Source organism: Saimiri boliviensis, chromosome 1, assembly GCF_048565385.1.
Source record: "Saimiri boliviensis isolate mSaiBol1 chromosome 1, mSaiBol1.pri, whole genome shotgun sequence".
NCBI classification, from domain to species: domain Eukaryota; kingdom Metazoa; phylum Chordata; class Mammalia; order Primates; family Cebidae; genus Saimiri; species Saimiri boliviensis.
Window position 1 is genome coordinate 277,203,249 of NC_133449.1, and position 288,358 is coordinate 277,491,606.

The 288,358-nt window shown below is 34.8% G+C and overlaps 1 protein-coding gene across 1 annotated transcript; it reads left to right on the top strand.

Moving 5' to 3' along the window:
• The first annotated feature begins 23,761 nt into the window (after positions 1 to 23,761).
• On the top strand, positions 23,762 to 189,131 carry LOC101029206 (cadherin-10). Its single transcript, XM_039468492.2, has 12 exons — positions 23,762 to 24,284; positions 78,191 to 78,544; positions 139,157 to 139,451; positions 141,016 to 141,135; positions 141,558 to 141,725; positions 165,768 to 165,955; positions 167,770 to 168,023; positions 171,587 to 171,723; positions 177,783 to 177,904; positions 182,869 to 182,977; positions 183,948 to 184,199; positions 187,802 to 189,131. Exons 2-12 carry the CDS (start codon positions 78,314 to 78,316, stop codon positions 188,290 to 188,292), a joined length of 2,367 nt encoding a protein of 788 aa, XP_039324426.1. The 5' UTR covers positions 23,762 to 24,284; positions 78,191 to 78,313; the 3' UTR covers positions 188,293 to 189,131.
• Positions 189,132 to 288,358: the final 99,227 nt, after the last annotated feature.

Here is a 288,358-nt window from a genome sequence, read left to right on the forward strand (position 1 = left end):
TTTTCAAGGCTTTTTGAAATATAAACAACTTTTTGTTTGTTTGTTTGTTTATTTGAGATGGTTTTGCTCTGCCACCCAAGCTGGAGTGCAGTGGCATGGTCTTGCCTTATATAACCTCCACCTCCCAGTTTAGGGGGATGTCGTGCCTCAGTCTCCTGAGTAGCTGGGGCTACAGGTGTGTACTACCATGCCTGGCTAATTTTTGTGTTTTTAGTAGAGACAGAGTTTCAGCATGTTGGCCAGGCTGGCTTCAAACTTCTGGCCTCAAGTGATTTGCTCACCTTGGCCTCCCAAAATGCTGGAATTACAGGCATAAGCCATGAAACCCGATGATATTTTTAAGTAAGCCAAAATAATAGAAAAGTTTTACCACATTCCATTGAACCCAACGATTTAAAAAAAAAAAAAAAAAAAAAAAAAAAAAAAAAAAAAAAGGGCCAGATTAGCAAGCACATGATGAAAAAGTAACACTGTTTTGTATTATTTAGGAAGATTACCTGGTTCATTCCAAGAAAACCTTAAAACTTTTCAAATCCGTTTTTTGTTCATTGGAATACTTAACTGTGAATGGTATCTACTGAAAGTAATACCGAAAGAAACAGGATTATTTTTCCTTCCATTTTACAGGTAAGAAAATGGAAAGAATTTAAGTCACTCACACAACGTCACTCAGCCGCTGCATAGTAACACAATAATGCTAATACGATAACTACTGCACACATGCTCTAATGTAAAATATGACAAAATATCTTATCCGTTTTCCCATCAATGATATAAATTCTAATAACCACCATTATATCACCTGCCTTTTCATCAAGATGAGAAGAGGAAAGTGAATAACATACAGGACTCTGCCATTTTAGCTCAACACATATACTGAAACTTATATACTTCCTCTGAAATAAATATGTCTCAGTTTAAGCACTACAATTAAGCACCAAATACACCTATGAATATTTCATTTGGAATATACCTTTCTAAATGAAGCCATTCCTATTTCTCTGACTAGACCCAGTGTCTAAATTAAATCAAAATTTGCTTAACTCAGGGCTTAAAAAAAATCAGTGGATTTTTTTCCAAAAGCCATCAAAAATACTATTTAGTATTTTGAAAACAAGTTGACTTCATTTAAAAAAGAAATTTAAGTAGTTTTGTCAATATAGTCACAGATAACAAAGCTGGTATTTTTAAAGCAGCAAAACACAGCTCTGTATTACATAACATTTTATACATAGTGTGTTATTTTATATATTCTCTTTCATTCTCCTAAAAATGTCATTGATAGAGTGAGTGATTATCTGGCAGTTTTACATTTATAATTGACCAGTAATGAAAATGCAAATGTGAGGAAAAAATAAAACATCATTGTCAGTTGGTGTTTAATTTATAGCTGAATTTTGTCATGTAATGTTCTATAATTGAAACAATATTTGGAAGAAATGATCTTAGAAGAAATTCTTCCTGAAGGCATGCATATGGAGGATTATTCAAACTGCCTGTGTGGGAATTTTATTGGAAACAAATTATTTTAAGATTTTTATTAATATTAACCCTTCAGAACTACAAAATTACTTTTATACTGATAATAACATTGAGCAGACAAAATATCTGGTAATAACTCTATGCTTGAATATAGTTCTGCTGTAAGAATATGACACTGGGACTCACGCCTGTAATCCCAGCACCTTGGGAGGCCAAGGCGGGCAGAACACTTGAGGTCAGAGTTTGAGACCACTCTGGGCAATATGGCAAAACCCTTTCCCTACTTAAAATACAAAAATTAGCCAGGTGTGGTGGCTCATGCCTGTAATCTGAGCTACTTGGGAGGCTGAAGTAGGAGAATCAAAACCCGAGAAGCAGAGCCCACAGTGAGGCAAGATCAGGCCACTGCACTCCACCTGGGAGACACAGCAAGACTCTGCCTCAAAAAAAAATAGGGCACTGAATAGGAGTTTTGTGTAAGTCTCCTTAATTCCTTTTTTTTTTTTTTTTTTTTTTTTTCATAAAGAAAGGGTTTCAGGCTGGTCTTGAGCTCCCAACCTCCTGCTTTGGCCTCTAAAGTGCTTGGATTACAGGTGTGAGCCAGCACACCCGGCCAAGTCTCCTTAATTCTTAACTCCATGTGGATTTTTTGCTATTATTATACTTTAAGTTCTGGGGTACATGTGCAGAACATGCAGGTTTGTTACACAGGTATACACGTGCCGTGGTGGTTTGCTACATCCACCACCCCATTATCTACATTAGGTATTTCTCCTAAAGTTATCCATCCCCTATCCCCCCACCCTCTGCTATTCCTCTCTTAGCCTCCTACACCCCTCTAACAGGCCCCAGTGTATAATGTTCTCCTCCCTGTGTCCATGTTTTCTCATTGTTCAACACCCACTTATGAGTGAAAACATGAGGTGTTTGGTTTTCTGTTCTTGTGTTAGTTTCCTGAGAATGATGGTTTACAGCTTCATCCATGTCCCTGCGAAGGACGTGAACTCATCTTTTTATGGCTGCATAGTATTCCATGGTGCATATATGCCACATTTTCCTTATCCAGTCTATCACTGATAGACATTTGGGTTGGTTCCAAGTCTTTGCTATTGTAAAGCAAATAAGTATACATGTACATGTGTCTTTATAATTGTTTTTAAAGTAGAAACATAGGCAAAACAAACAAAAGCAAACATCCTGAGCCTTTGAATCTTGGGCTAATAATCTCCCAAAGGCCTTTAATAATACCTTCTAACTTCGCTTAGTACCACATGTTAGAAAATTCCAGAACTTAGATTCGGATGAGAGAGAGGAAAGCTTGTAAATGGTTTCTCAGGAAAGCCACAAAAACAAAGGAAGTGGAACCAAAAACACTCTGCTGCCTGTAAGTTTACAGATGAAACATAAAGGCTCCTGGCCTCCTAAAGTCCTCATTTGCTTTTGTTGTTGTGGAATGTTTGTTCTTAACATATATATTACCTTAAACTAACTGCATTATTTTAGCTCCTTAATGGACTTATTATTCTGTACTCTACTGTGCTTTTTGTAGATAAGGAGAGAAAAATTTCTTTTGGGGATTGAAACATATACTGGACAAAAAAATAATATTTTAGAACTCTAGTTTAGGGAAAAATTATTGTGATGGAAGCTTCCTTCAAGGCTACATTGACCCATGTGCCTTAACCTTTGTCAAATAAGTTACAGCCAGCAAAGTCACAATAATTCTACATTGCACATAAAAACTGGTTTCTCAATTGGTGAGGTCACAGTAAATCAAAACAAAATAGCTAAGGTCACTGGTTTATTTCCACTGTACTCCTAATTCCATCCATCAGCCATAGATTTGTACCTTACTCTTAGAAAGTAGTTCTGAAAATGGGAATATTTGTTTTCTTACATTTGGGGAATGGGGTAAGAGAGTGTAAATGGAAATGTAGAAATAGATCACTAGTCTTTCACTAAAAAAAAAAGGAAAAGAAAAATGAGAAAGAACTGCAATATCTACAGAGGATCTCAATGAGTATCACCCAAAGGACTCTATACAAAGATATTTACAAAAAAGCTCATTCTTTACTTGAAACACACAACACAATTTCAGTTAGAAAGTGCCTTAGACCCCAAAAGATAGAGGATTCAGTGTGCTTCTCATCCTGGGACAGCATGAACAAGAATAAATAAATGTTTATGCATGCAGTTGTTTGACAGAGATCCCAATTTTGCTAAAATTGACATTTTGTATGGATCAAGAATTAATATTTTTCTGACTCAGTTTACTCAACTCTCAAACAATTATTTTGGAGAAGTTTATTTTCAAGGTTCCAATGAGACCTAAGGTATGATTTTTTTTTTAGTTTGTATTTATTTATTTATATTTTATCTTACTTTATTTTTTTATTTTACAGGTTGTATCATATTGTTTATTTTTTATTATTTTTTATTATGTTTTAAGTTCTGGGGTACATGTGCATAACATGAACAACAACCACAGGATTATCTCAATATATGCAGAGCAGGCCTTCGACGAAATTCAATATCCCTTTTTGCTAAAAACCCTCAGTAAACTAGGTATCAATGGAATGTATCTCAAAATAATACAAGCTATTTACAACAAACCCACAGCCAAAATCATACTGAATGGGCAAGAACTGGAAGCATTCCCTTTGAAAACTTGCACAAGACAAGGGTGCCCTCTTTCACCACTCCTAGTCAACATAGTATTGGAAGTTCTGGCCAGAGCAATCAAGTAAGAAAAAGAAATAAAGCGTATTCAATTAGGAAAGGAGGAAGTCAAATTGTCTATATTTGCAGACAACATAATTGCATATTTAGAAGATCTCATCTTCTCAGCCCAAAATCTCCTTAAGCTGATAAACAACTTCAGCAGAGTCTCAGGATACAAAATCAATGTAAAAAATCACAAGTATTCCAATATAGTTATAACAGACAAATTCATGAGTGAATTCCCATTCACAGTTGCTACAAAGAGAATAAAATACCTAGGAATACAATTAACAAGAGACGTGAAGGACCTCTTCAAGGAGAACTGCAAACCAGTGCTCAAGAAAGTAAGAAAAGACACAAACAAATGGGAAAATATTCCATGCTCATGGTTAGGAAGAATAAGCAAATGGTCATACTGCCCAAAGTAATTTAGAGATTCAATGCTATCTCCATCAAGCTACCATTGACTTGCTTCACAAAATTGGGGGAAAAAAAACACAAAAACAAAAACAAAAACAAACCTTAAACTTCATATGGAAACAAAAGAAAGCCCACATATCCAAGACAATCCTAAGCCAAAAAAATCAAAGCTGGAAGCACCATGCTACCTGACTTCAAACTATACTACAAGGCTACAGTAATCAAAACAGTACGGAACAGGTACCAAAACAGAGATGTAGACCAATGGAATAGAACAGAGGCCTCACAAGTAACACCACACATCTACAACCATCTGATCTTTGACAAACCTGACAAAAATAAGCAATGGAAAAAGGATTCCCTATTTAATAAATAGTGTTGGGAAACTTGCTAGCCATATGCACAAAGCTGAAACTGGGTCCCTTCCTTACAACTTATACAAAAATTAATTACAGATGAATTAAAGATTTAAGCATAAGACCTAACACCGTATAAACCCTAGAATAAAACCTAGGCAATACCATTCAGGACATAGGCATAGGCAAGGACTTCATGACTAAAACATCAAAGTAATGGCAGCAAAAGCCAAAACAGACAAACGGGATCTAATTCCACTTAAAAGTTTCTGCACAGCTAAAGAAACTGTCATTAGAGTGAACCAGCAACCAACAAAATGGGAAAAAAAAAAAAAAAAAATTTGCAATCTACCCATCAGACAAAGGGCTAATAACCAGATTCTACAAAGAATTTAAACAAATTTACAAGAAAAACAAACAAACAACCCCATCAAAAACTGGGCAAAGGATATGAAAAGATAATTCTCAAAATAAGACATTTATGCAGTCCACAAAGGTGAAAAAAAGCTCATCATCCCTGGTCATTAGAGAAACGCAAATGAAAACCACATTGAGATACCATATCACATCAGTTAGAATGACGATCATTAAAAACTTAGGAGACAACAGATGCTGGAAAGGATGTGGAGAAATAGGAACGCTTTCACACTGTAAAATTCTTTGATTTCTTTTGTTGCGGAAAAACAAGACATATAGAACTAAATTATTAAGTTAACTAAATATTTGGAATGCAAAACTGCACATTTTTATCTTGACACCTCTAAATTTTTTGTACTAGGGAAAGAAAAAAAATGTGTTGATCAATGATGATCTTAACACAGATAATACTCCAGTCTCCTTTGCTTGGCTACTGATCATATTACACATTAATCGTTTTATGTGAGTTTAAAAGAAGCTATTCTGCATCAGATTTTTAGGTAATTTCAATACATGAACGAGATCCTAATTTAATACTCTCTATCAAAAATATCTGAATTTTGTAAAATGTCCATATTTTTGTGAAATAGAATGAGGTATATTTCTGGAATAAATTATATTTTTATGCATAGACAATTAGTAAGTATATCTTATTATATTATTAATTTGGCAATTAGGTCATAACTTGGATGATACTAATACTTATTAACTGTTTTATATTTAAAAACATTCTTTATTTTTAATCTATGTGACATTCTCCACACAATATCCTTACAAAAATTTACCTAGATATGGATTTACGATACCATCAAAAGTTAGGATTAACACAATGAATCATATGAAAACATAAATTAGCCTGTAGAAGGCTAACATGTCCCGACAAGGAATATTATTTGTCCTTTAAGAATTTATAAACCCAAAAAACAATAGCAATAAAAAAAGAAACTTCATAACCCTTGATAATACTTGTGGTATTTGGTAATAATCCATAAAATATATAATCAAAATAATTATATTAAAATCATTTTTACAGTCAGATATTTAATAGTTTATCAGAAAATGTTTGAAAATACTATTTTGCTATAATAAAATATGAGACATAATCATTTCAGTTGTATTAAACTAATTATTATTTTATATAAAATTAAAAATTTTATATTTATACATGGCAACTTCATATAGTCGGGAGATAGTTTATTATTTAGATTTACTTTTCATCAAAATGGCAATTGCTGTAAACATTTTGTTTAAATTTAAATTACCTTTGATTTTATTCTAACTTATTTTTTTAATTTAATATTACATGTGCAAACTTAAGCCTCAATCCTAGTATAGTATATTTCTAATATATAATGCTGACATTTTAAAATAATTCAAATTATAGTAGCTATGCTTAATGTTCAAAACCTACCAACTAACAAGCCAAAATTGCTCATTCCCACATAACATTACCTAGGAACCAACTACCATTGCTAAGAATCCAAGCGCAGAACTTTGTCATCTCAATGAATTTGCATATAACTTCAAATATCATTCTTATTTAAATTTTCAAATTAGGTTTTAGCTAAAAAAACATTGACTAGAAAGTACTCAAGTGAAAAATGTATAGTTTGCAAAGTGCTTAGGAAGACAGGCAGAAAACTCTGAAGATACAAACTTCTGAGTGAGCAGCACAGCAGTGATGATTTAAGCATGAAAATGTGGATGGTCTCTTCTAAAGTGGTATTGTGTAATATATGAATTAATGAAACAGTCATATGCCCTGTTGAAAGTAAAGTGAAAGATAAATTCAACATATATGCAGTTTGAAAAAATAAGTGTTTTAAAGTCATAACATTTATACTGCAAATATTTTGGTTATCCCCAAACTAATTCCATCCTTACCTGGGATTTAGTAGAGCAACTCCATTTCGCAGTTGGAATTATTCTCCCCTTTTTTCCTATAACACAAATGTATAATCCATTAGTAAATCTTCTTACATCTAGCTCCAAAATATATCTGTCTATTTCTGATCAACTCATCCAAATGTCATCTTCTATTTGGACAAACCTCTTGGTTGATCTTCTAGATTACTCTCTCTCACTCCTGCCTTTCCTACAGTCTGATCTCTACTGGGTAACCAAAATAATCTTTTTCAAGTGATGTGTTTCCTCTACCCAGACCTCCAAGAGCTTCCCACCTCAATCAGAATAAACTGCCAGTACACACCAGACCCCAGAAAGCCTGTCTTCTTGATGCCGGTACTCATCTCATTGCCTGACTCTCTGTCATTGATTACTCATTTTCAGTCATTATGTTAATAGTCCTTACTATTTTTCAAACAACTAAGCATATTTCTATCTCAGGACATTTTCACTTGCTGCTTCCTCTGCCCATGTGGCGCTTCCTATGTGTCTGCAGATGGCTGATTTTGTCATTTCATTCAGTTCTGCTCAAGCATCACCTTGTCAAGGACTCCTTCCCTGACCATGCTATACAAAATGGCATATACCTACCGGTATCTCCTGATCTCCTGTGTGTTTCCTATTGCTGCTGTAACAAAATACCTCAAATTTGGTGGCTTCAATAACACAGATTTATTATCTGCTGCTTTGTGGGCCAGAAGTCCTACATGGGGTGGGAGTGTGGTTCACTGGCCTAAAATCAAGTATCACCTAAGACTGCATTCCTTTCTGTGGACTGTAAGGGAGAATGTGTTCTCTTGCATTTTGCAGCTTTTAGATACTGGCCACAGTTCTTGACCCCTCCATCGAAAAGCCAGCAGCAATGTACCTTAAGTCCTTCTTATGCTATTGTCACTCTGGTTCTCTTCTTCTGTCTTTATTTTCTGAGCTGAGAAACATTCTTTGCTTTAAGGACTTCTGTGATTATATTGGGCCTTGCAGAATTATGCAAAACAAAACAACAACAACAAAAAAACCTCATTGGATCTCAAGTTTGTTTGTTTGCTTTTGAGATGGAGTCTCACTCTGTTGCCCAGGTTGGAGTGCAGTGGCATGATCTTGGCTCTGCCTCCCGGATTTCAGCGATTTTCCTGCCTCAGCCTCCCTAGTAGCTGGGACTACAGGCATGCGCCACCATGCCCGGCTAATTTTTGTATTTTTAGTAGAGATGGGGTTTCACCATGTTGACCAAGCTGATCTCCTGACCTTGTGATCCTCCAGCCTCGGCCTCTCAAAGTGCTGGTATTACGGGTTGAGCCACCACAACCGGCTAAGATTTTTAACTTAAATCTGCAACATCACTTTTGCTATGTAAGTTACTATATTCATAGGTCTCAGGGATTAGGATGTGGATATCTTGGGGGCCATTATTCTGCCTACCTTCCCCTGCTTCAGTTTTACTTATAGCTCAGATCACCATCTGTTGTATTATATGCTTCTTTGCTTGCTGTCTGTCTCTCCTTAGTCAAAAGCAATTTTCTCAAGAACAGAATCTTTGTATATTGTGTTTACTGATGCATACTCAAGGCTTGTAGTAGTATTTGAGATCTAGGAGGCATTAAAGAAATATTTGAGCAGTGAAGAAATGTCAGGTGTATTTAATAACTAAAACATATTTGTGATCAGGGATAGTAGATTCAATATTGTAAACAGTAAATCATACTCAAGAAATTTGTGCTTTTGTTTGGTATAAGAACAGAATTAAAACAGGTGTAGTAAAATAATTTATATCATATGTTTCTTAGTATAGCAATCTGTCTGCAAACCACATCTTCCATATTCACGCAAGGAAGGATAGGTTAAGTAAAGAAAAGGAAAACAAATATTGTACTGAAAGTTTAGAGCCAGAAGAAATTTACATTTTTTTAATAAAAAGAGAAAACTGGCCAGGCATGGTGGCTCACACCTGTAATCCCTGCACTTTGGGAGGCTGAGGTGGGAGGACCGCTTGCAGCCAAGGGTTCAAGACCAGCTTGGGCAATATAGCCAGACCCTCACCTCTTTAAAAAAAAAATCAGAAAACACAATGGTATATTAGCTTTAAACTAGATTAACCTCTTGACAAATACTTCAAAGTATGTATGAGGAAAAGGGGTTATAAAATGCAAACAATTCCTACTAAGAGCATTGTACATCAATGCCTTCAATTGAAAAGTGTTAACACTCATTCAAATAATTATCTGAATGCATTCCCTTCTATATTGTCTTAAATTTAAACTGGTTGTTATTTAACTTTTGGCTCAACATTACATTTTTGAGGGATTGCACATAAACATTTTTTTTTTAATTAATCAGCTTCAAAGAGGCACAAGCAATCTTGCCTGTACTATAGATTGTAAGCATGAAGTTGAACACAAAGGGTGAAAGGTGATCATCATTGTAGAGATTTTTAAAGCTCTAGTAATAATTACCCGCAATTCACTTCCCTTCATGATACCACGTAGCTGTTTATGTGTGACTATATATTGCACTAAATTTAAAAAGATCCACATATGATGTATGATTCATATTGCTGTATCAACAGTACTGAAACAAGAAACATTCCCACTTTCTGATCTGTGTTTGGCTACATTATTAATCTCTTTATTTTGTCAATGTCTTTATTTGTCAATTATTCACGTGTAATTTTCTTGCTGAACAAAATTTAGAAAAAAATAATAAAAGTTAATTAAAAGTTTATGCTGATTTTGGAGACAAAGATAAAGGCACTTAAGAATGTATGTGGGGGCCAGGTACCCTGGCTCAGGTCTGTAATCCTAGCTCTTTGGAAGGCGGAGGTGGGCAGATCATAAGGTCAGGCATTCAAGACCAGCCTGGCCAACATGGTGAAATCCCGTCCCTACTAAAAATATAAAAATTAGCTGAGTGCGGTGGTGCATGGCTGTAATCCCAGTTACATGGGAGGCTGACTCAGGAGAATCGCTTGAAACCAAAAGAAGGAGGTTGCAGTGAGCTCAGACGGCACCACTGCACTCCAGCCTAGGTGACCAGAGCGAAACTCCATCCCAGCACTTTGGGAGCCCACGTTGGGTGGATCACCTGAGATCAGGAGTTCCAGACCAGCCTGACCACATGGAAAAACCCCGTCTCTACTAAAAATACAATATTAGCCTGGCATGGTCGCACATGCCTCTAGTCCCAGCTACTTGGGAGGCCGAGGCAGAAGAATCGCTTGAACTCAGAAGGCAGAGGTTGCAGTGAGCTGAGATTGCACCACTGCACTCCAACCTGGGCAGCAAGAGTGAAACTCGGTCTCAGAAAAAATAAATAAATAAATAAATAAATAAATAAATAAATAAATAAATATGGGGGGCTGGTGGTTTAGAGAACCATAAATGCCTGTTTTTGTATTCTACTTTATTCTTCATCCTAGTGTTAGGAAGAAAGTAGCCCCTGATTATGGTGACAACCATCTGTGCCAAACCATGAATGACGTTTCCAGTGATGAGCCCAAATTCAGAGACCTCTTTATCCTCGTCCTCCAATTCAAACTCAGTTTCTTCCCACTATTTTCTAGGGCACTGCAGCTTGCCCCTGGAATTCAGGTAATCTCTGTTTGCTAACCTCTCCTCTCATCCCTAGTGCAAGATGGAAGGAGCCAAGTGGCTTAATATCAGATTGGTCATGAACTTATTCAAAAAATAGCAAATATATCTAAAAGGCCTAGAAAGGGAGATGTGAGCAGGAAAGTTCAGCTCAGGGTGGAGATGCAGAAGGGAATTCTTTTTTTTTTTTTTTTTTTTTTTTGAGAAACAAAAAAGTAATAATAGTAATAATATTTAAAATACTTTAATAGTTATAATGCTCTATCATGTCTATACAAACACTTTGATAAGTTTTATGGTTATCATGTTATTTGATATAAACATTAAGATTAAAAGTCACTGACAGTTTTGCAACTTAAATTTATCCCACTGTTTGGAATTCTGTGTTTATCACTTAGTCATTTGGTTAAATGATGCCGTGCTCTTGCTTTTCTTAAATATTGGTCGTTTTCTTTTTAGTTTGGAGAAAGAAAATTTTGCTATGCTACAATGATGACCACTAACAAAAATGAAATTGATAAAATGCACAATTTAAAAAATTCCACCTCTGGAGCAGTATTTACAGAAACCAGCTCAGGATTTTCACAAGTGACCCTTATGATTTAATTTATTTTGCTGTTATTATTATTATTATTATTATTATTATTATTATTAGATGGAGTCTCTTGCTGTCCCCCGAGCTGTAGTTCAGTGGCATGATCTCGGCTCACTGTGATCTCCGCCTCTTGGGTTCAAGCAATTCTCCTGCCTCAGCCTCCCGAGTAGCTGGGACTACAGGTGTGTACTACCATGCCCAGCTAATTTTTTTGTATTTTTAGTAGAAGCAGGGTTTCACCATGTTGGCCAGGATGGTCTCAATCTCCTGATATCATGATCTCCCTGCCTTGGCCTCCCAAAGTGCTGGGATTACAGGTGTGAGTCACCACGCCCAGCCTGCTCTTAATTTTTAATTTAGTATTTTATACAAGGCAGCAATTGAATTGCTGTTGAATTTGACAAATCACCCACAGTTTGCTTTTGATTGGGTAATTTTTGTAAAGACTTTAAATTCATTTGTTTTAATTGAGTTAGGATAAGAAATGAAAAATGTTAAGCAACTATTCTTAGCTTGAGATCTTGTATCTAGTTGAATAGTTACTGTATCAATTAAGTAATGAAATTTATTTAAGATAAATTTTTATCTAAAAATAAAATCCTTCTAAATCAGAATATTTATTTTGCATCTCAGTTTAACTTTGAGCTGAATCAAATTATGTTAAAAAAAATCAAAATACTGATTAATCTGGGTGACTTTTCAGCCAGAGTATTTTGATGCAGAAACCATGGTATTAAAAAAGAATAAGTCTGCTAAAAATTAAAGAAACAGTGGCATAATTCCTTGTATAAATGAACTGTTTAAACACAGATTTTTTTATCCCTATGGTTTTCCTGAAAGATGGTTTGATACCAAATAGCAAACATATATAGTTAATAATTGTTTTGTTTTTATTTCATTTTGCTAGTGCTAAAAATTGAACAAAAAGCTGACAAAGATTAAAGTACTTTCAGAGGGGCTCTGTGGATATAACCCTTGGTGCATTGTAATAATTGAGGTCTGTTATGTACTTTTATTTTCTTTTCTATTTTCTTGAGACTGAGTCTCACTGTCACCCAGGCTGGAGTGTAATGGTGGGATCTCGGCTCACTGCAATCTCCACCTTCCAGGTTCAAGCAATTCTCCTGCCTCAGTCTCCTGAGTAGCTGGAATTACTGGCCTGTGCCACCACGCCCAGCTAATTTTTGTATTTTTTAGTAGAGATGGGGTTTCACCATGTTGGCCAGGCTGGTCTCGAACTCCTGACCTTGTGATCCACCCATCTCAGCCTCCCAAAGTGTTGGGATTACAGCATGAGCCACTGTGCCCAGCCTTGTTATGCTCTTTTCTAATGTGTTACAGGATGAGTAAGATCCTCTAGGACAACTAGAAGAGTACGTATATGCATGATATATCTAATAATTTGGTTATCTGTCATGTAATGGTTACAGATATGTACACCAATGAAATCTCTTGGCCAATTAGGTGTTAGGAGGGTAGGATTCAAGTGTTACCAGGCAATACACAAAATGATTTCTTCTAAAAGTCAGTGGGGTAAATGGCATTCTACTGTTTCCGATTTTACCCTAGGCCTCATTTAACCAAAGAAAATTCTCTGACCGTCTTTTCAGCTTCTCCCTCTGTGTCGTTCCCATTTAGGTCAAGACCTTCATAAGCTGTGAAAGAATCAAGTGACTTCCTTTAGGGCACATAGAATGATATACAATTATATAATCATTTATACTATTAAATGATTCTTTTGCTCAAGTGTGGGCATTGTGAGGGTGAGAACTGAATAAGATACTGATTTCCATTATATCCCCATTACTAAGCAGAATATCTGGCGCATTCAATAAATAGCTGGAGAATAAATAGCTGAATACATAAAAGAACAAAATGTTACCTGCTGATTTCATAGAAACCTTAGGCCACTGCCTTGACACAAGAGATCAAATGATACATAGAGGCAAGTCCAGCTTAATAGGAGTCAAGCACACTTTATTGTCATTGTTTACTAATGACAAACGGGTTTATCAATGTTTGTCTGTTAAATATCAACATTGATTACTGTGCAAACATTCACCTGTGAAGAACCTTTTTGGTGCATGGGGCCATCCTACTGCATTGACATTATCAGCCAGTGAATAAGCAGATAGGCTAAAAAATGCTGTGTCCCAGTGCAAAATGAAAACATGGAGCCCTTTGTTAAAAAATGTAGGAAATGCTAGAATGTGATATCAGTGCATTAAACCAAGAAAGGGCCTTTTGGAGCAAGAGGCCCTATGCAAATATACAAGATGCGCATTTCTGAAGCTAAACCTGTCAGTAAAGAAGACATTTTTAGTTTCCGTTAGTTTTAGAAGCTGACTTTACAAAACCTCTTTTCCTTCTTCTGTTTCCTCTCTTTGTCTTAATTCCCTCTGCTTTTTCTTCTGTGATGTCACACTAAGGATTACACAGGGGAGGTATTGTTACAAGAGGGACTGGGGAAAGGGCAGATATTTGTATGCAAAGCAAGCTACCATCATCAATTGGAGAGTATTAGAAAGGAGTAAAGAGCCCCTCCTCCTTTCGGTCTGTTCTCTTGGCAACTCCTGCGGGACTCTGTATTATCAACATACTGCTAGGATGGAACATCACAACCCAGAAGTTTTCGCTGCCATCCTTCCCCCAGGATGCTGACTGCTGAATTGAAAACCAAAGTGGCTGACATTTGTCAGAGTTGTAATACTCTGTTTTGAAACCTCAGAGTAACTACATCTACATTCATCACACATGGCAAATTCCTTCCTTCCTTTCTTTCCTTTCATTTACTTTTGTGTATCACTTGTCTTCATTTGTCTCGCTCATCACGTGGTTCAATCCTTATTTAGCCAGGACCATGATTATAGCTGTCCTCCACAATCTGTTAAATAGCATAATGCTTTGCAGTGATTCCGCATATGATATATATGTATAAAAATAAATGATTGTGTAAACATATCTCTCATATTTGAACCGGTAGTTTTAATTCAAAGGTGCTTTCTTTTCTTTTTTTTTTTTTTTTTAATTTTTCTTTTTTTTTTTTTATTGCATTTTAGGTTTTGGGGTACATGTGATGAACATGCAAGATTGTTGCATAGGTACATACATGACAGTGTGTTTTGCTGCCTTCCGTCCCCTCACCTGTATCTGTCATTTCTCCCCATGCTATCTCTTCCCACCTCCCCACCTCCCCGCCCCTCCCCCATTTCCCCCCAGCGGACCCCAGTGTGTAGTGCTCCCCTCCCTGTGTCCATGTGTTCTCATTGTTCAACACCCGCCTATGAGTGAGAATATACGGTGTTTGATTTTCTGCTCTTGTGTCAGTTTGCTGAGAATGATGGTTTCCAGGTTCATCCATGTCCCTACAAAGGACGTGAACTCATCATTTTTGATGGCTGCGTAATATTCCATGGTGTATATGTACCACATTTTCCCTATCCAGTCTATCATCGTTGGGCATTTGGGTTGGTTCCAGGTCTTTGCTATTATAAACAGTGCTGCAATAAACATTCGTGTGCACGCGTCCTTGTAGTAGAATGATTTATAATCCTTTGGATATATACCCAGTAATGGGATTGCTGGGTCAAATGGGATTTCTATTTTTAGGTCCTTGAGGAATCGCCACACTGTCTTCCACAATGGTTGAATTAATTTACAGGTGCTTTCTTTTCTAAATTGAAGCAATCATTGTAGGGCAAGGGTTCTCAAATTTTTGTTCTCAGAATCATCTTGAGACTTTTGAAAGCACAGAATGTTGATCACTCTCATGGTATGAATGAAAAGTCTCAGACCTACTAAATCAGACACTGTGAGAGTGATTCAACTTCCAGATGAGGCACATGCTTTGTTTCCTGAACTACATTTCTACAACCATTGTTCCAGGTCATAAAATTGATTCTGAAGGTAGAATTTTCACGTCCTTTTGAATTTTCCTAAGGATGGGGTGACCACATGCTGAGCATAGGTGAGCTTCCAAGCAGACACATTGAGGCAAGATTAACAACTGACTGTGAATGACAGAGTTGGAGATTGACTGCCTAGGGTGGGAAGATGAGCGGTATTCCACTGAGCTTACGTATTCTTGGTGGGATATTTCTGCCTGAGCTCCAGGTTAGAAGTGAAAGGGTTGTCAAAGACATTTAGACAGGAGGAAAGGAGAGAGGTAAGGCTAGGAAGGGTGAAAAGTGATTAAAGAATAGAACCTTCAAAACTAAAATTTCATTTCACCCTCTTTCTCACCATTTAAATAACAAAATGGGAAGAACAATAAATTAAGTAGTTTAAAGAGCAAAGATTGGCCAGGCGCAGTGGCTCATGCCTGTAATCCCAACACTTGGGGAGGCTGAAGCGGGCAAATCACTTGAGATCAGGAGTTCGAGACCAGCCTGGCCAACATGGTGAAACCCCATCTCTACTAAAAATACGAAAAAATTAGCTGGGCGTGGTAGCCTGTGACTGTAACCCCAGCTATTCAGGAGGCTGAAGCAGGAGAATCGCTTGAACTGGGAGGCAGAAGCAGTGGTGAGTCGAGATCATGTCACTGCACTCCAGCCTGGACGTCAGAGCGAAACTTCATCAAACAACAACAAAAAACAAAAAACAAAGATTACTCTGTAGGGACAAAAGCTTAATTTAATAATTGTTTTTTAGTTGATGTAAGATTATAAAAAGAAATGAATCTACTTTGTACCTTTGTCCTGAGTGAAAGTGAATTGAGAGTTAAATATGAGAATGATGATAGTTTTGTTAAACATACTTCCTACTCTATCTGATAGTCTGATTGAATAGATAACTTTGAAATCTGAATTTCTTATCTAATATTCTCACCCTCAGCCTCCCATTGTCTTATAGCAATGGGAACCTGTAGCCTGTCCAGCCACGCATTGCTGTGGTGATCAATGTGGTTGTGGTATTTTGAGAGAATTAGTGGCCTTTTTAATGTTAAGCCCATGTCAGGATCAATTTCTGGCTGGAGGAATGGTCAAATATAAACCCTTCATGGTCTAGATGTATGACATACAGTCAGAAGAAGAGGAGGAGATACACTTTCTAATAAGGAATCTGGAACACACATTGCATAAAATGAAGTGGGATTCTGTGAGACAATTTTCCATATGCTTCTGTACTACATCCTTTTTTTTCTGAACTGTAATAAGGACATTGACATAAGAACAGTCTTGGATAATATAGTGTTGCCATTAGAACAGACAAAAGGTTTGCATATTGTACTGTGAATGTTGCAGATATCAAGATAAAATCTCTTTTGTCAGACCCAGACAAAATAGAGTCAGTAGGACCCAAAGGAGAGGAGGTATATGCTTACATGTCTGAGAGAATATATGGTACATACACACTGTGGAATACTATGAAATCATAAAAAAGAATGAGATTATGTCCTTTGCAGGGATATGAATGGAGCTGTAGACATCACCCTTAGAAAACTAACACAGGGACAGGAAACCAAAGACTGCATGTTTTTACTTATAAGTGGGAGCTAAACAATGAGAACACATGGGCACATAGAGAAGAATAATACACACTGGGGCCTTTTGGTGGCAGAAGGAAGGAAGAAGGAGGATCAGGAAAAACAACTAATGGATACTAGGTTTAATATTGGAATGATGAAATAATCTGTACAACAAACACCCATGAAACAAGTTTACCTAGGTAACACACCTACACTTGTACCACTGAACTTAAAAGTAAAAAACAAACAAACAAACAAAAAAAAAAACAACTGTTTTACAAGGAGACTTGCCCAGTTACCAACTACATTTCAGTATATGAACTAACATCTCTGGGTATGAACCTCTAGAACCAATGAACTCTGTTTCTAAGCAGCTTACATAAATCTCTTTTATTACAAAGCCCCGTTCACCCTTCCTTCACCCTCACTTACTGTACGAGGGGCTTGCTAGTCTAGTCCATGCATTCTGGATTGCAATCTTTATAACTTAATCCTTAGTAAACCAAACACATTTAAAGATAATTTCCTCTGGAATCTTTTTTTTTTTTTTTTTTAAGTTGACAACATAATAAAATAGAGACAAAGACTTCCTAGGGAAAAAAAAAAAATTCAGACAGTATTGCTCACAAACCATTGCAGTAAAATGCTGGGTTTCCCTAGCTGTGGTCCCTCAGCTAATATGCAGACCCATTCTATATGCAATATCTACTTGAGCTCATCTCAGCTGTGGCCCCTATGGGATACTGTGGGGGGAAAGAAAGCTGTCACAAATATGATAGTCATGCTGCTGCCTGTGCCCTCTGTCTCTTACTTACAAGTTTCCTAACTTCTACCAGCATCCATGAAACTGGAAAGGTGATTTGTTGGTTTACATGTAGGCAAGAATTTCATACAATTAATAGTTCTTAACAAATAATAAGAGAAGAAAAGGCATAGAAGTAATAAAATAATATTTTAAGAGTGAAGAAATAAAAATTATAATTATGGTTTGTCTGGTGTTTTGTAATATGTATTTTATTTATTTAAAGATATTGCCTTTTATTAAGAAGCTGCTAAGAATTCTTAGAATGGCTTTTCAGAATAATATTGATTAAAACATGACTTTTAGCACCAAAGCCTAGTTTCTTCATTAAAATTACAGCTTAAATAAACTATAAAATGATTGTATTTATGTTCACTAAATGCAATTACAAATACACTAGGTTATGATTTATTTGTCACTATTTTTTATATCAAAGATTTTAATAAAATTCACCCCTCTGGCATAAAGTTATATCACAACCAAACAATGTACAATTCATCCCTGATTATTTTCCCTTCACCAATGTTTCAAAATTTAAACTAGGCCACTGACCTTATTTAGGTATGGATTGAAGTAGTCAGTTTGAGTAAGAATTTAATTTTCAATCAATGTAAGAAATATTCAATCTACTTTTTTAATCAGTTTTTCTATGAAAATAGCATTCAATTTACTTGTAAATCTTTTCACATGTAATTAAAAATTTTAACATTAAAAGTAGGAAAGAGATCATGTAATGTGATTCAGGTTTTATCTAAGAAAGTATAGGGGTAAAGATAATTTTTCTTCCCCCTCTGAAGGTTTGAATCTGCTGCAATGAACTAGCAATGGACAGATTAACAGGAGAAAGACATAAAAATTTATTAACTTGCATAAGCACAGGAGCCATATAAAATATGAGACTCAAAGAAGGTCCAGATGGTTGAGGCTTAAATAGCATAGGAGAGAAAGAAATGAGAGATGAAGGCATTTGTGAGGGGTAGCAAATGACTTTCAGGGGGAACGAGTGAGCCCAAAGAACAGACAATGGACTGGCACAAAGCTCCTCCTTGTTCTGGGAGAAGCAGTGAAAAAGCAAGAGGCAGAACTTCACTGTTACCAAAGGTTGTACTTTATGCAGATAAAGTGTCCCAGGTAATCTTTCTGAGAGGCTGTCAGAAAAACGGGAACATTCTGTCTGGGCATAGCGACAACTTTCAGTCTTTTCCCTTCTCTGGTGGGGTGGTTCATCTTTCTTGGACATTTGATGAGATTCCTAGGGAAGGCAATCTTAAGACAATTGCATTTCTTATGGAAGAAGTTTTCCTCAGTTAGATAAAGGAAGTTTCAGAGAGAACCCTTGAGGGAGAAAAAAACAAGAGAAAGTTAAGAAGTCTTTGGTTCTGAGGCAGTTTCTAAGACCTTCTAATTTCCTTTCATTGAAACATGCTCAATATACTAAAGCACCACATTTTGGGGTACTGTTCTCTACATTGTACAAAAAGTCAAGAAAGCAAGCAGTAACCTTTAAACCAAAAGCACACAGAGCATAGTGACTTATAAAGAGGAGGGGGCATGAGGTCAAACGTAAATTTAACATCACATGTTCTTTAATTAACTCTTGATTGTTTGTCAGAATGATTACATTTTTAGAAACACTAACTATCTGACACTTCATTTGTTTCTCGGGATTCACTCTCCCCTTTTCCACCCTCAAGTTACAGGACATAAGAAATGCTGAGATATGATTAAGTAGAAAACTATCAGTAACAGTTCAGTTGCAGATAACAGAAACCACTCTATTTTAGACAATTAATAACAGTTTAGTTTTGAATGACGTGTGGTTAACAACCTAAGTTGAAACAGAAGAACTAGATGAAGACAAAAGTGCTTCTAGCTCCCAGAATCACACATTCATTGTCTTGGTTCAGAAAGCTCCCAATACTGCCTCAGATAATGGTAACTGCAAAACCATGCTTTCTCAGCTGCTACCCATGGTAGCAAAATGAATACATTGCATCTTGCCTTTCTACTTATTTAACTGTTTCTTTCTTTACTTTTCTTTCTTTCTTTCTTTCTTTTTTTTTTTTTTTTCTTTTCTTGAGATGGAGTTTCACTCTTGTTGCCCAGGCTGGAGTGCAATGGCTCAATCTCAGCTCACCGCAACCTCTGCCTCCAGGGTTCAAACTATTCTCCTACCTCAACTTCCTGAGTAGCTGGGATTGTAGGCATGTCCCATCATGCCCCAGTAACTTTTGTATTTTTAGTAGAGACGGGGTTTCTCCATGTTGGTCAGGCTGGTCTTGAACTTCTGACCCAAGGTGATCTGCCTCCCTGGCCTCCCAAAGTAGGATTAGGTGTGAGCCACCGGGCCCAGCCAACTCTGTTTCCAATTAAGGAGGATGAGGGTATCTGAAAAATTGAATATGAATCACCCTCCACTCCTACCCCAAACACTAGCTGTAGGGAAAATATGATTTTTAATTTTCCAAGCCTGTACAGTCCTATAATGCAGACTCAAAGGAGTTTAGCAAAAATGTCAAAAAAACTATGACAAATTATTTTTATGCCAACATATTTATGGAGAGTGAAGCAATGTGGACACTCTTTGCTTTTGTTTCATAGACTAAGTTTCAGTAACTTCCTAACACAAAATGGAAACTGATATTATCTTTCATAACACTCAAGGAAACCGAGGAAAGCATGACTAAGAAGCTAGTGTTTTAAAATAAGCATGTAGCTGTTCAGTAAGTGACACCTTATGCAGTTAAGCTTGTTGTTTAATAACAGCATGACACTTCTAGGCATGTAATAGTTTCATATAAAATGGAAGAATGTTTTATTTAATTAATTTTACTCAAATTGGATCTTTCACATTTGCAATGAAGAGATTAGCCTCCTTAGAGTTCCATTATTATATTAATAATAGAATACTTTGAAATTTTCTTAGTGTTTTATGATTGTAGTAAGGTATCTTCTGTGCAATTTCCTATTTAGTTTAAAAAGTTGTGTGTAGAAATATATTTGCAAAAGTTTCCATCAACTTTTATTGGCTTATAATTGATATATGGCCTCTCCTCACATTGAAGGACACTTTTGTGAGGTGCTGGCCCATTCATTTCATTGAGAACTTACGGTCCCTTTTACATTTTGTTTATTCATTTCACTTTCCCATGTGCAAATAATTTCCTGATATTGGTAACTACAGGAAAACCCTATCTAATTCACAAGGCTATTTCACGTAAGAATTGAAGGAAAAATTAAAAAGAAATACAAAAAATTTCAGGATCCCAAGTTAACTCATTTATATTGTGCAACAAAGGAAATGAAAAATAATATTGTTTAATAAAACAAAACCCATTGTCAGAAGTTTTACATTTTAGCCAATGTTCTGTTTATTTTTAATTGTAATTTTAATTACTAGGGCATATATTCTATAGGATGGCATATGATCTCAGATATAGAGTCTTACTTTTACAAGATAAGCATTAAGAAAAACGTGAATGGGTTTAATGCATTTATTGTTCAAATGTTTTCCCTTTCATTCTCTCATATCTATGACTATATCCCCTGAACTTTGAAATAGATGGATGCTCTGCCTGTTATTTGTTATTTATATTACCTGATCAGAAACAGAAAAAATGCAATAACTGACCATACAGTTGTTTCATACTTCAAAACATATTATAATTATTTTGAATAGATATCTTTCACTAGCATTATGACACAATTTTAATTTTAAACTAGAATAAAAATTTGCTTTTCTTCAAAAAAGTACATTATACAAAATATACTAGTCTATAGTACATGGATGTAATAGACAATCTGGCTCTTTGTACCCAACTCTGTCACCTCCCTCATAGCCCCAGTAACTCTAGCTGGGCAAATAGTGAGAGTAAATACCACATCTCCAGCCTCCCTAGCAAAAATGTGGGACCAAGTGTCTAAATTCCACCCAATGAGATCATCGAAGTGACATCTATGTCTTCAGGGTCACATTTTTCAAGGGAAGGGAACAACTTTCTCTTGTTCATTTTATTACTTTTTCTAGAAGGTAGATGTGAGGAGATCATACAAATGAGTTCAATTTCTTAAAAGCACTGAGCATCAGGACAGAAGGAACCTGAGTTTCTGATGACTAGATAGGGCAAAATAATCATACCAACTCAAAAACTTACGTAAGAGAAACAAACTTTTCTGTAATTCATAAAATGTTATTTTGGGAATACATTATTGCAACATGTATTCTAAATAATAAAACAGCAATTTACCTCAGATCTTAGCCTTTGATAATTTTCTCAACGTATTTAAATATAACCCCCAAATCCCATACATTATGTAGCCATATATTTTGAAATTAGCACTAAACAAACATTAAAAAAATAGTTAATCTAATAAGAGAACTGTGTGTGTGTGCACCTAACTTGCTTCATTTAATTAAATATTATAAATTTTTCTTGACAGCTAATTTTAGCATGTCAATAACAGGATTATATTGAATACACACATATACCAGGTTAACACAAATACACACAAATATATATATCACAGGAAAAAAACATTGAATACTTATTTTCACTTGACTCTGAAATTAAGGCACCCTGTTGAAAATAAAGCAAATGAAACATAGCAAAACCTATGGGCAATTGATACAGTGATAATTCAGAATTCTAATTCTGTTATTGCCAAACTTTAGAGGGGCCACAGAATTTTCCTGATCTTAATGCTATTATCTGTAAAATTAAGAGTTTCAAAAGTCCATTTCTGCTGTAAATATCATTTAGCTGTTTAGCTCAGTGGAAGTGTTTGCTATTTTCAAATAGAAGACTAATTGGTAACATTCATCATATAATAACACTGCGATACATTAAAACTAAAAAGTTTTAATTCCAAAAATGGATTCTAATTTAGGATCCATCTCTTCCTTCTTCCCATCCCTCCCCTCGAGTTTCCTTCCTTTTTCATTATGCTTATTATATAAGGGGCCTGCTGACTGTTATAATGATCAAATAGGTACCCAGAAGGCAGTATGGCATACCAGAAACAATACTAAACCAGAAGAGTGCGGCATTACAGTTTTAACCCCGCCTCCAGTTAGTCCTGTGACCATTTAACATTCTGGGTATTATTACCTGCTAAAAAAAAAAAAAAAAAAAGAAATCATCACTGGAAAAAATGATCTTCATAATTTCTCCTCTAGCTTTAAAATTATAATTGACACATATATATGCATTTATGTATATATATATATGTCTGTGTGTGTGTGTGTGTGTGTGTGTGTGTGTGTGTGTGTAATTTATTTATGGATGGCACTTTAAAAAGAATCTACCTGTAGCCGGAAAAATGCAAATGTGTTAATTACTTTGTGGAGCTATACTGACATCCTTTGGTAAGGTTTTGGTTGATTGCAGTTTGATGTGGAGAGCGATACATGGGGAGACAGTTAGATGTTTGATAAGTAGAACAATCCAAATGTTTTTACATCTGTCCACACACTTTTGGATATGAAACTCGTATTTATGAGGGGGAAAAAAACGTTAAAAAAAAAAAAAAAAAAGAGACTGTGTCAAATTCAAAGTGTAAATATTTTAATAACAGTAATTATATATTTACATTTTTTAACAAAATATTGTATCTATAAAGTATGAAAATGCAAAGATAACGCAGAGAGGACTGGCTCGCGGACATTCCTAAAGGAGGAGCGCGGTATGCACTCCTGTGACAATAAGCAACAAGAGAAGGGATTTGGAAAATCAAGCCGACAAAGTTCCCTGAAAGCCAAAAATTACATAAACATCTAAAACCACCACACACACACACACACACACACACACACACGAATCAATCGGTAACGTGTCAGATCTGGTTGCAATTTGACTTGGCGCTCCGATCATACTTGGATTTCGGTAGTCTGGTGGGAGGATGGTGCAGAAATATACATGCCAGAAGAACTATCTGTTTGAAAAAAAAAAAAAAAAATGCAAGAAGCAGTCCTGTTCCTGAGATTGTGTTACGGACACAGGCGGATTAGATTGGGCTGATTACCTTAGCCTTGAAACAGAGAGTCTTTCTGCCCTGCGGGGGAGGGGACGCCTTTCAAGCAAAGCCCTCCTCTCGGATGCGCCCTCCCCTCGCATTCACTTGCAAATCGCTGTGTGCTCGCAGAAGCCAGCACTTCCCCAGTCTCTAACCTTCCCATGGCGAGTGCTGCGGCTCTATCAGCAGAACCTTTCTCTCCGTGTGAGGAAGAGCTTTTTTCCCCCTTTCCTTTTCTCTCTCTCTCTCTTTTTTTTTTTCTTTTTTTCCTTATCCCTTAATCAGAAGCACTGAATGAAAGCCAATCAGAGAGAGAGAGAGAGAGCTCGCCCCCGTTTTCTTCGGTTCCCTGCTGTCCAGAGTTAAAAGTGATGCTGAGAAAGAGGTTGAGTTAGATTGAAGTAGAATCAGTGCTAGAAAATAACAGCCGAAAACAAACAAAAAGGGGACATAGTGACAATTGCTCCGGGGTTATTTTGGCTGGAACCAACTTCCATTATCCAGAAGCCGATTGAAAAAGGTAGGAAGACTTCCCTCTTTTCTTTTAACTCCCTTAAGATCTTTTATTTTCTTCCACTTGGGGGGTAGGGGGGAAAGGGAGGAGAGAAATGTTTGTTTTTAAGTTGTGTTCAGCAATTATTTCAAAATAATTATCTTTAGGACCTAAATAAATAAGCATGCAACTCTCTATATTTAATTCTAGAAACAACTGCTTCGAATATCTATATAGGCAATGTAAAGCTGGATAAATTACATATGATGCTCAACAGTGGGTCATGATATTAGAGTCTGTGAATTCATTCACTTAGAACAAATGCTAAAAAATATGTTACAAAGTGTAATTTGTCATGCTCAGACTTGTTCCTCTTTATTTTAAAAATCAGTTGAAGAGATAACGTTGTTGCTGTGAACTCTAACATCTAACATTACTTTGCATTCCATTTGAATGGATTCACTCCGCACTTATTCATAGTCATAGTTCATTGCACATTCAATATAAAGAGAAATGACAGGCAGAAGACAGATTCCTTGAAACTGCCAATGGTCACTAAGCATCTACATAAATACAGTAGATTGACATTCATCAGAAATGGAATAGGCAGCATTCTTATTTTCAATTGTATATCTGACTCAGAAGTATGGGGGGAGAGGTAAGAGAGGGAGAGTAAATGTACGTAGTCAGCAGTTGCAGCATTTATTGTTTCTGCTGCAATAAAATCCATATTTTATGTGGTATTAAATTAATGCAGCATATTGCAAGTATAAATGCATGTCCCCAACAAGTAACTATTGATAGCATTGTAAGTATGGGCAAAAGCAGTAGTCTGAAATTGTTTTTATGGCACTACAATAAAAACCTACTATTTTCTTATTAATAAAAAAGGGGAGTCTGCAGGTACAAAGACAAACATTGTTTTAAAAATGACCTATCATCTTTTGCTTTGAAAAAACAGATCTGTTTCCTATAATTGTGGTCCTTCATTCCAGTAAAAGCTTCTATTATCCAAAACTGCATATCCATTACTTCTCAGCTCTTTGGAGATACATTATTTTTTCTCCTCTTTTTTTTTTTTTTTTCTTTAAGGATCTATATTAAAAATAATCTGTCCTTCTGATGTTGACAACTGTTATACTTCAATGCATATGTTAGACTTTCTCCCTCCACACCATCCCCCTCTCTATCTCCTTTAAAACGAAGCTACAAGAGCTTCTCTGTAGTGAATAACACTTGGCAAGAATGTGCTCATTTTTTAGGTCTGGTATGGTGAGGATTTTTAATTAGTAGAACTTTCATGAAAACATTATGTCATTGACAGAGCCGTAGGTTCATTTTTAGTTAAAGTGATGAAGAAGAAGGAAGAGGTTATGTCCTAGAAACATAGGTAAATGCTAAGTTGCATAGAAAATCTGAACCCCGCTCCCCCTAGGGAACTAAATGTGGCACATATGTATTCAATGTGCAATGCATAAGGAAGTAATGGTTTATTTGGGGAGGGATGTGGTGAGGCGAATGGAGAGTCCACAAATATAAACAGTGTGGATCTGTGCCTTAGGGATACACCAGATACAAAACCATTCTGATGTTAAAAATATAAAGAAATGCTTCTTTCACTTTTTTTTTTTTGGGGGGGGGTCTGTGTTATTAAAGTATGAGTCAATGTCTGCTTTCATTAAATCAGATACTTCTTGGGTTTCAAATACTTGATGCTAACAAATTGACTTCCCTGGTGAATTCATATGCCTTCCCTGACTCCAATCAAAGAACAGAATTCCATACACTTAGAGATTTGGGGGAAAAAAGCAAACAAACAAAATCGGAATCTCTGGGAAATGGGAAAAGGGAATGTAAACTCTATGAGCATCCACCTATATATGGGTATGTGTGAAGTCAGTGGTTAAATTGTTTGGTACCTGATTAATGCCTTAGGTGATGTTCCTTGATGTTTATGGAAACTATTTATTGATAAGAACAGTACCATACAGGTGATCAATTTAATATTTCATTGTTAGATTTTTTACTCACACTGAGGTTTTCTTTAAAAAAGAAAAAAAAAGGATAACAAATTGATTTTAATTTAGAGTAATATTTCTGACACATTATTTACAAAGTTAGTTTATCTGAAAGAGGTATTTTTTTTTTTCCTTGTTGAAAAATAGACTATTTGAAACTGGAAAGGTTAATTCCAAAACACATGAATCCTATATAAAATCCTGTAAAAAAAATCGTGTAGGGTGAATCTCTTGACCTTTACTTAATTTTCTAGATAAACAAATAACTGAGGCAAAGTATATACCATCTGGGGGATTTCTGTGCTTATGACTGATTTCCTGTGTTTCTTAACCTACTTCGCAGCAAGTGATAACACGTCTTACTGGAATATGTCATTTTTATACCAAATCATTCCACTAGGCTGCAGCACAAGAACAGCATTGGTGCTGATGATGCTGATTCAGCAGCAAAGTGAACCGTATTTTTGTGAAGTGTTATTATCAGTAATAGTGTTTCATAGTAAGCAATTAATATAAATCAGTGATGTAAACCCTACTACCTGTAGTGGAGGCCTTGGGCATTAAAAACATCAGCCACAATATATTCTTATTTCTACTACGCAAGTTACATTCTATTACTGTTGTCATATTAGAAGTACTTGGAAAATACTGAAATTATAAATAGAAAAACATAAAAAATATTTATGCCAATTATCAGTAATTTTATGCTCCAAATTTTAGGTCTGTGTTGGAAAACTCTACTTTTGATTAACCCAACATATTATCTGGGAGAGAGTTTCAAAGGAAGCAATTTGCTAACCTTTTTCTGTTTAACAGTTATGTCTGGAATAGATTGAAATTAAAAACCAAATAGCAAGAAAAATTTTCTCATCTTTTTTAGATTTATACTGGCCACTGGTAAAATTGATTAAGCATTATACTAAGTAGAATATATGGTCCCCATTATGATATTTTAAGCAGTAAAAAGAAGAGTACTTGGAATGACACTAGAGACGCATATTTGAAAACCTGAAAGTTAACCTAGACAAATCTAAGTTTTTTTCTTGACACTTATACAGACCAATGGTTTCACCAAAAGATACTGTTTTGCCATAATTAAATAATCTGAAATATACAGAAAAAATACAAGTCCTAAATTTTTAGAAATCTTTCTCTTTTTTTTTCCAGTTAAAACCTTTGGATGATATTCACAGAGCATTCATAAGATTTTCTGCATTTATCCCAATAAGGTCAACCTTCAAAATTAGAGATTTTTTCTCATGCATAAGAACAAGAGACAATTTCAAACAATTACCAAGCAATGCCTGTTTTCTAAGATAACAATATCAGCTCTGGGTCGCCTCTGCCCTCTTCTTTTCTGACTGTAGAGCAGTCTCACCTCACTTGACATTGTAGTATGAGCCCTTGAGCCCTTTTGCAATCCAGTTGTCCTGTCTTTCTTTAACAGAAGGGCACCTAAAACATATCAGGCTATTTTGCTTTTCTCATACCTTTTTGTCACCACTCAGTTGAACTAACTCTAGACATATTGTCAAAAAATAAGACCCATCACATTAAATTTGCAGATTTCTGGGAATGTTTTATTCTTAATGAAATATTAACAATGATAAGTTGAAATAATCTGACAGGTTTAAAAAAAATTTAATACAACTTTTGCTTAACTCTATTATCAATGCAACTTCTTACAAAAAATAACTTTTGATTTTTTTAAGAATGGGTGTACTTTATTTTCATCAGTTTCTTTATATTTTTTTCCTATTTCTTTCTTGCTATGTATGTGATGCCCTATACGCTATATGAATAAGAGACGTTTGTTAAACATTAACCACAGTGGAGTTGGACCTAAAGAAAGGGAAAGCTGCAAATTGAGTAAGAAGGAATAAAATAAAATCACATTTTACATCATTTTAGGAAATAAAATGTACCATTCCTTTAAAATAATGCCTGCCTGTGGGAGGTTGAAATGCCTTCATATAAAAATCCCTTTCAGTAAAGGGATTCATATCCTTAGAGAGTTTGTCAGAAACATTATAAGCACTTTACCAAATCACGTGATTTCAATATTCAGTCTTTTTTTGTTCAAGAAAGCAGTCTTGATTCAACATACTTTATATGATGCAGTGATATAAATTAAAGTTAAATGACACTTCAAGCTTCAGGACAGAATTAAACAATAGACTATAAGATATAACACAATATTGACTCACAATAGGAAATCAGCATTAAATGGCATGTCTAAACACTTCAGAGCCATGCTGATCCCCATAAATTTCACAGGTCATCTCTCTCTCTCTCTCTTCCACCCCATCTCTCTTTCTGTAAACCTGTATCTACTTCCATCTCTCTCTCCTTTTACCTTTTCTCTCCTTCTTCATTTAAAACAATTATAAAATGCTTTGAATACATTTCTCATGTGCTTTTAAAAAATATTACCCTATTGTAAAGTTGTATTTCTGTAAATCTTGTGATTTTTATGGCCAGTATTCTATCAGCTGCCACATTATGCTTTACATTTATTACATTATCCTTTGCATTATAGCACAAAGTGTATGACAGTTCAGTTGGCTAGAATCTATTCTTTTAAATGAAAGCAACTCTTACAAATTTTGTAACTGTGAGGCTTCTAAGGAGTTGAAATTGGCACCAGTGTGGTTTACTGCACTGGCAAGCCAAGTGTGGGAATTCAGCATTTATTATTGAAATGACTTCTCCAAATTATCAGAATGTAGAATGCATAGGCATAAATTATTATGCTCAATGCATAAGTTATTGATTAGGAATCTTTACTGATTTACTGTAAGAGAGGATATTGAAATGGTTTGACAGAGCCCTAATTTTTAAAATAAACATGAATTACATGTTTCTAGAAAGCACTGTTTCACTAGACATGTTGATTCTTCTTTGCTGCAAGAAACAAATATTACCAGTTTGTAATCTAAAAAAAAAACTGGTATATAATGAGCAAACGTCTGTTCTAGAGATTGTGGAGTAAAGAACTACCATTGCTTTTGTTTCCAGTTGGAAATTTGGGAAACAGAAGCTGTAACAATAATCAAGTTAGGCATCATGTGTGACAAAATGAAATAATCAATAAACTGAATGCAGTAAATATTCCACCTTGATTTACTCTGGGAATTCTCTCCGTGGTTAATGTAATATGTATAAAAACATGAATTAATGCTGAAATCTGCATAGATCAAAGGCAACCAATACTTTTGGCCCAGTAATTAGAATATTTGGAGTACATTTTGTACATCATATTAATGTAAGCTTTTAACCTGTAACTGTTTCTCCTTTCTTAAAAATATATCTCCACTCTCAATACAATTAGGTCAAATAACTTCCTTGAATCCATTTAAATTCTGGGATTCCTGAATTTATGAATATTTTCATAATTATTGAAGCAAACATCAAATATAAATGAAACACCATCATGTTTCCAAATAATTTGACTTCTAAAGGTAAATTTTAAATTCATAGGCTTATTTTTTGGTAGATTTGAAACTATTTGAACTACCTGAGGAATTTGAAGAGTTTTTTATTCCCATGTAAATCTTCAGCCTGTAAAGTGTATTTATCAATTATTTTATTAAAATTATTTTCCTGAAATAAACCAAAACATTAAAATTTTTATACTTCTAACTCAAGTGGTTTAAATCTATCACTAATAAGATTAAAAACATGAATTGCATACTTTCAAAAACAACAGTGTGGTATTGATTTACTTTAGTGATGAACTGAGGAAAAGAAGCTATTGGAGTAAAATATATGTCAACTTATTACATCAAATAAGAAACTGAATATCCAATGACTATTAGCTTACCCATCTATCATATTTTGTCTTTTCTTTTGACTTCTTCTTCAAACAGTATACGTTGGGGGTTATTCCTGCTCTGTAGTCTTGAACCATATTTTGTCACCAGAGTGATTTTTCAATATGTAGTCCCTGAAGAGTGAAAACCAGCAACGTGCCGATTTATTCTGTCTGCATTTAGCTTCCTAAATTTGAATATTTCCCCATGAGTAGGAACTTACAGAAAATCTTTATTTATCTACCCCCTCAACCAAGACTTTAGTTATTCTTTTAGAGATTAGTTAAAAAATGAATCCTAAGCACAGGCGTAGACTTAGAGGCACTGTCACTTTGTTTCTTTTTTCCTTTTTTTTTTTTTTCTTTAACTGCTGAGTGAAGAGTAGAAGTTTTCTACAGAATTTCTACACTATAGAAGCGATTCCCCACCCCCACCCCCACTGGATATATGCAATTGAAAATGATAAAGGAGAACTCTACTTTTTCTGAGATTTTCTTCTCTTCTAGGTACTATCTTTTAAAATATATGTCCTAATTTTCAGCAATTAATACTGGATAACTCTACGTAATATTTTAAAAATTAATTTATAAACCTTCACTGACTTGCGAATAGACGTAAGTACTGCCATCAATACTTAAAAAAAATGACAGGAATGAAATAAAATCTAAGATCTTAAATCCTAAAGTCTAAATTGAGAAAAATATTTTTATTCCTAATGATTCCTATCTCCGCCCCTTGAAGTTAGATTAGCCATCATGATAGAGTATGAATCTGAAATCCGGCCCAGTGGAGATGTGAACATAGACAAATGGCAACCATGATCTTGACTTCAGAGCAAAGAAATTAATCACTTCACTTCATAGGTAGAGGCTAGATCAAGCCCGTTTCTAGGGAGGTCTAAGAAGAAAAAAGTGTGGATGAAGAGAGCCTTGTCCTTCACTGAAGCAAAATGAAACTTTGCATAGGATTCGCAGTTCCCAGAAACACCCTCATGGAAATTTGAAATCTTTGATAGTACTTAGGGGTTCAGTACTATGAAGTCAAAAATCACAATCATTAAATAACTGTCTTTTGATTTTAGGCTATCATATGTTGCTATTTACTCTTTTACATGTGTTAACACTTTTTATTTTGCAGTTTCCATTATCAATTTAACTAGTATCCTGGTGTCTATACAATAATTTGCTCAGTTTTTCTTTAGACCTTAATTAATTTCACTCACTGTGGAGGAAGTTACTGTGAAGCGTTTCCTTCTGTCGCCCATGGAGTAGAAGGATGAATTTAGTACAAATTTTGTCCTTAAGAAGAGGCTGCTTCTAATGTGAGATAGTCACAATTAAATACCATGTAATTTACAATAGAAATGTCAACAGTTATGTTCTACATGTTCCCATATTTATGAAATAGTAAAATTAGATCGTAGAACATGATTGGGCAGTCCTGTGTTCCTCCTTCTAACACAGTCAAAGAAACTGCCAAAGAAACCCCTCACTAGAATTTCATTCATCCGTCTTTTCATCCCTTCATTTGCCAAGTATTCTTTAAGTGCCTACCATAAGCCAGACACTGTGCAAGAATCCAGAAATACAAACTTGGGAAGAGAGAGAGAGAAAGAGGGAGAAACTAACCAACAAAAGCCTCTGCTATTGTGAGCCATTGAATGAATAATCACATGACTTGTTATATTCCAGCTTTGATAACTACAAGAAAGATAACTACTAGGTGCTTTTAAAGTGACTAATACAAGGATCTAACTTTATATTTTTAAAGCTGCATTGTATTTATAGCCATACCACATCATTAAAGAAAACATCAGAGTTAGCAGTTTGGTTCGAGATCCATTTTTGTATAGCCTAAGATTTCTTCAGCCTTGTCCTGAGAATGCATTTTGATTTGGTGCTTCCGTTAGGAGCAGCCTTCTGGTTGGTGATCTGTGGTGCACTTCAAATTCGCGGCAGCCAGTCCTCATCTTGCAAACACAGGCAACTCTACGGGATAAAGCAAGGACCCAAATTTGAGACTAATATACCCATGGCCATCAAGAAGCCTACAGAACAAAATTATGTATCAGGAGGCCAAATGTAACGCAAATTCTTATTGCTATTTTTTGTTTTGTCTTGTCCTCTTTCTTTTTTTAACTTTTATTTTAGGTTCAGTGGTACATGTGCAGGTTTGTTATATAGGTATATTATGTGTCACAGGAGTTTGGCATACAGAAAAATTTGATGAATAGGAGCTTTCTTACTTCTAAAGCAATGAAAATAAGCACTTCATAGAAGCCACTAAGTTTTAAACGTGGTCACTCTGTGAAAAAGACTCTTCTGCTTTTGTGAGGACATCAGATGAAGGTCATGCTTAATAGGAGACTACACAATGATAAACCTAAGTTCTAGAAGCACTGAGATTTCCTTTCTTAGAAAATGTAATGACCCTAACCTAAGTGCTCTCACAAGTCCCTTTGATGGATAAAAGCATGGATCGTGGCACCAGACTGTCTGGGTTTAAATCCTGGCTGTGCCACTCATCATATATTGAATATTTAATGTCACTGGTAGTTTTTTTTTAATCTGTAAAATGGGGTTAATAATTATACTTACATCATAGAGCAATTGTCATGTTTATACTAAGCAACTACTATAAATTTAGTCTAACAACAATACCTAATACACAATAGGTGTTCTATGCTACCTGTTACTGTCATTGGTATTATTAGATGTTAAGTCATGTGACCCATGCTTTTTCATTGATATTGAGTGTGTTGTATTTTTACCACAGCATTTAATATCATTTTGGCTACAACTTTAAAATACTTAAATAGTTTAACTTGTGTTATGCAATAATGTTGTACTTGAAGTGAGAAATTCTTGATGTCTTAAGTCTGATTCTCTTATTAATTCTACTGACAATATAATAAATTTTTCATTCCAAATTTTATTTTTGGAGAAATGGAAGTTTGAACCATACCATTTCCAAGGACACAGTTGATTTATCTATTATTATAATTGGAAAGGGCTCATAGGTCTATGATTTTAACTGGAGAGGGCTCAATATATAACTTTTATAAATGTATTCATTCTCTAATGACTGTGAAAATGTCAGTTATATAAAGACTTGAATGTAAGCTGAAAACTTAAATTGCATTCTCAGGGAGGCATTGCATGAACTAGAGAATTGATGGATATGAAATTTGAAAATGTTAGGAAAGACCCAAAACAGAAAGAGAGGAGGAAGAAAACATCAGAAAGACTGAGACGAACAGTTGTGAGGTCCATGAACCACTAATTCAGCTGAAACGTGAGCCATTTCTGAATACACTGCAGTAATGTTTCCTTTCACAGATTCTCCTTCTTGAGGTCAGAGTAATGAGAATTAGAAAAAGAATGATGAACATAGGCAGTGCATTACAGAAATTATCCCATTAAAGTTTTGATACCTATAAATCTCAAGAATAATTCTGCAGCCTATATTACAAGCTGAAAGGTCAGTGGACTACCAGTTTCCTAGACGAGGTCCCTGAAACTGTCTGATGAAGACATAGAACCTGCTGCAAAATGTGAAAAATTTAACGGGTTTTATTTAGATAATTCATCCTTTTCATTCTTCACATTCAAGGTGATATGAAGATCAATTTGAAACCACGGTTTCCAGTTTTTTTTTTTTTTTTTTACATTTTTGTGGCTCTATATGTTAATTTTAAAAGTATCTGGAATGTTTTCTATGGATTACAAACAAATGAAAATTTTGAGGTCATAAAATATGCATTTATATGGGTTCATAAATTTTTTTAAAAAGCTTTGTTTTAAAAATCCAGAATTATATCACTGTATTTTTCTTTTCAGTTTTATTTCTAGCTCAGGGATAATTAATACATTATTTATACATTCACCTACTGGAAGGACATACTTAGCACTCCATCTTATCCACTAACTTGTAAAGATGAGGTAACATATAATAGACTCCTAAACTTAGCTGACAGATTTACTTTAGTGAGCACAGTAATGTTCATATTTGCCCTAACTATATATTTAAATCATTATCTATTTAATCATGTATTATCTGTTCAATCAAAGTCATGGTTATTTTTTTCTTATCATCTTCATTTAATGCTGTGGCCATTTCATAGCTTTTTTTTTTTTTTTTCACAACTTCACTATAATATTTGGCAAGATAATTTGACCTCATGGCTTATTCATCAGGCTGGCTAATTTAAAATATTCTATTAATATTACACACATTGTAAATTTAGTATAATGAATCATTTAAATGTATATACTTTTAGAATTAGACTTTACAAGGGCTAAAAACTTTGACATACTTTTTCTTTAATTTTCACATTCTTTAATCATGCTAGAGACAGTTTGTTAACTTGCATCTATTTTGCCTTCATTTAGTTGGAAGTAAAGTGAGAATAAAATCGTGCAAAATTAGAGAGGAAATTAATTTTTAAAACCCAGGAAATGGTTATTGGATAATTAATTATGCAGACTACTGAAATAATCATTTCTTTTTAAAATCCTTCAAAAAATTTTAAAGGTTTTCAACCATTTGATGTGTTATTTTGAATGTCTGAAGTTTAAAACAATATAAATTAGGATTCACAACATGATCAGAAGGTTTAGATGAATTTATGTTTTTGAAGTATTGATCTATTTATAGGGTAAATTGCTGCTAATATTTCTGGTAAAATTCTATTCACTTGCCCAGAGGGAAAATAACATATTTTGGTGTTTAGTGCCACCTTGTGGTTACGTTTAGAATTATCATTCTGTATTACAGAATGTTTTCTGGCTTTAGATGTTTTTCCAAGTGAACATTGCACTTGGAAGCATTGAAACAGATGTGAATTTACATTAAAAATTATAAAATGACATTGAAAATGAATCATGTATAAATGAATGTCATTTAATGTTTACATATTGACATGAATTATAGCAAATACCGTTTTACAAAATAGACATAAAATCTTGTAATCAATATTTTTGAGGCAAGATATCATTTTTAAACTAAAATATATTACTGTGCAGCTACAAGTAAACTCTAATGACTCCTCATAGGTTTAACCTTCTCAAGAAATTTTTTTCTTCAGAATCCTCTGATAGGCAGCACAAAGAAACCCGGGGCTGACTTATTGTTATTTTTTCATTTTGTAAAACTTAAATGTGAATATGCTACCTACAAGAAAAGCAGAGAACTAATCGCAGCAAACTCTGGTCACTGACTGCGTTTTTTCGGTAGGTTCATTGGAAGTTCAAAGAAAAAATTGTGTTTCCTTCTTTTGATAAATTCTAGAACAATTTACATTTATATATTATATTTACATATAATATATTTGTATTATAGCATACATATTATATTTTATAAATTCTACAACTTTTTTTTTATAAATTCTAAAGCAATTTATAATATACGTACTCACCAAATATCAAGCCTCTTTGACTAGGTTTTTTAATAATATAGTAACATACTTACAGAGGAGTAAGACCTATAATTACTGTTGTAATTTTCCTCGATTGTACCTATACTTAAAAATAAAATATTTTAATTATTTTCTGTAAAATGAAAATTAAAAGGTCTAGAACAGTCATTGCTTATGTGATCTTACTCCTCATTATTTCCTTTACTTTATTATCTGAAGGTAAAAATGAATAAATTTGATCAAAGTAAATTTTATTTGTATATAGCTTATAGGAATATATGAGCACAGAATTTTCCCATACGTTATTTCGATCTGGATAACTATATCTGTAGTGATATCTCTTTATCAGCCAATCTGGATACATTTCTGTTACATCCTAAAGGATCAACATTGTCCTCCTCCTCCTCCTCCTCATCGTCATCATTACCATCATCATCAAAACCAGAGTAAAACTTCAATTGTGAGGTTGGACATGGAATAGCTTAACCACAATTACAGGACACAATGTGAATTACAGGATACAATGTGAATTACAGGACCCAGTGTGAATTACAGGACACAACGTGAATAGGTCCTCTATTGTTTATCATTCGGGCACTGGGATGATTTGCTTTAATTAACAGAATAGACCTCAATGGGAATGAAAGACAAATTTATAAAATTGAATACAAATCTTATAACAAGTATCTTTATGTTATGTGTTAAAGCTATGAGTTGTTCATTGCTATTAGGAAAATTATTTTCTCTATTTTGAAGCTGCCATACTGCTCTTTAATGTGGAACAAGTGGTCAGAGCATGTCATTTCTCATGCACAGCCCAATAGTCTGACTGAAAACGAAGATTACGTTGCTTCCCATTAAACCATGCTCCTTCTGTCAACAAAAGTGCTTCTATTCTGAGAGATATTACTATTGATTTGCTTTTATTCTCAAAAGACAGATGGAGTTTTTTCCTCTGCAGTGCTGCACACTAGGTATTATTTCAAATGAATATATAAAGCATTTATTTCAAATCCAAACGGGAGACAGAAATTGAAATGATTTATATAAGAGTATAGAAATGTTTAAAATTTGTATGCAACCTTTTGATGATGTCATAGTCATATTTAGTGCTATATTTTAGGGTAAAGTCTTTTTTTTTTACAGAATAGATAGTAAATGGGTCATAAATATAGAAAGAAGCATATGAAAGCACCTCTCAAAGTAAGTAATAAACAAGAAATAACCTAAAATAATTTTAGCTAGAAATATCTACTCCCTTCTCAATTTTTATCTAAAATATAAAATATAATATACTTGTTTATGCAAGATAATTATCCTCAAGTGATAAGGTAGTTTTGTTTGTTTGGTTTGCAGTTGGAGTCTCACTCTGTCTCCCAGGCTGGAGTGCAATGGCATGATCTCGGTTCAATGCAACCTCCGCCTTCCCTGGGGGGATTCTCCTGCCTCAACCACCAGAGTAGCTGAGATTACAGGCAAGTGCCACCATGCCTGGCTAATTTTTTGTATTTTTAGTAGAGACGGAGTTTCACAATGTTGGTCAGGCTGGTCTCGAACTCCTGACCTCAGGATCCATCTGCCTCGGCCTCCCAAAGAGCTAGGATTACCTGCGTGAGCCACCGTGCCTGGTCGTAAGGGAGATTTTCATGTCAGCCGTCACCCTGGGACCATGTTTGAACTGCTTTTCATCTTTCACTAAGTATTTTCTATAAATCTCAACTTTTTTTCTCTCAAATATAATAATTTGACAAAGGACTTTAATTCTATCTGTATTTTAAAAATGATCCGTTTCTTTTGATTCCAACTCCACACTACAGAATAGGTTCAAATTACATCTTTCCTTCACCAGTCAACAACATTTTAGAGTTCTACATATATATATATATATATATATATATATATATATATATATATATATATATGTGTGTGTGTGTGTGTGTGTAAAGTGTGCTAGGAGATTGAGAAACGGATGTAGATGAGATTTTTTTGCCCCCTTTCTCAATGAAATGGAAATATAGTAGGAGACAGTCACATTTAAAAGTAAATAACATTGTCAATTATTTAATGTTCTGCTTTAGGATACTAATGGATTTTTCAGGAAAATGTGGAGGAGGGAACAGGGTCATTTAAGCACAGGATATCAGTGGGTGTTAAAAGATGAAGCTGATGAGCCAGGAGGCATGGCTGTCTGCACATCCAAAGACCTAGCTGATCTTCACGCCTGTATCTCTTCCCTCTCTAATTCTTCCTAAAATATATTTTTCTTAATTGATTTTTTTCCACAATAACCCATTCAGTAATATGTACTGATTTTTCATTATGAAGAAGGCAACATTTTAGGCAATAAGATACGATAAAAAATAAGCCATATTCAGACCTACCTTCAAATGGCTTCTGGTGTTTTCCAGGGGTCAGGAATTACAATACACTTTGAAAATTTCATAGAACACTATAAATACAGGATATTATAAGATTTAGAGGTGATGGCATACAGTGTTAGGGTTTCTTCAGGGATGAGATTAACCTGAATCCTTAAGGCAGTGACACTTAGTGTCGCTCATGAGCTCAGTATTTACCCTGGTTACAATCTCATGTCCAGAGGCAGTACTGCATGGTGTTAAACTGCTCTCACTCCAGACTTTAGGTACACCTACCAAGAGTTTTATCACTTCTACCAAGGAAGGAGTTTGAAAATTTGGCCAAAGTATTCAATCTAGCTAAAACTCAGTTCCCTTGTCTAGAAGATGGAACAGTAATTTTGATGTCTCCTAACTGTGCTGAAAGGATCAAATGAAACTATATTGACACTTAACAGTTATTTTTTTTTTCTTTTCAATTACACATGCCTAGTAAATATTATCAGCATGGATCAGTTGCTGTGGCTCATGCCTGTAATTCCTGCAACCTTGGGAGGCCGAGGCAGGCAGATCACGAGGTCAGGAGTTCAAGACCAGCTTGGCCAACATGGCAAAACCCCATCTCTACTAAAAATACAAAAATTAGCCAGGTGTGGTGGTATGCACCTGTAGTCCGAGCTACTTGGGAGGCTGAGGCAGGAGAATCGCTTGAACCCAGGAGGTGGAGATTTCAGTGAGCTGAGACCATGCCATTGCACTGCAGCCTGGGTGACAGACAGAGATTCTGTCTCAAAAAAAAAAAAAAAAAAAAAAAAAAAAAATGATCAGCATGTATTACTGCTTACTGGGTAATGGCCAAATTTTTTAACCTGTTCTTCACTGTAGGTTCTCTGCCTCCCTTGTAATTTGCCTCATAATATTGACAGATAGGCTAGTTTTTATTTCTAGGAGTTCTGTTTATTTTACTATTACTATTTTAATCTCTCTAATTTTGTTTCTATTGGTCAGTCTGCCCTCAGGCTCTGGCTGCTAAAACTCACACTTAAGTCATTTTCAAATGTTACTTTTTCCTTAAGATTTTCTTTCTCTCTGTCTCTCTCTTTCTTTCTTTCTTTGTTTCTTTCTCTCTGTCTCTCTTTCTTTCTCTTTCTTCCTTTCTTTCCCTTTCTCTCTTTCTTTTTCTTTCTTTCTCTTTCTTTCTTTCTTCTTTCTTCTCTCTCTCTCCTCTTTCTTTCTTTCCCTTTCTCTTTCTCTTTCTCTCCCTCTTTCTTTCTCTTTCTTTCTTTCTCTCTCTCTTTCTTTCTCTCTCTTTCTTCCTTTCTTTCCTTTCTTTTCTTTCTTTCTTTCTTTCTTTCTTTCTTTCTTTCTTTCTTTCTTTCTTTCTTTCTTTCTTTCTTTTTGTGACAGGGTCTCTCTTTGTCACCAGGGCTGGAGTGCTGCAGTGCAAGCTCTTCTCACTGCAACCTTCATCTCCCGGGTTCAAGTGATTCTCATGCCTCAGTCTCTCGGATAGCTGGGACTATAGGCAGATGCCACCATGCTAGGCTTTTTTTAGTATTTTTAGTAGAGATGGGGTTTCCCCAGGTTGGCCAGGCTGGTTTCTAGCTCCTGGCCTTAAGTGATCTCCCTGCCTCAGTCTTCCAAAGTGCTGGGATTACAGGTGTGAGCCCCCATGTGTGGCCTCCTTAAGATATTCCCTGAGTTCTCCAGGCAGTAGGGCTCTCTAGCTTTGGAAAACTCTTATTTCTTAATTTATACTTCTCTTTACTGTGGATCATTTTCTGCTCTGAGTTAATTTTTGTATGTGCTATTCCTTTTGTATATTTTTACTTTCTTAAAACCATCCCCGACTCATAGTCTAGTATCTCCCACATAGTAGCAAATGTTTGGTGAGGAAACTCATGCATCACATAAGTAGAACATATATTATGGTTTGCATTTTACAGACAAGTATACTATCACGGAGTAATTGTAAGATCAAATGACCCATGAGAGACACAAAAGGTATTTTTCTTTACACTGGAAAATATTCCTGTATTAGTCCATTCTCACACTGCTATAAAGAGCTGCCCATGACTGGGTATTTTATAAAGAAAAGAGATTTAATTGACATAGTTCTGCGTGGCTGGGGAGACCTCAGTAATTCTACAATTATGGCAGAAGAGGAAGCAGGCACATCTTCCTCTTGCAGCATGCAAGAGAGCCTTTGAAGGAAGCAAAGAGGGAAGAGCTCCTTATAAAACCATCAGATCTTGTGAGACTCACACACCATCATGAGAACAACATGAGGGAAACTGCCCCCCTCATTCAATCACCTCCCACCAGGCCCCTCCCTCAACACCTGGGGATTACAATTTGAGATAAGATTTGGGTGGGGACACAGAGCCAAACCATATCAATTTCTTCTTTAAGCTAAAGCAGTTTTCTTTTTAAGAGGAGAAACTTTAAAGCACGTTTTTCTTCACCTGTTGAGTTGCTTTCTATTTATTTCTTTGTTATCCTTTTCACTTAACATGTGAGTGCCCTCACCCTGAGACCTACTGAATCAGAATTTTTGAAGTTATGGTATGGTGAAATATATTTTTAAATTCTTGCTGGCTGGTTTGAGTAAATTCATAATTGTAACTAGAAGATACTGAGATGTTTTTATGTCCAAGCTTATTAACTGATTCTAAAATCGGTTTTCAATGAGAAAGTTTCCTAAATACATTGAAAATGGCAAGTATTTATTCCTTAAAGTAGGCTTATTGAAAGGGACATTACTCATTTTGTGATATGCAAATTATTTGATTTTTGTTAAATTTATACTTCATTTATAGCCATTTATTGTTTTAAACACATATTCTGTACAGAACTTTGCCTTAGTGAGATGAATATAATGGAAAAACTAAGAGACACATTATATCTTTGAGAAATAAAATAATTAATAGAAGTACTTGGTGGCATATAATTAAGCACCAAAATGACTCTAAGAAACTAATAAAATACTAGGAATCATCAGTATAAGTAAGAAAATTGAGGGCATGGAGTTTTCATCTGACCTTGGCTTGGAGAATATATAGAGTGTGTGTGTGTGTGTGTGTGTGTGTGTGTGTGTGTGTGTGAGAGAGAGAGAGAGAGAGAGAGAGAGAGAGACATTGGGGGACAAGGGAGAACAAGTGTTCCAGAATTTGTATTTTTGTGAGCAAAGAAAGGAATGAATATGGAAGTTTAGTTGGTTACTAAGACACCAACCTGGGTTTATGCTAAGAAAATACATTTGTGAAGAAACTTGAATACAGCTTAACGGGTTCAGACATAATGAAAACGTTTATGAACGAGGTATTATTTAAAAACTTGATTAAAAAAAGCTCAGAGACAAATAGGGTAAGAAAGTATCAACCTCTGTTCTTGGCATTTTATATGCATGGCTGTGGGTGTTAATATGCACCCAAATGCTTTCAAAGTTAACCAGAAGCTTTTATTTCAGATAAGCCAACCTGTGGGTGGCAACGGAATTAAACAAATAGTGTGCATGTGATTCTGCCTGTTCTCTACTCCTAGCAGTTTTCTCCTATGTGCTCTCACGTTCCTATGTATATTGAATTACCATTTGGAATCCGCAGTTTATCTCCACTAGTACCTAGTTGCTCATGGTTTCAGTTCTATTGCTGTATAGCGTTTTCTCCCACTGATGAAAGTATAAGTGTCTCTAGACTATGCTTGCCATTGTTGTTCTGGTGTTTTGTAGCCATTAAAACTACTGATGATCACATTGATGAGTTAGTGTCTTTGATGTGCAAGATAGTTTTGTTTAAATCCTACCTCAGTTTACGCTCATCTGTGTAGCCAGTGATGGACTGTGTTAAGTTCTCTTCCCAGGTCCACAAGGGGTGCTGTTTCAAAGGCAAGAACTTCCCAGTGACATGCCCAACCTGCCTTCATTCACGTCCCCACCTGGGGGCTAGAGTTCTTTGTCTAAGTTTTGCCTGCACAGGGCAGGTAGACTGCCCAGGTGAGCTTCCTTTGTTTAGAAAGCCCTCAAAAAGCTCTGGGAGCACTGTGAGCTGGGCAGCCAATCAAAGTCAGAAATCAGTCACTCCAGTGGAAGTTTGAAGGAGCTCCTCTCATGGGAGAACGGGAATGGGGAGGGAGTAACTCACAGACTGCAATTCCCCCTGCCCTTTACCTGTGTATACTCCATCTCTAGATGCTCTCCCACGACAGAGTGGGAGCGTGATCTCTTTCTCTCTCTCTCTCTCTCCCCCCCAACCCACTTCTCTCTCTCTCTCTCTCTCTCTCTTTTTGCCTAATAAATCACTTTCTGCAAAACCCTTTGGGTCTGCTATTTACTTGAATGAGCCCAGCACACCTCCAGCGCCTCTTCTCCCGTTCCCTGGGCAGGGGAGGCCAGGAACCTAGGATGCCCAGTTACACCGTTGGAGGCATTATCTATTTCAAACTCTATGTTGTTGTTGTTGTTGTTGTTGTTGTTTTTCCGGAAAAACAATTTGCTCTTAATCTTGTAGCTGCTCATCAGCAGAATATGATGGAGAGCTTATACTTAAAATTCCCATTCCTCTGTTATTACCATGATGCCATAAGATTAATCAAAGTTTTCTTCACTATAGAATAAAAACTTGGACAATAACAACTTAATGAATTTATTTTTTAACAATTAACTGAGATGACACATATACTATATTAATGTGTGTGTGTGCTGTACAGTACACACTGTTCATATATTTCAAGCTTTGATGGTGCTAACGTTAATACTAATATGTAGATTTTTTTTCTGCTATTAAAAGGTGTTAAAGCAAATCATTAAATATTGATAATATCTTTAAAAATGATAGCTCTCATTTATTGGGCACTTTCTACATACTAGACAATGTGCAGTGATTTGACTCTAGTATTTCCTTTCATCATCAGGTCGAAGGAGGCAGGTAATATTATAATCTCCATTTTACAAATAAGAAAACTGAAGCACAAAAAGACTTAGATGACTTTCACAAAGTACAAAGCTAGTAAGGAGGACAGCCAGAATGAAACTCTTACAATATGGTCCCTACCCCTCCACTCTAAGCCACTACTGCATATTTAAATATATATGTCTGTATTCCTGAGAAGAAAAAATACGCGATTCTGTATTCCACACTATATATTTTTAAGAAAATTTCTAGTGATTGGTGACTTATTTTTTTCTTTTTCAATGAGACAAAATTGCCCTAAAATTAAGAAGGATTTAAGCATTTAAGAGTACACCGCATGTGTCATATTTTAAACACTATTTTATTAATATGTAAAATCGAGTTGTCAAAATATATTCACAGTAGGGAGAAGATTAGTATTACGTGTAAGAAAATGTCACTAAAACTAACTTAAAAGTAGCCGTAAATTACTCAGTGAACTTCATGTCATTATTTTAGCAATACATAATAGTTTACTTTTTTAGATGTTCCCAGTAGGGCAAATAAGGCATATGGTGATGTTACTTAATGTGCATAGAATATTTTTAAGCATATACAGGAAAATAGTTACAATGGTCTGGGTAGAAGGGTAAGGGATTTGCATGTCTGCATTTAGAGGATTGTTTTTCACTATATATAATTTTTTTTAGAAATTTTTTTATGAGTATGGATTAATTTTTCAATAAAAATCAACTTTTAAAAAACTTGCCGATCATTATGAAATCTGTTGTGCAGGAGAAAGGTGAAAGATTCTGAACTCCAAATTTATCTTTATAATGTAAGTTGACCACTCATTGTCTCCATACATAAAATAGCACACCACATACACTACTACACACACACACATACACACCTCACACACAGATACACATCACAGCACACACACCATACACAGACACACCACACACACCCTACTACACACATACATACACACCTTACACAGATACACATCACACCACACATACCATCTGCACTACATACACCTTACTACACACACCCTACTACACACACACACACACACACACACACCCCTCACTGAGTTTTAGCAACCTGAACGGCTATTATCAGAAAAATATTCAGCAATTTTTTCTTCATGTGGCTTTAACCATAAAAGGTATTATATATATATATATATATATATATATATATATATATATATATATATTTTTTTTTTTTTTTAAGACAGAGTTTTACTCTGTTGCCCAGGCTGGAGTGCAGTGGCATGATCTCAGCTTACTGCAACCATTGCCTCCCAGATTTAAGCAATTCATGTCTCAGCCTCCTGAGTATCTGGGATTATAGGCATACACCAGTAAACCCAGTTAGATTATGTTTCTTAATAGAAATTTACTATTAGAAATCTACCTTGAAGTTATGATGTACACTAGCATTTTTCAAACCTGATTCAAGTTGTATGCCTTCTGAAAATTGTGGGCTTTCATGTGATACTATGAATGTAATGAATATAATCATGCTTAAGGTGGGTGACTCTCTTCTGTCAAATTACTTTCGTGTTATTTCAGGACCCACTTTTCCATTGTTATTATTGTCCCTTTCATGCCTCCTTGAGGTTTCTGAAAAAGGAACAGAGAAAGACATACTATTTTATCAGTTTCTACCAAATAAGCTTCAAATTATGTAAATGTGAATGATATGAATTATGTAGAAATTTTGCCATATAGAGAAAAATGAATCAAGAGTTTACTTCAAGCCTACCAGTCTATGAAATTCTCCATGGTAACTCCCAGTGTCGTATTTACATAGGCACCAACCACAATGTTTTGGGAACCAAAAGAATCTGATCCATTAAATCAACATGAATTTGAATGGCCATTGGTTTTGTGATTTGTGTTTACAGTTATTTTTATTTTTGGTGATGACTTTGTAAGCACAAATGTTTATATGATAAGCTTTTATGCCTAATTTACATGTGTACCAGCAACATTATTCTACAAATTATTCATGTTAATGTAGCAGCAAGAGTCATGATAAGAGAACATGATTCAACCTAAGAGCCCAAGATAAATCTGAATTTTCTTTTAAAGGTTAGGAAACATTTTTCAGATCATAATTACTAAATGAGAGACATATATAATTAAAGTATTTTATTCTACAGCAAAGATTAATACTTAAAAATGTAATGAATTTTGGCCAGCACTGTGGCTTATGCCTATAATCCCAGCACTTTGGGAGGCCAAAAAGGACAGATCACCTGAGGTCAGGAGTTCAAGACCAGCCTGGCTAATATGGTGAAACCCTATCTCTGCTAAAAATAATAATAATAAAATACATCTGGGTGTAGTGGCACATGCCTGTAGTCCCAGCTACTCAGGAGGCTGAGACAGGAGAATCACTTGAACCCAGGAGGCAGAGGTTGCAGTGAGCCAATATCACACCACGGCACTCTAGCCTGGGTGACAGAGTGAGACTCTGTCTCAAAAGAAAACAAAAAGAGTAATGAATTTTGTGATGTAAGAGAGCATTATAAATCCCTAAGACCAAGAGCCTAAGATTTTTCAAAGTGATGCCCTATAATGAAACCTAAAACCGTGTACCAAAATCTAAACTGCATATCTAGAAGATACCAAACCATGTACCAAAATCCGAAGTGCGCCTCTAGAAGGGAAATAGCCTTTGGTAAATTTTGATGTTTGTGAATTTGTGAATATATATATCTATACACAGACAGAGAGAGATCTCAGTCAGATCTTGCTTCTAAATTTAAAGTGTATGCAAGGAAATGCACACACTTGAGAAAAATGTGTATTCAGAGAGAGTTTAATATAGCCAATCGTGGTGCTGTAATGGTCATTTGGGAATTTTACCTTGGCCTTAAGTGTAGAGTATCCCACCACATCTCCTCTTGCTATTGAGTTCATATTACTAAGACATCTGGTTTTTTAACATCAGTGCAACAGTGTTGAAGCTCAGGCACTTCCAATATAACTAAAGAGCAAGGAGAGTTCTGTACTTTGACAAAGATAAAAGCGGTAGTAACAGTATATTGGGCCAATTCCCTTTAATAGTCTAAAATTGATTTATTGCATGTTTTTTATCTAAACCTTTTATGAACCTATTATATTTTCAGCCTGTGTTACTTCCATGAGCACTCTACCTAATAAATAAAGTAGTATGGCACTTCCCATTATTTTCCTATATTTATCTCTTTTAAACTTCAAAGGGTACCCTACGACCTGGTATAATTGAAGTTTGTGGATAGCTTGGCTTTTACACTATCCACCTTCTTCATGATTTAATAGATGTCAGTTTCCAGACTGAAGATTCTAATCTTTAAGTTCTTTCTTTACAAAGCTACTTCTTTTCTTTAATGATAGTTTAGTTGTCTTCCTGTTAGCATTTTCCAGCTCTATTGTATTTCTTTGAGGTAATGCAGTTCTTTGTGTGAGAACATGCAGGCACGTGGTTGGTAGAAGCAATGTTAGAAAGAAAGACCATTTCAGCATAATGGAGTCCAGTCTTGCCTTTTTCACCAGTCAAGGGACCTTCAGTATAGACCTTACAACCTCTTGATTTTAGTTTGCTTTCATCAAACACTGGCACTTAGAATAATTGGTTCTAAATTTTATTCTGAACCTGGAATCTCAGAAATGAAACTACTACAAAATTACTTTAAGAAATACTTTGGGGGTGGTTAATGAGACAAGACACAAAATACAGTGATTTAGAATTTAGCCATGCAATTTTATATTCTGACTTAGAAACGTTCTAGGACCTAGAGATCACCAAACCCAGTGTGCCACCTCATCAAAATTCTTGTTTACGTGTCTCAGAGGGGATTAAATATTCCTATTTCTTTGTATATGTTGTTTGCCCATAATTTGTAGAATTAACAGGAATATTTGATCATTATTCTCTTGATTTATTTAAATATTGATGGAGGCATTGAGGACAAATCTATCTATAAAATAAACTAATAACTTTGTCCTCATAGAGTTTACTTTCATGGGTGGCATCAGACAATAAAATGTGAATAACAAAAACGTTTCGTATGGCTTATTTGTAATAAGGGCTATGGAGGAAACAGTGCAGAGAAAGGGAGTGTTATTGGTTTACAAGTTGTTTCTCCTCACAACAGGACGCCGCTCCTTGATGACACAGTCTTTTTCTCAGAGCCCCTTCTGAGCTCTCAAAAAACAAAACAAAAAAAGGCAAAAAACAGTTGCTGTGTGGGTATCTGGCCATGTTCTGTTTTTCCTTCAACCTGCTGTTATACTTTGATAGTGTAGAAATGTTACAGGAATGTACTTCTTAGGGAAAAAGAGAGAAAGAGAGAGAACTCTCATTTCTCACTAGATAAGGTACAGTTCAGAAAAAAAAAAAAGTTTTGAGTGATACATTTTTCATTTTCATCACTGATACAGTTGACAGTTATGTGGAAAAAAAAAAAAGGCACATGCTGCGAGGCAAATCCCTAAAAACACATATGCTGTTATTTAAAAACAGCTCACCCTGCAATTGCACTTGGAATTCAGCACTGCCTTCTACTTGGTTTGTTTCTGATAGCTTTCCTTTTCTGCAAGGTAAGAGATATTCAGAATTTAGTGTTGCTTCAATTCATAAATATTTTCCTTCACATGATGCTTAAATGCCATTGAAAATCTCCTGCTGGGTCTGGAAATCTCCCTTTTGGGGATTTTCTGATTTCTCTGTTCCTAACATTGCATCATTTTCCAATTATGTATGTCTGAGGTGATTGAAAAGAGAGAATTTCTCTGATTGTTTAAATTATTTCTGATTGGAAAGAAATAGTCCACTCTAAGAAGGCACATTTCAATGACAGTTCTCTCTTAAAATTTGTTATGCGATTCACACATTTTGGCCTGGCACCGTACATTTGTTCTGTGGTATATTGTTATGACCCTTTTACCTCATTGCATGTCATATTTTATATGCAATCATCAGGCACTTTCATGCTCAAGTGGTCATTAGCATTGTGCTCTCCAGCTGTTCAAGACTGTTAAATAAAACTAGTACCCCCACCACGAGTATGCCAGGCGAGCTTCCCTGAATCTGCAGGACTGCTGGCTTGGAATTGGCTGCAGAATGAGGGCTATGAGGCTGCTCTGATTCAGGAGCTCTAGTTCCCAGTCACATCTTCCTGTGTGGCACAAAGGAAAGGTGAAATCATTCTCATTTCTGGCAGAGACATACCATTTTCCCCTTTTTCCTACAATTGGCATTATCAGAACAACACTTTTTGAAGCTATCTCACAGCTTTTTGTGTCCTAGAAAGTGCTACCCTAAGGTCAGATATGCTGGTCACATAACGTTATGTGGTTTCAGAATTCTCCTCTTGGAAATAAAGAGATTAAACTAAATGGTTTCTAACTTTTTAAATGTACAAAATGGAATGATACTAAGTAAAGATTTTATTTTTTAAAATATGGGAGTAAAGCGGGGCACAGTGGCTCACACCTGTAGTACCAGCACTTTGGGAGGCTGAGGCAGGTGGATCATGAGGTCAGGAATTGAGACCAGCCTGGCCAATGTGGTGAAACCCCATCTGTACTAAAAAAAAATCACAAAAATTAACCAGGTGTGGTGGCGTGCACCTGTAATCCCAGCTACTTAGGAGGCTGAAGCAGGAGGATTGCTTGAGCCCAGGAGGCTGAAGTTGCAGGGAGCTGAGGAGCTGAGATCATGCCACTGCACTCCAGCCTGGGCAACAGAGTGAGACTCTGCCTCAAAAAGAAAAAAAAAAAAAAAAAAAAAAAAAAAAAAAAAAAAAAAAAAAAGAGTAAAATAGAAACCTGACATTGACATTAGAGGGTTTTTTCCCCTAAATACCTATACTTTTATTTCTTTGTGATGAAAATACATGAAGCAATGCTTGTTGTCTCTTGAATTTTGAGAGCCTCCCTGCTACTCACCACCAATAAACGCTTCATCTGTCCTAGGATTTTGTTAAGTCTTGGGGACCTGAAGAGGAGGTAGAGTCTGATTTCAAAAATTTCTATTAGCAGATTTTAATTGCCTCATGCTCATCACTGTCAAAACTGGCTGGGCTTTAGAATGGTAATCTATTCTCTAGTCAGAAAACTACAGTGAACTGAATAAGGTACGCATCTGATCTACAGATTTTCATCCACGCTAATGCATTCCAAATTCTGCAGCCTGCTAAAACGGATCCTGCAATATCAACAGAGCTAATGAATTTGCTGTGGCTAGCCAGGAAAATGTCCCTTCTTCCCCCAGGCCCTTTCTTCTCCCTCCTTGCAAATTATGATCAAAAACATTCTGGATTCATCATGCATACTCTTTCCCATAACATTTAGAAGCTGAAAAATTTTGTCAACAATCATTCGCACATCAAATTAGTATGTTTTGTCAAAGGTCAGCTGTGACTTGTGAGTTTGAGTTTGTGCTGACATTTTCTGAAGTCTTCGTTGTAACTGAATTGAGTAGCCTTCAAACAGCTCTCCTTGTTTCTGTGCTTGCTGTACCTCAATCTCTCTCAACCCAGGTAAATGAGATCATGTTAGTCTTCTGTGTAAATGTCTCGCTTGGTGTAAAAGCCAGACGTTCCAAGAGCTGGCAAGAAGCCAATGCAGTTGGAGCTGGATTTCCTCTCTAACCTCGTCTTCTTTATTTCTCTTAAGACTCACACCATTCCAGTCATCCTGATTTTAGGCTGGTCATATAACATTCTGTCATATCTCTGCATTGGGTGGGGCCTTTACATGTTGCTGTGTCTTATGCATGAATGATTATTATATCTTTGTGTGTGTGATGTATACACACATGAATATCATGTATATAATGCATATAAATGGATAATATGTATGCATATAAATGGATTATATGTGTGTATACACACACACACCTAAATATGTCTGTCTATCTCTCTGAGAGAGAGAGAGAGAGAGAAACTAGGCTTTTTCTCTTCCTTCAGTTCTTTAGTCAAAATGACTCTGTCAGGAAGGTTTCCCTTGACTTTCTAATTTAAAATGGAAATCTCTCCACATTCTCTATGCCTTTTTCCTGTTTTGATGTTTTCTGAACCCTTATTACATGCAATATACTATCCGTTTTACTTTTTCCATGTGATTATTGTTGATATCCTCTCAATGAAATTGAGCTTCTTGCAAACAGTGAGTTTGCTGGTTTTGTTCTGTTGTGTTTCTTATTTATTGTATTTGCTGTCTGAATTTTTCCACTAAAATAGTAGTAAGCTTTTTGAGGCTGAGAAGGCTGCTTGATCTGTTTAGCTCTGTGTCCTCTTAGTAGATGTGCCTTGGTCAAATGCATGAATACATAAATGGATAGGGGGATTCTGTGGAATTTCTAAATGGCGGCCACTCCCAGAGATCTCAGGGAGACTAGGTTTCATCTTTGGGTCTCCTTGTCCACACTGCTTTTCTGACACTCATCGGCACTGTAGGTGAGAGACAGAGTGAGGGCTCTTGGAGACACGCTAAGGGCTCTCATGACCTGGCAGTTCTGATGTCCTTGAGGAGACAGCTGATGGAGGCTCCCTCCTGAATGAAACTACATCAGGCCTACCCATATTTGCTGCATGCTGGCAGATATATCCCAGTTTCAATCTCAAAATATTAAGTCAAAAGCTGATAAGTCCAAGCGTCTTGTATATTATGCTGGCAGTTAGACCTTGATGATAAAATGGAACGAAAAAGAGTTTTCCATAAACCTTCAAAAATTAAAACAAGCTGTCCAGAGCTAATCAGTCGGCTAAATTGATTGCTGCTTTATGGGATTTGTATATTTTGTTTGTGCCTCTTCTGTCAACATACTTTATGTCTAATATGAATACAGACTGGTACGGGCACCACTTACAAAACAGTGGCAATGAGAAGTGGATGAAAAAAATCTGTTCTCCCCTATAACTGTGGTAATATATAACTGGTATATTCAAAGTTGATTGCCTAAAGCAATATTAAGCAATATGTAAAGGTCAGAGAAGTACAACTTTAACAAGTAGATCTACTGTCCTTAGTATATATGTGGAAAAATAGTTGAACTTGTATGATTTTAAATCAAACACAGAAGTAAGGTGTTATTTTCCCATTTAGAGATCTCTCTTTATTCAATAACCAGATTTTGAAGAGAAAAAGGGCCCAATCACATTTTATATACCTCATTCAATGTCTTATCTTAATTTACTAACAATTAAGGCTCATTCATTGTAGACAAAAATTAATAACTTTGCTTTTAATAATTTTTTTTCTCAGCCTATTTGGAGATGCAATTACTGAGGAAGCTTATATACATCTTAGAAAGATGTGCAATCTTCTTTTAATGTATACTGTTTTGTCAAACTATACTAGATGTAAATAATTACTGCATTTTGAGCTGTCAGACCAAAGGATGCCTGAAAATAAATTGTTAAGTTTAGAAAAATTATTGATGTGTTTAATAAAAAAGAAAATGCCTATTAACATGTGAGAGGAGATAAAAAGCTTTATTATCTGAAGTTAGGAAGGTAGAACTAAAAAGGAGAAAATTAAGGTAGATTTTTGGAGAAATATTTATTCTGATATGTGCAAATCTGTATCATTCATTTTACTGCTACAAACTATCTTTTTTTGTGAACAAACCTCAGTGGTGACTTTCACAGTCCCTTCTGGTTACAATGACAACCTACCATAATGTGGGTAGCTTGTAAACATCAGAAATTTATTTCTCACAGTTCTGAAGCCTGGAAACTCCATGATCAAGGCGAGCAGAGTCAGTATACGGTGAGGCCCATTTTCGGATACAGAGATCGCTCCTCCTCCTTGTGACCTCACATGGTAGTGGGAGTTAGCTAAGTTCTGGGGTTACTTTTATGAGTACTAATCCCCATCATGACCTAATCATCTCCTAGACTCATTCTTGTAACATCATTATTTTGGAGGTTAGGATTCCAACATACAGATTTTTTAGGAACATAAATATTCAGACAATTAATGTTTATAAATATTCAGCATTTTGCATCTGGCCTTCCAAAATTCATGTCCTTCTTGCCGGCAGAATACATTTATTTTTATTTTATCCAATAGCCTTGAAAATCTTAACTGGTTCCACCATCAACTTAAAATCTAAGTCCAGTATCTCATCTAAATGTCATCTAAATCAGATATAGATGAGACTCAAGGTACCATTCATCTTGAAGCAGATTGCTCTCCAACTATGCATCTGTGAACTCAAGCATGTTATGTACTTCCAACATACAGTCGTGGGATAGGCAAAGGATACACATTCCCATTTCAAAAGTAAAGAAATAGAAGAGAAGAAAGGAGTGTCATGTTTTGGGTTATTTTATGATTGATTATTTTAGTATATTATTCAACAATCCTATGGAATGAACACACTAAGATAGTTAAAAATAATTATTAAAATCAGATGTTTGACATAGAGGCCTTTACAGTTTGTAAATAATTCAAAATTAAATAATATGCAATGCCTCTAGGTGCTTCTTAATGTGTCATTTAATTCCAGTATAAAATAAGCTCTACAAAGACCAGGAAGTCAAGTTAAAGAAAAGAAAATGTTCTGATATGATTATGAATAAACATTTAATTAAACTGTTGTGGAGAGTTCAAACGTTATTTAGACAATTACACAATATAATTTTTTCTTTCTTTATGATTCTTTAAAGGGACCAGTGCCAATTACTGGACTATTTGTTTAATCAGTTAGATAGAACCCATATTTGCTTGAAATCTGTATGTCAAATAAAATTAAGGAGACAGAGTTTAAAAGAAATAGTAAATACAAATTTAGAACTTAAACAAAAATGTAAAGGATGGAAAAGAAACAAGTTTCATGCTTATCCACTTACTATCTATGGAAGGCAGTAGAATAACCACATGAGTTTTAAAAGTGCTATTTAAGTTATTAAGTAAATATCTTGTTAATTGAAAGGATTTAAAAAAACAAATGGCAATGAAACACTCAGCAATCACCTCTACAGAATTTACTCTTCAGCAGCGCTCTCTTCACATGATTTCAACTTTCGCTTCATAACAAGTTATCCTTCAGTCGTATTCATGAGAGTGCAGTTTCCAGAGACTCAGAGATTTTGCAATCGCTTCCATGTTAAATGATTTTACATCAGTTTTATTCATCATTATGCTAATAATAATGGCCCATTCTTTGAGTTGGGTTTCTTAACAAACAGATGATGAACTATCTCATATTTTACATTTAACAGTGAAAAAACTCTAAAACCAAAGAATGAATACCTAACCAAACACACACTGAGACTGAACACTCATGAATTGAGAAGTACAATCTACCCTTTTAGCAAATGCACATGATACAGATAAAATCACATAACATGTTGACACTGGTATGTGAAAAAAAAGGTGGACAGCAGGCTGATAGCTGAGATTCCTTGCAATTCTAGAACTGTATGGCTTTATAAACAGGAGCCCTCCACAAGGTGTCCAATTGGGTTTACAGGTATACTGATAATGACAAAGTAATCCAAGTGAGTCAGGTGGGGAGCCGGGTATTATCTCTTCTACAAGGATGGTCTGGGAGGCACATAGCAAAGGAGTGTGGATATGTAATCCCAAAGAGAGTCAAATGAAGAGTTAGAAACCGCTGTTTGATTATTCCTTTATTACATCTTCCCTTAATTAGTGGTCAGATATTTCTATTTCTCTTGTTGTGTTTTTATCCTAAGATCTAAATAATATTAAATGGTATTTTCTTAGAGCTTCTTTTAAAAAAAATTATCACTTTTACATTTGCTCTTAGAGTCATTTAGGATTTATGTTGACATTCATAGGCTGCAGGGAGCCAATTCTTTTCAAATAGTCAACTAATTTTATCAGCAGCTTTTTACTAATTTTCAGCAAATTATAAATCAGAAATTATAATTTCCATAATGTAAATGAGTAGCAGCTGTTTCTTTTTTAATATAGGAAAGTGTTGTAAATATTGAAAAAGATGTAACCAAAGATTGCTAAGTTGCTAACAATTCCACAAATGACGTTTCTTTTTCACAACTTGCCCCATACACAAAATTGGAGACATTATTTCAGAAAGAATGTTGAGTTAACTCATTCCAATGAAAATCAAACTGAAAATTAAGGTAGACAGAGTTTTAAAGTAAAATCTCTAAAAATTACATATTTCATCTGCTATTGCTTACATAAATTGACTTTTTGAGCTCCACTGAACCTAAGCACTCTGCCCTCTACCTTTCTCTCATACCTCATGTGCCAGTTTTTCTAGCTAGTCTCCTTGTCAATTACTGCAAATAGAACTTACTAAGCCTTGTCAACCACGGACACACTTTAGTCTAAATGAGCTTGTTGATCTTTTCCCGAGTTTCAGTGCATTGTGGAAGAGAGCCTATGTGTATATTTGAGAGCATACAGAATGTTTTAGGGAATTTTGTGTGAGACTAAAGACTGACAATTAGGATTTTGGGTTTTCGGATCACCTATGCCAGTAAGAATCCTTAAAGAAATAATTTACCTCTCTGAAGACCAATTTTTTGCATTTATACAATTACTAATTTGGATTTCATTAACTAATTAGTTTTAAGCTTAAGTTTTATAGAAATATCTTACAATTGAGAAAACACAACAGTATCCTATAAATACTTGGCTTACATTGTAAGTTTGGTTGCAAATTAATTAACAAACATATGCTTAACGCCTACTTCAGACTTTAGCCCATTCCTACTTTCAGTCTTATTTTTTTCTTTAAACTTGTACATTTTATTTAAAGTTTGCTTTCAATTATTAAATTATTGATTTCAATATAAGTATTCTAGGCGATATTACAATTTTGTGGTTTTCAATTTGGGGTAATTTTTCTCCCTTGCCTCCACATAGTATTTGGCAATATGTGGAGACATGTTTTTGTCTGCCATGATCAGGACAAAAGCGGGCGGATGCATTGCTATGGGCATTGTGTAGGCAGAGGCTGGGGATGCTGCTAAATCTCCTACAATGCACAAGATTCACCTCCCCAGTAAATAATTGTTTAGCCCTAAATATCAAGAGTGCCGCTCTTGGTGAACTCTGAAACTCATTTTGAATACAACTTGATGCACTTTCAGGGACTGGATTAACCACCATTCCTTTTCCTAATAACTGATGCAGTTTTTTGACTAAAGAAATGTGTGTTTTCAAAAGATGAGGTGTTGAATTCAATGAAATTATAACAATGAGAGATATCTGCTTTTCTAAAATTAATTCTTGCTTACATATCCTAGAATCTTTTTTAAAAAAAGATATATTGATAAGATAACTGTTAGAGAAAAAATAGTGTATGCATTCTGAGGACCAGTATAATTTATGGTCATGCCGCAGAGTGAACTTAGCTGACATACAAATTGATAAACACAAGACTTTGGCCTTAGTCCAGTGGTCTAATAGAAATCTGAATTTGATACTCCTGCTTATCTGGAATCAATGAAAGCATCTGAGTGCCAGAGAATGTTTATTCTGGAGACTAAGTTTTATTTTGCTCCATGTCCAAGTACTCACAGAAAGAGAACAATTGATTGTAGATTTTTTTTTTAAATATAGAAAGCATGAGGTATGTGCACATTTTGAAAAATATAATTGCAATGTAGTAATAGCCTTTTCTTTGCATGAGCTTGATTCACATTTATCAATGCTGTCATTTATTTCTACCATTCATTTTTGTATATATTTTATGCCTTCATTCCTTTTTTTACCTTGTAACCTAAACTTACCCCCATGTATAAATCCTATATTCAGTGTTCTTTCCTACAATGTAAAAAACCTTAAAAAGTTACAGTGTTACCCATAATCCAAATTCGTTGCTTAAAAAACAAATTCTTGGTTCTTGTCAGCCTTGGGAAATACAAAAATTATTCATGTATTTCCTTAATTAATGCACATTTAAATATTACTTTGTCTTTGCAACAGAAAAAATGAGAAAATGGAAATTTCCTTTGTTTACCAAGGCTAGATACCTCTTCCTAAAAATTACTTCACGTAGACCCGCCTCTTTTTTTTTTTTTAACTTGCAGAAAGAACTAAATTCATGTGATGCATAGAATATTACATTTTTTTTTGAAAAAACATAAAGAAAATAATTACCGTCAACATTTCAAAGAATATGGCTGTAATTTATATCACATGGGGTAATTAAAACACAAGACATGCTAACGCCTTGGCAATGAGAAGAGATAAATGAAAAGCACTAAAAACACTATGGTCAGGCTCATGACTTCTAATTGCCAAGGAGTCTGGGAAATGAACAACTACTAAGATTGAACACAATAAGGACCTCCTCATGCCTTGAAGCAGAATTTCCAAAATATGTGATGTGCTCAGCTTTGGTCACTTTGCATATGTGATTAAATTTGTATGAAGAGGGCCAGTCTAATAAGTAAGCATGGCAGTGAGAATCCAGTGGAACCTAGAAATTAAGTGAAGGTTAGAGAGCTCTGTTGATATTATTTGGGAATTATATTCACCAAAAGTTCAGGTTTCAGAGAGCAAAAACCATTCATGATAGATGTAGGAGTTTCTAGGAAAGCTCTATAGTCTTAGAACTGAAGTTATTCACTTATCTGTTTTATTCCATTCGCTCCATACCTACAATAAGCTCAGCACTGTTTTGTGCGGTGTGACTCCCAAGGGAACAATCACAACTAGTTTCCTGTACTTGTGTAGAACGTATTTCAATAAAAGATGATTTACAGTTAAATACTTAAAAAAAAAAATCACATTGTGATAACAGGAATAAAATAAACAAGATAAAGTGAAGAAGAATGTCTTTCAAGGTCAGTTTTTAGTGCCAAAGAGGTGATGTTTGGGACTTGAGAAATGTGTACGGAAATATAAAATATTTAAAATATGTGAAAAATGAAATCTCGAAGGAGCTTTCCGTGCAAGAGGAACAGCACGGGCAAAAATTCTGATGCAGAAAGCAGCTTGCTGTATTGGTAAAAATGCATGGAGACTATTGTGCCCGAAGAGAAAGGATTTAGGAGAAATCAATGAGAAAGGCATTTAGAAAAATAGACAGGAACAATGTTATCATGGATTGTGGGTAACATGGAAAAGTTAAGAAGAAAGCATGGTTGAAAGTAGATTTTACGTGTTGCGGAGGTGGCCACACTCACCAGAGACACCGGAATATGTAGATGCTCCCGGTGCTTGACTCCTGCAGCTGAAGATGGCACAATGGGTAAAACCAGAGTCTAAGCCCGGCGCGGTGGCTCACACCTGTAATCCCAGCACTTTAGGAGGCCAAGGCGGGCTGATCACGAGGTCAGGAGATCAAGATCATCCTGGCAAACATGGTGCAACCCTGTCTCTACTAAAATACAAAACAAAATAGCCAGACATGGTTGCGCGCCCCTGTAATTCCAGCTACTCAGGAGGCTGAGGTAGGAGAATCACTTGAACCCGAGAGAAGGAGGTTGCAGTGAGCCAAGATTGCCCCACTGCACTCCAGCCTGGGCGACAGAGCAAGACTCCCTCTCCAAAAAAAAAAAAAAAAAAAAAAAGAAATGCACATCGTCATCTGCTACTGCTTTGACCGATAGGACTGCAGCGGGGGACGACACACAAAAATAAGCCCCGCCACCTTGGATTTTCACAGAATAATTAGATGGCAAAAGGAAGAAGTAAAGGCGAGATAAACGTGATTCTTGTACTGTGCCCCAGTTTACCCAGGGGGGTACCTAGAAAACACCCCCAAATATCAAATTTTAATCTAATTGGCAAAGATAGTTATTGCAGGCATGAGGACGCTAATAATTGTGACTGGTTTTATGTTTACTTAGTCTGGAAACCAAAACTAAATTCTAACTTCATCAAGTGGTGGCCCCAACAATGAGAAGTTGTAAAAGGCAGTGAGAGAGGAAAACAAACAAACAAACAAAAAAAAAAAATGGAGAGATTCAGCCCTGACTCATTTTCTTGGCTTCTGCAACGTCATGCTAGTCATTTCCTCCAATACTTAATTTATCAGCCTGCCATTATTTAATATGCACATCATCAATTACACTGAGATCTACACCCAATTAATGTTTTCCAAATTCTGATCAGGAGGTAGCATGATTGACACTGAAAGTGTGCATGTTCTGGAGATATGTTTCTATTATGTATGGTTTTAGAAGTAACGAAGGGATATATTGCATGCTGCATAATGCCAGATTCTATTATTCAAGTGTAACTTTATCCATACTTGTTTGCATTTTTCTACTCCAGAAATGTTCATTGCAAGAATATAGCCTATCTTTAGAACGTACCCAGTTTTTTCTATTAATAAAGAGTAATTTTTTTTTAACATTTTGGACCCACTGCGATTGTATTATAGATATATAACAACACTGACCATACAATAGAACCACAAAATACCCTTATCAAAATTATTATCAGACTATCTTCTTTATCTGTCTGCTTTGATTTTAGTTGTACTGTTCTGGAATGCATATTTTTAACTCACAAAATGAACTGTTAGTTTTGATGTTAGAGTATCTCTCTAGGTAATTCTTCAGATTCAAAGTTGAATTTGCCCTTTTCCCATTCAAAATATATTTATTGAGTAAATACATAGAACATAGAATACTGAATAAATACATAGAAACATAGACGGTGTTTTTAGTGGGGTAAGGGAGCAATAAATACCCAGTTCACAAAATGCTAGTGAAAATGTTTCATCTGTATCACAGAATGTATGTTCATGAAAAACTAATTCTTTAGTGACCAATAATTCATGTGCCCCAAAGTTTATTTAAAGTTTGAGACAATTGCCACAGTGTCCTATTTAGCAACACTGTCCCCATTTGTACTTCTTGAGACTCCTCTTCAGCTGCCCCAAATACTTCTAAGGACATTCTTTCATGTTAATGGTAAATAAAAGCTGTCATTTCCTTTTTTTTTTTTTTTCCCCCGAGCAAAGAGGATGCTTGCAAGCCAAACACTAGAGAGAAAAATACATGAAAACAATGAATGAAAATTGGAAAACTATTACACAGGAAAGAAAGAGAATGCATAGAAAATAAAGATGATGTAATCTTTTTTTTTTTTTTTTTTTCTAGGAAGGCTGTAAAGCTGTGAAAATGAGCCTTATCTAACCACGTGCTATTTATACTTGCTCATAGATATATTAACAGCAGAAAATATAAATGCATTGTTTTTCCAGAGTTTTTTAAAGGAGTTTTTACTCACCACAATTACAGTTGAATAAAACATGAAATAGCTACAGGCATTGCTGATACATTAGACACTCTCCACTTATTCTATATGGCTGATTTGCACAGCAGTTATCCATTTTTTTTCTTTTAAGAAAGAGATACTTTCAGTAGGAATGGAATGAAAATTGTTATATTGCATTCTTTAACTTTTTTTCTATATGCAAGTATTCTAGATTTAGTCTAGATAATGACAATGACACTCAAATCAGTTACTAGTCGTTTGTTTCCGAACCAGTCGATGTGGATGACATCTCTCGGTGAGCTGTGTCCTTATGTGTTGCAAGTAGCATACTGCACAATCTTGATAAGAAGTCTAATCGTCTTTAAAATAATTGAAAGTACAATAGTAATATTTCATCAGGGGTTCTGATTACCAGAAACATTTTATGATGGATTGAAAAACTACCTTACATTTCAAAAGTTCCATTTATATCTATTAATCTTACTATATTGATTAAATAGGAGCACACTGGTAAATGTGAACAAAAGAAACAAATAACTTTTCAAAAAGTTATTTTTTGCCATAAGAAGTATGTGCATAAACCTGAGAGCTGTACCTTTCATCAGTTGACCTCTGACTTTCTAATGGCCAGTGTGTTTGTGTAGCTTTTATCCCCAAAAATAAATTTTAAAAAATCATTAAATAATTTATACCATTAATATGTTGATCAGTTGTTGAGGTTTCTCAATTGTATAAGCTCCATTATTTTGTGAAATTAAGTGAGTAAACCATTTTTAATTCAGCTGTGCTATCAGTTGAAACACATTTTCTATATTCACAGTCACAAATATGCAAAAAAGAAGTATACTGTGAGATAAGGTAATAAGGAATAAAGTTTTCACCAAAAGAAAACTTTAGAACTTTATGAAAACTGTAGAACTTTATGAAATTTCCTTTTTGGGATATCACATTGCAATTGAAACCACACTGATTATTGTAGTCCAGGGATTATTGTCGTTCAGGCATTCATTGTAGTTCAGGGAACTGTTCTTACTTCCATTGTGCCGCTAAGACACTGTCCCTTCACAGATATGTGATCATAAGCAACTAATACCTTTTTCTAGAAAGTACAATATTTAATTCTTGTTAAAATAATAAGATATATGTAAGATTTACTTATTAATTTGTTTGATATTATATTAGGTATCTATTAATGTGTAACACACCATCACAAAATTTAGCTGTTTAAAACAACCTACATCCATTATCTCGCAAGTTCTGTAGGTCAGCAATGCAGGCAGGCTTAGCTGGATCCACTGCTCTAAGGTTTCTTGCAGATTGCAATAAAGGTTTCACCTGAGGGGTTGCTCAGTGGATGGTTGTTGGCAGGTTCCAGTTTCTTACGAGTTGTTGGACTGAGGTTTTCAGTTTCTCAATGGCTGTTGGCCTTCAGCCACAGTCAGTTCTTGGCCCCGTGATCCTCTTCCACATGGCGGCATGTACATCAAAGCATGCACTCTGAGAAGGCCATAGAGAGTCTTCTAGCAAGATGTAGGTTACTGTCTTTCGTAACTGAATCTTGGGAATATACCTCTTCACCTTTGCTGTATTCTACTGGTTAGTAACAAGTCACTAGATCAGTGCACATGCAAGATGGGATTACGTAGGGTTTGCATACCGGGAGGAAGGTACCACTGCTGGGGGACCCTCTTAAAAGTTCACTGTTAATAAAAATCTACTCTGAAAAATAGGAGGCAATACTTGTTTAATAACTTTTCTAATAATCCTATTATATTCTCTCCTTATAACTATGTTTTTTGTTATTTTATAAGTTATGAACAGTCTATTGTTTGAAGACAACATAATAAAGATGAAAGAGAAAGACTTTTCTTTTTTTAATTTGAATTTTATTTTTTATAGAAACGGAATTTCCCTGTGTAGTCCAGTCTGGTCTGAAACCCTTGGTTTCCAGCCATCCTCCCACCTCCCTAATTGTTGGTGTCACAGGCATGAGCCCCTACATCCTGCCAAGACTTTTAAGAACCCTGGTTTAACCAGTTAGAAGCATATTATGTTAATCACATTACTGAATGTATCAACCTTGTTTGGTGCATCAATTAAAGGGATTAATCCTTAATATGACCTAGTCATGGGTGCCCTATGAGGGAAGAATAACAAGATATTACTTTCCAGGAACTTACAGAGCAACTATCTATACAAGGATCTATGCTGAATCCTGGCTATGAAAAGGTGAGGAATAAATAGTCCTTTCCTTGAGCAACAAATCATAGAGCATGAGAAACAACGTTTAAGCTATGCAGAAATGTGTTTGGCCTGTAATAACCAGTCAGCAAATGCTGATCCTAAAGAGGGATATTGTTTTTTTTCTGTTTTCTTTTTCTAAATACTGATTGCTGAGCCTCACTACGTATTGTACCTTGTAGCCTTCAGTAACTGCAAAGGAGCAATTGTTACAGTCTTAGGAGGACATCAATTAAAGATGCAGTTTCCCTACTTTCTTCAGCTCTAAGCTGTTTACATTTTTCTAACTTCTTCATATCTCCAAACTGTCTTCCCTGTCCCCTCAATGCACATAGGTACAAGGTACTTAAAATCTTCTTGAGTATTTGAACTGAGAAAAGTAAAATCCTAAGGATAAGAATAATGCCAGGAAATATTTGATGTTAGTATGAAGATTTCACCAGAAATAAATTAAATCAGTATATAATCTCTATATTATAATCATAATTCCATTTGGTAGAGCAGTTTAACATTGCCATTCAGAGGAAACCTAATGTTTTATTCATGTGTATTTTGAAATAGAGGCCAAACATTCATATTTATAATATGAAAAAAAACACATTAATATTTAAATCTCTCTAAATTTAATCAAATACAATTAGCATAATGGAAGCAAGAATAAAGATGACCCTAGTCAATACAATTTTTTAATATACTCTAAGACAACTGTTCATTGAAACTAAGAATAAAAATTAAGTTTATATTTAAGAAGCTATTTAATGTTATTTTCTATAGTCCAACACATGATGTTTAGGACTCTGCCTCATTTTCTTACTTAGGTCATTAGAAATCTACTTCACAATATTTAAAAATTTCATTTCGCATTTGTAAAAGTACATTGCTAAGCAGTTGACATGTAATAACTGGCAATATCGGAAAGTTTATTTTGCAGAACCGTCTCAGGATAAAATTAGGCCCTCCAAACAATGATCAACTAGCTAAATACCTCTCATGTTTGAGTAATCATATGGAACATTTCTGGACCCAGGGGCTCCTTACGATATGTGAGGGAGTGATTTTTACTGTGTCTCCCTCCCTGCTTTTCTACTCCGGACCTCGGCTTGCACATGGTAATGGTGACCAGATGCTGTAGCGTGAATTCTGTGAATGGTAGGGGAAGACTTGGGTGAACATCCAACAGGCAGCGAGCAGCACCATTAGTCATTCCGATGGGTGCCTAGTCATCGATGCGAAGCCAGCTAGCAGGGAGTGAGGAAACAATCCGCAGGTGTGAGGATGACGGAGTCAGGCTGGAAAAGGTGTACTAGAAAGAGATCTAAGAAGAAAGAGCAGAAATCCGAACATTGTAGGGAAGCTTGCACAGCCTTGCAGTGGTGGCACACAGTCTCCTGCATTCCTGCTGGTCTCTGCTGTAGAGTAGATAGTCCTTTTGTACACTTACACTGTCATATTTAAGGCATGATTATTTTGATAGATAGTCCCACAGTTGTGCTGACATCTGATACAGTGTCATTGTCTTAACACATTCTCATAGTGTCCTGTCATAATCTCCTGCTGAAGTCTGTGGTCGAAGCTTTCTTGTCATTTTTTCTCTCCCTTCCGAATTTTTGTTATGTTTCACGAGTCACATCTTCAGCACGTATTGGATTGTGTGGGGCTCTGTGAGGTTGTCCTCCATCTCATTTACCTACGCAGTTTCATCAGCCATTTCTTATTTACCACCCAGTCTGTGCTTCTAACTCCCCCACCCCCAACCCACCGTTGTTCTACCAAGCCTCAAGGATGTTGACTAGAGGCATGGAAGGGGAAAAACCAACCAGTACCCAATAGCCTGACCATCTTTGATGACAGGCATTCTGTTTCTTTTCCTGAGAGCTATTGTTCAGAATCCATAATCCTTTCCTTATTCCCAGTGGAGTGGGGATTCTCTTACATTTTATTCTTAGTTTTCTCTATACTGAAGTTGTGAGTAAAGCTTTAGAAATTCAACAGCTACTGAGTTTCTGCAAATACATGGAAGAAAATACAATTTGAAACTCAGGGCTATATAATCACACCTTTATTCTACCAACACCCTTGGAGCCTACCAACATCCAGAGCCTCCAGCTCAAAGACTGATGTTAAGTTAATCAGGGTGTGGCTATGCATAATATGTTACGGGAAATTTTTCAATGTACAAATGTTAATAACTTTAAAAATGCAGCTTATTCATTTTATTTTGCTAATACGTCTATTTCATCCTGTTGAAATTTAAACTTTACTCAAACCAGTGCTCTTGTGCCATTATATACTCATTATATAGCAAAGTATCTGGTTCATGTGAAGTATTAAATAATTGTTCATTGAACAAATTAATTAAGTGATGGGATGATTAAAAAATTTTACATACCTTTTCACTGAAATATTAGGATGATGTAATTTTTACTACTACTTTATAGTTTGAAATCTTTCATTAAAAATTTCAGAATGTAAATAAATCAACCACATGTGTCGACAAACAGAGTAAGAAAAGCCACAGAGAATGGCTTGGTTTGCCAGCAGAAACCATTACCGTTCCATATTCTTTCTCTTTACAAGTGGTTTAAAATGGTATAATTGTGTTAGCAATCTTTTTTTCATAAGAATATGGCTATATTACTGTTTAAAAATATGAACTATTATCTTGCATACACTAGTGTTTTTTCTCCTAAGCCTAATATTTCTAGCCAAGGATATTTCAGTAGCACAGAGTGAGGATTTGAACATTGTCAGACAGCTCGAGATGTCTAGGATGATGCTGTCAAATTAAAAAATAGAGGCCCTGCTTTAAAATATACAATTATCTGCATAGCCATACTTAGTTAATACTTTTTTAATCACCAGATAGTCTTTCACTTTTATTTTAGGCTAGGAGATAAAATATTTAAAATATTAATGAAATACATGTAAAATGACACATATTTGCTTTTTCTTTAGTTTGACAAAACTTTCATTGTCCGATCTGAGATAAAATAAATGATTCATACATCATTTAATTTTTTTGAGAAATCATTAATTTGACTTTTTCAGATAAAATTTTAAAAGTCATAAAACACTAATGGATAGCCCTAGACAAGAAAGTGTATAATATAATACTGAAAATTCTAAGTCATATTGCTAAAATTTCTCTGGGATTTATAAGGGATTGTTAGAAAGCTTAGCACATAAGTCATAAAAATATTTTTCCTTATTTATAATTTATGTCAGACTTTCTGTGTGAATAAAATAGGAACAATAGACACCTGATGGTGTTATTTTTTTTTTTTAACTTTCCTTCTTATAAATAATGCAACTCTGTTAAGTTCATTTCTCTCTTTGGCTTTCCCTAAAGTGTGCCTTTCTCTATTTTTGTTCTATTCCATCAGACGCTTGTAAATCTAAATCCCTTGGAGAGTAACTCTCCCACCCTTGTGCCTGTCTCCAAGGGAAAATGTAATCTTACTTCAGTCATCTAATTAGGACCAGGAGTCTCTGTGCTGCAGGCATCGGCATCAACATGAGTCTGATGAGCCCGTGTGCTGACATCAATGAACACTTTATTAAATTACACACTCTCCTAAGCAGGCCCAGGCTTTCAGAGCCCTCATATTTTATGCACTATTGCACTGACTCCCTGTTTGCTGAAGCTGAGAGTGTCCAGACCAAGCTGAGGAAATACAGTTCTGATGAGGTTATAGAGATTGAACAATATATATTTGGCATGCCATGAGGTGTTAGATTTACTCTGTCGTTTTGACAACTGATAACTAGCTATCATCAAAGAATAACAGGAAACAAAATGGAGCATTCATTTTAGGGCATCTTTTTCTTTGAAATGCCAATGTCTCAGAGTAGAATAACGGAACCATTGATCTAAATAACGTTTTTAAATGAATGCTTTTTTTTTTTGAATGCTGCATATTTCTGTGTAATTCACAAAATTACATACTCTTAAAAGCTTTCAATTATTAAAATAATATTTGATAAGGAAAATAATAATGAAGGTAAATATCTATTTTTATAAATTGCATTCATCCTTTTATATAAAAGCCAACCTCTTTTTTTTTTTTTTTTTTTTTTTTTTTGAGACAGTCTCATTCTGTCATCCAGGCTGGAGTGCAGTGGCGTGATCTCAGCTCACTGCAGCCTCCTCCTTCCAGGTTCAAGTGATTCTCCTGCGTCAGCCTCTCTAGTAGCTGGGATTACAGGCACACACCATCACACCTGACTAATTTTTTCCATTTTTAGTAGAGGCAAGGTTTCAGCTTGTTGGCCAGGCTGGTTTCGAGCTCCTGACCTTGTGATCTGCCTGCCTCAGCCTCTCAAAGTGCTGGGATTGCATATGTGAGCCACTGCACCAGGCCTGTAATTGACATCTTAACAGGTGTGAGGTGATAGCTTATTGTGATTTTGATTTGCATCTCCTTGATTAATGATGCTGAGCATCATTTCATGTAACTTTTGGCCATTTGCAGGGAGGTGAAATTTACAGATAGTAAAATTCATCCTTTCTAGGCTAAAGTTCTCTGAATTTTAATAAATGCCTAGAGTTTTATAACTTCCACTGTAGTCAAGATGGAGAACTTTTCCATCTCTCCAAGGAATTAACTCCTGTAACTTTGTGGTGACTACACATTAACCATCACTCATTTCTCTTATATCCCTATACTTTTGCTTTTGCAAGAATGCCATATAACTAAAATTACATTGTATATGATTCTGAGGCTGGCATATTCTATTTAGCATAATGCATTTGAGAATCAACCATGTAGCAATCGTTCATTCCATTTTATTAATAAGTAGTATGTCATTGTATGGATGCACTAAAGTTTGTTTACCCCTTCACCCATTTGAGGACATTTGGGTTGTTCCCAACTGATGATTACAAATAAAGGGGATATCATTTGTATAAAGTTTTATGTGAACACATTTTCTTATTTTTCCTCAATAAGTACCTAGAGGAGGAATTTTTTATCAAATGATTAGCACATTCGTAACATTTTAAGAACCACAGATTTGTTTTCTAAAGTGGCTATGGTATTTTGCATTCCCACCAGCAAGGTATAGAAGTTACAATTACTCTACATCAGTGGTGTAGATTTTTGGTGCCAACAACCCACTTTGTTGAAGATAGTTTTTCTATGGATGAGAGGAGGTGTCCAGGGAATTGTTTCAGAATGACTGTTATACCCCAGATAGTGAGGCAATCAGGCATTAGATTCTCATGAGGAGTGTGCAAACTAGATCCATTTCATGTGCATTTCGCAGTAGGGTTCCTGCTCCTATGAGAAGCTAATTCTCTCCCCCCAACAACCACGGCTGATTGGATCTCAAAGGAGGCGGAGCTCAGGTTGGTAATGCTTGCTCGCAGGCTGCTCACCTCTTGCTGTGTGGCCCAGTTCCCAACAGACCATAGACCTGTATCCCTGCTCTATATCCTTTCCAACACTTGGTAATGTCTTCTTAAAATCTGATTTTAGCTATTTTAATTTGATGTAGTGGTATGCATTGTGGTCTTAGTTTTCAAATTTTTATTACATATGGATGAATGATGTGGAGCAACTCTTTATATGCTTATTTTCCATCCATATTTTTTCTTTGCTATCTGTATATTTTCTTTGCTAAAGATGTCTGTTCAAGTATTTTGTCCATTTTCAATTGGGTTATTTGTTTTCATTTATGGAGATCCAGCAATTCTTTATGTAGTGTGAAAAAAAGCTTTATCAGAGACAGACTTTCAGTTATTTTCTAAAAGTTTCTAATTTGTCATTCATTTTATTAATGGTGTCTTTGAAGAGACTTTTGCTTTTAACTTTCATCAAATGCAACTTGTCAATGTTTTCTTTTATGGATCACAATTTAGGTATTGTCTCAAATAAATCTTTACCAATTACACGACACAAAAGTTTCGGCATAGTGATCTTGCATATATTTTGTTTAATTTCTATCTAATTGTTTTGCACAATGATACTTTTTTTTTTTTACTGTATTGTATTTTTGAAGTCAGAATCTTGCTTCATCACTCAGGCTGGAGGGCGATTACACGATTATAGCTCACTACGGCTTGGAACCTGGGCTCAAGCTATCCTCTCACCTCAGTCTCCAGAGTAGCTACTACAGGCATGTGCTACTACATCTGGCTCATTTTTAAATTTTTCTGTAGAGATGGGTTCTCACTATGTTGCATAGGCTGGTCTTGAACGCCTGACCTCAAGTAGTCCTCCTGCCTCTGCCTCCCAAAGTGTTTGGAATACAGGAGAGAGCCACATGCCAGACACTTTTAATTTTTATTTTTATTTCAATATAAAATTATTATTTTTATGTAAAACTTTAATTGTTTTGTTTGATTACATATTCCTGTCAACTTGCTGGACTCATTGATTAGATTGGTAGCTTTTAATTTCTCTGGGATGTTCTATATTCAGGATCATACCATTTGCAAATGGAGGCAGTTTTATTTTTTCTTTTCAATGTGTATGATTTCCATTTCTTTTTTCTTGTCCTCACTGCTCTGGCTAAGACAGCCAGTTTAAAGTTGAATACAAATGGTAAAAGTAGACATTTTTTTCTACACTTTGTTTCTGAATATATAGGGGGAAACTTTAGGGTTTTGTTTTGTTTTGTTTTGTTTTAACATCAAGGGTGCCAGTTGTAGAATTTTGTGGGTCCTCTATATGAGACTTGAGGAAGTTAGTTTCAGTCCTACTTTGTGGAGAATTTTTGCCATGAAGGATGTCAAATTTTGTCAAATGTTTGTTCTTCATCTACTGAAATGGTCATAGTTTAAAAAAAATCTGTTGATATGACAGTTACAACAATTGATAATTGAATGTCAAGCCAGCATTATACCAAGGTAGTGTCGTGATGTATTATATGTTTTACATATTGATTCCACTTGCTAATATTTTGGTGAAGATTTTTCTATCTATCTTCACAAAAGTTGTTTTTCAATTTTGTTTTGTTTTTGATTTTCTCCTCTTGTAATAATGTTTTATCACTTTGGTGTCAGAGTAATGATACCTACAGAAAATGTGTTGGCAAGTGTGTTTTATTCTTTATATTCTACATATATAGTACCTGTTTGGATGGTGTTAGACTCCAAAGAGAAAATGTGCAGATTGAATTGAATGGTTTTTACAGCTAAAGCTGATGAAGGTGGGAACTGACACCTCTAGTTATACAGAGACTTGTACTTCCTTATCATGCTGTGTTCTTTGTTCCTCTTGATATATCACAGATGTTTTATTTCTACCCTAGTGGCTGTCTGATTCCTCTTACTTAAAACATTGTAATCTCCTGGTTTTTAAGAGTTTCACTGTCAGATGAAGCCACTGTAGTCCCAAGATAAGTTATTAAAATGATCAATGGGTTATCTTGAAAAGGGTGAATACACATTTTAGAAAAGAAACCAGGATAAATAGTGAATATATTCAGGAAGCAACTATTTTAGAAAATGAGACCTTGACACACATGTTCTTTCCTTGTTACTTTATATTTTCATTCCACAGCTGAGTTAGGGGAGTCAGAAAGTGAGAAAACTCAATCTAAATAAACTCCTTTTTCCTTAATCTTTTTCCCATATCCTTATATCTAGCATCTACTACTGCATATTCCTAGATTGTGATAGGAGACGGGAGAGTAAGTTAAAATAAACTCAAAAAGAAATGTTTTATTTGACGAATCAGTCCATTAAAAGTCATCAAGGGAACACACAAACACATAAACACACATGCAAAGCAATACAATGACACCTTTTCCCACGTTGTGGAATGTCTAATTGGGAAAATAGGTAAAAAGTGCTGTAACATCATGTAGCAAGTATCACCATGCAGAAATTCAGGAAATATCATACAGAGGGGTATACACAGAAAGTATACCAGCTATCCAAGGGAGATAGGAAATTCTGAGCAGCACTCTGCTTGACATAGGATTTTGCAATTAAACTGAATGAATGGCACTTTACAGATTGTGGTTTAATGGTCCAGAATGTAAATGTACTGCTTTGTTTCTGGCAGTGATCTTAGCCCACTAAATACTTACTGAAATGATGAATCTCTATGGTTCCCACAGTAATTGTGACTGAATATAGATCAAGTATATAATTGGTGTAAGGACCAATGCATAATCTCTTGTAATGTCTGAAAGCTTACAAATTTCACTGCCTTTAATAAGTCTGAATTTTTGTTGTAGTGATTAGTTTAGTATTATACTGGATTTGTGCACCAAATTATTCACTGAATCGGACTTACAATCTCGAATACTTTCTAATGGTTAAAAGCAATTAAAAGTAATGATTTCACCATTAGTGTGTGCATTACAAAAAAAGTCAGCCATGCATACACAAAAACTAAATTTTTTTTAAAGTGAGTGGTCATAAAACCTACTGCATAAAAAACTGCAAAGTGTAATTTAGTTGGAATCGCAAGAGCAGTAGCGTAGGATGATAATGGCAGGGTTAGGGTCAGGGTGTGAGTTTAATGAGGGTGGAAAAAGAAACCACTTAATGTTTCCACACTTTTAAAGGTAATTTTTAAGATATCTTGTTATCAACTAATTGACAACTTTAACCCATTCAAGCTTTTTTTCCACTGGCACAATTCTTAAAAAAGAAGGAAAAAAAAAAAAAAACCTATTAAATCTTTATTCTTTTGAATAGCAAATTTATACTTAAAATTCAACATATCAATGATATGTTTGAAATCAAAGCAATCTGTGGAATTTAGATATACCACACATTTATAAGTGTTTTCAACTGATATTATTTTCTTGGACCCTTACTTTGTGTGTCTAAGTACTTTCATAGTCTGTAGTTTATTTGCTTCCCACTCCCAGTAGGTCCATCTTATTTATGTTCAGCAAAGCAGAAGCTAGCTGGGATGTCTCCTAGATAAGGGCATTAGCATACAAATTTTAACCATAGTAACATCTATTCATTACTAAATTAGGTAGGAGATTTCAGAACAGTGCAAAGGGAATCTGGTGCCCCATGTTATATTTCTGGTTATGACGCTAACTGTTTGAGACTGAGCAAATTACATAACATTACTTTTAAAACTGTTTCCTTGCCTGTCATTTTAACCCATGGGAGAAAAATTTGACTTCTGAAGCTGGACACAGGAGTGCATGATGATATGTTTGCTGCTAAGGACAGGATTGACTTTTCCATTAAGCTTGGTAGACACCAAACTGAGTGCCCATGAAAATGATTTAATTTCATTAAAAAATTTGAACTTTTAGATGAAAGAAAATGCTGTAACATATTTATTAACATATGAGTCTTTGCTTAATTGCAGTTGTAAATATATATATATATATATATATATATATATATATATATATATACATATATCTTTTTTTCAAGAAAAAGAAAGTCCACAAATGCAAACTGCCTAGAGCCCATCAAAGTCATAACCCAACCGTCGCTACAGTAGAGAAAATTGCGGCTGAAGGATTAGCTGCTTTGAACTCCACATTGTATCAGGCCTAGACCTAAATCTAATTTTGAACTTAGTCACCTTATAAGTGTCAAGCAAAAATAAATTATTTTATTTCTTTAATGCATATGTTTTAATGCATATGTTTCCTTTTACCCCTGACCTTCCCACATTCTTTTTTTTGAGACAGAGTCTTGCTCTGTTGCCCAGACTGGAGTGCAGTGATGCAATCTTGGCTCACTGTAACCTCTGCCTCCCAGGTTCAAGCAATTCTCCTGCCTCAGCCTCCCAAGTAGCTGGGACTACTGGTGCCTGCCACCATGCCTAACTAATTTTTGTATTTTTAGTAGAGATGGGATTTCACCATATTGCCCAGGTTGGTCTCGAACTCCTGACCTTGTGATCCACCTGCTTCAGTCTCCCAAAGTGCTGGGATTACAGGCGTGAGCCACCGTGCCCTTCCTGCACATTCTTTTCTTTATTTGTGACGCATTACATACTCATGACCCATTATGTCACTTCATGAAACATAGTTTCTCTCTATTGGGATGCCACAACTCATTTTAACTCCTGTCCTTCTTTGCAGAAATGTACAACTGCATGCACGTACAGAACGCACACACACAAACACACAGACACACACACTGACACTCTGCTCTGTCCTTTGTGCCAGCTAGGATGTGGTTTCTTCCAGCAAGATTTCTCAGACCACCCATGTTTGTGTTAGGTGCACTTTTCATGGATTCCCATAGTTAATTCTTAGATTGTGAGAACCATTTCAATTTTGTTTACATTTTACAGCTTCCACACAGCAGAATTCATGGCACAGAGATAGAGCTCCATAGACATTGCTGAAGGAATAATTCTCCGCCTCCATGACCCTATTTATAGAAAGAAAATTCTAAACATACCCTGTTGAGATATGAAGAAAAAAATACAGTGATTTCTTCAATAACTGGTTCGTTGAGGTGCTCACTATATTATAGTTCAGTAATTGATGTATTTACACAACTAATAACAAGTTTCAGATTCTATATTCTGTATTTTGGCATAGATCCCTTTAAGAATCAATAGATATTAAAAAATGAGGAATAAGTCTTGCATTGTCTTTTTAGGTCTTTTTAGACCATATCTGGCCCCTTTCTGCCCTCGGGAAAATGAAATGTAACTAATGCAACATTATTCCAATTTTATATTTGAGCTACAGATACATAATGTAGGAGATAATCCTTTTTTTATAAAATGGTACTACACATAGAGATAAGACAGGCCATCTGAAAGTGAGTTTTTAGTATTGTGCGAATATTAAAGCATAATTAGAGTAAAAAATTAGCACTGATAAGATTTTTTCTGCTTTTTTTCTTAAGCCTGACCATCTCACAAATATGCGCCACAAAGATTTGTCTTATGATGACTGTGCTTATCTTTGTGTAAAGATCTGTATTTATGCTTTTAATTAGATTTTTAATGGCCAGTCTTATGACTCCATATGTTTGTACTTTTGATTGCTTTTCACAAATGATTGTCACGTGTATTTTTGCATTTTCAGGTATAACAGCAGAAACACATTTTGCAGTACAGTTTATCCCAGTCTGATGCTTATTCTACACATTCTCATAGTTGAACACACTAAAGGGCATAGTAATTTAGTTTACACACTATTTATTAGTATATGCATAAATGGTCTTAGAAGTAACTTAGAAGAAAAAATAATCTTTAATGGATTCTTTCTCCCATGGCTATTTTCCTTGATGTCCTAATAACGATGAATTCAGTGAAGAAGGATAAGCCATCTTGAGTAGTAAATCCTAATAATCTCCCAAAGTCTCTCTTCCTATCTCTTCATTCATTGTTTTACAGAAGCAGTTCAAGTCCTGGATCAAAGAAAACTGGGTACCAGATGGCTTTTATCCGAACATCTTTTAGTTACTCTGAGAGCGTTCTTGCTACCACTTTCCACATAATGAAATAAATCCTAGCTACAGTAAAATGAGACTTCCAGGAAGCAGCAGGTGCAGTGTCACATCTGTATTAGCACTGCTAACTTGCTTGTGGATCAAGTTACATCTGGGACTGTCAAATTTGCTGCTGAGTTTAAAAGGTTTCTCAGAGAGTAGCAAGAACTCTTCGATGCTTTTCTTTAGCCTATTAGCAGGAATCTTAGCGAAAATGATCACATGAAGTTATGCCCTTCATTCAACAATCCTCTTTATCCCTGCCATATGTTTTATCTACCCACTGACCCCAAATTTATATGGGTTTTATCTGGTTTTGCAAATTGTCACAGAAAGATGTTAGCACATAGTATATAGCTGGAGAGGTGTATTACCAGTTTGTGTGCGGGTCACATTCCTGGAGAATAAAACTAATTTCAAACGGTTTTGCTTGAAGGGGAATTTTAATCTGAAAAGAATAGCAAGGACCAGAGCTTCTTGGGATTCTTTCTGCATTGATAACAATTCTAGCAATGTTTAATAACTTATCTAAGACTACCAAATCTTTGTGTTGTATATTTCATTCAACAATGATGTATTGATTGCCTTTTTGGTTAACGTCTTGAGTTCTGTCATGTTAAAGGCAACTAAGATATAGGCCTAAAATGGTCCTTGACTTTTTTTTAAAGACAAATGAAGCAAATTTCTTTCTTATTGAAATGTTTTACAAAGAGTTATGATATTCAGTCCAATTCAAAAATATTTAACACTTGGTATTAGTCTCTGTATTTCTAGCTTTGCATGGAAGTTAAAAATCTCTGCCTTAAACTTACAGTCTAAAGAGAAATACATATGCAGAATACTTAAAATAGCGTGATAAATATTCAATGTAGAATTATACATTTTCTATGACAATAGAGCACAGTAGGTAATGTGTAATGAACTCTTGGATAATATGATCAAGCATATGGACTCATATTATTTGAGTCCTTAGTGTAATGCTTCGATTCAATTATCTCACATGGTGCTTTACACTAGATGCATAAAATGGTATCAGCTGAATGAAAAGGAAGTATTTAATATTCACTGACTCATTTTAATTGTATAAACACATCTGAAAAATGTTCTCTTATTTCTCAACGTTGAAATGTTATTAGACTGTATTCATTGTATGAAACTTTAAAAGGATTAAAGTTGTCCATCTATAGGGACTTTTGTCTCAATAATCTTTAGCATTTTCTATTACTCTTATAAATGTTATATATTTTTTAAGGCTGGTATATTTGAATCCTAATCAACATAATAAATTGACTGAAGAAGGACTAATTCCTTTTATTAATCAAGAATAGATTGTAGCTTAATTGATCAGCTGTGATGTGTAGAGACTTAATTAGTAATTGAGATGTGCCAAAATGCCCATTATTAATTAGTAATTGAGATGTGCCAAAATGCCCATTATATTACATTCTGTGATCAACTGTTCTTTACTGCCTATATAATAAAATTACCATGTTATAGAGAAAATAATATTTGTGATAAGTATTTTAGAAGAATAATGAAAGTCTTATAATTGTAAAAATGAAATGAGACCCAGTGGGACAAATGCTTTAAAATGCACATGTAAAGAAAAACATAGCTTACAGCATGATTAGGAGAAAAAATGCTATTGTATATACTGTAGCTTGAAGCAAAAAAATTAAAAAAGTTAAAAAAATATGGACAATGACTTAGAATATTTAGAAATGCTGTGCTGATCTTCTGCCTGCAGTCACCGTATAGCTTATTTTCCCCTCATTGTAGCAGGTTATGTATCTGCAGGCTGAAGGACTAAATAGGAAAAGTTAGAAAAACATTCTAAGGATGATACTAGGTTTGAGGGAGGGCTGCAGCTTTGCTTGTCAAAGTACATGGGCCACCTGCCTTGGCATTATAGGTGAACATGTTAGAAATATTGACTCTTATGCCCCACACCAGACCTGCTGAATGAGAACATAGATATTTAACAAGTGACTCAGGAGTTCTGAACGTACATTAAAATTCAAGAAGCACTGGCCTACAGGAAATATGGGATTGCAGAATACTAAAGGAGGTTTTAATAATTCGTAAAGTTCATGTGATATTCATATTAAATTATTTTTAATATTAAAAGAAGGAAATGTAGTTTTGAAAATATTTTGTGAAAATGAAATAACCTGGAATTGAAATTATAGAATTCCATTAATTTTAGCATTTTTATTTAGAGAGGTAGTTTAACAGTAGTTTCAACCCAACTGATTCCTTTTAATTATACTTCTGTCGATTTCTAGCAAGCACAACTGCCACCTTATGTAATATTTTTATATTCTAAAATTAAGCTTTTATTTCTCATCATAAATAGTCCAACATAGTTAGGCTCTTTTATAAGTAGATCAGTTAATTAAAGAAACATACTGATACATATATGTGTATCTATCTATCTATCTATATAGATAGATAGATATATATACCACTTTTTACTAGTGAGGAAAATTCAATACATTTCTAATCACATGGATATTATTCAGAATTATATATTAGCGGCAAAATAGTTTATTGATACAAGAAGTTACATATCAGAGTTGAAATGAAAACAACTGGAAATGTTAAAAAATGATGTTTTAAAAATTATCTGGTTCCAGATATTGACATGAAATACAAAGTTTTGATGTTAATCTTCCCAGTGGTAGACATGTTCAAAATTTTAATTGATTTGAGCCTTGGAGAAGTGAGTTTGAGAAAATTAATTTAGTTAACTCCCTGTAGGATATATTTTAAATAAGAAAGATTAAGGTTAAGGAAAATGGCTGTTAGTAGTTATTGTATGCTGTTTGCATGAAATGATGATTGTTTAAAATAGTGTGGTGGCACACTGACAAAAAAAAAAAAAAAAAAAAAAAAAAAAAGACACCTGAGAGCCACGAGGGAGAAAAAAAGTAGCAGTGCAATGTATTGACTGACCATGTAAGAGGTACACTTGGATAAGTGGAAATGCCAAAGATATTCTGTAATTTGAGTTAGGTTACTGGAAGGATGATTATTTGTATTTATAATACATTCACATTGTTTTGAAATGTCTAATATGTAGGCTTCTAGTTACTTAGAACATGCCTAGGAAGAACTAACTACAGACAAATTAAATGTTAGATTTGTCTCATGTAATTTTCTTTTTTAATTTAATTGTGTCATTGTTTGAAAAGTTTTTGTCAAATACTATAGTCTTTATGTAAAATATACTTTAAATATTTTTAAATTATTTTACATCCATATTTACCAATACATTTTACTCTGGATTTTTCAGGACATTTATCATTAAATAATTGAAAATAGAACAATAACAAAGGAAATGATCTCATGCATTATGTTGAGTTAGAATTATTCAATAACAACTTTTATAGCTATAGTTCCCACCTACTCTTTTCCAAAACATTGGTGTAAAAGCTTTTAACACTAGGGAAGTGTTGTATTGAAAATGATCACCAGTACATTGTAGAATTGCTGACAATTTTTTAGGATGAAAAAAGAGATGAAATCAGAATGACTGTTTTTTTCAATAAGTTTTAAAGCGTTTGTAGCAGAAAGCAGAAACCTTCATTTACACAAACTCTCACCTGGCTTTTGAGAATAGTGTACATTTCTGGAGAATACCATCTAGCACATCCTAATACATCTAAAAGCCACTGTTTTGGTAAATGCTCCTATTACTTAGAATACAATCAGTCTGAGTTTCAGTGCTTTGTGACGTAATGCATCAGATAATTTCTAAACTCCAAGTAGAGTATTACATGTCATATTGCAATACAATTTACATCTATCATGCTGTATGTTTTCAACCATTGTGGAAGCCTCCAGTGTCATTTAATACACTCAAGGGAGATACAGCTTCACTATTAATCTTATTTCTTTGAAACATTTATATTAATTTTTAAATCTTCTTAATAATGAAACAAAATGTAGAGATTGCTAACCAATTACTGTGGATGTAAGCATAAGTTTATATGCAGGAGTACTTATAATGCATTGCCATGTTAGAGAAGTTCAATCCTTTTGGTTTTCAAATCACTTTTTATACTTTATCATGTCTTGATTATAGTAAATACTTTATAATGTCCTGAAATAAAATCCATGTATATTAGGAAACAAAAGACAATCTACACATACAAAAAAAAAAAAAGCAAAATAAGTATATTGACACAATATAAATGAAGAATAATATAAAAGTTACTATAATTCAAAAATATGTATTTTTATACATAAATGCTTGGGCATAAAAACATATAGCAGGTAATGGTAGTCAGATATTTGCATTCACTTGCAATTTATTCATTCATTTATTCATACATTTAAACTGCTTATCTATTATGCCCAAGATTCTTTTCAAGGCACTGTGAATACAGTAATGAAAAAAGAGTAAAATGGGATTTCCTACACGGGTTTGTAGCAGAAAGACAGAAAATGTACAAAATAAATGAATAAATAAAATGCATGTAGTATACTGGAATATATGAAATGTCAGGGGTGGCTTGAAAGGCCTGAAGGAAACAGAGGATCTAGCTAGGTGAATATCTACAGGAAAATCATTCTAGGCATAGGGAACAAGTAGGAAGTCGCTGGTTAAGGAAAGGAGCATGTAAAATGCATTACAGGGTGAAGCAAGAAGGACCCAGTGGCTGGAAAAGAGTCAGTTTAGGAGGATGTGGTAGAGGGTTAAAGTGAAACATGGTCAGAGCGGTGGCCAGCAGTCATGACATTGAGTGCAGAATCCTTGGACAGATTTTTATCGAAGTGGCATAGGAAACCACTGGAGTGTTTTGTGCAGAGAAATGACGTGATCTGACTTAAATTTTAATAAATTTCTAAGGAAATTATGTTCAGAAAATAGTGGCAGAGAAGGTGTAAAGAGCAGTCAGTAGATTGTTGCCATAGTCAGCCTGGGGTGTAATGGAGTTCTAGACCAGGCCATAGAGGTAGTTAGAAGCAGACTCTCTGCTAGATTTAATTACATTACAAATTGATTCACTGTAGTGGTGATTATTTTCTACTTTAGGAAACTCTAGGTGTTCCAAAGTCCAACCTAACAGGGAAGAGAGGAAAGGTCTTTAAAGGAAGGCCTGCCTGGTTTTCTCATTTGTTTGTTTGTTTGGTTTTGTTTTTGCCTTTACTTTTGCCTCTGTTTAGGATTAAATTTGAAGAAACTATGCCACTGTTTAAAAATATTAAAATACAAAATTGCACAGCAGAAGGCATGATTCCTGGAGGTTATTTAAATCACAGTTTTGTTTTCAAAATTTTAATTTGTGTTAAATTACTCCAAAAAAATTGACATGCAGAATGAACTATATCTCCAGTGTATATAGGAATGTAATTCCTAAAAACTGTTTAAAGTGCCAAAAGACAAAAGGAAGTCTAATAATGTCCTTTCTTTTGAATTTAGTGGAAATAAACATTTACAATTACCTTTTCATAAATTGTAGACGTATTGCTAGGCATGTAATATTTCTCAAAACTATTCGTTATTGTATGAAAAATAAAGAAAATGAATGTTTTGGTTGTTATTAAGCTATTGTCATTTTAAACTTAAAATGAAAAGTAATAATGTTGTCAACTGACATTTTTTGTTTATTTGTTTGTAGCTTTGGGAAACATGTATAAAACATTGATGAAATGTTGGAAACCAGTTGAAACACAGTAAAATCAACCAGGTGAAACAGGACAACTTCTCCTCATCTACGTTGGGATTTGTCAAGAAGTGAACTATGACAATATATCAATTTTTGCTACTGTTTCTACTCTGGGTATGCCTGCCACATTTCTGTTCTCCAGAAATAATGTTCAGAAGGACTCCTGTACCACAGCAAAGAATTTTAAGTTCACGTGTGCCAAGGAGTGATGGCAAAATTCTACATCGTCAAAAACGTGGTTGGATGTGGAATCAATTTTTCTTACTGGAAGAATATACAGGATCTGATTATCAATACGTAGGCAAGGTACGTCTATGTTAAAATCACGTATTTACATTTGCTCTTTATATATTTTACTGACAGAAATTGGAAGATCATCAAACCATCAATTTCATAAATATGATTCTCTAAATCTCCCTGAAGTATTTTTGTTTATGGAATACAAATTCTAATTTGATAAAAACTATGGAATGAATATTTCATGATAAATGCATAAATTTATTTATTAGAATTAATTCTGCCCAATAACTTATGGATTAAAGAGATACTCAGAACTGCAATTTTAGAATTTATGGTTAGAAAGTAATGATAGTGAAAAAGCTGTGTGTAAATACAGTCATTTAAATGACAATGCACATGTGTTTAAGTATAGTTCACATTGCTATTGAGTTCAGCGAGGAAGCGAAAACATTTCAAAGTTGTTTAATCTTCTACAGAATGAGAAAGCAAATGTCATAAAAATATGATTCAAGGACAAAAAAATGTTGCTTATTATAAGAAAATATATTCCAGATATGAATGTTATTTATTTTTCTTAGGTCACACTATGGGTGCATTTGTATAAAGAAAACGAAATAGGAAGACAAGTAGGTAAAAATAGTTTAGTTATTGCAATACGAGGTTGACAGAGAAGAGTTTTCATCCTGTAGAATTATAAAGTTAGTGAGAAAAACTAGTGGTGGTTGGGAATGAAATGAGAATCTTAACATAAAATTAATAATGAATGCTTTCATACACTAGGTTGTATTAAGTTCGAATTTTCTTTCTTGACACTATTTGAATCTAATTGAAGTTAGATAATGCCTTAGTCAACTTGAGAGCTTAAGAAGAAATTCATTTAATAGTCAGTATTATAATTTTTATAATTTGTGAGAATACATCAAAGGAATAAAAGGAAATTAAGTACACTAACATAAATCCATTATACAATTATGATGTATACGTTACTGTATCGGAAACTTTTGCACTACCCCTACCTGTGATATCTTCATTCAAATAATTCAAATCATGTGGAAGGTTTTTTCTTCTAAAAACCTTATTTTTGAGACAACATTTTCATTGATTGTAAAATACTGAAATGTTTTATTATATTGCAGTCATTTGAGACCCTTTGAAATATCTGGTAAAATGAGAAAGATGATATTAAAGTTTAAATATCATATTGACTAGAAAGAAAAGGAAAAGAAACAGCAACCTAGGAATCTTACCAGAAAGCACAAAGTAACAGGCTTATCACAGACCTCATTGATTGAAAGCCTGGGAATAGAGAGTAAAGGTTGCTCTCATAGACAACTTCTAGTTTATGAAACTGACTGCATAAAAATATAGTAACTGAAATCTGGGTCATAGAAACTACAAGGTAAATAGTTTTCTTTGGTTCTTTCTGTATATAGCAGTTAACCTGTTTGTATGTATTTTCCCTCATGTAGTCTTTATGATGATTTAATAAATGTTAGCAAATTGAATTATCATTACATTATATACTCTCTCCTTACAGTCAAGCTACTTCTTACATAATTTTTATTTTTTATCATAAAATAACAACACCTTGAAATCAAGAACTGTACTTTGTATCTCTTAGACTAGTAAGAGACTATTAAGCTCTTAGAGCTTAGTAACTATTTAGCTCATTGAATTAACCTGAGTGATATTAAATTGAATTCTCAATGCCATCTGGTGCCATTCAGCTCTTTGGCAGAGAAAACTAGAGGCAGTGCTCGACCACGGTCGGGACCGCGGAACGGTCGTAACAATCTGGTCGTCAGTTGAGTAGGCTCTATGTACAGTTGAAATGGTGCACGCGGAGATGGTAGTGCTGCCAGAAGCTGGTCCGCACTGTCGAACGCCCAGCTGGGCGACGTTTGCGCTGCCAGACGCGGAGCAGTCGTGGCTAGCGATTGTGGTTGTAAGGTCGAATGATCCTAAGTTGCATACATCATAAGTCGATCAGTACCTGTAGTCCAGAATTTTTAATCACTGAAGACAAGTTGGTAAACTTAAGATATATGCATGTTGATATACAACGCAAATTTTATGTTTCCTACTCTGCTTTATAAAAACAAATCAGAAAACTCTTTGATGAGGATGGATGTAAGGAATTTATGAATGTCTTCATCAGTTCGTTTCCATCTAAACTGTGCTGAAGTATTAGAGTAACAGAAATGATTTAGGTGCTGTAACTCTCACACTTCTCTGAGTCTTTTTTTTTTTTTTTTAATGGCCAGAATGTCTGACTTGTAGCTCACATTTCAAATCAATCAGTAAGTTTCTGTGGCTTATTCACATCACAATCTGTGAAACAGATGCTTTAACATTTTTGTCTATACTATAGTATTCTATTAACTACTGTATTATTTGTATTACATTAATTACTTATACAATTAAAATCTTATTTAAGAGATAAACACACAGATGAGGATATGCCAAAAATGCAATTTTTAACATAGGATATTTTAATAAACATTATAATAAATATAAGTTGAGGCTAAGATGTTTTCCTTATGAAGTATAAAACACTTAAAATCGCCACATATTCTCTCCATCATTATTAATAAGGGATTTATCACATAGTCATATTTTCTTTCAGAAATCATTCTTTCAGTTTTTACATCCTTTAAAGTAGGCATGTGATACGGTGTTAAGGGTTTCAATGCCTCTAGGTTGGTTTAGATGTTGGAGTACTATGTGTTTCAATGACTAGACATATGGAAAGATGGTGACAGAAATCTCCCTCTAGTGGGGAATATTTTGGGAGCTCACAAAGTATGCTCCCACTAGCAATGGAGAGTCTTACACTGGTTTGACGAGGACAAGACTAGAAAGCACCTGTGTGGAGTGGAGAAACATTTTTTTAAATACCCAAACAATTAGCTAACCAGATCCCAGGAAGAATTGATGCCTATAATTTCTCAGATAGAAACCCTTTATTGCTATGTGGTTAAATCTTGGGAGGCTAAGGAAGGAGAATTGCTTCAACCCAGGAGGCGGAGATCGTGCCGCTGCACTCCAGTCTGGGTAACAGAGTGAGACTCCATAATATTAGCAAAAAGTAGCCGGGTGAGGTGGCATGCGCCTGTAATCCCAGCTCTTCGAGAGGCTGAGGCAGGAGAATCACTTGAACCTGGGAGTGGAGGTTGCAGTGAAACAAGATTGTGCCACTGCACTCCAGCCTGGGCAGCAGAGTGAGACTCCATCTCAAAAAAAAAAAAAAAAAAAAAAAAAAAGCAAAAAGAAAAACCCATTTCTGCTCATTGGGTTAAAGAGGAGCTTAAAAAAAAAAAAAACATACAACTGTTGATCAGAAAACCTAGGATGTGACATTGTTTCTGCCACTGTTTCTCACTCCTTGGTTAACTTCTCTTGGCCTTCATTTTCTTATCCAGGAAATCAAAGAGCATGATTATAGTGTATCATATACACTAATACGTTAATATAATATATAATATGAATACTACATATAAATACTAAATCATTTCTGTTAGTGTTGTGCTCATTTCTAATAATATTACAAATGTAAAGTATATGTCTATTTAAAAACTCATTTAGAAAAAAAGAAATAAGAGGTGAAGAGAAACAGGGAAAGGAGAGGAATTAAGCCCAGTGGCTAATTGTCACTGCTGCAACTCCTTTTGTTTTGTAAGAGACAAAGTCAACCGTAATGAATTCAAAACATGTCTTTGTTGAGCTCTCCACAGCAAGAAGCATTTTCCTGTAAATCATGCTGTTAAATACATTCTAAACAAAAATACATTTAGCGTAAAATCTTTTTTTTTTCATTGTTTTTCCATGAGCTAATCATAACACTGACCTTTAAGAATCTTCCTATATACTGGATTGTACTGGAATATATAGGTATTTCCTATATACTCATTCTCTGTTTTTATCTTCCAAGGCAAGAGCTTCACATGTTGAATGTCAAGGAATGTACATTTGAAACATGTTATCTCTGTAGTGAAACCTTCTATACATAGTTTTCAATTTCCAAACTTAAATTCAAGGAACACTGTGATTATAAACTCCTACTTTTTATTAGGTTAATATTTTTATACATATAGTTTCGAATCAGTTTCCTATTGCTCAGTTTAGTTGCCTTGAGAAGATCATTTCAAATGCCTCAGCTTCTGTATCTTCAGATCTAAAGTAAATAATGTTATTAAAATGTAAAGCCTTGAATTTACTTTTAGTTGTAACAAATACGCAATTCTAAGCAAATTGCTAATTTTATATTTACTGAACAAACTTTCTCTACATTTTATATGATAATTAGTCTCAGGTGGTAAAAATGCATGTTAAAAATAGATTTTAATCAAAACCAAACATTGAGAAAAATCCCAAAACACCAAAAAAAAAAAAAAGTAATAACATAAAGGGACAACCATACATCTGATTCCAAGTCATAATAGTAAAACCCCTCTTGCCTTTTTCTAAACAACTCAATCTAATTTTATTTTTCATGGGTTCTTAATTCTAAATATGCTCTCAATTATATCCTTCCCTTCAGAGTTACCATTACTGTTTGTTTCTCATAGTGTAGACTTCTAACAAGACCTGACCTCCTGTTTATGACTGGTCTTAAAGCACGTATTTGTCTCCAACCTCGTGGTCATCCTTCTCTATAGACTTGTAGGCTCCAAACACCCACTATGCATGAAGTATGTATTTTCTTTCAGTAAATATGTAGAGGACCTTCTAGGTATCCCTCTGGTATTATGCACTCAGTGATGAAAATATAAGCTCTCTGCTCACAAAGTGTCAGCCTGGAAAGACAGCAAATAATACATAAGAATAACAGCAAGTTATGAAACTCTTTTGTATCAGATATAGCACAAACCAAGAACAAAACGATAGTCAACAAATATTCCCATGTTCTTTCTGCAGTACTTGTAAATACAGAAAAAATAAAACAGACTGGGGGTTTTTGCTGTATGAATCAATGCTACTAAATGTTAAGATTGAAGACTCAAAGAGCATGCTTTTATTGTTTTATTGATCTGTTTATTCCTTAGGAATGTATATTTGATGTGAAATACCTCATAAAGAAATGATAATTGAGAATTTCTAGAGGATCTCTCTGAAACTGTAAAAAGTGATCCATGAGAGATGAACTCAAATTTAAATATCAGTAAAGCCCAGAAATAGCAAGTGTGTCCACCATGTTAGACTGTATCCCTTTAACTCTTGATAATACGGGCACAATCATGTCAAACCTGGCCACAGCAAGAGAAGGAGTAGCTGGAACTAAGTCAGAGAAGAAACTGTTCTGACCTTTACTACTGCAGACTTCCTAGGGTAAAATAAATCTCAAGTACCCAGGTAGAAAATCTTTACATTACATGAGAGTTCAGTATGTAAATAACACTCTATTTGATAACTGAAATGAGACTATTCTTGCGACTAAATATTCCCAGGTGATTAAAAAAAAATATCCAGACGTAAACAAAATGACCCACATAAGAAACATCTAACTGTTTACTAAATATAAACCTGCTTTTAGTGGTTAGTTGGGGGTAGGGACACGGGGATATTGGGACACAGGTTTTTTTTTTTTAATTTTTTTTATTTGAACCATGTCCATTGCAACCATATAATGGATAGGAGACGAAAAGATAAATGCATTAGAAAATTTTACTTAGAAAAAGTCCTGGAAAACATTAATCAGGTTGATGTGATAGACATTGACAGAGACTCATTTGGATTAAATGATTATAAATATCTTCCTGTGAGTGGACATTTGCATGAACACAGACATTATTTCTGTTAATATGTAAAGACCACACACACATACAATGTAAATCGTATTAAAATCTGTAGGGACTTCAAGTAAGAGGTAATAAAACATTTATAAAGAGAGGCATGCCTTGCAGAAAATCTTGATAATATTTTCAGAGCAGACCACCTCTTTGTTTTTCATTCTCAAAATGCATACAATGTATGTATCTCTCATTACAGTAATATTTTAGCTAGCAGTTATGTAGGGAAAATACATCTTCAAATCTCACTATAATATTTTAACGAAGTATTCAGGAAAATCCTGAATGCTTAAATTTCCCACTCAAAGTTCTCCATCATAAATTTGAAAAATCTGATACAATCAAAATATTCCAGTTAAGACAAAACATTTATATCAATAATTTAGCCAGTAATTTTTCAAATACAGAATTTTAAAAATATATAATCAAGAATGACGATTATATGAACATTAAGTCAGTGATTTTTAGTAAAAGCTCAAAAGAAATCTCTAAATGAAAACTATTAAGTCTCACATAAATTTTGCTCTGCAGAAGATATATCAATATAATTTATCTATAACAAGTACATGTGTACTAGCAATGAAGCATGGGTTATTTTTAATGTGATATTATGAATGTCTACTGGAGCTCCCTCATTTTCTTTCTTGGAGACAATATATAATTATATGTTCAATTAAATTTTGTACCCATTGTATTGAAGAATAATGCTCTTTTCTGTAAAGAAAATGAAAGAGAGGGATGTATGTTACTCTGTTTGCTCATCAGTGTCTCATACTTGGCATATGTTCATATATTCATATTCTCACTTGTTTCATATGAAAGCATGAATAGGAGGGAGCACTGTAGTAAATTTCCTGAAGTAAGTTCTTGAATATCCACTTCATATAGCTACATTTTAACATCCATTTTATTAAAGAATATAAGGCACCTTATTGTTTTATTATTACCATTATTATTATGTTACTAATCACTGAACTATGTTCCATTACTCCTGGTAATTTTAATTAAGAGTTAGCATAGGCTGGATGCCGTGGCTCTCGCCTGTAATCCCAGCACTTTGGGAGGCTGAGGCAGGTGGATCACCTGAAGTCAGGAGTTTGAGACCAGCCTGACAACATGGTGAAACCTCGTTTCTACTAAAAATACAAAACAGTTAGCCAGGCATTGTGGTGCATGCCTGTAATCCCAGCTACATCGGAGGCTGAGGCAGGAGACTTGGTTGAACTTGGGAGGCAGAGGTTGCAGTGAGCTGAGATTGGCCGTTGCTCCACTCCATCCTCAGCAACAAAAACTAAACTACGTCTCAAAAAAAAAAAAAAGAAAAAAAAAGTTAAAATAAAGAAAAGCATATAAATTTTCAGATAGGTGGACTAAAATTGAGAAGAGAGCAGGAATTTTGTTGAACTATAACTTAAAACCTTTCTCTCCTTAGAGCTCTGATCCACAGTAGGCAAGGGAATTTAATGTAAATTTCAGATTCCCCCTTTAGCAAAATTCTCTCACTAACATCATGTTTAAAAATATACTATGCATTTACAGATTACATACAGCCATTAAATGTAGAACTTTAAATTAAAATGTTAAATCCCAGGATTAGAGGTACGTTATCAAGTAAGAAATTGAGCTGTAAGAATGTATACTACTATATCACATTTTCTAAAGGAACATTTTCTATTTGGCTGCAGTTTAGCTTAACTTACATCATCGATTTCTCAGCATTCAGTGGTTCATTTTCAAATACCACCCCAAAAAAAGCCCAAGACGACTGAGCATCTTCCATTTTCTTTGACACTCCTCTGACACCATTTACAATTCTGCACTGTAGGCTTAGCACCAAATCTGGTTTATGTGTGTTTGGTTTTCCTGAGTCCAGCAGAGGGACAGAATTGTGAATCATGAGTGGACTAGCTTCTGTCCCTGTGACAATTGAGCTTCTGAAGGGACACAATAAAGAGAAAAAAACAAATATCTAGGAAATGATCTTTGATTATGTTTATTCCTAGATGGAGAGAACATCCCAGAAAAAGTATTTTTGTCCATTGCGGGAGGGAAGGAGACTGTGACACTTTTAGAGGCCAGAGAAGAAAAATGTTCCAAGATTTGAAGACTGATCTTGTTGAGTGATACAAATTAATCACAGAGACAGATGTAGCAATTTAGAGATCAGTGTGGACCCAGGAGAGAGTTGTAATAATCTGGTCAAATGAGAATCAGATGGCTTTAGCTAGCCTGCAAGAAGGCTACATGCTAGATTTTCAGAGCCATATTATTAAGACTAAAAATTAAGTGGACCGGGAACAGTGGCTCACAACTGTTATCTCAGCACTTTGGAAGACTGAAGCGAACAGATTATTTGAGCCTGGGAGTTCGAGATCAGCCTCGGCTACATGGCAAAATCCCATCTCTACTAAAAATACAAAAAAAAAAAAAAAAAATAGCTAGGCATGGTGGCATATGCTTGTAGTCCCAGCTACCAGAAAGGCTGAGGTGAAAAGATCTCCTGAGCCCGGGAGTTCGAGGCTGCAGTGAGTGATGATCATACCACTGCACTCCAGCCGGGATGACAGAGTGAGACTTTGTATCAAACCAAACAAACACATATTTAAAATAATGAACAACTAGATAACTAGAAATGTAAGATATATTATGATGTGGATAATAAGAAAGGATGTGAATGTGAACATAAGGTGAGCTCACCCTTTTTGTTAGAAATTATAATTAAAAATATCTATATTAAGCTCACAGTCACCATTATATATAATCAGCAAACAAAAACACATGCTAATTTAGATCACCAGTTTTTAAAAAGATCCTTCTCATGACCAGTATTTAACATTCTTCTGGAAGCAAAATAGTGGTATAAATACTATCACATAGGACAGGCATGGTGGCTCATACCTGTAATCCCAACATTTTAGGAGGCTGAGGCAGGTGGATCATGAGGTCAGGAGTTCAAAACCAGCCTGACCCAGATGGTGAATCTTGGTCTCTACTAAAAATATAAAAAAATTAGCCAGGTGTGGTGGCAGATACCTATAATCCCAACTACTTGGGGGGTTGAAGAAGAGAATTGCTTGAATCCCAGAGGAGGAGTTTACAGTGAGCCAAGATCGTACCACTGCACTCCAGCCTGGGCTACAGAGTGAAATTCCCTCTCAAAAAAAAAAAAAAAAGAAAAGAAAAAAAGAAAATGCTATCACATAAAATTTTGGGGGTACAATTAAATGAGATACATAACATTTTGAAACCTGATGTAGCCTGATAGTGATACCTTTAATTTTATTATTTTAGGATTTCAACAGCCTCATGAGGTAGTTTCAATTATCTTTTATTTACAAGATAGAAAAAAAATGTGTCCTCATTGTCTAAGTTTTCTAATGGTATGAATTCAGAACGTTGTAAAGATGGGCTTCTAACATTGAAGGTATGACTCCAGGATTAGAATCAACATTAAACCTCATTGCACCATGATTAAGAATATTCTTACATTTATTAATATATAACCACATCAAGAACAGTTGTATTTTTAAGTAGTGTACTGATTAATAAATTAGCAGTTTTTTTCTAGTGAAGTACAAAACTAAGATTGCATATGTAATAGAGATATTTCAACTATTTCAAAGAAAAATCCAATTAATTTTTGTAGCCATTATGTGTTTATTAAGTTATATTTGGAATTGATAATGTATGCACTTTATACAGAAACTAAGATGTTCATCATGATTCTCAGACATCCCTAGATTTCTTCTTTAAAAAAAATATGTTTTTCCAATTTTTTGTTACATATTCTAAGAGAAACACGTAAAGACATGTGTTATCTTGTTTTTAGAAACATGGCAGTGTACTTTATGAGATGTTAATGTAACCCACTTTTTTTTTTTTAGCTTAAAAAATACATCCTGGAGACTCATTGCATTGCAGTACATAAAGATCTCTTTCTCTTTTTGAGTAGAGAAATAATAGTCTTTTTAATGGGTGCACTGTAATTGTTTTACCATTTTTAAAGGACATTTAGCTTTTTTTAAAAAATTGCTAACATAGCAATATGACAGGTGCTCTTCGACACAGTGTCGTATCTTTAGGAAATATGACTACAAGTAGAAATGCTGGAGAATAGTCTTGAAAAGTTTTCAACTTTGATAGGGATTTTATATTGCTCTCCATTGAGATGGTTTTAACTTAAACCAATGACAGTCTATGAAAGTAACTATTTTTCCACAGCTGTGGCAAATCACTGTACCACCATGATCATTTTATTTTATCTTATAAATGAAAAGGTTTACGAGTGACATTTTATTGTTCATACCAAGTGAGCATGAGCAAGTATGCATATAAAGCATTTTGCATTTTGAAAATGTGTTCAGATCCTTTGCCAGACTTTCTATTGACATGGTAGTATTTTTTTAATCCACAATTTCTGTTTATTAATTGACCTTTATGTTTTCAAAATTTTAAACATAATGCATATTTCTATTGAAATCAAAAATATATATACTTTAACAAATAAATACAAATCAAATGGAATGTCCAATCCCCAGTCCAGGAAATGGAAAATTTCTAGCCCCCAAGAATGCTTCTCTGTGTCTATTAATAGCAACACCATCTCTCCTTCTGAGAGCTTTATTTTGTGATAATAATGTCTGTTCTTTCTATAGTTTGATTATCAACATAGGTCTTTCTAAATAATACTAGAATTTTGACTATTTTTGAAATTTATGTGTAATCATAGTTCAGATAATCTTTTGCTTTCTTCTTTTGCCAAATACTGTAGTGTAGCGTATCTTTCTACATAAATCTATTTGAATTTAGTTCATTCCTATTAATATGGGTCACATATCAATAAATATGTTATGCACATATCAATGGGTATGTGGAGTGGCCTCTTCCCCAAGTTTTGACTGTTACTAGTGATGTTCCTGTGAATTTTCTGTACGTGCATCCTGATACTCATGTACATTAGTATATACTCTGAAGTAAATTTGCTGTTCTATAGCATGTACCTAACTTTAATCTTTCCAGAAATTGTCATAGTACCTTCCTAAGTTATAAACAACACAACTTCCACCAGCTATGAGTTCCTGTTATTTCATGTCAACATCTTAACTTCTTATTTTTAGAATTTTAAAAACATTATTTTTATTCACACTTTTCTAAATATCAATAATCTTTCATCTCTGTAATGTAGTTTTCTTTTAGATCAAAACATTTATTTTTTTGTGTTTCCAAAAATAAATCCAAGCAGATAATGAAATAGATGCATTTTTTACGTGTTTCATCCTGGGTTCTATGTTCTAGAGTTTAGTAAACAGTTCAAGTTTTGGTTACTTCAACATATCTTCTTGATACTTATAACCATATATTGAAGTTTTTCAAATGTTTTTTCAGTAGTTTCTTCAAGATGTCTGTTGTTTTCTGTGGATTCCTTCATTCACAAATTCATAACAAGTGTGGAGTACCAAGTATTTTCTGGGTAGTTTCTAGGTCACTCGGTCACACCACTGCTTGAAAAATAACCATCCTGTCCTCAGGAAGCTTTTCCTTTTTAGTGGGAAATGCAGAAAATTCAAAATAAACATGAGAAACATATTATTCTTATAGTTGTAAGAAATGATAATTGCAATCAGAAAAGAAGAGTTGTAACAAGGTAAGGAATATTGGGAACAGGGCAGAACAGGTCATGGTGATCAATGCTTCCTCACTGAGAAGGTAATACTTGAGCAAAGGACTGGAAGGAAGTGAATGAGGCAGGCAGTTATCAAGGGGATACTGTTTTCAGGAAGAAGAAATAGTTACTACACATGCTTTACATTGGGAGGTTCTGGTGAGTATTTGAGGAAGGGAAGGAGTCAAGTGTAGTTGAAGCAAAGGAAGCAAGAGGAAAGGGGTAGAAGAACAGGAAAAAGAGGTTACGGGGTGGCAGGGTGGTGCCCAGAATCCATAGCATGTGGTAGACAGAATAATGGCCCCCAAGGATGGCCACACCCTAATACAACTGTGAACGTGTCACTTCGTATGTCAGAAGAGTCTCTACAAATGTGATCAAATTAAGAATCTTGATGTGAAGCAAGTATCCTGGATTACATGGGTGATCCCGATGTAACTCATGGGTCTCTAAGAGTGAAGCAAGAGAGTCAATGCGAGAAAAAAGAGATGTGACAATGGAACTACAGGTTGAAATGATGCACTTTGGATATAAAGGAAGGGGACACAAGCCACGGAATGCAGACAGCTGGAAAAGGCGAGGAAACAGAGTCTCCTTTGAAGCTTCCAGAAGGAATGCCATCCTATCATCACCTTGGTTTTAGATTTCTGACATTTAGAGCTATATGAAAATTAATTTGCATTGCTTTGATTCACTAGGTTTCTGGTCATTTCTCATGGTAGGAATAGAAAAGTAATATGTAGGGTCTTGTATAAATTCTAACTTTTACTCTAAGTTACATAGGAAGATAGTAAAATTTTTAGCAGAAAACTTATCCTATACTAATTATGTTTTAACTAATGGATACTAGGCTCAAAACCTGGATGATGAAATAATCTATAAAAAATCAGTCGCTTATATTTTTCTACAACAAAACTGTGGTATCATAGCATATCTTTAGTAAATTCTATCTACCATTCATGAAAGCAATAATTCCATGTCACATAAATTGTTTAAGAGAATGGAAAACATGTTGATACTGCCGATCTGATTTTATGTGGCTAATATAAGTTTGCCATCTAAATCAAGTAAGAATAGCTAAAGGAAAGACATTTTACAGGGGAATATCTTGTATAAAAAAGGAATAATTTTGTAAAACTCAAAAATTACTATAATCTGTATAAAAACCTGTATAACTAACACCCATGACCCGGGTTTACCTGTGTAACAAACCTGCATATATACTCCTGCACTTCGGGCGCGGTGGCTCACGCCTGTAATCCCAGCACTTTGGGAGGTCGAGGCGGGTAGATCACGAGGTCAAGAGAGCCAGACGATCCTGGTCAACGTGGTGAAACTCCGTCGCTACTAAAAATACAAAAAAATTAGCTGGGCATGGTGGCGCGTGCCTGTAATCCCAGCTACTCGCGAGGTTGAGGCAGAAGAATTGCCTGAACCCAGGAGGCGGAGGTTGCGGCGAGCCGAGATCGCGCCATTGCACTCCAGCCTGGGTAACAAGAGCGGAAACTCTGTCTCAAAAAACAAACAAACAAACAAACAAACAAACAAAACAAAAACAAACAAACAAAACAAAAACAAAAACAAAAACAAACAAACAAAAAAAAAAACAAAAAAATTCACTCTGTCTTCTGGCTTTAAAGTTGAAATAATAGAATTTTCTGGAGTATTATACAAGGAATTTTAAGGAGTATTGTTAGGATGATTCCTAAGTCAAATATTTTGGCCTTAGAAACTGGAAACTGTAAATCTGCTTTTATTTGAAGTGATAGTGCTTTAGGTTAGGGGAAAAAAACAAAAACAAACAAACAAAAATTTTCACCTTTGAATATGGTGAGATATATCAAGTTTTGAATTCTAAATTGGGGACCTCTTACCAGGAATCAGCTTCTCTATGGTATTTATTGTCACGGGACTAGATAATATGTAAAAATATTAGTGTAGTGAGAGAGCAAGTAAGTTCATTTTCAGGAGCAAGCCCTCATTAAGGCAGGTGTATGGCAGAGGAGGTTATGGGGAGAGAGAAGATAAAACAATGAATGAAACTGAGAATCAGTATTTCCTGAGCTGCAGGAAAACCTGAGTGTCTTACAAGACAAAGAAAATGTACAGAGAAGAGAATGTGTCAACCTTGTCAAAACTGCCACTAAGTCAAGAATGATGAGAGGTTTGAATTGTTAACTTTAGTTGCAGTGAAATTATAGTTGTACTTGATGATTGTAATGTCAGTAATGTGGTGGGTCCAGAATTCTTTCTGCAGTGGATTTAAAAGGGAATGCAGCGAGAAAAATTGGAGAAAGTATATGCAATCAAACTTTAGAAAATTTTGCTAGAAAGGAGCAAATATATGCAGCAGTATCTGCCAGGGAACAGTGTTAGTGTAATCAAGAACACATATATATATATATATATATATATATATATGTGTGTGTGTGTGTGTAACTGGAAGTTCCTCTAACGCAGTCCCTCATTATGATGTTTGACTTATAACTTCTATATTCTTAAGAATTTACTATATGTAGTGAAATAGAAACATTAACAGATCAGTTGGTTTATCTATTATTTCCTGCCAGAGTTTTTTTTTTTTTTTTTTTTTTTGTCATATATTCTTAAATGTATGCAGACAAGGAAATGAGATGAATATTGTTGTAATAAAGAGTGGTGGAAAATCTATGTAATTAAAAACTTTGAAAAATATTAATGAACGATTTTAGTTTATGATACTTTTAGCTTTGTAGAAAAGTTACAGGATGGTATGAAAGTCCTGTATATCTCACCACCCACTTTATCCACTTGTGCTCATTTTCAGTTACTTTAGTGCTTTTGCCACCAATAATGCATCAATAAGTATATATTGTTACAAAATAAATTCGGCAGTTTATTCAGATTTTCATGTTTCTTCCCCGATGAACTTTTTCACTTCTAGAATTCCATCAGAAAACCACATGACATTTAGACATCAGGTATCCTTATGCTCTTGGATGCTGTGGAAGCTTCACATCTTTTGCTTGTTTTGATTACTCGGACATTGTTGAGGTGTACTTGAATGTTTTGTAGAACGTCTCTCAGTTTGGAATTTTAAAAACATTTTATATAATGGACAGACTGTGGTTATGGGCTTTGGGAGAAAGACTACAGAGGTTAAAATGCCATTCTCAGCACATCATATCGTGGCATGGGCATATGTTTTAAAAATTGCTTATTAATGATCAGGTTAACCTTGACACCTAGGTAAGGTCTCTACTGGAATGCTGCTTTCCATACTGTCCTTTTAGAAGCTAGTCACTAAGCATTGTCCACACCTGAGGGACTCCCAGTTATTCTCTAACTTTTTGAAGGGTACATTTACAAAATTACCTGAAATTATTCTGTAGGATATTCGTCTCTTCTCCCTTTTTCTTTTCTTTAATGATTTATTTATGTTCATATTTACACCTGGATATTTACGTTTTACTTTGGGTTATAATCTAATACTATCTGACTGACTTTGTTACGCAGGTTGACTCAGTTTTGGCCATTGGGAGCTCTGCCCTAACATTCTGGATTTTGAGCACTTTCTTACTTTCACATTTTGGGCACTGCAAGGTGCCTCAGTCTCATCTTGTGTTTTCTGGCCTAGTGATGGAATAAGGCATTTCAAGAAGACATTTTCCAAACAAAAAGATGGTGAGGAGGTTTAACCTACCAGAATTTAAGTCAAGTTATATCATACTCTTCTAAAGAACATGACTCTAGGTTAAAAAATAATAATATAATAAAAGAAATTCTAAAACATGATATAAAGTGTTATGAGATATCAATGTAATATACATCCTGAACAACCTAGTAATGAAAAAGTCATCCTCACCTTAATCGCTATTGGAACTAGCAACACGGAAATTTAATTTTGGTTTATAGCTGATATAATTGAGGAAATGCAGATGACAAATTATCACATAGAAGAGTCAAATTGTCTCTCCATGTGAGAAAAATAAATGTCCTAAAAGTAATTAAAGTTATAAAAATAAGCAAAAATGTTATCGGCAGGTTTGTAAGAAACAGATATGCAGGAATGATAGCTCTGTGGATTAATTCAAATCATCAGGAGTCAATATTTCAGACAATAGGTAATGAACAGTAAGTTTTTATATCTTTAAGCCAATAATAGCATTTTAAATATTTTAAAAGTTATTAACCCCAAAGAGAAAAAAAAATAGTTTATAGAAGTGCTATTTATAAAATGCATGATAGAATTAGCAACAGAATGATGGCTAAACATTAAGATATCTAAACACAGTATAAAACTGGCACAGGTCTTTAAATATTCAGAATATAAATGCACATGGAAATATTATTGGGAAGGGAGTATTTCCATCACTGGAAAGAACGTTATAAAAAATAAAGGAAGCACTTCTTACATTTAAGTGAACATATGTTTTTTTCATTTATATTTATTCAGTCATTCAATAGAAATGTTTATTTTAGAAACTAAAATGTGTTCCAAGCTGAGGAAAGACTATGACTAGCAATATCTAATTCTGGCTTTCAAAAAACTTATATTTAAGAAAAAGAAAACCATTTTAAAGCAATATAATAGAGCCAAGAGTTCACTAAACTTTAAGTTGATTTTTATGTAATATATTTTAATGTAAATCATAACAAGATGGAAACAATAAACTACTCAAAAATTACAGACTGAGGATGCAGGAGACTTTCTTTTTTTTTTTCTTTTTTCTCGTTGCCCAGGCTGGAATGCAGTGGCATGACCCCAGCTCACTGCAACCTCTGCCTCCTGGGTTCAAGCGATTCTCCTGCCTCAGCCTCCTGAGTAGCTGAGATCACAGGTGCACACCACCATGCCTGGCTAATTTTTGTATTCTTAATAGAGAGGGGTTTCTCCATATTGCCCAGGCTGGTCTGGAGCTCCTGTCCTCAGGTGATCCACCCACCATAGTGTCCCAAAGCACTGGGATTACAGGCGTGAGCCATGGTGCCAATGCAGGGCCAGGAGACATTTGGAATGTGAAATTTACCTCCTTGCTCAGATCTGTTTCAACAACCATGGAAAATTTACCTGAAAACAGACTTTTGTAATGGTGATCAACTTCATTGCTAAATAACACATTGAGGTATTTGCAGTATTTACATTTAAGATATCGTTCATGGTTAGGTTTAAATCTATAGTCTTACTATTTGTTTTCTATTTGTACTATGTACTTTTGTTCTCTTTTTCTTTTTCTATCATCTTTTGAACAAAATAAATTTTTAAAAATACTATTATTATTACTTGCCCATTAATTCTAACTCTCATTTTGTTAACTTAGTGCAGAAATTGGTGAATTATGACTAGTGGGCTAGATCTAGAAGGCAGTATCTTAGCCCTTGATCAAAGAGTGATTTTTGCAACTTATTAGGCTGGGTTAAAAAAGAAAAGAAAAAGAATTATATGTGGCCTTCAAAGCCTAAAATATTTAGTATCTTTGTCTTAACAACAACAACAAAAACTTTGTTTATCACTTCTTAGTCGTTTCTTCATGAACCCTACTACAGAAAGTCCTCTTTGGTCAGGCATGGTGGCTCGTGTCTGTAATCCCAGTACTTTGGAAAACCAAGGTGGGTGGATCACCAGGTCAGGAGTTCAAGACCAGCCTGGCCAACTTGGTGACACCCCGTCTCTACTGAAAATACAAAAAATTAGCCAGGCATGTTGGCACATACCTGTAATCCCAGCTACTCAGGAGGCTGAGGCAGGAAAATTGCTTGAACCAGGGAGGCAGAGGTTGCAGTGAGCTGAGATTGCACCACTGCACTCCAAACTGGGCCACAGAGAGAGTCTTAAAAAAAAAAAAAAAAAAAAAGTCCTCCTTTTGTATGGCAGTATGAGACAATAAAAGTATCTTTGCACACTGAAGCCCATGCAAAGTGATCTATCTTAACAATTAACTGAGAAAATCACAAGTGTTCTACTGCCTTAATTTTCTTAGTCAAAGCTCTAAAACTCTTTTACTATTTGTCATAAATGTATAGAAAATGAAAGAAACATAGTAAGCAACTATTATTGAGTAAGCTATAATTTGACACACTAGAAACATTGAGAATGAAAGTGTTTGATTTCTTTATTAAAAAATAAAAAAATAAAAAAAAAAACTTGGCTGAGCATGGTGTTTTATGCCTGTAATCCCAACATTTTGGGAAGTCAAGACAGAAGGATTGCTTGAGCCCCGGAGTTTGAGACCACCCCGACAATATTGTGAGATGCCATCTCTATAAAAGTGATAAAGTGAGGAAAGAATGAAAAGAAGGGAAAAAGGAAGAGAGAAAGGAAGGGAGGGAGGAAGGGAGGAAGGGAGGAAGGGGGGAAGGGAGGGAGGGAGGGAAGAAGGGGGGAAGGGAGGGAAGAAGGGGGGAAGGGAGGGAGGAAGGGAGGGAGGGAGGAAGGAAGGAAGGCAGGGAGGGACGGAGGGAGGGAGGAAAAGGGGGGAAGGGGAAGAGAGGAGGAAGAGGAGGAGAGAAGGAAGGGAAAAAGGGGAGGAAAGGGGAGGGGAGAAATATCTGGTGGCATTGGTGTTTACCTGTGGTCCACTTGGGAGACTGAGGCGGGAGGATCACTTGAGCTGCGTTCCAGTCTGGGCAACAAATGAAGACCCTGACTCAAGAAAAAAAACAAAAACAAAACTTAAGCATAGTTTAAACAGTGCTTGCCTTCTCATCATGAAACAGGATACAGAGTAAGCATCAGTTTTTGGCCTTGGCAAATTGTCAGACTCCTTTCTGAGTTTGTTGTAAAATATCTCTGAAGTTCCTTCAATAGGATATTTTGTGCTGGTGTTACTTCCTCTGTGACATTTCATTCTTTTCTTTACATCCACGTTCTTCGATATGTCAGTATCCTGTTCACTGTTCAGTTGATGTTAGATCTGGAGTGGCATCAGATCTCAAGTGGTGACACTGGGTCAATAGTCCCATCCTGCACTTGTGTTTGATTCTTATTTTACTTTCAAGAATGTCATATTTTGCTTGCTGTACTTTCATCTGTGTTGGCCAATATCCTCTTCCAATTATCCATATTTGTAAAATGTCATGTGAGTTTACCACTGAAAACCAACCAGGCAATGTAACTACACGTTTGAGTATCTGTGAATGAACTGAATAATGACCAGTTACTGAAGGATATTAAAAAAAGTGACAAATTTGGTCACTAATCATGATCACTGTTATTTATGTAGTGGCTTGTGGGTTGCAAGGCTAGCATGCAATTACTCCAGTTAATATACTATGATAATCGAAAATTGAACTTTGTTGTTGGGTGAATGGCATTTTTTAAACTGTGATAATTGAGCTGTATTCATAAAAGAACTGTGCAAAATGAGGACTCCATATACATCTTTAACTTATCATAGTTTTTGTTATATTTTATCACTTTGTGCATCATGTGAAAATATTTCCTTTTCTCTCTTTTTGTTAACAAGGGTTATGATCCCTAAATTACAGAATATTAAATGAGATTAAAAACTATGTTTTCCTTAGAATTCTGCCTTGAGACACAAGTGCATGGAAGAATGCAGGCTGAGGCTGATGCTGATGACAAGTTGGTGACTCAGAGTCTGGAAAAACTGAGATGGCTGGTGCTCACAGGACAGAGAAGCAGAGATGAGAAAGGGGCAGAGAGAGAGCTCTGTGGATGTTCATAGTGTTTCCCTCAATTATTCAAAACATGTGAAATCTCGCTGAGGCTGGAGAAAGAACCACTAACAGGGATTAGAGAAAACAATGCTCCGCACTCACACAGTGATGAGAATAGTGCTTGTTCTCATCAGCAGACATGGAAACCTCAAGATCTATGGGGATTGATTACACATGAAAATCTTGATTCCGTGGTAGGGAACAATTAACCCAAGAGCTATTGCTCCAGTTCTACATAAAAGAAATAATGGTCTTACAAAAGCAAGAAAATCGAAGTCCAAACAGTCCCAAAATAAAATACAAGGCTCTTTATAGTAATTCAAAAATACTCAGAATTCCAGAATAAATTTTTAATGTTTATCCTGAAGACACGCAAAGAAATGGGAAAAATAATCGTGACAAAGAGAAAAATCAATTAAGATCAACCCAGAAATTAAATATGTATTATAATTAGCTGACAAGAATATGAAAATGGTTATAACTGTATTTAACTTGATAAAAAATTAAGTAAAGATATGAATATATACAAGATATACAAATCAAACTTCTAGAGTTAAAAACTAAAATGAGTATGATGAAAGTTACAGAAGATATGATTATTTATATGTTGAAATATTGCAGAAGAGTAGGGAACTTGAAGATAAAACAATAAAAATTATCCAAAATCAAACCTAGACATTTAAAACATTTCTCCTCTTAACGTTTTTTTAATCATTTCATTTTCACTCTACCAGTTTATTAATTTATTTTAGCTATTACAAGTTTAGTTACTACTTGTTTAGTAACTCTTTTATGCTTTGCCCAACAAATCATATTGTGCACCATTAGTTATCAAAATCTAGTTTCAATCCATAATGTTTTCTGGATGCTGGACTATAAAAGTACCACAGAATACATTAGCGCTGCTCATCATCACTGGTCATCTCTGACCTGTATTACATCACAATTGTCTTTTGTGCTCCTTGTTTGTTTAGATCTATTCATCCATTTAAATTATATTCACCCTCTTTTTCTATCTCATATTTAATTTTAGATCATTTATCTTTGTTGTGAAATCATTATGTTTAGTGTATATGCTAAAGTTGATATCTCTTAGCATTGTTTAGCCGAAGATATTTTTGCCCTTCTGTTAAAAAGTTAATTTTTGTGGTTATAGAGTTTAAGGATGACAGCTACTTCAGTTAAATTTTCTGTATCTCCTAGAATATTAATGGATCATTGGTGCTGAGAAATCAGCTGACAATCTGCCTGTCTGTTGATCATAATTTGACTGGTTTTTGTCTGACTGCTTTCAGGTTTTTATCTTAGGCTTGTCTGGTTTACTTACATATTTTAAATCTGGCTCCAAATATTGGTGAGGGCCAGTTTGTGGCCTTGGCTTTCCAGAGTCAGTTGATTTTTCTTTACCTTTAGTTTCTTGTATATTTTTTTCTGCCTTCCTCTAGCTTTGTTCACGGAGACAGTTTTCTGTCTCTCTACATAGGATGAGCAGCTGGTTTTAACTGTTTAAGTCTTTGCACATTGGGTCTACGTTTTTGTCCTTGAATTGTGTACCTCTGACCCCAGGACAGCAACAAAGCTGAAAAGCGAATTTTCCCGTAAAGAATTTATTCTCATAGAAAAAGCAGGGTTGTGATCTGTTGCTTTACTTGCTACTCTAGGATTTTACTAGCCCTTAGATTTTCTTCTGACATCTTATCTTTATTACTTTTACTGAACTATTGTGTATATTCTTTCCAGAATTTTAAATTGATTTTAACATAATTATTTTCCAAATAAACTTCTCTAGTATGTCAGAAAATGATAGTCTCTCTCTAAGAGTGTTGATATGAGTTGCAAATATATTGTCCCAATGTGTATTGTATTTTAACCATTTGAGTATGATATTCATAAACAGATTATTGGAGTATTTTTACTAAAGTCAAATTATTTATTTGCTTTTGTCTTTAAACTTTCTTCCCTCATTATTCTGATACTCTTAGAAATAACTCCATTCTTTCACTTTTTCTCTAAATCTCTGTATTCTCTTTTTTCTGATTATCTTTCTTTGATTTTCTGGTTCTTGCATTCTTTCATTTACTATGTTGACAATAGTTTCTATTGTCTTTTTAATTATTTCCAAGTATGTCTTTATTTCTGTCATTAATTTTTAACTCTTCACATTTTTTTCTGAGCTCTATTTATTTATTTATTTACTTACTTGTTTATTGAAAAAAAAATTTTTAATTATACCTTAGGTTCTGGGGTACATGTGCAGATCATGCAGGGTTGTTGCATAGGTACACCCATGGCAATGTGGTTTGTGTCATTTGCTGCCTCTGTCCCCATGTCACCTACATCTGGCATTTCTCCCCATGTTATCCCTTCCTGACCTCCCCACCCTGCCACTGTCCCTCCCTTTCCCACTCAACAGACACCAGTGTGTGATGCTCCCCTCCCTGTGTCCATGTGTTCTCATTGTTCAACACCTGCCTATGAATGAGAACATGTGGTGGTTGATTTTCTCTTCTTGCATCAGTTTGCTGAGAATGATAGTTTCCAGATTTATCCATGTCCCTACAAAGGACAGGAACTCATCATTTTTTATGGCTGCATAGTATTCCATGGTGTATATGTGCCATATTTTCCTTGTCTATTCTATTGTCAATGGGCATTTGAGTTGTTTCCAGGTCTTTGCTACTGTAAAGAGTGCCACCATAAACACGTGTGCATGTGTCTTTCTAGTAGAATGATTTATAATCCCTTGGGTATATAGCCAGTAATGGGATTGCTGGGTCAAATGTAATTTCTATTTCTAGGTCCTTGAGGAAGCGCCACACTGTCTTCCACAATTGTTGAACTAGTTTACACTCCCACCAACAGTGTAAAAGTTTTCCTATTTCTCCACATCCTCTCCAGCATCTGTTGTCTCCAGATTCTTTAATGATCATCATTCTAACTGGTATGAGGTAGTATCTCAATGTGGTTTTGATTTGCATTTCTCTAATAATCAGTGTGATGATAAGCATTTTTTCATATGTTAGTTGGCCTCATTTATGTATTCTTTTGAAAAGTGTCTGTTCATATCCTTCACTCACTTTCGGTTGGGTTTGTTTGTTTGTTTTTCTTGTAAATCTGTTTTAGTTCTTTTAGATTCTGGATATTAGCCCTTTGTCAGATGGGTAGATTCCACATTTTTTTTTTCCCATTCTGTTGGTTGCCAGTTCACTCTAATGATTGTTTCTTCTCCTGTAAAGAAGCTCTGGAGTTTTTATATATATTTATCTTTTATTTTATTGCCCTATCTTCTATGAACTCATACTAATGTTTGGAAGCTTGTTACATAAAAGCACATTTTCTTGTTACTTTTAAAAAACAGTTTATTCCTGTTTTCATCATAATTTTCTGGTGATTTTATTTTTTTATTTTTGTTTACATCTTTTGTTTTGTTTTGTTTTGTCTTTTGCTCTTCTTTTCTTTTTCTAGTACATTTATATAGATTCTGACCAGGTCCTTATGAGTGAACATAGTAAGTTTTTTCCGTCCCAGTTTTATACAAATAATATGTGAAGTGGAGGCAAGAATGAGGAATTCTCTGTATATGTGAATGCGGTGTGAGCAGTACACAGGATTTATGTGCGCTTGCTTTCTTCTTCGTTGTCAGCTGAAAATGGTGGCTCTAAGATGGCTGCCCTCTTTTTGTATCATACACACATGGCTTCCTGAAAATACAATTCTACTCTTCCGTTCATTTACCTTGCTATTTTTGTGCTGGAACTGATCCACTACGTCCCTGCCATCAGCCAATATAACCTTTCCCTTTTTTCTAAGTAAGATAGTGTTGAAATTTTTGTGGGGCATTTAATTTTAATATTAATTGTTTTGTCAAATTGAATTTATCAGCTTTTTTTCTTTTTTTTTTTTTTTTTTTTTTTTTTTGAGAAGGAGCCTTGCCCTGTCATCCAGGCTGGAGTGCAGTGGCACCATCTCGACTGACTGCAACCTCTGCCTCCTGGGTTCAAGGGATTCTCCCGCCTCAGCCTCTGGAGTAGCTGGGACTACTGGCATGCACCACCACGCCTGACTAATTTTTTGTATTTTTAGTAGAGACCGGGTTTCACCGTGTTAGCCAGGATGGTCTTGATCTCCTGACCTCGTGATCCGTCCGCCTCAGCCTCACCAAGTGCTGGGATTACAGGCATGAGCCACTGCACCCGGCCGCTACTTCTTTATCTGAAAGTTGATAGGCATGGTTCAAAGGTGTCATTCTAAATTCCCAGAAAATGCTTCTTGGGTTTCCAAGGTCCTTGTAAGTTCCAAGTTCATTTTGACTTCTTCAGACAGAGCTGCAAGATGATATTGACTTCACAAAAGAAATCCGACAACAAATTTTGGGGTTTTTTGTTTGTTTGTTTCTTGAATACTATATTAGTAAAAATATGAAGTTTAACCAGAAAAAAATTTACATAAATTTGAGCCTACTGTTAGGCCGATTTTTTATTTGTAACATTGTTTTCATATAGCAGTCGTGTATTTTGCTGGAGCTGGCTCATCCTTACTTGCCAGAGCCCATTGTTAACTTTTTAGGATTTTTACGTGCCCAGCTGAGGTCATGAGGTAGTTTTAAATTGAGTATGATGCAGTATTTAAACCATAGAAACCGGCAAACGCTACAAATCAGGACTCCTGCTCCCAGAGAGCTAGTTGTTAAAGATTGGCCCGCTCATCAACACATAACATTACTTTTTTCATAAAACGATTGCTATTATAGAATCGAATGTAATAGTGTACGGACTACCTTACGTAGGTTTTCTATCTAGCATATCAGAAATGCTCAGTAAATCTTCTCCACGTCTTGCCTTCCTGCTGCTCTATTCTAGTCAGTATCTTAACATCAGCTCTCATGGCCAATATACAATTTCTTCTGAATTGTTTTGTTGTTCTTATATTGACCTTGACTCCAAACTGGGTAGTAACGCTTTCTTGGCATCTGACTCAAATTAATTTATTTTCTTGTCACATAACTCCTCAGTTATTCCTTTCTCTGAGGCATTTTCTTACTGTTGACCCCTGTGGCTTTTAGCATTCATCAGTCTTTTCTTAGCTTACTTGAAGTTGTTCTTATTATTTCTTACATACTGTTTTTTTCTTAAATTTTTTCCAACTTCTTATAAATGTTTTGCCCTTTATCCTTATAATCTTCTCATCGTGAACATAACCTAAAGTGCACTGAATCATATGAATTATTAATATATTTACTCCGTGTATACCGTCCACAGACTACTGAGATGCTGACTGTGAAAGATTCCATGAAATGACTGGTTCTCTGTAGAACTCTTTTTTTTTTTTTTTTTTTTTTTTTTTGAGATGGAGTTTCGCTCTTGTTCCCCAGGCTGGAGTGCAATGGCGCGATCTCGGCTCACCACAACCTCCACCTCCTGGGTTCAGGCAATTCTTCTGCCTCAGCCTCCTGAGTAGCTGGGATTACAGGCACGTGCCACCATGCCCAGCTAAATTTTTTGTAGTTTTAGTAGAGGCGGGGTTTCACCATGTTGACCAGGATGGTCTTCGATCTCTTGACCTCGTGATCCACCTGCCTCGGCCTCCCAAAGTGCTGGGATTACAGGCTTAAGCCACTGCGCCCGGCCTGTAGAACTCTTAAATTGGCTCTTTGCTGACAGAAAATTCCATTGCAAAGATTTTGAAACCTCTAAATAAAAGAATAGGTTAATGGACACCCTTCCTCTACTTTATCCAGATCAAATTTTAAAATGCGTCATCAGGAACAAGTCTATATTAAAACAGGTAATAAACCAGAAGGACTTACTTCAAAACGAGAGGTTATAGTACATTCACACTACACACTGAATTGAGTCTAGCCAGAGTATTTTTTTTTTTTTTTTTTTTTTGGAAAAAACAAAGATGATTTCAAATCTTTCGCAAAAAGATCTTATGTCTATGAGGTAAAATGTGAAAGCTTCCAAAGCAAATTAGATAAAAATTGTGAAGTACAAAACTATCAGAAACAGACATTTTCTGTATATTATAGAGACAGTTTCAACTATCTGATTAGATAGAATGCAGAGGCCATTTTACTCTGTGTGTGTGTGTGTGTGTGTGTGTGTGTGTGCATGTGTGTGTGTTACAGTAAGGTAAAAAGCAGTGTATATTTTGTGTGTTGCAGGATGCAGCCTATCAGAATATAGATTTAGGAATGATCTTGGTGTAAACATCTGTGGATAGGATTTGGCAAAGTGAGCAGTTCTGTCCTTGAAGGCAGAACTGGGGCTACTATGTCTATGTACAACTAGATGAATGTTTTTCTCCTATTGTTTGACTTATTGTTTCTTAACTTATCTTTAACTTATTGTTTCAGATAAAACAAAGTTAAATAGAAATACTTTATCAGTGTTAAAATCATAGGCAAATGTTTCTACAAATTAATATCTCTGTGGGGTAGATTTCCAATTTAACAGAAAATTGGAACAATTTCAGACAGAAAGAAATCTCATAGGAAACACACTCTTGCTCACATGAACATTCATACTGATGACAGTGAATATCCCCAATAAGGAATAAAGATTAGAAAAAAGAGTATATTTTTGAAATGTTTATAGTTTAATTAAGAAAAAGTATGGAGTAATTTTTAAATGCGTAAATTGTATAGATTATTTTGGAAATTGCATTACTGATTCAAAGGAAAACCCATTATTTATGAAAATTATTTTCAAAATATTTTAACGAGTTTTTTATATTTATACATATGTTGCATTTAGCATATGTAGAAAAAGGCATTCCAAATCAAGTTTATTAAATCAATATACTACCAAAATTCCTTTAATTTTTTATTATTGTGAAAAATATACACAACCACAGCATATTTACTGTTTCAGCCATTTTTAAGTGTACAGTTTCTTAATTAACAGCATTGCACAAACATTGCTACTGTCTAGAATATTTTTATCACCTCAAATAGAAACTTTATACAAATTAAAGAATAACTCACCTTTACTCTATCTCCCTCACCCATAGTAGCCACTATGCTATTTTCTGTCTCTATAAATTTGCTTATTCTAGGTAATTTGCATAAGTGGAATTATACTTTATTTATTTTGTAGCATGTCTCAGGAATCCTTTTTGTTTGTTTTTTTTGTATTGGAGTCTTGCTCTCATGCCCAGGCTGGAGTGCAGTGGCATGATCTCAGCTCACTGCAGCCTCTGCCTCCCGTGTACAAGCAATTTTCTGCCTCAGCCTCCTGAGTAGCTGGGATTGCAGGCGTCCACCACCATGCCTGGCTAATTTTTGTATTTTTACTAGAGACGGGGTTTCACCATCTTGGCCATGCTGGGCTTGAACTCCTAACCTTGTGATCCGCCAGCCTCAGCCTCCAAAGTGCTGGGATTACAGGCATGAACCAATGTGCCCTGTCAAGAAATTCTTTCTTTTAGTCTGAATCATATTATTTTGTGTATATATGCCATATATTGTGTATCCATTCATCTACTGATGAACATTTGAACTGTTTTTGCCTTTTGGCTATAGTGAATAATGCTGCTATAAGCAGTGCTATACAAATATCTGTTCAAATTCCGACTTTGAATTCTCTTGTGTGTATTCCCAAAAGTGGAATTACTGGATCCTATGGTAATTAGGTAAATATGGATCCTAATTACTGGACCTATATTTAATTTTTATGGGAGTATCACATTGCCTTCCACAGTGGTTGAACTATTCTATATTCTCACCAGCAATGCACAAGGGTTCCAATTTCACCACATTCTTGACAACCCTTGTTTGTTGTTGTTGATAATAACTACCATTATGGGTATGAAGTGATACTTCATCATGGTTTGATTTGCATTTCCCTAATGACTGGGGATATTGAGTATCTTTTTATATACTTATTGGCCATTTGGATGTCTTCTCTGGAGAAATGTCATTTTATTTCTTTGATCTCTTTTTAATTCTCCTGCCTGCTTAAAATTCTTTAATTTTAAATAATTTTACTTTTTATGTGAGTTAAAAATATGTTCTCCATGCCCAGTATTTCCTTATGGAGGTCGTATTTCCAAGACATTAACATTGTCTCTCTGGTTTCTATTCTAGGTTTTTGTTTATTTTTATAACAAGACTTTCTTAAAGAAAATTTTGAAGTTACTTATACTAGAAACTCAAAGCAAAAATAGAATTCAGGCAAAGAGTCTTGTGGATATTTTTCTGGAGAGTAGATCATGAAACCTGTTGAATTTCACCCTTTACTAATAACTCTTTATAAAATTATGGAGCAATCATTTAATTTCTTGCTTTCCTGTTTTGGTCATGATTGAAAATTGAACTGTTGGGTGGGATTAAATTCGAGACACCATTGAAGTCTGTATTTTTATATCAACACTGCTGACAAAATAAAAAGAAAGAAAAAATACATACATAGTTATAGCAAGAAGGGATACTACTTATTTGCTTATTTAAATTTTCTCTCTAAATGTCCTTATGAGAAGTACCTTTTTACATGTTTGAAGTATAATTTACATATAGCAAAGTACAATGACATAGAGTGTAGTTGGATCAGTTTTGACAAATACATATACATTTGCAATTGTGTGAAAACACAAATCATTTCCATTACCCTGAAATTTCCCTCTGTCTCTTTCCAGTCCATTTCCTATTTCAATAGGTAACCATCTTTCTGACTTCTGTCAACAGGAATTAATATTCTTTTATTTGAAATTTTATTTAAATTGACCGTTAGAACATATACTCTTCCGTATGTAGCTTCTTTTTCTTGGTATTTTTGGGGAATCTTGTATGATATTGTATTAATCAGTGGTTCATTTCTGTTTATTTCTGAGTGTTCTTCCAAAATATGAGTATATCATAGTTTGTGTATTCCATTTCCTGTTGATGTGCATTTTGAGTCCTTTTGTGTACATATAGTTTCCTTTTTTTTTCTCCAAGTGTGTAGAAATGGAATTCTGGGTCATGGCCTAGGTATGTGTTAACTTAATGAGAACATTCTTTCTCAAGTGTATGTATGTAAAACTTTACACTATCACAATTAGTATATGAGAACTCCTATTAGTAGATGTCCTGGATAACACTGGTATTGTGAGAGTCTTTAAATGAGTTATTCTAAAACGTACATATTAACAATGTAATGTAGTTTTTATTTCCATTTCCCTGATGACTAAGGATGTTGAGCATCCTTAGTAAAATAACTTAATGGCTATTTGTACATATCGGTTTATGCAGTATGTTTTTGAGATTTGCCCAAATATTTTATTGGGTGGTTGGGATTTTCTAATTGTGTTATAAGAGTTTATATATTCTGGATATAAGATATTTACCAAATACACAGGCATTGTAAATGATTTTACCCCCAGTTTCCAACTTGCTCATTCGTTTTCTTTATGTTGTGGAGAAGTTTCAATTTTGCTGCAGTCCATTTTACTATTTTTTCTATGAGCAGTGCTTTTTGGGTCCTGTCTAACAAATCCTCTATTACCTTAAGATCATAAGGTTATTTTTCTGTGTTAGCATCTAAAAAATACATAGTTTTAGATTTTCATTAGAATTTAAATATATTTTTTGTACACAGTATAATAATAAATAAAGAGGTAATTTTTTTTGTTTTGTTTTCCATGTAGAGAACCAATTCTTCTAGCATAGTTTGTGAAAACAGTTTTCCTGTCTTCACTGAAATATTCTCATACCTTGGACAAAGGTCTACTGACCATATTCTTTGGGGTCTAATTATGAATGATCCATTCTGTTCTGTTGCTCTGTATATATAGCTAGGCCAATAACACATTACCTTGATTACTGTAGCTTCAAAAGTAAGTGCACTAACTGTATTTTATTCTCCAAGTAGTTTTAAAATAATTCTATATCTTTTGCATTTTCACATAAATTTTACCTCCACCAAAAATATATTTAAAACATGCTAGTGGCCGGGCACAGTGGCTCACTCCTGTAATTCCAGTGCCCTGGGGGGACCGAGACAGGTGGATCACCTGAGGTCAGGAGTTCCAGATCAGCCTGGCCAACATGGCAAAACCCAGTCTCTACTAAAAATACAAAATTAGGTGTGATGGTGTGTGCTAACTACTCGAGAGGCTGAGGCATGAGAATGGCTTGAACTCAAGACCAAGATTGCAGTGAGCTGAGATCATGCCACTGCATGCCAGACTGGGAAACAGGGCAAAACTCTGTCTCAAAAACAAAACAAAACAAAACAAAACAAAAAACTAGGATATTATTTAAATCGTATTGGATCTCTAAACCAAGTTGGACAGAACTAATACTTTTTATTAGTCTGCTTGGGCTGCTGTTAACAAAATCCCATAGAGTCATTTAAATGAGGAATTTATTATCTGATTTTTCTGGAGGCTAATAGTCCCAAATCAAGGTGCACCATGATTGGTTTTTGATGAGTGCTTTCTTTCTGACTTGCAGATGGCTGCATTCTTGCTGTGTCCTCCATGTCCTTTCCAACGGGTATGCATGTTTGTTTGTGGGTGCATGAGAGAGAGAAAGACAGAAAAAAGGAGAGAGACAGAGTTCTCTGTGTCTTGTTACAAAGATACTAATCTATCGGATCAGGGTCCCACTCCTAGGAACTCATTTAACCTCAGTTACTTCCTTAGAGGCTCCATCTTCAAATCCAATTATGCTGGGAATTAGGGCTTTAACATTTAAATGTGGTGGGGGTCAAAAACATCCAGTCCATAGCAAATCTGAACATTGAGTCTTCTTATCTATGAACATGTTGTATCTTTCCATTGATTCAGCACTTCTTTCATTCCTTTCAATGTTTTTTACAGATTTTCGTGTAGAGATTTTACATATTATTCTGTTACGTTTTCATCAGTGTTTTATGTTCTCTATGCTATTGTAAAAGGCATGGTATGTGAGAGTTCAGTTTCCAGGAATGTGATGTTAGCAAGTTGAAATATATTTTGCATTTATTTTGACTGCGTACGGTGATGTTAATTTATTTAGAAACTATAGAAGTTTTTTTAAAACATAAATTTCTTAGAATTGTCCACATACATAATCATTTTGTCTGAATAAAGACAATTTTGCACATCTTCCTTTCCTCTTCCCTTTTTCTTCTCTTCTTTCCTAAACAATTCAGTTCTAAACCTACTGAAGAAGATTAACACATCCACTTTCCAGGTTGAAAAGGCCTTATTGCACAGCATGAGGCTTCAGAACTAAATCACGGTAAGGAGGCATTCTTAGAGATGGGAGCTGATGTGGAACATCAGGAGAGGTCAGGAAAGTTACTTTACAGCGAGTTGGTCTGGTATGGGCATTCAGAGGCAGAAAAGGATATCATGGGTATACACTCAATGGAGTGGCCCCGTGTGAGGGTCAGATGAGAACAGATTGAGGAAAGCATCCATGAATAGGAGGTTTTAGCATGAGGTTTCAGAGCCTGGGAAGGTATTACAAGATGAAGTATCCTGAGAGAGGTGACAGACATGGGAGACTTGTTATATCCAGGAGGATTGATCAAATAAGGGAATATATTAAGGATCATTGTAGCATGAATTCTTTCTCGTATAACAGACAGTTGCAAATAAGAAAAGGAAGAAAACTAGAATGACTTTTGTCCTATTGAATTGCAGTTAGAAAAACTGGTTTGAACTCATGTTTTATACATATTTATACAGATTGATATAAAAGTATCCTGGATGGGCCATGGGGACTTGCTGGCTTTTCACAACTCCTGTAGGGGGCAGAGGCCCCAGCTCTACCAGCAGCATGGAACCCAAGAACGCCATGCCGTGATCTGACCTCTATCATTATAAAGAGGAAAAATCTTCTTGACTTCATTACAGAGGTGATTCCTTTCTAATGATTAATTATTCAACCTTCACTGAAATGAAAACAAACCATGTAGGCCCTGTAAAAAGGACGAATGACATCACTAGTAATGTTTCTATATGCCAATTAGTATTTGTGCTTTCCTTCAAAAAAGTAGATCCAAATAAAGCAACATTTTGGTAGGATCATTTTTGTGTGGCAAAATAGTGGGCAAATTCATGGATAGTGGTGACAAGCCTACCAAGCCTAGTGATAGCTGATTGTCCAAGACAGAATCTTAGTTCAACTTTAAACTTACACACATAATTACTTAATCTACATGTAAGTTTAACTGTTAGTCTAAACAACAACAGCAAAAGAAAATATATCTGCATATAGCATGTGTGTGTACAAATATTTCTTCATTGTGTCCAATGAGGAGTGTCTGAGGAAAGCAATATCCCAATAGCAATGAGTACACATATTACAGAGATATTTGTTTCTCAATATCATATTTGACTTAGAGGAACCAGAGATCTTTTGAGATATAGATGATTTCACAGGTGGTCCACTGTATGTACAAGATAAAGTCAACCTATCTTGTGGCAAAAGGCAAGAAAGTTTTCAAAGAATAAACGGAACTTGTCTAAAGTATTCAGAAGCAGCTTAATATGATTTGAATATCAAAATAAAATATTAGTGATGGATTACAGCCCATTGAAGAATATAGAAAACCATTAATCTATACAGATATAATTTACTAATTGATTGATTATAACATTTTATGAAGAGTGGGATATTTACACAGTTAATAAAGCTTCTACAAGAAGTTTATTAATTACAAAGGGAAAATATAAATATTTCTGTTGGAAAAGACTTAATTAGTTAACCAAATTGAGGATCACTGTCAGTAAAGGGATAAGTGGAAATGTACCTGTCAACAGGATACAGAAAGAACATAGCACCATTTCTATGATAATCCTGCTCTAAATGCCTAACCTAGATGTAAACATGAGGAAACATCAAACCTAAATTGAGGTATATAATACAATGCAACTCATCTGTAATTACTACAGTCACCTAAATCTTCATGTTGAGGAAGGACTGATACTCTTCCAGCCTCAAAGATGCCAAAAGTCAGGACAACTAAATGTAGCACATTAGTTGAGATAGTCACTTGTACTACACAAGCTATTATTGGAACAATTGGTGAAATTTAGATGGAATCTGAGTATTAGGTTATAATAATAAATTAATATTACATTAGCAATTTTCATAGAGGATTTGAGATTGTGTAAAAATATCCTTTTGTAGGATATGCCAACTGAATTACTCAGAAATGATGATTCATCAAGTTGACAACTTACTGTCAAATGTTAGAGGAACAAATAAGTTATTTATACATTAGTTTCACCTTTCTATAAATTTGTACGTGTTTCAAAGGTTTCTTTTTTTAAAAAAGATAATTTTCTCTACCTCCAATTGGTACACCTGTGATAGTATTTCTATTTACAAATTGCAGTGGTTAGGATCTCTAGTGTTAAGTTGAAAGAGTGAGAATGGATGTTCTCTCTCTGTTTAGCTTACAGGAAAATTATTTTTGTATTTCTATATCATATATGATATTAACTACAGAAATTGTTGTAGAATAAATAGAAAATCAAGTTTAAAAGTGGCTTATAGTGAAATAATAAGATAAAAGACAGCCAAATAGTCTTGTAGGTATTTTTTTCTGTAGGGTATATCACAAGACAGATTGAATTCCATGCTCTCCCACTAAATATTAGAATGATTATTTGAAAATCATTTAATTTCTTTGGTTTCCAGTTTGATCAAAACTAAAATCAGAATGGTTGAGTGAGATTAAAATTGAGACACCGTTAGACTCTGTAATTCTATATCAACACTGCTGGTAAACTAAAAATAAAAGAAGGAAAAATACACTCATAAATATAGGATGGAGAGATGATATTTCTTGGCATATTTAAGTCTCTGTTTCAACATTTTTAAGAGAAATGTTTTAAACTATGGATGTATAATTTAAATATGGAAACATAAAAATTATAAATATAGTTTTAGAAGTGTATTTTTAAATTTGCATGAATGTAGTTTCATTGTGTTTCTCATTTTTTGTATTTTCTCATTTTTCTTAACAATATATATTTTAAAGATTTATAATATCATAACTTCTACATTTATGTTATTACATCTAACTGTTGCACAGAATTTCATTGTATGTATCCACCAAGTTAAAAACAAGGTTAACAAATCCTTTATTGGGCCCACCAAGAAAGATTTCAATTAAATTTGACTAAAGGCTTGGCCACATATGGTTTTTCTTTTATTTATTTATTTATTTATTTATTTATTTATTTATTTATCTATCTTTTAAATTGCATTTTAGGTTTTGGGTTACATGTGAAGAACATGGAAGATTGTTGCATAGGTGCACACATGGCAGTGTGATTTGCTGCCTTCCTCCACTTCACCTACATCTGGTTTTTCTCCCCATGCTGTCTCTCCCCAACTCCCCACCCTCCATTGTCCGTCCCCTATTTCCCCGCAACAGACAACAGTGTGTGATATTCCCCTCCCTGTGTCCATGTGTTCTCATTGTTCAACACCCGCCTATGAGTGAGAATATGCTGTGTTTGATTTACTGTTCTTGTGTCAGTTTGCTGAGAATGATGGTTTCCAGGTTCATCCATGTCCCTACAAAGGACACAAAGTCATCATTTTTGATGGCTGCATAGTATTTGATGGTGTATATGTGCCACATTTTCCTTGTTCAATCTATCATTGATGGGCATTTGGGTTGGTTCCAGGTCTTTGCTATTGAAAACAGTGCTGCAGTGAACATTCGTGTGCATGTGTCCTTATAGTAGAACAATTTATAATCTTTTGGATATATACCCAGTAATGGGATTGCTCGGTTAAACGGAATTTCTATTTCTAGGTCCTTGAGGAATTACCACACTGCCTTCCACAATGGTTGGACTAATTTACACTCCCACAAACAGTGGAAAAGTGTTCCTATTTCTCCACATCCTCTCCAGCATCTGTTGTCTCCAGATTTTTAAATAATCGCCATCCTAACTGGCGTGAGATGGTATCCCAATGTAGTTTTGATTTGCATTTATCTAATGACTGGTGATGATGAGCATTTTTTCATGTTTGTTGACTTCATGTATGTCTTCTTTTGTAAAGTGTCTGTTCATATCCTTTGCCCACTTTTGAATGGGCTTTTTTTTTTTTTTTTTTTTTTTTTCCTTGTAAATCTGTTTTAGTTCTTTGTAAATTCTGGATTTCAGCCATTTGTCAGATGGATAGACAGCAAAATTTTTTTCCCATTCTGTTGGTTGTCGATTTGCTCTAATGACTGTTTCTTTTGCGGTGCAGAAGCTGTGGAGTTTGACTAGGTCCCATATGTCTATTTCAGCTTTTGTTGCTAATGCTTTTGGTATTTTGGTCATGAAGTCCTTGCCTACACCTATGTCCTGAATGGTTTTGCCTAGATTTTCTTCTAGGGTTTTTATAGTGTTACGAAACAAATGAAAAAACAGATGGCTTTTTATTTTTGTTTTTTAAGTTTCTGTGCATGGTTCATAGTGGGGAGAAAAATATGAACCTGGCCTCCCTTAATAATCTGAATCCCAATCTTTAATTAATTACTGTGGTTTGTATCCAGCAGTTTCTTTACAAAATTATGTTTTGTTGCTCCAAGCTGGAGTTTTTCAGGATTTCTTTATCAACTGATCTTACTGTCAATTGTCTTATGCGGTGGTTTTACTTTGCTTTAATATTCCATTGTTCCAAATAATCTCCATTTAATCTTAAAACGTAGGTATTTTTCAAACACTTTATAGCTTTTATTCTAATTCTTTTATTTTAATCTAATTATGAGAGAGAGGGGATGACTATAAGTTTGTATTTGCCTTGTAGATTACTAAAGAGAAGAAAGGGGAACGGTAAAATGCAGTGGGGTCACAAACGATGGCTCACTATGAGCTAATTGCTAGGCAAATTACCCTTAAATTAAGTTCAGTGTAATTTAACTGTAACATTTTTAGAAACTGATACAGTATTGTCTTTTGTCTCTTTCCACTGAAGTTTATTCTCACAATTTTATCATATAATTATTTTTAAAATTTTATTTGTTGACTGTAAAATAAACTGAAATTAATAGCAAATACATATATTTGAAGTGACTAGTTTAGGAAATGAAATTTATGTTAACCCTCTAGAGATTATTCCTTTTAAACCTCATACATATTCTGTTCCATTCATTTTTACTACACATATGTTGACGTAATATTGGCACTCTTTTTAAAAATAAAATATATGTAATACTTTAAAATATAAAATAATTAAGATAATACTTCTTATCTTAGTTACCACTTATTGAGAGCATAGTGTGTGCCAGCTATTGCTAGCACTTTAAATATTGAACTTTTAATGTACTTAACACTATTGCAAGACAAGGATGCCATTTCTACTTTACCAAGAGGAAACTGAAGCTTAGGGAAGTTGACTGTAATATCTATCAATTTAGTTAGTAAATCTGGTACTGTATGATCCAGAAACTTGGATTGTTTCACTATAGTGTAGAAGCATATTAGTAAATATATATAAAACATCACAGAGTAACAACTTTATTTTATTTTTGTGGACAGGATTCTGATTGAACACATCCATCTATCAGAATTAATTTTAAAGGCTGAAGTTGCTTTGGTCTAAAAATATGCTGGCAACCATTTAGAGAGAACAGAACCCTGGAGTTTCAACTCCAGCATGGATTAGCAGCCAATATTCCTTGAATATATGATGTAATCTCCTACAGGCTCAGTTTTTATAGTTTTAAATAAAATAATAGCATCTATTTATACAAGTTGTAATTTGAGAATCAAAATTAGATAGTAAATATGCAAATCCTTTAAAATCTATCAAGTTTTGTTCAAATGCCCAGCATTATTCAAACTTAGGGTACACCTCAATGAAAAAACACAATAGTTTCTGTCAAAAAGCATATTTAATTCAATGCAGTTTTAATTATATAAATGAAAAGAAAAATCTAACGGAAATATAATAAGAAGCCCAAGTTGCAGTGGAAGTTGTAATTACATGGTGGCCATGTGACAAGTCGGTGGGTTGGTGGTTGGACTTCTTTCCCAACATGTTTTTCTACAGATTTGTTTGATATGCAGGAAGCATGCAAGCCAGAGGAAATGTGTAGAACATCGAAACACACAAACACACACACACACACACACACACACACACACACGCGCGCGCACGCGCGCGCGCTTTTGCAAGTATTTCCAAAGGAAACATTATCATCTTATTTAAACTTAATCTGGAGAGCAAAAAAAGAAATCTGGCTTTAAGTTGAGCATCTGGGATTGTGGATTACTGAAGGGAAATCAGCCAACATGTTAGGTTAAAAAGTTAAAGGCAAGACACAAATAGGTGTTCACAAATTCGGAGATAAAATAATGAAAACTGTTAAGTTATTTAGCAGTGATGTGAAAGCAAAATAATACAAAGTCACACTTTAAAACACTGACAATATGACCACACATTTCATTTGTGTTCTGGCCAAAAGCTATATAGCAACTGTAATCTGGCTCATAAAGAAACGGATACAGTTATTTAACATTTTAATCAGTTTAGTAATTCCAAATGAAAATGCTCATTTCTCATTTTTTGATAGTAATTTTGAACTAGACTTTAACATTTATTTGTTATAAAACTTGAACTTTTCTTTCAAAGCATCATTTTGCAGTCTGTCCTATAATTTAAAATTTATGAATTACTGTTGTCACCTGTCTCATTATCCTGCAAAGACTGAACAGTTGTGGTAATACTTTAACCGCAGTTTCACAGTATCAGCACAGACTTATTTTTCTTTTTCCCATGTTTTCAGTTGACCAAAAACACTTTCAGTTTTCTCTTCCCATATACGGTTTCTCAACATAAAGTACTGCAGTGTGAATCAGTTCAACAGTGAAATGTTTGAAGGAAGTCTTGTTGATTGGATATTGATCTAATATAAATTTATGCATATTATAGCTATGCATTCAGTTGAGTAAAAAAGATAATTTATTGTGAATGGTTCTCTTAGGTGCCTAGATATACATTTGTTTACAGATATTTGTGGCCAAACAATGTCAGAACCAGGTAATAAATTTTAACAAAGGCTTATTTATTGCTAAAATTGGCTATCTGATACAACTTGACTAAAACAGTTATATGGAATGATTTGCCCAAGGAGTAAAATATTAACAGCCTATTTTATTTAGCCATTTATTTCTGCTAAACAAACAAATATAATTCCTGTAATACCTATTTCCTAACAGCATATTTATTTGTGTACAATAATAAAACAAAATAAGGGATCCAATGTCTACTTTATGAGCAAAATTATCCTTCTAGAAAGACAGGTTAAAACAAATAATTCAAACTAGACAGACTCCCTCCCGCATGACATTACCCCAAGCAATTGCTTTTAAGAGATGAGATTTCTAAAATCTCAAAAATAATTAAAAATAAAAGAGGGATGCTGAATGAGACTGAACTAATTTAATGAGAGAATAATCTGGATGTTGAAATGGAATATTTTAATAACTAATATATTTTAAAGTTTATATTGGCAAGCCACAGCAAAGCAAACACTAAGACTTCATGATTGTGCCTTCTGATTCTAACACAGTGCACAGCTTAGTAAACATTGCTTAAATCAAACCGATATAAATTGTAACGCTATAGATGTATCTTAAAATATTTAAAAACATTTCTCTATGTTTCTTTTTCTCTTTTGACTTTTATGCAGATAGCTTCATTTCTTGACTGATTTTTTTTCTTGATTAGATTCATTTTGTAAACATATATTTAATTTTATGTTCAAGTATATACTTACATCCTTTAGAAATTGGATACAGTGTTCTACATAAAGTATGGCCATCTAAAATTATTTTTACTTACTTAAAATACATTTTGATTATTAAATAAATAAATGTATTTTAAATATAGACTAATTAAAAATTTTAAAAAAAATTCTATTTGAACAATTACTATTATTTAATTTCTTGTTATTCCTTTGCCATACTGTTATTGCTTGCTAAACCCAAATTATAGTGTGGGGAAATATTTGAAATTGTGAATGTCCTGGTTTATAATAATGAGCTATTAAACAAAAATGTAATTTCTATGTAACAAAATACACTAACATAGCATTAAACAGCCTCCATTACAGGAAGTTTGTCCTAAAACACAAATAATTCTCAAAATTATTTACAGAAAGTCCTATAGAAGATTTAAGACTTCCAACACTTAAGTGATCTGTGGATAACTTATTATTCTAGATTCTAAAAATATATGTTACGTTTTTCCCCTTTTTTTCTGTTTATTTTTCTTAATATCACTTAGACAAAAAAAAATTTATTTTTATATTTTGCCTCTTGTTTCTAAAAATTTGAATGTGGAGGTGGTGAAAAGTTTGAAGCCAAATATAAAACTGTTGCACTGCTTTCTCAAAGGGATTAAAATAAATTAAATTTAGCTCTTGCTTGAGAAAACTGCTATGCATCATTAGTTTCCTCTTCAATCCATTCCATTCATCTTATTTAGTTTAGTGACTATACTAATCTTTAAGTAATTGTTAGATTCAGCAGGGAGGGTGTTATTGGAACATCATAATACAATCAGTTTCGGCAGAAGCTAAAGTAGTTATTTATTCTTATATTAGGCAGAGATATTTACCTGTAACCTCAGGCTTTTATTACTTTTTTGTTTTGTAAACTGACTAGAAATAAACACTGTGAATTCATCTCATTATCTTTTCCCTTGACAAGACTGAAGCATGCAAGTAAACAACTTAGCTAAAAAATGAGATTAAATTGTGGAATTTTAATGGTGTTATCTTTATTGTTATGTAAAGGGGTCTGGGGATCACAAATGAAATTAAGCATGAAATTATATGAAAATATATTGAGTTCTTTTCTTCAGTCAGCAATTGGTTCTCTTTCACTAAAAATGAAGTGGATGTAAGTTGAAAACTACATAATGGGAAATAAGAATGATTATATAAATTAAAGACATTAAAATAGTAGAAAGAAAAAAAAATCACACCTTTTTTGGTTGACAACAAAAGTAAATTACCAGTAATATAAAAACCCAGAAAATTCCAAATTAAAAAATTATCTAGACGGTATCAGTGATAGAGATAATCTAAATTATAGTAATTAATTTAAGAAAAAAAACTGATGTTAATAATTCTGTTTTTATCTCTGTTTAGAAATATATACTAATAGTACTAACAGAAAGCCATTCATCATCATTCCGCTCCACTCCCACATGACCACTACACATATACACTGACATTTTTTATAGACTTGAACACATGAAATGAGTTTGTCTAGGCAAGTTGAAAAGAATGCCTTCCAGTGTGTTTTCTTTTTATACTTTTTAAAAGAAAAATATGAAAAAATCTTCAGATTAAATTTTATTTTTGTTTAAAAATTTGAAACAAGTGGGAATATGTACAGAAATACTTTTTGGAATATCTCTAGAAACCAATTGAATGTGTAATAATTAACACAGAATTATGAAGAATAAGAATAAATTATGCTCAATTAACTTTCACATATAGAATGACAGACATACAAAATTGGTGGGCTGATTTTTAACACAGCTATATTAAATATTTTCTTAAATTGTGTAAATACTTTACATTTATTACTTACAATTCTCTAGTCATTAAGATTTTAAGAGTCATCCAAACAATCACTACTTAACGGTTAGTTTAAACAAAAAAATTGTTTAATTTCTAGTGGTAGTAATCCTTTTAAGGTTTTATTTAGTAAGGATGGAGCTCACTATAACTTTGATTTTATTAAATATTATTAAAGAAGGCTTGCAGAGCTAATCATATAAAATAACATTTAAAATTTTTGAAATTTGGAGATTCTACAGAAAATAGAAAAACACAATCTTCACAGTTACATTTTATTTAATATAAATCAAAACACAGTTGTTTTTAAAGCAATTAGAGATGAAAATTTATTTTGACTCAGTAAAATAGTGTTTTTTTCTTTTTTTAAAGTTAAGTTTCCTTCAACATGGTAGCCTAGTCACTCTTTTTTTTTTTTTTTTTTTTTTTAGACAAACTCTCTCTGTCATCCAGGCTGGAGTGTAGTAGTGGGATCTTGGCTCATGCAACCTCTGCCTCCTGGGTTTAAGCAATTCTCCTGCCTCAGCCTGTTAAATAGCTGGGATTACAGGCATGTGCCACCACACCCATCTAATTTTTTTTGTATTTTTAGTGGAGATGGGGTTTCACAATGCTGGCCAGGATGGTCTCAATCTCCTGACCTCATGATCCTCCTGCCTTGACCTCCAAAGTGTTGGGATTACAGGCGTGAGCCACTGCACCTGTCCACCTGCTCACTCTTATTTGCTTTCCTAGCTAAATAAAAAATGAATTAAGTGTAGATTAGAAGCACAAGGAACAATCTGATGATCCATGAAATCAACAACAATTATAAATGAAAAATTGATTGGGTTTCCATAATGTCTATGCTAATCACAAGAGCAGACATAAACACTGATGATTAGTAATGTAGAAGAAAGCTAAGATCGAAGTGAGTTTAAATTTTACCTTTAATTTGCACTGTTTTTAACTCTCTTCTCAACAGTGATCTACATTGATTGGCTTCTCTTCCCTTACACCCACCTCTGCCAATAACATAAGCAAAGCTTCCAATAAGGTATCTTTCTAGAAGTGATTGTGGTTTCCAAATTGGATATCACTACGTAGTGTCAAGCCTAACGTCTCTCAGTATTGTACAGATGGCAGCTCCCTGTCTTCACGTTTTTTCATCTGCAGTTTGCAGTAGAGTTCTCCAATCCCAATAGACATGTGCTAACCTTGCAAGAAGACAATTGTTCATAGATTTCTAATTTTGTTCACTTCTAGAGATTGAAAGCGAATTCCTTGGGTTACTTTACATTTCAGAATAATAAAATAGCTCACTCCAAACTGATACTTGAAGATAGATGATAATCTCTGGCTCACATTCCTGATGAAGCTTGCATACATTCCAGGTAAACAGATAAAGCGACAGGTTCTCTTGGTGGTTTCCTGGGCTCAGTGTCTTTCAGCTGTGATACTGACCCACTGTAGGATCAGTAAGCTGTGATGCCACATCACCTCCATGGACGAGGGGCCAAGAGAAACTGATACTAGCATGAAACTTATGCTGCCTACTCTGCTGACAGAGTAATGAATGTCTACATCTGTTTGAGCTTATTGTGTCTTTAGTGGTCACGTCTATGGAAGTGTGACAGACCAGCCTGTCAGCTGCTACCATACTACTGCTTGGAAGCTGCCTGACAGTCCTATTTGGATAGCTTGGGGTATTTGTGTTCATTGAATGGAATGGTCAGGCTTGTATGGAAAGAGAAAAGTCATATAAGCCTCTAATGAACCTTTTGCAAAATTACAAAAGAATAATAAAATGTCACTGAAACTTTAGGAAACCCAGTAGCACAAAAAAAGAAACTCATTTAAGAAATAGAGCATCACTCTCTTGGGGACTAAGAAATAAGTCAGTGAAGAGTAAAGAATATTAGAAAAATTAAATCATATCTTCCAAGGGACTGGAAAAAGTACAATGCATTCTTATAAAAAAGTTATTTGAAGCAAGCAGAAATTATATTTCAAAAATAAATAAAGAAAATTTTAAAGGGGGTTCTGGGAAAAATAGGGATAAATTGAGGTCTAATAAATATTTAATATAAAATATAAAGAGAGAGAAAGAAGCAAAAAAATCAGTAAATGCAAAGGTAAAATATTAACATATAATTTTTGTTGTTGTTGTTGAGATGGAATCTCGCTCTGTAGCCCAGGCTGGAGTGCAGTGGTGTGATCTCGGCTCACTGCAATTTCCTCCTCCCAGCTCCCAGTTCAAGCAGTTCTTCTACCTTGGCCTCCCAAGTAGCTGGGATTACAGGCACTAGCCACCATGCCCAGCTAAGTTTTGTATTTTTTAGTAGAGACAGGGTTTCACCATGTTGGTCAGTCTGAACTTGAACTCCTGACCTCATGATCTAGCCGCCTCGGCCTCCCAGAGTCCTATAGGCATGAGCCACTGCACCCAGCCATAAGATTTTTTAAAGAAATAATATTAGACAATAATGTTTTCCAAACAGTAATGATCAGACTAAAGGTACTTCATGATACATTACCACATAAATGGAAAAGTGCAATATCTAGAGTTACTATTATTAGATTTTAAAACCAAAAGGACAAAATCTTTTACATATTCTCAGAATAGTCTCTCTCTTTTTTTACCATAATTAAATGAAAATCAGATTTGACTATAATTTCCAACAGCAATATTGGGTATTAGAAGAAAATGACAGAGTTTCTAAAATTTTCTGATAAAAAATATTTGGATCAAAAATAAAATAAATAAAATAAAAAATGAAAAATATATATGATATATGACTAAATTATCAACCAAGATATTTGAAGTAAGCCATCACTAAAAATCACACATGTGTGTGTGCTACACACACACACACACACGAATAGGGAGAAATAGCAACTTTAGCATCTTAAAAATTTAGGGAATATGGAGAGAAAATGAAATCTCAAAGGAAGCACCAAATTTCACATGTATGTAAGATATTATGCAATGTAATTATATATATAAAATACTCATAAAATAATAAATTGTGTTTCTGGTTAGCCATTTCTGCCCAACATTGCAAAATTTAATAATTTCGCACAACAACAATAATTTTATCTGCCATGATTCCAGGGTTTCCGGACCTTGGGAAGGATTTGGCTGGGTGTTTCTTTGCTTAGAGTTACTTACAAAGTTGCAGTCAAATGTTAGGTGAGGATCTAGAGTTCCTGAGGGCTGACTGAATGTCCATCTCTCTCTCTCTTTCTCTCTCTCTCTCTCTCTCTCTCTCGCTCTGTGTGTGTGTGTGTGTGCGTGTGTGTGTGTGTGTGTGTCTTGCTCTTTCACTCCTGTTATCATTCTCACTGTGTTCTTATGTGGTCCAGTGGTTTTCCCATGTAGTTTCTGCACAGCCCAATGGGAGCTCCTCAAAGTCTGGTAGCAGCCAGACAACTGGATAGTGTCCATTGTAACTCAAGGGGTGACAGTGCAAGGGTTCAAGTACATAAAGCAGAGATGTCTTTCTTCACCTTGTCCCACCCAACCTCAAAAATGATGCAGCATCACCTTAGCTACTTACATTCTGCCCATTACGAAGTATTCAAGGGGAGAGGAATTAAATTCCACATCTTGACAGGGATTTAATGGGAGAAGTATAAAATTTTTCCTCTTGATTGTTGAATGGCAAGTTATTAAAAGAAGATATAGGGTGAAACGTATTATTGTAGCCATCTGTGAAAAAACATAGTATGTTACATATATGATATAAAACATGAATTCACATAGAAAAAATGTCTTTGAAAATCAAAAATATAGTACTGATCATAAAAATTTCTCAGAAGCAAGAAGACAAAGAATGGAAAATAGGAGCCAAGGGACAATGAAATTAAAGGGAAAAGTCAGGAGGATTAATATCTAATAAACAATAGTTTCAAAATGACTAAACAAGAAAAACAGAGCAGAGGGACAATGAAAAATTTATAGACTGTCCCAGAAGAGAATGGCATGAGACCACGGACTGAAAGGGCCTGATGAGCATTCAGCACATTTGATAAATATAGACAAAGGAACAATACCTTAAGTTTCAGGAATCTGGACAAACAAAAACGTCTACAAACTTCTGAAAGAAATTAAATCCATGAACCTTACATAAAGATCAGAGATCAGAATGACTACAGATTTCCTAATAGCAGTATTAAGACATTAATGAAATGATGGGCTTAATATTCTCAAAAAAGTAATATTCAGTCTGTCTGCTTTGCCCAACAAGAGAGTCCATGTACATCTAGTATTTTGTTGTCACATTAAAATCAAAGAATAAGTGGAAAAAAGAGGAAGACATGGGAGATTGGAGCAACCAAAAATCCTGGTGAAGAAATATTACAGGATGACAGCTCTAAACAAAGTATGAATCACAGACAGTCCATTTTGGAACCTGTCAGAAAGCTCTGAGAGATTTATCTCCAACAAAATAAAACCCATTGATCCTCAGGAGGTTGAGAGGAAATTTAAGAAGTTATGGAAGAATTTGTGATTCAGTTAAAAAAATAAAAGGGAGCACAGAAAAATAAGAACTTAGACAATTAGTAGCTGTGAGGAAAGAAGAAAATAATAGTGGTAACAAAAATACTGAACTTAAAGGAAGATTAATCATTGTGGAGTGGAGAAATAGAACCAATATAAATTCTACGTAATACAGAGTTAACCTATCTATCATTGCCTATATTAACAAGGAAATCTACATTGACCAAGATTGAAATAAATTAATGGAAAATGATGCACCAATCAAACATTAACAGAAAAAGAAGATTAACAATATGATACTAGACAAAAATTACTAGTGACACGCTGTAGTGAGCTATTTCTATCAGGTTACAAGAAAAACTCACGAAAAATTATACAATGGTATTTGATGAAAAACATATTGATCACAACTTATTATATTGATGTTGATATGCATATATAATGAATTTTCTTCAACTTACTACAATGCATAACGGTTTTGCACACTAAAAGTGACTATATTCATAAAAAGAGTACATTAAAAAATCTCACTCACAATAACACAAAATCTCTAGAAAGCTAATGGAGTTCCACAAATTCATATGGCAAAAGTCAGCTGCATATCAAAACAAAAATGTAAATTTATAGTGAAAGGCATTAAGATGTCCTAAATAGAGATATATGTATACATGAGACTAAGAAGCACTTATATGTTTAAAGTAAACTCATTGTAATCCCAATCAAATATTTTGCAAGAATATTTTGTTCTTGTCTATTGTTTTGCTTTATTTTTAACAGAAGATAACATACCAATGTTAAAATCCATGTAGAAAAATCCACGTTAAAAATGAAAAATAGGCCACGCACGGTGGCTTACACCTGTAATCCCAGCACGCTGGGAGGCCTAGGCAGGAGGATCATGAGGTCAGTAGAGTCAGACCATTCTGGCTCACACAGTGAAACCCTATCTCTACTAAAAACGCAAAAAATTAGCCAGGTGTTGTGGTGTATGCCTTTAGTCCCAGCAATTCGGAAGGCTGGAACAGGAGAATCGCTTGAACCCGAGAGGTTGAGTTTGCAGTGAGCTGAGATCATGCCACTGAACTCCAGCCTGGATGACAGAGTGAGACTCTGTCACCAAAACAAAACAAGAAAATGAAAAATAAATAAATAAAAATCGATGTCATAAAGACCAAGAACCCTATGATGATTTTTCTAAAAGACGGATAGGAAGTATGTTTATTTGGATAGATATCAGTAATAGCTGTAAAGCTTAAGAAACTGAGAGTATGTTATTAGTGTAATACTGGTGCCGATAGATACATGAAACAGACAGAAGGCTCTAAAACAGATGGTGAGCATACCAAACATATTTAAATTACAAAATTGGAATTAAAAGTCAATGACTTAATGAATATCTGTAGTAAATTCTTATTTAAAAGTAGATCTGTTGCTCATACCACACACGTGTTCACACATCCACATGGTAAAACTGAATATAATGTCAAAAGAAAAGCTCTGAAAATATAAAATGAAGAGGCTATGAGACCGTATTTATGACACTGGCTTAGAAAAATAATTTTTGAATAAGATACGAAGAGGAGAAACCATAAAAAGGATGCTTGATTAATTTGACTATGTTAAAATTAAACATGTCCCTAGTACAAAATAAACTGTTACCAATGTTAAATATCTCCAACTTGAACAAGATATTTGTAGTAATAGGCAATTGTTAAATCAGAATATATAAAGTATCTGTTACAAATTGAAAAGAATATGACAGAGCAAGTGAAACGAGGGAATAATAAAATAAAAAGGTACTAAAGAAGAATACTGAATAGCCTATAAAAATGTAAGTGAGGGAGTGAGTCTCATTCAATGGAATAGCAAATGCGAAAGGCTAAGGTAGAAATAAACGTAGCATATTTAAGAAACAGAAAGGCCAGTTTAGGCTTACAAGGCTAAAGAAGGGAGAAGAATGAGGCCAAAGCGACAGGCAGGAGCTTACATCATGTGGATGTTGTAAATTAGGATAATGGCTCTAGATTATGTTCTGATGCGATGGGAAGCCATTGATGGTCAGGCATAGTTTTGTGTTTAAAAATCATCATTCTCGCTACTGGCTAGAGAGTAGTCACAGAATGATGGAAAAGAAGCATAGGGACTAAATCGAGCTTAAGTGATGAATTAGGGCGATTTGTGTTGGAATGGGAACAGCAGAGATGTGAGAAACAATTGGAGATACACTTAGAAGTCAGAAGGGATTTTCTTATGGAATAAATGAGTGAAGTTGGAGGAAAACTCAATGACTCCTAGGTTTGTATTTTGAATAATTGGCCTGATAGTCTCGCAGCTTAGTAAAATGAGAAGGTCTGATTTGTGGAGAGGATGGAAAGGATGCATTCTGTTTAGGAGAAGTATTCTCATCCAAATTGTAAAAATACAAAATATGAATGAAAAGGATTCACACCAGCCTCAAAAGGGAGGTTGTGCAAGGATCTATGGAAAGGGATAAAAAGACAGAGAAGACTTCAATTGAATGATTTCCAGTTCATATTAATTTTATTTCTTAAAGTCAAAAAGATCTGATATAAATTAGGAAAAATATTGACATTTATGAAATCCTGGTATTTCTTTGTTTTGTTTTCTAATTCTATGTGTTTTTTTTTTATATATATATTCCATTTTGGTGGCGTACCTTTTTTTTTTTAGATTTATAGCCATATATACAAGCCTGGAAGTTGATGGTGGGTGAAGGTGGCATCAAATGGAAAGTAGAAAGACGTGAAAGATGTTAACTTTGTATTGAAAAAGAATAATACAGAAAAATGTGCATGTCAAAACGGTACAATTCAATGTATTTTCACAAACTGGTTAGAATACTTTAAACATTTGCCTCCTTTTCTTCTATGTATTATTTTCATGTACTTGATTTCTATATCCAAAGACATGACTATTATTGCTTTGCATATTCAGCAATTATTTATATTTACCACATAGTTACTATTCTGATATTCCTCATTCCCTTCAGTGATTTTATCTGGGATCATTTTAATTAGGCCTGAAAATTTCACTTTAGTATTTCTTTTACTCAATGCCTGTTGGGATAAATTTCCTGGTTGTTGTCCAAAAGTATACTTTATTTATTTTTTTTTTTATTTGAGACAGAGTCTTGCTGTGTCTCCTGGGCTGGAGTGCAGTGTTACAACCTTGGCTCACTGCAACGTCTGCCTCCCAAATTCAAGTGATTCTCCTGCCTCAGTCTCCCAAGGAGCTAGGACTTACAGGCGCCCACCACCATGCCTGGCTAATTTTTGTGTTTTTATTAAAGACAGATTTTCACACTATTGGCCGGGTTGGTCTCAAACTCCTGACCTCCTGATCCTCCCACCTTGGATTCTCAAAGTGCTGGGATTATAGACGTGAACCACCATGCCCAGCCGCCAAAATATACTTATTTCACCTTTCTTTGAAATGTATTTTAATACAATATAGAATGTTATACTCCTAGTTATTTTTTTAATCAATGCTTTAAGATGTCATTCCATTGGTATTGGCTTCTGTTATTTTTCCTGAAACCAAGTATGACCCACGTTTGCTGCCTTGACATTAATGTGACTTTCTCCTAGGTCGTTTTAGATTTTTCTCTATGTCCTGAGTATTTAAAACTTTGAGTATAACTTGGTTAACTGTGGTTTTCTTCTTATTTATCCTGTTGGGAGTTCTCACATCTTATTGAATCTGTGGGCTGTAATCTTTCATCAGTTTTTAAAAATTTCTTACTCATTTTTTCTTGGAATACAGCTTCTACTTTATTCTCACCCTTTCTCTTTCTGGAAATCCAATTTCATACCTTTCAACTTTTGATTCTGCTTCACAGGCATTCAGTGATCTTATGCATTTTTGTTTTCATAATTTTCTGCATGTTTCAGTTTGTGTATATTCTATGCATTTGACTTCCCTTGGGAATTCTTATGGCTTCTGAAAGATTAATCTTACGTTTTTCCCTATCCATTTTCTGTAAAACTTCTTTGTTAATTTATGAATGACAAATATTGTATTTTCAGTTTTAGAATGCTCTTTTGATTCATTTTATCTCAATTATCTATTTTTTCTTTTTCTATATTTTCAAATATCTTAAAATAGCTATTTTTCAGCCTTATTTGCTGAATCTATTATTCAAATGTTTTCTATCTATCTCTACTTTTACTCTTGCATATTAATCACATAACTGTGCTTTCATATATATATAGTAATTTTTATATTTAACCACACAATATGTATAATGAACACAAAGGCTCCAAAATGGGTTATTTTTTTACTGGACAATTTTCTTTTTGTTTATTAGATGATTTATTTGCTTATCACCCTGATTATTAATTTTATATGTCAAGTTGGCTAAGATGTGGTATGCAGTTAATCAAAGTAACTAGTCTCATTATTGCTATGAAGGTATTTTTTAGATATGCGTGACATTTATAATCAGTAAGCAAGTAGAGCAGATTACTTTCCATAATAAAATTGGACCCCATTAAGTGAATCAAAGCCCTTAATAGCAAGGATTGTGGTTTCATTAAAAATAAATAAATAAATAAATAAATAAATAAATAAATAAAATAAAGGAGGAGGACTGGGAATTCTGTCTCAAGCCTGTAACATAGAAAGCCTGCTAGAGTTCCCATCTGGTGGCCCGCCCTGTGGATTTCTGATTCTATACTGGAACATCAACCTTCACGTGAAGTTCGAGTCTGCTGTCCTTCCCTGTAGATTTTGGACTTGCCAACCCCCACAATTGCATGAACCAATTTCTTGACATTTATTTGCTTTATGCTTCTTCAACAATTGGCAGAAGTCACCAGGAGGAATTTGCCTGTGTGTTTTGCCACTTAGGCGTGACATGGAGAGCTACATAGCCTCTACTTTCTCTTCTCCTGAGCAGTGGCCATTTGTCAAGGGACCAAGCATATATGTTTAGCTTCTAGAGACTCTGACAACTGTTGAATGCCCTTACATTAAAAAAAAAAAAAAAAAAAAAAAAAAAGGATCTGTAAATCCTCAGGTTCAATTCCACATTCTCTGGAGGACTTCCAACTTTCACTTCTTTACCTTTTATTAAAAAAAAAAAAAAAGGCCGGGCGCGGTGGCTCAAGCCTGTAATCCCAGCACTTTGGGAGGCTGAGGGGGGTGGATCACGAGGTCGAGAGATCGAGACCATCCTGGTCAACATGGTGAAACCCCGTCTCTACTAAAAATACAAAAAATTAGCTGGGCATGGTGGCGCTTGCCTGTAATCCCAGCTACTCAGGAGGCTGAGGCAGGAGAATTGCCTGAACCCAGGAGGCGGAGGTTGCGGTGAGCCGAGATCGCGCCATTGCACTCCAGCCTGGGTAACAAGAGCGAAACTCCGTCTCAAAAAAAAAAAAAAAAAAAAAAAAAAAAAAAAAAAAATCTGAATCTAAGTACCGTAAGTCTCTGAAAATATAGATAATTACATCCCAGCTTTGAGAAGCTTTCAGTCCTTCCTGTTAGCCTCCTACAGACTCTATTCAACAAAAGTATTATGGGGAAGACTCTTCAGTTTATTGATATTTTTACTCCCGTATCACACAAACTCTAAAATCTTTTTTTTTTTTTTTCCCTAGAAGTACCCTTTCCTTGGCCAGTTACAAATACTCACCTTCAAGCCCCTTGCCAAGAATTGACAAATTCCCCAGGGAAAAGGCAGCTACCAGTCATAAACTCACATCTGTACAATTCTCTCAGGTTTCAGTTCGCTCAGTTGTTGTTTACATAGTAATTGGGCCCTGGCAATATGAGTTTCTGTGATTTATGTAGCTGTTCTACATGATGTCAGTGGGAAAGCTGACCTTCTGTTGCTTACCTACCTGATCCCACACTTAAGATAAATTACAGCTGTTTACAGTGATCTAACTTACAGTTTTCAAATGCAAATTTGGATTAGCATTTCTATGCACTTCACTATAAATTTTAAATTGTCCTCTGGTAATCCATGCATACATCCTAGTTCACTGATCCAATTTCATAGTTAACTGGAATTCCTATATATCTTACAGCCAGTCTTTTTCAGTTTGAAGGCTAAAATTTTCTTTGTGCAGATTTATGCTTTTAATATGGAGTAATTGTTGACCGCTTGTTTCATTATGAGTTTCTGACTCCCTTTCACTTCATTCAAAATCTTCAGGCTTTCCAAAAAATAGCCCAAAATGACCCATCATTGCTCATTTTTTTATTTTATTTGTGTGGCATTTGACTCTGATGTCCATTTCCTTTTATAAATAAATAAAATAGCTAAGAGGAAAAATGTACTATGTGCTATGAAATGTTTGGAGTTCAAAAGAGTAGAAAACTTGGTTCTTATTTTCAAAATAAATATATTTTAGTTTCCAAAAAAATTCAAAAATAATAGTTCAAATATTGTTTCAGGTGTTATAAGAGTTTATATGTGTATATATATGCACACAGAATTTATATATTTATACACACGTACATAGTCATATATACATACATAAACAATTTAAATATTTAATTTTGTACCCTACTACACACATATACACACACATAAAAAGTATAATTGGTGCACGAAGGAAAGCAAGGTCACTTCAGCTTTTCAATGGCATTTTAAAACACTTCATATGGGTGATAATGCATAAATGGGATCTTTATAGAGGAGTACAAATATGTAGGGTGGATAAATCAATGTCATGAGATATGGGACAAATTGCAGACTCATGACATTGATATGTTTGGGAAATAGTTATTTCCCAAATGAGAGATGAATATCTCTCAGTCAATCAAGCAATCTCTTTTCCTGGTGAGAGTGTCTATCTTGATTCTAAATTTCTTTTTATTGGGGAAAACACAGAAAGTTAACCTAGAATAAGATTTTTTTTTTTTTTAATTTAGGGTTCTTTGGCTATATTTCAGAGGAACTTTGTACTCCCTGATACTGCATTTGCATTGTTTGTGTGTTTTGTAGACACACACACACACACACACACACGCACAGTTTTTTAAGGATAACATTCATAGCCTTTAAAAAAAATGCTCATTTTATTTAGCATCCCCAAAAATCAAATAAATGTAAAAATCCAGCGTTATCTCTTTCCCCTCTTTGATAATAGTTCCTGGAGGCCGTAGTCCGCTGCCTAGTCCTTCTCCTTCAGGCATCCAGTCATGTGCTTGTCACTATATACCTTCTGAAATAAAAGTACCTTTACAAGCCTTAGAGGTACAGACCTTCAAGACCTTCAAATCTTGTGCCTCCACAGCAATGTCTCCAAACCTGTTAAAGTCTGAAAATACCACCGTTAGAATTTCTATCACTTCTTTAGTTTCGTTCAATCAGTTACAGAAATATTTACTTTTTTATTGTTTGTGTGTGTGTGTGTGTGTGTGTGTGTATGTGTTTTATTGTATTTGGGCTCTGGGGTACATGTGCACATCCTGCATCCTGCAAAAAATATTGCATAGGTACATTCATGTCATGGTGGTTTGTTGCCTCTCTCCACCTCCCCCTCCCCTGTCACCTTCAATAGACATTTCTCCCTGTGTTATCCCTCAATCCTCCGCACCACCACTGTGCTTCCTCTCCCCTCCCCTCCATCCCCCTATCTAGCTCAGTGAGTATTGTTCCCTTCCCTGTGCCCAAGTGTTCTCATTGTTTGTCACCCACCTATGAGTGAAAAGTTTGGTTTTCTGTTTTTGTGTAAGTTTGCTGAGAATGATGGTTTCTAGATTCCTCCATGTCTACAAAGGACAGGAACTCATAATTTTTTATGGCTGCATAGTATTCCATGGTGTATATGTGCCACATTTTTCTTTGTTCAGTCTATCATTGATGGGCATTTGGGTTGGTTCCAGGTCTTTGTTATGGTAAACAGCACCACAACAAACATGCGTGTGCCTGTGTCTTTATAATAGGAAGATTTATAATCCTTCAGGTATATACTGAGTAATGGGATTGCTGGGTCAAATGGAATTTCTATTTCTAGATCCTTGAGGAATCACCACACTGTCTTCCACAATAGTTGAACTAACTTACCCTCCCACCAACAGTTATTGTTTTTTTTTTTTTTTTTTTTTTTTTTTTTTTTTTTTTTTTAGAGACTCCCAGAATGTAGTGGCAAGACCATACCTCACTGTAACCTTAAACGCATGGGCTGGAACAATTCTGCCTACACCTCCCAAGTAGTTAGGAATACAGGCATGCCACCTGTTTGGCTAAATAAAAGAAAAAATAATAATGTAGAGAGGAAATCTGCGTTGCCCAGACTGGTCTCAATCTCCTGGCCTCAAAACATCCTCCTACCTTGGCTTACCTAAGCACTGAAAGTATAGATGTGAGCCACATGCCAGGCCTAAAAAACTTCTTTAATGAATATTTATACCTAGCCCTCACTTGTTAATTTTTTTTTTCTTCTTTTGAGACAGAGTCTTGTTCTGTCGCCAGGTGCCAGGCTGGAGTGCAGTGGTGCGATCTTGGCTCACTGCAATCTACGCCTCCTGGGTACAAGCAATTCTCCTGCCTCAGCCTCCCGAGTAGCTGGGATTACAGGTGGGCGCCACCATGCCAAGCTAATTTTTATATTTTTTTAGTAGAGACAGGGTTTCACCATGTTGGCCAGGATGGTCTTGATCTCTTGACTTTGTGATCTGCCCGCAGATTTTTCTGTCTTTATGCCTTTCTTGGTGAAAAGTAGGAAAGAATGATTCTCAGCTATTTGTGTAGCTCATAGAAAATAAGTTATATTCTGTGCTAATTTTTCTTGTAAATGAATTTCTTACTTTTAAATACTGTAAATTTACTTAACTTCTTAGATACCTATGTATATATATATGCTTATATTGTAAATCCATAATGCTTAAGAAGACTTCTCCAAGTTGTGGGGAAAAAATACGGTGTTAAAATGTTCAATGCAGCCAGGTGTGGTGGCTCATGCCTGTAATCCCAGCACTTTGGGAGGCCAAGGCGGGTGGATCACGAGGTCAGGAGTCTGAGACCAGCCTTACCAACATGATGAAACCTCGTTTCTACTAAAAACACAGTAATTAGCCAGGTGTGGTGGCCCGCGCCTGTAGTCCCAGTTACACGGGAGGCTGAGACAGAAGAATCGCTTGAACCTGGCAGGCAGAGGTTGCAGAAAGAAAGAAAAAAAAAAGTTCAATGTAATTTTCAGACCACAAGGAGATAATTTTCATAATTCAGTGACTTTTAAAAAAATACAAGAAGATTCCTGACTTTTAAAGGAATATGGACCTTCTCTAAATCATTTTCTCAATAACTCTCTTTACAAATGATAAACTAATACTTGAGAAATAATGTGTTTATTTTGTGTTTTATATACCACTTAAGGACTTACAAGGAGAGTTCCTTAAGTTATGTACTTAAATTGTTGACCTTTGAATAGTTAATGCCTGCAAATATACTTTAAAAATTTCTGGCCTTGGAAGCAGATAATGCCTGTGAAAGTGTGTCTCTAAAATACTTACATAAATGCCTTCAATGTAATCTCTTCCCAATGCTAGCAAATAAATATATACTGGTTGAGTTGCTTCAAGAGGTGAGATAGCAGGAGGACATGCCTTCTAGAATTCTATAGCATTCTCACGAAGAAGTCTAACCTCTTGTGGGTTCTCGAGTAAATCAAGTTGTCTTCAAAGAAAGCTCCCACGTCTCCAGGACCATCTCAGATTGGACACTTCAGTCAGAAGTGGCCATAGGCACCTGGCCAATTTTCAATGGGGTGCACGCTTAGAAGACTAAATGAGAAGAGGAATCCCTAGTTATTTAATCTAGATCCAATTCACGTTTTTCCTCTTGGAGGAAGTCTCTGGGGAACCTTGTCAAATGTAAAGAATGAACCGCTTAACTTTTTTGCCAAAAACTAATCTATGCAGATACGTAGATATGTGTGCCCACGGTCATTTAAATCTTCAATACTTGCCTCTGGTCCCAGAAAGAAATTATTCAGAAATGTACATGTCAATCTAAATCATATATATGGGCAAATCATTATAGTTGTTTTTATAATCCATTATAGTTGTTTCTATAATCTATTGCATTGATAAGCTTTATTGGTCTTCTCCTTTTTTTTTTTTGAGATTGAATCTCACTCTGTCACCCAGGCTGGAGTGCAGTGGGGCGATCTTGGCTCGCTGAAAACTTTGCCTCTGGGTTCAAGTGATTCTGCTACCTCAGCCTCCTGAGTAACTGGGACTACAGGCATGTATCACCATGCCCAGCTGATTTTTGTATTTTTAGTAGAGATGGGTTTTCACCACGTTGGCTAGAATGGTCTTGATCTCTTGACCCTGTGATCTGTGTTTCTCGGCCTCTCAAAGTAGTGTGATTATCAAAGTGCTGTGATTACTGTCATGAGCCCACCATACCTGGCTTTCCATTTTTGAAGGAAGAATTGTTTCATTGAGACTCATAAAACTGGTCTTGTTTCTCTGTACATTAATGTTAATGTACACTATATTGCCAATATTACTCTGTAATCTTCGCATACTCCAGTTCAGAGTTTTCTCCCCTTCTCCTCGTTTTTTTCCAGCCCCAACAACTTGAGTAAATACTACTTTTTGATCAGATTTGTGTTTGCTGGCTTTAACATGCTTTCAGTTGCTTTCTGATGCCAGAGTATTTTTCACCTGTGTTTTTTTTTGTTGTTGTTTTTTTTTTGTTTTTTGTTTTTTTGGGAGGCTGCAAATTTAAAGTTATTTGATTCAGTGCTTTATTTGCCATTTGATATTATGTTTCTCAACTGGAGCAATTAGAGCAGAATGCTAATGATGCCACCAAGAGAGCATGGTGTATTTGCCACATTCTACATTTTGTTTCACAAATATAAAATACTTTTGCTGTTTGAAAGAAAATCAGGCATAAAATTATCACTGTATGTTGAAAAATCTATTCAACACTTTTGTTATTTTCAGATTAATGTACATAAAAACTAGGCATAAATTGTTTGACTCAGATACTGAATGTTATAGTCCTTGTGATTCTTTCATCAAAATTCATCTTTCTAAAAACTAGCCTAAGAATTATAAACATAATTCTAATATAGTGCTACAAATTTCATTATAATTATGTCTGTTTACCCAATTTTTGGAATGAAACCAAATACCAACAATTACCAATATCTAAAATGATATCAATATTCTGAATGAGAAATAATCTCACAATATAAGCAATCTAAATGCCTATTGATAGATAAGGTTTTTTCACTATTTAAATTTTTTCCTTATTTTTCTTCTAGTCAATGGTGAAAATATAAGTAAAATACTTTATCTCTTATTCTTTTGGTAACAAATTACTTAAATTTCCTGTACTTTGTAAATTAATTTTTTGGTAATATTTCTTCATTTAATGTAACAATAAAAATGAATTGATATTAAGAGTTAAAGGTTTGCTATGGTCTGAATATTTGTGCCCTTGCTGCCAAGATTCGTATATTGAAATCCTAACTCCTAAGGTGAGATGGTATTAGGAGGTGGGAACTTTGTGAGGTGCTTAGGTGTGAGGGTGGAGTTCTCATGAATGGGATAATTGCTCTAGCAAGAGATCCTCAAGGAAGATGCTTTGTCCTTCTACCACGTGAAGACACTGCCAGAGGTGTTATCTGTGAACCAGAAAGTAGCGCCTCACCAGACACCAAATCTGTTGGCATTTCGATGTTGGACTTCCCAGTCTCCAGAACAGTGGGAAATACATTTCTGTTATTTATAAGCCACCCAGTCTATGGTCCAATTATACATAGCTTAATGAAGAAGACACCTTCTGAGAAATGCATCATTAGGCAATTTTGTCATTGTGCAAACACTGTAGAATGTACTTACACAATGCTACATGGTAGAGCCCTCTGCCTACCTAGGCTATGTGGTATGGCCTATTGCTCCCAGGCTACAAACCTGTGCAGTATGCTATTGTACTGAGTACTGTGGGCAATTGTAACACAATGCCAAGTCTTTGTATATCTAAACATAGAAAATGTATGGTAAAAATTCAATATTATTAACTTATAGGACTACTGTTGTCTATGTAGTCTGTCATTGAAATGTGTTCACGTGGCACATGACTGTAGTTTGCTATAGTGGCGTGAGCAGATGAGAATGAAAATGTTCTACCAACATTGTCCCTACACTGAAGTGTAATCTTATTTCATTTCCAGGTGATAAAGAATTGATTGGATATTCTTTTCCCCATCTTTAAACACAATGTAAAAAAAGATGGTTTTAAACTTGAAAGGCTACAAGACCCCTTTAACTTATAAACTTCATTTTATACAAAGAAGTTGTTTTACAAGAAGTGTTATAAAATTATCAGAAACCAGACACATTTCAAGTGACCAGGCATTCATTACATAATTTGTTTAAATTTTTCTTTAAATTTAGTGTATCATTTGGTTTTAAATACTAAAATTACTCGATATAAGCACACATGTAATAATGTATTATAATTATAAAGTCTGAATACAAAAGTTAAATAGTAGGAAAATGACTTTTAAATGTGCATTGCAGTACCAGTTGTTCTATTTTCATTAGTTGTCATGTATCTTGCCATGTCCTTTATCTGGTTGTGAATTTACAAGGAACACAGCAGGTTGTGAATTTTTAATAGGCTTTTCTCGAGGAAAGAAAAGGTCAGTATTAACATAAAATTCTTCTTAAAAATGTGTAACACAAATGTTTCACACCGGAGAACAGGTGTTACTGAGGAACTAAAACCACAATAATCTAATTTTTTTTAAGTTTAAAGAAAACTTAGTCTCACACAATAAAATAGAATAAGACAAATCAATATATAAGTTATATCTTTCAAAGTAGATTCTGTAAGTGTTTTGGTATGGTGATCCATGGATCCCAGCTTCTCAGCGTTGTAAACTATTTTGCTCAACTAAATGTTTGTTTTTTGAATCCAAGTATTGTTACCTGATATCCAAATAAAAAGGGAAGAGTCAAGAAAAAGCTACAGTTATAAAGACAAACTCTTGTTTGATTATTACTTAATGAATGAATTGGAATAGGAAATAAAATTGTGCCACACACATACAAAGAATGAGGGAAGGTGGTAATACCAGAACAATGGTGGAAAAAGTATGCAGACTAAGAGATAATTAAAATAATAAAGAGAAATTTAAAAAGAAGATGGGGAGTTTAGGCAGGGGACTATAACTCAAGAACTTTGTTCTTTGGTCTCTTTCTGTAACTATTAGGAAATCAGCAGCATCAGTAGACCTGTTATTACTCAGTTCTTGTATCCCATCAGTTTCGTCCACAAGGGGAGCAATCCTCCAAGTCTCAGGAGATTTGGAAATTCATCTTTCTGTCTCCTTTATTACAGTGAATATCTCTTGTACTTTCCTTACTTGTCCATGTCTGCCATCTTTCCTTAAACATAGGCTAATGTCATACCCTCATATATAGTCCTTTTTGCCCTTTATTCTGGTGCTAGTGCTCACTTGTTTCTCTCTGTAAGAAAAGACTTTTTAAATGCACATTATCATTAGTACAAGCTCTAGTGGTTCAAGAAAATCGTATAATAATTAAGGCTTCTTAGGATCAAGCTGTATAAATTCTTAGGTGTAATTTGCTTCTCTTATATTCCCTTGGAGAAGGTAGAAATCCTATCATTTTCTGATTCTCAAAACCACACTCTACTTGCAAACTACATCTCTTTGATTCCCTACTACCACTTTCAATTTTCTAATCCAACAGAAACTCCCACAGTATGTGGTCCAATTATAAGATTTAATTTTCGCTCTCTGTAGTATAAGTGAAGATAATAATCCTGCTGTGATTTATATTCCAAAACTGAGCTTTATAAAAATTAAAATCTTACCATCTTAGCAGCTTTTTTGCATGTCAAACTGATTAGAATAGGAGAAAGGGTTTTAATGATTCCCATCTTGCCTTAAATCCTTCTTCATTCCAAATCTATGTTCTATATTTATGAAGTGTTCCTTCTAAAATGCAAAATTAGTAAAATGTAAAAATTTCCCAGGTTCAAACCTCTACTCATTGTTTGATAATTTAGATATTGTGAGCTTAAGAAATCTTCTTTCTTTCCTGGGGGCTATATTAGGAGCTGTCTTGTGAATTTCCATTTCACAAAATGTTTGACCTTTCCACAAAAACTGACTGGAATGATCGACTTGGTTTAAGAAGTGCATGATTCTAATGAGAATAAACAAATATTTCTCAATGAAAATTATTGAATGGATAGACAATAAATATAACTGTCTACTATAAACCATAACATTATCTGATCAAATTATTGATAACATCAATAATTTTTATTGAATTATTTTGATTCTCAGAACAAGAAATATGCAGTGCTTAAATCTGTAACCTGGAAAATTGCCACTGTGTTGCACATGCATATAATTGGAAAGTTTCCCAGCAACTATGTACATTTTCAGTTCCTGTAAAGCATCAATCTTGTGACTTTTCTTTAAAGAGTGGTTTCCTGGCTAAAAGTCACATGTTACTTCGGAAAGCTTTTAAGTTAAAAGGAGTTATTTCCTGAGTTTCTCAACCTTATTTTATTGTTTATGAATAGCTAAAAATGTAATTAGAAACTATTCGTTATCTGACTTCTTTTTTTTTCTCCAAAGTATGTGCCCATCTGGGGTTTTCTTTATCTATTATGTGTGCATTAATAAGCAGTTTATCCAGAAATGTAGTTTTATCCAGAGTTGACAGCTAGGTGCTAATTACTGCAAACCATTAACCAAAAAGTAGACTGTTTGTAGACCCAGTGGTAATAAGTAATGCAATTCATTAGAGATAGATACACATAATATTTTATTTATTTTAAATATTTTTGATATCTACATAAAAATGTTTTGAGGGGCAAGTTCATTAAAATAAGTTCTCATAAGTAGAAAAGAACCTTTTAATTAAATAAACAAGTCTTCTTTAAATAGGAAGTAATTAGTTTAAAACTCTACACTTAATTAGATGAAATCAAGTGCTAGTTTAAGTAGTCTAAACAGCAAAAATCAAACTTAGATAAATGTCTAACTTCAATTATATGAAAAATACATATAATTGAAGCATATAATTGAAGATTATTGTCTCCAGTTCTTAATTCTCTAGGCTGTAGATCAGTGTGCCTATTCTGATTTACATCTACATTTTATATCAATATTAAAACATAAAACTTGACTATGACGAAGTCTGTTATAATAAATGTTTGGTAGGAATTAAGGCCTACTGTTTTAAAAATATTTCTTATCCAATGCATAACAACATAAAATTTGTTGAAGCATAATATCATCACACGTAATAAAACTGTGATCCTAGCATTTAAAAATGTTTATTGGTAGAGTGGTACAAATTAAAAACAAACCATACATTTCTTATATTTTTCAAAGCCAAGACCTGTTCTTCCTGTGGCCAGGCTTTTATTTTTCAGAGTTAGAATTCCATATGGGGCAGGAGGTATACCCATCTGGCAACTGGTAACTGCCTATCCATTTCCAGAATTCTCAAGGTCATTGGGGCCCATTATTTCTTCCCCGAACATTATGGAGCTTGCTTCTAGGTTTTACAAGAGGCTCTTCTTTAAGTCAATTGCCCAAAGATTACATTCAGTCTCTAGTAGGAGTACTCCTAAGCCTGTTGGTTAGCCTTAAGGGCATCTGTTGAAAAACAACATGGATGGAATTTGTTCATGACACATGGACTCTTGAACGAGCATTGGCACTAGGATAGTGTGTACATTGGGCTGAGATGTCCACAGGAAATCATGCAAAGCTCTTTGATGTGATGAATTGATTCTCAAACCTCCAGTGTGGTTATGTTATAGGTGCAAAAAAAGGAGCAAGACACAGGCCTTGTATTACCTTGTTCCTGCACAGAGTTTGTCTTTGTAGGTTTTTAAGAAGGTAAATTTGACAAGGTAGGAGGCTAGAACATATTTTATTTTATAGTTCATTAATTTGATTTATAACTTGAAAGCATATAGACATGTGTTATGTAGACATCTATCTGCTCTGAATACTACAAATATTTGCGGGGTAATTACTATCTATTGTATAAACCAAAAATGTGATATACGTTGTTTTTTAAAGTAAGAACTATGTCTCCTACAGCTTTGCTTTTCTTGCAGTTCTTAAGATATTACTAATTCATCAACAGAAATACAATAGCTAATAACAAGTTTATATCGGATAAATTTCTTGCACAGTATAAGAATAAAATAATTTTCATTCACAGAAAGAGATGAAAGAGCAGTGTTTACAGCAACATATCAAGACTGATAATATCTGGAACAGAATTTATTTCCCCATGCAAATGAGTGTTTCCTAAGCAAAGCAAAAAGAGGAGCTTGGTTTAATTTTATTAGATTTTTTCATTTAGAATAAAAATTATTCTGATATATAAAAGGCTATTCATATGGTTTAAAGTGTATAAATAAGTGTGATCAAACTTATTCAAGTCTTATTTCAAGAACTCGGATAGCTGACCCCATTGCTCAATGATGAAACTTGAAAAACCTTTGAATTCTTTCAGCACCATGTACCTTTATAATTATCATGTATATGCTCTTTTTATTTCCCCTAGCTACATTCAGACCAAGATAAAGGAGATGGATCACTCAAATATATCTTATCTGGAGATGGAGCTGGTACTCTTTTCATTATTGATGAAAAAACAGGTGATATTCATGCCACAAGACGAATTGATAGGGAGGAAAAGGCCTTTTATACTCTACGTGCACAAGCTATTAACAGAAGAACTCTGAGGCCAGTAGAACCAGAGTCAGAGTTTGTGATCAAAATTCATGATATCAATGACAATGAGCCAACGTTCCCAGAAGAAATCTATACAGCTAGTGTTCCTGAGATGTCTGTTGTAGGTAAGTTCATTTACATTTATGATGATATTCAAAAAATGTTTTAATAATCAATACATTCTTATAATATTATAATTAATTAATTGAAATCCTCTTTGATTTGCTACCTTGAGTACGTTTTTTTTTTTTTTCTTTTAGGAGACAATCAGAAAAAAAAGATTAATGCAATTTACACTTCCTATGGATTTGTGAATCTTTATAGTACATATAGTTAGATGCTTTCCTCCACAATCAAGAAAATTCCATTGAACTTCGGTAGAAAATTGTGAAAATAAATGTTTATTTTTTTCCCTTGAATTTAGATAACAGTTGTGTACATTTCTGATCCCAAATATAAATACATTTAGAATACCATGGAGAGAATACAATCTTCACATATACTCTAGTCATATTTTGCCTAAAGATTTAATTTGGAATATGTACTATCTACATATTTCAATTGAGGAAATTGATTGGATTATTTCTTTTTTTATTAAATATTATAAAATATCCTATCATTATTGCTATTACACATAAAAGTCTGCTGGTATCTTTAAAACTCTTTGAAATCTTATATTCAAAGAAGCCAACTGAAAACCCATGGTTAAATATGTACTGATACAGAATTACCAATTTAGATTGTGGAAGCTGTAAAACATACAGCATGAAAAAAGAGATAGAAATATAACATTCAAGAAAATAGAATTTCCCTTTTCAGTGTAAATAAATGGGAGATATATCTGTAGGCCCAGAAAATTAAAACTGCTTTAATTTTTTAAATTAGGTATAAAATGACAGGCCATTAAAAGCATCAGAAAACAGTGGTAACATTTTTAAAAATATATTTTTGGATTCAGTAGAAGAATAGACACTTCTCACATATGCATGAAGTTGTTTAAACTGATTAAACGAATGTGATGCTTTTTTTTTTTAACTTGTAACAGTTATAATAGCACATTTTCAGACTCTGCATTTCTCACAAGCATTGTTCTGAGGTTGTTATTTAATATTTTCCTCATTAAATCCCAAGGACTTTTGTCAGTAATCTCACTATAAAGCCATTTTAAATATCTTGAACTTTACCAAACAGATTTTAGTAGTTCATGGAACTTGGGATCATAGTGGATTGTTTCTAAATTTAGAATTTAATCTATTCATAAAATTGTATTTGAGAGCAGATGTTAATTATTTTTAGAGTTAATTAGTGGAGAGGGGGAGGAAGAACATACCTACTCCTTTGTGATTAGATAGGCCCTTTACACGAAACAAATCTATTATGTGAAAATGAATTTGAATATCAAACTTGAGCATTTGTAAAGTAACTGTATTTATCATATTGTGATGTACTAGCATTATTTATTGCATGCATAAAAAATTGACATGTCGACTAAATAAATATTATGTATTTGAATTCAAAAGTTTACTTGTAATAACATTATCTATGTATATATTCATCCAAATTATATATGAAAGTTTCTTTAAGAGGTCATTATTAAAGCCAAGAATCATTCAAGTCTTCAATGAAAACCAGTGCTTTTGCTCCTCCTTCTGGTACTGTGCAGAACTAAGCTGAATTTGGATACTTCAGGTACTTCTGTGGTGCAAGTCACAGCTACCGATGCCGATGACCCTTCCTATGGGAACAGCGCCAGAGTCATTTACAGCATACTTCAAGGGCAGCCCTATTTCTCTGTGGAGCCTGAAACAGGTCAGGAATAATGAATTGTTGTTTGTTACTTTGATCATCTTTATGACCTTTATAAGTAGAAAGACCATGAGACAATAAGAAGAAAATCTTAACGTTAGTACTCAGAGATGAGTGATAATGCAATGCTTCAAGATGTAAGAACTCAAAGTTAAATGATAGAGTGAACTAATGGGAACCACTGTTTAGATATTGTAACATAAAGGTTTAGGCCACTCTACAGCACAGGTGGCATTGCTAGGAAATGGAAACCCAATACAGATAGTATTTCCACAGAATCACTTTTATAATTTCTAGGCAATAAAAATTAATATAAAAAACCTATCTTTCAAAAAATCGCTAGCTTAAAAATATGATTTGTGGACTTAATCTAATAATAATTGAGATTTCAGTGAAGATAATGGAAGTTTTTGTATTTTCTCAAGGTATCATCAGGACTGCTTTACCAAATATGAACAGAGAAAACAGGGAGCAATACCAAGTGGTCATCCAGGCCAAAGACATGGGCGGCCAGATGGGAGGCTTATCGGGGACAACCACCGTGAACATCACGCTGACAGATGTGAACGATAATCCACCACGTTTCCCCCAGAGTAAGCACCCTTTGATGGTCATTCTGCAGGGCAAAAGATTCAGCATAAAAACAATAGAAAAAGAAAGAAAAGAAAAAAAATAAATTATCATTCATTTAAATTAAAATATATTGAAAATGTGCTACAAAAGTAAACAAAAAGGTGTACATGCTGATGAACTTACTACGTATTATGAAAAGATAAAATTGAGTATTTCAAGTATATTTCACTCAGAGACAGGAGGACCCATGATCCCAAACCTCTTCCTGTATGAGCTTGGCAACTATAATTGTAATTTAAGAACTGTTTCTTTCAGCTAACAAAAGGAAACAATGTTTATTAGAAAACCAAGTCTTAAATTTTACAATAAATACATATGTTTCTGTTTCACATTTAATAAAGAGGATTCTAACTTGAGGACAAATTTTTTCAACAAAATATCGAATTTGACAAATTATTAAGAACTAATCCAGAGAGCACTGTAGAGAACCTCAGAAAGCTATCTGATTTGCATTTAATGTTATTATGTGTGAAGTGACAACCTTAGTACAACATTTTATATTCCTGTTCTATGAGTAAATCTATTTTGAACTGACCTCTCAAATTCTTTAAAAAAGTTTAATAATAGGTTAGGAACCTTTATAAATACAGATTCTATAAAATACATGTTTTTTTTTTGGTACAAATTTGGTAGATTACATGTCTACTCGCATACCAGAGAAAATGATATCAAGTCTCAATGGACACTCCCAATTTTACGCTTTGCTAAAAGATCCTGTACTTAAAGATAGAATTTAGGGTAGCAATGTGACACAAAAAGGACATTCAACTACCATTTATGTCCTTAATTTTCAGGATTTGCTGAATATTAACCTCTGAATTGGTCCCTCAAGTTTAGTTTGTAATTTGCTTTAAAAACCTGTGATAAAGTATTAAAATTTAAAGGCAGTAGCTTTTTTTTTTTTAATGCTTATATCTTTATATTAAAGGCCATTGCTCAGAGGAATCATGGTCTAAGAATTAACAGTATTGTCCTGAGTCTTCAAAAGCATTTTCCCTCTTTTCTATACTAATTTTATCTAACTTTATTAATAGTACACGATTCTTAGTAAATTGTTTAAAAGCATGTATTTGGAAAGATTTCAAAATTCATAGAGAATTTTCTTGAGCAGACTAATCACATACCTGTGTATCTGTGATGGTTGTTTGATAGATATTTAAAGTATGGCCATCAGGTCTGCTGGTGTGATGCTGGCCCCAGACCTCATAGGGAAAGGCATGCACTTACGCTTTTTTCAAATAATTAGGTTTTAGCTCCAGATTGCCTTCAATATTGGTAAGAAAAATAAAACTAGTAATAATCCTGCACATTTCTTAGAACAAGTTTACAGATGTGCACTGTTTAAAATTTAAATTTCACATTTTACATGTTTTCTGACCAGCTCTTAGCTCGAGCCTTCTCCCAGGAGAATGGACATGCAAATTCAGCACAATGAACCATAATTAATTAATTGCATAATCCACAATGAGCATAACTATTACTGGAAAAAAAGTATTTTATCAGTCATAAATTTCCTTTGGGAGTAGTATTGTATTTTACATTTTAACATATATGCATGTGTCTAAAATACAGTCCACTTACAAATGACATATTCAATAAGCAAATTAAATCCACCTCTAACACCAAATGTATACTAAAATACATTTAGAGGATCTTAGATCATCCCATATCTTGTCTCATTATCATTATGACTATTATTATTTATTTATTTATATATTTTTTGAGAGAGAGTTTTGCTCTGTGGCCCAGGCTAAAGTACTGTGGTGCAATCTCAGCTCACTGCAACCTCCACCTACCGCGTTCAAGTGATTCTCTTACCTCAGCCTCCTGAGTAGCTAGGACTGCAGGTACACACCACCATGCCCAGCTAACTTTTGTATTTTTAGTACAGACAAGGTTTTGCGATGTTGCCCAGGTCTGTCTTGAACTGTCTCATTATTTTTAAGTTATAGATGGAAACATATTTTATGAATTTTTATTTTCTAAGTTATCTTTTGTGTTACAAATATTTACAACCTTGTCTGACCTTTGGGAACACACATTCATAACAATTATAATGTTATTTGATTGTGTAAGTCATATTACATCTAGAAAACAGTATTTAATATTTAATATTATTTAAGTAAATAGTCAATGTTTGAAGGGAGTTCTGCAGTTCACAAAGCCTTTCATATGTAGCATATCATAGAAACCTCACAACTGATCTGTAGAAACTGTTACTGTTATTAAACACAATATACAGAAGAAAACCGTTACTGTTATTAAACACAATATACAGAAGAAAAGTAAGAAAAAACTACTACTCACTTAGTTTTTTCAGGTGGGTCCATTAAATCATCTGTTTTTCATTATCATCAGTAACACTGGTTAGCATAGTTTTACATTGCTCCATGAAGAGCAATGTAAGACTAAATTACTTAATATCTAGGAAGCACTAACTCAGTGGCTGGCATATAGTTTATTTATGCATCTAATAATGCTGATTCATGCTAGTGCTCTATTACCATTATTATTATTATTCAAGAGTATAAAAGTTAGGTCACAACTCAAACTTTCCTTTAGGTTGACTGATCCAAATTCACTATTTGCCTATATTCTGTATCAACAATCTCAGTCATTTGAAGGGGAAAGAAACAAATGAAAACTCAGATATATTGGTTTTTTTGTGTGTTTATTTTATTGTGTCGATTTATAGCAATGTTTCTCATTCAGAGATAATTTTGCCCTCCCCAGCCATGCCCCTCTACATTTGGCAATATCTTGAGATTTTTTTATTATGTCAACTGGCAAGTCTACTGGAATCGAATGGGTGGGAGCTAGGGCTACTTGTAAGCATCCTTACAATTTCAGTGACAAAGAGCTATCTAGCCCAATGTTCTGGTAGCATCTTAGTGATAAATGTTTATGTCATATGAGGGGCAATTCGAGTAAATCACAAATTCATTGATCTAAAAATATTTATTGAAATCACCCTTGCACCAAATGCCATTGTTATGGTTTGACTGTGTCCCCACCCAAATCTCATTTTGACTGTAGCTCCCATAATTCCCTCGTGTCATGGGAGGAACCCTGTGCGAGGTAATTAAACCACAGTGGCAATCTTTCCCGTGCTGTTCTTTTGATAGTGAATAAGTCTCACCAGATCTGATGGTTTTGTAAAGGGGAGTTCCTCTACATGAGTTCTCTTTCCTGCTGTCATTTAAGACGTGACTTTGCTCCTCATTCACCTCCCCCCATGATTGTGAGGCCTCCCCAGCCATGTGGAACTGTGAGTCAATTAAACCTCTTTCCTTTATAAATTACCCAGTCTTGGGGATGTCTTTATTAGCAGTATGAGTACAAACTAGCACAGCCATTTTAGAAACTAAATACAAGTATATGGTATTTGTCAAAACAACAACAACAACAAAGTCCCTGTTTGTGTCCCTATCACCTTTCATTAAAGGAGGGGAGAAATATCATGCATAAGTATAAAAGCATTTTACACTGGAAAGGGGCTGGTTCACTACTGTATGAAAAGAATAACGTGAGACAATTCCAGGATTTGATGATTGGGGGAGGGGGAAGGCTAATAGAAGCTCTCATTCAAAAGGTGATATTTCGCTGGAACACTGCAATATGGAGTAGATCTAGCCACCAAAAGAAAGAGAAATCGACTAAGCAAAAAGTTCAGCATGTGGGAGACCCTGAGGTTGGAAATTGAAGGGAATCTGTTCACAACTGAAACCACCTGTGGCTGGAACATACCAAAGAATGAGGAGGTTGATGGGAGATGAGTTTAAAGGGCTTTACACTCAAAGGAACATTGATAATTATAAATTATCATTGGCACTATAACAAATCATAACTGTATGCCTGATTGAAGTTATCTTTATAATCTCATGGTTTGAAAAGTATATCAATATGTGAACATGAATATATGCATATTAATATAATTCTAAAAAGGAGTCCATGGATTGTAAGGTAGAGATGCACCTCAAAATGATATCTAAAAGTATTTTCTACTCCGATTGAAATATTAATGTATACAAAATGAATGTACTTCCTTATATGTACCAATAACACTTCCGTTAAGGAGGATTCCAGAGCAAATTTTCCTGCTCTCCAAACATTCATTCAATAATCCTTAAATTTTTGTTTCATTGTGCTAATATTAGAAAAATATTATACTTTCATACTTTAAATCTATTTTTCCATTTCATTGTGCTAATATTAGAAAACTATTATATTTTCATACTTTAAATCTATCTGCCTGATATTCTCACTTGAATATTTTTAGTTCTGTTTACCCCTTTTCCTTCCTCCTTTCCCTAAAATTATGAAAACATAGAAAATCATAAAACTATGTAAACTTATGAAAAAAAATCATTAGAAAGGTCTATGAAAAGATTAAATGACTGAAACCCGATCATTGTAGGGCTCGGCAAAACCAACTGGGACAACAGTATTTGCTTTCAAAAGGTTTTCCAAAAAGTATCCTTGAGAAAATGTTACAATATTGATTTTCATTTGTCCACAGTTAATGATTAAGGGACATCTAAAGTACTGAGGCCTGAATAATTCCATCTTTGCCTTAACACTCCAGACAATGTCTATTTGAAAAGACTCTCAGATCTATTCAAGGAAAAAAAAAAAAAATGGGCACCAGAGAAGAAGATCAAGGCCTAGAGAAAAAGAGTTTTGCAAAATCGATTAGCCAGGTGGTCAGGGTCCCCACCAATTGGTTGGTGCCTAGGACTGGACACAAGTTCGGAAAACAAACAAACAAACAAAAAACAACCAACCAAAAAAAAACAACAACAAAAAAAACAAGTCTTTTATTCACAGGTATGTGCTTTTCCAAACAGCCTATCACAGGGACAAAAATCAAGGAAAGCAGATTGTTTTCACATTCTACTTGACAATGGGTGTGAGCTCCTAAGAAACCTGGAGCTCATAGAATGATGCTCCTGTACTCTTACTGACTCACAGACATTATTGCACTCATTTAGGTTGACAAATAGAAGTCATGAACCAATAGCATGTACATTTATGTAATGTCATCTTTGTTGAGCTTTTATGAGCGTGAAAAAAAACCTTACAAACTCCAAGCAAAAGGTCGCTGTGATTGAGTGACCCTCTCATATGTATGCAGGGCATTATGTAGATAGATAACCAATGTCAAATTAAATGCGAGTTTGATATGATATTTATTATGTAAGCATCCAGATCGATCTTAAATGCACTCGAAAGAGTGAATTTATTGTTTTCTACTATACATTCCCTATGGATTATTAAGAATAGTGACAAATACCAGTTGTTCCTTATCATTTGGTTAATGTTAGTTCTGAAAATTAAAAAAAAAAACTTCTGCCACTTAAAGGACAGTTTTTATTAAGATAAATTAGAAGCGATGACAGACTTTTGAGTATACAAATAAACTGAAGAAAATCTTACTTCTCGAGAATTTCAGTATCAATTCTTTATATTTCCCACCAAAGTATCTCTTAAGATTATATGCAACTACAACCAATTCAGAAGCAACTGTAAACAATTCCAGAATTATGCAGAACCTAAAAGAGGTGTCATATCTATGCATGGTTGTTTGCTTGTTTCATTTGAATGCTTTTGATTGGCTACTGACTTTATCTCATTAAATTACTTTTAAAAAAGGATATCTGGTTTGCCCAAATAAATAATACAAGAACAGTCTATTGTTATAGCATACTAAATACCACAAAATATAGTACAAATGTAAACTCATTTAATCTTCACGTCATCGATATGAGATAATGTATTAGGTTGGTGCAAAAGTAGTTTTGCCATTAACATCAAAAACTGTGATTACTTTTGCACCAACGAAAATCTTCTTTTCATTAGTTAAAAAGTGGAATCATGTAAATTTATAGTCACTTGTTCATGAAATAAGTAAGAAGCAGGTTGGGGATCCAGGTTATTTGGCTTTTAAGCCTGCGCTTCAAGGCACTACACTTAGGAAGATATTGGTACATCAAAAACTTAATCTTCCTTGGTACATTTCACTTTTAGTTACTTCTATGATTCACTACTTATATATAGATTATAGAACCAAATTCAGGCAGGACACACTGACTTCTTAAAATGTGTATGCATGGTGATACAGAGACAGGTAAATTGTACTTTTATTGCCTGGTGCTTTTACAATATCCAAGGACCAAATACGACTGACGTCTTTTCTGGGATCTTTATACTGCTTGACCAGATAAACAAGTTTGCATGAGACAAGGTCTTTCAAGGAAATGTCTATATGATATACATAGGGATTTAAGACACGTACATTCAGTGTGCTGTGAGACTACCATAATCCTTGCCTGGTACAAGAGAGATTTGATTTAATAAGTGCTGATTTTCGCTTTGTAAATAGAGTCAACCTCTCCTCTACTGGAGATCCCAAGGTAATGTAGGCCCCAGGCTGATTTGCATATTTTTAAATTATCAAGCACTTTTCAACTAGAGCAACTTGTCAGGTATGCCCCAAGGAAGATGCTTCAGCATGAGAAAGAAGGGAATAAAATTAAAAATGTCTCTTTTCCCCTGTTTTATTAACTAGAAAAAAATGAACCTACTTACATGCAAAAGCGCAGCTCTACAACTTACGTAGGTTAGATATAGCGTGATTTTTTACTGTGACCACCAAAATAACCTCAACTTTTGTCAGATTTTTCCTCATGTTCCCAATGCCTATAGTTTGAGGGAGTTATAAAGAAATTATGTTATTAAGGCATTCACTGATTTATTAAACATTGACTGAAGCCCTACTGTGCACAAAGAAGTGTGCTAAGAAATAAAAATGAACTGTAATTGTCTTAAAGTAAGAAATTACGTACAGGATACATCCACATCTAATTTACATTTTGGTAGGGTAAACAGGCACAAACTCCCTATCTCTCATACACACAGACACACACATACACGTTTACCGTTTTACATTTCAGTTTCTCTTATACTCACTGTCCCTCTCACTGTTTTCCTTGCTTGCTTTTGTACCTATACAGTCATGCACTCCATATGACATTTTAGTCAGTGTTATGATGGTGGTCTTGTAAGATTAGAATATCCATACTTATTTTTTACTGTGTTAGATATGTTTAGACATACAGATACCATTATGTTACAGTTGTCTGTAGTATTCAAAACAGTAACGTACTGTACAGGTTTGTAGCCTAGGAGTAGTAGCTGCTACCATATAGCCTAGGTGTATAGAAGAAGATGCCATCTAGGTTTGTGTAAGTACACTCTGTGATGTTTGAACAACAAAATTAACTAACAATGCATTTCTCAGAATGTATCCCTGTTAAGTGAAACATGACTCTACATATATATGTTTTGTGTATATATGTATAAATATAGTATATATATGTGTGTACATGTTTATGTTTTGTATATAAGTGCATATAGTCTTATATATAATTATATATTTAAATATATTTATACATATACACAGAATATAAGTATATATAGTCTTTATATACTTATAAGTACATATAGTCTTTTATATAATTATATAATTAAATATACTTCTATTTATACATACACATAGAATATTAGTATATATAGTCTTATATACTTATATATACACACAAAATATATATGATTATTTATACTTATACATATATACACAAAACATAAACATATACACACATATAATTGGAGGGTAGTGAAATAAAATTAGTGCCATAATTGTCTAAATATGTACACACATATAATTGGAGAGTAATGATATATGATTAGTGCCATAATTGTCTAAATAATTAAGTATTTTAGACATAAGGGAATCATGAAAAAGATCATTATTTAAAGCTACTTCTAAAATGAATAAGAATTTTCCGGGCAGAAAAAATAAAGAGCATTGAGGGAAAGAACATTTTTGTTAGTTATTGTTGTTAGAATAAAATGAATAAAAACAGACTTCAGTGAAGTGTATGCAATTTGGTTTAAATCAGGGATCGTGAGAGGTAAGATTACAAGACATTGTTGGCATGAAAAGGATTGAATAAAAGGTAAAAAATGCTACTTATTTAAGAAATCATTTTTTTGGAGAGCATCAGGCACAGTTCTTCATTTTAACTAATTATTTTGATAACAAGGAAGCACATTGCTTGGATAGGAAAAGCAAGAGTTGATGGAGTCTGAACTAATGCTGAAGAGAAGAGGAATTTGAGATATATTTAAGATGATTTAGTAACTAGGTTGATAAAAGGTTAGAGGGATAAAAGGTGAGAATATCAATAACAAGATGCTTTCAAGCTTTCTACCAGAAGTGTTTATTGGAAGAGAGGGACAGGGATTTCAAATGGATTTGAACATTTTGAATTGAGATTCCTGCAGAAAAAGTGCTGTCTAGTAACTAGTGAAATACAGTATGTTAGTCTGACATATGCAAGCAAGATATTAGTGAAAATAGACATGTAAGATAACAGCTAGGTCAAATATTTTTAGCATCACAGAGACAGGGGAAATATACATTTTCCAATTCTCAAAGAGAAATCATGTATATGGAAATTATGCAAAAACCTACTTGGAACATTCCAGTTAGTCCAGTGGAAAGTTGCCTTAGACCAAACTACTTGGCATGTTACATAATGAGATTCACACTCCTTCTTTATTATTATACCCTCTAAAACATCTTGGACATCATCCCTGGGTAGATGTAAATTTAGAAATATAGATGTAAAACTAGTTATGCAAACCTGTTTAGACACAATTAAAGCTATTGTTACAGAGCTTTTAGGACATCTACAATTTCAAGTGAGATCCATTGTAAAGGGAATGAACACCTAGGATAATATAATATATTTATGAGTGATTAATTGAAAGTTTATCTTAACCTCCCTGAATCCTATATGCTTTTATTGTTTATACACATTCCATTGTGTGTTATCTATTGATGCCGATTAACTTGGAGACAGTTTTAGAGAAATGTAGCAAAATGGATTTCCAGGACTCTGGGGATCCATGGCAGCTTCACTACAAGCTTTGTCAAGTTAACTTTCTTCAGTAGCTCCAACGGGAAACTAAGACACGTACAGCATCTCGTTTGGCTCTAATTTAACTTAAATGCCCTAAGCTAAGTTGATGATCGTATCTCTGGTGCTCACAAATTTAGGTTTCTCTCTTTCCTGTGGTAAGAATCTTCAGTTCCAAAGCCTCAGTAGTTTCTCAGTCTCTGGTGTGACTTTCAGCTCTCCTCTGCTTTCTCCTAAATGCCCATTTAGCATTGCATAATTTCCTTAACTACTCTGCAGTTCCCTCCAAGGAGCTTTATCTTGTTTTTAATTTCTTCCTCTTAAGCTCATTAAAAAGCATCTTTTAAACATTATACAATGGAATGTTTTATAAACGTGCATAATTATGTCATTTTTCTTAGAGCAAGTATTTGAGATGATCATGCAGCACAGAGATGTTACAATATGATTATACACAAAGCAAATAAAAAAATTTAAGCTAATGTTATTTTGTTGATTCATATATATGAGGCCTTTTTCATCTCAACTCTGGAAAAGTAGAATTCTAATGTAAATGTGAATAGCAACGAGGGTAGAGAATAAAGGATAAGAACAAATTATGTCTCTTTGAACTTTATTGGTTTTTATCAACAAAACGAAACAGCAGTTGTTTGTCACTAAACTCAAAACCTAGAGGGTAAGCAGTTTGCCTCTGTTTCCCTCCCAGTTGATTTCTGGCATCACTTTGTTGTTCTTAAGGAAGTCACCCTGTCACATCTCTTAAATCACCTATCATATCTTTCCTCCAACGTATCTTACTCACATTGAGCTGTCAATTCTGTATAACTCTTGTACACAAATTGGCAGTATTTTAAATATTCAAGTGCAAAGGTCCGATTGATCAAATTTTGACAGAACAAGTGACCGGGGATATCAGCCTCGAATAGTGAAAAACCAGAAATGCATCAAAATTGTTTGAAATCATTAATAACTGACCATGCAGATGTTGTGTAGGGTTGTCAGTATCAGTGTGAAAGGGCGCTTATATATGTAGCCCCACGTGTTGCTCAGGCCTCACAAAACTTTTTTATTTTTTATTTTTTATTTTTTTTTCAATATTAACCTTCTAGACAGGAAGCTTCTTTGCAATATTATCTTCTAGATTTTTTACTTGCTCAATATGACTTTATTTATATGATATAGAAATAGCAATTACCTTTCTCCTTTTCACATTCATGCCTTTGTGCTCAAATGGGTAACCATACTAAGAATGTGCTCACGAGGAAGAAATATTTATCTGCCCAAACATTAAAAGGGGAGCAGATGATTCAATCTGACACCTGGAAATGAATTTAAAACAACTATAAATTAGAATTGATAGGAAAGCATACCACGTAATTAAAGCTTCCTCACTGTAAGATAAAAAATAAGGAGCATGCAAATAGATGTCTTTAAAGAGAAATGAAACTTACGCACTCATTTGCCTTTGTCAGCGTATGCATAAACAATCTATGCCTGCTTTCTAGTTCCCTGCCTACTGCTCACCGAAATGGCAAACACCCTTGGAGGGAGAGCATGCTGGTTCTCAATTAGTAATTTCAGTTTGCTTGAAAAAGTAGGATACTTACATTCAACAGACTTGCCTTAGAAATAAATTAGAAAGTGTGAATGAATCACTCTTTCATACATATAAAATATAGAAATTCACTTTTCGATTTTGAAATAGACCCAATAAATCTTGTCCTAAAAATGATTTCTGTGCATAAGCATCATTCCATAAAAAGCGTGACCAACTTATGTATGTAGGGAACTGAATATAAATTTGTTGAGTGAATTAATTACTGAAGTTGCCATATAATCAATGTGTTTATGTGCTTGTGTGCTTTAGAAAAAAATTAATGTACATATGTGCATGCATGCACACACATACAACTCACCTATATTTCTTCAGACAAATTGCTGTGGAAAAGAACTGATAGATCATCAATATAGTTATATTGTATCATCAGTAAAATTTAAAAAAAATTAGATTCATTTTAATGTGAACCAGTGGAGCATGATCACTTTCCTGTTTAAGTCTTGAAAGTAGTAAAAATTAACATGGAAAACACTAACTTTCATAACCATGAAATATACCTTGTAATGAATATTGTCTCTGTCTCTGCACCAAAAAATTAAAATATAGTAATAAATAATTTTAGATACTTGACCAGAACTATAATGACAAGTTTAAAGCAGACATATTTTCAGATTCTAAGTATGTGCCTAAGAATACAAGTCAAACAATATCAAAGAAGTCAAACTAAAAGTAAAATGTTTGAGAACAAATTTCCAGAGACAATATTCACAATGAATTCCATATAAAAGTAAAATTAATGGAACAAATTTTTTTTTCTTTTGTTCTCTTTCTCTGTCTCTCTCTCTCTTTAAAAAGAACATTCTATGATACAGTAACTTTTTATCATAAACTGATTATTGCTAGTATCATTAGGAAATTTTTAAATTTAATTTTAAGAACAATTTTTACTAGAATATTAAATGCATTTATGTATGCCTATATGTGTATATGTATACATATATAAAATAAGTCATCCATTCCATTCTCATCTATAGCTCTAATTCTCACAGATAACTTTATTACTCTTTTTAGTTTATCTAGGATTAAGCTGCAATTTTCTAACTAATATCTTCTTGTTATTTGTTGAGATATTTTTATACATTACTCATTGACTTGCTTTTAGGATTGATGAAAACAGACATCAGTTACACATCATTCTATTCTCTGAAAATACAATGTCACTCCCCACCCTCCCACACCCCGCTCTGGTTTTCTATATTGGTTATCTTCGCAAATTTAAGTTCCATGCTATAAAATGTTTCTTTTGTGTGTGCTTTGGTTTTGCTTTAATATTCACCATTGTCAACCTCTTTGGCTTTCTGTCCCAAGAGCACTCTCACTACAGCACTAAATGTACTGAAAATTTTATTTAGACAAAAACTGATATTTTAGTGTAATTTTCAAAAATGCTTTGCTGTTAACTGTAAAATTTAGGTCTCATGTGTTCAAATTTATAACAGAGCATACCATCTCTCCCAAAATTCAAAGACAGAAAGGCAATCATTTTATTTCCTAAGTAATTATTTCAAACTGATGGATATTACAGATTGTCTTTAACAAGGTTATCTTTTCCAAGATATCACAGGCTTGTGTTGTGTGTGCAGCTGCTGAAAATTTGTTAGTGAACAGCCCTGTAGCATTTGCTTCAATCTGGCAATTGTAAAGAGGCTATCTTGAAGCCCTCAGTATTCTGGTTCCAGCACAGGCTGGCTGATCTCCATAGACAGGAACACCTGTTACGCCAGACTTTCTTTTTCTTTTCTTTTCTCTTCTTTCTTTCTTATTTATTTATTTATTTATTTTTTTAACTTTCTTGCTTTGGATTCTAGCTTTCTGGATCTCATGCATTCCTAAATCTTGATTCAGTCCCTTATTTTCCTAGAAGAGATTCTTCACTAGGTTCTTTACAAAGGTCCAAAGGGACTATGCTGAATCTAAAACCATCTTCATTGGGTTATCACACATAATATGGTGGCTAAAGTGAGCATTCAAGGTTCAAAATAACATTATCATCAAATTTTGATACTATTGTTCAAAAATGTTTAGAATCTGAGTTGCTGTTGAAAGGTCCACTGACATTTTAATCTTTGTTTATAACACACAATTACACATTAGTTTTTTAAATACATTTACTTCCTTCCTTTTATCCTCCAACTCACTTATTTTCTTGTTGGATGATGTTAATCTTCTTTTTAACCCATTCATTATTTTCTTAACTTCAATGATTATATTTTTAATATTCAGTTATGTTTGGTTTAATATCAAATACTCTGAGTCATTTTTTGAGTCTGGTCATATTTTTATGTCAACTTTTACTTCTTTAAAAATATTTAACATGAGTGTGTGTGTGTGTGTGTGTGTGTGTGTGTGTGTGGATTGTTCTGCATCTGATTACTCCAGTATTAGCCATTTTGTTGATGGGACTCTGCTAGAAGTTGTTTTGTTTGGGGAGTGTTTTGTATGTTTGGGTTGTTGTTGCTTTTCTGTTTTTTTTTATTTTTCTGTTTAAATCTTAAATAGCAGACCTGTGTTTGCTTTGTTGAGTGCCAGGAATACTACTCATACTTTAAATTCTCAACTTGAAAATTATTTGTGGCCAGGTGCTGTGTCTCATGCCTGTAATCCCAGCACTTTGGGAGGCCAAGGCCTGCAGATCACCTGAGGTTAGGAGTTCGGGACCAGCCCAGCCAATGTGGTGAAACCCCGTCTCTACTAAAAATACACACAAAAAAATAGCTGGGCATGGTGGCAGGTACCTGTAATACCAGCTACTTGGGAGTCTGAGGCAGGATAATAACTTGAACCCAGGAAGCAGAGGTTGTAGTGAGCCAAGATCACCCCACTGAACTCCAACTTGGGTGACAGTGCAAGACTCCATCTCAAACAAAACAAAACAAAAAGACTTACTTGTGTTGTATATGTGTTTATTTTGTATGTTTTAAATTTTCTAGTAGTATTTGATAAATACAAAAGAATATAAGTAGCACCATTAGAAAGTACACCATAAAGACTAAGGTTAGGAATACTTTACATGGTCATACATCATTCTCTCCTTTTATTTAGATAGCCCAGAGTTAATTACCATGTGATAGTATCTGGGGTTAAGGAGGTGTATATGTATACAACTGTGTGTATATATTCATAGTAGTATGTATGTATTCCTAAATAGTATACTGAGTCTTCTTGTTTTAGGTTTATAAAGGTAGTATCACACTATACACCATTTTCTGAAACTTGTCTTTTTCACTCAGTAATATGTACCTAAGGTTTACCACATTTTTCCATGTAAGCATAGCTCACATTTCTCACTTTTGTATTATGTTGTTGAGATGTGTAATTATACAATGATTTATTCATTTGTCCTTATGCTCTTTGTCACTTCGGTTTACTTCCTTTTTTTCTTCATTTTAAAAACAACAATTCTATATGGCTTATGTCTACATATAGACTGAATTACTGACCTCCAGTACTGCAGAATTTGAGCTTATTTGGAAATAGAGAAAATCAGTGTAAAATGAGGGTATTAGGGTTAAAGCCCTAATCCAATATGAATGATATATTTATGAAAAGGGGTAATTAAGACACATAGATAGGGATGGCCAAGTGAATACACAGGGAGAAGTTCACTATATAGTGGTGATAGTGGTACAGCTACAAGCTGAGGGGCACCAAGAATTTCCAGCAAACTCCAGTAGCAGAAGCAGCAAGGGAAGATTTGCTGTTAGATAGTCAAGGAGAGTATGTCCCTATGAGGCTTGTATCCTCCAGAACTGCCAGAGAGTATGTTTCTGTAGTTATTGGCCTCATAGTTTTCGGTACTTTGTTACAGCATCTCTAGGACACTACATTTCCCAAAGTCATTGTGTCAAACTTAACACCCATCAACTCTGTGTAATAGTTTTTATTCTACCACATACTTTTGATACATGAGACTGTCAGACTTTTATTAATTTTTCATAAGTATAAATTTACAAGAAAAAACAACCCCATCAAAAAGTGGCCAAGGGATATGAAAAGACACTTCTCAAAAGAAGACATTTATGCAGCCAACAAACATTTGAAAAAAAATCTCATCATCACTGGTCATTAGAGAAATGCAAATGAAAACAATGAGATACCATCTCATGCCAGTTAGAATGGTGATCATTAAAATGTCAGGAAACAATAGATGCTGGAGAGGATATAAAGAAATAGGAACAGTTTTACACGATCGGTGGGAGTGCAAGTTCAACCATTGTGGAAGACAATGTAGCGATTCCTCAAGGATCTAGAACCAAAAATACCATTTGACCCAGCAATCCCATTACTAGGTATATACCCAAAGAATTATAACTCATTATACTATAAAGACACATGTACACGTATGTTTATTGTGACACTTGTTCACAATAGCAAAGACTTGGAAAAATACGTAATATAGATGACAGTTTGATGGGTGCAGCAAACCACCATGGCACATGTATACCTATGTAACAAACCTGCATGTTCTGCACCTGTATCCCAGAGCCTCGAGCATAATTTTAAAAAAGGTGTCATATCTTGGCTTTAATTTGCATTTACCGGGTTTAATTTTAGTACAGTTGTCTCTCTTTATGGATCTTTCATGTTTCCTCCACTGGAAATTGTTTTCTATCAACATCCTTGACTAATTTTTCTACTAATTATTCTGCCTTTTCTTGTAGATCTATTAATATATATTTGTAAATATGTGTGCTGAAACTATCTTCTCTTTATTTGTAAAATGTGTCACTTTACATGATCTTTATTTTATAGAAGGTTTTAGTTTGAGTATAGACTGATTTATCAACCTTTTTAAATTTTGTTTTGTGTTTTAGAAATCCTTAACTGAAGATCATTAAAATATTGATCTACATTGTTTTATAAACTATAAGTTTTGCTAAAAATTATTTTATAAGTTTAGGATTGCTGGGGGAAATAACAAAGATGCAGATTGAGAATTTTTAACTCAAATTTTGCATGTGGGCTGGGGACAGTAGCTTAGGCCTGTAAAACCAGCACTTTGGGTGGCTGAGGCAGGTAGATCTCTTGAGGCCAGGAGTTTGAGACCAGTTTGGGTAACATGGAAAAACCCTATCTGTACTAAAAATACAAAAATTAGCCAGGTGTGGTTGTGCACAACTGTAATCCCAGCTACTCAGAGAATCACTTGACTCCGGGAGATGAAAACTGCAATAAGCCAAGATCACACCACTGCAGCAGAGCCTGGGTGACTGTGCAAGACTCTTGTCTCAAAAAAAAAAAAAAAAAGTGCACATGCAAAAATCAAAATTAATCTTTTGCAAGATAAACTTAGAGATTACCTTCTCCCATGTAGGTGAAAGCTGCCTTTGGCATTAAAATAACTTTATTAATATACAGATATGACTTGATAGTTTTCAGTTCAAGTATTATGTAGAGACATGCAGAGAACAGGGGAAAAAACATGATATTCATTGAAAGGGGAGATCTTGTGATCTTTGAGGCAGAAAAACCTGCAACATTGCAGCAGGGCTGAATTTACCTTCAGTGGAAAGTTTCAAATGCTTATTTTTACTAAAGAGGGAAAATAAGATATTCCATTAAAATATTAAAGATCTATTAGCTTATTAAAACTGTCCAATATATATCCACATGTGTATATATACACTACATTACACTGAATTATTTAGATTGCCCATATATTTGTGTATATGTGTGTATATATCAATTTGTATTTATGTGTATATATGTCTATAAATATGTGTATACTTGTGCGTGTGTGTGTGTGTGTGTGTGTGTGTGTATCTGTATCTGTTCCTCTCTCCAACATGCATTTGATGTATTGTTCCATATTTTAGGATAACTAGTGCCTTCATTTTCCTTCCTTTGTGGCTTTATAAGCTAAATGTTTACAACTATACTCTCACTGAGCTATACAGGAAACTTTTCAGAACTATTAACGTCCCTCACTTTTGCCAAAGACACCCAGGAAGGGTCCTCCTAGTTAAGACAAGCTTAGAGGTTTTCCTGTCTGTTCATAGATTCTCCTTCAAGTAATTTTACACTGCTTTATGATCCTTCATCCCAATCTGTTGTGGATACCACAGTGTCGCCCTCTTCCCTAGCAGTAGTCTGTGTCTATAAACTTAGATACGTACCAGGGTTATCTGAGCCTACACTATGAAATCTAAAATGTTGTCAAGGGTGGCCTATAATCTGTATCCCTCTTACACCTGGTGCAAAGCTCATTAGGTTTCGTTTACTATGGTGTCTATCTGCTCCTTTTGTAAATAAACGTGTAGATAACCTTGACTTTGGTCTATGGCCTCCTTGCTTCAAGATGCCATAAAAATGAAGATAAATTTTGTGAAAATGGCAAATATCCCCAGGCTAAAAGAGCTTTTAACTTTTCACTTGCTTCTCTAGGTTCTCATATCCCTTCAATTTTGGCTTGTGTTTTTTCACCACCTTCATACAACTATCTTTATGTTTAAGTATAATCCACAATTATTGTTTTTCACTAAGATATTAAACTGAATTATTTAGCTTGCACTGCCAAAACCAAATATGATTTAATGTATTTTAATCACCTGAATTATTATTATTCTCTTATTGATGATCAAATTTTCTGACTGTTGGCTGGTAGAGGAAAGTCAATTTGTTTCTTTGTACTTTTCTGTGATCCCATTAATCTTTGATATCTCAGTTAATTTTGGTCTCATGAAGAAGTCCTATTCTCATTTTCTGTTTAATTCCTCAGTCTTAGAAACAGCAAATCTCCAAGAAAACTTAGTTTATATCAATGTGAAAACAGTGGTAGTACTGACTAGTGTTTTTGGCACTAGAGTTGTGTTTCATGCCAAGAAATGAAACTGTAGGCCCTTTTCAGCACTAGTGATTAAATAAAAATGTGTGAGTACCTTTACAAATATAAATTATAAAAAAATGTGTAATCAGTTTTGTTATAGCATTGCTATTTAAATACTTCCATTTTATTCTTGTACTGAATTTTTTCTTTTGCTGAAAAGTTTTAAATACTAATATTATAAATAATAGATTTCAAGATACAGATAGTTGATTTTTAAAACAAAGATCAATTAACATGTTAAAAAACAACTTGCTGTTATTTAGATTTTTATATTCAGTACATAGATTTATTTCTAATACAAATACTTTCATGTACATATTTTGACATATTTCTACATTATGAAGTAAGAGTTTTTTTTTTTATTTTTAGTATTTTAGTTATGATTCTTTCTCCAGCAGAAGCAATCAGGCATGTACAGAAACTTGTTTGATTTGAGGGCTTGGTCACAAAATATATAAGATAGACTTGGAACATTGTGTGATGCCAGAAATTAAGGAAGCATGCTGAAAGAATGATGGAGGCATGTTGAAAGACACAAGAATCCGTCTAAAAAAAACAGCATCCAATGGCTGAATCTGGAAGAATTTACCGAAAACAATAAATAACCATATTATTAGATTCCAATAAATAAATGTTTTTGAATTTTTTCTGATATACTAAATAAATAAAAGCATAAGTAAAAATAAAAGAGAGAAGGGGCAGCTTTTCCCTACAGAAGAATCTCAAATAATAAATGTGGAACTGAATGAAAAAAATTGAAAATCATATTAGTAAATCACAGTATTATTGCCAGCAGGATCACCAACTGATGCTAATGTTAGTGGGCATGTTTTTTAGGAGAAATGGGATATTTGCATAAATGCAAAATATCTTCACCAAGTTGTGTATTAATTATGAAGAAAAATTGTAACTTAACAAAGGAAAAAACTGGTAGAAACACCTTAACCATCCTAAGATCACCAGTCATAAGACATATTGACATCAGATACTCCCTGCTATGAAATAATACACTAAGAGCAGATTGCTTCTGTGATGATCTTGAAAAAATGCATAACTCTAATGACAAGAACATATTGGACACACCCTCATTGAAAGAAATTCTGCATAGTAACTTGACAAGTATTCTTTAAAAGTGTCAAGTCATTGCATTAGTCTGTTTTCACGCTGCTAATAAAGACATGTCCAAGACTGGATAATTTATAAAGGAAATAAATTTAATTGACTCACAGTTATACATGGCTGGGAAGGACTCACAATCATGGTGGAAGAGCAAAGGACATCTTACATGGCTGCAAGCAAAAGAGAGCATTTTCAGGGGAATTCACCTCTATAAAACCACCAGATCTCGTGAGACTGATTCACTGTCATGAGAACAGCTTTGGAAAGACCTGCCACCATGATTCAATTACCCTGCCCCCAATGAGTCCCTCCCACAACATGTGGAAATTGTGGGAGCTATAATTCAAGATGAGATTTGGGTGGGGACACAGCCAAACAATATTAGCCATGAAAGACAAAGATTAAAGAATTCTCACAGTTTGGAGGAAAGTGAGAAGACATGACAACCAAATGCACAGTGAGATCTCTAGAAAAAAAGAATGACTTTAATCACAAAGACCGTGAAATTTAAACAAAGTCATAAATTTAGTTAGTAGTAAGATGATTAGACGAGTGTTTATCATAAATGAGACTTTACATAAGTGATTTTAAATTAAAAGATTTTTAAATGAACTTATTAAATGTTATGCATTTCCATGTGGTAGAACCTGAATATTGATCACACTATATGCCCACTGGACTCTTCTCCTGTCTGGTTTTATATCAGGGTATACTATTCTCAAGAGTTATGATAGGAACCCCACTTTTCTTTCTTCAAGGAGTCTCTGTGTAAGACTGGAATTTTCTTTTCCATGAGTGTTCCTTGAAAACTGAGTGAACTTTTTGGATTTGGAATGGCAGAATACTTTAAATCATACTTTATTTTCTCTTTTGTAAATTTTGATGTATTTTTAATTATTTTTTAGGAATTTCCCACTAAGGCTAGGTATTCAATTTTATTAATGCATAAGGGTTGGTAATATTTTCTAACCTTCACAATCTTAATATTATCTGTTATATTTAATTCTATGTTTTAACATATTCAGTAATATAAGGATTTCAGTTTATCATTTCTGTATTAATCTTTAACTTAATTGTAGCGTAGTCAGAATATTTAGTCGATAGTGGTTACTAAATTGTATTCAAGCTTGCCTAATAACTTAGTATTTGGTTAGATTGAATTAAATATTTCATGCCAACTCTAAAACGAATCTGTACTCTCTAAATGATGGATTCAAGTTATCTACCTATCTTTATATATATATATATATATATATATATATATATATATATATGTTTCTCAATCCAATAATCCATATATTTGTATTTGTTTTGTTAAATAGTCCTCATGTTTAAAATTTTTAAATGAAAACTCATTAATTAAAAAAATACTGTGGCTGCATTTCCTATATGCTCTAGCTTTGAGAATACACATACTAGTAATAATGAAGATTTTAGCAGAAACCAAATTTTATAGGTCTTTATACACCAAATGAAATTAAACACTTAACATCAATAATAAGTGCTTTCATTGGGGCAGTGATATCATTTTTGTGTTTTAAAAAAGTCACCTTTGCTAAGGAGTAATAAATCATTTATTGAGGTACCACTGTATAAAATTTAATTTTTTAAAAAAAAGGTGTTGTAATCAACAGGTTAGAGTTTATGATGTCCTGTGGTAGAATCATAGTGAACTATATTTAAAAAGTATGTGGTTACCAGGCAGAGTTGTGTGGAAAATCTTTCATAAGGAGAGGGAAAAAATGGTTGAGGTAAGGAAAGCTTGTTGGACAAAGCTGTAAGAGACCAAGATTATTGGGTGGCATTAATTTGCAAGGGACTGACAGGACAGAGTTCTACATTGCCAAGGGTCAGCCTGTGGATATTTTCTCTTAAGTACAATGGGAACAATCAAAGGGTTTTGAAACTCTAAATAAAGCTTGATAAGATGAATGTTTTTAAGGGGCAGCAGGGCTGCAATGTGGACTGAGTGTGTACGAATTGATTTGATTTGGCTGAGCATAGGAGCTAGTGCTGGTGTTCAGGGGAGCCCGTAGCTCCCCTGAGAGGACATTTCTCCAAAGTTCTTTCTTTCTCAAGAATGAGAGAGGGGACCAGGTGCCCTCATAAAGTAAATCCTGGACCCCAAACAGATTTTGCAGAAAGTGAATTTATTTAGATAGAGAATGAAGGGAGAAAAAAAAAAGAGAGAGAGAGAGAGAGAGAGAGAGAGAAGACTTCCACGAAGAGTGTGGTAGGGAATTCTAGAGGGGAAATCCAAGAGAGAAAGACAGCTTCCACGAGAGAGTGTTCCTGAAGGGGATCCAAACCTGCCTAGTGCCCAAAAGGGTGTGGAAGAGGGGACTTTTAACCTGGGAGGATCCCCCTCCTTTTCCTAGACCTCTGGCCAGTGAAAGGAGTTCCTTAGGACTTCCGCTGGAGTGATTGACTTTTTGATTCTTCCCGCCCCTGTTAAAATTTGTGCAGGGACATTAAATCTCCCAGATGGAGAGAAATGGGAGCCCGCCCGGCACTGGGAAGTTCTTGCCCTTAAAACTACGCCCCCTTGTGGACCCAGAAAGAGAACACATTCCCTCAGTAGTAGACTAGTTAGGAAGCTTCTATACAAAATGCAATACACAAATAATTTATCCAATATATGAATAATGATATGGTGGCTACTACACTCAAATGAATCGTTAGATAGAGACACTAAGTGCCTGTTTTCTGTTGTATTCTTATGTTCCATACAAGTAAGTAAGGAGATAACAGGATGCCTGGTGATGACAGGTGATAGGAGAAGTGATTGTAAGTACTGTTTTTGATAAGGCTATTTTCAGTTAAGCTGTTAGTGAAAGCTCTTGAGTAGGTCCCCATAGAGACAACTGAAAGAAGAGGGCAGGGGATCCATCAGAATATCCAGGGGACAGGTGTTCCATGGGGAAGAATCAGCAAAGGCAAAGAGAACCAATAAGATGGTAGCAAAGTAATGAGTTGAGAGCTGCTTTCAGTGGTGTGTTACAAGAGATAGAACGACGAAGGATGCAGGCTAAGGGACCAACTGCAATGTGATGGAAACTGAGTTTCAATGACATCTCTTAGGAAATGACTTCCGAAATGTAGTGTTATATATTTGCCTGTAGTCATTTGTTAGGGCTGAGACAACACGGTCTCACAGACTGGATGGCTTAAACCACACAAATGTATTTTCTCACAATTCTTGGGACTAGAATCCTGAGAACAAAGTGTCCACTGGCTCATTCATTGTGAGATCTCTCCCCTTGGCTTGGCATAGCCCAACAAACAGCTTTGCACAGTACCATTTCCTCAGATTTGGTAAACTGCGTTATGGTATCCTGAGGATAAGAAGAGGAATTTTATTTGAGAAAAATGCCACGAGAAATATAGAAATAGCGATAAAGTGGCCAGGTGCAGTGGCTCATGCCTGTAATCTCAGCACTTTGGGAGGCCAAGGCGAGCAGATCATCTGAGGTCAGGAGTTTGAGGTCAGCCTGACCAATATGGTGAAACACTGTCTCTTCTAAAACTACAAACATTAGCTGGGTGCAGTGGCAGTTGCCTGTAATCCCAGCTACTGCGGAGGCTGAAGCAGGAGAATCACTTGAACCCAGGAGTCGAAAATGCAGTGAGCCTAGATGATGCCACTGCCCTCTAGCACTCCAGCTTGGGTGACAGAGTGAGACTTCATCTAAAAAAAAAAAAAAAAAAAAAAAAAAAAAAAAAAAAAAAAAAAAAAACAGAAGAAGAAGAAGAAAAAAAAAAAGAAATAGTGATATAGGAATGATAGAGGAAACTAAATTTTGACTAGAAAACGTTGAAAAGCCCAGTTTGGTCCATATCTTTCACAGAAGTAACTAAGTGTGAAATGATCTAGGAGAGATACATCCAGGCAAGATTGTGACAGGCTAAGAGGTCTGGACTTTATTATGTATCTTAAGAAGAATTACTTAAGGTTAATGAGCAAGAAGGTGCTATAATCAGAAGCGTACTTGGGGTCGATTAATCCATCAGAAATACGTGGTTTATGATCAGGTGCTGAAACACAAATCTCATTAGCAGCAGAGGTTTCTCATGCTGGAAGAACACCTAGGTACACCGAAAGCACAGATAAATTCAAATTCTTGTTTTGCTCTGGAATGAAGGGGAGTTTGTCAGTATTTAGAGTTTTTACTCTGACACTGAGAAGGACATCTTCATGTTTTTCCCACAGACTGCCCTTTGTTCCTGCTGTCACAAGTACAAATAAGATTCCTACCCATTATGGCCAATTTCATTGGATTATTTTAATGTTCTCCCATCAGTTGAAATAAGTATGAGTAGTAAATAACTAAATATAGCATAATAAAAACAACTACTGTATATCCTGTGGTTTGTTGTGATTGTGTGAACACACATAAATATAAATACATATCTGCCCTCAAAGCAGATCTATGCAATGAACAAACATGCTTTCTTGGTGTAGTGGTTTGCATCTGTAATCCCAGCTACCCCAGAGATTAAGGTAGAAGGATAGTTTGAGCTCAGACCAGCCTGGGCAACATAGAAATACCCCCATCTCAAAAAAAAAAAAAGAAAGTAAGAAAGAAGCAACCTGCTAATTTTGTTAACTTTAGGTTCAGGGGTACATGTACAGGTTTGTTAAACAGGCAAACCTGTGTCATGAGTGTTTATTGTACAGATACATATTTCATAACCCAAGTACTAGGGCTAGTACTCAGTAGTTACCATTTTTCTGTTCTTCTCTCTCCTCCCTCCCTCCCTCCACCCTCAAGTAAGCCCCAGTGTCTGTTGTTAATCTCTTTGTGTCCATGAGTTTTCATCATTTAGCTCCCACTTATGAGTAATAGCATGTGGTATTTGATTTTCTGTTCCTCCATTAGTTTGCTAAGGATACTGCCCCCGCCCCATCCATGTTCCTGCAAAAGACATGAAGCCATTTCTTTTTATGAGCATGCTCTTTCTTTTGGTAGATGGGGAGATGGAGTCTCACTCTTGTTGCCCAGGCTGGAGTGCAATGGCGCAATCTGGGCTCACTGCAATCTCCGCTGGACAGGTTCCAGCAATTCTCCTGCCTCAGTCTCCTGGGTAGCTAGGATGACAGGCACCTGCCACCATGCCTGGCTAACTTTTTTTTAGTTTTAGTAGAGATGGGGTTTCACTAGAACATACTCATTTTAAACCAGAATTCCTCCTACTGTTAGGACTTGGTTCTCACTATTCAGAATATACACAGACCAAAGCCCTCAAAGTTCCTAGACCTTAATGTTACCCATATTGTGTGTATTCATCATTTGTCAACATCTGATTTAGAGTTTAAGATCTATATTATTGCCTCATACACCTTTTGCTTTTGGCTATTCTATTGAGAAATATAATTCTCTCTCTCTCTCTCTCTCTCTCTCTCTCTCTCTCTCTCTCTCTCTCTTTCTCTCTCTCTTTTCTTTATATTTTACAGACACTATTCATCTTCGGGTTCTTGAATCCTCCCCAGTTGGCACAGCCATTGGAAGTGTCAAAGCAACTGATGCTGACACTGGGAAAAATGCCGAAGTAGAATACCGAATTATTGATGGCGACGGTACTGATATGTTTGACATCGTGACTGAGAAGGACACACAGGAAGGCATCATAACTGTGAAAAAGGTGCACAGCGCCCGTATAAATAAGCATCGAGGCATTTCAGGAAGAGGGACTGCGTTATGTACTCTTCACTCATGAATTATCCATTGCAAGATACCACTCTAATTTTCCAAAAATTTAATTTACTTTGTGCATATATAAGAAATACGTAAAGCCAAAGAGCTCCTTGAAAATATTGACCACGGTATTTCATTGATTGAAACATGAAACCTGAAATTTTAGAAAATATAAAGGCAGGTTAATATATGTGTGATCGTCTGAGCCACACTGGTAACTCTCATAATTACTTGTTTTATTTTAAAATGTGCAGTTAATACCTAATAATGGCAATATATCATCCCAGTTGGAGATATAAAAAGTACCATGCCATCTATCCAGATGTATGAAGCAGTAATTAGAGTTACTAATAAGAGAGACAGCATGGATTGGAACATAATTTAATTGTTCACATTTTCCCTTCTGCTATATAAATGAAACTTTTCTGCTAACATATGCTCAGTGATGCAATTTAAAGGTAACCTGTTTTTTATTGTAGTGTCAGTACCGTCATTATGAGAAAAAAATAAGGCACATTAAACTTTAGGTCCTAATGAAATGCCATGCATAAAGTAACTACATTGGCTTTAGTTAATAATTAAACTATCCTGAGATTCTTTTGCAAGGTACAAAGTACAAAGCCACTTGTTATTAAAGGGACAGTGACTAGCAAACGGAAAAGCAGCTGTCTTGTAATTTTTCACACCATATAGCAGCAGTAACACATATAGAATCTGGTTCTTTTTGAAGTAAAAATAAAAGGTCCAGGGAATTCAAACTAACAATGCCTTTTATCTGTTAACAAAACATACATTTGGGTAGGTGGGGTGGCTCATGCCTACAATCCCAGCACTTTGGGAGGGTGAGGCAGGTAGATCACGAGGTCAGGAGTTTGAGACCAGCCTGGCCAACATGGTGAAATCTTTTTCTCTACTAAAAATACAAAAATTGACCTGGTGTGGTGGCATGCACCTGTAATCCCAGCTACTCAGGAAGCTGAGAAGGGAGAATTGCTTGAGTCCAGAAGGCGTAGGTTGCAGTGAGCCAAGATTGCACCACTGCACTCCAGCCTGGGTGACAGAGTGAGACTCTATCTCAAAAAAATAAAAAAATAAAAAATGTATTTTTTAAAAAACATACATTTTAGAATGGATGAGATATAAAATACTTGATTTTATACTTCTGATAGTTAAACTGTGTGAATATTTAAGGTATTTTGTTTCATAATGTAACCTATTTACCAAATTACTATCATTTTTTTCTTATTACAGGTTTTTCTTATCTAGAATATTTGACGTAACTTGAAAATTTTATGTTAGTCTCCAAGATTTCATAATGTTTGTAATGTCATAAGCCCATTACATTAAATGGAAACATCACGACATAAATGTAAAAAGATAACTGAATGCATTTACTTAGAAAAATTTTGCAGTAGCTAACCACCTCAACACATGCGCATTCATACACAAACACCTACAACAACCACCAGCCCATTTTTTGTAATGTTACCACCTGCAAGATAGGTTTGAATATCCATTCCAATTTTTCCAAGGCTTAAAGTCTCATAGGAAATCCTAGGTTCCAAAGGATTACTAATTCAATGAATGAAATGTAAAAGTTGAATCCTAAGTGAAACATAAAGATTATATTTTTTATTTTTATTAATCTTTTTTATTTATTATTAATGAACTACTTGAGAGAACTCAACCAGAACTTTAAAATCATGTCGTAACCTGGTCCAGTTTCCCTCACTCTAATTGATGATTTATTTCTTTATACAGCCACTTGACTTTGAGAGCCGAAGACTTTATACTCTGAAAGTCGAAGCAGAAAACACCCATGTAGATCCACGTTTTTATTACCTAGGACCATTTAAAGATACTACCATAGTGAAAATCTCTATAGACGACGTGGATGAACCTCCCGTGTTTAGTAGATCCTCCTATCTGTTTGAAGTTCATGAAGATATTGAAGTGGGCACTATCATTGGTACTGTAATGGCAAGGGACCCAGATTCTATTTCCAGCCCCATTAGGTAAGTGTGCCTTTTAAAAATGAAAACAAAATGTTGTTTAAAATGAAAAAAAATAAAGAAGTTGAAATACATATAGGGATTATAAAGTTCTATTTAAAACATTCAATCCAATCAACAATAAAAGAATTCTTCCATAAGTTGTATAAAAATTTGATAAAGCCAAGGATTTCTAGCAAATTGTCTCAACGTTTTGGGGCAAGGCATGCACAAACTTCATGGTGTTCTTATTTTTATCATGCCATTTAGACTGAAACCTTGCTTGTTACACCTGCATGTCTCCTTACGGCGTTCCTTGCTCTGATCCCTGGTACAGATACAGGGTACTATGTGAGCTCTCCGTTTACAGTGCAACCAAACCACTTTATTTGTGCTTTCAAGTTATTAAATTGAATATAAGGTTGAATGAGAGAAGTTTTAACAGTTAAAAAGTAGTCTGATTGTGCTGGCTCACACTGGTAGTCTCAGCACTTTGAGAAGCCACATTGGACAGATGGTTTAAGCTCAGGGATTTGAAACCAGACTCTATAAAAAATTAGCTGGGCATAGTAGTGCACACTTGTAGTCCCATCTACTCAGGAAGCTGAGACAGGAGGATCACTTGAGCCCACAAGGTCAAGGCTGCTGTGAGCTGCATTCACACCACTGCACTCCAGTGACAAAGCAATACCGTGTCTCAATTTTTTAAAAAAGTAATTACGATGCAGCAATGTGATTATATTATTATTTTAGTAAGTGTTCGTTATGATTTTAGAAACTCTCCTAATACAAAACCATCAAAGTTGAGAGGATTCTGATTTTGTTTTATCTTTATTTATTTGTTCTGCCTTTTTCAAAAAATATGAGAACATTCCAGAAAGATGAGTCTTTTCAATATATTTCCTTCTTATGACAGCTTAAAAACATATGAGATGTGGTAAACTCCTGAAAATAAAAAAAAATATATCAATGTTTCAATGACACTTGTTCTATTACATTAAATAAATATACATATTGTCATAATTTCAGCATGAAAATGAACACTTACTATAATCCATTCGTCCACTGTGTATTTTGGATTTCCTTTATTTTCCTAAATCTCGGCAGGCTGATTTTGTTTGCCCATTTTCTATGTGAACAAGTAAAGTATGAGTTCAGATCATTATTGTTCACTTCTGAGCCACAGCACATGTAGGGAACTTCTAATTTTATATGCCATATGACTTGAGCCAGTTAAAAATTCTACAGGGTCTGCCATACCTTAAAGTGAAGTCATATATTTTATGAATATATATGTTACTTTATATTTATATAATTTCACATAAATATGTTTTCTTATATTCACATGCAGCATCACAGGTTACATATTGGCAGAAGAAACCTGTACATACCAGCATGATGTTCTCATAAATATGTCTTCCCCAATTCATTTACCAACATCTAAGTTGCTGCATTCCTTGTGCGATTTTTTTCTTTTTCTTTTGAAGGTTTTATATAACCAATACAGAGCCCTAATATTCCCCATTAAATACTTACCAAACATTTTCTTGGCAGAGATTCCACGATTTAGCAGACTACATTCTGTTTCTGATTTTAAAATGGACATTACAAAATAAAAGTAATACTGTTAGTTCAATGTATATCAAGTGGCTTACTTAAGATATTTCTCCACGCAATGAAATAGAATTTAAATCCTCCTATAGATGTGTAATAAAATATATCTGTGGATATTTAAAATAAAATGAAATGAAATGGTTAATTAGGATGCAAGTATACAGACGAGGAGGAACGAATCCTCTTAAATATACAATATTTTACACATTATAGCAAAAATAATAACTTCCTTGCTTGTCAATGACAGATGATATGCTATTAAAGTTGTTGTATAATTTGACCTTATACTAATTTGATGTAGAAAATGTAATTAATATTCTTGGATGTCATTCTTTGGTTCGAATATATATATTTTCAAAAAAAGAGAATACCTTTATTAATGCAATGTAGTTATGGGAAGGATCATACTTGACATGCTATAAATTGTGTCATATCTTGTGAATGTTGGTACAGTAATCAAAGACATTTTCTTAAAATGTGTGTTCTGAAAATTATTTTAGAAAGGAAAATGAAAGTTAACACCCATAACTTTCCAACAGAGAATTGTAAACTGTAGTTATACTTTGAATTGTATTTGATAAAGACCTGTGATCTCTGTGTATCTTTGAGATAATGTCACATAACGTTCAAAATTTTGTCATTACTTCTTCAATCTGAACTACAAGAAATAATTAAGAAAGAACACACATGATTTGGATTTAGCAAAGTCAGTGATGCATGATAGCAGAGGCTTGTTATTGATTTATATATTTCAACTTTATGTCATATTTCTACAGAAATAAGGAAACTTATTATTTGCCAAAATGCCAAATGATTAGGTTGTTTCATTTAATAAATATTTGTGGATCACTATATCAGATATTAATATGTTTCTCAAGGAGTTCACAGTCTATTTTAGAGAAGAAGATGCAGAATGAGAATTAAATGATATTCATTGAGTGCCTAGTGGAGTTTGATGCTTGATGTTTTCATGTTTTATTGTCTGTTTAAGATGTGAGATGAAATGAATTCCTAATACAATGCAGTAAACAAAAAGATGGTGGTACAAGCTGCTTTATGAGTGAAGGGGACAAATAGTTTCTACTTTACATCATCATGAGAGGCTAAAGGAAGAGGTGAAATGTATGTTAGGTCTTTCAGTAATAAAGTAATTATTACAGGTGGGGAAACACAATGATTTTCTTTGTATGTGAATGTTAGATACATAGTTTGATAAAGATAATGTGATTTATTTAAACAACATCAATCAGAATGTTAAATCTAGTTTTAGGCTTTAAAATGACACCCAGCACATCATGCATGCAATCAAGTTTCAGTATAATTTATTGTTAATTTTTAAATGCATATAGACTTTATTTGATACAGATATATTAAAAACTCTTATCCCACACTTTTATATTTTTAAAATATCTCGAGTTAAAAGCAATATAAATAATAATGATACACTTGGCTAGAAAACTGAAGCTACATGGCTATTATACCATGAAGCTATGAAACGCCATTAGTAAATTGATAATCTATTACTTCAATGAAACTAACATTGTCTTCAGTTTTCTAAGAACAGCACATACCTTCTTTTGCAATAATAGTAATCTTTTGCAATAAATCTTTCTATTATTCTTCAGCAGAACTTCCAATAACCAAATAAAGTCATTTGGCAATGTAACTGCCTGTAATTCCAACTGTTTTGTGACAAAATATATCAAAGTCAGTTGAGTGAATATGACAATAAACAATAATTTAAGTAACACATTCAGAAGAATAGCATTTGAATGCAGAGTAGAGTATCAACCATCCCTTGAGGAGGATGTATGTGTGAAACTATGAAAAGTCATTCAAACAGTCTACACTCCGGATCAGCACTGTGTTCTTTCCTGTAATTATCAGTGATAAGTGTGTCTTTGCATTTCACTATTTTTCTTGCAAACTATTAATAATGCTATCCTGTATTTTTTCTTGCCATCTATGTTCAGATTTTCCTTGGATCGCCATACTGACCTTGACAGGATCTTTAACATTCATTCTGGAAATGGATCCCTTTATACTTCAAAACCTCTTGACCGTGAACTATCTCAGTGGCATAATCTTACTGTTATAGCTGCTGAAATTAGTAAGATGAATTTCATGTATATAACATATATTTAAATATGTTTATATTTATATATTTTATGTATTTTAACATTTTATAGGTTTTATTTTATATTAAAAATAATTCTCGTTGGACAGATGAACTATAATTTTCTTAACACTTATCTTTTTTTCAGTGTTTCCTACATCTATATATGGAGGGATACCTATACATATTGGTAAAAGATGCAAAAATTTTCTCTCTGCCTTTTTAGAGTTTTTGGCTGAGCATCATCATAATATTAATATAAAACAGATAAACAGGACAAAGCATTTAATATAAATTATACATGACACAGGAGCTCTCATAAAGAAATAAAGACCCAATGAAGTGGCAAAACTGATTTTTTTTTTTTTTTTTTTTTTTGGCTAGGATAACAAAGAGAGGCAATTGTACAAAAGTAATTAAATGTATATGGAGAGTGTAAATGAAGATAAAAATTATGTTATCAAAATATGAATCTGTTAGTATGAAATATTCTTGGCCTCGCTTCCCATTATTTGATGATAAGAATGTTACTTTTCTTCTGGTATAGGGAAGACATCTTCTATCTGGGGATTTTGTCTCCTGCTTTCAGGAAGGAAAGGGAAGGGGCAGAGCACCCTTCTTGTGTCTGCTGTTTTTTGTTTTGTTAAGTACCTTTAGCTCAAAATAATCCTTATGCCACAATGGCACATTGTGCCACTCTTCAGTATGTATAAATGTATATTTAATATAAACTAATAAAAATGAGCTAGAATTAGAGACTAAAGATATTATCATTTTAGGAAAAATAAAAGTATTAAATTTTCACTTGCACACTAATAATTAGGATCTATGCTAAATGCTGGGTTATATGATACAATTTAATCTTATCAACAAACATGTAGGTAGATATTACTACTTCTTTTTACAGATGAGAAATCCAGATATATATTGTTAATCAGAGTTAACATTAATCATATATGCCAGGTGTCATTCTAAAAAATATATATATTTTCTCCTAATATTTTGATTAACCTCATTGAACAGAGAAGATACTAAGGCTCTGGGACTTTTAGTAACTTGCCCAAAGTTATAATGTCAGAGGTAGCACAACTGATATTTGAAATCTTGTCATTTCTTGATCCAATACTTAGTTCCAAAGCTAACTGATAAAATTTTATTCACTAAAACCTGACATATTCAAGCTATGTTTGTCTCTGATTGTGAACGTTTTTGCCCATACTAGGACAATTCATGGAGCCTGTTGTAATATGAAAATGTCAGGTGCTTGTTAAAAGTAAATTAAGAAATGTAAGGTGGGGCATTAAACAAGCATGAGTCTCTTTTAAGGGTGAGGCCCTGTGCAACTGCTTGGGTTACATGCCCATGAAGCCAGTCCTGCTGCCACACCTATCTGCAAACCTGTTCAGATTTTCTAATTACCATATTGTGGTGTATATGGTGTAGAGCAACTCTTGAACAGTTTTTAAAATAAGCATTAATTAGGGACAGAATTATTGTTAAAAAATGAAGCCCATAAATTTTAAATCTGTAATACTAAGCTGAATCCACAAACTCATATCAAGGTCAAGTTATTTATTTGAAGTAAGCACTACAGGCTATCGAAGGCAAAGCATTAGGTAGGGCTGAATCACCAAGTGTCCCAGAACAATTGAATTCGGTTGGACAGATCATCAGCAATGAAACCAAAGCTTCAGGACAAAGTAACAGATTTAGCATCTTTCTTACATCTGCCCCTGAAATACGGATTAGTCTCAAATGATCCATTTTTTTCTGTAGGGAGATATAAATGTCTGTGCCTTTTAAGTCTAAATATTTTCAAGTTTTTTTCTTTTAAGGAAAGCTTTGATTTCTGTATCTGTAGCCACATCTCCACAGTAAGATGGATCTAACGGGATGCAAGCTGATCATTTCAGAATCATGATTGTACTCTCTGCTGATTCACTATCCTTATTCAGGCCCAGTGAGCAAAGAACTGCATTTTCTCTTTCAGATTGTTTGAGAGATTTAACTTCTAAAGCTAGTTGAAGTAATTACAATTCTGTAAAAAGCTAAGCCAATTACTTCTTTTTATAAAGGACTAAATCTATTTTTTGCCCTTAAACAAAATCAAACTGTAGAACAACTGCCAGAAATGCCTACCTGCCAAACCACAGAGTCAGGATCTCATTATTCTGTTCTGGGTATTGAATGCAATGAGGATGAGAGGGAATTTTTTCTACTAGACTTTAAACACTGGCTTTACAGTAAGGTGTGTCATACACCACACCCTGAGCAGGACAGAGTGACATTTAAATGTACTTCTTACCAATATGTTGTAAGACCTTGCCTCTAACCATTTAATTCTACATTCTGTATTAATATGTCACATCATATGGGAGGTACTACTCCAGGTAATTATTTAGTGCATCATATCATGGAATAATTCCACTTTTTCTTCTTCAAAAAATTTTGAAATGCCATGTAGAGAATAAAACATCTAAAATTAAGGTAACAATCAATGTCTTAATAATAAACTTGAAATTTTAGGGTATATTTGTTATAGAAACCAAAAAGTACCTCTCACTATGTCTGAAAATTAGACTATCATCATTGTGATATATTCTGAGGACAATAGAACTAAGTTTAAGACTAAAGGACTCCATTATTTACACCACAGTTCTTATTCATAAATTCTTACCCAAAGCAGGTAAAATAGTTATATTTTTTCAAAGCCTGTGATTTCTGGATAATGATTTAAACTTTCTCTGTTTGGAGGGAAGAAAAGGCTCATGGACGCATAGTCATGGCTTCACCGTAGGACATACATTTTAAGATCCTTTATTGCTGATACATTCTTGCTACTGAAGTGTTTCCCTGAAGGACTTTGAGAGAAACTCAGGTGGTAAATATATGCCAGCTGCTATTCGGTTTGATTCTTCCTTGGAACACTTTATAGTGTCATTTATACATAAGCAACAGCATCTGCTAGCAAAAAAGATCAGCGTAAGCACTGTTTTTTGAATAGGTGACTCCAGGCCTGATGCTTTACAAAGCACATTCATCCCTGTGGATTTAACTTTTGATTTTAAGAGCCTTGAGTTATTTGTAAAGACACTGGAGAATTTCTATATTGTGTTAGGGAAGGGGCTGACAATGCAAGTTTTTAGATACGAAAGTTTTGTCTCTCCTGGCTCCTGTGGCATCATTAGAAAGTGAATTGTTACCAAGAAGGGTTTTTTTTTTTTTTTATGTCAAGACTTTCTATTGAAAGGAAAAATTTTGCTTATGTCCACTCACTACATAATTAGGTTAAAGAGCACATTCCAGAAAATATGGAAGATGAATAACTTCTCACTTTTTTCCATAGCAACAAGTAGATAGTGAAAGATCCATTTGTAGAGAACACCGTGCCTCTGGGTATTAGCAAATGGCCTAGGCATAGAGGAAGTGGGAAATAATGAGATAGCATTTTTTCTCCTTTTTTTCCCCTCCTCTCTCCACTTCTTCCCAAATGCACAACTCTTCAGACTCGCATGAATGGTAGGAAGGCTAAAAATGTGTTTTTATTAGGCGGATACTTTATGTGGAGAAAACATAAGTTCTTAAGTTACATAAGAAAGTGAAGAAGATATAATAATGATAATAAAGATGGTGATAATGATTATGGTCAATACATACTGAGTCCTGATCATTGATACTTTTGTAAGAACCTCTCCGGCATTAACTCCTCATTTTCCAAGTAGCTCTGTGAGATTAGAGATTCTACTTTGATTTATATAAACTAAGACATTAAGCAGATGGAGTAAACTGGCCAAACTAACATGACAAATGAGTGGTGAACTTAAGAGTCAAAGCAGCAACTCAGCCAGGCGTGGTGGCTCATGCCTGTAATCCCAGCACTTTGGGAGGCCGAGGTGGGTGGATCATGAGGTCAGCAGATCGAAACCATCCTGGCCAACAAGGTGAAACCTGTCTCTACTAAAAATACAAAAATTAGCTGGGCATGTAGCACATGCATGTAATCCCAGCTACTCGGGAGGCTGAAGCAGGAGAATCTCTTGAACCAGGGAATTGGACGGAGGTTGCAGTGAGCTGAGATTGCGCCACTGCACTCCAGCCTGGTGACAGAACAAGACTCCATCTCAAAGAAAAAAAAAAAAAAAGGCAGCATCTCAGTTTGACTCCAGGGCCTGAACTCTAAACCTCATGGTACACTAACAAGTGTATAATGTGCAATAACATATTAGCACATAAGAAGCTAGAACCTGATAACTGAATGCATGTGAGTTCAGAAGACTGTGGTAAGACTTAAAAGGAACTGTGAAGAAAGGATGTAACTTAAATTTTCTCTTGCAAAGGGGAAGGGAATTTAAATACACTTCAGTTCTGTCTGCCTTTCTTTATACTATTTCAGCCTTGTAACTATACCCCTGTTAAGTAGTCTGTGCTTATACATCATTTTTTAAAGTGCTAATTTTAATATTGCAATAACATTTAATTATATGGAGAGACTGGGGGGTATAAATTATTTTTGGTGGTAATACACTTCCTATTTGTATGTGAGAATATATTTTACCTTTGTATCTGAAAATTATTTAGATTACTTTAAAACGTCAGAAACATTTTACAAGGCTAAATAATATCCACAGCCCAGGTTGGTTGAGACCATTTAGTAAGGTTGCTGCTGACCCAAGCTATTCTGCCACTGTTTGGTTTTGTTTTCAGCTAATAATATCATTTATTACATTATATTGCTCTTCAGCTTCACTTTTCCAAAATTTACACAGAAGTTTAACTGTATGCAAAGATGGAACTATTGACATCATAAAAGCTGATGAATATAACCTGAATTTAAAATGTAAACACACTGTTAGATAGCATGTGCTTAGAAAAATCTATAATAGAGAAAATTATAACTAATACAAGGTTGTTACTCAAAGCTAAGCTAAATCAAGAGGCATTTGTATTTTTATTCGTTTACATATCAAAACAAGTTTGAAAATGCATTTTTTTTTCTTTTCTTTTTTTTTTTTTTTTTTTTTGAGATGGAGTCTCATTCTGTTACCCAGGCTGGAATGCAGTGGCACGGTCTTGGTTCACCACAACTTTCGCCTCCTGGGTTCAAGTAATTCTCCTGTCTCAGCTTCCCAAGTAGCTGGGAGTGAAGGCTCTTGCCACAACTCCTGGATAATTTTTGTGTTTTCTATCGAGATTGGGGTTTCACCTTATTGGCCAGACTGGTCTCGATTTCCTGACCTCAAGTGATATACCTGCCTTGACCTCTCAAAATGCTAGGATTGCAGGCATGAGCCATCATGCCTAGCCAGAAATGCATCTTTTTATGTGAAAACTTTGATGCTGTTGATTTCCGCATTTGTAGCAAAGGTATGATTAATATGCTATTTTTTACTACTGAGCTAATTTGTGACAATAGATTGTAATGCAAAATTGAGCTAGAGTGTTGTAATGGTACCAGCAATGACTATATTAATAAAATACTTAATCTTCATATTTCATCATAAGTTTTCCAACTAGCTTGTAAGGTAAGTAGCCATAGAATAAAATTTTCAAACAGAAAGTTGAGAGCAGTTGTTGAAATACATTTTGGTGATAAGCGTAGTCACAGAAGTAGGTTTTATTACTAATTATCACTCAGGAGCGAATGACCTTGGACAAGTTACTAATTTATGTAAAACTATTCATTCATCCAAAAAATAGGTAAAGATTAAATGATATAATGAAGTATAACAAGGATTTAATAAATAAGTGTTCTTATTTTATATATTTGAACAATAAGGATACAAATATAATGTGAACTCAATTATACTGGCTTGTACATTTAACATGATTTTCCAAAATAATAATAGTACCCTTGTTCCCAATAATAACTGAATTCATGGCTACTTAATTAGGCTCTGCAGTAATTTTCTTTATTGCATTTGCTCATTATGTTAGTAGAATGATTGCAATGTGTATTTGTATGTGGGCACTTAATATCCACAGGATGCCTATATAAATTAAATTTGATGCACAAATGTGTCTTCCTAAACAAAATTTTGCTTCCCCTTTTCTAGACAATCCCAAAGAGACAACACGCGTGGCTGTTTTTGTGAGAATTTTGGATGTTAATGACAATGCCCCACAGTTTGCCGTGTTCTACGACACTTTTGTGTGTGAAAATGCCAGACCAGGGCAGGTAAGTACATACAGGAGTAAAACTACGGAAACATCTTAACTGCATGCAAAATATTTCCTTTTCAAAATCCTGAGAGGAAAGAATTCACAGAGACAGAAATACTCCTATACAGTCTCAATAATATCATTTTTAAAAACCGTAACTGATGTTTTTAAAGGGGAAATTATCTTTGAAAACCATTTACCAGGTTTCATATTTCCTTTGTAAAGTTCTAATGCATGGATAAAATTGTATTGTGGCCACAAAAGTAGAAATACAAGAGGAAATACCTACTTGTAAAACTTTCAAAAACAAAGGCAAGCAAACCCCTAAAACCCCCTACTGTATCGTTAAATAAATACTGAAACTTGCTAGAGAGATGAGAGATGAATGCTGCGGAAAACTAGAGACAAATGTATGGGAGCAGCAGAATATTTAATCACTATTCTGATGTATGCAGCTATGGCTTTGAAACAGGGCAGCAGAGTTCGCTTCTTAGACTTACACGTCGCATTTCATCATTACAGCAACATATGAAGTGCTTAATGACTTGGTTTTAGTCCTTTAAAGTATTTTTTGTACATCAGCTTTGTTTATAATTCTGTAAGTCTTTTCCTCAGTGGACTCATTTTGTTGATTGAAAAGCTCCAGTGTATATGGCTGAAAGAGAATGCTCTTAATTGGTTTGAGTGCTATCTTCACAGAAGGAAGCTGCGTGGTATAAATGATAATTGGGAATCAAATGTGTTTTATCAAAAAAAAAAAGGAGCCATCATGAAATTGTATTATGTTTTGACATTATTTGATACTCTTTATAAACATCAATGTCACTGTTACATTTTTATGCAAATTATATTGTGGAATAATTCAAATTCTTTCTTTTGAAGATTCTAACAAGAATTCAATAGCCTGTCTGTTGTTTGAATATGGTAAAATTGCTGCAATTTGATTTTTTTTTTTACTTGAAAATGTTACGGAAATGTTTAATTTGGAATATTTAAATGACTTAGCTGCTTCCCACTTACTACTTAATGAAACAGTGCACGCCCCAAAAATACCATTCCAAATCGTCCTCTGCTTGGCAGGCTCAGCATGATATAAGCTGAAGTCTTTTCTCTAAGAGATAAATTACCCACTTTGCCACTGCTGCATACATTGCTCCCTCTATGGTTATTCTATTTGATTTTCAAAAGATATCTTTTCAGAGCGTTCAAGTCATTATAACTACTGATTTACAAATGTATTCAAAATATACAAAATAGAAAATATGTTTGTTTATTTTCCTTCTGCCTATTTTCTTTTTAACTCTAACTGGCTCACAACTTTTCCATCCCTTTTGGACATTTGAAAAACAGTTGGCTTATTGAAGGAAAATAATCAAATAAAAGATGATTTCAATAAAAAAGGAGTTAGCCTGTCTTGACCGACTTGATAGGAAGAGGATGATTAATATTTTCTGTGGAATTGGCTGCATGTGCAATAGCCTCCCATACAAGCAATTTGTAATACGACCAGTTTGTTAGATGTCACGTGGGTCTCATAGGCTGAAAAATGCCTTGCTAAAACTAAGCAGTTATGTATTTAGTGATGAAATTCTAGGTTATGACACCCTAGTAGACAAAATCAAAGTGGTAATTTGATAACATTCTTTTTCAGAGCCTTTTTAGCATTAATTTGTTAGCTCTGACTCCCCTTTTAGGAAAGCAGAAGCATGTCAGGATTTCTAGGTGTGCTTTAGTTAATTACAGAGTATCTCAGTCCACCCAGCACTCCCCTGAATTAAGCGCACATTAAGAACAGCACTTAGAGCACCAACATGAAAAATAATTCCATTCATTTGGTTTGTGGACAAAATGGGGTGACAGAAATAAACCTCATGACCATCCTTCCTCCTTTCTATTCCTTGCTCTTGCCTATTTTCTGATCTAAGGGTAGAATTTCTCCATAGAAACGTAACTTTTAGCTGAAGTAACATTAGTAGTCCCCTCTGGTGCCTAAACTAGGCTTCTTGACCCTTCCCCTTTTCCACCTGAGAGTCAGAGGACCCCAGCAAAAGAGAGGACAGAGGGCTGGCTGTTGATGTTTCTCCTTCTGTCTTGTCTCACTCATTCTTACTCCTGCAGTCAATAAAATATATTTCGAGTAAATAAAAAACATTTTAATAATTTTAATCCTTATGGAAAGGATTTAATATCACAGATTTCCCGAGGTGTCTCTCTAGGGAGATATGCAGTTTCTATTTCCCTTCGATAGTATCTAAGTGACTTATCAAGCCACATCTCAACCATCAACAAATATCAAACCAAACAGCAAGTAAGTCTTTATGAAACCAAAAATATCCCACTACGTATTTTCCATAGAATGATCCTTATTACTTCCCTAACAACTGAAAAGCGTGCATTTCACCAGCACAAAGGAAGTATTCTCACTAACAGAAAGTTCAAGTCTTGCCACAGAAAAAGCAAAAACATATTAAAACTTAACCAGTTTTTAACATTATGTCTTAGAATCCATTCATTGTTCCAGACATCATAATAGTATGATCACTGAAACATTCCTCAAGTTGATTTAAGATTATTTTAGACTAGCCCAGTTAAAATATAAATTAATTATATTGTTGCTAAGGAGATAAAATGTAAATGACTTATCTGTACACTTTTCTTCACGTGCTCAAAATGAATACTGGAAATCACTAGTTTTTGTTTGTTTCCTAATTGTGGCAAACTCTTTTGTTGGAAATGGATCAAAATGAGTTTGTCTCCAGGACAAAAAAGAAACAGTGGATGCTGACAGAGACCCAGGGAAAATAATTTTATCTCCTTTGTGCTGAGTTATTATATCTGTTACCAGTCATTATGGCACATTTACCAAAACAAAAGCACTGTGATTTTTAATATATGGTGAAAATGGAAAGAAAAACTTCATTGAGAGGTAAATTCTGGATATTAAGAAGTTGAACACTAGAAGTAATGTCTTAAATAAGAGAAAAAAAAATAAACTATCATCTTTTAAAGGATGTAAGTGCCTCCATCTGCAATAGAGACATCTTCAGATCATAAAAATATATTGTAATATGATACAGATTCTGCAACATGATTCCATTTTGTTTGTATCATCACTGTGAGTTTGACTTACTCCTTTTATAATATTCAATGAAAATGTATAAATTAACTACTGATCTTTAAATCAATAGTACTATAATATTTGATTAAAATAATACAGTTTAATTAATTATTTTAATGTTAATTTTTATAATTTCTTATAGATATATGTAAAGATATCACCATTTGATTTTTGAACTGCATTATTTTGATCTATAAAAATAAATTGAAATTGTATTTTGTACATTTATTTTGAGAGAAAATATACAGTTGCAAATGTATATTTACTTTGAGACATTTGAGTTTCCATTTTCAAAGGCTATTAGTCTTATTTTTACATTTCCATCACTTTTTGTGTCTGTATGTGAATGTTAAAATGTTAATCTCAGTGACTAAGGAGTTCCATTAGTCCACTATCTTTTTGAATGTTATTCCATTTATGCCATTTTTTCTCTTCAATTATTTTACAAATCACTATTTAAAAAGGAAATCCTTGAGAATATATTTGACAGACAAGAAATCAGTCAAGAAATATTTTTTCATTGAATTGACACATCCTAAGTAGTATTAGTTAACAATATTTTGACTTCTTTCATTAATTTTAATAGATGTATACTCTTGTTTTTAATAATTATTGCTTGTATTTAATCTTAAGTTCCAATTAAACTTTAGTCAAATAATTATGTTGCTGTTTTTAAAATATGCTTTTAAAATGATTCGAAATTTTAAATGATTTTTTTTTCTTGCTGCTTATTTCTGGACAATAAATGTAAATCTTTGATCCATTCACATTTCTTGTATTCTTTTGAAATAAACGGTAAGGGTTGTAATTAATAGACTTTTGCCACAAACGTATCACATTTTATTGCTATAAAACACTTAAAAAGAAAAGTAATCTAATAAAGATAGCTGTAATAATTTCTTTACTTCTTGTAACTTTTTACATAATATTTTTAACTTAAATCATTTGTTAAACCAACAAAACATCAGCAACAAATATTTCCACCCAACATCCACACAGCATTGAGTTAATGAAGTAAAAAGTATATTCCTCTTAGTTAATCATAAATTTGACTATATAAGCATCAGTGTATTTATTTAACAACTTTTGAGGCTGTCTTAAAAATTAGAACACTTAAAAATATAAATTTCATTATAAATATGTTAAAGAACAACATGCAAAAAACTACCTATTACATATGTATACATTTTACATACATATTTGTATATGAGTTAATCATATAATATGTGCAAAGCAGTACTTTGCTACCATACCGCTTCTTATATTTTCTCTTACAGTAAAATCAGTAAGAGTTTACCCTTTTAAAATAACTCCCACATAATATACATATGTTGACTTTTTAAAATATAATTTTACTGAAAGTGTAAACTAATTGAACTTTGACTGTCAAAGTTTATAACAATGTTTAGGACTGTTAAAAAGTAATATATAATATTACCTCTGAAATGTCTACATTCCTCAACCATTTTTCACTTTATTTTGGGGAAGAAACAAAGCATAGTAACAATATTTCCTAATTTTTTCTGATATTAGACAAATTCTTCCAGATCAATGTATAAATGCTTATAAAATAATCTCATTTTAAGTACTATATCTAAATTAACAAAACCTCAAAGAATATAATATTTTCCTTGAGAATTTTGAAGCAAAGGGTATGATCCAAGAGAGATAGAGATGACAGAGGCAGAGATGATTAAAATCAGTGCAGTAATTAAAAGATGGATTAACTCAAATATATATTCACAAGTAACAGAAGCCAATTATTTTGAAAAACTTTAGACAAAATGAAGATCTTTAAAAAGTACAGATTATACCCATGGATAAGAGATATATTGATGAGATGTATTTTTCTTTTTCTGCAGCTAATACAGACTATAAGTGCAGTAGACAAAGATGACCCTTTAGGTGGACAGAAATTTTTTTTCAGTTTAGCTGCTGTCAATCCAAACTTCACTGTACAGGATAATGAAGGTAAATTTTAGAACTTGCTCACTATGACTTATGATGACATAAACAGGCAATTTCCCTAATGTAACCATTGCAATATATATATGCCATACCTATTGATTGAACTGAGTTATACAATTTTGTTTTAATCAGGTATTTAATGATATATTTAGTAAACTCTTCCTTAGCAATATGTACTCTCTTCAATTTTAAAATAATAAAATATGTGAAAAAGGTCTCTTTATGGATGTTAAAGAAATGATTGAGTCTTGAAAAGATTATAAAGGCTGGAAATAATTCTTACAACAATAATATAGAACACATAGCATAGAGAAATAAATGATTCAATGAGACTCTTAAGCAGACTTCAATGAGATTAAGCAGCAGCAGATTCACCAAAGCCAAATATGCATAAGGGAGTGAAAAGAAAAGCCAGTACAAAGGCATTGTTACTAAGGTACTGTTGCAATGGCAAGATGTAATGCTTCTCGAAGGGTTTTTAAAACTTTGATATTGATTTAAAACATGCAACAATGTGTGAACTTTAGCTAATTCATTTTCCTCATGAATATGGAATTGATGTGTGTTCTGTATGTGTGTAAGCACACACGCACAGATGCACATATATTTAAAAATATACTTTTAGTATGACTTTTCTCTCGGTATGCAAAATAAGTTTTTTGCAAAGAGAAAAACCAATTGTTATCATCTGTGTCATCTTGGCAAATTATTCACTTACAAAAATTTACCGCTTTGAAAACAATACTGAGGAATTACCTGAAAACCTGATAAATAAATAATGTATAGTGTATTTCTAAAATTAATTTTTTGTCTTATCTCTACAATAATTGCATTATACTTATTTTTTAGGAAAATGTATATCAATTTTATATTTTACATATATATGTTTTTATTTATATGTTAAACTTTGGTTATCACATTGAGAAACATTTAGTATCCCAAACCATTTGTAATATTTTAAATTTTATTTTAGATAATACTGCCAGAATCTTAACCAGAAAAAATGGATTCAATAGACATGAAATCAGTTCCTATCTCTTGCCTGTGGTGATATCAGACAATGATTACCCAATTCAGAGCAGCACAGGCACACTGACCATTCGAGTGTGCGCTTGTGACAGCCAAGGCAACATGCAGTCCTGCAGTGCTGAAGCCCTGCTCCTCCCTGCCGGCCTCAGCACTGGGGCCTTGATCGCCATCCTCCTCTGCATCGTTATTCTACTGGGTAAGAGACCTTAAACACAACGGGAGCATTCTCTAGGCTTTTTACTCTCGTATGCTTTTGAAGAAGAAATGTTGCTATTAAAATACCACCCCACAAAACCAACCCCAAGATTTATGATAGACATAAATGATGTGATATTCTTTATGTTAAAATATTTTCTTTGATCAGAATATATAAAGAATTTTTGTAGTAGTAGTAGTAATCATGAAACTCTACCTAATGGGGCCTAGAATTCATTCAAATGTGCATCAAAATATTCAGAAAAAAAAACAACTCTCTTTTCACCACACTGCAGTAAACAAAGGAAATGGCAAGAAGAATGAATGCAGGAGCTTGGAAGTTTGAGAGACAAAATTCTTTCTAGTCATGCTGAATGTTCTGATGGAATTAAGTGATGTTTGAAACCTAGGTCCAGTGAATAAATGAAAGAGATGCATCAAAGGCCAGGACTCCAAATAGTTTATTGGTGGCCTATTACTTTCCTCCTGAGTCATGTAGTAACAGAGACTGTGGCAATGGGTCTTCTGGAACATCCTCCAGCCAGGAATCAAATAGGAGTTGGAAGAGATGTAAGAGAATCATAGGGTCTCAAACCCCAGCTTTGGAAGGTGGACATTAATTAATCTCTATAAGGCAAAAAAAAAAAAAAAAAAAAAAAAAAAGATGAAGGTTAAGTTGATAGCATTTGTTAGAAAAGCAATTCAAAACCTTCATATAGAAGCACTTTCCATAAGTATTCCTATATTCAATAATTCCTTTTTATACATGCAAAATCAAGTTGAATAAAACAATTCAGCATTCATCTTAAATTTTAAAATAATGTTGATGATAATAAATTGTAATATTTTTAAAAATTTATTTATTATACTTTAAGCTCAAGGGTACATGCACAGATCATGCAGGTTTGTTACATGGGTCTACACGTGCCATGCTGGTGGTTTGCCGCATCCATCTCCCTGTCATCTGCATTAGGTATTTCTCCTAATGCTATTTTTATGATTATAAAAACAGAGCACATTTTTATAAAAAATTAAGAACGGCAACAATAAAAAAATTGATTAACATTACTTCCATGTTCTTTATTTGACTGATTATGTCTACTTCATTCTATCGAAGTTTCAATTTTTCTACTTTTATCATAGCATTTATGCACTTTCACTCTGTTTTTAAGTAACAGAAAGGTAAATTACTTATGACAGATAAATCGTTGAATGGATGAAATGAACAATGCTAGATTAGATTTTTATGTAATTCAGCAAATGAGAACATGCACATTACAAAATATGCATTGTATAACCCGTTGCTATGAAATACAAGCCAGAACAAAATGTTTCTCTGTACCAGAAAGAATACAAACCTCATGTTATTTCATAGAATGAGAATTTGGTATAACTTTATTTTTATAATTTGACTTACCATTAATACAGCAAACACTGAGGAAAAGTTAATAAATGTGCTTTATGACAGTTGAATCCACAATTGCAAATATGAATAATATAAATCTTTATTTGAAGGGATTATACTTTAAATTACATAGAAACTCATTCTATTAAAATATGTAATTAAGACAAAAGTCTCTAGTAAAAATAATATTAATGGTAGCAACTTTTTAGTATGTGTTTACTGTGTTTCAGGCTCTGTCATTAGCACTTTGCCATGACAAACTTTTTCACTTGACAAAAATTATCTGGCAAGTGTGGTGTTATTATCTTCATGTTATGCATAATGAAACTGAAAATTCAAAATATTAAGAACATTTCCCAAGGTCACATAATTCCTGAGTGGTTGAGCTAAGGTACCTTGGCTATTTATTAGTCAGTGTATACAGAGATTCGCAGTGAAATCTGTATTTCCACTTTGACTATGGCCTGATGGAGGCCTCACTGAGTTACATATTCACTGAAATTGTATTAAAATAGATTTTTACCTGGTTTACTTTTTCCCCAAACAATGGTACTTTATTTCATAATCAAAATAAAAAGCTTTTAACTGCTTTTGAATTAAAATCACATTAAATATTCTCTCTAGTTTTATTAGTTTAAACCTATTTTTGTGAGTATTTTTGGTACCCTAATCAAAAAACATTCAAGAAAGAGGGAAATGAACTCGGAGTTGGCGCCAATTATAATAAGTTGTCATTATCCTCAACCCTAGAAGGTTTTTGCTGGGTAAGGTCATTTGGCTGATCAGAAATAATCTTAGATTTAAAATATTTAAGCTTTTTTGTGTACATAAATATATGAATTCAGGCAAAATAAAACGACATCTTTTCTTAAAACCTTGAAGAATAAACTTTTTAAAAACCTTCTGCCTATTTACTTTTTAATTACTTGGCCAAGAACACTTATCAATGGATTAAAACTTTCTTTTTTGTAACATTAAAAAAGTTTATTGTTTGGCCTCTCACACAGGTTGAAGACAAACTAGTCTGTGCATTCAATGTTAATAAAAAAGAAAACATAACTTAATACCCCTTCATATAGTAATATAATAAATTACATACTCTTTAAATGTGTATTCTAAAGAAGCTAAATAAATACTTGCATCAATATTTCTTCATATATATGTCCAGTAAGAGTCTTCCTATCCTTTTCTTATCTCATTGAATTCATTTTTTCCTTCAAATCCTTTTAAAGGTTGAGGATCAAATGTTTGGGGATAATGAGTAAGGGTGAGAAACTCTAATGCAATAAGAAGAATTTGATATTAACTTTCTCATCATTTATGCTATTACCATTGTTATGATTATGAATATAATTAGTATTGTTTGTCTCTCATTGAAGTGGAAAAATGTCCTTTTTGATCAATATACTTTTCTATTGTGAACCTAGCCAAGATTCATACATTTTTGGGGAGGTAGTTAATTCAATGTTGTAATTTGGGAAATACACTCTTTGCCATCATTTAATCTAACAATTTTTTGGGGGGTGGGTCTCATGCAAGATATATATTTTCGTGGAAAACCTTAGAAATTTCTAAATTCATATAATTCTAATTAATCCCCCCCTTTTTTAAATAATTGGATCATTCTTTTAATGAAGTGACAATAAAATAAAATAAAATAAAATAACACTATGTAAGTTCATCAGCAAAGCTATTTAACCAAAAGTCAGTACTCAATATTTTGTGAAAGATGTTGCTTTTTGCTATTGTGTAAAGGCTTTGAAAAAAGTAAGCTAAATTTTGTCCTTTTAAATTGTCTTGAAGCTGCATTCAATTTGTGTAGATTTATACAGGCAAATTTTATATAGCATCTTATGTTCCTATTTAATACAAAAGATAAATATTATCTGTACAATGAGGAAACTTCTTAAACGGTTCCTAAAAAAAACAGATTACGTGTAAGCCAGTATATTTAAGGAATATTTTAAATTGTTTTAAAAATAAATTAGGCACACTGATCTTAAACACCACCCACCCTTAATAAACTCTTCAGCATCTCCCTGACACCTCCCCCAAACTATGGGAAGTACAAAATTAATCTTAAATTCTAACCTGTTATAGAAAGCCTGAGGAACTTAAACCACTTTCTAGTACTTCCCCCTCGTAATTTATAGTATTTTGAACGGACCTCTAATGTATCTCCTTGTCTTTTTTTCAAGTTATAGTAGTACTGTTTGCAGCTTTGAAAAGACAGCGAAAGAAAGAGCCTCTGATCTTGTCAAAAGAAGATATCAGAGACAACATTGTGAGCTATAACGATGAGGGTGGTGGAGAGGAGGACACCCAGGCCTTTGATATCGGCACCCTGAGGAATCCTTCAGCCATTGAGGAAAAAAAGCTCCGGCGAGATATTATTCCTGAAACGTTATTTATTCCTCGGAGGACTCCTACGGCTCCAGATAACACGGACGTCCGGGATTTCATTAATGAAAGGCTGAAAGAGCACGACCTTGACCCCACTGCACCTCCATACGACTCCCTTGCAACCTATGCCTATGAAGGAAATGATTCCATTGCTGAATCTCTGAGTTCCTTAGAATCAGGTACTACTGAAGGAGACCAAAACTACGATTACCTCCGAGAATGGGGCCCTCGGTTTAATAAGCTAGCGGAAATGTATGGTGGTGGGGAAAGTGACAAAGACTCTTAACATAGGATGTATGTTCTGTCCAAACAAGAGGAAGTAACTCCACCCACACCGTCTCCACTCCACAATATTTGATATTCAGGAGCATTTTCCTGCCAGTCAGCACAATTTTTTTTTTCCCATTTACTTCTTAATTTGTTCATTAATTACATTAATTCTTTCCTGTAGGATGTCTCATGGAATATATACAACATTTTATTTAATCACTTCCAAGAGCCAAAGCTATGGAAATACAGTGTTGTCCATCTTAGTAAATAAAAGATAATTTCAGAAACATGAACAGGATAGTCCTCCCTTAAGCAACCTCACAAACAAGCCGCTTCTGTTAGATACCTGCCCTGCCCTTGCAAATGAAGCTTTTAAAAAGGTGAAGAAAACTTTTAAGGTATATCCTGTTCTGTACATTCAATTGAAAAAAAAATGTACATGTGGTGTTAGTAGGTGTGATATGCAACCTGGTATACAGACATTTGTGCAATTTCATTTCATCAAATTCTATCTGCTAATGTTTTATATTTATATTTTTGTATTTATTTTTAAAAAAATAAACCAGTTTTTACAACTACTTTGTCTGTAGCTTCCTTTTTTCTGTAGGATGGAAGATTTTCCCCTGAACTCAATATCTTGATACAAAATTACATTACATACAGGTAAGAACACAATGTTATTATCATTAGCATTGAAAGTGCTAAGCAAATTGATATGATTGAGGTAAGAATTATTTTTTTCCAGTAAGTCTTGATGTGCTGTGATATATGGAAAACTCTTCATATTCAAAGTAAAAGCCATTTATGAAACACGTAAAAATGTTTCATTTAAACAAACTTAAAACATGACCATCTGTTCTAAATATACCAAGATGCCAGTGATGCAGTAATTTCATTTTGTTTATATTCACTAAAATCATATCTGAAAGAACAAAACATTTTATCATTTTTTATGGAATTCATGCCGTAGAAGTTTATAGAGAATAGTAATTCAGAGAGATTTCAGACTAAAATAATCCTTTAATGGAAAATATACTTACCTCCTACGGTGACTTTGAAAATGCCTACTAATGACAGTAATAATGTTGAATATTCCATTAAGACACAGAATTACAATTATGTCAAGATTTTAAATGTATGATACATTTGTTTGTAACAAAGCCTGCTTTTCTGTCAATGATTCCATAGAAAGCAAGAAAATAAAATTAAAAAAAAAATAAACACTGGCAGCTAGTTATCCAGAGTTCCTAAGAATCATGAAAGTTAGCTGACACTAACTGCTTCCTTATTTCTCAACTTCCACAACATAATTTATGTATAAAAGAGTTACTATGTTGGGCATAGAATAGGAAGCCACATTCCCTGCTGAGTATACAGTAAATAATACCAAAGATCTGTGTGCTCTCTACTTAGTGAAAATGCTATGCTTTGGGATTGAATCAAGTTGAAGTACTAACGTGTCCTTAATGTAGAATTATTTCAGTCTTATTAAATGGTAATATTTTCCCAACTTCCAGACTGAAAGGGCCCACATCACTCTAAACATAGATATTTCTGTTTGCATGTTAGTCTGATGATAAAAGAAAAACAACTGATAAATATATATATACACTTGTGTGACGAGGAAAAATGATAACACGATTTGGCAGACTTCCTCTTTACCACGAACCCATTTGTTTTCACTGAAGGCTAGGTGTCAAAAGGACAAAGTTTAAGGGACAAAAAAAGTTTGATCATATATGTTGAACTAAAAAACAGAGAAAATCCTCGATATCCTGAAAGAACTATGCATTAAACATAAAATCGGTAAACAATGGAAAAATAATAATATAGAGGTTTCTTTGTCAATATAAGGTCTATATTGCACAGAAATTATTCAGTAACAGCTATATTATTTGTTGATACTGAAGGTGATATGTTAAAAATTAATTGGTGATGCTGAGATTTAAAATGTGTGCCTATAATTACCTGCTTAAACTCAGTAATTTCCCTGACATTATGCTCTCTCAAAGGAATGCCCAATATATAGATTATTCTATGTCCCAAATCTCTTTTCTCTAGGGACTGAAACAACCCTCTCTCCGTATCACTGATTTCATTGAACAAATGTGGACTTTTATTCATCTACGTATACCTTCATTCATCAAATATTTTTTGAGCAGCTATTATAATATCAAGGGATGTCTTAAACCAGGTGTCCCCAAACTACGGCCCTCAGGATGCATGCAGCCCCCTGAGGCCATTTATCCGGACCCCCACCACACTTCAGGAAGGGGCACCTCTTTCATTGGTGGTCAGTGAGAGGAGCACAGTATGTGGCGGCCCTCCAACGGTCTGAGGGACAGTGAACTGGCTCCCTGTGTAAAAAGTTTGGGGACGCCTGTCTTAAACCCTAGAGATGTAATAAATTATAGATAATTATTTTATATTACTGTATGATTTTTCTATTAATTAAAATGTAAAGATGGCAAAATAGTTAAGACAATATCTAACTTTAACTATTATTAATTTTTTAAATATTTTTTCTTTTTTTTTTCAGACAGGTTTTCACTCTTTTGCCCAGGTTGGAGTGCAATAATTTGATCACTGCTCACTGCAGCCTCTACCTCCGACGTCAAGCAATCCTCCCACCTCAGCCTCTCAATAGCAGGCAGTACAAGTGTACATCATTATGTCTGGCTAATTATTTATTTTATTTTATTTCATTTTATGTAGAGATGAGGTTTCACCATGTTGCCCAGATTTGTCTCAAACTCCTCGATTCCAGCGAGCCTGCCTTGGCCTCCTAAAGTACTTGGATTACAGGCATGAGCCACCATGCCATGCCCTATTGTTAGTTTTTCTAAACAGTAAATAAATAAGTCATTTTGCTGTCATTATTCAAAATTTAAATATACAAATAATCTAAGAAAAGATGATTTCTAATCTTTGATCATTAGAAATGGTGACTAATTTGATTGGCCAGGTGCAGTGCTCACACCTGTAATCCCAGCACTTTGAGAGGCCGAGGCAGGCAGATCACAAGGTTAGGAGATCAAGACCATCCGGGCTAACATCCTGAAACCCTATCTCTACTAAAAATGCAAAAAATTAGCTGGGCATAGTGGCACATACCTGTAGTCCCAGCTACTTGAGAGTCTGAGGCAGGAGAATTTCTTGAACCTGTGAGGCGGAATTGCAGTGAGCTGAGATTACTCCATTGCACTCCAGCCTGGTGAAAGAGCAATACTCCATCGAAAAAAAAAAAAAAAAGAATTGGCGACTAAATTGATCAATTCTCATTGGTTCTCCTATCAACAAGATAGCAAAGAAAATTTATATAATGATGCTCAGGCTGAGATTTCTCTGTATATCAAGTAGATACTCTTAGGCCACTTCAAGGATTACAGATATTTATTTGTAGACATATGGATTAAGCATGAGTAATTAGATGTCTAGGATCTCCTAAAATGATAAAAACTTAACATTCAGGTAAAGATTAAGGATCTAATAAGATCAAAGATGTCTACCTATCTGTATTCGTTTATCAATATATCTACTTAAGTGTCTATATATAATTTATATATTTGTTACATATATGTGTATGTATATGTAAAATACAACTATGTTAGACTCCATTCGAGGAAATTATTCCTTTTGTTTTTTAGTTTACAGATACACAAACAGACACTCATATTCACATCTTTATTAAAAATTTCAGCTTAACATACCTATTAACAAGAAAATAGAGTCACATTTCAAAATCCCTTACTCATTATCAGTCCTTTGTGCTTAAATAAATGAATGAAAGAATGGAAGGATGGTGTGATCCCTGCATTCATTCAGAATTTGATGATTAATCATGTTCAATATTTGCCTCAGAGATTTTGGTGAGCGATAAAAGGAGATAAAATTCATAAATTTGCAAGAACTGAATTATACAGGACATATAATTATTTCATACAAAGGTACAAAAGCAACGACTGAATTATGGACTCTGCCTCTAGTCGATTATTCTATAACAAATGTTATATATATGCCCTAAAATAACTAAATGACATAGAAGATGGACAGTAAGAAATTAATTTAAAAATGTTGTAGGCTCCTTTAATTCCAGAACAGAGTCTGTCTTGCCTTTCATTATTTTCTCAGTGCTCAGTCCCTGGTACGTTACAGTCACTCGTAATGCTAACCAATTTCATTACCTCTCTCCAATACATTTTCTACATATTTCCTGTAGTCATTCTTTAAAGGCATCGTTGTCAATTATGGCTGTTCAAGCTAGAATTGAGGCCTTCATTAACTTCCATACATATCATATCAGTTTACATTTACTATAGAATCTCCCAAAATAAATATGCTTTAATCTACTATCATTCTTTTTTTAAAAGAAAATTTTCAGTTACCATATTAAGCACCACTCTGTCAGTTTTTTGCTATATACTTAAGGTAGATTTCAATAATCTTTAAGTGTATGGCAATGAGTTTAATCTTTGAAGCAAGCTCTCCAATGTGTTAATATCCCCATAGCATACAAAACTGATGAATAAATAGAGTTGCAAACTACTGCAGTATTAATATAAGATGCTCACCTTCCAGTTGAGCCCTTTATACTTTTCACTTGAACACTGTCATTGTAACAATCTTCAAATCTCCCTCCTTTCCTGCAACACAATTTTTGCATTTTGCTAACCCATCTATTTTCACACAAATGAAAGAAAAGAAAAATAAATAAATAAAAGCAAAAACCGAAAGATAGATTAGCAATCTTCAAAGAAAAAAAAAAAAAAAGAAGCTATACTTCTCATTATCAAATACCTCATTGAAACCTCTTGCCTAGAGGTTCGATTCCAAGATCCTTTCATGGAATACTACTTCTCCTCAAGTTGGTTTTTCTTCTCTCATTGCTATGAGGATTTGAATGGTCATTTTAAATCTTGTGACCAGATAATTTATTAAGTTTGAATTTCTCCTGAAATTCCAAAGATAACTACTACTTAATAGGAACATCTTATAACTGACATATCCAGAAGAGTACCACACATTTCCCCACAAAAACATGCCAAACCTGCTTCACCTTCAGTCTGCTTCAGCTCTGATTGGCAATGCTTTCCTCCAGTGAAGTGCTCAAGCCCATGTCTCTGGAGTCTCTCCTACGCTACCTCTTGCAAATCTCACCTCAAAACAGATTTGTTTTCTTTTTAAAACACACATTATTCCACAGCTTATCACCATTTCTATTTCCGATCCAGGCCACCAATACCTTTTTCTTCAATTGTTAGGAGCAATTAACTTCCTAACTCAGCTTTCCCTCTTGCCCCATTTACACTCACTCAACTGTCAGCATTGAGGTCAAAAGAATCTTTTCAAAATAAGTTGCCTATGTGGTCATTTCCTTCTTTTAAATTCTTTATTCGTTTGTCATTTTAGTCAGTAGAAAACTAACATAATGGCCAAAAAGCCTCCCCATACCCATTTGACCTTTCTTTGGCTGTTCTCCCATTTATTCACTTTGCTCTGTTCTCTTCTTCAGTACTGTTCCTTCTTGCTTTCCTGTATTCACAGTGACCATTCCTTCTTCCTCCAGCTGGTCTCCCCACCTAGCTCAAGTTCTTGATTAATTGATCAAATGCTGGTTTTGATTTGAGGTCTACCCTATCCACTCTTAGGGTATATTTCCCTACACCCTCCTTTACGTTCCATTTGTTTTCTCCCTAATGCTACCACCTTTTGAATATGTTATGTAATTCACTTGTTTACACGGATTAATTTTTGCCTCCCTCAGACAGAATGTAAAATTCATGACAGTATGTCATTAATTGTAAGTTTGGTCACTATGATGACCAAACAAGTAGAATGATGTCTATCTTCTAGGACTTCAATAACATTTGGTGAAAGAATTAACAAATACTTAACTACTAAATTTATCACATATTATACTGAACTTACATACTGTATGTATGCAATATTTCTGCCACTTCCTTTAGTTAGTGAATGACTTAAAGTTAGAGGAGGTGCCTTAGTGATTCCTTTGTTCATTTTATGACTGACATCAGGAACATCACTATCTTGGACAAGCCCCTCATTCTAAAGTTCACCTTAATAAAAAGCTGCCTAAGTCCAAAGGGCATAAGCCTAGTGGCTAAGGTCAGTATAATCATAAACCAAAAATAACATCTCCAACCAGAAACATTTCAAACTCCTCCGTGACCAGAGACATGTTAGTCCCTAGATAACTCCCGCTCTGGGCTGGAAAGATGTCTGCTCCAAGATAACCTTCCCTCCTCCCAGAAAGACTCCAATCCTACCATAAACTTCACACACACAAACATTCTAAATGATTAGCCCCCTCATCCTAAAACCAATATATACTCTTGTGATAAGCCCTCTCACCCTAAAACCAGTATATATATTCTTAGTCCGTAAGAGAAAGCACCAGAAGTACCTCTCAGGTTTTTTCTTTTTTCTTTTTCTTTTTCTTTTTTCTTTGCTTTTCTTTCTTTTCTTTTTTTTTTTTTTTTTTTGAGACGGAGTTTCGCTCTTGTTCCCCAGGCTGGAGTGCAATGGCCCGATCTCGGCTCACCGCAACCTCCGCCTTCTGGGTTGAGGCAATTCTCCTGCCTCAGCCTCCTGAGTAGCTGGGATTACAGGCACGCACCACCATGCCCAGCTAATTTTTTGTATTTTTAGTAGAGACGAGGTTTCACCATGTTGACGAGGATGGTCTCGATCTCTTGACCTCGTGATCCACCCACCTCGGCCTCCCAAAGTCCTGGGATTCCAGGCTTGAGCCACCGCGCCCGGCTGCCTCTCAGGTTTTAACTAAAGAAAATCTGTCTGTAACTACCAGCCGGGTTTTGTGTTTCTTGCCTCTTTCTTTAACTCTTACAATGACAACTGTTTTTTTTTCCCCCCACAATACAACAGTGCTGGCCCCCCATTTTAAGAATAAATGACAGTAATTATTTCGGTTAATTGCTTTAGAAAATTATAAATAAAGCTTAAAAGACACACCAATCTGAGAAAAAGTGAAGTTACATTGCAAATATGTTTGGAACATTTACAAAGTACCAGTGATAGTGACAGAAGGAATTAACACAAAATAAGTGCCAGTGTCTGAGAATGACTACCCTTTCAGATTCTGTTCTACTGTAGTTGAAGTCTCTGTCACAGTTTTGGGGAACTTCATATTCTAAGACTACGAAAAGACCAAATAAAGGGAATTCAAATTCCAGGTAATTGGAAAGAATGAATTTTAAAAAGTGTTGTTTAGGCAAGATTTTGAGAAAGATTGTGATGAAAAGGAATGTTGAAGTGATGACCAGAGTTGTAAGAACTCAAACTCCTTCCCCAAAATGTGTATGAAAGAAAATTAGAATCCTAGGACCTCACAGTCACCATGCCAAAAGGAAGTTAAACTTGGGAACTGAGTCACTGCCTTTCTTTTCTTCCCAAACAGATAGATATAATTCCACATGCTTCAATTAAGTAATCTTAATTTAATATTAAGTAATCTTAATTTAATATTAAGTAAAACATACATTTGCTGAGCATAAGAGGAATGCATAACTGACTTTTCCTTCCACTCCCTTCTTTTCTCATGTAAAAAATAGACTCTGCCAGGTGCAGTGGCTGGCTCATGCCTGTAATCCCAGCACTTTGGGAGGCTGAGGCGGGTGGATGAACTGAGGTCAGAAATTTGAGACCATGCTGGCCAACATGTGAAATCCCGTCCTCTACTAAAAATACAAAAATTAGCTGAGCGTGGCAGTGCACACCTGTAATCCCAGCTACTCAGGAGGCTGAGGCAGCAGAACCGCTTGAACTCAGGAGGCAGAGATTACACTAGGCCAAGACTATGCCACTGCCCTCCAGTCTGGGTGACAGAGCAAGACTCCATCTCAAGAAAAAGTAGATTCACTGTGTGCTAATTCACTGAACTCCCCTCTTGCTTACTCTTTCCCCTTTAAATACTGAAATTCTCAAAAGCTTCTTTAAAAAAAGCACAGGTCACAGGTCCTGCTGTGACTTGGATTTCTTTTTCCCAGATGCATCCTCAACCTTATCAAAATAAACCTCTAATCCACTGAGATCTGTCTCAGACACTTTTTGGTTGGATATGAAGGGTGACCATGAAGGGATTTTGGTATTCATGAAGGGATTCTCTGAAAGGAGTGTAGAGTTTAGCCCTTGGTCTACAGCAACTCACCTACCAGGGCCCTGCTGCTAGCAGTACCTCTTATTGTCCTGACAGATGAGATGATTTGGTGAAGTCTGGGAGCTTCTCCCTACAGAGGTCCCTGATCTCCCAATAATTTTTGATTGAGATCTGAGGTTTATTCTGCTGCCAAACTCCCAGAAAAGGAGAAAGCTCTTCTTCTGGGAGTTTTCTGCTTGTATAGTGGCTGAGAGCAGGCTTCCACTTAGGCTCCATCTCCAGGTAAGTGGTTTGGTGTTTCATTTTGGGGTTTGGTAGCTAAAGGTCAAGTTCTGTCACCTGGCTATCACTTCTTATGCTCAGAGATGTTGACTATATGTAAATTGTGTGACTGCATTTTTTTCTGTTCCTTTTTTTCTTTTTTTTTTCTAACTTTCCTCAGATTTAAGCACATTCTGGGCCCCTCTAATGTCAACTGAAACCCTCAAAGCTGTATGAAGTTAAGTTATACCTCTGAAAAACCCTGGCCAATTAAGAAAGATTAAAAAATTGACTACCTGAGAGTTTTTCTTTATATAACAAATCTGCCTTCCCAGCCTGTCTCTGTGTGCTATTAATTAAAAGATTTTAGAGATCTATTATTTTACATGATTAATGAAAAAATCAAATTTCAAAAGGACACATAATAGTGTTATGAATAGCCTTAAAAGTTCTCTTGACTAACTTAAGAGATGGAAAAAATATCTGACCTAAAACATTTAAAATTCCCATGGTAGCTTAGGTTTGCTATCTGATCAGGGAACAAGGTCCACTTAACCTTATGGCATAACTAGCTAAAATTCTGCACTTTCATCTTCATGGCAAGGTTCAATGGTAAATTGGTACCCCAAAAGTCACAGAAATATCAAATTAAGAGAGGCTAGTTCACTGACAAGCAGTCAAATCCTTGCCATGGAGGTGAAAGTGCAGAATTCTCTATGTTGTTTCACATTAAATGTTGTCTCTTTAGAAATGAAAATTTAGGGTGGACTACCTAACAATTGCCTAGGGCAGTAAAACAGGTAACTGGAAGAATGAATGAAAAAAAAAATGTTATTTATAACTGACAAAGGAAGAATCTTATGAATCTAGAAGATTCGATCTTGTTTGTGTGGCCTGTATGTCTATGTGTTTATATGTGTCACGTGTATGTGATGTTTCACTACAAACAGATTCGAAAGAGTTCTAATTAATTGCTTAAAGCAAAATAAGTGCTTAAATAAAATTTCATATCAAAAAAGAGAAACTTTAAATCTAGTACCTTTAAGTTCATATGCCTTTAGGAATTATTAGTAAATATAGTTTTCAAATTATTTGAAAAGTAAAATTCAAATGTCTTCAAAATTTGCTGTTCAGATACTGTCTGTATTAGATATTATAAGGTTTAAAACTTTGCTTCTGTAATATTTGATCCTTGTTTAACTTCTCTACAAATTTATGTTTAGATTTGAGCCTTTGGGGCTATGAAAACGCCTAGCTTTAGCTTTAGGCATTGTCCTTTGTCCTGGGCTTACTCTGAATCTGGTACATATTTAAAATCCCTTACTTCTGGGCATGGTGGTTCACACGTGTAATCCCAACAGTTTGGGAGGCCAAGGCCAGTGGATCACTTGCGGTCAGGAGTTCAAGATCAGCTTTGCCAATATGGAGAAACCCTGTTTCTACTACAAATACAAAAATTAGCTAGGCATGGTGGTGTGTAACTGTAATTCCAGCTAGTTGGGAGGCCGAGGCATGAGAATTGCTTGAACCCAAGAGGCAGAGGTTGCAATGAGTAGAGATTGTGCCACTGCACTCCAGCCTGGGTAACGAAGTGAGAGTCTGTCTCAAAATAAATAAATTTATTAGTTAATTAAAACCCCTTACTTCCTAGTCCTCGCCCTAAAAATAAGAGATACTAAGAGTTAACATTACAGATAATATAGTTTATTAAAACAAGAAAATATTAGTAAAACAATTTCATATGCAAAACGTAAAGGAATATAGAATGCATTTTTCGTTAAAAAATAATAGGAAGGCATGGAAATATTGTTTTGGTTAAAGGAAATAATGTTATCTAGTTTTGAGCTTGTTGGAAACAAGTTTATAACTTCAGTAAAAATAGACACTGAGGCATTGTATTATTCAGCAAGGCTAGTTTTACTTCCTACAGGAAGGTTGCAATTCACTGGCGGTCTGGCCATGAGAGAACACCTGAACTAGAGAGACAGGGACATTTATAAATTTCATAACCTGATGCAATCACCCTACTTCTGTGTCCAGTTTTCATTGACTGGAACAGGACCTCACATTCTATGCTTGACCCAATTAGCTAAAAACTTGGAAATTTTCTAAAGAAGTAAAGGTAGAGGAAAACAAAGGAAAAGAGGAAGTAATGTGAGGAATGCTTAGAGAAGAGGTAACATTTTCAAATAAGGAAGGGGAATACGCTTTGACCTAAGACTTACCTGGGCTTGTCCAGGCATCTCAGGGCAAATATCTAGGTTAAAGTGTAAGAGCTAAGAGACTGGGATGCACTGATTTCTTTATTATGACTAACAGCTACTTTAAGATTATTAGCAAAAGCTTTAAAATAAATTAATCTCTGAAGAAACTATTGTTTATTCATAATGAACTAAAAGAAAAGCTTTGAAGAGGAACCTTTTATTTATTTTTATTTCCTACAAGTTTTTTCTTAAATTGAAGGAGTGAAAAAGAATGATAGCTAAAACTGAATGGCTATAGAAAGTTGGAAAAGCAAGAATATGGAAACCAATTGTAAAATCTTATGGTTTATTGAAATCTTACCTTATGGTCAAACTGAGATTGGGTGAATATGTTTATAAGATTTTATTTAAAATTACCTCTGATATTAAGAATACACTACACAAAGATAAAATTTTGTTTTCTCTTTTGAAGAAGATTTCTGTGTAATATTAACAGATAATAAAATATTTTTGTTTATCTTTTGAGTAAGCCACAAAAATGAGGAGAGGGAAAGGAACAGACTAAATAGGCCTATGCCATTCTTATTATATCTTATTGTTTGGGAAACTTATTCTTCACTTTATCAAAAATTAGAGGATTTGGCTTTTTAAAATCTTTAATTACCATTTTGGCTAGTTGAATGACTTACTTTTCTAGAGACATGTTATCCCATTTTGTAATATCAAGTTTTAAACCTTTGATATTTGAAAAACTCCAAAATCAAAATTTTAAGTTCTGAATTCAGTCTTATTGATCTCATTTACTTTGTTAGATATTAGGACATTTAAAGTCCAAAAGAGATGTGTTCAGATTATTTGGTATCATAAAATCATACAGAAAGCATTGTCAAATATGAAATGGCATTTAACATTTTTTGTGTTCTATTTATATGAACGTGTTACTAATCTGTATCCCCAAATTATATGAGATTCCTATAATTCTGATATGTCTCTGTATTTTATCAATAATAATTGTGATTATTTGGTTGAATTATTGTATAACACAGAAATAACTGAATTTCTTTGTCAATGGTGTCTTTGTTTATGACTGTCCTAGGACTTTTGTTGTCCACAGACAATTATTATTCTACTTCGATCCTTCTCAAAAGCAGTTAATAACCAGCTATAATGCAAAACCTACTTCTTTAGGGAAATTTACAGAAAGGACTCTGATGGGTGCTCTTAAATGCAGGTTTTGGATAACTTTAGAGATTATGCCATTAGACTAGAGAAAATACTCCCAGGACTCTCACTGAAGAGCTCATACGTTCATAATAATTACTAACCAATATCAAATGGAATGAGTTAATTGTATGAGACTGAAGTAATAGAGGAATGAAATAATTTTTATGATTTTATTTTTATTTGAAAAATTACTGATTCTTTTTTGTTTTTGCTTTTGAGAATCAAAAAATCTTTTTCTTTTGAGCAATGTATAGTTTGTAACAATTGAATAAAGTACACTCCTGTGAGTAAAATTTAAAACATATTTCTTTCTTATCTATCTGATTTATCCAGAATTTGGAATCTATTTGTGAGTATTCTTAATTTGCGGCAATATAGGTATTTGCATAAGTTCAATAAAAATCTATTTTCTTTTGTAATAGGACACAGTTGAAGACACTGATTATTATACCAAGGCTTTAATTGGAATGACATAATTTAGATATGAACATACTGCTTTGAAGAACTGACAGAATCCCCTTGGAAACACTTGTTTTTGTACCTTCTCTATCCATGCAGGTTTTTTATAGGGATCCTGTAAAGAATGTCATATCCTATTCAGAATGCCGCTTTCTGACAGGCCCAGGAAACTGAAGATTTTTGAGAAGAAAGGTTACCCAATTCATACAGGTATCTCCAGGCACAGATTAATCCTTGGCTTGGTTTGAGAGGACTTTAAAAGTATAATCTGAGATTCCTTATGAAAAAGGCTCCATTAAAGCCGATTAAAAAAGTGTCTACTGGCCAATAATTATTTTTGAGTCTCTTTATGCATGTAATGAGGCCAAGTATAATACTACTAAAACTTATTTTGCAAATAAATTGGTCCTACCATGATTTGTTTTTGGTAAGAATGGGGGACTGGAGAGAGAAACACTGTATTTCAAAAGAAATTATAGTACACCTATTATCAGATTCTAGCCTTGTCCTTTGTTTTTCGTTTTATGTTATTTGTCTAAAATATATCTGGAATAGACCCTGAATCTTTTTCTGGCTACAGGTCTCCAAACTAAGATTTTTAATTTTTTCCTTCTATTTTTAACTAAGAAATTCTAGTAAGAATTACTGGAATTACTATAAATTAAAACTGTGTTTTCTAAAGCCATGCAAACTAAAGTTAGTCAACTTAAACATTGGCAGAAATAATAGAAACTTACATAAATCATCTTCATGCCTGCCTACTGATGTATGAACTTTTCCGTTGTATAGTCTGAATCAATTTTCCTGGATTGCTTTCCCTTTGTTGCTATAATCTGGCTTTAGTCCCTTTGAATTATTTTTTTTTTTTTCATTTTGTTTCTTTCTTTCTCCCCTAATTTTTTTTTTTTTTTTTTTTTTTTCCTGAGTTACATGAAACTTCACAATTCCCAAGGAATTAGTCTTTCTAACAACATGGGACATAACTTTCTGGGAATGAGCCTTCCTAGAATTTTTTGAGGAATAAATACTTCTAGCGATAAACGATCAGACCAAACATGTGACCAGAGATTAATTTTTCTCTACAATACTTTCTCTGAAAGATTTTGAAGAAAATGGGGAAAATGTCCAAGAAAAATAGAACCTTTGGACTCCAAACTCTCTATGCCAAAAGAAAAGTTAAGCTTGGGAACTGAGTCATGCAAAAGCTGCCTTCTTTTTCTTCACATGCTTACTTAATCTTACGCAAAAATGTAGATTTACTGAGCACAAGATGAATGCATAATTCACTTTGTCTCCACTCTCTACTTTTCAAGTGTAAAATGTAGATTCACTGAGCACAAATTCACTGAGTGCTAATCAGATCCTCACGAGAACATAACCACTTGCCTCATTGCCTACTCCACCCCCCCATTTTTTTTCTTCCCTTCCTGCTTACTCTTTTCCCTTTAAATATTGAAGTTCCCAAAACTCTTTTTGGAAAAAGCACAGGTTGCAGATCTTACTGTGACTTTTGTTTCCTTTTTCCAGATGTACCTTCAACCTTGGTGAAATAAACCTTTAATCAATTGAGATCTGCCTCATTCACTTTTTGGTTGAGGAGTTCAATTTTTGAGTTTATTTGCTTTGCATATTCAGGCCATAATTATTAAGTATAATGGATTAATTTTAAATTTTCTTGATTACTTATAACAAGTTTCATTTGTTGATATTGCCATGCAATTAATTGCAAAGAAAACCTTGAAATATTCCTAGCTATAAACTTTAAAATCTAACTTGAATCAAGAACCCACAACAAGGTCAATAAAATGAGCTGAGGGAATTGAAAACAATGAGCAAAAATGCTTGGAGGCAAAGGTACAAATTTGATTGTAAAAAATAAAATATATACCTTAACTACCACCTCAATATAAATCAGCAAAACTGTATACAAACTATAGATATTCCAATGAAAGTATGTGATTATACATATATATGTATACTCAAATACACAAACTATATAAATTATGCAAACTGCATGTGTGTATTATATATATCTGATATATATGTATATCATTGTTGATAGTTAAGTATATATCAATGAAATTTTGTTTATTTAACTTCCTTCCAATATTTATTATACATATTGCAATTTGTATCTGCTTTTCTTAATAATTTTATTAATTCTTTAAGGATACAAATATTGTACTTACCTCCATACATTTTCAGATTTGGCAACTAACTAATCAAACAGAGGAAAAAGTGCATTTCATAAATGTAATTAGGGCAGAAAAGAAACAAGAAAAAGGCAAATAAAGATCATTTGTTCAAGCTTATTTTTTACTCTTATTTAAAATGAGATAATTTTAAAAGAGTGCGTAAAGAAGCACAAAATATAATTCTTGATTAAATTAGAGAATTTAGAAAAGGATTAAAGATTAACAAGAACATAATAGAAAACTGGTAGACACTTAAAAAAAAAAATTCCAGCTGTGGAATTATCCTGAATTTGGAACATGACATTTACAACTCCACAGGAAGAATAGCATAGCAATTCCATCTCCAGATTTATCTGAAGAAACCTCCCACATGTTGTGAAATATTTAGAAGTATATCTGAGACTCTTGCCATGATCTCTGCCTCTCTTCTTTTACAGTCAAAAGGATTCTAAATGAGATTTTTCCAATGTGTAAAATTCATGCCACTGTGTTATAGTTTTCTGTTATTTCCATTATTCTCATTATTCATATACTTTAAGTGAAACTTTCCTGAATGATTTTGCTAATATCAATGCATCTTTGTAAAAGACAGCCAGATCCAGTAATTGATTCTACTTCTGGGGTGTCATTTTACACTTCTTTTACAAGAATAAGACTAGTACTGCAAATAAGTATTATTTAAAGTCTTAACAGCGTAATTAAATTTTGTATTTGCGTTTTTTCAAAGAATTAAACTTTATTATAGTTAGAATTTGACTACATTTGTATTAATTATGAGCATAAAATATTCATCTAAAAGGATATATGTACTTTAGTAGTTTCAATATATGAACGTTATATTCTCTTGGCAAGACTTTATCATTTAAAGGAAAGCAACTGCTTGATTTTTAGGTTACATTTGACTAAACACTTAAACCTGATAAAAAGTGAGTTCCAGCAGTGTATCGGGCACCTAAATAGGTTTCACATAAATATGTGCGGGGTGATTGATTAATCTTGGCATTCCAATACTTTGTTTTCTAATTTTGGCAGTGTGGAAAATGTCAGGTTTCATGCCTTCCCCACCCTCAACCAAAAAGGCAACATGTTTCATTCATATTTGAAAAAACATATTCTAGAAATGTCACAGTAACCTTTTAAGTTGACAGTCCCTGCCTAGGAATTCTTGACAGCAGCTATGCACAATTATGCCAGCTCTATATTGAACTTTCTTGCATCATCTTTCCAAAAGTGATAGCCTGAGCAGACAGCATGTAGATGACTAGATAGAAAAAAACCCACAAATTCAATGCACTCTTTTAGGAATTATATTTTTGAGGAAAAATAAGAAAAAATGAAACTGAATTTTTGTGTGTTTTTATTGACAAAGAGAATTAAGTGATTTAAAGATTATCTTATAATGTCTTAATTCCCATATATTAAAAATTGATATCCCTGTAAAATACTAACATAGAATGCTGAACACAATTAATTTTGTACCTTAATGTATTTCTTAGTGTACATTCTTAATTTTGTTGAAAAACACAAAAAATAAAGATAAACACAAAGGTTCTTCTCCAAATTAATTAAAACATAAGGAACCTAATTTTAGTGGTACATTTAAGTGCATCCTTATAAACAACATCTTTAATGTTAGTGCTTGGAAAACGTATACATGGAATCTTAAGAATGTGTCTAATTTATAATAATGGATAAGAAGATACAGGAGGTGGTGATGATGATGAAGATGATGATGACAGTAACAAAAATTTACCTATTATGTTTTAATTGTTCATTGTCTTACACATAGTAACACATTTTATTGTCACAAGGAATCTCTGAGGTAAGTACTATTATCATCTCCATTTTACATATGAAGAAACCCTGAAACAGTGAGGTCGAATACAATTACCCACAGTTCTGCTCCTGTTATAGCATAGAGCTGGAAAACACAGGTGACTCAGGCCTAAGGCTAGTTCTCTTATCCTCACCTCTATTATTGGTAAGAATAAAATAATCAATCTTGATCTCTCATGGGAGCAATGATAGTGGGTAGATTTCTATCAACAGTATAATAGAGAATTAGATTTTTACTTTAAAAAGAGGTAGTATTTGAACCACACATACAGTCAATATTCCTATAAGATAGCAATTGCAGCTGACTTTCTATGAATTCTAATAGATGCAGATAACACTTTTACCCAGAATGAATATCAATAAACACACATTCATAAACACAATTCAAATACAGGGGAATTACGTCTCATATATTTTTAGATTGACTTACATTGCTAAAAATAAAATTATAATAAATATAGATATATTTAGAATTTTTTTGTTGGTTGATGAAGTGGAAATGTGATTATGTACTGGTGGAAAAAAAAACACTGACAATGAAAATGTTTTTTTTTTTTTTTTCTATATGTTTAATTTAAGCAGTTAATTCTCCCTCAAAGTAAGCATCCACATATCAAAATGCATCTTAGCATGTTAACAGTAGAAATAATGATATAATAATGCCAATGTGGTGAATTTGATTCTTAGGCTAGACAATATAGTGAGGCAATTTCCCATTTATTTTATTTATTTACACAGTATTTGAACTTCTTCTGGCTCATATTTTGTGGAGATAGTGATAGATTTTACCCCTATACTTACTAGTGTTTCTTGCTAGTCACGTTTTTGTTTTGTTTTGTTTTTTGAGATGGAGTCTGGCTCTGTTGCCCAGGTTGGAGTGCAGTGGCACAATCTTGGCTCACTGCAGCCTCCAATTCCTGGGTTCAAGCAATTCTTATGCTTTGGCCTCCCAAGTAGCTGGAACTACAGGCATGTGCTACCATGCCCAGGTAATTTTTACATTTTTAGTAGAGAAGGGGTTTCACCATCTTGATCAGGCTGGTCTGGAACTCCTGATCTCAGATAATCCACCCATCTCAGCCTCCCACAGTGCTGGGATTACAGGTGTGAACCACTACTCCTAACCGTCATGTATTACCTATAGTAGTGTTGCACCAAAAACAGCCCATAAAACATAGTAAACTTATAATAAGTATAATAATTGTATCTCTCATGAATTCATAGGTCTATTTCAGCTGAAGTTTGGATTCATTTCTCATTCTGGTATCAGTGGATACCCAGCAACTATTCTATGCCTCTTTATGACAGACAAGATAATCTGCACAATATCAACCAATATATTAATATCTAAAGTCTTTGAGAAAGTGTTTTTGTAGTTTCCGCTGATTCTTCATAAGAATTGCAGTTTTTGAGAGTTATCTTAGATGGTGAGGTCATTACTGCCTTAGAAATAAATATATTTGTAGGAATCCTGTGGGGTTTTCAATAAAGATGCATTCCTCAATTCACTTCTTCCATGGATTTAGCTTTGTCAAAAAAAAAAAAAAAAAAAAAAAAAGTGACCTCCGAACTTAATTCAGAACTTAAGAATTTTTGAACTACCTAGGATATGTGATTCTTAATTGTAAATTCCTGTGAGTGTGGCCACATGCTATTATTTCTCAGATATGATTGCCTGGTTCACTGTTGTCTGTCCTTGTCAGGTCAAGAAAATCCTTCCTGTAGTCTTTTGATAGGTATGGAGGAAGGTAGGAGCAGGCTTATTTCCAGTTCACATTTACCTTGATAGTACAGTTCTTTGGATTCTCACTTTCATCTGTAATGTTAAGTAAGTCCTAAATTTTGTCCTCATTTCCAGGTGAGGTCATAAAAATAAAAGTTTACTTTCATCAGAATTTGAAATGACTTTGAACAAAAGCAGTAAGAGCTCAGCTTGTTTTGCTGTCTTCTGAGATTTTCAGCTTTGTTTTTTTTTTTAAAGAAAAAATAATATATGTATATATATATTGTTATTTCTGTATATCTTCTATTGAAGCATATATATGTGTATATATATATAATATATACACATATATATGTATATATGTTTTTTTCTGTGTATCTTCTATTAAAACCTCTGTCTCTTTGTATTTGTGTGTGTGTGAGTGTGTGTGTGTGTGATGGATTTTCACTCTCATTGCCCAATCTGGAGTGCCATGGCATGATCTGGGCTCACCACAAGCTCCACCCACCGAGTTCAAGTGATTTTCCAGCCTAAGCCTCCTGGTGTTCAAATTCAGCTACCATTTTTATAAAGATTGTGATCTTTGTATTCAGACAGGGAACAGAACAATTTTACTCCAGAATGCTAACCACACACTTACACCTCCTTCTACTCTGGTTTATATATACTACTGAAGGTATCAGAGATGGAGAAACAACGTGCGGCAGGGAAGCTTTCTTTTATGAGAAATAAGTGTGACATGGTAACTCTGTGAACTTGGGGAAATCAAATTCAAGAGTGTGTAAAACCTACACATATATATATAAGTTTCAATAGAAGATATACAGAAATAACAGCCTACCAGCACCAGGCATGAGAAACAAGAAAAACACATCAATACTGTTTATATTTAATTTACATATGAGGAAGCTGAACTAGAAAGAGTTTAAGTAACTTTCCAAAGATCACAATCTTCATAAAAATGGCAGCGGGATTTGAAGACAAGCCACCTGTCTCTAGAGTCTAGGTCTAGATGCCTAGATTTTTAATCAATTCTATAATGCTTATGAAAATTAAATCTGATGTAAGAAGCTTAGGAAGATTGTCATGGATGACCAGACCTTGTTTCAGTGGCAGATTGGAGAAAGTAATGATAGAAAGAGGTTAAAGAGACCGCTCGACACTATCAAATCTATTTGGGGAACAATATATTTTGTTCAGAAAGACACAGGGAACAAATGCATTCTCAGTCTTCTTCCATTTAAGATAAAAAGAAAATTTACAATGGGAATTTAGTGGTAATGATGCTACGGTTTTTGAGAGATGACTAGAACCACAAAAATGCAGAAGAAAAATACAATGAACCTGATAATAACGTAAAATGGAATATGGCCAGGGAGCATTTTTTTCCTCTTTTTATTGCCATTTAAAAAATATACTTTGTGTCAATTGAACCAATATATAGTTATTTATTTTTTCCTTTTACTTATTATGAGTTGCTCAATTTCCCAGTATTTACAGATGGGTTGGGGAAAATGTGGATATAATTACTTTATTTTTCTCTCTAATTTAGACTTCCTACACGAATAGGCAAATTTGAAAATTCATTTTAACTTTTTTGAGAAATTTAGATTCAGACAGAGAACAGAATAATTTTACTCAAGAATGCTAACCACACACTTACACCTCCTTCTACTCTTGTTTATATATGCTAGTAAAGGTATTAGAGACGGAAAAACAAAGTGAGGCAGGGAAGCTTTCTTCTGTGAGAAGTAAGTGTGGCATAGTAACTCTCTGAACTTGGGGAAATCAAATTCAAGAGTGGATAAGGAAAAAAACACAAAAAAAAATTTCTTTAGCAGATACATATAGATTTGATGTGTAGCATAAAAATATCTGAGAAAAGCTTCAGGTATCAATTCTTCTTACTCTTATATTTATCATAATTCTCAGTTTTTGGCTTTAAAATTATTTATTTCTGTAAGACTTAGTTTGTGGCCAGGCAAGGTGGCTCATGTCTGTAATCCCAGCACTTTGGGAGGCCAAGGAGGGCAAATAGCCTGAGGTTGGGAGTTTGAGATCAGCCTGACCAACATAGAGAAACCCCATCTCTACTAAAAATAAAAAATTAGTCGGGCGTGGTGGTACATGCCTGTAATCTCAGCTACTCACGGGGATAAGGTAGGAGAATTGCTTGAACCCATGAGGTAGAGCTTGCTGTGAGCCGAGATCGCACCGCACCATTGCACTCCAGCCTGGGCAACAAGAGCAAAACTCCAGCTCAAAAAAAATAAAAGTAGTTTTTGGTACCATTTATTCTTAATTTATAGAATTAAAAAAAAAAAATTAAATAAATTTGGCTTAGACCCCATCAGGAGAATTTTCAGAAATATGTATACATCATTACACCATATATATTATAGTATGTAAAATATATTACACATTCTCAGAAAGTTATTACTCATCTACTTTTCTAGTTTACATATATGTTTATATTACATAGATATGTTACATTTGGAAAACATACATTTACATATAGAAATACGAATATAGACATAGACATGTCTATGTTCATCTACTTTTCTAGTTTACATATATGATGTATATAACATATCTTTGTAATGTATACATATGTGTAACTAGAAAAGTAGATGAGTAATAACTTTTTGATGTTATGTAACAAATTTTGTAACTTCTAATTTTGAACTAAGTCAAATATACAAAAAATTGGAAGAATAATTCTTTATTCCTGTACCCTTTATAGACATCTACTTTTAAGATCTTTTGAAATTTTGTTTATTCTTACAATTGATCCATCTATTACCATCTATCATCTACACTTATTTTTATTTCACTTGAACTGTCCTATTCAAGTGGAACAATACAGTCTCCTACTTTTAGTATATTCATATTTCTCCTTACATCTCTCGTCTTTCCCCACTTTATAAGTGGTTAATGTGTTGCTTGGTGTATACTGTTTTATATTCTTCATGAATCTTTTTAGCATTATATGCATTTCTTCTTTGTTTTATTTAATGTTTATATTTTGACTAGGTTTATCTGGCTGGTATCAAGATGGCAACTGCTGCTTTCTTTCAATTTCCATTTGCATGATTGTCTTCTTCTTATTTCTTTGTTGTTAGTCTTTCAATTACCTTGATTTAGAAAGTCTTTTATGTGCAGAATCTCATAGTGTGAGTTAATATTAGCTGGTCTAGATAGATCAGATAATAATTGGGGTAAATGCATAAAATTTATTAACTAAAATTAGGTAATATTCTTGTAATCATATTTGGAAAGTTGTTCTAGAGCAGGATATATCAGCCTGTCAACATTTTCTAAGAAAAAACAATTTGATTCATGGTTTCTACCTGTGTGTTTTTCGGGAGAAGTTAATGATCAAGGCGATTAATAGTTAGAATGTGCCTAGCTCAGTATGAGAGATTTCCATCATTAAAAATTGAGCTTTCTAATGCTAAGGTGTTGTGCCAGTAGTTTTGTGAGGCATGAACACAATGAGCCTCCAAAGTTGGGGAACAAAGAATCATATGCATCAGATTTTGGTTGTTACAGTAATGTGGTGTCCTTCATCTATAATGAAACAATTTCATGACTAAAAACTCTTTGAGTCTTACTATTCTTTCAATTTTCAAACAATTAATGCAAAGAGAAAACTAAGTTTTGTGTTATGAGCCAATGTGACTTCTTAAATAGGTGAACTGAGCCCATTCACATTTTTTGTTATGAATTCAATTGTTTGGTCTCTATGTTCACATTATTTTATGTTATATTAATGTTTTAAATTATATACATATATACATGTCTATCACAGTTTATACATAATAGTGTTACATGTATATGCTACATTACTGTGATTGTAGGTTACAGTAAATAAGTATTTGCTGTGAGAATTGGGTACATTTACAGTGTTTATTCTCTATGCGTTGTGTCCTGTTTTTGCATTTAAAATATGCTTAGTATTTAGAAATATTTATTATTTTGTTATAATGAATCTCTTTGTATTTTTATACTTTGAAGAACACTATCTTTTTGTACTTAATATTTTACTTTTACTTCCTGGTATATCAACTTTAATAGTATGCTTGGATTCTCACGTATTGCAAGTTCAAGAGCCACTGGCCATATTCTAACTTCCTCTTTCTTTTCTAGTTCCCTTCCCATGGTTTCAGTCCATTAAAAAATTGTCAGGATATTTAACGCTCATATGCTGTGATGGTAATTTTGTGTATCAACTTGACTTAAGGGATGACCAGATAGCTGGTAATCATTATTTCTTGATATGCCTTTGAGGATGTTTTTGAAATAGATTAGCATTTGAATAAGTGGACTGAGTAAAGTGAATTGCCCTCCTCAACGGTGGTGGTATTATCTGATTCACTGAAGTCCTGAATAAAGCAAAATGTCAGACAAATGGCAAATTTGGCTCTGTCTGAGTTGAGAATTGGTGCTCCTATTTTCAGGCCTTCAGCCTTGAGCTAAATTATACCACTAACTCTCCTGTTTTTCTAGCTTGGAGATAGTAGACTGGGAAAATATTTTGGCCTCTATAATTTCATGAGCCAATTCCTATAACAAATATCTTTTTCTTCCTATAGATAGATAGATAGATAGATATTGATATAAAATGACTAACAGTTATATATATGTGTGTGTATATGTGTGTGTGTGTGTGTGTGTTTGTGTGTGTGTGTGTGTGTGTGTGTATAATCTATTATTTCTCCATCTCTGGAGACCTTTGACTAATGTATCCATTGTTGTTCTGCCCAGGTCTGCACCCTTGCTTTCTTCTCTTTTATGCTATTAAGTATATCAAATCTTAGAAGTTATTATTTTACTGAACTTTCCCTAGGTAACGATTTTTTGGATAAAGCTTGTCTTCTGCTAGAGTCTCCTAAAAAAAAACATTCATGGCCAATACTTGAAGTTTTTACCATTTCAAAATGTTTCTTTTGAAACCTTTGTATTTAAAGTGCAAAATGGCTAAATATAAATCTTTGGCATGCACTTTGCTCCTTGAGTTTCTTGAAAATGGTATTATCCCTTTGCTCAATTTAGTATGTTCTACTGGAAAGGTCTAATGTCAACCTAATTTCTATAAATTTTTAAGTAACTTAATATTTTTGTTTGGAGTTTCCAATAATTTTTTTCTTTGTCTTACAGCCTGTAATTTTTACTAAAATATGTTTTAGGATTTTTTTTTTTTTTTTTTTTTTTTTTTTTGCTCAGTTTTTCCAGGGTAAATGGTGGAACACTTCAACAGGTTTATTTAAAGTTTTTAAAAAATATATTTTTAAAACATTTGTTGCATTAGATTTTTATACATTTATTCAGTTATATTTTTCTTCTTCTTCAAAAATCTCCAATTACATGGATGATAGACTTTCTTAGCTTGCGTTTTGTTTCAACCACTTTTACCTCCGAACCTTTTATTTCATATCTATTTCCTATTGTTGCTTTAGTTTGTCTTGTAAGTTTGCTTTATTAGATTTCATTTTAATCTACTTTTGATACAGAAAGTTTGCTGCTTAGTTAAGCTAAATATGGGTTCTTGTGCCATGACCAGGAAAAATTAGGCACGTAGAAATATTGAAGGGTGAAGAAAGCAGAATTTTTGGGGTGAAAAGAAAAAAGAAGAAACAAAAATCACTCAAGAAAATTGAGAGGGAGTCTTGCCAAGAGGCTCCTCCACCTCACGGATTATCAGTCTCCACACAGGAGCCGAGGAGCCCAGGCTCCCCCGCGCTGCACATGCCGTTGTACCCACAGTGTGCACGTAGGTCCCCAGTAACCTTGCGAAGGTGCATAGACGGGACACTGGGCGGGTTCTCTCATCTGCACAACAGCATCTGACATAAACACTTACGGGCGGGTTGGAGATTCTCCAGGGAACCCCGTACGTCTCTGTCATTCTCAACTGAAACCTTGTAATTCGTTGCTTATTTCTGATATTTTTGTTTCTTTGCTTTCCTAAATCAAATCCGATCTCCTCACATTTATTTCTATTCGTCTTAATTTTGGATATCTGATTTGTAAACCAGTATCTGAAACAGGTCTCAATCAATTCTGAAGTTTATTTTGCCAAGATTAAGGATGTACCCAGAAGAAGAAATCACAGAATTGCAGAAACAGTTTGTGGTTTGTGCTTTTCTCTAAAGATGATTTTGAGGGCTTCAATACTGCAAGGGAAAAAGTGGCCTGGAGGGAAAAGGATGGTATGGTAGTCTACACGTTGCAAGAGAAAAGGAGCAGGTAGGGGAATAGATCACTATGTATTCATCTGATGTTCAGTAAATGGCGCTTTACATAAGATAATGTGAACATAGAATAGCTACCTGTGGAGATATTTAACCTTTTATCTGTAGTTACCTATTTAGGAACAAAAGAAAAGATAGCTTCTTGCATGAGGAGCTTTTGGCATGACTTAGCTCTCATCTTAATTTTTTTTCTTTTAGGCATAGTGAATTGTAGTCCTGAGTTTTTTTTTTTTTTTTTTTTTTTTTTTTTTTTTTTTTTTTTTTGAGACAGTTTCGCTCTTGTTACCCAGGCTGGAGTGCAATGGCGCGATCTCGGCTCACCGCAACCTCTGCCTCCTGGGTTCAGGCACTTCTCCTGCCTCAGCCTCCTGAGTAGCTGGGATTACAGGCACGCGCCACCATGCCCAGCTAATTTTTTGTATTTTTAGTAGAGACGGGGTTTCACCACGTTGACCAGGATGGTCTCGATCTCTCGACCTTGTGATCCACCCGCCTCGGCCTCCCAAAGTGCTGGGGTTACAGGCTTGAGCCACCGCGCCCGGCGCAGTCCTGAGTTTTTATTTTCCTTTCACAGAATCTAGGGAGCTTTGTTTACTATTTCTTAAAATCTTAGAATGCTTGCTTTAGATATTTATTTCAAATAGAACTATAATATTAATTTCTGCTTTTGAGTATGTATGCATGTGCATGTGTGTCTTTGTGTTTTGGGCATACAGTAATCAATGACTGAAATATTTTTATAATTTGCATTTCTCTTTTTACCGTAGATATATATATATTTTAAAAATAAATTTGCTAACCTTAGGCATTTTATAGAAAGTGTTTGTATTAGTTTTCTAAAACTTCTGTCAAACATTTACCAAATTTAGTGGATTTCAATAGCGAAAATTTACAATCTTACAGTTTAGGAGTTCAGAAGTCTGACACAAATAGCATTGAGTTAAAATCAAAGTGTTCACCAGGCTGAGTTCCCTCCCGTCAGCTCTAGGGGAGAATCTGTCTCCTTGCCATTTTCAACTTTTAAAAATCACCTGCGTTCTTTAGTTATAGCCCCCTTCCTGTATTGTAAGTTCATCATTGGTGGGTGGAGTCTTTCTCACATCGAATCCTTCTTAATTGCTCTTCTGCTATATTTTTCCACTGCAAAGGACCCTTTAGACTATGTTGGCCTCACCTGGAAAGTCTAGAATAATCTCCTTATTTTAAGTTCAGTTGATTTGCAAACAATCCATATGAATCCTTTTCTTTTGTCATGTAAACAAACATATGCACAGTTTTTGGGAATTAGGATGCTAAATATTGATAACTTTGGGGGCCATTACACTGTCTACACAGGGTTCTAAGTTCCCAAAAAAACCACTTCTCCCAGTTTAGTAAATTTTATAACATTGAAATGATGACCTCATCTATGCTGGCTGCAGTGGTTGAAAGTGAGGTGTTAGTGAATCTTTTTCTACTTCATTTCTGTAGAATATTTATCTATTTGTGATAGATTTCCCCTTGGTTTAGATGTGCATTCCCTTCAAATATCATGTTGAAATGTGATTCCCAATGTTGTAGGTAAGGCCTAGTAGCAGGTGATTGGATCATGGGAGCAGGGACCACGTGAACAGTTTAGCACCCTCCCCTTGATGATAAGTGAGTTGTCACTCAGTTAATATGATGCAAGATCTGGTTGTTAAAACATGGGACCTCCCTACAACTTGCTCTCTTGCTCTTGGCTCTTGCCATGTGATGGATATGTTCCCGCTTCAACTTCCACCATGACTGTGTGTTGAGACTCAGTACAGGTGGCTGACAAAATATCAGGGAAATATTAGAAAACGTTAATAGATTAGTCTCAAACCTTTTGGAAGGCTGAAAGGTTTTATTGGGATGGGCTGACGGCAGCTGGTTCATTTACATTAGCTTAGGGAAGAGATAGGGATGATAAGAGGCTTTCCCAGTTAAGTCTATTTACCCCACATTCTTTGTCTCTACTCTTATTTGTTTGCTCATATAAATTTTATGAGATGATCTTCTCACGGGGAGGTCAAAGGGGAATTATTCATTAATGGTGTTACTCTGGGCCTCAAAACGAAAACTTTTTGTTATTCACAAAACCACTCTTTTAATCACGTTAATTATCCACAAGCCTGTTGACTTATAACCTCTGTTATGAAATTTATACTTAATGTGAGGATGGAGATGGGGGTCTTGGTCGGTTGGCTGAAATTCATCCTCTGAAAGCAGCCAACAACCAACCCTAGCTCACTTGACTCACTGAAACAGGTGTGAGAGTGCATGAGTTGCTGAGTCAGGGTCTGCAGGACAGACCTCGGCAGGTGGTGATTGACATCTCAACTGTGAGCTTCCTGAAATCGTACCAGAAACAGATGCTAGCTTCATGCATTCTGTACAGCCTGCAGAACTGTGAGCCAGTTAAACCTCTTGTCTTTATAAATTACCCAGTCTTGATGGCCTAATGTACATTGCTTATTTATCTTCTCCTCTAGGGAAATGTTTCTTCAGATTTCTTACTTCCGGACCCATTTTCTTTCAAGCTACCTTCCTGTAGTTGGTGCTGTGAACTACCAATCCCAGATTTCAATATTTCAAAATATTGTTTCAGTATTTTGGCATTTTATAGAATCTCTCTAGCTGAAGGCAATGAGAGTAATTTCATTTATAATTTGATGAAATGTTCCTCTTTGCTCCCCACTTTTTCAGGGAATCTATTAGATGTCCTTTCCTCGAATATCTACCTTTGCTTTCTGTATCTAGAGGCTTGCAGTAGCATAGCAGCGCTAATAAAAATGGGTGTTTATGGCTCTATTTACAGACAGTAACATTTTTGTGGCATTCTCTGTTTCCTAGGAATGGTGAAGCTATGAAATTTTTATGTATGTGTTTGCGTTTTACTACTTACGAGTCTTATAATATTTTGGATATTGGTCTTATAATTTTTTTGGAGAGAATATGTGGAAAGAATCAGATTCAAGCAACCATCATTATCCTTCAGAGCTAGAGCTCTCTTTTGTATTTTTCTTTCTAATAAAGGAGCTAGCATTCTTTCTGATGAAATATATAAGTGATGGGTGCCCTTGCTTCATAATATAATTTTCTAGTAAAGATGACTTTTAACAGAGTTTTTAATATTTTCTTAGTTACAAACCTTACCATATATAACATTTAATTTCTTTAACTTTTAGGTGCTTCTCAAGAGATGATGCTAGGTAAAATATAACTAAATTAAAATTATTTAGAAATATAAATATAAATTTTGTTACAATAAATACAATTGATAAAAATATATGTTAGAAACAGTAAAAAGGCAAAACAAAATATGATAGATAAAGATTAACATTTTTCACTTAATTAAAAGATCAGGCAAGGCACTGTAGCTCACCTGTCATCCCAGCACTTTGGGAGGCTGAGGTGGGCATATCACCTAAGGTTAGGAGTTCAAGACCAGCCTGCCCAACATGATAAAACACTGTGTCTGCCAAAAATGCAAAAATTAGCCAGGCATGGTGCTGGGTGCCTGTAATCCCAGTTACTTGGGAGGCTGAGGCATGAAAATTACTTGAACCTGGGAGCAGAGATTGCAGTGAGCTGATATCTGCCACTGCATTCTTGCCTGGGTGACAGAGCAAGACTTTGCCTCAAAAAAAAAAAAAAAAAAAAAAAAAAAAAAAAAAAATGCATAAACATGAAACAGTTATTTTCATTCTCAGTCTCCAGTCTCAATTTCCTCTTTAAATAATAAGCTTTGAACTAAATGATTGCTATTTCAACAACTGTATTTTTATACCTATTATCTTCAATTGATTTCTGTTTTCAAAACTGCTTTCTTATTTCTGCTTAATGTTTCTAATATCCTTTTCTTTTCAATATTTAATACACATATATGTGTACAGACACATATACACACACTTATTTTGATTCTCTTTTGTAGGTGGTCTTTCACTGTGACTGTTTTTCTCATATGTGGTGCTCATTTTAAATGCTCAAGGGATTTACTTTCTCTAGTTAATAATATCTAACGGGCTGGAGGAGGAGTGAAAGTCTAAGCTCTATATTGTGCCCTATGAGCTAAAATAACAGCATTTTTTCAATTTTTTTAATTGAGATCTATCATAGAAATATGATTTTCATTATGCATTTTTTATGTAGCATATAATTACATTAATTTTTTTTTTTTTTTTTTTTTTTTTTTTTGAGACGGAGTTTCACTCTTGTTACCCAGACTGGAGTGCAATGGCACGATCTCGGCTCACCGCAACCTCCGCCTCCTGGGTTCAAGCAATCTTCCTGCCTCAGCCTCCTGACTAGCTGGGATTACAGGCACATGCCACCATGCCCAGCTGATTTTTAGTATTTTTAGTAGAGTCGGGGTTTCACCATGTTGACCAGGATGGTCTCGATCTGTTGACCTCGTGATCCACCCGCCTCAGCCTCCCAAAGTGCTGGGATTACAGGCTTGAGCCACCGCGCCCGGCCTACATTAATTTTTTAAATACTTATTGAATGCCTATAAAATACCTGTTGCAATCTAACTCTCTGAGTATCAGGATTGAACAAAACCCACAAATATTTCAATCCTCATGGATTTAACATTTTATAATAAATGTGTATGTGTGTGTGTGTGTGTGTGTGTGTGTGTATTTGAAAAGATCAACTTACAAATAACTTATTAAAAAATACCATCATTTATTTGATACATCTTGATGTTTTCAATTTATTCACATCTTATTTAAACATGATTATTGTGGCCCACTAAAGTATTTTTTGTTACTACAAATGAGTTTTATTTAGCAGTTTGACAAATCTCTCTTTTTGGTGCTAGAAGAAGGGCCTGACCTCTCTCATGTTCCTTGCACGTGTTTTCCTACAACTCAGAATAATTTCTCATCATCTCTGCTTAAGGCACTACACAATCTTGAGCCTGCAATTGACCATTGTAATTGGCAAGTATCCCATATATGGTGCCACAAGGTGGGCTGAGAGTAACGAGAGAGAATGTAGGGAAACACCTTACTTTACGCATTGCTGGTCCCTATTTATCCATATGAGCACCAGAATTCTCCCATTTTTGGTCTGCTACAAGGTATTAGTTGTGCTTTCTTGTCCTTAGTGAGCTAATGAGAAGGCAAAGATCCTTCTTGGTCAATTTGCAAAGGAACAAAAACATACAAAATGCAATTTTCCCAGACTATCACCTGTGATTTATATATGGTCTCTTGTCTTCTCTCACTCCAAGGCAATGAATCTCCAATGTTGAATTCCAGTCCTTCTATTCCTCTGACATGGGCTCCTCATGTATCTGTATGAACTTTTTAGAATTCAGTAGTGGTTGCCAAACTCAGGTCCTTCAATCCTAGTCCTTCTCTTGTGGGTTCAGATTAGAGACTGAGAACAGATATATGTTCCCCGTTTTGTTAAAAGATGGAATGCTGATTCAAGACTTTAAAGTTCTATCATTTTATATCTCAGCTCATACCATCTCAAATATTTGAGAAAAGTGGACTTTAATTACAGAAAAATAATATGACTAAAGAAAAAAATCGTTAATACTTGTTTTACAAAAGGAAAAAATAGTTAATACTTCTTTTACAAAAGCAGAGAAACAAGAAACAAAGATTTGTATTGACCTAACAAAACTTTACTTATATTTGTAATTAAGAGTATAAATAAGAATATTTTCAAACTGTCATATAAGAAAGGGAAAGAAAATTGCATAATTCTGTTATTATAATGAACTTTTAAAATTGTTTATAAACTGCTTTAAAAATTGTTGACCAATATATGAAATTTATTTCATTAAAATAATCTATAAAAAATTAACAACATATTAAAATACACCTTAAATTATGTGATGAAACAGGGCTGACAGATATGTAGAAATGATGGCTATAATATTTAAATATGTAAATAATTTTTTCATAATGTAGTTTAATATGTCAATATTCAAATAAATTTTTCTACATAAAGTTAAATAGCTGAAGCACATTTAGGGTTTAGAATGTATTTAAATATATGTTGTAGTTTTAAAAAAATCTTTAAGTTATTCTAAAAGCCATTGGTGTATCCTGAGAGTGTGAAGTCTCATGAAAACATAAATATAGATATATATATATATAGACACACAATTCATACACATGTACATATATACACATACTAACTTATAATGCTGTTTCATACATGTATATAAAACTGCCATTTGTATATATATAAGTACATGCTTCTATAATTATATAGATATTACTACAAACTATTTTTTATAGCAGTTTTTGTTATAGAACAGTAGTTTTGGATTAAATCACTATATTAGTGGTAGACTATTTTTTCAATAAAGTATCAATAAATAGAATTTGTTGGATTCTGACAAATATATGTAATGTTTAATACCCACTCCAATTAACCTATAAAGGCATATCTAGCTTTATTATGCATTGATACTGTACTTCTTACAAATTGAAGGTTGTGGCAACTCTGCATCAAGCAAGCCTATCTGTATCATTTTTCCAACAGCACATGCTCACTTTATGTCTCTGTGTCACATTGGATAATTCTCACATTTCAGACATTTAAATTATTTTTATGTGTGCTACAGTGATCTGTTATCACTGATATTTGATGTTACTATAATAGTTGTTTTGGGGAACCACAAACTGCACTTAGGTAAGATGGAGAACTTAGTCCTTAAATGTGTGTATATTCTGACTGCTCCACCAACTGGCTGTTACCCATCTCTCCCCCTCTTGTCAGGCCTTCCTATTCTCTGAGAGATGATATTAAAATCAGGTCAATTAACCCCACAGTGGTCTCTAAGAGAAAGAAAGAGTTGTATGTCTTTCACTTTAAATTAAAACCTAGAAATAATGAAGTTTAAAGAGAAAGGTGTGTCAAAACCAAGATCAGCTGAAAAGTAAGACACTTAGGCCAATTAGCCAAGTTGTGACAGCGAAAAATAAGTTTTTGAAAAAAATTAAAAGCGCTGCTCCAGTGAACATACAAACGAGAAAGTGCCGCAGCCTTACTCCTGAAATGAAGAAAGTTTTAGTAGTCTGAATAAAAGATGAAACAAGCCACAAAATTCTCTTAAGCGAAAACTTAATCGAGAAGCCTTATCTCTCTTCAATTTTTTAAAACCTAAGAGAGATGAGGAGTCCACAGGAGAAAAGTCAAAAGTTAACAGAGGTTGGTTCGCGAAGACTGAAAAAAGAAGTCATCTCCGTAACATAAAAAATGCAAGGCAAAGCACAAGTACGGATACAGAAGCTGTTGCAAGTTATCCAGAAGAGACCGCTGAGATAATTACTGAATGTAGCTGCATTAGAAAACAGATTTTCAATGTACGAAACAGCCACATCTTAGAAGATGTCCTCTAAGAACAGTTTTTTTTTTTTTTTTTTTTTTTTTTTCTGAGACAGAGTTTCACTCTTGTTACCCAGTCTGGAGTGCAATGGCCTGATCTGGCTGATTGTAACCTCCGCCTCAAGTGATTCTCCTGCCTCAGCCTCCTGAATAGCTGGGATTACAGCATGTGCCATCACACCGGGCTAATTTTGTTTTTTTAATAGAGACAGGGTTTCTCCATGTTGGTCAGTCTGGTCTTGAACTCCTGACCTCAGGTAATCCACCTGCCTCGGCCTCCCAAAGTGCTGAGATTACAGGCATGAGCCACCGTGCTGGGCCAGAACTTTTATAACTATAGACAAGAAGTCAATGACTGCTTCAAAGCTTCAAAGTACAGTCTGACTCTCTTGTAGGAAGCTAGTGTACATCTGGTGACTGTAAGTTGAAGCCAATGCTTATTTACTACTTGAAAATCCTAGGGCCCTTAATAATTATACTTAGAGCTGGGCACAAGGGCTCACTCCAATAATCTCAGCTACTCAGAAGGCTGTGACTGGGAGATTGCTTGTGGCCAGAAATTTGAGAACAACCTGGGCCACTAGTGAGACTTCACTTCTGAAATTAGACAAACGGATAAATGAAAAACTTTGCCTTGTGTGGTAGCATGCACTGGTAGTCCCAGCTACTCGGGAGGCTGAGGAAGGAAGATTTCTTGTGTACAGGAGTTTCAGGCAGCAATGAGTCATGATCATGCCACTGCACTTCCTCCTGGGTGAACAGAGCAAGACCTCAAGTCTCAAAAAAAAAAAAAAAAAAAAAAGAGTTGAATCTGTAAATTACTTTGGGCAATGTAATTTAGTTCAACTATTGTGGAAGACACTATGGACATACCTAATGATGTAGATGACTGGGTGATGAATACAGCAAACCACCATGGCATGTGTCTACCTATGTAACAAACCTGCACATTCTGCACATGTACCCCAGAACTTACGGTATAATTAAAAAAAAAAAAAAGAAAGAAAAGAAAAATAAGGAGTTATGCTTAATCTACTCTACCAGTGCTCTGTAAGTGGAATAACAAAGCCTGGATGGCTTCACTTTTATTTATGGCATGAATTGCTTACTCAATATTTTAGGCCCACTTTAGAGATCTATTGCTCAAAAAAACCTTTTTTTTCAAGACATGACTGCTCATTGACACTGCAACTAGCCACACAAGAGTTCTGTTGGAGATGCACATGGATATTAATATTGTTTTCATGCCTGCTAATGCAAGATCCATTTTGTAGCCATGGATCAAGGAGTGATAATTGGCTGTTGAGTCTTACTATTTTTAATCCAGCTGCACAACTCCCTGAGTACCTGGAATTACTGGCGTGAGCTATTGTGTCCCGCTCTAAGCGTAATTATTAAGGGGCCTAGGAATTTCAAATAGTAAATAAGCACTGGCTTTAACTTAAAGTCACCAGTCTTATTTTTAAATTACTCTGTGGATCAAGCAGTAATTTTTGACTTTTGAGTCTTATTATTTTAAAAATATACATTTTATGATGCCACAGGTACCAAGGAAAGTGGTTTTTCTGATGGATCTGAGCTACGTAAATTGAAAATCTTATGGAATTGGACTTGTCATTCTAGATGACATTAAGAACATTTGTGATTCATAGGGAAAGGTCAAAATGTCAATATTAGGCGGGGCAAAACATGGCAGTTGGGCACAGTGCCTCACGCCTGTAACCCCAGCACTTTGGGAGGCAACACAGGAAGGTAATGAAGTCAAGAGATGCAGACCATTCTGGCTGATATGGTGAAACCCTGTCTCTACTAAAAATACAGAAATTAGCTGGGCATGGTGGCGTGTGCTTGTAGTCTCAGCTACTTGGGAGGCTGAGGTGGGAGAATCACTTGAACCAGGGAGGTGGAGGTTGCAGTGAGCCGAGATCATGAAAGATATTGTCTCACAAAAAAAATCAATATTAACACGAGTTTGGAAAAAGTGGATTCCAATCCTCACTGCTAACTTTGAGATGTTCAAGATTTTGGTGGAGGAAGTAAGTGCAGATGTAATGGAAATAGCAAGAGAACTACAATTATAAATGAAACCTGAAGATGTGACTAAATTCCTGCAATCTCATGACAAAATTTTAACAGAAAAAGAGTTGATTCTTATGGATAAGCAAATAAAATGGTTTCTAGAGATAGAATCTACTCCTCATGAACATGGTGTGAATATTACTAAAACAACAACAAAGGATTTAGAATATTATATAAATTATTTGCTAAAGCAAAATTTAAGAGGATCGACTCCAAATTCTACTGTGATTGAAATGCTGTCAAACTGATCCCATGCTACAGAGAAGTCTGTAAAAAAGGAAGTGTCACCTCGCAAGGCAAAAGCTTTATTTTTTAAATTTTATTTTATTTTTAAAAATTATGGCTGGGTGTGGTGGCCCACACCTATAAAACCAGCACTTTAGAAGGCTAGAGTGGATCACCTGAGGTCAGGAGTTCCAGACCAGCCTGGCCAACATGGTGAAATCCTATCAGTATTTAAAAACAAAAGAAAAGAAAAGAAAAGAAAAGAAAACAAAAAACAAATTAGCCACACGTGGTAGCATGCCTGTAATCCCAGCTGCTCAAGAGGCTGGGCAGAATTACTTGAAACCGGGAGGTTGCGGTGAGCTGAGATCTCGTCATTGCACTCCAGCCTGCAAGAAGAGCAAAACTCCGTCTCCAGAAAAATAAATAAATAAATAAAATTGCCACCCACCCCAACTATTAGCAATGACCACTCTGGTTATTCAGCAGCCACCAATATCTAGGCAAGATATTTCATCAGTAAAATGATTATGAAGCTTACAGCCTCAGATAATTGTTAGCACTTTGTAGCAATAAAGTATTTTTAATTGTTATGTACATTGTTTTCAGAATTCTTTCTAGTTCACACTTAACAGACTAAAGTATAAGGTAAATGTAACTTTTATATGCACTGAGAAACCAAAATATTCTTGTGACTTGGTTTATTGTGACCTTCACCTTATTGCAGTGCTCTGGAACCCAACCTGCAATATCTGCAAGGTATGCCTGTAAAAAGGTTTTATCTTTGAAGTCTGCTATTCGGGTCCTGGTTGCGTAAGGTCACATTCTGCAGCCTCCAAGTATAAAACACTATTTTGCTATTATCAATTAGTTATACCTATGTAGAGCTTAGTGTACATGAAATCCCAGATTATACACTATCTTGTAACTGGCTTCTTTCACTTAACACAAAGTTTTTGAAGTTCATCTGTATTATTACAAGCATCAATTGTTTGTCTCTTTTATTGCTGAATATGAATTATATAAATGCTGAAGTTTCTTTACCCATTACCTGTAAATGAACCATTAGTGTCACCTTTCATTTTTTAAAATTATTATTATACATTAAGTTCTGGGGTACATGTGAGAACGTGCAGCATTGTTACATAGGTACATGCTGTGGTGGTTTGCTGCATCCATCACCCTGTCACCTACATTAAGTATTTCTCCTAATGTTATCCCTCCCCAATCCCCCACACCCTGCTATCCCTCTCCTAGCCCCCCAAACTCCCAATAGGCCCCGTAGTGTGATGAACCCATCCCTGTGTCCATGTGTTCCCATAGTTCAATACCCACTTATGAGTGAGAACATGCAGTGTTTGGTTTTCTGTTCTTCTGTCAGTTTGCTGAAAATGATGGTTTGCAGCTTCATCCATGTCTCGGTGAAGGACATGAACTTATCATTTTTTATGGCTGCATAGTATTCTGCACTGTATATGTGCCACATTTTCTTTATCCAGTCTATCATTAATGGGTACTTGGGTTGGTTCCAAGTTTTTGCTGTCATAAACAGTGCCACAATGAACATACATGTGCATGTGTCTTTATAGTAGAACGATTTATAATCCTTTCGATATATACCCAGTAATGGGATTGCTGGGTCAAATGAAATTTCTATTTCTAGATCCTTGAGAAATCACCACACTGTCTTCCACAATGATTGAACTAATTTACACTCCCACCAACAGTGTAAAAACATTCCTATTTCTCCACATCCTCTCCAGCATCTGTTATCTCCAGATTTTTTAATGATCACCATTTTAACAGACATGAGATGGTATCTCAATGTGGTTTTGATTTGTATTTCTCTAATGACTGGTGATGATGAGCTTTTATTCATGTTTCTTGGCCTCATAAATGTCTTCTTTTGAAAAGTGTCTGTTCGTCTGTTCGTATCCTTTGCCCACTTTTTGATGTTTTTTTTTTTTTTTTTTTTTTTTTTTTTTTTTTTTTCTTGTAAATTTATTTAAGTTCTTTGTAGATTCTGGATATTAGCCCTTTGTCAGATAGGTAGATTGCAAAATTTTTTCCCATTCTGTTGGTTGCTTGTTCACTCTAATGATTGTTTCTTTTGCTGTACAGAAGCTCTGGAGTTTAATTAGATCCCATTTGTCTATTTTGGCTTTTGTTGCCATTGCTTTCGGTGTTTTTGTCATGAAGTCCTTGCCTTTGCCTGTGTCCTGAATGGTATTGCCTAGATTTTCTTCTAGAGTTTTTATAGTGTTAGTTCTCATATTTAAATCTGTAATCCATTTGGAGTTAATTTTTAATATAATATAAGGTGCAAGGAATAGGTCCAGTTTCAGCTTCCTTCATATGGCTAGCCAGTTTTACCAACACCATGTATTAAGCAGGGAATGCTTTCCCCATTGCTTGTTTTTGTCCAGTTTGTCAAAGATCAGATGGTTGTAGATATGTAGCATTGCAACTGAGGTCTCTGTTCTGTTCCATTGGTCTATATCACTGTTTTGGTACTAATACCATGATGTTTTGTTTACTGTAGACTTGAAGTATAGTTTGAAGTCAAGAAACATGATGACTCCAGCTTTGTTCTTTTTTCTTAGTATTGTCTTGGCTATGTGGGCTCTTTTTTGGTTCCACGTGAAGTTTAAGGTGTTTTTTTCCAGTTGTTAATAAGGCCAATGGTAGCTTAATGAGGATAGCACTGAATCTATAACTTCCGTTGGGCAGTATGGCCATTTTCATAATACTGATTCCTCCTAACCATGAGCTTATAATGTTTTTCCATCTGTTTATGTCCTCTTTTATTTCCTTGATCAGTGGTTTGTAGTTCTCCTTGAAGAGGTCCTTCACATCCCTTTCTGGTTGTATTCCTAGGTATTTTATTCTCTTTGTAGCAATTGTGAATGGGAGTTTGCTTATGATTTGGCTATTTGTCTGCTATTGGTGTATAGCAATGTTTGTGACTTTTGCGCATTGATTTTTTATCCTGATACTTTGCTGAAGTTGCTTATATCTTAAGGAGATTTGGGGCTGAGAAGATGAAGTCTTCTAAATATACAATCATGTCGTCTTCAAATATAAACCATTTGACTTCCTCTTTTCCTAATTGAATACCCTTTATTTATTTTCTTGCCTGATTGATCTGGCCAGAATTTCCAATATTATGTTTAATACGAGTGGTGAGAGAGGGCATCCTTGTCTAGTGTCAGTTTTCCAAGGGAATGCTTCGTTTTTGCCCATTCAGTATGATATTGGCTGTGGGTTTGTCATAAATAGCTTTTATTATTTTGAGACATGTTCCATTGATACCTAGTTTATTGAGAGTATTTAGCATAAAGGACTGTTGAATTTTGTCAAAGGCCTTCTCTGCATCTATTGAGATAATCATGTGGGTTTTGTCTTTGGTTCTGTTTATGTGATGGATTCTGTTTATAGACTTGAGTATGTTGTACCAGTCTTGCATCCCTGGAATGAAGCAACCTTGATCATGATTGAGAAGCTTTTTGATGTGTTGTTGGATTCGGTTTGCCAGTATTTTATTGAAGATTTTCACATCAATGTTCATCATGGATATTGGACTGAGATTTTCTTTTTTAGTTGTGCTGCCAGGTTTTGGTATCAGGACGATGTTGGTCTCATATGAGTTAGGGAGGATTCCCTCTTTTTGTATTGTTTTGAATAGTTTCAGAAGGAATGTTACCAGCTCCTCTTTGTACGTCTGGTAGAATTAGGCTGTGAACTCATCTCATCCTGGACTTTTTAGGATGGTACTCTATTAATTGCCGCCTCAACTTCAGACCTTGTTATTGCTCTGTTCAGGGATTCGACTTTTTCCTGGTTTAGTCTTGGGAGTGTTTAAGTGTCCAGGACTTTACCCATGAAGATTGGATTCTACATTTACTGTTTTTTTAATTGCATTTTAGGTTTCGGGGTACATGTGAAGAACACGTAGGATTGTTGCATAGGACACACGTGGCAGTGCGATTTGCTGCCTTCCTCACCTCCACCTATATCTGGCATTTCTCCCCATGCTATCTTTCCCCAACTCTCCAGCCCCCACTGTCCCTCCCCTATTTCCCCCCAACAGACCCCAGTGTGTGATGCTCCCCTCCCAGTGTCCATGTGTTCTCATTGTTCAACACCCACCTATAAGTGAGAAAATGCGATGTTTGATTTTCTGTTCTTGTATCAGTTTGCTGAGAATGATGGTTTCCAGGTTCATCCATGTCCCTACAAAGGACATGAACTCATCATTTTTGATGGCTGTATACTATTCCATGGTGTATATGTGCCACCTTCTCCCTGTCCAGTCTATCATTGATGGGCATTGGGTTGGTTCCAGGTCTTTGCTGTTGTAAACAGTGCTGCAATGAACATTTGTGTGCATGTGTCCTTATAGTAGAATGATTTATAATCCTTTGGGTATATACCCCTTAATGGAATTGCTGGGTCAAATGGAATTTCTATTTTTAGGTCCTTGAGGAATCACCACACTGTCTTCCATAATGGTTGAACTAATTTACACTCTCACCAACAGTGTAAAAGTGTTCCTATTTCTCCATATCCTTTCTAGCATCTGTGGTCTCCAGATTTTTAAATGATCACCATTCTAACAGGCGTGATATGGTATCTCAATGTAGTTTTGATTTGCATTTCTCTAATGACCAGTGATCATGAGCATTTTTTCATGTTTGTTGGCCTCATGTATGTCTTCTTTTGTAAGGTGTCTATTCATATCCTTCACTCACTTTTGAATGGGTTTGTTTTTTTATTGTAAATCTGTTTTAGTTCTTTGTAGATTCTGGATATCAGCCCTTTGTCAGATGCGTAGAGAGCAAAAATTGTTTCCCATTCTGTTGGTTGCCGATTCACTCTAATCACTGTTTCTTTTGCCGTGCAGAAGCTGTGGAGTTTGATTAGGTCCCATTTGTCTATTTTGACTTTTGTTGCCAATGCTTTTGGTGTTTTAGTCATGAAGTCCTTGCCTACACCTATGTCCTGAATGGTTTGGCCTAGATTTTCTTCTAGGGTTTTTATGGTCTTAGGTCTTATGTTTAAGATTTACTGTTTTATGTGCATAGAGTTGTTTGTAGTAATCATTAATGGTAGTTTGTATTTCTGTGGATTTGGTAGTGATGTATCCTTTATCTTTTTTTATTATATCTATTTGATTCTTCTCTCTTTTCTTTTTTGTTAGTCTGGCAAAGAGTCTGTCTCTTTTGTTGATCTTTTCAAAAACCAGCTCCTGGATTCATTGATTTTTTTTTTTTTTTTTTTTTTGAGGGGATTTAGTGTCTCTGTCTCCTTCAGTTATGCTCTGATCTTAGTTATTTCTTGTCATCTGCTAGCTTTTGAATTTGTTTGATCTTGCTCCTCTGGTTCTTTTAATTGTGACTATAGGGTGTCAATTTTAGATATTCTCTTTTCTTATGTGGGCATTTAGTGCAATAAATGTCCCTCTAGACACTGCTTTAACTGTGTCACAGAGATTCTAGTATATTGTGTCTTCGTTCTCATTGATTATGAAGAACATCCCTATTTCTGCCTTCATTTTGTTATTTATCCAATAGTCATTCAGGAGCAGGTTGTTTAATTTCCATGTAGTAGTGCCAGTTTTGAGTGAGTTTCACAATCCTGAGTTCTAATTTGATTGCACTGTGGTCCAAGAGACTGGTTGTTATGATTTCCATTCTTTTGCATTTTCTGAGGAGTGATTTACTTCCAATGATGTGATCAATTTTAGAGTAAGTATGATGAAGTGCTGAGAAGAATTTATATTCTGTGGATTTGGGGTGGAAAGTTCTGTAGATATCTATTGGGTCCACGTGGTCCAGACCTGCGTTCAAGTCCTGGATATTCTTGTTGATTTTCTGTCTTGTTGATCTGTCTAATACTAACAGTGGAATGTTAAAGTCTTCCACTATTATTGTGTGAAAGTCTAAGTCTCTTTGTAGGTCATTAAGAGCTTGCTTAAAAAAAAAAAAAAAGAACTTGCTTTATGTATCTGGGTGCTCCTGTGTTGGATGCATATATATTGAGGATAGTTAGCTCTACTTGGTGCATTGATCCCTTTACCATTATGTAATGCCCTTCTTTGTCTTTCTTGATATTTGTTGGTTTAAAGTCTGTTTTATCAGAGACTACTATTGCAAAGCCTGCTTTTTTTTAATCTCAATTTAATTGTAAACATCTCACATCCAGAAGATATGACCCCTGCACAAGATATGACCCCTGTCCTCAGGACATTCTGTTCATTTTATATAATATCTGGGAGCATATCATGACAAGGACTAACAAAACTGGAGTGGGATTTGTAAATCATCATAATAATAAATAGAATAAGAATCACCAAATATTAGAGAAAAAATTCATAATGACAGCAAGGCAACAAATGTAACCAATATAATTAAACAGAATGTAGATAGTAAATAGAAGACTTTAGAGTAAGAATATAATAAAAAGCTTCAGAGAGTTCACTTTGAATATTGTATCTATAAAAAGAATCGAAAAATGAACTTGGAGATTGAATTTTTATATTCAAAATAATATAGATTTTCATTGGATAAAGCATTTTGTATAATTTTAAAATACTGTTTTCTTTCAATGGAGAAAACTTACAAATAAAGTGCTTGTCTTTATCTCATAGATTTTTCAGGGTGACCTTTCTTTTCAGTGAAAAGGATGACTAAATATTTTCAAATTAATGTTGATTACCTAAGAGAATGAAACAGACCTTCTCTGCCATAAAATATCAAGACATTCACAGTTTCCTTGACTTTGAATTTTATTTTGTTTTAAGACTATATATATGCTTAGTTAATGTTGGGAAACACTGCGAAGGAGAAAGGACTTACAGAGTGCCTACATAAATTGGTCATGAGTAACATATAAGCAAGGAACAACCAACTGTGGAAGGTCACAGGAGGCTTCTGAGAAGGAAGGCTTCTCCATGTCTCATGTTCCGGTGCAGGGTGACCTCGGCTCTGTTGCCATAAACATTGTGCTCAAGGATGTAAAACCCTTTCGTAGCACTATGACACAGCCAGACTTGTAGGCTCCTTGTAAGGTCCTCATTCCATCAGCTGTACATAGATAATAAGCTATAGATAACCACATGTTCTTGTTTGGTGGAACTCCCAAACCACCACTGTTATCAATCCTTAGGATGACACACCAGTTCCAGTTCACTGATTCACTTCCGGTTCACTGATTCACTCCACCATCACTCCACACCTGCCCTGTAGATCAAAGTGATTGTAATCCATATATAGAGTGGATGATCAGAGCTCGGGGCCTTCACTGTCGCCTCCCAGGTAGTAAAGTGATGGCACCCTGGTCCCACTTTTTCTCTTAATCTGTCTTTTTCTCTTAATCTGTCTTTTTTCTCATTCCTTTGTCACCACCGAACTTGGGATACATGTGGGTGATGTAGGGCTGGCTCCCTACAGTTAAGATAAGCAAACCCTTGTAATTCATGCAATTGATTTTTATGTGAAAATTACCCAGAGCTATAAGAAGGGAATATTAAGGTTTATATTGGCATCTAAAGTCTATCTTTGCTAGATTAGTATACAAAATTCACATTTCAACTTGCATTTCTGAATATACTTATGGTATTAACTTTTCTTCTTCTGTGTATGAATTCCTTGGGGGTAGGTATCATTTTTTTTATTTGTGTTTTGTTCACATAAATTGTGCATGGGACCTACCAAATAATAGAGATTCAGATAATGTCTTATGAATGAATGAAAAAAATGGTTATTTACAAACGTTTAAAATATTTTCTTCAGTGTCAACAATTCAACATCTTCTAGAAATGAATCTTTAAGAGTAATTATCTTACTGTGTTACTTTGCCAACTTGAAACAATTTTTTAAAGAAACGATGTTATAAACCAGCTATAAAGTTAGCTCCAACTGAAAAGTATGTGGGAAGTAGGCTACATTAATTATTTTTAAATATAGACAAAAATGACCTCTTTCGTCTGGGCTCAGTGGCTCATGCCTCTAATCCCAGCACTTTGGGAGATCAAGATGGGCAGATCAAGGTGGGCAATCAGAGATTTGAGACCAGCCTGACCAACATGGTGAAACCGTGTCTCTACTAAAAATATAAAAATTAGCTGGGTGTGGTGTCGGGCACCTGTACTTCCAGCTACTCAGGGGGCTGAGGAAGGAGAATTGCTTGAACCCGGGTGGCAGAGGTTGCAGTGAGCTTAGATCGTGCCACTGCACTCCAGCCTGAGTGAACAGAAAAAATAAATAAATACCTCTTTCTCACATGGTGCTTGTCCTTGTCCGGTTTCTTTCATTTATGTTATTTCCGAAAGATTGTTCTTTTGAAATTATTAGATTGTCTGACACCTAGTGGGCATTCACTAAATGCTTGTTAAATTACCTTGTGAAAGCACAATAGAAGGAAAGGTGGGCAATGGCATCTGAGAGTGTAACACCGGTTAAAATGCCCCACACTACAGCTCAGATAGGAGGAAGGGCTGGTATCTGAGAAACTACCGAGTCGTTCTCTAAGAGGAGAAGTCTTCGAAATTTTTCAAACTAAGAGAAGATTCACAATAATACACAGTAATCTAAATATTCACATGTATTTTAAGAACAGGATAATTTCATAAAAAATCTAGTTAGGATTTAATTATAATTTGTACCATACACATATAAGTTAATCACAATGTAAAAGATAAATTGTGAAGTTTTAGTCTGACTAGAATACATTACGTATTTCGTGGAAAATGATGACGTTAGCAATCCTTTGTTAATCTAGAGGCTGAAAATCAAGAATACTCACATTATAAAAGGAATCAGTAAAAAAAATAGGTGAATAAAGAAATAAACATTTCACTTGGAACGTATTAGGTCAGGTGTAACTAGATCATGAAAAGCTTTAACTTAAAATATGCTGCATACTATTTTAAATAGAAAACACTCTTGTGTTTTTAAAAATTACTTTCTGTGATTCCTTAAAAGTGATAGTTATAACTTAACAGACTTGTGTGGTTTTGTTATTTACTGTGGCATTTTTAACGAAAATTAGTGAGCACTCCATTTCTCTTTTTTGAATTTTACATGTCAACATTATTCAAATTAAGGTTCTTTATAAAAAAATAACTATGTGGTATACTCAATGCATCTTCATTACTCAAACTCACTGTCCATCCATTCATTTTTGGCCTGAAACCAGATACAGGCACAAACATGATAAGAAGGTGGCTCTCACTGAGAGGAGAGACCTCGTGTTCAGCCGTTGGTGTGGTGCTGCTATGTAAGCTGCCAAGTACCATTTTATTGGACACCTATTTGCTCCTGAGAGACTTTGACCTAGTTGTGATGTGGCCCAGTGCCATAAAGGCAGATGGAATTTCAGGGCCTTAAAATCAAACATACAAATCAGCTTTCATGTGGCATTGACCTCCCTTCAAAGTAATACCGAAATTAATGTAAATCACTTTGAACAGAAGATACCCTTTTAAAGTTGTCATTAACTAAATTTCAGTCATTAGAATTAGTATCAGTTTTGGGGTTACATATTTTAAATATTAACCCAATGTTATATGGCAATCTCAAAATGATATTAAGGAATCACCTAGTTTTTTTGGATTTAAGAAATAAAATGAAGAAGCAGAGAGTTCAGATGCCAAGGAAAGGAAAACTTAAAAAGTCTAATTTGTTTGGCTTTTTTTAATATAAGAAGAGAAATGAAACGTTTGAGATCAACTTAGCAATATAATCAATACTGATTCTTTGTCTTTCTCTTTGTTGTTTACTTTTAGACTTGGTTCAAGTTACTACAGAATCAGCATGGATGTGTATTGATGGCATTTTTTCCTAGCACATCTGAACACATAAGTATTTTGTGTGTTTCGTGTCAAAATTGAAACCAACCAAAGAGGAAAAGATATGAATGCAGCCAAGCACAGCAACATTTTCCAAAGTCCACCGTACTTTACTGGACAGTACTTGACAAAAAAAGGCCACCTCATTATTTGATCTTTAATCTAAACCTTTAAAATAATTGCTAAATAAGTTATAATATTTTATACTCTTGTCCAACAGTATGCATATTCATTATTCAAGTGAAGACACTATTCTTTATTTATAGCACTAAATTGTTGCTTGGTGCTAAACACCAGGCATTTTGCTAGCTGCAGCGTACACAAGGCTAGGTGAGATGGTTCCCGATCTCCAGAAGTTTGCTGAGGAGTGTTTCAGCATTAGTAAAGTTGTGTCTTACAGAAGCACAGGGGCAGTGGGTAAGTGACCTTGGAAACTCACCGAGGCTTCACAAAGAAGACAGTGGACTATCCAAAACTTTGAAGGGTTAGTTGGGTGTTTTAAGTGGGTAAATATGGGATATTTCAGGTGGCAGGAGTGATACTTTTAAAGGAAGGAAGGAAGGAGCGTGAGGATTTCTTTTTTCATCGAAGATTTTCACCTAGGGATATAACATGCTTATTTATAATGCTATTTAGCCCTTAGTGTCCTCTAGGGCTCAAACAAAACTGATTGAAAAACAGGACGATTTCTTCATCCTCTACCACCATTCCTTTTCAAAATCTTTCTACTAGTCATTTAGTCATTTAAATTAAACCACGACAAACAACTTTCTTCTTTCTTCTTTCTCATTTTCCATATGTAGACATTTTTTTTTCACCTGGGTTCTCTCTTCTCCATATCTGCTTCCCATAAGAAGGGACACAGCCCAAGGGTGACATATTCTGAGTATGAAGTCAGATATCCAGGTGCTTGGATGACAACTCTGCCTTCCACTGCCTTTTGCACATTTGACATATTATCAGTTAATCCTACCAAATCTTATTTTTTAGGTCCTATTGTGATGGTTAATTTATTTTATTTGTCAACTTGGCTGGGCTATGGTGCCTCGTTTTTTGGTCAAACACCAGATGTTGCATTAAGGAGGTTCTTGTTCGTTTGCTTGTTTGTTGATGCGATTAACAACCACGATCAGTAGACTTTGAATAAAGCAAATTATCCTTCATAAGGAGAAGCCCAATAAGTCGAAAGCCTTAGGAGAAAAACTGAAGCTTCCTAGAGAAAGAATTCTGCATCAAGATAGTAACAAAGAAATCCTGCCCGAGTTTCCAAACTGCTGCCTGCCTTGAAGATTTCTGACCTGCCAGCCACCATAATCATGTGAGCCAAATAATTTCTTAAAATTATTTCTCTCTATATATATGCACACACGCTCATACAGTTGACCCTCCAATATTGTAGGCTTCATTATCTTCTGCCTTTGCCACCTCTGAGACAGCAAAACCAACCAAGCCATTTTTCTCCTTCTCCTCGATCTCAATGCTCAATGTAAAGATGAAGAACTTCATGATGAGCCACTTATACCAAATGAATAGTAGATGTATTTTCACTTTCTGATTATTTTCTTAATAACACTTTATTTCCTCTAGCTTACTTTATTGCAAGAATAAAGTATATAATACATATAACATACAAAATACGTGTTAATTGACTGTTTATCTTATTGGTAAGTCTCCCGGTCAACAGTAGGCATTTATTTATTAGTTACATCTTGGGATCATCAAGAATTATATGCAGATTTTTTATTGTGCAGGGTAACAGTGCCCCTAACTTTTGCATTGTTCAAGAGTCCACAGCAAACTAACACAGGAACAGGAAACCAAGCACCACATGTTTTCACTCATAAGTGGAAGTTGAACAATGAGAACACAGGAACACAGGGAGGGGAACATCACCCACCGGGGCCTGCCAGGGGGTGGGAGGCAAGGGGAGGGAGAGAAATTAAGACAAATATCTCATGCAACCTAGATAATGGGTTGATAGCTGCAGCAAACCACCATGGCACATGTTTACCCATGTAACAAACCTGCACATTCTACACATGTATTCCAGAACTTAAAGTAAAAAAATAAAATAAAAAAATAAAAAATAAATAAAAAAAAAATCAACTGTGTATTTGAGAGAAAGAAAAAGAGATAAAGGGAGAGAGAGAAAAAAGAGATCTTTATTTCTTATACAAAATAATATGTATAATATATATTTAATATATACTTATATATAGAATATGTTTAATAAATACAATATGGTTATTTCTCTTGAGAACCTTATATACAAATTTAACTTATGAGGCTATTTTAGTATTACATTAAAACAATTTATGTAAAGCACTTCTCATGATACAAAGCATAAAATAAGTTTAGATAATGTTTCTGTTTTTATTTTCAAAGTATCATTCTGCTACCTTTGTTCTTTGGACTAGATGGTTGTAAGATCTTACTGAAAATGTCTCTGGATTACAGTGCATTGCCCTCTCAATTTGTTCTCTGTACAGCTGCTGGGATGACTTTTCTATGGGATAAAGTTCCAACAATAATAATAATAAAAATTAAAAAATCAGAAGTGAATTGCTAAAATATGGGTAGATTTAGGCAGTCTTTTTACCATGTAACTTTTGTTGTTTCATTTAAACCTATAAGCCTCATACAAGGTATACTGTACATATTTATCTCAATATTTAAAATATAAAAAACAAAACTTTGTAGCTGTCAAATAATTTGAGCAAGGTCAAACCATTACTACAGTGTTGAAGCAGGATTCAAACCAAGTTCTGCCTCTCTCTATTGCCCACACTTCAACTGTACTTCAATGCTACACTTTCCAATTTAACATTTTAAAAATATTCTCTAGCTAGCCTACCTGCCCCATACCTTTCACCTTTTTTTCCCCTCCTCTAATAATATTTTTCCCACTTTGCTAGAATAACCCACTCCCTTTCAGATCTCTGTCTTTTGTGCCTCATCCTTCTTCCCATAATATTCTCTCTCCTACCTGGTGTATCTGGCAAATTGTTTTAAACACTGTTGGATTCTGCTTAAAAGCAACCTTCTTTGGGAAAGGTCGTCTGCCAACCAATCCACCTGAAGATGTAGTACATCATCTTCCTCTGCCTTACTGAAGTAACACATACGCTCATCTATTACAGCATTTATTATACTCTACTTTAGCTATTTTTGCCTCCTTCAGAATTTGTATTAAATAAAGTCAGACCAGAACATGTCCTATCAGTCTTTCTCTTAAATTATCTGGCTGAATATCTAACACATAAGGGATACTATATATATATATATATATATATATATATATATATATATATATATATGTGTGTGTTTATTAAAATAGTGTTTGAGAAAAATAATGTAAATTTTTAAAAATTTGCTTTTAAAATGCCAGCAATATAATGATTAAATTAAGAATTAATTTATTGTATTTTTATAATAGAGACTAAAACTGTTGATAATAAGAACTAGGTTAAGCAGCGTGATTTAAAATATATCTTGATTACATTAATTGTAACTCTGAAGGGCTCTCTACTTTTCTGAATTTACAGATTTTTTTAATAAAAATCATTTTATGACTTAAATTTAATAGACATTCTAGAAACCTTGTAATCCACTGGCTAATTATACATATTTCTTTTTACGTCTCTGACCCGAGAATCAAAAAGAAAGAAAAATGAAAAGTTTTAACTTCAGGCAAAAATAAGCATCTTGCTAATTACCCGTGACTCAATTACATAAGCATGAAATTCTGATTCTAATGAACTGCTACGTATATTCCTAATAATACTAAAAAAAGAAAATGGACTGTGTACAAACTGAAGGATTCTACAAAAATTATGAAAGAAAAGATAAAATATAAGTTGTTGCCAAGCAGAATATCAGCACATAAAATTGGACAAGTTGGTCATTTATCTAGATGTTACACATTAAAATGTTTTTACCTGTGAAAGACACAGGAATTTTTGAGCATGAACGTGCATCCTGATTTGAGACTTGCAGGAAAATAAATTGCTAATTTCTTTCTAGCTCAAATTGATTAGTGAAAACATAAATGCGTGGAACGACTAATAATAAAGGAAAGATCCACGGCATATTGGCAGGTATTTTTTTAAGTGTTAATCAAAAAATTTGAGGATCAGCTTCCAATTCTTTCCTTTAATATTTCTGCACTTAAGGGTTTACTTTTGTTCTTGTGCCTCTGTTTTCTAATCTATAAAATGAGGATCAGAATAATTCTTTCCACACTCACAGAGCTGACATGAATGCCAAATACATTAATCCTTATGAAAGTGCTTTGAAAGTGGTAGCATACTACAATGATATTGTTAATTTTATTAACATTGCTATTCATATTATATTTTACAAAAAGGAACATTATGCCAGAGTACTGTAAATGAAATACTAACAAAGAACAAATTTTTAAAAAGCATTTGTTGGATGTACCAGAAAATGTGTCTTTCAACTTGGACTTAGACATACTTCCTAACATGCTAGATTTTTAGAACAATATTATGAAAAGTAAGCTCAGAGGAGATGACTTTTTTTTGGAAGGAGAATGAGTCATATATTCCTCAGTTTGTTTGACTTAATGCAAACATCGCTAACTGAATGACTCGGCAGAAGGCTGAGGCTGAGGCAACAAATGTTAAAAGATCCCTGAAAAGATGAGATCCAGAGAGAGAATACAAGTCACTCCAATTGGAGAAAGTGAAGGTCTGAATTCAAGACCTTCACTAATTTCGGAGTCAAGACATGGGATTGAGTTTGATGTCTCAGATGATTACTGAACACAGCTGAAGAACAAAGACACAGAGAAACAACTTTTCCTGATCTTTCAATGCAGGTTCTTAGAGCAGAGGCCTGTTTATTGAAAGTGAAGAAATAATTTAAAAAATAATGCCTTCACATAATCTTCTGCCCATTTTCAAAGATTTGTTCTTTGGGTAAGTTATTCTTAAAAAGGGTCTATGGGAGGCGGCGTGGTTAGGGGAGGGATAGCAGTGGATGGGGGGAGTAGAAAGGGATAACATTAGGAGAAATACCTAATGTAGATGATGGGGGTATGGATGCAGCAAACCACCGCAGCACGTGTGTACCTATATAACAAACCTGCACATTCTGCACATGTACCCCAGAACTTGAAGTATAATAATAAATGTATATATATATATATATATATATATATATATATATATATATAGCAGTCCAGTCACACTTTTGGGTTGCATATCGGTTGTGATGTATCAGTTGGCAACAGCTCCTTCTATACCATGATACTACTGTCATTGTGCAACCCATCACAAGTATGTGGTAAAAGGAAGACTTGATCTTCAGCTGGATGATCTGAAGAAGCAGAACATTATAGAAGTAGTACCAGAGCAGATCTGATATTCAGAATGTTTAGAGTCATATTTCTGACATCAAAACCAGAAGTCTTACCACTGGTGTCATTTCCTCAAGTTTACTGTATAAGAACCAGTGACATCACTTTTAATGAGCTTATTCACCTACACTAGTAACTCATCAGAAATGAGATTCTTTTTATTAGCATAAATAATTGCCCAAGTAAAGCACAGCTTAGTAAAATGAGAACATAATTAGAATGTTTAAACTGGGATCTTCAGCTGCATCACAGTGTCCGTTGTTTCCTACTGTTTCATTCAGCAATTTGGGGAATATATCATGATAATATGAAGGAAAGATATACGTTAACAATATATTCATTGTGTTAATATTTTAGAATAATTAGAAATACCAATAAAGGGGAAGGAAAATATTTACTAGTGTGTAGACAATCCCTCAAGTGGAATACTATGCCACCATTAAATAATGTTAATTAAAAGTTGCATGAAAAGAATAACATAAAAAATAATATATAATTTATAGGTATGTAATATGTAATATAGAATACACACAAAGAGCCCTCTGTTTTTATGGGCTCAACATCCATGGATTTAAAGAACCACAGATCAAAAATATTTTTAAAAAGCAACTGTACTAAACATGTACAGACTTTTTGCTTGTCACTATTTCCTAAACAATATAATATTGCAAGTATTTACATAAGATTTACATTGTATTATGTATTATAAGTAATCTAGAGATGATTTACAGTACACAAGAGGATACATGTAGGTTATATGCAAATTCTATGCCATTTTATATCAGACAGTTGAGCATCCACAGATTTCTCTATCCTTGGGAAGTCCTGGAATCAATCCCCCACTGAGATAAGAGGCAAGTATATATACACACACACACTGATTACAACTATGTGCAACTATAAACTATCAAACTGTTGTCTGCAGTTATGTCAGAAAGTGTAATTTTATGATTATGTTTTAACAAAAATTTTCTCTGCTGTCAAAATCTTTACAATAAGTTCTAGTACTTGTATAATAAGAAAAAGTTATTCTGAATATTAGTCAGGTGAAGAGAAGCACTACGTGAGTATGATATTCATCAAAAAGAAAGCAAGTTTCACTTGATGTTTATAGTAAAGAACTCCCTTAGAACATAAATGTCCGAAGACCCTGTGTTCTTTCCCTGATTGGATACTTACTATGTTAAACACTGACTCATTGAAAGTAATCCACCAATATTTTAAAATAATTACTGAGGAAGAATAAGCACTCAAGCAAAATAAACTAGTGGAAAGGAGAGGAAAAAAAATCAAAATTGTTGACATTGTTTTAAAATAGAATTCCTGAACTAATATGTTGAATGGCTTTATTTTCCATTTCATTTTTGACTTGTCTAAAGCAGTATTTCTTTTCTGTGTAGGTGTAGGTACTTAAAGATATTTTAAAAATTTTCAAGGTTACTAATAATGTGTCCCAAAATCACATGGAAGCAGCAGAAGGTAAAAGACATTCTAACATCTTATAAATTCATAACACATAGATGGTATAATTAGTTATTTTACCAATGAAGAAATCAATCAACTTACAGCTCAATATTTATTAATGTTAAAACACTATCTATATTCAACTCTCTCGATGAGAATCAAGAAAGCAAAGAGCAGAACAACATAATGACCAATTAACTGTTAACAGAGAAAACCAGACAAGCATGCTTAGGATAACAATAGTAGCAAGCAGAATTTACTGAATATGATAAATTGCTATTTGAGGGCCAAAAAATACTTGTGCCAAATGTGAAAATAAATGAAATACCATAAATTCTCCATCAAAATACATTAAGTAAATATATTAATGTTTCTAATTGTACCTTTTTTAAAAAAGCAGAATGTTTTTACAAAATATTGGCCATGGGGAGAGAAATGTTAAGCAAGAGAAACTTTCAATTATTCTTGAGCTGCTTGAGAGGTCCTGATTGGGAGAGTGTGTTTGTTTTACTTTAGGTCTGTACTCTTAGGTGATGAGAATTACTGTTTGAGATATTGTGTGCAGCACCAATTTCAATATACAAAGAGCAGTGTGGCTGTAAATTGTAGGAAATCTATTCTGGGGAACCATGGGGAAGAGTTACAATAAAGCTGATGAAGATTGAATAGACCATATATTTTGGTTGAGGCTACAAATCGATATTCAGATCAAGCCAATAGAAATGGGTAATGTCTCCAACTGGAAAAAAAAAAGCTAGTTTTGGATCATTGTAAAAGGTAAAATCTTTTTGAAAAGCAGTAAAGCCTGTGAGATCTATTTTCTGTTGCATTATATTATCTGGCATACGTATTATTCAGTATATATTCTTTAATGTTTATCTACCTGTGGCTGTTTTCTATTTCTTTAAGAAAAATTAAAGCTCTTTGAAAAACACTTGAGCATAGTATTCTCTTGGTTTCCAGCTTCTGCACCATTAACTTGCATATAGTAATCACAAAATATTTCTATGGTGATAAATGGTGTTTATGGATAAATACAATTAGTAAGTTGAATAAAAGGTCAACAGTGCAGAGAAAACTTCCTCAGATATTCTGCCGATGGAGAAGAAACAAGAGCACTTTCAAGAAAAATGCACATGCTAGAAAGAAGCTTGCTATGAAGATGATATGAATGACTGTTAGGTGTGAATTGGCATATGCAATGTGAAAGAGGGATTAGCCTATTTGATGTCATATTTTTTACTCGGGATGTCTCTTCTACTTCTGATTTCTCTGTCTTAGTTGATCCTCAAATACGTTGGTGTATGTTTGTTTTTGGAAGGCAATTCTCCATGATATTTTTATATGTCTTGTGATAGCTTTTGTATAGCAAAAAGCCTTAGAAGAGAGATATAGCGGTTCTCTTTGGGGCAGAAGGCAGACATGCTTTCTGATGAGTATCAGGAAGATGATTTCTCCCTTCTGGGGCAATGTTTGGTCAATTAGCTAGGAAGCTCATCACAAAACGTAGTTTTCCTAAGCTTGGAACTTCTCAGCTGTCGCACAGTTTTTCTGAGTGCAGTTCACCTGGATGCACGTCCCCATTGCTCCAGTGGGGCTTGTGGGAACGGTAAGAAGCCCATGTACATATAAAATCATGCTGCCTACTGTTCCGTGACTAATAAAATCCTTTATCTATGACCCAGGAGTCTCATGGCCTCTGTGACAATCTGAGAAACTATGGTAGACTAATTTCACAGTTCTGTAAATTTGTAATGCTAAATTCTTGTTATGATTATTTATTTGGAGGGATGGCAAAAGAAGCACGTACCTATTTACAGCTGAAAATCCACGGATAAAATGCAGAAGTAATAGCCTTTCGAATGAGACCAGAAAAATAAGTTTATTTAAAATATTTCAAAACTTTCCTCTTTGGGTAAGAAAGGCCCTTATTTTCAATAAGTAGTTATTTTGGATAAATAAGGTAATACGGATTAAATTTCCACTTTTGATGGGATAGCAGTTGTCAAAGGCCAGAGATAAATGGACATCTACACTTGTAATAAGCAGAGGAGTGTTCTTTACTATAAGAAAACTAAGATGAGATTAAGCTCTGGTCGTTTTAAGGGATTGCTGCACACCCTGCTGGTTCAGGTAACATTAAAATTGAATTTTCACCCTTATTTCCTTGCTCATTTTGAGCAAACAACTGGGGAAGCATTCTCGGTGTTGGTTAAAACATTGCTGAGAATTGGTCATTAGCATCTCCTCCGTCTCCAGCCACACTCATCATACAGATAAATGCCCACTTGTGAAAGCATTCTGCCCTGTAGAAGAGAGTAACTATTTGATGAAGTCAGCTGTAATACTTTAAGCACTGCACAAAATAAAATTCCCTACTCCATATTTATTTTTTTATACTATGGTGTTAAGTGATAATCCCTATTGGCACATTTGGGGCTAGGGGATATTCCTCGTGCATCATATTTCTCAAAATTATTCAGTGGCCAACGATGTGTTGTATACTACTTCTCATTATTTTTGTGTCTCATTGCCTGGCTTTGTCCAATTTATGTATTAAAAAATATTGCAGACATTTTAATCTGACACATGCATAATTGAAAGAAAATAAATCCTGTTGAAATTCTGCATTCACAGCAGTTTATGATGAGCTTATTATTATTTTTATTTTTGAGACGAAGTCTCGCTCTGTTGCCCAGGTTGGAGTGCAGAGGCACCACCTTGGCTCACTGCAATATCCACCACCAGGATTCAAGCAATTCTCCTGCCCCAACCTGTAGAGTAGCTGGGATTACAGGTGCCCACCACCAGGCCTGGCTAATTTTTGTATTTTTAGTGGAGATGGGGTTTCACCATGTTGGCCAAGCTGGGTCTGGAACTCTTGACCCACCCACTTCAGCCAAGCTTAGGTTTTGTTGCATATTATAATCAGTAGGACTGACTGAGCAGGACTGACTTTTATGTATCACAGTGTTTTGTCCACCTTGTGTTTCTACTCTATCTGTAATATGATTCATACTAAATAAACCTTGTCATACTATAAATATATTTCTTTATGATCATGATTCTTGTTATTATCTCTCCCAATTAAATAATCAAATGAATGCCCTCTAATTTATCTTTACACACTCATCTTACCTCAGTCCATGATCAAGGAAGTCATCTATTTGCCTAAACACAAACACACGAGGCTGTCACCAACTCATTTTTCTACAGTGAATCTAAGTGAGGATTCTGTGACAGTATTTTCAATTTTTTAAAACTCGTCTTAAGTATTTAAATTTGTTTCTCAATCTTAAAGATATTCCTTTCCTCTTCAACCAAAATGAGGTAAATGTCAGCCTTTGGATTTGATTTAAATGTATACCAAGCTCTTTCATCTCATCTCTGACTGCTTATCATTGAGATGACTGAAAGCAATTGCTTTAAGTGCTTAACTCAATATATCTACATTCATCTGTAGAACTTCAGCACCACACTCATATATATCACCATGTTCCATGCTCCCATGATTCTCTCTATGGAGAATATAAGTCTCCTAAGACATGAATTTGGCATTTATCTTGAATCACTATGTTAACCTAACCCCACTGCCTTTCCCTCACAAGATTGCATGAAAAAATTACAGTCAAGTCTCAAAAATTGAAGACTTGGGAAGAAGAGAGTAATGAAATATTGAGCATTTGTCATACAAATGGAAGCTAATATGCACTTCTGAAGAAAAGATGTTTGAGCAGAGGCCTTTTTCCTTAAGTATTAAAATGTTTTTCTTTGTCCACTAATCATCTTTTCTCTTCTTCAGTCATTGCTCATCCACTATCATTTGTACATTTGATTTTATCTGTGAAAAGATAAAAAGAGAAGTATGAACAAAAGAAATCACAAAAAATTCTCTTAGAATAATGAATAGATTTCAATATTCAAAATCTAAATGTTTTGAATTAATATTGTCACAGCAATCTGGCAGTATGTTTCCCTAAGAAAACCGTATCAAACTTAAACTTTTGAAAATTTTTCCTACAAACAAACATTTTCACATAAATATTTACTGGTCTGTGATAGAACTAAAAATTTTTATTTAAATTATAAATAAGCAAAACAGATTATTAAAAAAATTGTTTTTGTTTTTCTCAACACATTCTCATACTCTGCTAAAATATATTGCTCAATAGTCTAAAAATTATAACAAATATGCTTAAAGAATGTCTTTATTATTTGTGTTATTAATTAGAGATAGGTTAGCTTAATACTCATTACAGCAAACCAAATACTAATTAGTGTCAAGCTGGAGAGTTTACTCCTATAATTTTTCTATCTTAAAATGATTTTTATATGACTAAATTAAGTGTAAACATATATCACTAAATCTTTCTGTTAATTAGTTCCAAGTAAGGTGCCATTTACTGTTTTGTTACATATTGAAATATTTGCAAACATGATCTATCATCAAACTTTGGAACTATATTCTGACACTAAAGTCTTAGTTAAATATGCCAATATTGATTTCTTAAGTAATATTTTAATTGCTATGGGACTTAATAGTACTTTAATAATATAAAACAGGTTATGTTATTGCTCCACAGAATTTTGATGGAAATTTTGTGTAACCCCAGCTATAAAGGTTATTAGTTTAATATGACTTAGACTTAGAACTTATGCCATTTAATGAATTAGTGCTTTGATTAGCTGTTTATTGATGACGTATTCAGATTATACTTGGTTCTCTTATCTGTTTTTAGTAAAAACCTCAATATTGTGTAATTAATGGGTCTTCCTGCTAAAGCTTTAATTGCATCATTTGTAGCAATGACATAATGGATCTCATGCTACAGTTCTATAAATAAACCTTTAGCTATTATGAAAATGATATTGTCATCTTATATAAAGAAATCACATTTATAATTATTGTTTTCTTTTTGTCATATAAAATAGGCCTTCATTTCCCCTTACAATGATAAATAGGTCAATTCAACAGATACATTGATATTAAATCTATAAATACATGGTAACAATTTATCAAAACATATAAATGATTAATTGACATGATTCAATGGAAAATAACTTAATCTATAACAGCAGGAGGCATTAGTTCTCATTAACTAATACATCAAGCAAACAAAAATATCAGTAATGATATTGATTATTTGCACAACACAAAAACTTTGAGCTACAGTTCATATATAAAACATTCTGCCCAACATTGACATAATGCACATATTTATGTGAAAATAAAATATTTAGCAAAATTGATCATATGATAGGTTATTGTACATTATTAGTTGAGATTCAATATATTTTAAAGTTGTAAAGTCACACAGAAGATGTTCTCTAATCACTGTGGATTTAACAGTTAAATTATTTTTCTGTAAAATACAGTAAATGACACAGTTCGAAATGATTGCTCAAGCAAAGAAAAAAATCACAAAAGAAAGTAGAAAATAATTTGAACTTCATGATCTCAAATATATGCCATATCAAAATTTGGAGTGTACTTAAATGACACGATATGGTTTGGCTATGTCCCCACCCAAATCTCATATTCAGTTGTAGCTTCCACAGTTCCCACACATTGTGGGAGGGCTGCGGTGGGAGGTAACTGAATCATGGGGGTGGGTCTTGCCTGTGTTATTCTCATGATAGTGAGTAAGTCTCACGAATTCTCACGGTATTATAGAGGGGAGTCTCCCACAGGTTTTCCTTATACATCTCCCTATACAAGCTCTCTTATCTTGTCTGTTACCATGTGAGATGTGCCTTTTACCTTCTGCCATGATTGTGAGGCCTCCTCAGCCACGTGGAATTATGATTCCATTAAACCTCTTTCTTTTATAAATTGCCCAGTCTTGGGAATGTCTTTTTTGGCAGCATGGAAACAGACTAAACTGTGACCTTCTGCAGTTTATTGTTCCTGATTTCTGTTATACATATAATCAGTTAATGCAGGCAAATGGTAAACCCTTCCTCCATTGCTGCTTATCCCAACATTTTCCAAAGCAAATGCTCCTAGAATAGGGAAGGGCAAGACCTCTGTGGTTATGATACCTGGATTCTGTCCGGGCTGGAGGCCAGGGGCCCAGCAGTGGTAAGAAGCCTATCTAAAGTTTAGTCAAGCTGAGCGGAACTTTAAGCTGTCTTGGCCACCTCCCAGCCAACCCTACACTTTTTTCTGCACCCCTCAGAATGGCTCCATTGTCACAGTTTGAATCCAGACAGGGTTCCAACAAATACCCCAAGGAGGCGCGGAGCAACACGCTGTTTTAATGAGCCCCTGAGTGCAGTCAGGCTGAGGCCTAAAAAGCGTCAGCCCTAAATGTGGACAGGACAGGGTTTTATCGTCTCCTGTAAGCGGAGAGTGTCCTAGTCTGACGTAACTGCCACATGGTCCCCGGACTGCCTCTCTCTGGATCTTTTGGCTTCTGCTACCTTGCTGACTCACCTGGCGCAAGTGGCCTTGCGCCTTGGGACCAGGCCTGAGAAGGGAGGAGTTATTCATCCCCACAAGCTTTCAGTCTTCGCGGAGAATCTTTCACCCTCCACCAATGAGTCTTTTGCATGTCACATTCTTTCTTGCAGTCTTCTTGTCAGTGGACTCACATCAACATAACACACTATTACATGGATCTACCTCATGAAACTAAGTCGCTCACTCGCAATAATGTCAGGCATGTAGTTAATGAGACTATCAGAGAGCTTGCCGGTACCTAAATGCCTTGTCTGAGTTTAAACTTGCTTCAACTGCTATGACTTGATGAAGAGAGGGCACTGGACTTCAGTTCTCATGTATTCTTTTATCCTGGAGTCCTTGGTTAGAGTATGAATCAGTAGTTTTGGCTGTTACTTTATTTCCAACGCCCTTACTCCACCTTACCATCTTGTTAATTACCTTGTTAATTGCAGTGGTCTTTTTGTCTTCCAACTGGATTCTTCTTATATTTTGAATGGAAATACACACACACTTATGCTTGTGTGAGTGAAAACACACACACTCACACACACACACAGACATTGACTCCAACCAATTTATTGTCTGCAGCACATGAAGAATCTTAAGCTGACTTAAAAACTCAAAACATCCTCTTGTAAAAGTGTCACAGTATACGTGCCTTTATAATTCCTTTAGAAAATTAAACAAAGGCAATTCTAAATCTACTGTAATTACTACAAAAAGCAGTGTTATACATAGCTGACTATGTATTTTGTTGATTACATGTTATCATGTGAGCAATGTAGGCATGAATAATTCTAACCTCTCGATATTTTCATAGATTTTATTTTTAAGATTTTTAGTTAACCTGCCATTATATTAGTGAGGACTTATAATAACTACTAAAACAATTAGTCAATCATTCAATCATTCGTATACTTTCAATTATTTGAATATATTGGGCATTAATAATCTTTTCAATTCTCATTTTAATATTTTCCATTATTAAACCTGCAGAAGTCTCCCACACCAACCCATACACACAAGCAGAGCCATTTCTATTGTATTTTCTTTTCCCTGTCAATGTATTATGTAGTGTTAAGGGTAACTTGGAGGAAATTCATATTATTTGAGGTACGCAATATGCCTATAACTGGGTTACATATTGCATATAAGTCATCTTATTTAATCCCCTCAGTATACTGTATGGTTGGGAACACCATCCACATTTGTAAGAAGATGAAAACTAAATCCAAGCGAAGATAAATTACTTACTCAGGTTCTCAATTAGAAAACTGTAGAGTCAGGAATAAAGTGCAGACTTGTCTGACTCCAAAGGCCACGTCTTTTCACTCTATGACTTATCTCCTTTCCCATTATACTATTAAAGTCATCTACCAATGAATGCACATGAACTTAGCAATATATATTACAGTGACATGTTTATATATTTTATTAGCATTAAAGCAAGTTAATGGTTATTGCCATATTACTCAGATATATGTTGCATAGTCTTAATGGTTATTGCAATATTAATAAGATATGCAGAGAATTTCTGTGGTGGTGATTGCCATTTGAAGAAGATATATGAAGAAGTTTATAGGCTACAAAAATAATAAATATGCTAAAGGAAAACACTGTCATGAAGCATATTCTAAGAACCACACTGCATGAATGGTTATGGATTATGAAAGTAATTTTACTGGAAAGTTTTAATATCTGTCAAATTTTAAGTTAAAAGGACATAGAGAAGGCATGCTTAAATGGTGTCTCTGTCTTTAGGTTCTTCCTGCCTCAGTCCATCTGCTAGACTACTCTCTCCTAATATATAGCTTTGATTGTGTTAAATTCATTTGCTAGGTTTCATTAATTTAGTATGGACAGGAGAATAAAGTCCATTTCTCTGAGCTGATATAATAAGCCATTCATGACCTGACTCTTATCAAACTTGCTACTTTCTATCCCTGATTGTTTTCTTTTATGAATAAATCTGATCTTCTCACTTGCATAAACCCTGGATACGTATTATGCCTTCTCCTGAGCCGCCAGTGTCTGCCTGTACCTAATAAATGTCCTAATAGCTGTCTTTACTTTGTTCAAATTATACAACTTAACATCTTCTTTCTTTTTTATCTCATTAATAAATATATGTTAGATATATTTATAAGTACCATTTGAAGTGGTTTTCTTGGGCACACATTTCAGTTATGTATTACTGATATACAAGAACACACGGATTCTCTTACATACAGAACATTTTGGCTATGTTTTATAGTGTGCATATTATATCCAACATGCCAATAATGTAGTACATGAAGAAGTCAGCCATGGTTAGTATTTGTTCTTTCTAGGTCTTAGGTATTTTATTTGAGTGTATGTGTAGGCATGCTTGTGAGCAAATGTTGGCACAGAGCAAGGGGCATCTGATGGCATTGGAAGGATGTCCAGTTACTTGAAAAAGAAAATTCATAGAGGGCAACTGCATGTTTTTGCTGATTCTCTTAAAAAGGGGAAATTATGGCCGGGTATGTTGGCTCAGGCCTGTAATCTCAGCACTTTGAGGCCGAGGCGGATGGATCATGAGGTCAAAAGGTTAAGACCATACTGGCCAACGTTGTAAAACTCCATCTCTACCAAAATTAAAAAATATATTTATAATTAGCTGGGTGCAGTGATGCGTGCCTGTAGTCTCAGCTTCTTGAGAGGCTGAGGCAGGAGAAGAGCTTGAACCTTGGAGGTGGAGGCTGCAGTGAGCCGAGATACTCCAGCCTGGTGACAGAGCGAGACTGTCTCAAAAAAAAAAAAAAAAAGGGGGAAATTTTACAAGGGTTCACCATTAACTCTGTTTTAAGATTTGGTGGATTCACTTTACTAAAGTAATAAACTGTGCTTTGAATGGCAGTTAATAAGATAATATAAATCACGATTTGAGTATTTTTAATAGTTTCTCTGGATATATTGAGATAATCATGTTTTTTTTTTCTGGTGATCCTTAATACGGTAATTGATACTATAGATGTTTTAGTGTTAAAGTGTTCTTCGATTTATGAAATAAACAGAACCACTCTGTAATTTTTTTAGACTATTGATAACTTACTTAAAATCTTTGTATCAATATGGAAGAGTGAGTTGAAATCATCATTTTTCTTTCTCATTACAGCCCATCTAGTTTATCGATGGAAACATGATGCTCTGTATGACTAATAATGCTTTCTGCTGTGAAGTCCTTTTGTCTACTAATATTATAATAACGTCAATTTTCATTGTCTTTGTATTTGCCTGGCATAATACTGTTTTTATAATGCTCCTACCTTGTATATTGCAAGACTCTATTGATGCTAATTTTTGACATATTTGAATTCATTTCCACCATCATAATTTGTGTGTTTCCTGACCCATTTTTTTATGCTTTTATTTTTTCTGATATTTTTAGAATGTAGAAATTTCTTTATGTTTCTATGCATCCCCGCACTGGCTTAAAATGTATACATTTTTATTATTTTCTCTTTGAAATTGTATGATGCATCTTAGACAAATTTCAACAATAATATATGTAATCCAAAAATCATATGCTCCTGGTTAACACAGATCTGGATGTTATATAATTGGTGACCACCTTCTTTCCTCAGCAGTTGCTAAGATATTGTATTAAGGTTTCAATAACTTTTTCTACATCTCAATATGCCAGGATCTAGCTGCTTTTTAAAAACATCTCATTAAATTTAATTATTCCAGTTTCATTAAGGTATGCCGACATGGGGATTTACCCTATTTAAGACGTGTTCTATTGGAATCTGAGAAATAATTTTTTTCATCAAATTATTTCTTTGCCCATTCACTATTCTTTCTATTCCCTTCCTCAGTAATTACGATTAAACGTGCTAGAGCATCTTCTGGTTTATTACACTACATTTTGTGTTGTATAGAATGTATTGTGAAATGTGGCTAAGCTTCAGGTCTCTTTGTCAGCTGTATGGAATCTACTGATTAAATTCGATAAGTGTCTAAGTTTCATATATGATCTCATCTATCTTGGATTCTTAAATGTTTGAATCTACTATATGTTTAATTCATTTATTTATTTTTAAATGAATTAGAAGTATGTATTCAAAAGTCCATAGAATAACTCTATAATCTGTCAATCTTGGGTGTTGTAATTCTGTTAGTTATTATATTTACAAATATATAATTCACGATATATTTTTCTCTTTGGCCTAGGTATTTAATATAACATTAACATTATTAAGTTTTAAAAAACAACTTTTTCATTTTTTTTTTTCTTTTTTTTTTTTGAGACCGAGTTTTGCTCTTGTTACCCAGGCTGGAGTGCAATGGCACAATCTCGGCTCACCGCAACCTCTGCCTCCTGGGTTCAGGCAATTCTCCTGCCTCAGCCTCCTGAGTAGCTGGGATTACAGGCACGCGCCACCATGCCCAGCTAATTTTTTGTATTTTTTAGTATAGAGACGGGGTTTCACCATGTTGACCAGGATGATCTCGATCTCTTGACCTTGTGATCCGCCCGCCTCGGCCTCCCAAAGTGCTGGGATTACAGGCTTGAGCCACCACGGCCGGCAACTTTTTGATTATTAAATATATTGCAAATTATTTATTCCAATATCTGTTTTAAAATCATTGTATGTTGAATGCTGTACTTTCTTAAGTTGTACTTAATATTAATATAATTAATTGAATTTTTGGACAATGTTTCAAAAGCTCTTTCTCACTTATAACAACACATAGTACTAATATTTTCCAGTACCGAGTTTTGCTACTTATAATTGGATTTTGAATTTCTATTAAGTTTTGTTAATGTAAAATGAAAATCGAAATTCAGTTGTCTATATACTGGGTCAATTACATGAACAGTATTTATTGAATAGCTAATACCCCATAGATTTTAAATTTACAATTTATAATATAATAAATTCCCATGTGGGGAGGAAAGGATAACTAGCATGAGATGCTGGATTTCTCCTAAAAATGCGGACGCTGCAGAATTGAGAGGAATATGGAAATTTGGAGGTGACGTACTGACATAAAATCTGTGTGAATGTTCTATAAAAGTAGAAAACGTGTAAAAAAAGAAAAGAATGACAGTCCAGGATACAGTGTGTGTTTAGGGAATAATTAGAGGAAGCTAATAAATGTGGATAAATGTTTCTATTTATTTAAATGGTGTTTTGAATCTTGAACTTTTACATTGCCAGTGTATCATTTGTATTATCTTATTAGTTATTTTGAAACATTAACAAAACATTAAGGTGAAAATTATCTCAATGGATTCAAAATAATATATTGATAAATTTTAATTTATATGTGTGATCTTAAAAATTATAATTTATAGTAATAAACAGTAAAAGTAACATTTTAACATTTTAAAGCCTATACCACACTTAAACCAATCATAGAAATTTGTGGGTTAAAATACATTTCTTTTAAAATTAGAAAAAGAATTTACAAAGCATATCTCCCATTACTGCCATGTTCAACTTGAACCTTACTAATGTTTTAAAACAAGAAAAAGTGTAATAAGACAAAAATGTAATGTCTGTTAGGATGAGTTACAATCAAAATTTTCATTATTTGCAGATTATATTGGTTGCAGTTTTGAAAATCCATTAGAGTCTGAAACTACTAAATTTATATAATTTCCAAATATAATATCAACTCACTAATTTTTCTATAGAACAGTACTTATTAAAAAATGAAAACAATAATATAGTTGCGAATAAAAATTAAATTATCTAAAAGTTATACTTAAAGCACAAGATAATTAGAAAAAATTTGTCAATTAGCAATGTAAGCCTATAAATAAAATTAAGGGTAAGGATAAATCAGTTTGTAGGTTAAATATCTTCATATTGTAAAATCGCAAATCTCTCTACCACCTCTGTAACAAATAATGTGTTTAAATTCAAAGAAAAAAATTCAAGTATACGTTTTGTGGAACTCTTCACATTTATAATTTTAAAAGAATAAAAGCCCATCATTAATTAACTTCTCAACGGCAAAGAAGTAGAAATTGGCTCAGCAGATGTAAGAATATATTACAAAGGCAAATAGTTTTTAAAAAAATAATTTTAAAAATAATTAAAAAAAAAAAAAAAGGAAAAGAAAGAACCAATAGACCACACTAGAAAGCTTAGAAACAAATGTACAGAGAAAGATATGGCAGTGGTGACACCTGAAGTAAATGAGGGATTGGAGAGAATATTTATTAATCAGTCTAAGACACATTGACTCACCACACTAAATGAGCAAAAGCCCAAATTTTGACATAATGTGTGTAAAAATATATTAAGCTTATGAAGCAAATTACAGAAAATGTCAAATTATAAACATAAAGAACTGTATAATCTTGAGGCAGGCAAATACCTCTTTAGAATGATTAAAAGTACAGGAGCGATGTCTGCAAAATGTTTGACTAGAATTGACCGATACTCGTTTCTGCCCTTCCCCCAAAACACAATATTTCTACTGCTGTGATTTTGAAGAAGTGTGCTGGAGAGTACCCAGGTAGTGGCAACAACTCTGTGCATTAAAACTCAAGACAGCACCATAGGGAGGGTAACAAAGTACCCTGTTTCTGCTACATTGTCTTCTCTGCTGGGATTGGTTTGGAATAAGTTGGGGCTTCTGTGACAAAGATAAGCTGGAGACCTCCAGCTGTCCCCATTACTGCCATAGACACCCGCAGTCCTTGCTAGAAGAGCATCTTGCAGTCCTCACAGACACCAAACCTAGTTTGTAAAGTTGCCTAGAATTCACAAGGCTGCATTTCCTCAGTGTGGAAGCCTACTTTGTGCACCCTCCGACCCCTTAGCTGCTATAGCATGGCACAATGTTCAAACTAGACCCACCACTAGAGTATATATGCTTACCTGGGGGCCAGAAGTCACTGCGTCTTTACACACTGAATGTATGGTTGTCATTCCATTATCCTCACATAATTGGCTGCACTATCACAAATCCAGCTGCTTGGTGGTCAGGAGCAGCAGAATATGTACGACCCCCTCCAATACAAAAACCCACACGGAACCTCAAACCCCAGGGAACAGGGAGACTCACAGAGAGAAAACCAATGCACAACTAAGCAGTCTGACATAACTACAGATTTCACTGACAAGGATTATAGCTGAGGAAACTGGCAAGAGCTGTGTTACCGAGTCTACCAGGAATCAAAGAAAATGTTCCATACCCAACTGACACACTAGGACCCATCTACAGGAAAAAATGGTTTCTTTACAAAAGTCACTTCATGAAATTGGAAAAGAAGACTTTTCACTAGATGCACAACATGTAGGGATCACATACAGGGATACAAAGGGGAAATATATGTAACAAATGAACACCATAATTCCATAGTTATAGGTCACAATGAAAATAAAATTTGCATAATAACTGAAAAAATAGAAAATGATAATCTTAAGGAAGCTGAGAAACAATAGAATATAAACAAACTGGCCAGGCATGGTATCTCATGTCTGTAATCCCAGCACTGTGGGAGGCCAAGCCAGGCAGATCACAAGATGAAGAGATTGAAACCATCCTGGCCAACATGGTGAAGCCCCATCTCTACTAAAAATATAAAAATTGTCTGAGCGTGCTGGGGCATGCCTGAAATCCCAGCACTCAGGAGGCTGAGGCAGGAGAATCACATAAAGCCTGGTGGTGAAGATTGCAGTGAACTGATTTTGAACCACTGAACTCCAGCCTGGCAAAAGAACAACAATAAAAAATGATTCAATGAAATCAATCATAATTCATGATTTGAATTATAAAATAACAAAGAGAGATATTAAAAAACCAAACAAAAAATCTTGGAGCTGAAGATTTCAATAAATGAAATAAAAACAACAGGGGAGAATTTTGACAACACACTAGATCAAGCAAGAGAGAAAAAAATTGAAATTAAATACAGGTCTTTTGAAATAATCTAGTCAGAGGGAAAAAAATAGAACAAAAAAATAAAGAAAACATGTGGAACTTATGAGACAACATTAAGTGAACAAATAGGCATATTATGTAAATGACTAATGAAGAAGAGTTGAATGAAAGCACAGAAAACATAGTTAATGAAATAATAGCCTCATAAGTCCTAAAAGAGATATTAACATTCATATTCAGGAAATTCAAAGTCCTCAATTAGATTAAACCCAAAGAGATCCTCTCCAAGACACATTACGAACAAACTGTCAAAAGTCAAACATAAAGAGATTATTTTAAATGTTGTGAAAGAAAAGTGTCAAGTCACATACAAAGAGCTGCCCATTAGACTATTAGCAGATTTCTCAGCAAAACCTTGATGCTAGAAGAGAATGGGATTATATGTTAAAACTTCTGAAAGAAAGAAAAAAAGCAGCTAACAACACTATTCCACTAAATTGATCTACTCTTCAGAAAAAAAGAAAAATAAAGATTTCCCAAGTGAAGCAAAAAGTTGAGGGAATTGATCACCATTAAACTGGCCTAAAAAAAAATTCTAAGGGAGTGCTCAAATTGCAAATGAAAGGAAAATAATCCTATAAAAACACATGAAAATATAAAAACCACCAGTAGGGACACATTTGTAACCAAAGTCAGAATACCCTAGGAATATAATGGTGTTGTATCCATTTCTTAATCCTCTAGTATGAAAATTCTAAATTCAAAATAGTCAAAAACAGCAGCTACAAATTGTGTTTAAGGAAAACACAATGGATATAGATGTAAATTAAGGCAACAAAAATAAAAATTGAAGGGGGCAGGAAAACAGATAAGAGTATTTTTCTGTGACTAAATTTATGTGTTATCAGTTTAGAGTAATCTATTATCACTAGCAATAGTGGCTCACACTTGTAATCCCAGTGCTTTAGAAGGCTAAGGCTAGGAGATTACTTGAGCCCAGGAGTTGAAGCAAACCTGGGCAACATAGCAAGACTCACCTCTATAAAACACAACAACGACATCAACAAAAACTAGGCATGGTAGCATGTATCAGTGGTCTTATTTGCTTAGGATGATGAGATGGGAAGATCCCTTAAGCCCAGGAATTTGAAATTATAATGAGCTATGCTCATACCACTGCACTCCAGCCTGATCAACTTAGTGAGACTCTTTCTTTAAAAAAGTCCATTATAAATACAAGATTCTTTATGTTAGTTCCATGATAACCCAAATGAAGTAATTAGAGCAGATACACAAAAAAAGAAAGAGATAGGAAACAAGGCTTTTCATCATAGAAAACTACCAAATCACCAAGAGATGAGGAAAGAAACAAAGTATCTAGAAAACAATTAACAAAATGGCTGGAATAAGTCCTTATGTATCAATAATAAGCTTGAATATAAAAAGATTATATTTTCCAATTAAAAGATTGGCTGCATAGATTAAAGATACAAATAAGAGTAAACTATTTGCTACCTACAAGAGACTCACCTCAGATTAAAGACAAAGTAGAGTGAAAGCAAAGTGATGGAAAAATATAGTCTATGTGAATGGAAGCCAAAAGTAAGAGTCGTGGCCATATGTATATCAGATAAAATAAACATTAAGTGAAAATCTGTAAAAATGGACAAAGAAGGTCATTGTATGGTAATAAAGTGATCTTTCAACAAGAGGATATGATAATTATATGTATATTATATATTTATATATATATAATATTTATAATATAAATATATAATATTTATATTTTATAAATATATATATCATATATATATATATATATGTGATATATCCAACACTGGAGCACACAAACATATAAAACAAGTAATATTAGATCCAAAAAGAGTGATAGAATACAACAGTAATAGTAAGAATGCTAAAGACTTACTTTCAACAATGAACAGATCATCTAGACTGAAAATCCGCAAAAAAAAAAAATCCAACTTAAACTATACTGTAAACCAAATGCACCTAACAGAAATTTACAGAACATTCTATTCAACAGCTGCAAAATACACATTTTTATCCACTGCACATAAAACATTCTCTAGGATAGATTACATGTTAGGCCACAAAACAAGTCTTAACACATTTAAGAAATTAGAGATTACATCAAATGTATTTCCTGACCATAATGATATAAAATCGAAAATCAACAATGACAAAAAACTTCATAAACAACACATTCTTAAATAACCAATGGGTCAATAAAAATTTAATAGAGGCCAGGCGCGGTGGCACAAGCCTGTAATGCCAGCACTTTGGGAGGCCGAGGCGGGTGGATCACGAGGTCGAGAGATTGAGACAAGTCTGGTCAACATGGTGAAACCCCATCTCTCCTAAAAATACGAAAAATTAGCTGGGCATGGTGGTGCATGCCTGTAATCCCAGCTACTCAGGAGGCTGAGGCAGGAGAATTGCCTGAACCCAGGAGGCAGAGGTTGCGGTGAGCCGAGATTGCGCCATTGCACTCCAGCCTGGGTAACAAGAGCGAAACTCTGTCTCAAAAAAAAAAAAAAAAAAAAAAAAAGAATTAATAGAGAAATTTAAAAGAAAAAGCTTATTGAGAAAAATGAGAATGGAAATGCATCCTAACAGGAGTTATGGAACACAGCAAAAGCAGGGTCCTAAGAAGAAAGTTGACAGCAATAAATGTCTACATAAAAAAAAAGAGTTCTAACAAACAACCTGACAATGCACCTAAAAAACTAGAAACACAAAAATAAACTAAACCCCAAATTGGTAGAGAAATAGAAATAATCTCAGAGCAGAAATAAATAATATAAAAGCCAGAAAAAAATTCAGTGGATCAACAAAATGAATTTGTTTTTTGAAACGGTAAAGAAAATTAATAGAGGATCCAAGATGGCCAAATAGGAACAGCTCTGGAGTGCAGTTCCCAGCAAAAGCAATGCAAAGGGTGAGTGTTCACCACATTTCCAAACAAGTTTTCACTGCCCACAGACCAGGAGATTCCCAGGCCAAAAAGCACCATGAGATTGCAGCATGGCTATGCCATGGGTTGGCACACAGAAACTCACACAAATCTGGATGGCCATTTCAACTGGCACCTGGAATGCCTGGGAGACAGAACCACGCATTCAACTGAAAGGGAGGTGGCTGAGACAGGGAGTGATCTGACTCCACAGGTACCACCCTCAAAAAGCAAGTAATCTGAAACACTTTGGACTGAGAGTTTTGCAGCAAGCACAGCTGGACCCGGGATGGTCCAGCTCCATGGGGGGAAGGGTGTCCACCACTACTGAGGCAGTTCACACAACAGCTGGGCAGAGCCTGCAGCAGCTCAGCAACACCTCTGCTGGCAGACTGTGACTGGACTACTCTGTGCAGGGCAGGGCATCTCTGAAAAAAGGCAGCAGCATGTAAGGAACTTATAAATAAAGCCGACTTTCCTAGGTCAGATAACCTGGGAAAAGAGGCGGTTATGAGTTCCACTGCAGCAGACTTAAAGTATTGCACCAGGGTGAGCACAGAAAGTCAATACCAAGACAAAAGTATGCCAAATTGCAGGGTCTTTATTGCCAGCAGCCATGGAGGACTCATGTCTCTCCAACCCATGGCCCCGAGCTCGGGAGAGCAAGGCATTTAAGCTGCAAAACCACATCCTTGTTCAGAGGGACACAGGGGTGTGCAAGGCAAGCTATCTGTACAGAAGCTAAAGTCTGTGGTTTGTTGCAAGGGAAGGGGGGTAGCAGTGGAAATTTTTATCCTTAATACTTCTGAGAATTGATGTACATTAACAGTTCTGAGAACTACACCTCTGCTGAGGGCCCAAGTGGTTTCTCTTTAAGATGGCAGTGCTTAGGCTTCTGTGTTAGCCCCTAACTCATTCCCCACTTTTGTTTTGTACATGAATAAAATAATTGATTCCCTGATTAAGACTGTTTGGTCAGTCTGGCTCAAGGGCCCATACTGGGATTTTAGGATCATTAACTCAACAGAATTGATTCTTGTCTGGATTATTTTGAGTAGCTAATTTAAAAAGTCAAGGGCCAAACATTAGTCCCAATATGAGTAGGATTAGGGGTCCCACCAATCCTGTGAGTAGGGAGGTGAGCCGGGGGGCCAGGAGAACATTCTTTGATACCAACTTTCAGAAACTTCTCAGAGGTGTTTTCTGTTTTCTAGATTTTGCCTAACTAGAGCAAGGCTGTCTCAGATAAGTCTAGACTTATTAGCATAAAAACAGTATTGCTCATTGAGAGCTGCATAGAGCCCCCCTTGTTTTTGGAACAGTAAGTCCAGCCCCTGTCTATTTTGGAGTACCATCTTGGCTAGGGGAGTCTACCTGATTTCCATATTCCACCTATCCATATATACCCTGATCCGCCAAGTTCGCCCTGTTGTCCCTCTACTATCTGGGGTAGCTACAGTTATTTTGACTGGGTTACAGGATCCATCAGAGCACTGAAATATGGGAGATGCCTGCCAAAGGGAGATGAATGAGTATTGTTTTTGACGTATCCCGATATGGTGGAGATAGTTTCACAACCCCAGTGAGGGCAAAGGAACTCATTTAAATTTCCACAGATTCATCTCTTTTGTGGGGTGGACCCCGGACATAAGTATAATCCCATAGTTTGGAGTGTTTGCTCTGTTCGTGTGCTACTGCATCCCATTTCCTTTATCTCTACTCTGATTCCCCCTCTTCCCTTGGCCATGGTATTTTCACTGGCCCTGATATTTAGGCTTTTGCCCAAGAGGGCACAGAGGTCTAAAGTGAAGAAAACAGAGTTTTTTTTGGGGTGTACTCAACGGTTAAGTTGACAAGAGTGGATCCCTGTTCTATTAGGGAACTAACATACTCTCCCTTGGAGCCCACAGTAAGGATCCATTGATAGTAGGTGGGCTCCAAGGGGGGGGTGGGGGGCTGCCATGGGGGCTTACAGTAAGAGCTAGGAAGGTGGTGACCACGAAGAGCACAAAAGTCTTAGCTTTAGTGGGTCCAGTGATGAGTGATCGATGCTCCATTGATTTTCCAGTAGGGCAATCTTGACGTGGGTGTGATGAATCCAGGTAGTCAATCTGTCCACCTTGAGTCCAGTGGGGGTGGTAAGGATGAATGTATAGGGTCCCTTCCAATGAGGGGTGAGGCAGGAGGTGGCGAATTTTTTTAACAAGGACCAAGTCTCCAGCTGGGCAGTGAGGTTCACTGGAGTGGGACGCGTGTCTTTGATGAGCTGGTGCACCTGGGATTGAACAGACTGGAATGCCTGTAAGGACTTAAGGAGTCCATGATTATGGATTTCAGCTTGTATGGTATCCACAGGTTTTGGGAGTAAGGGAGGAGGCCTGCCAAACATGATTTTAAAGGGAGAGAAGCCTTTTTGGTAGGGGGTGTATCGGACGCAGAGGGCGACGAAAGGAAGCAGGCTGCCCGTTTTCACCGGTCTCTAGGATGAACTTTGTTAGAATTTTCTTTATGGTCCCGCTCATTTTTTTAACCGGCCTTGAATTCTGGGGGTAATAGGCACAGTGCAGTTTCCAAGATATGCCCAGGGCCTTGGCCAGGCCCTGAGAAACGTCTGTTGTGAAAATGGGGCCATTATCTGATTCCAGAGTCAGGAGCAGGCTGAACCGAGGGACCAGGTCCTGTAATAGATTTTTGCAACCGCTAAAGCAGCCTCAGACCTACTGGGGGAGACCTCAACCCATCTGGCTTATGTGTTCACAAACACAAGGAGGCATTTGTAGCCACCCACTGGGGGCTTTACCTTAGTGAAGTTTACCTTCCAGTTTTCTCCAGGGCTAGCACCCCCAAGTCTTATTTCTGCCTGATGAAAGCTGCTGCTGTCTGGATTTACCCTGGCACATATACTATACCGAGTTGTGGTTTCCCTGACAAATTTGTATAGATGTGGATTGTGGTATCTGGCCCTCAGCAGCTTAGTTAATCGTGTCTGTCCTGTGTGTCCTGGTGTGTTACCCTAACTAGGGCCAGTCCTAAAGTCTCAGGGACTACAGTCCTTGTGTCTGGCAGAATCCACCATTCTGAGGGGGACAGAATTGGGGCTGGCAGAGTTACAAGTGAGGCGGCCACCCTATTATGTCACCCAAGCTGGGAGGTGGGCCATGCACAGTAGGGGGCTGGAGATGTCAAAGGATTTCTAATAGAAGGATATTGTAAGCTTAATGCAATCGAAGCTGACAGACTTGTGCTTTTCTTTGTAGATATTTATGGGAGGATGATTTGAGTTAGCACAGAAGGGAGAAAGATTGACAGAGTGTACAGCCCCTGTGACTGGTCACACCAGAGGGGTAATTCTCCCTTGGTTACTTCCAGAATCTTAGGCCTGAGGCCTACTTTCCACAGGAACTGGATGCAAAATACTACAACTCCTTTATCAGGAGGAGAGGCTCTTGCTCCAAGCCTGCCATAGAGCATATGCTCTTTGGCAGGGTCACCACTGCCTGGATCTTTGATTCTTGTCATGGTCTGGCTATTTATCCATCTACTGCTTCTGCTCTGTGACTGCTCTAGACATTCCTCCTACTATAAATTACTATATGATTATATAGTAGGATTTTATAAATCAGCACTAAATGTGTCAGTATAGCTCTGACTACATGCAGGATTATATAAAGGAAACAGGTGAGTAATATCACTATAAACTAAGATATTCTTTAGGCACTGGTTGTGCCCGTGGTCTGGACAGTTTTTCTTCCTTGGTGCTCATGGGGGGGTGTTATCCACATATCAGGATGGGCCTGGGTGTGGGCCTCCTAGGTGCCCCCTTAACCGCTGCTAAAAGATATTGGTGAAAAGTGTTCAGAGCCTGGCTACCCCCGAGGTGATGGGGTCCCATTGGGGTTAGGTAGAGGGAAAAATGTCTTTAATCTGGTCTCGATTTTCCTCTATTGTACCTTCCACCAGACCTATAATGGCCTTAAGGGCCTTTTATTTAATTCTGCTTTTTTCTTCGATGGTAAACAGAACGAGAAGTAACTGCTGACAGTTATTCCATGTGGTGTGGTGAGTACAGAATGGACTTCAGAAGTCCTGTGAGTGCCTAAGGCTTCTCAGAGAACAGAGACTGCTGAGCCTTCCAATTGTATAAGTCGCTTGAGGAAAAGGGGATGTGGACAAGGAATGGGTGACCCTGGCTACTGCGTTTCATTAGGGGCACCTCTTGGAGGCAAAGAACCCAGGGTGGGTGTGGGGCCCCTCTGTGGGTATGCAGTGGGGATAAGGGCTGGCCACTGGTGCTGTCTGGTTGTTGAAGTTCTTGCCTAGAAGGCCTAGGGTAAGGTGGGGGCAACTCTTGGTCCTCCATGGCCCTTTGTATGTATTTGATTAACCATGGTAGGGGGGCGTTGAACCAGATCCGGCCACTGATCAATGTATGGGTATTGGTCAGGGTACCCAGGGGAACCCCATCAAAACTTTCTATACTGCTTGGGTGAATTTTGGATTGTAGGTTAGCATGTCTGGCTACCCTATTCCAACGGCCACTCTAGTTCCCACAATGTGTGGAGTTTTCCTGGTGTTAATTTTTCCCCACACAATGTGCAGAGTTTCCCGGGTGTTAATTTTTCCCCATATTGTCCTGAAAACCCCACTTTGAAATTGGCCATCGTACCTTGGAGGGGGTTTGAAATTGGCCGTCATAATACCTTGGAGGAGGGTGGAGGGTCAGGAGCTAGATGACCCTTTTCTCTGGGTCCTGGCACCGGTTTTAACTATGCCTTTTTTGTTTGTTTCAAGCCAATTTAGATGGAAAAGTTCTGCTGTAGAGAAGCCACTTCTAAGCAAGACAATTTATACTGTCTAAAGTTCTCTAGATTTTAGCTTCTGAATTTTTCCAGATTTTCTTTTAAATTTAAGACTGGATCCACTGAGGATTTGAACCAGTAACCTTGCAGTTATAGGCCCTACACCTAAACTACTGTGCTAACAGGCCACTTGCAGTAAAGGCAGACAGAAAGCTTTCTTGAGTAGTATTTTGGATGCAAATACGGCACCCTGAGGTGGTGTGGCCTGCCTGAAAGCTGGGCAGGGCTGGCAGTCAGCAGAGAAAGGAAAAAAAACACTTTTGCTGTTAGTTTAAAAGTGAGCTCACAGCCACTAGGCTGGCTGCGAGTTTCCCACCCCTGTGGCTTTTGGTCACCTTAACACAGGGACCCTACAAAGCATTAAATTTCTCTCTCCCTATCTCTCTCTTTGCTCTCTAGCTCTCTATTTTTCTCCTCTCCTCTCTTTCTCTCTTTCTCATCTTTCTCTGTTTTCCTTCTGTCTCCTCTCTTCTCTCTTCTTTTTTCTCTTTCCTCTCTCCTCTCTTCTCTGTCCACTTTCTCTTTCTCTACTTTCTTGTCCTCTCTCCTCTCTTTTCTCTTCTGACAGAAGAGACAATTACTCCTTTTTCTCCCTAAAGGGGCAAAGAGGGCTGGTAGTTTTTTATTTAAGGTTTGATTTTCTAAGACAGGGAAAAATTACACCCAAGTCACTGAGGGCAGAATTTTCTCTCAGACATGAGAAAAGGAAGAATGAGGAAAGGAAGAGTGAGGCCTCAAGAATAGAAAAGAACTAGAAAAAGGAAAGAGAACAGAGTTATTTTCAGGGGCATGAAATCAGTAAAGGTCCCCTGCAGCCAGTGGTATGTCAGCCACTGTAGAATGTTTCCTACCTCAAGGGATCAGGATTGAACCATTGTATAAGAGCCAACAAAAGTCTAACAAAACTGGTGAATCTACAATACAGACAAACCACATATAAGATAGATAGACAAAAGATGAGTGCCCCCCAGATGGAAGACCAGTCTGATCCCTGCCCGGCCACATCCCCAGAGGAATGTTTCAGGACATCTTGGCTAATGTTTCAGGACATCATGTAGCTGTATAAACCTTGGGCCTGGTCACCTCAGAATTTTTGGTTCTGAGATGAATCACCGTTATGCCTTATGACGCTCCCATGGAACTGCAGGTGAAGGCCCACACAAGCCCTGTAGCCTACTGGCCATGGGACTACGTATATACACATTCATTCTCACATTCACACAGAGGTTATGGAAAACAACCAAAGGCTGATACCCACTATACCAGCTACCAGATGCCAGAGCCTCAGGTGACATCTTGGGGAGGCTTGCTGGGGTCAGAGTTGCAATGACCACATCCAGTCCCCTGACTCGGGCTACAGATGCCAGTGGACCAGTCCTCAGATTCCAGACCAGACTTACCTCCAGAGGTTCCCAGGACCCTGAAGAATTTTGGTTGAATGTCGACAGTGTGGTTACACAGTCATCATGAGGCCCGGACCCTGGGGCCCTGGAACATCTCAGGGGGTGCCTCCCCTAGGGATCCCCAGGGCAGGAGCAACCACTTGGCTGAGGCTCTGAGATGGCTTTTGTCTGGTGATGGATGGAGAAATAATCTTGCTGGGGCCTCTAAAATGTTGCACTGGACGAGCACAGAAAATCAACGCCAAGACAAAAGTATGTCAAATTGCAAGGTCTTTATTGCCGGCGGCCACAGAGGATTCATGTCTCTCCAACCTGTGGTCCTGAGCTCAGGGGGAGCAAGGCATTTAAGCTGCAAAAACACATCCTTGTTCAGGGGGGCACAGGGGTGTGCAAGGCAAGCTGTCTGTAGAGAAGCTAAAGTCTGCAGTTTGTTGCAAGGAGAGGGGGATAGTAGTGGAAATTTTTACTCTTAACACTTCTGAGAATTAATGTACATTAGCAGTTCTGAGAACTACACCTCTGCCCAGGCCCCAAGTGGTTTCTCTATAAGATGGCAGTTCTTAGGCTTCTGTGTTAGCCCCTATATCAAAAGGTACCTGCCCAGCAGCTCTACACAGAAAAAGGGAGCTCCCAGAACAGCACTTGAGCTCCTATAAGGGACAGACTGTCTCCTCAAGCAACTCCCTGACTGCCATATAGCCAAAGAGATACCTCATAAAGGAGAACTCAGGCTGACTTCTGATGGGTACCCTTCTGGGATGAAGATAACAGAAGAAAAAAGGAGCAGCAACCCTAACTGTTCTGTAGCCCCCATGGGTGATCCCCAGGCAAGGAGGGTCTGAAGTGATCCTCCAGCAGTCCTGCAGCAGAGGGGTCTGTTAGAAGGAAAACTAAGAAACAAAGAAATAGCTTCAACATCAACAAAAAGGATGTCCACTCAGACCCCATCCAAAAGTCACCAACTACAAAGAGCACAGATAGATAAAGCCACTAAGATGGAAAGAAACCAGCTCGAAAAGAATGAAAACAACAAAAACCAGAACATCTCTCCTCCTCCAATGGATCACAGTTCTTCATCAGCTAGGGATCAAAGATGGATTGAGAATGAATCTGATGAATTGACAGAAACAGGCTTCAGAAGCTGGGTAATAATAAACTTCTCAGAGCTAAAAGAACATGGGCTAACCCAATGCAAAGAAACTAAGAACGTGGAAAAAAAGGTTAGATGAGATGCTAACTAGAATAAATAGCTTAGAGAAGAATATAAACAACTTGATGGAGCCAAAAAATGCAGCACAAGAACTTCACGAAGCAAAAACAAGTTTCAATAGCTGAATCAACCAAGCAGAAGAAATGATATCAGAGATTGAAGATCAACTCAATGAAATAAAATGAGAAGGCAAGAATAGAGAAAAAACTGAAAAGAAATGAACAAAGCCTCCAAGAAATATGAGATTATGTGAAAAGACCTAATCTACGTTTGATAGGTGTACCTGAATGTGACAAAAAGACTGAATCCAAGCTGGAAAACACTCTTAAGGATATTATCCAGGAGAACTTTCCCAACCTAACAAGGAAGGCCAAAATTCTAGTTCAGGAAATACAGAGAACACAACAAAGATATTCCTCAAGAAGAATAACCTCAAGGCACATAATCGTCAGATTCACCAGGGTTGAAATGAAGGAAAAAGTGCTAAGGGCAGCCAGAGAGAAAGATCGGGTTACCCACAAAGGGAACCCCATCAGACTCACAGTGGATTTCTCAGCAGAAATCCTACAATCCGGAAGTGAGTGGGGGCCAATATTCAACATCCTTAAAGAAAAGAACTTTCAACCTAGAATTTCATAGCCAGGCAAACTAAGTGAAGGAGAAAGAAAATCCTTTATGGGTAAGCAATTGCTAAGAGATTTTGTCACCATCAGGCCTGCCTTACAAATGCTCCTGGAAGAAGCACTAAAGAAGGAAAGGAACAACCCGTACCAGCAAATCCAAAAACATACCAAATAGTAAAGACCATCAACACAATAAAGAGAATGCAGCAACTAATGAGCAAAACATCCAGCTAGCATCAAAATGGCAGGATCAAATTCACACATAACAACATTAACCTTAAATGTAAATGGGCTAAATGCCCCAATCAAAAGAAACAGACTGCTAAATTGGATAAAAAGTCAAAAGCCATTGGTTTGCTCTATCCAGGAAACCCATCTCACATGCCAGGATACACATAGGCTCAAAATAAAGGGATGGAGAAGATTTATCAAGCAAATGGAGAGCAAAAAAAAAAAAAAAAAAGCAGGAGCTGCAATCCTAGTCTCTGATAAAATGGACTTTAAGCCAACAAAGATCACAAGTGACAAAGAAGGGCATTACATAATGCTAAAAGGATCAATGCATCAAGAAGAGCTAACCATTCTAAAAATATATGCACCCAATAGAGGCGCACTCAGATACATAAAGCAAGTTCTTAATAACCTACAAAGAGACAGACTCCCACACAATAATAGTGAGAGACTTTAACACTCCACTATCAATATTAGACAGATCGATGAGACAGAAAATTAACAAGGATATCCAGAATTTCAACTCAGATCTGGACCAAGCAGACCTAGCAGACATGTACAGAAATCTCCACCCCAAATCCACAGAATATACATTCTTCTAAACACTGCATTGCACCTACTCTAAAATTGACCACATAATTGGAAGTAAATCAGTTCTCAGCAAATGAAAAATAATGGAAATCATAACAAACAGTCTCTCAGACCACAGTGCAATCAAGTTAGAACTCAGGATTAAGAAACTAACTCAGAACTACACAAATTCATGGAAACGGAACAACCTGCTCCTGAATCTCAATGGGATAAACAATGAAATAAAGGTGGAAATAAAAATGTCCTTTGAAACCAATGAGAATGAATATACAATGTACCAGATTCTCTGGGACACATTTAAAGCAGCGTCTAGAAGGAAATGTATAGCAATAAATGCCCACCAGAGAAGCAAGAAAAGATCTAAAATTGACCCCCTATCATCAAAATTGAAAGAGCTAGAGGAGCAAGATAAAAAAAAAAATCAAAAGATAACAGAAGACAAGAAATAACTAAGATCAGAGCAGAACTGAAGGAGATAGAGATACAAAAAAACTTTCAAAAAAATCAGTAAATCCAGGAGCTGGTTTTTTGAAAAGATCAACAAAATAGACAGACCACTAGCCAGATTAATAAAAAAGGAAAGGGAGAAGAATCAAACAGAAGCAATAAAAAATTGATAAAGGAGATATCACCACCGATTGCACAGAAATACAAACTACCATCAGAGATTACTACAAACAAGTCTATGTACATAAACCAGTAAAACTGGAAGAAATGGATAAATTCCTGGACACTTGCACCCTCCCAAGCCTAAAAGAGGAAGAAGTTGAAACCTTGAACAGACCAATAACAAGGACTGAAATTGAGGCAGGAATTAATAGCCAAAAAAGGTCTAGGTCCAGACAGGTTCACAGGTGAATTCTACCTGATTTACAAAGAGGAGCTGGTGCCATTCCTTCTGAAACTATCCAAACAATACAAAAAGAGGGATTCCTTTCCAAATCATTTTGTGATACCAACACCAAAACTCAGCAGAGACTCAACAAAAAAAAAAAAAAAAAAAAAAAAAAAGAAAATTTCAGGCCAATATCCATGATGAACATCTATGCAAAAATCTTCAATAAAATATTGGCAATCTGATTGCAACAGCACAGCAAAAAGCTTATCCATCACAATAATGTAAGCTTCATCCCCGGGATGCAAGGCTGGTTCAACCTATGCAAGTCTATAAACATAATCAAGCACATAAACAGAACCAAAGACAAAAGCCATATGATTATCTCAATAGATGCAGAGAAGGCCTTTGACAAAATTCAATAGGTCTTTATGCTAAAAACTCTCAATAAACTAGGTATCAAAGGAACATACCTCAAAGTAGTAAAAGCTATTTATGACAAACCTACAGCCAATATTATACTGAAGGGGCAAAAACTGTAAGCATTACCTTTGAAATCCAGCACTAGACAAGGATGCCCTCTCTCACCACTCCTATTTATTATAGTATTGGAAGTTCTAGCCAGAGCAATCAGGCAAGATAAAAAAAATAATAATAAAGGTTATGCAATTAGAAAAGGAGGAAGTCAAATTGTCTCTATTTGCAGACGGCATGACTGTATATTTAGAAGACCCCATTGTCTCAGCCCAAAATCTTCTTAAACTGATAAGCAACTTCAGCAAAGTCTCAGGATACAAAATCAATGTGCAGAGATCAAAGCATTTCTATACCAATAACAGACTAACAGAGAACCAAATCATGAGCGAACTCCCATTCACAATTGCTACAAAGAGAATAAAATAACTAGGAATACAACTAACAAAGAATGTAAAGGACCTCATCAAGGAGAACTTCAAAGTTCCTCATCAAGGAAATAAAGAGGACACGAGCAGATGGAGAAACAGTCCATGCTCATGGTGAGGAAGAATCAATATCCTGAAAATGGCCATACTGCCCAAAGTAATTTATAGATTCAACACTATGCCTATCAAACTACCAATGACCGTCTTCACAGAACTGGAAAAAAAAACACCTTAAAGTTCATGTGGAACCAAAAGAGAGCCCGCATAGCCAAGTCAATCCTAAGCAAAAAGAACAAAGCCAGAAGCATCATGCTACTTGATTTCAAACTACTACAAGGCTACAGTAATCAAAACAGAATGGTACTGGTACCAAAATAGATTTATCGACCAATGGAACAGAACAGAGGCCTTGGTGGCAACACCACACATCTACAGCCATCTGATCTTTGACAAACAGGACAAAAACAAGCAATGGGAAAGACTTCCCTGTTTAATAAATGGTGTTGGGAAAACTGGCTAGCAGTGTGAAGAAAGCAGAAACTGGACCACTTTCTGACACCTTACACTAAAATTAACTCCAGATGGATTAAAGAGTTAAACATAACACATAAAGCCATAAAAAACCCGAGAGGAAAACCTAAAAAAACACCATTCAGGACACAGGCATAGGCAAGGACTTCATGACTAAAACACCAAAAGCATTGGCAACAAAAGCTAAAATAGACAAATTGGACCTAATTAAACTCCAGAGCTCCTATACAGCAAAAGAAACAATCATTAGAGTGAACAGACAACCAACAGAATGGGAAACAATTTTTGCAATCTACCTATCTGACAAAGGGCTAATATCCAGAATCTACAAAGAGCTAAAACAGATTTACATGAAAAAAACAAACAAACTCATCCAAAAGTGGGTGAAGGATATGAACAGACACTTTTCAAAAGAAGACATATATGAAGTCAACAAAAATATGAAAAAATGCTCATCATCACTGGTCATTAGAGAAATGCAAATGAAAACCACATTGAGATATCATCTCACGCCAGTTAGAATAGCGATCATTAAAAAATCTGGAGACACCAGATGCTGGAGAGGATTGGAGAAATAGGAACACTTCTACACTGTTGGTGGAAGTGTAAACTAGTTCAACCATTGTGGAAGACAGTGTAGTACTTCCTCAAGGACCTAGAAATATAAATTCCATTGGACCCAGCAATCCCATTAAGGGGTTTATACCCAAAGGATTATAAATCATTCTACTATAAAGACACATGCACATGTATGTTCAATGTGGCACTGTTTACAATAGCAAAGACCTGGAACCCACCCAAATGCCCATCGATGATAGACTGGACAAGGAAAATGTGGCACATATCTGCCATGGAATACTATACAGTCATAAAAAATGATGAGTTCATGTCCTTTGTAGGGACACGGATGAATCTGGAAACTATCATTCTCAGCAAACTGACACAAGAACAGAAAATCAAACACTGCATGTTCTCACTCATATGTGGGTGTTGAACAATGAGAACACATGGACACAGGGAGGAGAGCATCACATACTGGGGTCTGTTGGGGGGCCAAGGGAGGAACAGCGAGGGGTGGGGAGGTTGGGGAGGGATAACATGGGGAGAAATGCCAGATACAGGTGATGGGGATGGAGGCAGCAGACCACATTGCCATGTGTGTACCTATGCCACAATCCCACATGATCTGACTATGTACCGCAGAACCTAAAGTACAATTAAAAAAAAAAAAAAGAAAAAGAAAATTAATAAACTTTAGCAAGGCAGAAAAAGAGAGAAGAGACAAAATCAAAGATGAAAAAGGTGACATTACAACTGATAACACTGAAACACAAAATTAATTAGACGGTTATGAACACTTGTATACCAACATGTTTGATAACAGAAGGAATGGATATATTTCTGGACATATACAACCTACCAACACTAAATTTTCAAAAATAGAAAGTGAACAGAACAATAAGGAGTGAGGAAATTGAATCAGTCATATAAAGTTTCTCATCAAAGAAAATCCTAGGACCTGACAGCTTCACTGTTAAATTCATCCAGACATTTAAAGAACTAATAGCAAATTGTCATAAACTATCTCAGAAAATTGAAGAGAAATACATTTTTCCATACTTGCTTTATAAGCCTAGCATTATCCTGATACCAAAATCAGAGAAGAACACAACCAATAAATAAATAAATAAATAAATAAACAAACTACAAGCCAATATCCCTGATGAATATAGATGCAAAATTCTTAAGAAAACAAAACAAAACAAAAAACCTAACGAACTGTATTAAACAACACATTAAAAATATCATTTACTACGATTAATTGGGATTCATCCCAGGATGCAGGAGTGTTTCAACATATGATATGTTGATAAACCCTTTCACCAAATTATGCATAAAAGGTATGGATGTCAAAATAATTAAGGTAACATATGATAAGCCCACAGCTAACATCATACTAAATGGGGGAAAGCTAAAAGCTTTTTTTCTAATTTCTAGAACAAGACTGGGGTGTCCACTTTCACCATTCTTATTCAACATAGTACAGAAAGTCTTAGGCAGAGCAATCAGGCAAGGGAAAAAATAAAAATAAAAGGCATCCAAACTGGAAAGGAGGAAGTCAAAGTTTCTCGTTCAAGGATAACATGATCTTATATAATAAGAGCTCTAATTAATCCAGTGAAAAACTTTAAGAACTAATTAAAAAATTTAGTAAAATTTTAGGGTACAAAATCAATATTCCAAATTTAGTAGCATTTCTATATGCTACTAGTGAACTATATGAATAAGATATGAAGAAAACAATTCTCTTTACAATAGCTGCAAAATAAGATATTTAGGAATAAACTCATTCAAGACAGTGAAAGAACTCTACACTGAAAATTATAAAACGTTGATTAAAAAATTGTACTGGACACTAATAAATGAAAAGATAGCTCAGAACACTAATTGGAATAATTAATATTGTTAAATGACCATACTGTTCAAAGCTATTTTACAGGTTTAATGCATTTTCTATCCCAATACCAATTACATTCTACACACACACACATGCACACATATAAAATTTATATGGATTCACAAAAGGTCCTGAATTGTCAAAGCAATATTAGCAAAACAACAAAGCTAGAGTCACCTGACTTCAAAATATACTACAAAGCTCTAGTAAGCACCTTGGTACCGGCAAAAAAATCAGACGCACAGACCAATGGAACAGAATGGTGAAACTAGAAATAAACTCATGCAGCTATAATCAACTGACTTTTGACAAAAGTGTCAAAAACACACATTAGAGGAAAATATAGTATGTTACATACATGCAGAAAAATGGGACTAGACCCCTAGCTCTAAGCATACGCAAAAATAAACTGTATCAAAGTCTTAAAAATAAAACCTGAAATTCTGAAATTATTGCAAGAATCATAGGAGAAAAGCTTCATGACATTGAACTGGAAAGAATTTTTTAGATAGGAACTTAAAAGCACAAGCAACAAAAACAAAAATAGGATTATATCAAAGTAAAAACTTCTGCAGAGCAAAGGGAATAATTAATGGATTGAAGAGACAACCTATGAAATGAGAGAAAATATTTGCAAGCTATCCATCTGCTAAGGGGTTAATATCCAGAATACATAAGCAAGAAAATCAATAGCAAGAACAAAATAGGCTGATTGAAAAATGTGTGAAATATTTTTATAGGCATTTTTGAAAAGAAAACATGAAAATGTCCAACAGGCATACAAAAAATGCTCAATATCACTAATCATGAGGTCAATGCAAATCTAAACCAAAATGAGATACCACTTCACTTCAGTTAGAATTATTATTATCAAAAAGAAAAAAACAAAAAACAAAAAACAAACAAACAAACAAACAAAAAAACAAACATACGCTGGTGAGGATGTGATGAAAGGGAAATGTTACATAATGGTGGTGGGAAGTAAATTAATACAGGCACTATGGAAAATAGTATTGATCTGGACAGGAAGAAGGAGAGTGGGGTCCCTAGTGAGGGACACATGGTCTTAAATGAGAACAGCCGTTCCTGTTTTTGTGCCCAAATGTTCCCTTTCGGCCCAGCACACCCCTCTATCCTATACTCATATAAACCTCCAGTTCCAGAAAAGCAGAAGAGCCCAGCAGACTGGCATGGCAGAGAAGGAGAGAAGAGAAGGAGCATCTGAATGTCTAAAGGAATTTAGCTGGGGACTGATAGAGAGGAAATTGGCCACGGGACAGCTGAACTCCAAGGGAAGATCATCTTCTCACTCCATCCTCTTTCCAACTCCCAATCCATCCAGCTGGAACCATCTCCATTACTCAGTAAAATCCCCGCATTCATCATCCTTCAAGTCCATGTGACCTGATTCTTCCTGGACTCTATACAGTGACCCAGGTACCAAGAGGGCAGTGTGGAAACTGCTGTCACACTGACCCTCCACTGAGCTGGTTTAACACCTAGCCATCCCGGAATGGCAGGGCTAAAAGAGCACTGTAACATACCCCTAACTGCTACCAACGGGCCGGAGTCCAAAAGCCCTCGCCCTGGTTCCTGCACCCGCCCATCTGTATGCTCTCCCTCCCATAAGGGGTTTGAGTGTTCAGCAGCGGAGCAAGTGAGCCACACCCCTGCCGCACTTCCCACATAGGGGTCAGGGACCTCTCCCATTTCATCATGAAAGTTCCTCAAAAATTTAAAAATGTCATTTGAGAAACAATGGACAAACCTGGGGGACATTAAGTAGTTAAGTGATTCACTCATAAGAAGAATCCAAAAAAAAAAAAAAAAAAAAAGCACGGAAAGTGGATTTCATAGAAGCAGAGAATAGAACAGTGGTTACCATAGGCTAGAGAGGAGTTGGAGGAGGGAGAGAATAGAGAGAGGTTGGCCAATGGGTACAAAGTTACAATTAGGAAGAATATGTTCTGACATTCTATTGCACAGTGGGGCATAGGGTTTTCCATAAGGTATCATATATTAAAAAACAGGTAGAAGAAAAGATTTTCATTGTTTTCACCACAAAGAAACAATAAAAGCACGAGGTAGTGGATATGCTAACTAACTTGTTTTGATCATTATACAATGTATACATGTATCAAAACATCAAATTTTACGCCATAAATATGTACAATAAAATTTCTCAATTAAATATAGAAATTAAAAAAGGAAGATAAAAAGCCCAATTCATAAGCAGAAAAATATTCATTTGAATGTATTGAATCTAATGATTCTATTCAATAACTAAGTCTATACACTATATTCATTATTGCTTGAATTCACGCAATACTTATCATACTGACGATATCTATAGAATGCATCAGGGAAAGTACTATGTAGTGCATAAAGACACAGATTCAAGTCAGATTGCTGGTGTTCAAATACTGACTCAAACATACTTTGTTAGGTTGAATCCTTGGCAAATTTCTTAACATCTTGTGTATCAATTATCTGTTCCAGGGATATAATGTTCATAGCATTTTTATGGATATTAATTAAGTTAGTACATGGAAAGTGACTAAAACGTCACCTGGAATGTAATAAACTCTTAAGACATTTAAGCTACCAATTTTAGCTTTATTATTTTTATTATATTTTACTATAATAGCATGAATATAAAATTTAGATCATCAAAGATAAATATATAATCTTATAATCCAGTAACACACATACAGAAGAGCAAATAGTCATATAGGCACAGATATAAGTGGGGAATTCATATATGGAGAAATATAAGATTAATAATAAATGATGAAGAACTATTTTTACATTTACATATTCTTGGAATGAGAGGTAGTCTGTGTTTTTTGCTCAGTATGGTTTAATTAACAGACTTCTTAATCTGTATATCATTGATGGTATAGGAGCTCTGAAATTGGATGGGATCACATCATTTATAAATAATATGAACACTGCTTAGACCCACAAGTAATCAGATTAATGTAATTTTCTTAAAAAGAGACTATACATTTACTATATGAGCTGAAAATTTAACCTTTAAATAACACTAAATTCTGATGAGGATTTTGGAACGCAGAAAGCATCCTGCACCTCTGGTGGGAGTATAAATTTGTCAAAGAATCTGGAAAGCCATTTGGAAGAACTTAATAAAAGTAGTTATGTGCATAACACAAGCCTCACCTAGATATATATCCAATATATACATTCAAAATATATTGTTAAAAGGTCATAAAAAGACTTAGACATCAGTAGCATTAGAGATTTTTTTTTCTTTTTGTATGAATAAGGAATTTGAAACCACCTAAATTTCTATCACTAGGGGAATATCAGACTCCAGAATACAGGGAACACCAAACTAAATGTGTGCATATCAATGTAGACTGAACTAACATGCATAATGATGTGTGAGAAAAATCCAGAGTGAAAAAAGGTATATGGCAAAATATTCATGCAAATTAAACATACATGTTAAACAACATAACTGAAGTCTTAGGTACATGCTCAAGGACATGTTAACATTTTTTGAGTATGACATCTTCTGGTGTTAGGGGAATAACAGTGAAAATTAAGGATAAAGTATTAAAAAATAATAATATTGTTCATTTTCTGCCCAGTGACGAAAATGTGCTATTAATGAGAAGACGGGACCTACATGCTAAATTAGAATATACATTAATGAGAAAGCGAATGAATATTACGCTAGTTTGAGCCTCTAAATTCTGTTTTATCTGCATTTGGTTTGTTTCTACAAAAGTACATTTTTTGTAATACTTTTATTCATTGTTTAAATGTTACTGTCTAGAGTTCTTATCTCTTCATTCATCATTTTTAAAATATTCTAAAATAATACATTTTAGCACTTGCATATCAACTCTCATGAAAACGTAATTAGTCTTTGATATTTCATTCGATTTTTAGATAAAAGGGGAAGCATTTGCTGTTTACATCATTGGATATTTTCATGCATGAACATCTTATAAACAGCATTTAAATTATAGTTTTCTAAGATATTATTAACATTTTTTTTCTGTAAAGGATCTGTAAACATCTTGTATGGGTTAATGTTAATTCTGTGTAACATTTGCCTCTATTTAGATCAAAGGATCATTAACATATTTTCTGTTATGTTTTCCATTTTGATATTAGACAAGAAACACAGATATTTTAATACATTGTTTCCAACAAACTTCCTGAAATTTTCTGTTAATTTTAATACTTGTCCAGGTAATTTTATAGTTTTCCTTTGTGTTGTTTTAGATAAATTAGATATTGAATGCAAATAGTGCCATTTCTTTTTTCTATACTTAGGCAATATTAAAGTCTAATTTTGTTTCGATAGTGTGTTTAATTTCTATCTGCCGTTTATAGCATTTGTTGATCACTTCCTTTATTTTGTCACCCAATTTCTTGATGTACTTGGTGTATATTTTCTATTGCACTATATGCTTAGCTATCACAGAGTATTCTCTAGTTGATTATGTGTATTATCCAGCCAATGTGTATAAATGGAGGTTTCTATTATTATTCTTTAAGAATCCATTTTCAGATTTAAAGTTAGGCTTATCATAGTTACATAAAGTAATTATAATTATTTCTGGATTGTTCTATGCTTTAAAATGTTTTTAAAAGTTGTGTATTTGGTTTTTTGAAGAATTATTAGAAATAGCTCCTGAGGGAACTAACTTGGACAGATTTCTTACTGTGAAATAGGCTATGAATACCAATGCTATTGTATGCATTTGTGTGGTTTGCACATTTTGTATTTCTGAGAAAATTTGGTAACTTTTTTTCAATTTGTGTATCTCATCAGCATTTAAATCTTTATTTGAATATGTACAGTATTATTACCTCTGGTTGGTTCTCTTATATGTTTTTAAATGTACGCCTACACATTTTATCAAGATTGACTGTTTTGTGCATGTTATTTAAAAATTTTAGTATTGTTATTCATTTTATAAATATATACTTTAATACTTAGTAATTTACTTCAATGTGTTATTTTCAAATAGCTCTCCAAGAAGAAAACTTGTTTAAGTTTTGTGCTTTTTTGTAGAAAAACAGCTTTTCTGTATCCCACATGTTTTGCTATTTTTCTCTTTCCAAAAGTCTGTCTCTAAAGTCATTTTTCTTTCATTCTCATAAGAATATATTTTTACTATAAAAATTAGTTTGATACACATGTCTTTGTTACAGATGTCTAATTTTATTGTTTTGTATTCAGGCAATATAGTTTGCAAAGGGAAGATTTTGAAAATTGTTGATGTTTATTTCATAATCTAGCACATGGTCAAATTTTTTGTGTGGTTTATGTGACTTTGTAAAGCAAATCAGTTACAGGCTTACTGAGTACAGATTTATCTATGAGGATGATATTGAGTACAATTTTATCTGTGAGTATTACAATGTTTATTCAAACTCATTGGATGATGTTTCTTTTTTGACTTCTTGATTTCTAGGTCTCAAATATCAGCCTTTCAAAGAGACTTATATTAAATTTTTACAGATCTAACTTGTCTGCCTTATTTTGTTTTAGGTCTTTTAAAAACATATAGCAAATAACTGAATTTTGATTAAAAAAAATTCATACTGATCTTTTACTTTTAGAAGTGACTTAATAAATTCATAATAATGGCAAATGCAGTGTTTTATGTGGCCCATTATCTTACATGTTTATTTATTTATTTATTTATTTATTTATTTATTTATTTATTTTTGTTGTTGTTGTTGGTTTTGTTTTTTGAGACAGAATTTCACTCTTGTTACCCAGGCTGGAGTGCAATGGCGTGATCTTGGCTCACCGCAACCTCTGCCTCCTGGGTTCAGGCAATTCTCCTGCCTCAGCCTCCTGAGTAGCTGGGATTACAGGCACGTGCCACCATACCCAGCTAATTTTTTGTATTTTTAGTAGAGACGGGGTTTCACCATGTTGACCAGGATGGTCTCGATCTCTTGACCTCGTGATCCACCAGCGTTAGCCTCCCAAAGTGCTGGGATTACAGGCGTGAGCCACCATGCCTGGCATTTTTTGTTTTTTTTAATTGCCTCGCTTTTTACATGTTCATCTGGCTTCATTTTTTAAAGTTTAAACCTTTGATACTTTGAGATTTTATTGTGATAAAAGCTTCGTGTGGGTATTCAATTTTTTTTTTAAATTTAAACAGTTGGCCATGTATGTCAACACTATTGATTAAAAAAATAATAATTTATTTTTTTACCGAGTGCTAATCCCAATGCTGTGGTAGGCCAGGGCAGGAGGATCACTTGCCAATAGTTCAAGACCAGCCTGGGCAATGTAGTGAGACTCCCCATCACCCTATAGATGCATTAAGTCAGCTTAAATTTAAAAATAAATGTGTCTACTTACAGTCTTTACAACATTGAGAGTTTCTATCCAAGAAAAAAAATGTACGTTTCCATTAATTCAAGTGTTCTCTTTTTCATAATCGGTTCCCTTTATAATTATCTAGCATAAGTTTGGCAAATTGTTAGTTTGGCACTTATATTTTTTTGCTATTGTAAATGGGATTTACCCTACATTTACATTCTTTAAAAACACAATTGTTGGTATTGAGTGCTAGAATTTTTTTTCTTAATTACTCTATTTCTTCTATTCAGTTGTGCAATTTATTTTAGAAATTTCACAAAGTTTTTGTGCAGGCATGGATCATCAGATAGATCCAAGTTTGGTAATCTGTGAAATTTGTATGTAAGATAAATTGAAGGAAAAAAGAGATTGAAAATATTCATAAGTAACACATTTTAATTATGAACAATATAATTAATTTATACCGAAAAGGAAGAAGCCAGAACAAGAGGATAAGTTGTGGTCTCAGAGGTTAAAAGAGTTTCTGTGAATGTACTTGATCTAGAAATAAGGGAGTAACGAACATTTAAGGTGTGAGTTTGGAGTATAACCTTAGGAGAGAATAAGGAAGATGAGTGAAGATAAGTAAGCAAATCAGCAAACTGACTCTCCAGGAGTGTGGTTGACTCATTTCTGTGAATGATGGAGTTACTAAGGATAAGAGCACAGTTACTAAGGTTTGGGGCAAAGACGAAGTCAGTCTCATGAAGTTTCTAATTGTTTACCTGAGTTATTTTCACAGGTTTAACAGACATCAAATAAAATTTTATAAAAATGTTATTTTTGCATCTTTCTTATATCTTTTATATTTTTCTGGATTAAGTGTTCTAAAAAATTATCCCTGACAGGTATTTTCATTATAATTATTGACTGTTTATAATAGAAACATTCTCTAATTTTGTTATTTTTCATCCTTTTTAATAAGAGGTGTGTGTGTGTGTGTGTGTGTGTGTGTGTGTGTGTGTGTGTGTGTGTGTATGTGTTTTAAGACTGAGTATCATTCTATCGCCCAGGCCAAAGTGCAGAGGCAGGATCTCTGCTCACTGCAACCTCCTGAGTTCAAGTGATTCTCCTGCCTTAGTAGCTGGGATTGCAGGTGTTTGCCACCATATCTGGCTAATTTTTGTATTTTTAGCAGAGATGGGGTTTCACCATGTTAACCAGGCTGGTCTCAAAGTCCTAATCTCAAATAATATGCCTTCCTTGGCTTCCCAATGTGCTGGGATTATAGGCGTGAGCCACCGCACCTGGCCAAGAAAAATTTTTTTTCAAACATTGATATTTATTTCCTAATGTGTTACTTTTGTCTGAGAAATGAAAATTCAGTAACAGTTTATAATGAAATAGATAGAGATGTTAATTCAAAATATAAGCATAGGTTTTACATATGCTCACCATATAAAATTATATATATAATATTTATATAATTTTATATTATATATATAATTGTAGATGTACATAAACCATATGTACATATCTATATCTAATTGTAGATGTACATAAACCATAGGTACATCTACAGACAATTAAGTGGACACACATATGCATATGCATGCCTGTATATGTTATGTATCATATGCATAGATAGATGGATGAATAGATAGATAGATAGATAGATAGATAGATAGATAGATAGATAGTGATCACACAACCTATGCTTCTTAATCTGCTTTGGCAACTGATATGAATTCTCGAGAGAAGTAAAATGGCAGATGGACTGTGAAACAGTCTAACATAATTCACCAGACTGATTGCTGGTCAATTCAAAAAGCCATCAGCTTGAACAGTTCATTTCATTAAATTGTCAATAATTTGTCCAGTTTGTTTCATTTGAAAATTGCTAGATGGATGTTTTCTGAAACACCCCAAAAAATTGAGAACTGAAGTCTAATTACCATTATGACTAAAATATATTAGTTTTGTAACTGGAAAAAAATACCTTTTGCACTATCCTATGATGACGCTTTATGTTACAGATTCTGAATTATGCAATTTAGAAATTACTGAAAAAAATGACACAAACATCAAATAGAAAAATGCAATCATGCCAAGTATCAAGAAGTAAATATTGTGTGGATGGAAGTAAAATGTTTTAAAGTGACGTTATTATATAGATTTCTAGTTCATATTTAATAATAATGAAAGTGAAACATATACTATATTCAAATACAGATCATATCTTTGATAATTATCCATAATTTTTCTCTTAAAATAAGATCATAAAGATAAAATATCATTCAGACTTGACTGAGGGTAAATAACATTTTCTTTCTATCCTACGCTGCATCTGTTTATCCTACACTGCTCACAAATAAAAGATTCAGAAATCCAAGAACTGTCCCCTGTTTTTGGCTCAGAAACTTAAGCTGTCAGAATGAAAGAGGATTCAGGTTTTAGCAAAATCGGCATTGTACTTGAAGATTAGCCATTAGCTTCAAATACATGCCAGGAGCAGCAGCTGGCCTTTAAAAGCCTCACATACTCATTTCATTTCTGCTCATTGATTTATTCAAAGTGAGTGAAGAAGAATAAACAATAAAGAAAGAAGGATGAAAGTACTTTCATGCTGTTTTTACTCTATTGGAGTTAATTGTGTTTTTGTCATTCAAGGATCAGTCAGTTTAAATATGAGAATCAATGGTTTTTGAGCCATGTATCAGAAACTTCCTTAGGCAACAGACTGCATATTCCATGTACTGCACGCATGTACGTATGTTTAAGTATGCACGTGTATATATGCATATGTGCATGTATACCTGCATGCATATATACATATATAGTAAGGAGTCATAGTTAATCTCACACAGAGAGATACTGTATTCAATGCATAATTTATACCCCTCCTCAGATATATCCCATGATTATATAGCTTAACAATATGCACAGACAGTGATAACTATCATAGCTGACTGTCAACATGATTTTAATACATTTTTCAAAATAATCACTGAGGAATTAAGTGTATTAACTAAGGTCACCTTTCCATATTCCAAATGTTTTATTCATCATAATATTCTCTTTATCACTCACTCAGATGGTCAGCAGTAATAGCTTATAGCGATAAAACTCCATTTATTTCATATAATATGACAATAAGTCAATACAGTATAATAAAAAAAAGTCTGAGAGCACCACCAGGATGTTAACAGGATTAAAACATTCCTGTCATTTCAGGAGTGGTAGAGTTAGAAATGTGTTATGTTGGAAAGAGCATTAGTATTCACATTGTTGACGGACTACGACGGGAAAGAAGTTTTGCTTTAAGAAATTTCTTACTTCCAAGGTTTTAAAACTGCTTCATAAAAATGGGAGTTGGGAGAGAGATTTAGATTCACTTCTACGTAAGCTCATTCTAACAATGGTAAAATATCAACAAGTAAATACTGTCCAAAACTGGATTAGAAGGTTTGCGATGTAAGCAGTTTCCTCTGTGCACAAGTGTTCAAGGATGGAGCTGGGAACTTCAAGCGGCATCTAAGTAGCTACACGCATTTACCATCCTTCAGAGGATCATCCATTAAAAAGTTAGAACGTTTCTAAAGATGCCAGACTTTATAAGAGTGGGAGTTAACAGAAATATTTTGGAATAACTTAAATACTTTTCCCCGTCTCTTCTTCACTTAGTGATAATTGACTTTATACTTCCAAATCATATGGTTTAATTTGCCATAGATGTTACTCCAAATGGCAGTGTGTTGTCTCAAGAAGTAGGAAACATGAAAATTCAAGGAGATATCTGCAGTGTTTTTAACAAATCTGTGCGTTGAATAAATTTTAAAATCATTAAAAATGAAGTGAGAAAAGTTCTTCCTCTCACAGGATTTATCATTATGGAACATCTGGCATTTAGAATGCAGATATTAAAATAAAAATTCATGAAATTTTACATTATTCACAATGTATAATTGATCTTTCTAAGCAGATTTTTCAAATTAGCCATTTTTGCTTTTCTTTAAAAGCACATATTTTATGTGACCCAAACATTTTATATTACATTAGAAATATGTTAAAATGAGAGTGATATAATGTACTTTCAAAGAAAATTAAAAGTACCTTTATGGTATTAGGAAATCAAGTGAAGAAAAACTAAAATTGTATCATATTCCCAGCAGGCAAATATAATAAACCAAAATATCTTCACCAGTTTAATCATTTGCTAAAACATGTTTTCTCTTTCTTAGGGAAGCAGCTGTGTGGTTGTCATATAACTGTGGCTTTTGAAAAACAAAATGCCTAATTAGTGGTCATTAAGGAAGTAAGGTTATTCTGTACACATGCCAGTCTTTTCCATGCCTGCATGCAGAGGAATCTAGACTAACAGCAAGAACAGAAACGTGAGAGTTGTAGGGCCGTGAACGACTGTACAATCATAACTTAGAGTGAATTTTCTTCTAAATTCTTAATTATAGGTCACTTAGGTGGTGAGACAGATGGTAGAATGGTTGAAGTGGATAACAAGACATGAAGACAGGCGGCAGAGATTCTGAGGAAAATCTTTTTCTAAGATGATGTCAGTCTTAGCACTCTGTGACACTGGGACTCCTAGGGCAGCGTCCTGGGTGGAGCCACAACTAATTTTAAATCATTTAAGAACGGATAATTTGACTCCAGTGAAACAATAAACTCTGTTCATTATCAACTTGAAAGAACAGGCTGAAGTACCTTAAACTGTCTTTTGTAAACAAAATAATATTCTTGCGTGCCTTTAAAAGTTTATTTAGGAAGGGACAACCTAAGTTGCATGTGTAGTGAACCTAGTAATAATAATAGTAATAATAATAATAATAATAATAATAATAAAATCTTTGGAGAAATCAACTTATATTTTCTAAGAAATTTGTAAACACAAGATATACCAAAATATATATTTTTTAATTCCTACAGAAAGCCATCAGATGGGCTCTTGTAAATCCATTTCTGTTGGCATTACTACCCTCAGAGAGGAAAGGAGAGGAGTAGAGGCTGGAATGTCTCGCTAACCTTGGATGGAGGAAATGGAGCTCCTCCTGTGATCTGGCTACAGCTAATTTTAAAGGGGAAAACGAGATACAAAGATTTCAGAGCCATACTAGCACTAGCAATTGATAGGAGCAGAAACATAACAAAAAACCTCTGTTAGAATTATTTAACATATTTCTTTTTATTTATTTATTTATTTATTTTCATTTTTAGTATTTATTTATTTATTTATTTTTATTGCATTTCAGGTTTTGGGGCACATGTGAAGAACATGCAAGACTGTTGCACAGGTACACACGTGGCAGTGTGATTTGCTGCCTTCCTCCCCCTCACCTATATCTGGCATTTCTCCCCATGCCATCCCCCTTCCACACCCCACCCCCCGCTACCCCTCCCCTATTTCCCTCCAACAGACTCCAGTGTCCTTTTACACAAATATTTACACAAATTTTACATTCTATTTTACTAACAGCAGCAGAAATAGAGCTAAATAGACCAACCATGTCTAATACTTTGAGAACTAACTATTCTCTGGAATGATTTGGGAAGTTTGTAACTGTTCCAAATTCCACTAGAATGCCACCCAAATATTTCAGTACAGCGGTAATTTATATACACAATTTGAGAGAATAGATGGTGCTTTTGTGTTGTAGACCCCAGAGTCCGTGACATGCCCATGTGTCTTTTCTTTCAACAACAATAATAATAGCAAAATGTATTATAGGTTCCTGATAGAGGCACTCAAGGATCATTTGAGTATTGTATCAGCAAAGGTGGTGTGAGTTGGCATTATAGAGGGAAGAAAATCAGATGAGTCAAATAAATGGCTTTATAAGGGATAGGAAAAAGCATCAATAGAGATGCTTTTTCTAATCTAAATGTCCATTAAATTGATTTTAAAACAGGCAATGATATTATCTTCTTATTCTTGAGTAATACTCATTTAAGGAAAACATAGAACAAAGGGTTAAAAAAATCCTTTTCCCTTTATTTAAGGAAAAAAAAAAAAGGCCTATTCCTAATACTTTATAAGACCTTCTGTGTGACACATTTAATAGGCTTAGTAAGGATCAATTGAAGAAATATAATAAATTCCCTTAAAAAACTACAATACAGTTTATCTCATAAAATATGTGAGAATAAATTATTTAATATTTGTATTAGAAATAATGCAAATTTCATTGGCAATATTGGAGTATGGCAAACTTGGAGGAGTATCTTAGCATCATTATCTTGGAAAAGGCTAAGAAGGTAATATAGATTCATACGGTTTTAATTTTTTATCTATGTCATGGAGGTTTGGTTTTATGAACATATTATAAAACTGCTAACCAGGCCGGGCACAGTGGCTCACGTCTGTAATCCCAGAACTTTGGGAAGTGGAGACAGGCAGATCACCAGGTCAGGAGATAGAGAACATCCTGGCCAACATGGTGAAACCCTGTTCTACGAAAAATACAAAAGTTAGCTGGGTGTGGTGGTGCACACCTGTAATCCCAGCTACTCAAGAGGCTGAGGCAGGAGAATCACTTGAACCGGGGAGGCAGAGGCTGCAGTGAGCCGAGATTGCACCACTGCACTCCAGCCTGGGCAACAGAGTGAGACTCTGTCTCAGTAACAAAAACAACCAACCAAAAACCTGCTAACTAATTAGAAATATCTAATAATATAAATCCAGACCTTTAGAAAAGGAATCACTAATAAGTTCTCAAAATTGAAAATAATGTTAAATGTTTTTCTTTACTAATATATCCAGGAAATACATATTACAGAAAAATGACATACCAATTCATAGAAATAACAGCCTCAAATATAAGCATTAGTGTGACCTAAGGGAAACGTCCAGCTGATCTGTATTGTTAGATTCATACTGGTTGTTTAAGGATAGTGTTGTTTCTCATTGATTAGTGTCTCTGCTCAAATAGTTGTTATGTATTTTAAATATCTTTGATAAATTGGCTATCACAAAATGGTAGAAAGGTTTCATTTGTGTTATGTGGAATTTCAATGTACAAGCTCCTACATTGTGAGTGCAAGAAGTTAGACAGTGGAATTGTGAGGAGCATTTTACTATGATCAACTACAGGCCCCTTTTTTTCAATATAGATATAATTCATACTAAAATCAAGGCAAGTATTTTCTAGAAAGGCATTCCATGCTTGTTCAATAGAAGCCAGTGAGTTATCTTGGGGCATGAATAAAATGTTACATTTTGAAGTTTAGAAAAGAAAAGAAAACCAGTGCTTGCTTTCAGTCAAAGAAGAGTCTTCACTCCTACACTGGAAAACAGCTTCCGAGTGCCAAGATTTCCTTCAATAGTGAAATATGCATACCTCAAACCTGGGCAAACATTTGATTGAAATACCTTAATTCCAAAGCACTGCCTATGACAAAAACAATTTAATGCAAAATTAATCAAAACATTCCTCCTATTTATCTTTGTAACAATATCAGTAATACTACTGAACAGAATGTTGCTAGAAATACGAATGTTAAAGTTCCTTTCACTGAGGTCTCAGATGGATGGAAATGAACTGGAGAAAAGACTTTGTTGGAAAGTGGTAGAGAACATGGCTGGGTTGTTTTTTCCTATAGATAGAAAAATAAAACTTATATGTAATGAATGTAGATATGTCATATGAGAAAATTTCCAAGCAAAGTATGAAAAATACTGCCTGGTAACTTCTTGTTGCTTATAGTAAAATGCAAGACAAAAGGTAAGTTAAGAAATGAATTGTTACACAACAACAAACCAGAACTTGAAGATTTGAACAATTCTCAGCCTATACCTATTCGAAGAAATGTGAAAGTTTGCCCTAGAGAGAACATCCAGGGTGTGGTTGAACAACTGTTTGCTAAAAATATTAGGTATATGACGAGTCCACCAAGATGGCTGAATAGGAACAGCTCCGGAGCATAGCTTCCAGTGAAAGAAACGCAGGTGAATGATCTCTGCATTTCCTATTGAGGTACCAGGTTCATTTCAGTGGGACTGGTTGGACAGTTGGTGTTGCCCAAGGAGGAGACCATGGCAGGGTGGGATGATGCCTCACCAGGAAGTGCAACAGACTGGAGAATCAGGGACTTCCCCCAACCCCAGCAATCCAGTTTAGATACTGTGCTTCTCCTATGCCCTCTGCAACCCACAGACCAGGAGATCCCTGCTGGGCTGAAAAGTGCCTCACATTAGGAGCACAGATCTGAGCAGCTGCTCTGGCAGATATTGCAGGTTGTCAACACAGATCTGGGAGAATGTTTTGACTAGCACCAAGAAAGCCTGCAGGATGGAGCTACCTGCCCCCAAGAAAGAGGGAGAGCTCAAAGCAGGGAGACAGGTGATATGGCTGGGAGGGTCCAACCACCCAAAAGACCGGCAAACTGAAGCCCTCTCACTTGAGAGTTTTGCAGCCAGCACATCATTGTGAGCTCCACCAGGGACAATTGAGCTTGGTGGGGGGAAGGGTGCCCATCATTGATGAGATGAGTCTAAACCTACCTGTGTAAACAAAAGCCAGAGGAAGTTTACACAGAAGCTGAACTGAGTCCTTGACAGCCCAGTAGAGCCACTGCAGGCAGATAATGGAAAGACTGCCTCCTCATTCCACTCCCTGACTCCTGCATAACCAAAAAGTCACCTCATACAAGAGATCTCTGGCTGTCATATGGTGGGTACCCTTCTGGAATGAACCTACCAGAGGAGAGATCAGGAAGCAATACTTGCTTATCTGCAGCCCCCATGGGTGATTCCCAGGCAGACAATGTCTAGAGTGGACCTCTAGCAATCCTACAACTGAGAGACCTGTTAGAAGGAAAACAAAAAAAAAAAACAAAAAAAAAAAAAAAAAAAAAAAAGAAAGAAATAACTTGAACATTAACAGAAAGGATGTTCACTGACCTCACCCAAAATCACCAATTTCAAAGATCAAAGGTAGATAAATCCATGAAGATTGGGGAAAAAAAAAAAAAAAAAAAAAAAACAGTGCAAAAAGGATGAAATCATCAAAGACCAGAATGCTTCTCCTTTTCCAAGGGATCACAACTCTTCACTAGCAAAGGAACAAAACAGGATGGAGCATGAGTCTGACAAATTGACAGAAGCAGACTTCAGAAGACAGGAAATAAAGTTCTCTAAGCTAAAGGAACATGTTCTAACGCAATGCAAAGAAACTGAAAACCTTTAAAAAAGGTTAGACAAATGCTAACTAGAATAACCAACTTAGAGAAGAACATAAACAATTTGTTGGAGCTGAGAAAAACAGGACGAGAACTTTGCCAGTCTTACACAAGTTTCAATAGCCAAAATGTTCAAGCAGAAAAAAAGGGTATCAGAGATTGAAGATAAACTCAATAAAAGAAAACCAGAAGGCAAAATTAGAGAAAAAAGATTGAAAAGAAATCAACAAACCCTCTAAGAAATATGGGGTTATATGAAAAGACCTAATCTACTCTTGATCCTTGTACATGAATGTGACAGGGAGAATTAATCCAAGCTGGAAAACACTCTTCAGGATATTATCCAGGAGAACTTCTCCAACCAGGAAAGGCAGGCCAACATTCAAATCCAGGAAATATAGAAGAACACCACAAAGTTATTCCTCAAAAAGAGCAACTCCAAGGCATATAATTGTCAGATTCACCAGGGTTGAAATGAAGGAAAAAATGCTAAGGGCAGCCAGAGAGAAAGGTCGGGTCATCCACAAAGGGAAGCCATTCAGACTCACAGTGGATCTCTTGGCAGAAACCCTGTGAGCCAGAAAAGGGTGGGGGCCAATATTCAACATCTTTAAAGACAAGAACTTACAACCCAGAATTTCATTTCCAGCCAAACTAAGATTCAAAAGTGAAGGAGAAATAAAATGCTTTATGAACAAGCAATTGCTGAGAGATTTCTTCACCACCAGACCTGCCTTACAAGAACTTCTGAAGGAAACACTAAACACGGAAAGGAACAACCAGTACAAACCACTGCAAAAACATACCAAATGGTAAAGACCAATGATGCAATGAAGAAACTGTGCCTACTGACAGACAAAACAACCAGCCAGTAACAAAATGACAGGGCCAAATTCACATATAACAATATTAGAGAGAGAAAACAAAAAACAAAAAACAAAAAAAACAGGAGTTGCAATCCTAGTGTTTGATAAAACAAACTTTAAACCAACAAAGACCAAATGAGACAAAGAATGGCAATACATAATGGTAAAAGGACCAATGCAACAAGAAAAGCTAACTATTCTAAATATATGTGCACCCAATACATGAGCACCAAGATTCATAAAGCAAGTTCTTAACAACCTACAAAGAGACACAGACTCCCACACTATAGCAGTGGGAAACTTTAACACTCCATTGTCAATATTAGACAGATCAATGAGACAGAAAATGAACAAGGGTATCCAGGACTTGAATGCAGATCTGGACCACATGGACCTAATAGACATCTACAGAACCCTCCAACTCAAATCCAAGAATATACATTCCTCTCAGCACCACATTGCACTTATTCTAGAATTGACCATATAATTGGAAATAAATCACTCCTCATTAAATGCAAAAGAACGGAAATTGTAACAGTCCTTTAGACCACAGTACAATCAAATTAGAACTCAGGATTAAGAAACTCACCCAAAACCGCTCAACTACATGGAAACTGAACAACTTGCTCGTGAATGACAACTGGATACATAATGAAGGCAGAAATAAAGATGTTCTTCAAAACCAATGAGAATGAAGACACTACATACCAGAATCTCTGGGACACATTTGAAGCAGTGTCTAGAGGGAAATTTAGAGCAGTAAATGCCCACATGAGAAGCAAGGAAAGATCTAAAATAGATACCCTATCATGAAAATTGAAAGAGCTAGAGGAGTAAGATTAAAAAAAAAATGCAAAAGCTAGCAGAAGACAAGAAATAACAAAGAACATGAAGAATTGAAGAGACAGAAAAAAAATCAACAAATCCAGGAGCTTGTTCTTTGAAAAGATCAACAAAATAGACAGACTGCTAGCCAGACTAATAAAAAAGAAACGAGGGATGAATTAAATACATGCAATAAAAAACGATAAAGGGAATATTAAGACCGATTCCACAGAAATAAAAAAACACTACCATCAGAGATTACTACAAACAACTCTATGCACATAAACCAGTAAACCTGGAAGAAATGCATAAATTCCTAGACGATTACACCCTCCCAAGACAACACCAGGAAGAAGTTAATTCCCTGAATAGACCAATAACAAGGTCTGAAGATGAGGCAGTAATTAATAGCCTACCAACCAAAAAAAGTCCAGGTCCAGATGGATTCACAGCAGAATTCTACCAAATTTGCAATGAGGAGCTGGAACCATTCGTTCTGAAACCTTTCCAAACAATACAAAAAGAGAGAATCATCCCTAACTCATTTTTAAGACCAACATCATCCTGATACCAAAACCTGGCAGAGACAAAACTAAAAAAGAAAACTTCAGGCAAAGATCCATGATGAACTTCGAGGTAAAAATCTTCAACAAAATACTGCAAACTGAATGCAACAGCACATCCAAAAGCTTACCCATCACAATCAAGTAGGCTTCATTGCTGGGATGCAAGGCTGGTTCAACATACACAATCCATAAACGTAATCCATCACATAAACAAAACCAAAGACAAAACCCACATGATCATCTCAACAGATGCAGGGAAAGCTGGAAAGCCTTTGACAAAATTCAACAGCCCTTTATGCTAAAGACTCTCAATAAACTAGGTATTTATGGAACATCTCAATATAATCAAAGCTATTTAAGACAAATCCACAGCCAATATCATACTGAAAGGGCAAAAACAAAAACTGGAAGTATTCCCGTTGAAAACTCACTAGACAAACGCACTGTCTCATCGTTCCTAGTCAATATAGTATTGGATGTTCTAGCCAGAGCAATCAGGCAAGACAAAGAAAAAGAAGGTATTCAATTAGGAAAGGAGGAAGTCAAATTGTCTCTATTTGCAGAAAACATGATCGTATATATAGAAGATCCCATCGTCTCAGCCCAAAATCTTGTTAGCTGATAAGCAACTTCAGAAAAGTCTCAGGATACAAAATCAATGTGCAGAAATCACAAGTATTCCTATACATGAATAACAGACAGGGAGCCAAATCATGAGCAAACTGCCATTCACAATTGCTACAAAGAG

Excerpts from the sequence above, each read along its gene's own strand:
- LOC101029206 (XM_039468492.2), top strand. The coding sequence starts at position 78,314 with ATGACAATATATCAATTTTTGCTACTGTTTCTACTCTGGGTATGCCTG. Across the intron at positions 141,136-141,557 it reads CTCTGTGGAGCCTGAAACAG|GTATCATCAGGACTGCTTTA; the intron begins GTCAGGAATAAT and ends TATTTTCTCAAG. Across the intron at positions 177,905-182,868 it reads AAAATGCCAGACCAGGGCAG|CTAATACAGACTATAAGTGC; the intron begins GTAAGTACATAC and ends CTTTTTCTGCAG.